Source organism: Eptesicus fuscus, chromosome 17 (assembly GCF_027574615.1).
Source record: "Eptesicus fuscus isolate TK198812 chromosome 17, DD_ASM_mEF_20220401, whole genome shotgun sequence".
In the NCBI taxonomy this organism is placed as follows: domain Eukaryota; kingdom Metazoa; phylum Chordata; class Mammalia; order Chiroptera; family Vespertilionidae; genus Eptesicus; species Eptesicus fuscus.
In genome coordinates this window covers 2,451,610-2,739,967 of record NC_072489.1, presented here as the reverse complement: position 1 = coordinate 2,739,967, position 288,358 = coordinate 2,451,610, and the positions used below count along the sequence as shown (strand labels likewise).

The 288,358-nt window shown below is 46.8% G+C and overlaps 5 protein-coding genes and 1 pseudogene across 6 annotated transcripts; 1 reads left to right on the top strand and 5 right to left on the bottom strand.

Moving 5' to 3' along the window:
• Positions 1-36,892: 36,892 nt before the first annotated feature.
• Positions 36,893-39,319, bottom strand: FAM25A (family with sequence similarity 25 member A). Its single transcript, XM_008149071.3, has 3 exons — positions 39,195-39,319; positions 37,973-38,035; positions 36,893-37,075 (listed from the first exon to the last, which is right to left on the bottom strand). Exons 1-3 carry the CDS (start codon positions 39,265-39,267, stop codon positions 36,942-36,944), a joined length of 270 nt encoding a protein of 89 aa, XP_008147293.1. The 5' UTR covers positions 39,268-39,319; the 3' UTR covers positions 36,893-36,941.
• Positions 39,320-55,738: 16,419 nt separating this feature from the next.
• Positions 55,739-58,064, bottom strand: ADIRF (adipogenesis regulatory factor). Its single transcript, XM_008149068.3, has 3 exons — positions 57,911-58,064; positions 56,261-56,323; positions 55,739-55,933 (listed from the first exon to the last, which is right to left on the bottom strand). The coding sequence occupies exons 1-3, from the start codon at positions 57,969-57,971 to the stop codon at positions 55,827-55,829; spliced, it is 231 nt and encodes a 76-aa protein (XP_008147290.1). The 5' UTR covers positions 57,972-58,064; the 3' UTR covers positions 55,739-55,826.
• Positions 58,065-60,942: 2,878 nt separating this feature from the next.
• Positions 60,943-65,316, bottom strand: SNCG (synuclein gamma). The gene is made up of 5 exons (XM_008149069.3): positions 65,097-65,316; positions 64,365-64,406; positions 63,909-64,036; positions 61,382-61,447; positions 60,943-61,217 (listed from the first exon to the last, which is right to left on the bottom strand). The coding sequence occupies exons 1-5, from the start codon at positions 65,215-65,217 to the stop codon at positions 61,197-61,199; spliced, it is 378 nt and encodes a 125-aa protein (XP_008147291.1). The 5' UTR covers positions 65,218-65,316; the 3' UTR covers positions 60,943-61,196.
• A 2,167-nt stretch (positions 65,317-67,483) lies between these two features.
• MMRN2 (multimerin 2) lies at positions 67,484-87,834 on the top strand. Its single transcript, XM_054729183.1, has 7 exons — positions 67,484-67,678; positions 81,216-81,344; positions 81,423-81,529; positions 81,628-81,708; positions 82,498-82,656; positions 82,793-84,496; positions 86,671-87,834. Exons 1-7 carry the CDS (start codon positions 67,521-67,523, stop codon positions 87,054-87,056), a joined length of 2,724 nt encoding a protein of 907 aa, XP_054585158.1. The 5' UTR covers positions 67,484-67,520; the 3' UTR covers positions 87,057-87,834.
• A 5,331-nt stretch (positions 87,835-93,165) lies between these two features.
• Positions 93,166-285,489, bottom strand: BMPR1A (bone morphogenetic protein receptor type 1A). 2 transcript variants are annotated; one of them, XM_054729085.1, is made up of 13 exons: positions 285,184-285,489; positions 176,927-177,042; positions 146,350-146,567; positions 138,862-139,024; positions 134,145-134,247; positions 128,509-128,605; positions 128,244-128,343; positions 108,986-109,130; positions 102,967-103,159; positions 101,370-101,667; positions 98,281-98,456; positions 96,772-96,902; positions 93,166-96,685 (listed from the first exon to the last, which is right to left on the bottom strand). In XM_054729085.1, the coding sequence occupies exons 3-13, from the start codon at positions 146,414-146,416 to the stop codon at positions 96,560-96,562; spliced, it is 1,599 nt and encodes a 532-aa protein (XP_054585060.1). In that variant the 5' UTR covers positions 146,417-146,567; positions 176,927-177,042; positions 285,184-285,489; the 3' UTR covers positions 93,166-96,559. The 2 variants fall into 2 exon arrangements, with proteins under 2 accessions (XP_054585060.1, XP_054585061.1); XM_054729086.1 differs by lacking the exon at positions 176,927-177,042.
• On the bottom strand, positions 212,388-212,746 carry LOC114234301 (small nuclear ribonucleoprotein E-like; annotated as a pseudogene).
• Positions 285,490-288,358: the final 2,869 nt, after the last annotated feature.

The window sequence follows — 288,358 nt, the reverse complement described above, 5'->3', positions numbered from 1 at the left end:
GCAGGAGCGAGCCGAACCCCTCCGCTGCACCCCAGCCAGGTCCCTGTGACCCGATGGCAGGAGCAAGCCGAACCCCCAGGTCGGCTCGCTACTGTGATCGGAGCAGGCACCCGGCTGGCGCCCAAGGCCCGGAAAGCCCCGGGCGGCTTTCCAGGCCTTTGGCTCCGCCGCACCCCAGCCGGGTCCCTGTGATCGGAGCAGGCACCCGGCTGGCGCCCAAGGCCCAGAAAGCCCCAGGCGGCTTTCCGGGCCTTGGGCTCCGCCGCACCCCAGCTGGGTCCCTGCAACGGTTTCCTGGTGGGCCTGGTTGGTGGGCGTGGCTTGGGCGTAGCGAAGGTGTGGTCAATTTGCATATTTGTCTATTATAAGGTAAGATAGCTTTTATTTATTTTTTTAAAATATATTTTATTGATTTTTTACAGAGAGGAAGAGATAGGGATAGAGAGTTAGAAACATCTATGAGAGAGAAACATCGATCAGCTGCCTCTTGCACACCCCCTACTGGGATGTGCCCGCAACCAAGGTACATGCCCTTGACCGGAATCGAACCTGGGACCCTTGAGTCCGCAGGCCGACGCTCTATCCACTGAGCCAAACCGGTTTCGGCATATATAGCTTTTATTATGTTGAGGTATGATCCTTCTATTCCCACCTTGTTGAGAGTTTTTATCAAGAAAGAGTGTTGGATTGTGTCAAATGCTTTTTCTGCATCAATTGATATGACTATGTGATTTTTGTCTCTCAGTTTGTTGATGTGATGTATCACAGTTATTGATTTACAGATATTGTACCATCCTTGCATCCCTGGGATAAATCCCACTTGGTCATGGTGTATGATCTTTCTGATGTACTGCTGGAGCCGATTTGCTAGAATTTTGTTGATTTTGGCATCTATGTTCATGAGGGATATTGGCCTGTAATTCTCTTTCATTGTGTTGTCTTTATCTGGTTTTGGTATTAGGGTGATGCTGGCTTCATAGAAGGAGCTTGGAAGTGTTCCTTCCTCTTGATTTTTTTGGAATATTCTGAGGAGGATAGGTTTTAGTTCTTCCTTGAATGTTTGGTAAAACTCACCTGTGAAGCCGTCTGGCCCCGGCTTTTGTTTGCCAGAAGCTTTTTGATGACTGCTTCAATCTCTTCCATAGTTACTGGGCTATTGAGCTGTTTAGATTCTTCCTGATTGAGTTTTGGAAGGTTATATTTTTCTAGGAATATGTCCATTACCTCCAGGTTGTCCAGTTTGTTGGAATAGAGTTGTTCATAGTATTTTGAAACAACCCTTTGTATTTCAGTGGGGTCTGTTGTTATTTCGCCTCTTTCATTTCTGATTTTGTTTATTTGGGTCCTCTCTCTTTGCTTCTTGGTGAGCCTGGCTAGAGGTTCATCAATCTTGTTTATCCTTTCAAAGAACCAGCTCTTGTTTTGTTGATCTTTTGTATTGTTTCTTTGGTCTCTATGTCGTTTATCTCTGCTCTGATCTTTGTTATTTCCTTCCTTCTGCTTACCTGGGGCTTTTCTTGTTGCTCTCTTTCTAACTATTTGAGTTGTAGGGTTAGGTAATTTATTACCATTGTTTCTTGTTTTTTGCAGTAGGCTTGCAGAGCTATGAACTTCCCTCTCAAGACTGCTTTCACTGTGTCGCATAGATTTTGGATTGTTGTGTTTTCATTGTCATTTGTTGACATGAAGTCTTTTATTTCTTCCTTGATGTCCCTGATAACCCAGTCATTGTTTAATAGCATGCTGTTTGGTCTCCATGTGTTTGATTTCTTTGGATTGTTTTTATTGTAGTTGATTTCCAGTTTTATGCCACAGTGGTCTGAGAAGATGCTTGATATGATCTCTATCTTCTTGAATTTGGAGAGACTTTGCCTATGTCCTAACATATGGTCTATCTTTGAAAATGATCCATGTGCACTTGAGAAGAATGTATATTCTGTGGCTTTGGGGTGAAATGTTCTGAAGATGTCAATTAATTCCATCTGGTCTAGTGAGTCATTTAGGATTGATGTTTCTTTGCTGATTTTTTGTTTAGAGGATTTGTCCAATGGTGATAGTGGGGTATTAAAGTCTTCTACTATGATTGTATTGCTGTTAATCTCTACCTTGATATCCTCCAGGAGTTTTTTTTATGTATTTGGGTGCTCCTGTATTGGGTGCATATATGTTTACCAGAGTTATTTCTTCTGTTGAATTGCTCCCTTTAGTATTATGAACTGGCCTTCCTTATCTCTTGTTATGTCCTTCACTTTGAGATCTAATTTGTCAGATATAAGTATTGCTACCCCAGCTTTTTTTTCATTTCCATTCGCCTGGAAAACCCTTTTCCATCCCTTCATGCTCAGTCTGTGTGCGTCCTTTTTTTCTGAGGTGGGTTTCTTGCAGACAGCAGATATATGGGTCTTGTTTTCTTATCCAATCTGTTACCCTATGTCTTTTGATTGGGGCATTTAATCCATTTACATTTAAAGTTATTATTGATAGGTACTTATTTGTCGCCATATTTATTCTATACTCCTGTTTTTCTTCTTCACTTTCTAGTTCTTTATTTTTATTTATTTATTTATTTATTTATTTATTTATTTTTATTTATTTATTTTACAGCAGACCCTTTAGCATTTTTTGCATTGCTGGTTTGGTGGTGATAAATTCCCTTAGCCCTTTTTTGTCTGTGAAGCTTCTGATTTCACCTTGAATTTTGATTAATAGCCTTGCTAGGTACAGTATTCTTGGATTGAGGCCCTTCCCTTGCATGACTTTGTATATTTCATTCCATTCCCTTCTGGCCTGACGAGTTTCTGTTGAGAAATCATTTGCTAGTCTGATGAGGGTTCCTTTGTATGTAACTTTCTGTCTCTCTCTGGCCGCTTTTAAGAGTCTTACTTTGTCGTTGGTGTTTGCCAATTTAATTATAATGTGCCTTTGTGTCGGTCTTTTGGGGTTCATTTTGCTTGGGACTCTGTGAGCTTCTTGGATTTGTGTGGGTTTTTTCTTCCCTATATCAGGAAAGTTTTCTGTTACTATTTCTTCAAATAGGTTGTCTATTCCTTGCTGAGTTTCCTTTCCTTCTGGAACCCCTATTATGCGGATGTTATTTTGTTTTGTGTTGTCCCACAGTTCCCTTAGGCTCTCCTCCTGATTTTTCATTTTCTTTTCTAGAAGCTGCTCTACTTGGGTATTTTTTTTCCATCTTGTCTTCTAGCTCACTGATGCAGTCCTCTGCTTCTTCTAGTCTACTCTTGATGCTTTCTATTGAGTCCTTAACAGCAGCGATGTCATTTTACATTTCTTCTTGGTTCTTCTTCATTTCCTCTTGGTTCTTACTCATATTGTCGAATTTGTCTTCCATTCTTTTCAGCCACCTTATGACCATTTCTCTGAATTCTTTCTCTGATAGGTTGCTGGCCTCTAATTCATTTACTTCCTTTTCTGGTGATGCTTGCTTTTCTTTCTTATGCAGGCTGTTTCTTTGTGTCCCCATGATCTCTCTTCTCTGGATGTCTGGTTATGTAGTTCTCTCTCTCCTGCGTTGATTTAAAGGCAGAAAATTCAACACAACCAGTTACAACACACAAGGCACTGAATAGTGATATATTCATGATATTAATAATCTCCAATAAAGGTGACCACCAGAGAAAGGTAAATTAGGGGATAGGAGAGAAAGAAGAGTAAAAAGAAAGTAAGGGAGAAAAAAAGAGGTGTTGAAAATGAAATTGGGGAAATGAGAAAAAAGAATAAGAGAGACTAGAACGAGACTAAGAGAGAAAAGAGGAACAAACTATATATATGGGGAGAAAACTCCAATAGAACAACCACTGATCACAGCAAATGCCAGCAACAAGTACCTGGTGATTAATGCAACCTATAATACCAACTAATATCAAGCGAGGTAAGGGATAATAGAAGTAAAAAACAAACAAAAACACAGCAAACAAACAAAAAAAAAGAATAAGCAAAACAATCTCACAAAAAAGCATAAAAATTCAATATAATCAACAATCAAGCAAACAACAACTATAGGACAGAGAGAAGTGCCCATCAGCAGATGAGTGGATTAAAAAACTGTGGTACATCTACACAATGGAATACTACACTGTGGTAAAAAAGAAGGAGCTGCCAAAACCGGTTTGGCTCAGTGGATAGAGCGTCGGCCTGCGGACTGAAGGGTCCCAGGTTCGATTCCGGTCAGGGGCATGTACCTTGGTTGCGGGCACCTCCCCAGTAGGGGTTGTGCAAGAGGAAGCTGATCGATGTCTCTCTATCATCGATGTTTCTAACTCTCTATCCCTCTCTCTTACTCTCTGTAAAAAATCAATAAAATATATTTAAAAAAAAAAAAGAAGGAGCTCTTACCATTTGCAACAATATGGATGGAGATGGCGAACATTATGCTTAGTGAAATAAGCCAGGCAGAGAAAGATAAATATCACATGATCTCACTCATTTGTGGCATATAATGAACAACATAAACTGATGGGGGGGGAGGGGGGGAAATAGATCCAGAAACAGAGAAACATCAATCAGAATGTCAAACCTCAGGGAAGAAATTGTGAGGTAACCAGAAACCCAAGAATGCACGAGAACGCCTTTTCAGCCATGCTGGCAATCATCAGCTGTACGGTAATTTTACCTGGGACAAGAGGGTAAGTATTTTGGACTTATGCTCCTGACCCTTCATGGGTAAGACCCTTTCGTGGGCTGATCCCCTGACTAATGTAGTTACCAATAATACCAAACACCTTGGTCATCCAGGAGGTCCATGGGTAGGGCAAGAAAGTATAAATACACAGGGGTCTCCACCCAGCTTCCCTTTTGTATGACACAAAATCAAAACAATGCCCCTTTGTGTGTAAAATTAAAGAGAGGTTTCTGGCTTGTGTGGACACCAAAGAAAGGGTGTCACTACTATCACTACTTGCCCACGGTAGAAGTGCAGAAAATGTAACTAAGACCTTGTCTATACAACAAGAAATAGACAGCCAGTTTGAAAGGGCATTGCCATGAACTAGAACAAAGAATATCCTTACATGACATTATTCTACACTGTCATTAAAATTTTTCCCAGATTTGGATCACCCCCATTACTTATAATAGTTCCTCACACCCGTGGGGATAAAAAAAAAAATCATCTGTTTGGTGCTTGGAGACAAACATAACACATCTCTAGATATTTTAGAATTACAACAGCATATTAGACAATTACCCAAACAAACTTACAAACTAATTCTTTGAATGTCTGGCAGCAATTTAAAAAGGATATGAAAGGGTTTAATCCCTTCCACTGTGTAGAGGGCCCCCTGGGAAGGCACCTGAGCATTCTAAATTGGCCCCTCTTGTCCTTTTGGCCAAGAGGGACCCGCTTCTCACAATCCAATTGTCCACAGCTGTTGCCTGAGCTTCTGTTCATGCCAAGGTTGAAACCTTGTGATGGCTGGTACCATGGATCTGTCTCTCGCCCAGTGGGGTGAGCTGGGCCTCCTTGGAGAAGAAACCTGGGTTCCACAAGATATGTGATCAGTGCTGGGACCCTGCCAGCAAGCGAGGGGATCCCAAGGCAGGTGCTGGGAGTGGAGGCCATGGGGGCATTGGCAACCAAGGAGACAGAACTAAACCTCACATCACCCTGCTTGGCCCCGGAGGATGGCTGGTTAGCCAGAGACGGGTAAGATTCCTCAGGGAAGGAACAACCTAAGACAGGCACAGTCGCATAGGGGCCATCAGGAGAGAACTTGGGGCTCAACAGAGGTGGGGCACAGACCTTCACCCCCCCCCAAGTTTGCAGGGGCCTGAACCCTCACCACTGCTGAAGGAGATCTCTTGCCCCCATGGCTGCTCAGCTCCACATGTCCAGCTCAAATCGGGACCCAGGTAACAGATACATGGCCGACAGCAGATGCCCTCTCACTGCAACAAGACTTGATGGAGATGTCTTGCACCCATGATCCGGGGAACTGGGGTCTATGATATCTAAATCCAGCCTAGCACCAGGAATGCTCAGGGCCTACTCAAGAAGGCAAATAATCCTCTCCACTAATAATTACAGGGTAAAACAAGATGGTTGATAGAGTATTAAATTTGACAGTAAAATAGTAGTCAAGTTTTCAGACTAATTTAAATTTTCCAATCAAAATAAGCAAATACTCTAGAAAAATCAATTGTACTGGACAAAAAATCTGTTCCTAAAGTGTTAACTAAAAATTTTTTAAAAATATATTTTATTGATTTTTCACAGAGAGGAAGGGAGAGGGATAGAGAGCTAGAAACATCGATGAGAGAGAGACATCGACCAGCTGCCTCCTGCACACCCCCCACTGGGGGATGTGCCCGCAACCAATGTACATGCCCTTGACCGGAATCGAACCTGGGACCTTCCAGTCTGCAGACCGACGCTCTATCCACTGAGCCAAACCGGTTTCGGCTAACTAACTAAAATTTTTATTGGTAGTTCATCTCATGGTAAAATTGTGTAACATATAATGAACCTAAAGCAGTCACATTTTAGTGCAAAAAAAGTTAAATTTAAAAGCTATCAAGATTACAGCATAAAATTTCCAAAAGTCTCCCAATATTTAAACCAAAAAAGGGGGGATAGTAGAAGAATATCATGTAAGGAAAAATATCCTGTAAATAAATTACATCTAGAAAATTTTTACTTTATAAAATTAACTTTCATTTGTAATACTAACAGCAAGACACCCAAGTAAAACATACATGGTGTCAAAACAAGCCAAAGGAAAATCGTTTGGGCAAAAAAATGAAAAAGGATCACAAGTCAAATTTATAGAAAATATTCCTTTATTAACTTTTGGTCGAGAATATGTTTGTATATTTTCAGAAAACAACTCTGAGACCATGTGGATTCCTGCAACAGAGAGGAATTGACAGGAGTGCTCCAGCCATGAAGTCAGAAGAGAAACAGTCCAGAGATGGAAGACGCTGACCATGCCTTGCCATACTAGCAGTCAGCAGATGTGCGTCACTGCAGATTGCCCAGGACCAAACCAGAGAGGGTCGAACCTGCATTACCACCATTTGTCCACCATCCAGAACTGAAATATCATTGCTGTTATGAACACATAAGGAACTGTTGGACATAGAAACCGGGACTCAAAAGAACTGTTGGCCCAGAAAGAAACTCACTATAGACTGATTCATTTGCCTCTCAGCATAACTATTATTGCTTGTCTCATTTTCGGTTCCTATAAGTATATTCCTAGTATCACATGAGCTCACTCATCTAGGGGAAAAGATGAACAACATAGACTGAATAACAAGAACAGCATTGATCAGACTGTCAGACCTCAGAGGGAAGGTAGGGGAGGGTGGGGACAAGGGAGATAGATCAACCAAAGGACTTGTGTGCTTGCATATGAGCCTAACCAGTGATCACGGACAACAGGGGGAGGGGAGCATGCGTGTGGGGGGGTTTGGGAAGAAAACGGGGGGGGGGTTGATGACAAATATGTGATACCTTAATCAATAAAGTAATTTTAAAAAATAAAAAAAAATAAAGGACAGAGAGAAAAACTTTTTTTCTTTTTTTTTTTTAGTTAAGACAATGAAGAGAGAGGTGTGTATGGACTTGGATCAGGGGATTGTAGATTAGATATATAGGTAGGGTGAAATTTTAGCTGGGGGTAAACAGAAAGAATAGGGAAAATCTAGAGCAGGAAAGGGTTAAGATAAACAGGACACCAAAAGGGGAAAGGTTAGGCAGAGAGTGATGGCATAAAGGTAGAGTTGAGGTAGAATAAAACGATGGTGAAGGAAAGGCGAAAATAGACTGTAGAACACTAATCCCAAAGTAAAATAAAGAGAAAATAAAATGACACTTTAAAAAAATAATAATAAAAAAGACCCAAAAATAAATATAATAAAAAAGGTAAAATAGTAGTAGTAATAATGTTGATTGCAAATGAAAATGTAATAATTAAAAAGGTAAAATCAAGTGAGGAAAAAAGAAAAAAATGGTTTCTTAAGTAAATGATGCAAAAAATAAAAATTAAAAATTTATTAAAATAAAAAAAAAAGTGCAGTAGTTAAGGTCATCCACTTCCTCTGTTGTTCTGTTTGGCATGCCTGTTTCCCAGTCTGGACAGTGTTGCAGTTCCCTGCATTTCACTGCTCCTCAGTGTTGTAATTCAGTCTTGATTTTTAAGCAGGGGGTGTCTTAATTTCTGGTGTTCCTTTATTTTTTACTAGAGGCCCTGTGCACAACATTTGTGCACTGATGGGGGGGGTCCCTCAGCCTAGCCTGCGCCCTCTTTCAGTCTGGAACCCCTCAGGAGATGTCTGCCTACTGGCTTAGGCCTGGTCTCGTGGCAGTGGGATATCCCTCAAGAGGTCCTTAGCACTGCAGCGAAGGCGGGAGAGGCTCCTGCCACCGCCGCTGCACTCACCAGCCATTAGCCTGGCTTCTGGCTGAGTGGTACTCCCCCTATGGAAGCACACTAACCACCAGGGGGCAGCTCCTGCATTGAGCATCTGCCCCCTGGTGATCAGTGCACATCACAGCAACCAGTCATTCCACCATTCAGTCGATTTGCATATTAGAGTTTTATTATATAGGACTAGAGGCCCGGTGCACGAAAGTCGTGCACTGGGGGGTTGGGGGGGTGTGCCCCTCAGCCCAATCTGCACCCTCTTCAATCTGGGACCCCTCAGGGGATGTCCAACTTCCAGCAGTCGGACATCCCTCTCACAATCCGGAACTGCTGGCTCCTAACCACTCACCTGCCTGCCTGCCTGATTGTCCCTAACCCCACTGCCTGCCTGCCTGCTCTCCCCTACCTTGATCTCCTGCCAGCCTGATTGCCCCTACCTTGCCCTCCCCTATCAGCCTGATCACCCCAAACTGCTTGTGCCTTGGCCCCCAGTCTGGCCTCCCTCTGGAGGCACCACCCCCATAACCCCAATGCTGCTGCCACTGCAGCTGGTTATGGCTGCCTGAGCCTTGGCCTTTGTAGCCACTGCGGCTTTGTCTGGAAAGATGTCCGGAAGACAACCACTCTAATTAGCATATTACCCTTTTATTAGTATAGATTTGGGGACCATTACAACCACGCAGAACTTGAAGAAAACACATGGCCCTGGTCAGTTTGGCTTAATGGAGAGAGCATTGGCCTGTGGACTGAAGAGTCCAGGTTTGATTCTGATCAGGGGCACACATGCCTGGGTTTCGGGCTCAATCCCCAGTAGGGGGCCTGTGGGCGGCAGCTGATCAGTGATTCTTTTTTTTTTTTTTTAATATATTTTATTGATTTTTCACAGAGAGGAAGGGAGAGGGATAGAGAGCTAGAAACATCGATGAGAGAGAAACATCGACCAGCTGCTTCCTGCACACCCCCCACTGGGATATGTGCCAGCAACCAATGTACATGCCCTTAACCGGAATCGAACCTGGGACCTTCCAGTCCGCAGACTGACGCTCTATCCACTGAGCCAAACCGGTTTCGGCTGATCAGTGATTCTTATCATTGATGTTTCTATCTCTCTCTCCCTCTCCCTTTCTGAAATTTTAAAAATATATATTTTTTAAAGAAAACACATGATCTTCACTTTGGGCTTTGTCATCTTACAATATCCTTTGTGCAGTGTTTTAACTTCCCTCAACTTTCCTTTACCCACCTTTAAAGTGCAATCTATTTTGGGGAAGATGATCAGGAAAGTGATTCCAGTGTGTAGAAGTTTTTTTTGGCGGGGATGGGTCATGAAGATATTTAAAAATTAAGCATGGTATGGTTGTACCACTCTGAATTTACTTTAAAAAACCAGTTCATTGTACACTTTAGGTGACATGTACAGTATATGGGTTATATCTCAACAAAGCTGTTCTTTTATTTCTTTTTAAATAAAGACCAGTCTTATAATCAGTTGCAGATGTTTTCAGAGGCCCCTCAAGATTTGCTTACCATATCCCAAATCACAGCTGTGATTCCCAGTTGCCTCCAGTCCTGGTGGATCTGGATGGTGTGGTTTGCAAAGGAGAAGGTGGCAAGAGGCTTATGGAATTTCGGCAACCCCATTCCCCCGGTCTCCTCATAGGGCACCAGGGCCATTCCCACTGTGCCAGCTCTGCTCCCTTTAACCTGTTGGGCAAAAGAATCCTGCGTGCTCTGGCCAGAAAGTGCATTCTTTCTTAGGTGGCCCGGATGCTTTTTTTAAGGTCGTTTTATGGATTCAAAAGAATAAACAGAGATGTGGAAAGCTTTTGTCAAAATCCTTTTACATGGTTCTTCCAGTCTCATGGGAAATGAGATGTGGCTCTGAATTCATCCCAAAGTGTGTCTTTGGGCAAAAGCACCCAGAACGGCACAACTCCTGCAGAATGCCCCACACACTTTGCTGTCAAGACTCAGGGGGGCTTGAGGGTGAGCGAGGCGGCGGTGCCAGCACAGGACCTGGGAGAAGGTAGCGCTTTCTACACTGCCCAGGCCACGTGGACTATAGCAGTACCCGCCCAGGTGGGCAGGGTGTTTCTGCTGTTTTGTTTTGGTCTGGCCTCCACCCCGTCAGCCACGGACCTGTGCCTGCACTGAGACTGAATGGTTTGATGGCCCTACTTTTTGGTGGACAGTGGATGCACTCCCAGAGACTGGCAGTTAGATTCTGGCGGCTTCTGAGTCCCTTGCGGGGAGAGCCCGGCCCTAGGTCAAGAACAGACTCAGGCGTCCTCGGCCAGGAGGCCTCCTTGGGCTAGGGGCCGCCACAGTTTGAAGGCTGGCCATGACCCCAATCCTGGCAGGGGTCTCCTCTGGGGTGCTGGCAGGCCTGGTCTAGGGCTGAGGGCGGTTTAGAGGCTGGTCACGCCCCCGATCCTGGTGGGGATCTCCTCTGGGGCGCTGGCAGGCCTGGGTTAGGGTCACTGGCAGTTGGGAGGCCGGTCACGCCCCCGATCCTGGTGGGGGTCTCCTCTGGGGTGCTGGCAGGCCTGGGCTAATGGCCGCCCTGGTTTAGAGACTGGTCAAGCCCCCGATCCTGGCGGGGGTCTCCTCTGGGGCGCTGGCAGGCCTGGGCTCTGGCGCCGCAAAGGGAGAGGTTCCTGAACCTGCTTCCCACACACCTAGGCTAGGATACATCTTGTAGGAGGCGGCTTCAATGCCGGGGGTTGGTGACCAAGTCCTCCGGAGCCTCGCTTTCTGGGCTGCAGTCCCACGTCTCCCAGTGCCCCAGGCTCGGATGCGCCCCCGCAGTTGCCCCCACCACCAGCCACCTCAGCGCAGGCCACAGCAGCTGAAGCTAGCCTCTTGGAAGCCAGGCCACCACACCCACCACCTCTAGTAGCTCTCTGCTGCTCCCTCGCTGTGCCCTGTCCTCTGGGGTGGGGGAGTGCTCCCAGCCCAGAGGCCCTCCCTCCCTCCGCAGCCTGGCTTGGGAAGCTGGCCTCATGCTGGGGCTACTATGCCAGCATGCCCACTCGGCTACTATGGGTGCGACACAGGCCCCACGGAGGCCAACCTGGAGAACGTGGACCCCAGCTCTGCATCCCGCTGCTGCAGATGGCCTCGGTGGTCAACTACCACCTGCTCCTTCCACTGGCCCCATTGATCCCTCTCAGCACCAGCCATTTAGGCCAGGGTGGCGATCGCCCGGGGACCCCCGCCCCGGGAGGCGCCTGGCTGGGCCCGGCCACGCCCCTCTAGGGTTGCCATCGCTCCCCGGACCCCCGCAACTAAGAGGATTTGGCGCCGCCATCTTGGTTTTCTCAATGGCCAGATAGGCCACCCGGAGTCCCGCCCCCAGCCTCTCGCAGGCCCAATCATGGGCATAGCGGAGGTGCGGTCAATTTGCATGTTTCTCTATTATAAGGTAGGATTAGACCAGAGTCAATTTGTGATTCAGCCTCTGGGTGGCAGTGTTTCTGGGTTGACTTCCAGGACTCTAAGGCCTCTCTAGCCTTTTTTCCTCTATGGCACTTAGTACCGGTTTGCAGAGGCTGGTGGGCAAGTTCAAGTCGACTGCCCACCCCTGAAATTCCCAGTCTATCCCTCCGCATCAGATCAAAGCCGGTTGCTCTTTAGAGATTCCCCCCTGTTAGCAGCTCTGAGGCCCCCTTCCACAATCACGGATCACACCGGCCCCAACAGCCACAGACCTCTCCCGGCTCAGACCTCCCTGGTCATCCAGCTCCCACCGTGTGTGTGCGCACACGCGGGAGGGCGTTTCTCTCTCCTTCAGGGACTAGAACCTCACCCTATCCCTGGAGAAATCTGACCTTTCTGTGGTGGAGTGAAGAGCAACTTTGACTCCAAGCATTCGCGCCTCCTGGTAACGGTGCTCTGGGGCAAACAGTGGTTGGGCGGTCGCCACAGTTGTTGATTTTCAGGCCTCGGACAAAGTCCGCCTTCCCTTTCAAGATGGCGAGATTTCACTGTCTGTGCCCGTAGCTCCGGGAGGGGACCCAGCCGCTGTGGGGGCTGCCCTGTCAGGGGAACCCCGTCCAGCAGTCCCCCACCTTCTCCTGGTGTTCAGCTGTCCCTCAGCTTGCTAACAAACACTCCCAGTGCGACCCTTAGCTGTTCTCTCTTTCTGCTCCAGGACCAGGCTCGGAACACATCTGTCTACTCTGCCGCCATTTTCTCCTCCCATCAATAATAAATTTAAATGTAAATGGATTAAATGCTCCAAATCATAAGACATAAGATAGCTGAATGGATACAAAAACATGACTCAACTATATGCTGTCTACAATAGACCCACCTCAGAACAAAAGACTCACCCAGGATGAGAGTGAAGGGATAGAAAAAAATGTTTACATGCAAATGGAAAAGAAAAAAAAAAGTTGGGGTAGCGATACTCATATCTGACAAAATAGACTTTAAATTGAAGGCCATCACAAGAGACAACAAAGGTCACTACATAATATTAAAGGGATCGACCCAACAAGAGGATATAACCCTGGTAAACATATATGTACCCAATATAGGAGCACCTAAATATATTTTAAAAACTTCTAGAGGACTTTAAGGGAGAGATCGGCAACAGTACAGTCGTAGTAGGGGACTTTAACACCTCGCTGATTTCACTGAATAGATTTTCCAGACAAAAAAATTGAAAAGGAAAGAGTGACTCTAAAGCATACACTAGATCATATGGATTTAATTGACATTTATAGAACATTTCACCCCAAAGAAGCAGAATATACATTCTTCTCAGTGCACATGGGTCATTCACAAAGACAGACCACATATTAGGACACAAAACAAGTCTCTACAAGTTCAAAAAGATTGAAATCATGTCAAGCATCTTCTCAGATCACAGTGGAATGAAATTAGAAATCAACTACAATAAAAACACCCCAAAACATTCAAACACATGGAGGCTAAACAGCATGTTATTAAACAATGAATGGGGTACTAATGAGATCTCTGGGACACAGCAAAAGCAGTCCTTAGAGGGAAGCACTTAGAGGCCTACCTCAAAAAGCAAGAAAAATTAATAATAAACTTCTTACCCCTACAACTTAAAGAATAAAAAAAAGAACAAGAAAAGCCTAGAAGAAAGAAAATAATAAAGATTAGAGCAGAAATAAATGACATAGAGACTAAAAACACAATACCTAAAATCAATGAAACCAAGAGCTGGTTCTTTGAAAAGATAAACAAGATTGATGAACCGTTAGCCAGATTCATCAAGAAACAAAGAGAGGAGATCCGAATAAATAAAATCAGAAATGAAAGTGGAGGAGTAACCACTGACACCACAGAAATACAAAGGATTGTAAGGAAATACTATGAACAATATGCCAACAAGCTGGACAATGTGGATGAATTGGACAAATTCCTAGAAAAATACAATCTCCCAAAACTGAATCAGGAAGTATCAGAAAACCTGAGTAGGCCAAGAACAACTGAGGAAATAGAAACAATTAAAAACAAAACAAAACAAAAACCTCCCAGCAAACAAAAACCCTGGTCCAGATGGGTAAAACTACTTCATGGGGTAGTTTTACCAAACATTCAAAAAAGAACTAACACTTACACTCCTCAATACCCCAAATCTATGGCTTTTTTATACACCAATAATGAATTCTCAGAAAGAGAAACTAAACAAGCAATCCCATTTACCTTTGAGAGTACTGACTAAACAAAGGGATAGACTGAGAAGTAACAAATAGGTGTTGGCCCACCTGTCTGTGCCTACTGCTTTCTGCTCCTCCTCAGTAGTCCCAGGGTCCACCCCTGATGGGATAGCAGCCTGAAGCTCCTATTGAGCTCTGACTGGCAGGGTCCCTTGCTGTGATGGTGCCTGATGACTGAGGCTGAATTATAGAACCACAGGTCGAGGTGGTTCAGTCCGAGAGCAGCAACTATTAGAAAAGCTCAGTGCCCTGCAGAAGAGAGAGAGAGATGGGTCCCTGAGAGAAAGGGCCAAGTCAGGGTGGCTGAGGGGAGAATGGAAAGAGGACAGGATCTAACCCAGATGGTAACATCAGAGGCCCTTCACCAAACCCACTCCCTACATTCAACAGGAGGAGCACAAGTTCTGCAAAATGAAGACAACAAAGTCAATACCCTGAGGTAGAAGCAGCCAAATTAATGGCCTGGCTAAAATAAGAATTTTAAGTAGGAATTGTGAAATACAACATACATCCTCAAAGAAACAGGGAGAATATTACAAACATGAACCAGAAAAAGAGTGATAAGGAGGTCGAAACTGGATGTTCTGAGTATGAAATACATAATAGTTAAAATCAAAAAATCAAAAGGGAAGCTAAAGAGCAGAGAGAATAGTGCTCTGAAGAAAACATCTTAAAAATATAGGGTGAGGTGAATGAGTCCTGTATGATGCCATTTATATAAAATGAAAGCACAGATACACAAAACAGCACTCGATATCTTTCCAGAATGTGTATATGCATACATGTCAATGAACATAGATTAGAGTGACTAATGGTGTGAAACTAGAAAGCGAAAGAAATAAAATGAAGTGAGAAGGGCCTTGCACAGGCTGCTGATGTGCTCTCTATTTTTTTTAAATATTTTTTTTTTATTAATATCAGAGAGAAAGGGAGAGGGAGAGAAACATCCATGATGAGAGAGAGTCATGGATCAGCTGCCTCCTGCATACCCCCTACTGGGGATGGAGCCCGCAACTCGGGCATGTGCCCTGACCAGGAATAGAACCATGGCCTCCTGGTTCCTAGGTCAACGCTCAACCACTGAGCCACACCAGCTGGGGTGATGTGCTCTCTATTACAGAGTATGATAAACTCAGTTCTCTGTCTCTGAGGAGCAAAATTATAATTTTTTTATGGAATGCCATTTTTAAAAACACTCTAAGGAAATACACAAAATAATAATAGTTGTGTTAATATAGAATAAACTTATGGGTGTGTTTTTCCATTAAAAAAAAAAAAGAAAGCTGATGAGGGCGGGGGAGTAGATGAGGAGTACATACTTAATAGGTATAGGGTAGCCCTAGCTGATTTGGCTCAGTGGATAGAGCATCAGCCTGTGGACTGAAGGGTCCCAGGTTCGATTCCGATCAAGGGCACATGCCTGGGTTACAGGCTTGATCCCATTTGGGGACGTGCAGGAGGCAGCCAGTCAATGATTCTCTCTCATCATTGATGTTTCTATTTCTCTTTCCCTCTCCCTTCCTCTCTGAAATCAATAAAGATATATATTTTTTAAAAATTGGTATGAGCCGAAACTGGTTTGGCTCAGTGGATAGAGCGGCGGCCTGCAGACTCAAGGGTCCCAGGTTCGATTCCGGTCAAGGGCATGTACCTTGGTTGCGGGCACATCTCCAGTAGTGGGTGTGCAAGAGGCAGCTGATCGATGTTTCTCTCTCATCGATGTTTCTAACTCTCTATCCCTCTCTCTTCCTCTCTGTAAAAAAATCAATAAAATATTTTTAAAAATTGGTATGGGGTATTTTTCTGAGGAAGTGAGAAAGTTTTGAAACTAGAGATTAGTGATGGTTGCATTAAGCTTCTTGGAAGTATAGATTGTCATCAGATTTTTTGTTTTCAGCCATTATTTCTTTAAATAATCTTTCTGCCCCCTTTTCTTTTTTCCCTCTGGTACTCCCATTATGCATAAGGTAGTGTTTTTGATAATGATCCACCAGTCCCAGTCTCTAAATCTTTCTTCTTTCTTTCTTTCTTTCTTTCTTTCTTTCTTTCTTTCTTTCTTTCTTTCTTTCTTTCTTTTTAATGTTTTGCTTTCTGTTCCTCAGGTTGAATAATCTCATTTGATTTATCTTCCAGTTCACTGATTCTTTTTTTTAAAGATATGTTTTTATTGACTTCAGACAGAGGAAGGGAGAGGGAGAGACTGTTAGAAACATCAGTGATGACAGAGAATCATTGATCAGCTGCCTCCTGTAAGCCCTCTACTGCGGATCAAGCCCACAACCCAGGTATGTGCCCTGACTGGGGTTCAAATCGTCACCTCCTGGTTCATGGGTCAACACTCAACCACTGAGCCACACTGGCCAGGAAAGTTCACTAATTCTTTCATATGCATGCTCAAATCTTATGTTGAGCCTCTCTAATGAATTTTTTATTTCATTTGTACTTTTAACTCTAAAATTTCTATTCTGTTCTTTATTATAACTTCTTTTGATTTGTATTATCTATTTGGTTTTGATATTATATTTCCTTTAATTCTTTTTATAATACACAAGAGGCCCAGTGCACAAAATCCATGCATGGGGGGAGGGGTTCCCTCAGCTCAGCCTGCACCCTCTCCAAATGGGGACCCCTTGGGGGATGTCCAACTGCCAGTTTAGGCCCGAGTGGGATCGGGCCTAAACCGGCAGTCGGACATCCCTCTCGCAATCTGGGACTGCTGGCTCCTAACTGCTCACCTGCCTGCCTGCCTAATTGCCCCTAACTACCTCTGCCTGCCAGCCTGATCACCCATAACTGCCCTCCCCTGCCAGCCTGATTGCCCCTGACTGCCCTCCCCTGCTGGCCTGATTGCCCCCAACTGCCCTCCCCTGCTGGCCTGATCTTGCCCCAGGGCCCTCCCCTGCTGACCTGATCTTGCCCCCAACTGCCCTCCCCTCCCAGCCTGGTTGCCTCCAACTGCCCTCCTCCGCCAGCCTGATCTGACCCCCAACTGCCCTCCTCTGCTGGCCAATTTGGTTCTGATTGGTCAGTTTCTATGCCAGTCAGCATCAAAAACTCTGCCTCCTAGGCAGCAATTGGCTCCCCACAGCAGCCAGATTTGGTTCTGATTGGTCTGTTTCTATGCCAGTCAGCGTCAGAAGCTCTGCCTCCTAGACAGCCATTGGTTCTTCACAGCACCCACATTTGGTTCTGATTGGTCGGTTCCTTTGCCAGTCAGCGTTTCTAGGCCTATCTCTGGGCCTGATCAGATAGGCGGGGTGTAACAGCAGCCCCCACAGAGGCCGAGAGAGAAAAAAAAGCCCAGCTGCTAGTGAAGCTCAGAAAGAAAGAGGGAGAGAAAGAGAGAGGCAAGTACTGATCAACAGCTGCTACTGAGGCTGCGGATCAGACCCTGCCTCTCTTTCTGGGTCTTAGCTCCTGGGCAGTCAGTGCTGGGTTGCCAGGCTGCAGCTGGGCAGCCAGTGCTGGGTCGTCCTGGCAACCCAGTGCTGACTGAAGGACTTCTGGGTTGGTCAGCCTTCGGTTGTGATTGGTCGTTACAACCCTGTCCTTTTATATATTAGATATTTATTGATTTCAGAGAGGAAGGGAAAGAGAGATATAGAAAAATCAATGCTGAAAGAGAATCATCAATCAGCTGCCTCCTGCATGCCCCCTACTGGGAATTGAGTCAGCAACCTGGGCATGTGCCTTTGACCAGAATCAAACCCGGGACCCTTCAGTCCACAGCAGTGGTTCTCAACCTTTTTTAATGCTGCGACCCTTTAATACAGTTCCTCATGTTATGGTGACCCTCAACCATAAAATTATTTTTGTTGCTACTTCATAACTGTAATTTTGACCTACAGGTTGAGAACTGCTAGCAGGGTCGCCTAAGACCATCAGAAAACACAGATATTTACATTATGATTCATTAACAGTAGCAAAATACAGTTATGAAGTAGCAATGAAAATAATTTTATGGTTGGGGGTCACCACAACATGAGGAACTGTATTAAAGGGTCCCGGCATTAAGAAGGTTGAGAACCACTGGTCCACAGGCTGACGCTCTATCCACTGAGCCAAACCAGCTAGGGCTCCTTTAAATCTTTATATGCACTTTCCTTTAGCTCTTGAACATGCTTAAAATACAGGGTGGGGCCCTAGCCGGTTTGGCTCAGTGGATAGAGCATAGGCCAGTGGACTGAAGGGTCCCAGGTCTGATTCGGGCCAAGGACACCTGCCCAGACTGCGGGCTCAATCCCTGGTAGGGGGCGTGCAGGAGGCAGCTGATCAATGATTCTCTCTCATTAATGTTTCTATCTCTCTCTCCCTCTCCCTTCCTCTCTGAAATCAATAAAAATACATTTAAAAAAAATACAGGGTGGAGTGCCCTGGCCAGTGTGCTAAGTGGTTGGAACATTAGCCCATGCACCAAAGGATCTCAGTTCAATTTCTGGTCAAGGATATGGACCTGGGTTGCACATTTGATCCCCAGCTCTGGTCAGGGAGGTGTGCAGGAAGCAACCAATTGATGTGTTTCTCTCATATCAATGTCTCTCTCTCTCTCACTCATTCACTCTTTCTCTCTCCCCCTCTCTCTAAAAAAAAAGAAAAAAATCACTGAAAAATATCCTTGGGTGAGAATTAGCAACAACAAAAAACTAACAGGGGTGGGGCAAAAGTAGGTTTACAGTTGTGAATATGTGAAACAAAGTTTATCCTTGTATTATTAATTCTTGTATTATTTTCCATACAAACAACTGTAAACCTACTTTTGCTTCATATTGTAGTTGATTTAAAATTTTTGTCTAGTTAGTCAAATTTCTGGGCCTTTGCAGCCACAATTCCGTCTCCCCCCATAACCCCCCCCCCCCCCCCCTTAAGTGAGTGATAATTTCTTTCCTTGCAGTTCATGTGACATTTTTTTTGCTGAAAACAGGACATCTATAATAATAAAAGCATAATATGCTAATTATACCGGACGTCCTTCTGGACATCCTTCCGGATGAAGTCACGGTGGAAGGGGCTGAGTCAGAGGCAGCAGAATTTCGTACATCGAGCCTCTAGTGTTAAATAATATAATGTGGCAACTCTGGAAATCAGATTCCATACCATCCCTCCAGATTTATTGTTGCTGCTGTTTGTTTAGTGACCTTTCTGAACTAACTCTATAGTCTGTTTTTTTGTGTGTATGGCCACAGTTTGTTTAGTCATCAGCTAATGATTGGACAGATATTTAAATACAGTCAAATCTCAGTCCTCAAACATCTCCCATCTTGAACAATTCGGTTCTCGACCAAATTGTTCACAGAAAAAAATGTCTCTGTTTTTGAATAAAACTTCAGTTCTGACCTGACAATCCTTTCATGCTGATATATCAGCATGGCAAAAAGTATCTCTCAGGCCACAAACAAAGGAATGTGAGTCATTTAAACCTCGTGTTGTTAACATTTCAGGAAATTGTGCTGTGAATATTTCCATGATGTTGTTGTTTGTTTGTCTGCTGTTGTTGCTGGTGAAATGGATGATGAGCACAATGTTAAAACCTGAAGAGACCATCAAGCGTGCTGACGTTGTTAAAGGTGGAACAGTGCTCAAAACTATGACCACAGGCAACTGAAGAGGCAGAAACTGTTGTCGATTTGGACACATGAAAAGCAGTTAGCTGGTGACAGCCTTTTGGAGGAATGAAACGTGAAAAAGCGAAGATGCTGCGTACTGACCTCCAGAGAGACACCCTGGAACCAGTGCCGGCCGTGCTCCCTTTACGGCTGGGAGGGGGCGGTTCGATAAACGTAAGAAAAGAAGTGTTTATAGGTTTAACAGCACATGAGACGTGCACTGTGTGTAAGAAAGGTTGAAACAGGGATCATATAGGGTCTGGGAAGGATTAATTCAGTTTACATTGTCTCTAATGGGGAAAAACATGATTCGGTTTTCAAACAAGTCGCTTCTCCAACAGCCTCCCAGAATGAATTAAGTTCAAGAACCAAGATTCCACTCTATCTAGACCCAATAAGACTCCCATCTGTGCCAAGGGACTCTGTGCACGTTAGGCCTCCCTTTCCACACTCAGCCAGGCAGGTACCATTTTTTCCTGTTTTCACTTCCTGCTTGCACAGAGCCTCAAGGTTATTTAGAGGTGAGTGCTTTGAGCCTTCTCAGGTCTTCACTGAACACGTGCAGTCTACACATATGCATGGTCTTCTAGATTCCCAGGAATAGGTTGGAATTTTCAAAGACTCTATGGGTATGTTATTCACCAGCTTTTCCTTTTAAGCTTTTGATTAGCCTATTTTTGTGCAAACTGTTATCCACCACCTCATGCAGTCACCAACTTAAAAATTGCCTCTAGGTGTTTCATGAAAGACAGCCCAGGGAGAAGGTTTTCTGCACTAGGTGAGCTCCCAGTCAAGACTATTTAGGCAGCCTGGCAGTGGGGCCTTCCTAGGAGCCACCAGTCAAGTTCAACAAGGCAGTTCTCGGAGAATGAGGCTTTGAAGAAACTCCGAAGTTCTCTTTCCAGTACCTGCCAGGCTATTGGTTTTCAAGGCTACAGTGGAGCTAGGGAAGGGGGTTCAGGGGCAGATGAGAACAGAATCAGCAAGTTAAAAACCTCCCAAACCTTGCTGTCCTTTACACGATTTTGTTTGTTTGTTTTTAATTTGTTTTACATAAATGCTCCATTGATTGCCATAAGACTTTGGTTAATTTCCAGAGTTCTGAAAAAAAGTTCATTCTGACTATTTTTACCAGTTTTCTCATTATTTTTATGGAGGAGAGAGTGTTGAGAGGTCCTTGCTCCACCATGTTCTCTGATATCACTTTCTATTGCTTTTTAGGGCACATCTAGCGTTTGTCTCAGTTGGATGTAGGTCCCTCATTGCACAGCCCACACAGGGAAAGGAGAGCGGGAAGCGGTTATTCCAGAACAGCACACTGCACGGGAACTGGGCAGCACAGTGCTTCCAGCTCTGTGGGGAAGGACCCCTTCTCGGTGTGTGCGTTTGTTTCTTAATCTAATTCATCATGGTATGTGGTCCTACTTCGTGGGACTAATTCATGTACAACTTGCCTTGCAAATTGAACAACCTGAGCAGGTCTATACCCTCTTCAGTTGGTTCTGTTTTTTTACTTACCTTGTAGTTGATTAGCTTAGCTTGTAGTTGCCAGTGGTAATAAAGTTTGCCACCAGCGAAGAGTAGCGCTTAAGTAGGAAACAACCTTGAACAGACTAGTAGGTCCCCTCCATGACCATGATTTATAATGTATCGGTATTGGTTTTCTCTTACATTCAAGCATCGTGGAAACATGTAATGAAGAAAATGAAGACTCATATTCTCACAGACACCCAGAAATGGGCACTGTAATTATGTTTGCTATTTATATATGCTACTTGTCTTTTTCTATTTTTATACAATTACTAGAGGCCCGGTGCACGACATTCATGCACTGGGGGAGGAGGGCGGGGGGTCCCTCAGCCGAGCCTGGGCCCTCTCGCAGTCCTGAAACCTTTGGGGGATGTCTGACTGATGGCTTAGGCCCACTCCCCGCGGGGTCCTTAGCACTGCCGCAGAGGCGGGAGCTGCTGCGATCACCAACCGTGAGCCCGGCTTCTGGCTGAGCGGCGCTCCCCTGTGGGAGCACAATGACCACCAGGGGGCAGCTCCTGTGTTGAGCATCTGCCCCCTGGTGGTCAGTGCATGTCATAAGTACTGGTCATTCAGCCGTTTGGTTGATTTGCATATTAGGGTATTATTATATAGGATGTGTTGGCTCTGCTTCGTAAAAAAAGAACTTATTCTACATATATATTTTGCATCTTATTATTTTACGTGTGCCCGTACGACATGCATATATGCATACAAGTTCTTGGTTGATTCCACACACCAACCCTCCCCCGCCTTCCCTCTGAGATTCAGCAGTCTGTTCCATGCTTCTATGTCTCTGGATCTATTTTGTTCCTCAATTTATTTTGTTACTTAGATTCCACATGTGAGTGAGATCATGTGGTACTTGCTTTTCTCTGACTGACTTATTTCACTTAGCATAATACTCTCCAGGTCCCTCCATGATGTCTCAAAGGGTAAGAGATTCTTCTTTTTTACTGCTGCATAGTTTTCCATGGTGTAAATGTACCACAGCTTTTTATCCACTCATCTACAGATGGGCACTCGGGCTGTTTCCAGATCTTTACTATTGTAAATCGTGCTGCTGTGAACAGAGGGGTGCATACATTCTTTCTGATTGGTGTTTCTGATTTCTCAGGATATAATCCTAGAAGTGGGATCACTGGGTCAAATGTCAGTTCCATATTTAATTTTTTGAGGAAACTCCATACTGTTTTCCATAATGGCTGCACCAGTCTGCATTCCCACCAGCAGTGTACTAGGGTTCCCTTTTCTCCACAGCCTTGCCAGCACTTGTCACTTGTTGATTTGCTGATGGTAGCCATTCTAACAGGTGTGAGGTGATACCTCCTTGTTGTTTTAATTTGCATCTCTCTGATGATTAGTGACTTAGAGCATTTTTCATGTTTCTTGGCCATCTGTATGTCCACTTTGGAGAAGTGTCTAGTTTCTTTGCTCATCTTTTAATTGGATTGTTTGTCTCTATTTTGTTAAGTTGTATGAGTTCCTTATATATTTTGGATATTAACCCTTTATCAGATGTATCATTGCCAAATATGTTCTCCCACCCAGTGGGTGCCCTTTTCATTTTTTTTAAGTAAGTCTTTATTGTTCATATTATTACAGTTGTTCCTCTTTTTTACCCTCATCGCTCCCCTCCACCCGGTTCCCACCCCACCCTCTGCCCTTACCCCCCCCCCCATTTTCCTCGTCCATAGGTGTTCGATTTTTGTACAGTCTCTTCCCGCACCCCCCACATCCCTTCCTCACAAGAATTTTCAGTCCACTCCCTTTCTATGCCCCTGATTCTATTATATTCACCAGTTTATTCTGTTCATCATATTTTTTATTCGCTTGATTTTTAGATTCACTAGTTGATAGATATGTATTTGTTGTCACTTTGTTGTTCATAATTTTTATCTTTACCTTTTTCTTCTTCTTCCTCTTGTTAAAGAATACCCTTGGGCATTTCATATAATACTGGTTTGGTGGTGATGAATTCTTTTAGCTTTTTCTTATCTGAGAAGCTCTTTATCTGACCTTCAATTCTAAATGAGAGCTTTGCTGTGTAGAATAATCTTGGTTGTAGATTTTTGCCATTCATCACTTTGAATATTTCTTGCCACTCCCTTCTGGCCTGCATAGTTTCTGTTGAAAAATCAGCTGACATTCGTATGGGTACTCCCTTGTAGGTAACTAACTGTTTTTCTCTTGCTGCTTTTAATATTCTCTCTTTGTCTTTTGCTCTTGGCATTTTAATTATGATGTTTTTTGGTGTGGTCCTCTTTGGATTCCTCTTGTTTGGGGTTCTCTGTGCTTCCTGGACTTATAAGTCTATTTCTTTCACCAGGTAGGGGAAGTTTTCAGTCATTATTTCTTCAAATTGGTTTTCAGTATCTTGCTCTCTCTCTTCTTCTGGCACCCCCATAATTCGGATGTTGGTACGCTTGAAGTTGTCCCAGAGGCTCCTTACACTATCTTCATATTTTTGAATTCTTTTTTCTTTTTGCTTTTCCAGTTGGGTGTTTTTTGCTTCTTCGTATTTCAAATCTTTGACTTGATTCTTTCGATTCTCTAGTCTGCTGTTGGATCTCTGTATATTATTTTTTATTTCAGTCAGTGTATGCTTAATTTCTAATTGGTCCTTTTTCATATCCTTGAGGGTCTCACTAAATTTCTCGGAGGTTTTTAGAAGATTCTTGAGTAACCTTATAACCATGGTTTTGAACTCTATATCCAGTATTTTGCTTTCCTCCATTTCTTTCATTTGTGACATGTGTCTTTGTCTCTGCATTTTGGCTGCTTCCCTGTGTTGATAGAGTGGCTTTGTGTGATAGGTGTCCTATAGGGCACAGTGGCTCAGCCTCCCCAGTCACCTGAGGTGGACGCTCTTGGTGCACCCCTTTGTGGACTGTGTGCACAGTCTTGGTGTAGTTAAGCCTTGATTGCTGTTGGTATCACTGGGCGGAATTGACCTCCAGACCAACTGGCTGTGAGGATCAGCTATGTCTACGCTGGGAGAACTTCTGTGCTGGAGACACCCTTATGAAGCAGGACTTGCTTCCATGGGGCTTTGGTGCTCACTGAGTCTGCCTCCTGAGTGTGTCTCTTATGGATCTGAAGAGTTGTAATCTGGATGGTCTCACTCTGACCACTGGGTGCCCTGGCTCTTGGATCTCTAAGGAGGTGCAAAGTCAACCACTGCCCAAGGCCACCCAGCAGGAGCTACAGAGAGATCTGCAGATTCCTCCTCTTTGTTTGGGGTTTGGAGGTGCCCAGATGAGGTGCAGCTGTGAAGCAATGCAGGCTGCTGATGAGCCTTAGGCCTTCTTTTGGAAACTCGGGTTCTTGACCCAGCTGCAGTTTGTTAGGTTAGCTTGCAAAAGGCCAGGCCATTCATATGCAAACGCCTCTGTGCACAGCTTGGGTGGGGTTGTAAATTGGGTGGGGCGTGGTCTCAGGGAATCACAGGCAGTGCAAACAGCAATGGTTGCTCGTTGGCCCTGCCCCCGATAGGTCCCTGGTTTTCTGTGTCCCATGGTCCCATGCAGGAACAATGAATGCTGCGACCACCTCTGAGAGAAAGCTGCCCTCATGTTCCTGTCCCGATGCCAGACAGTCCAGTTTCTCCCCGTGTGAGTCTGGGTCCCCAGAGTCTCGCCCGGTACTGAAATTAAGAGCAGTCGGGAGTTTGTATCTCCCTCCCGATTGATAAAGACCACAGCGTACCCAGTTGCCAGCCCGTTTCTGCACGAGCCTCCATACCTTCCCTCTTCCGCACCTCTGCACCTCCTACCAGTCTAGATGCACTTTTCTCTTTCCTTCTTGTTGTAGAACTTCCACTCAGCCAGCTTTCCCGTGGTTCTGGATGATATCCGTTTTTTCTTTTAGTTGTAGTTTTGATGTGGTTGTGCGAGACAGCAAGTTCAGGTGTTTACCTATGCCGCCATCTTGGTTCCTCCCTGCCCTTTTCATTTTAAAAAAAATATATTTTATTGATTTTTTACAGAGAGGAAGTGAGAGGGATAGAGAGTTAGAAACATCGATGAGAGAGAAACATCGATCAGCTGCCTCTTGCACACCCTCTACTGGGGATGTGCCCGCAACCAAGGTACATGCCCTTGACCGGAATCGAACCCAGGACCTTTCAGTCCGCAGGCCAACGCTCTATCCACTGAGCCAAACCGGTTTCAGCAGTGTCTGTCCTTTTCATTTTATTGATGGTTTCTTTTCCTGTGCAGAAGCCTTTTTTTTTCTTTTTTTTATGTAGTCCCATTTGCTTATGTTCTCCTTAGTTTCCTTTGCCTTTGGAGATGTACTTGTAAACATATTGCTACGAGAGATGTCTGAGATTTTGGTGCCTATGGTTTCTTCTAGGATTTTTATGGTTTCGTGACTTACATTTAAGTGTTTTATCCATTTTAAGTTTATTTTTGTGCATAGTGTAAGTTGCTGGTCTAGTTTCATTTTTTTGCATATATCTATCCAACACCATTTATTGGAAATTTTCCAACACCATTTATTGAATAGACTGTCTTGACTCTATTGTATGTTCTTGCCTCCTTTGTCAAATATTAATTGAGTGTAATGGCTTGGGTAGATTTCTGTGGTCTCTGTTCTGTTCCATTTATCTATATGTCTGTTCTTGTGACAGTATCAGGCTGTTTTGATTACAGTGGCTGTGTAGTATAACTTGATATCTGGTATTGTGACCCCTCCAACTTTGTTCTTTGTTCTCAATATTGCTGTTGCTATTCAGGGTCTTTTTTGGTTCCACATAAAATTTTCAAGTATTTGTTTTAGATCTGTGAAATATGCTGTTGGTATTTTAATAGGGATTGCATTGAATCTATAGGTTGCTTTGGGTAGTATGGACATTTTTAAAAATATATATTTTATTGATTTTTTACAGAGAGGAAGGGAGAGGGATAGAGAGTTAAAAACATCAATCAGCTGCCTCCTGCACACCTCCTATGGGGGATGTGCCCGCAACCAAGGTACTTGCCCTTGACTAGAATCGAACCTGGGAACTTTCAGTCCGCAGGCTGACACTCTAGCCACTGAGCCAAACCGGTTAGGGCAGTATGGACATTTTAATGATGTTAATTCTACCAATCCATAAACATGGTATATACTTCCACTTGTTTATATCTTCCTCTATCTCTTTTTTTTCAATGTCCTGTAGTTTTCCAAGTACAGGTCTTTTACTTCCTTAGTTAAGTTTATTCCTAAGTATCTTAATTTTTTGTTGCAATGGTAAATGGGATTGTTTGTTTAGTTTCTCTTTCTGAGAATTCATTATTGGTGTATAAAAATGCCATCAAGCCCTAGCCAGTTTTTCTCAGTGGTTGGAGCATCTGCCTGAGGACCGAAGGGTCCTGGGTATGATTCTGTATAAGGGCACATACTTCCTTGCATACTCTACCTTGGCTCAGGCCCTCGTCAAGGTGTGTACAGGAGGCAACACATCGATATTTCTCTCTGTCTTTTCCTCTCTCTAAATTTCAATGGACAAATGTCCTTGGGTGAAGAATATATATTCCATCAATTTTTGGATGTTGATTTTGTATTCTGCTACATTGCCAAATTCATTTATTAAATCTAGTAGTTTTTTGGTGAAGTCTTTAGGGTTTTTTATGTACAATATTATGTCATCTGTGAATAATGAGAGTTTTACTTCCTCCTTTCCAATTTGAATGCCTTTATTTCTTCTTCTTGTCTGATTTCTGTGGCTAGGACTTCCAGTACTATGTTGAATAAGAGTGGTGAAAGCAGACATCCCTGTCTTGTTTCTGTTCTTAGGGGAAATGGTTTTAGTTTTTGCCCATTGAGTATGATGTTTGCTGTAGGTTTGTCATATATATTGTTTTTTTGTTTGTTTTTTGTTTTTTTAAATATATTTTATTGATTTTTTACAGAGAGGAAGGGAGAGGGATAGAGAGTTAGAAACATGGATGAGAGAGAAACATCGATCAGCTGCCTCCTGCACACCCCCTACTGTGGATATGCCCGCAACCGAGGTACATGCCCTTGATGGGAATCGAACCTGGGACCTTTCAATCCGCAGGCCGGCACTCTATCCACTGAGCCACACCGGTCAGGGCTGTCATATATATTGTTGATATAAGGTCCTTCTATTCCCACTTTATTGAGAATTTTTATAAAAAATGGGTGTTGGATTTTGTCAAATGCTTTTTCTGCATCAATTGATATGATCATGTGATTTTTGTCTTTCTATTTGTTTATGTGATGTATCACGTTTATTGATTTGTGGATATTGTACCAGCCTTGCATCTCTGAAATAAATCCCACTTGGTCATGGTGTATGATTTTCTTGTTTTTAGAACAACTCAGCAAAATAAAATTCCTGCTTATTGTTGGACAACATTGTTTCACACATACATCAAAAAGGCTTAAATAAATAAATAAACAGCAACTTCATAGACCAAAACAGAAAAAAGGAAACCTTTTTATCTTCGGCCTTTTTAACCATCTCATACAAACCAACTGCTTATAATACAGCTAAGTACATACACAAAAAGTTACTTGAATGCTTGGAATAGATGTTGTTGTTGTTGTTGTTTTTGCTTTTTTTTTTTTTTACAAGGTTTTCTTTCTCCTTTGAGATTATAATGAACATGGTCACACCACAAATAAAGTCAGAAGTAGGACAGAGAATGCTCCAAAGGCTGGTTTGGTCATCCCAAGATCATTAAAAATGGCTGACTCCTAACAATATGTACAAAAATATAAAATGAAAATAAAAAATACAAACAAATTTTCCTTTTTTAAAGTACTTTTAAGAAAGAAAGCAGGGCCTTGGAAGCTTTGGTTCTTTTTCCTCCCCTGTTGCACATTCCCGATGTGGTTTTGGTTGGGTAGTGGAGAGTGCGTGCCATCTGCGGGGGCGCTGCCCAAGGTGGGTGGGCGGGCCGGTGGCCCGGAGTCTCTACTCAAAGGTGCCCATGTTTATGTTCTGAGATGGGAAGTGGAGGGTGAATAGGTCATGGAGGCCTTTTTTTTTAGTTTAACTTTTCCTGTTTTGCTGTCCAGTCATCCTCATGAGTCTTCTGTTTCTTGGTTCAGCTGCCCATTTGCCCGTAGCTGCCTCAGCTTCCTCATCTTCATCTCCATCCTCTTTCTCACCTTCCTCTTCCTACTCCTCCTCCCTCCTCCTCCTCCTCCCCTCCTTCTTTCTCTTCTTCATCTACCTCATTGTCAGACTCCTGCTCCCTATTTTCCTCATTAGCATTCCCATTCACAAGTGCATCTCTTCGGTTTTCTGCCTCCTCCACAACCTCCTTCTTCTCTTTAAGTCTTTGGTGGTGGTGATGGAGCTGGTGTCCACGGCCGGTCTGACATGGTGGGGCACGCTGATGATCCCATGCAGCGGATTTTTTCTAAAAAGCGAGAATTGGAGAACTCTGGTGAAGAAGCTGGGCAGTGGAAGAGGCGCGTGGCAGAAGTGGTTGCTGCGAGTGGAGATGCAGCCACAGGAACAGTGCAAAGCAGCCAGTCTGTGTGATCTTTTTAATATATTGTTGGATCCAGTCCTAGCCTGTTTGGCTCAGTAGATAGAGCCTCCATCTTCGGGCTGAAAGGTCCCAGGTTTGATTCCGGTCAAGGGCACATGCCCCAGTTTCAGGCTCCATCCTCAGTAGGAGGCAAGCAGGAGGTAGCCAATCAATGGTTTTCTCTCATCATTGATGTTTCTATCTCTCTCTCCCTCACCCTTCCTCTCTGAAATCAACAACAAATATATATATATATATATATATATATATATATATATATATATCTATATATATATATATATGGCTAATATGCTAAGTGTCCAACCATTCAACCAGTAGCTATGATGCACACTGATCACCAGGGGGCAGACACTCAACACAGGAACTGCCCTGACGTGCATTAGTCATTTGCAGAGAAATGGCACTGCAGATCTGACGCCCAGAAAGCAACACCCGGCTTTCCCCAAGTGGGATACAGGCCCCGCCAGCACCATGGAGTGACAGCCCACCAAATCGCATCCAACACTGCTGAGACCCCATGGCGAAAAATGCAGCCCACAGCCCAGCCCAGCCTGGAAACTGTGGGCGCCGGGTAATGACGTCACGTAGCAATGCCCGGCTTCCTCTCCCTAGCAACTAATCTCCTTGGAGTTTCTTCAGCCCAGGAATTTGACTTGCTTTACCGCCAGGTGCAAACATTTTACACTTAACCAAATATCTGTGAAGCGTTTTCCCTTGCCGCATCTCATTTGATCCTCACAGAAGTCCTGGAGTAGGTAGATAGGAGACTTGGTAGAATCCTAATTTCTTTTCATTAGCTGGAAAATGGAGATTTAGAAACTTGATCCAAGTGAAAAGAAGTAAGAAATGGTGCAACTTGAAAATGACTTCAGGTTTTCTCACTGTGCAGAACATAGTCAAACACTTCTGCAGTTAAATATTTTACCTTTTGTTCTCCATGAGTGATCTACAATAATAATTTGCTTCGTATTGATATTTACTGTTGTGTTGTTGAAAATTACCTGAAAGAGAAGTTGGGTGCTTCACTGGGCTGGAAAAAGTTTAGCTAAATCAGAAAGCAGGTCTAATTAAGCAAGTTTATTCTATATCTATAAAGCTCTCACTAGTGCCAAGTGCACATGTGTGTTTTGATCTGTGATTGTCAATTGTGAATTTGGTTGACACTTCTATAATAGAGAAAGGGCAAATAGTGATATTAAAATATTTCTTCTAATTAATTTCCCTTCAATGTGCACAAATTCGTGCACTGGGCCCCTAGTGTGTGTGTGTGTGTGTGTGTGTGTGTGTGTGTGTGTGTGTGTACTATATTTTCCAGCGTATAAGACGACTGGGCATATAAGACGAACCCCAACTTTTCAAGTTAAAATATAAAGTTTGGGATATACTCTCCGTATAAGACTACCCCTCTTCCAACGCACACCAAATAAAAATGAAGGCATGTGCTGGGGGGTAGGGGAGGCTGGGGGTAGATCAAGGGGGGGAAAAAAAGGAGACATGTACTACTATTTGTAATACTTTAAACAATAAAAGAAAAAAAAAAACGACACCTGGCGTATAAGACGACCCCCAACTTTTGAGAAGATTTTCCTGGGTTAAAAAGTTGTCTTATATGCCAGAAAATATGGTATATATATATATATATATATATATGTGTGTGTGTGTGTGTGTGTGTGTGTGTGTGTGTGTGTGTGTGTGTATTTTGCTGGATATGATTTGCTAATATTTTGTTGAGGATTTTAGCATCTATGCACATCAGGGATATTTGCCTGTAATTCTCTTTCTCTGTCGCTTCTTCATCTGATTTTAGGATAATGCTGGCCTCATTAAAAAAAAGAAAAGAAAAAATGCTTGGGCCCCGCTGTCGTGGCTCAGTAGTTGAGCATGGACCTATGAACCAGAAGGTCATGGTTTAATTCCCAGTCAGGGCACATGCCTTGGTTTAAGGCTCAGTCCCCAGTGCGGGGTGTGCAGGAGGCAGCCAACCAATGATTCTCTCTCATCATTGATGTTTTTATCTCTCTGTCTTCCTTCCTCTCTGAAAACAATAAGAAATGTATTTTTTTAAAAGAGCTTGGAAGTGTTTCTTCCTCTTGGATTTTTTGGAATATTTTGAGGAGTATAGGTGTTAGTTCTTTAAATGTTTGGTAAAACTCCCCTGAGAAGCCACCCAGACAAGGGCATTAGTTTGCTGGGAGTTTTTTTTTTTATTACTGCTTTTATTTCATTGGTTGTTATTGGCCTATTCAGTTTTTCTGATTCCTGCTGATTCACTTTTGGGAGATTGTATTTTTCTAGGAATTTGTCCATTTCATCCACATTGTCTAGGTTGTTGGCATATAGTCGTTCATAGTATTTTCTTACAATCCTTTGTATTTCTGCAGTGTCAGTTGTTACTTCACTGCTTTCATTACCGATTTTATTTATTTGGGTCTTCTCTCTTTGTTTCTTGATGAGTCTAGCTAATGGTTCATCAATCATCTTTATCTTTTCAAAGAACCAGCTTTTGGTTTCATTGATTTTATATATTGGTTGTTTATTTTTAGTCTCTATGCCATCTATTTCTGCTCTAATCTTTATTATTTCCTTCCTTCTGCTTACTCTGAGTTTTTCTTGTTGTTCTCTTTCTAATTCTTTAAGTTGTAAGGATAAATAGTTTATTATTAATTTTTCTTGGTTGTTTTTTTAGGTAGGCCTCTAGTGCTATGAACTTCCCTCTTAGGACTGCTTTAGCTGTGTCCCAGAGATTTTGGGTTGTTGTGTGTTCATGTTCATTTGTTTCCAAGAGATTTTTTTATTTCTTTCTTGTTCTCATTGGTAACCTATTCATTTATATATATAAAAGCCTAAGCGATTGTTATGACCAAATGACCGGAACAACCAGAACGACTGATCGACCAGTTGCTATGATGCACATTGACCACCAGGAGGCAGACACTCAATGCAGGAGCTGCCCCCTGGTGGTCAGTGTGATCCCACAGCCAACCTCCCACCACAGCCACTCCCCCCAGCTGGCTGGCCTGCCTCCTGCAGCCCCTCCCACTGGCTGGCCAATGTCTCATGGCCCCTCCCCCGCTGGCCAACCTCCTGAAACCCCTTCCCCCAACCAGCTGGCTCCCCCATTGGCCCCAACTGGGGGGTGGGCCGGCCAACCTCCCGTGGCCCTTCCCCCTGGCTAGCCCCCCTGCCTCCCCACCATAGGCCTTGATTGCTGGCCAAGCCAAGGGACCCCACCCATGCCCAAATTTGTGCACCGGGCCCCTAGTTGTTTAATAACATGCTATTTAGCCTTCATGTGTTTGAATGTTTTTGAGTGCTTTTACTGTAATTGATTTCTAATTTTATTCCACTGTGATCTGAGAAGATGCTTGATATGATTTCAGTCTTCTTGAACTTGCAGAGACTTGTTTTGTGTCCTAACATGTGGTCTATCTTGGTGAATGACTCATATGCACTTGAGAAGAATGTATATTCTGCAGCTTTGGAGTGAAATGTTCTATAAATGTCCATTAAATCCATCTGATCCAGTGTGTCATTTAGAGTCACTGTTTCCTTGTTAAGTTTTTGTCTGGCAGATCTATCCAATGAAGTCAGCAGGGTGTTAAAGTCCCCTACCATGACTGTATTGTTGTCGATCTCTCTCTTAACTTCCTCTAGAAGTTTTTTTTATATATATTTAGGTGCTCCTATAGTGGTTATATATGTGTTTACCAGCGTTATATCCTCCTGTTGGATTGATCTCTTTAGTATTATGTAGGGACCTTTGTTGTCTCTTGTGATGGCCTTCATTTTGAAATCTATTTTGTCAGATATGAGTATTGCTACCCATCTTTTTTTTCTTTTTCTTTTGCATGGAAAGTGTTTTTCCATCCCTTCACTCTCATCCAGTGTGACTCTTTTGTTCTGAAGTGGGTGTCTTGTACACAGCATATAGTTGGGTCATGTTTTTGTATTCATGCAGCTACCCTATGCCTTTTGATTGGAGCATTTAATCTATTTACATTTAAGATTATTATTGACTAGAGGCCCAGCACGAAATGTGTGCACTGAGGGGGATCCCCTCAGCCCGGGTGCGCCCTCTCACAGTCCAGGAGTGTTCAGGGAATGTCTGACTGATGGCTTAGGCCCACTCCCTCCATGCCTAAGTCATTAGTCAGACATCCTTAGTGCTGCGTGGAGGCAGGAGAAACTCCTGCTACTGCTGCTGCGCTCACCAGTTGTGAGCCCGGCTTCTGGCTGAGCAGTGCTCCCCCTGTGGAAGTGCACTGGCCACCAGGAGACAGCTCCTGTATTGAGTGTCTGCCCCCTGGTGGTCAGTATGCGTCATAGCGACTGGTCATTCTGTCATTCAATCAATTTGCATATTAGCCTTTTATTATATAGGATAAGTACTTATTGCCATTTTAATGCTGTATGCCTAGATTCTCTCTCTCTCTTCTCTCTCTCCCTCTTTCTCTCTTTTTCTTCTTCTCATTACATTAGTCCCTTTAAGCATTTCTTTTTTATTTTATTTTATTTATTTATTTTTTAAATTACTTTATTGATTAAGGTATCACATATTTGTCCTCGTCCCCCCATTTCCATCCCACCCCCCTCCCCACACATGCCCCCACCCCCCTGTTGTCCTTAACCGCTGGTTGGGCTCATATGTCTGCACACAAGTCCTTTGGTTGATCTCCCCCTTTACCCCCACCCTTCCCTACCCTCCCCCCGAGGCCCGACAGTCTGATCCATGCCTCCTTGTTTCTGGGTCTGTTCTTGTTCATCAGTCTATGTTGTTCATTATTTCCCCTAGATGAGTGAGATCATGTGCTATTAGAAATACACTTATAAGAACCGAAAATGAGACAAGCAATAATGGTTATGGTGACAGGCAAATGAATCGGTCTGTAGTGAGTTTCTTTCTGGGCCAACAGTTCTTTTGAGACCCAATTTCAATGTCTAACAGTTCCTTATGTGTACATGTCAGCACTGACATTTCAGTTCTGGATGGTGGACAACTGGTGGTAATGCAGGTCCGACTCTGTCTGGTTTGGTCCTGGGCAATCTGCAGTGATGCACAGCTGCTAACTGTTAGTATGGGAAGGCCACATCAGCGTCTTCTGTCTCTGGACTGCTTCTCTTCTGTCTTCATGGCTGGAGTAGTCCTGTCGATTCCTCTCTTGCTAGAATCCACATGGTCTCAGAGTTGTTTTCTGAAAATATACAAACATATTCTCGACCAAAAGTTAATAAATGAATATTTTCTATAAATTTGACTTGTGATCCTTTTTCATTTTTTTGCCCTTTAGCATTTCTTGTAGTGCTGTTTTTTGTTTTTGTTTTGTTTTTTGTTTGTCTGGGAAGCTCTTTATTTCACCACCTATTTTGAATGATAGCCTTGCTGGATATAGTAATCTCGGTTTAAGATCCTTACTTTTCATTACCTTGAGTACTTCATGCCATTCCCTATAGAGTGTCTGATGAGAAACAGCTGACAGCCTTATTCGAGCTCCTTTGTAGGTAAAAGTTTGCTTTTCTCTTGGTGCCTTTAAAGATTCTCTCTTTGTCTTTAATTTTTGGCATTTTAATTATGATGTGTCTGTACATGGGCCTGTTTGTGTTCTTCTTGCTTGGGATTCTCTGTGCCTCCTTAACCAGTGTGACTTTTCTTTCACCATATTGGAGAAGTCTTCTGCCATTATTTCTTCAAACACATTCTCTATCCTTTGCAAACTTTATTCTCCTTCTAGCACACCTATTATGTGAATCTTGTTAAGTATCATGTTGTCCCAAAGTTCCCTTAAGCTGTCCTCCTTTTTTTAAATTGTTTTTTTTTGTTTGTTTCTCTAATTGAGTGAATTTTTCTACTCTGTCTTCTAATTCACTTGGCTTGCCCTAATCTGCTGTGTATTCCTTCCACTATGTTCTTTATTAGTGCTATCTTATCCTTCATAGTTACTATATCTTTTCTCATGCTGTTGAGCATCTTTGCCATCATTATTCTGAGCCCGATGTCTGATAAAGTTCTTATCTCTATTTCATTTAGCTCTTCTTCTGAATTTTCTTGTTCTTTCATGTTTTGTTGTTGTTGTTGTTGTTGTTGTTGTTGTTGTTTTTGTCTCTCCATTTTGGCTCCCTATATTAGGTGGATCTGCCATGCTTCCAATCTCTAGTGCAGGACAGTGTCAAATGATGTTTCTGACTAATTAGATCAGGCAAAGACTCAAAGCCTCCAGAGACCCACCTCTGCTTGCAGATTGATTGGATTCAGTCATGACTAGCCTCAGGCAATAGTCCACAGGTGGAGTGAGAAGTTTTCCAATAGGGTGGGGCAATTGCTTCTTCCTGGAGGCTAATTGTTATTCTCAATCTCTTAATGGGCCTCAGAAACTCAACAGGGTGGGGCAAGAGGTTTTCTAATAGGGTGGGGCCACTGTCTTCCCCACAAGCAAAAACTGCCTGGATAGCAAAGATCTACCTAAGAAAGTTGCCCTCCGAAGCATGAGAGAATGACTCAGCACAGGAAACCAGGGTGTCTGCCTTCTGAGGTCTAACCCCAAAGCTTCCAACCCTGGCTTCTGTTCACAAAGCTCTAGTCCACTCTGCCCTCCCTCTACTGGAGCACAAGCTGAGTGGCTGCACACAGAATTGTGTGTGTTGGCCCTTTAAGAGGATGACTGCATTTTCAGCAGTCAGGCAGACAGCAACCCTGCTATTTTTCACAGCCATGTGAAAAATATGTGGGCACCTTTTTCAGTTCTGGTGGTCTCTTCTGGGAATTTCTCAGTTCTGGTGATCTCTTCTCAGCTTGAGAATTAGACCCCAGAGTTCTCAGTGGCAACCCCCACACCTGAGACATGTCTCCAGGCTGCTGTCTATGGGAGCCTGGCCAGCTCTTTCGTGCCTCTGCCCTTCCTACCAGTCTCTATGCAGTGTCCACTTTCTGTCCTTGGTTATCAGGGTTCTCTCCAGCTAGTCTTCATTTGATTGTTCAGGATGGTATTTTTTTATTTTTATTTTAGTTGTAATTACAGTTTGGTCCAGGGAGCATGTCTGTGTAGCATCCTCATTTACTTTTTTAAAATCCAATGTTAAACTAAATGCTACTTAAACATATGTTTAACCTTAATGGTAATGACCTACTTGTGGCAGGAAGGAGAAAAAGCCAAGTATTCTTGCCCACCAATTAGGCCTAACACAAGTGTCAGAAGTGAGATTCAACAGTGGCTTCAACAACCAATAAGCAGTAGCTTCATTCTTCCTTGGCCTGATTTTGTGACTGACCAGCAGACAAGCTTCTCCAAAGCCTCTTTCAGAATGTGAAGCATCTCAAACTGTCTGAACCTGTCCTGCTGGCCTGTCAATCAAGTTGGTCTGTGATCTTCCTGAATCCTGTACAAACATTTCAAGGAAAACCCAAAGAATATGTAAGCCACAGTCTCAGTGACTTCCTTTACCACTTTGTCCCCTGTCTCCTGGGCCTTCTTGAAGGCTTCGGCAATGGCTGAATTATGGTCCTCCCGTAGGACATCCCGAAGCACTGAGGTGTCTGAAAGCTACATGTAGTTTCTGGGAAAGGAATCTTCTAAGAAATGTCGCATAGCCCTAGCTGGTTTGGCTCAGTGAATAGGGCGTCGGCCTGTGGGCTGAAGGGTCCCAGGTTTGATTCTGGTCAAGGGCATGTACCTCAGTTACAGGCTCCCAGACCTGTTTGGGCGCGTGGGGGTGGCAACCAACTGATGTGTTTCTTTCACATCGGTGTTTCTCTCTGTCTCTCCCTCTCCCTTCCACTCTGAAAATCAATGGAAAAAATATCCTCAGATGAGGATTAGGAAGGAAGGAAGGAAGGAAGGAAGGAAGGAAGGAAGGAAGGAAGGAAGGAAGGAAGGAAGGAAGGAAGGAAGAAAAAGAAAGAAAGAAAGAAAGAAAGAAAGAAAGAAAGAAGGAAGGAAGGAAGGAAGGAAGGAAGGAAGGAAGGAAGGAAGGAAGAAAGAAAGAAAGAAAGAAAGAAAGAAAGAAAGAAAGAAAGAAAGAAAGAAAGAAAGAAAGAAAGAAAGAAAGAAAGAAAGAAAGAACACCTCTGAGTAACGGGACTATCTGAGCCCCGCGGGTGTCAGTGTTTTCCAGCAGGTGACGGGACACGGACAGTGCTTCCTCTGCATGGAATAAACCCAGGGCACAGTGTACACATTTCACAGCTTTTTATTGAGCTTCAGGAAGGGTCTGCGGGCGTGGTCACTGCCCCAATTTACCCAGGCCTTCCGCTGCGTGGGTGACAGCATTTGTGACTGTGTGGGTCACAGTCTCAGTGACTTCCTTTACCACTTTGTCCCCTGTCTCCTGGGCCTTCTTGAAGGCTTCGGCAATGGCTGTCAGCAAGAAAGAGGAATAATGTCTGGGTGAGCAAAGTGAACATTCGAGCCACTTGCCGGGCTGTGTCCCCTGCAGTGGCCTGCGGGATGTGGCTGTCTTCCTGGGCCATGCCCTGGAGGAGCCCCAGTGGGGTGGAGGGCAACAGAGCTCCTGAGGAATGTGTGCAAATTTTGTTTTATTTCCCCAAACAGCTTGCATTTCTGACTTCAGTTGTGAGACTGAGCGCCTGCTCACATGCCTTTTCCTATGAACTACCGCTATATCTCCTGACCATTTCTATGTTGGGTTATCATTTCCACTACAAATATTTCCCCTCAGCTTGTGGTTTTTCTTTGGCTTAGAGTATAATTTTTTTTATTATGGAAAATTTGAAGTATTATTGTCAGATTTATCTAACATTTCCTCTATGGTTGTTGGGTTTTCTGTCATAGTTAAAAAAAAGACCCCACTCTGAGATTATGTTAAAATCTCCTATGCACTCCTCTAACAATTTAATAATTTCATGTATTTATATTTAAGTCCTTGATTCACTTGGAATTTATTTTGTTGTAAGGAATGAGGTGCACTTATACTTTTTACATAGTTGTACTCACAGTACACATACACATACAAACATTTATGTAAATATGCGTTTAGATAAGTGTATAATTTTATGTCTTGAATGCTTTGTCCCAGCGAGCTGCCGCACTGCCTTTTGTGACATAGTCTCAACGTCCCACAGAGAGGCCTGTCGGGCTGGGGCCTGCCTTAGTAAGGCTGGCTCTGGGGCCTCAGATGGTGTGATAATTGCATGCCATCCGAAAGGGTGCAGCATCTGGGTCAGGGTGAGTCAGAGAGCAGGCTGCTCCCAGCCCCTCGCTTCCCTCCTCCCTCCTTCCCGGCCCCCACCATACCTTTCTCTCCAGCCTCCTTGGCATGCTCCACCACCTCCTTCACCACCCCCTCCACGGCATGAACTGAAAAGGTGAGACAAGCCCAGAGTGAGAGCCCGCGGGCAGCTCCTCCCTGCAGGGCTCAGGCAGCGCTGGGTGCCCTGAATGCAGCTCTGGGTGCTGCCCAGCCAGGACCGGCTGGCTCAAGGGAAGGACCCTCAGCTTGCTTCTTGAGGAGGATGCTGTGGGGAGGGCCTGGCTGTTGGGAGAGAGGCTGAGTTAGGCAAACAGGAGCACAGAGCCCTCCATGGCCCTCAGCCTGGTGCAGCCTGGAATGCCAACGAGCAGGCCCTCCTGCCAGCTAGGAACTGGTGCCAAGGCTGAGCCTGTTTCCCATGTTATCACACCTCGCAGGCGTGCTGCCATCCTGCCTCAAGCCAGATGGAGACTGCAGGGAATGCCAAGTCCAGAGCTTCCTCCAGCAAAACCAGTTCCCCAAAGCCGTCCCTCCAGCAGCAGGGGACTGTCTGCCCACCTCGAAGTGTGAGTGCCAGCCTGCTAGGACCTGAGGAATTGGAGTCAGGAGAACTGGCCTGATCTTAAACGCCCCTCCACTGCCTGGTTCCTCATCCGTGAATGGGAGTCCTAGACATGCAGAGGCCAGTGAAGGAGGAAAGAGGCCGCTCAACGCCGGCACAGAGGTAACCGAGGAAATACGGACATATGCCGCCATTTGGAGAGAGAAGAGCAAACTTAAATGTCCGCTGTGGGACCTGGATCCCCTCCCCAGCAGGGCTGCTGGCGTCTGCATTCACAAAGGGCTTCCCCCTCCCTTTGCCTGGACAGGATATTCCAGTTAGGCTGCGGGATGGCAAGGCTCCCAGGTTTCCAGAAGGAAGTGTCCAAGCCACCAGCTGCTCCCCTGGTGGGAGCACCGCACTCCAGTTCCAGCACACCAGGGCCCTAGATCTCCGGGCAGGGCTGGGCTCCCCTCCATCCCACCCACCCCTACCCGGGCTTCCTCTGAGATGGCCTCCCTCCTGCCCTCAGCCACGGGGACCCTCCTGGCTCTACCCCAAACAGCCCTCCTCAGCTTCTGCACCCTCTCCCCATCCCATCCTGATGGGTCTGATTGCCCAGGGCTCCCCATGGGGTCAAGGCCTGCCCCCAAACTGCGGGGATCAGCTTCGAACAGGCCCAGGCAAGTGGGTCCCCAGCCCCCAGCCTGAGCCCAGGTCCTTACCGGCTTCCTCCGTGGCCTTCTCAGTGCGGTGGGCCAAGCCCTCAGCAGCAAGCTTCCCCAGGCCTCCCAGCATGGCGCAGGACCGTGAGGACCAAGGAGGATGCCGGGCCCGGGCCAGCGCGCTTTTATAGCCGCCTCTGGGGCACCAGCCCTCCCGCAGAGGTCAGGGTGAGTCAGCGCAGGAGGACAGGCCGGGTGGGGCACCCTAATGCTCTGGCTGTGACCCTGCCCTCTGGCAGCATGACCCCGCACCCTGCCTTCTGGGACCCTGTGAGGGTCAGGGACGCAGCAGGACCAAGGCCAGACAAGGTCAGCCGGGGCGCGCTCCTCCGGCGGAGGCCGAGCGCCTGGAGGAAGAGGCAGCAGCTGCCCTCCCCGCCTCCGGCTCCCCGCAGCCCGCTGGGGCACAGACAGGCCGCGGCTCCAGCCTGCTGCTCAGGGTCTCCATGGGGCCTGCCAGGGTCGGGATTCCGTGGGCCTGGGGACCTGCGTGACCCCTCAGGCCAAGAACACAGCGGAGTGGAGGCCGCTGCCTTCCCCACTCCCCAGCCTCCATGCCACAGGGGGCTCCGGGGCTCCGGGTGCCTTCCAGCAGAGGAGGCACATCGAGGCGTTCCTGCGCCGTCAGCCGGCCCGCCCTCCTGCCCTCGGGGCCTGGTCTCTCCGGAAGGCCCTGTGAGGGCAGCAGTGCCCCCAGGAGGTCCCAGAGGAGTAAATGGGGCTCCACACCCCCTCGAGGGGCTTCAGGCCCTGGCAGGATCCCCAGGAAGCCGCCCCACCCGTCCCTGGTGAGTCAGCCACGGGCTTAGGGGCCAGGCTGCCTCCCCAGTTACTCAGGACGGGAGAGATGCCTCAAGCCCGTGCCACATGCTCCTTCTCTTAGTCAATAGCCCAACCCGAGCCTCAGTTTCCTCAACCATAAAAGGGGGACAGCATGCCTTCCTGGCCATGTCACCAATAGCTGTTGAGATGATATGTGCAAGCTCCTGGTAAATCCTGTTCCTCCCCCGGCGGCTGTGCCAGGGAGGGCTGCTTGGCAGGGAGCCTGACTCAGCAGCGGGCGGGCCAAAGGGGGGTGGGTGTGAGGCCGCCTGCCAGCCCGGCTGGGGTCTTCACCGGGGCTGGAGTCACGGAGGGAAGGTCCTTCAGTCAGGCCTGGGGCGGGATTCTGAGTCTGCATCCCCCACGGTGTTCCCTCGTCCCTCGGAGCTGCCCTGGCCCAGGCCTTCCCAGCCGGGGTCCCCAGCGCTGCCCTCCCACATTCCTGCGTGGTCCCTGGTGGCCCCCTAGGCTGTGGCCCCCCGGCAGCAGTGGGACTCTGAGCCACAGGTGCCGTCTCCCGTGGCAGGAGTGCCTGGTCTTAAACCCCCGGAGACGTCTTCTTAAGAAAAAGAATATAACACTGCTGCTCTTACAAGTTTCACAAATATACAGACTGGGGCAAAAGTCGGGTTCCAGTTATTCATATGGAAAGAATACAAGAATAAACAATAATACAAGAATAGACCCTCGTACTCACAACTGTAACCCGACTTTTGCCCACTGTGTATGATGACCCTGTGGACTCGGAGGGGCCGGTGCGCACGAGGGCCCTGGGGCACAAGCAGGTCCGATGACTCTGTTCTCTCCTCGTTACAGCCAAATACCAGAATGTTCTGCGCAGGGCATCCAGGCGATGCCGCCACGGGTGGGGACTTCTGGGTCATGACTGGTGGGAATTGGGCCGAGACCCTGGGCCCATCAGAGCCCCTTTCCTCTTCGCTCGGAGGTTGTCTGTGTCCCCCACCCCATAGGCTCTTTGTGCCCTTTCCCTCCAGGCCCCACCCTGAGATACCCTTAACTGTCCCCCTCTCCTCGGGGCTCACCTGCTCCTCCACGGCCCTTGTCAGGACTCGGCCACTCAGCAGAACTGAGCCCATGCCAGCCAGAGCCCGCCCACTACAGCCTGCAGCCGCTGCTGCCCCCACCACGTCCTCTCTCCAGGGAGCCTGCTCCTCCTTAACGCACCGTCCTGGTGTGAGCACCGCACTCCAGTCCCAACACACCATGGCCCTAGATCTCCGGGGAAGGCTGGGTCCAAAAAATCCCCAATGCCAACAGGGAGAAAGCAAGAATCCTTGAGGCAAGCTGCCTAGGGCCAGACCCGAGTCCAGGCCTCGGTGCTCTGGCCCAGGTGCAAGCCCACTTGGCCTCAGCTCCAGCTGAGACCACCGACCTGTCCTGTGAGCCCAGCCCATGGCTCCCTGAGGGTAGACTTTTTCCAGCTGGAGAGCGGGGAGCAGGCCTAGACCCTCCTGACCAGGGCTGGATTCCTGGCAACTCCCACAAGGAATAACATTACCCTCCCAGACACCTAAAATTAACACCAAGTCAAACTGAATGTAAAGTAATTGAAAAATAAAATTAAAAAGAAGCATTACCTGCCTGGATGAGGTTGAGGATGGCTCAGGAGGGAACCGCCCTACCCTGGAAGGGGCCTGGCCTGCTGGGCCCTGTGGAGAAACCCTTGAACACAGATCTGAGTCAGAAGGTCAAGTTCAGCCCTGGGGCAGGGAGAACCAGGCATTGGCAGGAGCTAACTAATTCTCTGTGTGGAATTTGCTCAACCCTTTGGCAAAGGACCAGTTGCCTACATCCAGTCAAGGAGGGCCAGTTTTTCAAATAGCAATTACCAATTCAGGAGGGATTGTTTTCAGTACTTAAATACTTAGGGCCGTCTTATGTCCAAAGCATGACGATTTCTTGTGTGATTCGAACCGGAGATGTCATGGATGTCCTGTTTCATGATTGTCCATCCTGCCTACGCTGCTCCGACTTCTGCTTCGTGGATTTGAGCTCACAGTATATTACGAGCCCACATCTCCTGCACACACTGACCCCTCCCAGTCACTGGGGAGCCAAGCCCGGCCCGGGAGACTTAGTATGTCCGTCACCAAAGGACTTCCCCAGCATGTCAATACCCACCTGTCAGTCAGGTTCCTGGTGAGAATCAGAGGGCACATCAAAGGCGCACCTGAGGAGAGGGACTGTTCACACGGGTGTGGACAGACTTAAGGGAAGGGATGTGGGAGGGCGAAGTGCCAGAGACCAGCAGCAGTGGAGTCGTTACCTCCCTGGACCTGGAGGGCAGGGGAGGGGCTGCACAGACCCTGAGGAGAGCCGTGCCTGTAGGACAGGGTCACAGCACAGACCCTGAGGGGAGCCGTGCCTGTAGGACAGGGTCACAGCACAGACCCTGAGGAGAGCCGTGCCTGTAGGACAGGGTCACAGCACAGACCCTGAGGGGAGCCGTGCCTGTAGGACAGGGTCACAGCACAGACCTGCAGCCACCGGCAGAGAGCACGGCTGCCGCCACACCCTGTCCAGCAAGGAGGGAGCGGGGCTGTGCACCCCTCTCCTCCCCGCTCCAGCCTCCTACTGCTATTTCCCCGTTCGCTGAGCCAGCGGAGGCCGAGGCTGAGGGAGCCTGGGTAATGCAGTTCAAGAGGGAAGGTTCCCGGGGCTCAACCACTGAGCCACGCTGCCGGGCCATCAGTGGGTCATATGTGCAATAATTATTTCTGTGGTGTTTGCCTAGTGGTGATTCACTATTTCCCATTTCTTCTACATTAATTAATTAATTAGAATTCTGCAGTAAAAGTTGCCCCTTCCCCACATTTAGTCCATTAGTTACTCATATCAGTTTGGATTCATGAATAGAATATTTATCTTATTCTATAGGTTAAAACCCAATACTATCATTATTTATTTTGTGGCGCAAATCACTCCAGCTTGAGCCATTAGAAACTCCTTCAGTTTGGCTCTGGTGTTCTTTCAATAACCCCTCCACCCCCTAATTTTTGCTGTATGTCTATCTATCTATATCTATCTATCTATCAATCTATCTATCTATCTATCTCTATCTATCTATCTATCTATCTATCAATCTATCTAATCTGTTTATAGCATTGCCTTACTTTCTGGCACTTACAAGGATGTTCCAGGCTAATCCTGTATTTTCTCCACTCCAGCCCCACAGTCAACTACTTCTCCTTGGAGTCTGGTTCCTTGTATTAGAGAATGGTATTAGAGACCAAGATTTGGGTGATAGGTATGCTCATTGATGTCATTGCTCCTAGGAACTTCCAGCAGATAGATCTGGGAAATTATATATATACTATATACTAACCCTTTAATATATATATATATATATATATATATATATATATATATATATATATATATATACTTGTATCTATCAGCATTTATAATTAAAAACCATGAGTATGTATTGATACCTCAGATTCCAGTCCAACACCACTGGGTTCATTTAGTGTACCCCATTCTTTATTTGTAATTTCTTTCTCCAATAATTATAATCTACATTATATCTACTTATGCATTTAATTCTAGTATATATAGGAGTACGCTACCTTATTCACAGTTTAGCTTTCTATGGTTTCAGTTACCCATGGTCAACCTTGATCCTAAATATTAAATATAAGTTTTAAATTGTATGCTGTTTGCCCTAACTGGTTTGACTCAGTGGATAGAGCGTCGGCCTGCGGACTGAAGGGTCCCAGGTTCGATTCCGGTCAAGGGCATGTACCTTGGTTGCGAGCACATCCCCAGTAGGAGATGTGCAGGAGGCAGCTGATCGATGTTTCTCTCTCATCAATGTTTCTAACTATCTCTCTCCCTTCCTCTCTGTAAAAAAATCAATAAAATATATTTTAAAAATTGTATACTGTTCTGCGTAGCATGGTGAGATGTGGCACCATGCTGCCCAGCATGTCCATGAAGAGTACTGATCCTGGCAATTAGAATGTGCCAGAGAGAAAGGTGCCTTTTAAGTGAAAGGTGTGTGTATGGGAAAGACATCGCATACATAGAGTTTAATACTCCCTGCGGTTTCAGGCATGGGGGGCGTGGGTGGGGGTCTTGGAACATACCCTCCATGGGTACGGGGTAGAATAAATATTGGTTCAGAGCTGCTAACCCATAATCCTGTGAGAAACACATTTACTGTCTACATTACAGGTTCATGTAGTTATTTCTGCCTATAGCCTTAGAGAATCCCGTCAGTAGTCATATGCCACACATGACATTTCAGTTAATGAAGGGCCAGGTATGTGATGATGGCCCCTAAGACGGTAATGGAGCTGACAGATTCCTGTTGCCTAGTGACCTCACAGTAACGTCCCAGCGCAATGCATTCCCCACGTGTGTGGGTGATGCGGGGTAAACAAGCCTCCTGCGCGGCCAGGCCCATACAGTACAGACGTGTGAAAACAGAAAGGGGAGAGGCAGCAGACCGCTGTGCTGGCTGAGGGCAAACAGACACACCGAGTCTAGAGGGGGCTCCGAGTCAAGTGGGGCTTGAGGACTATACGCAGCCTAAAGCAAAAACAAAACAAACAAACAAAAAGTACAGCGCATTCAAGCACGTGCGTGCACAGCACCTGAGCCTGGCAATAAATGGCCGACCCGGTTCGGTACTCGCGAGGCTGTCCTTTCGTCCCCAGTTCGGAAGGCGCTTTCTGCTTGTGCCCGCGGCCTCTGGCGCTTGATGGACTCTCTGAGGTTGGTGCAGCGACGCGCTGTGCAGCCTCCCCGCCGCCGGGCCGCCCTCCCCGCCGCCGGGCCGCCCTCCCCGCCGGGCCGCCCTCTCGGTGAGGCCATTGTCTTCATTTCAAGGAGAGTTGGGATCTTTCGTTCGCGCTCTCAGTCCGTTTCGGTTCCCCTCTGCTCCATCGCAGGTGCTGGTGGCGCTGGTTTTATTGGGGGGGGGGGGGGGGGGGGGAATAGAACGAAGGTTCTTCAAGTCAGAACCGCACACAGACCCAGACGCCGTGTCTCCGCTCCCGCCCTGGGCCGCGCCCCCTGCCGCCGCCCGGAGGTGACGGTCCCTGCGCCCGGGTTCGTCCTTCCCGCACCCTCTGCCCACGGAGGTGCCGCAGGCGCGTCCCCTCTTTACAGGAAAGACAGCCCCCACAGATGTGCTCTTTGCACCCCCTTTTCCTGCTAACAGTGAAAACGGGCTGTTGTAAGTAGGAAACGCTGCGCAGGAACCCCACCAAAGAGCTCCCCGCAAAGAAGGCGCGTGCAACGCGCGCCCGCGGGGCCGCGGCCAGAGCCCCTCCGTCCGCGCCGCCGGGACCCAGCGGGCGGGAAGGCGGAAGGCCCAGCCTCGGCCCGCTCGGGGGCCGCCACGGGAACTGCCGGCGGGCGGCACGGCCACGCCCCGCGGCGCCCCGGCACCGGCGGCGGCTGCGGGCAGGAAGCCCGGGCTCGGCGGCCCAGCCTCCGGGGACGAAGAGGCAGACGGTCCGGCCCAGCCAGCGCCTCCTCCGGTGGAGGCGGGAGGGGGGGGCGGCCGTGGGAGAGGAAGCGACTGCTCCCGGGAAGGAGGCGGAGGAAACGAGCCACAACCAGAACCGAGTCCTGCAGAACCCACGCGAGGCGACGCCGTGGGACTTCCTGCCGGACCGACGGCCTGGCTCTCGGGACCGACCTGCTAGCAAAGCAGCCTCTCCGGCAGCGAGCGGCCGCCTCGCCCCCGCGCCCGGCGCCTGAGTGCGCGGGCCCCGCGGGACGGGCGCGGCCGGCGGGCGGTGAAGGGGGGGATGGACCAAGGATAACCTTCGAGCCCCAGCCGGTTCGGCGCTGGGGACAGAGCCCCGGCCGCAGGCTGAAGGGTCCCGGGTTTGAGTCCGGTCAGGGCACAGGCCCGGGTTGCAGGCTCGGTCCCCAGTAGGGGGCGTGCAGGAGGCAGCCGACCAGTTTCTCTCTCAGCATTGATGTTTCCCTCTCGCCCTCTCCCTTCCTCTCTGAAATCAATTAAAATATATTTTTAAAAAGAAATAATCATTGATTACAGTCTCCCATTGGTTTTGCTGTATCCACATGAACAAGTTAAGTATAAAAAGGGGACTTGGTCCAATTTTTTTCTTCTGATTAAGGCGAGTAACCAAGCACTAATAGGAACCAGGGGGCGCTCTCCCCAAGCCCACTTTGTTGAATCCGTTCCCCCCACCCCCCCCACCCCCCCACCCCCTCACCTCCCCACCCCCCATCCACCCCCACCCCCACCCCCGCAGCCGCGGAGAGCCGGCGACCACAGGACAGCCAGCCCCACAGGCTGGAGGCTGAGCCAGGCCCTGGCAGCCTCTGGCCGGCCTCCTCCCGGTCCCTCCCAGCCCGGAAGGAGCGTGATGGGTGCCGGCTCTGAAGGGGGACGGATGCAGTCCCTGAGGTCCTCTCCTGACCGCTGCCCTCCGGTGACCAGCGCCCGCACCCCTTACATACGGGCACACTTGCTGCAGCTGACGGTGCGTCTTCAGAAGCCCCCGGGGAGATGGCCTTTCTGAGAAGAATCCGGAGGCTTCGCGGCGCAGGTGGACTCAGTTTTCAGCGAGCACGGATGTCCTCTGCCCAGGCCCGCCGGTGGTGGCTGCCTGGGGGCACGTGCCCGCACCAGGGCCCCGGGCCGCTGAGTCAAGTCTGGGTGCTCCGAAGAACAGCCCGCTGCCTGGCTTTGCGCTCCCGGTCCCCAGTGCAGACCGGGGAGACGATGGAGAGGCGATGCCCACCCCAGGCGCCTCCGCAGGGCAGGCCCAGCTCCTGAGTTGTTACCTCTGTTAAGGAGTGCTTCCTTGGTGCTGCACCGCCTCCAACATCTGACCCTGGACTCCTCACCTGCGGCTGTGCTCCGGGCGGGAGGTCATGGACCTGTGCGTAGGTTAGGCTGTTTCAGTAGACCTTGGAGCTGTTAGCAATAACCACATCTTTTCGTTGTTAGCACTAAGCAAAACTGTTTTTGCAAACTTACATTCTTATGATGAGAATAAGCAACTCTGTCCAACAAATTTTAGTTGGGCTTGGAAACTGCAAAATATTTTAGAGGGAATTGATATTGATGGCAAACGAAAATTTGCAGCTATACATTTTCTTGTTATAGTTCCTTTTCGTAGAACCTTATTTTTGGTGATCTAAAAAAAGCATTGTCAGACTTGTTTGAGATTTTATAGTTGTACTTTGTTGTGTAATATTATGGTTCCCTTTCTGTAAAATGTTATTTTTGATGTTCTAAATGAAGCAGAATCCCTCTGGTTGGAAAAAAAAGAATCACATGAAAATGATTACTTAATATGAATTGAATTCTAACATAACATTTTTTCTTTTTTATTTGCCAATCACATTCCTCAGTCACTTTATTCTGGGGGGAGGGGGCGGGCAGAGCGGGAACACAGGATTTTTTCTTGTGATGGGAATTTCAGTTCTAAAAAAGACCAGTTACTAAGCAATTAGTATCTAGTTTTTTATTTTTTTTTATTTTTAAATCTTTATTGTTGAGAATATTACAGGTGTCCTGCTCCCCCCTGCCCCCCGCCATTGACCGCTTTAGCCCACCTCTGTCCCCCGCCCCAGGCCTTCACCATACTATTGTCTGTCTCCATAGGTGATGCATATAAGATCTTTGGTTAATCTCTTCCCATACCCCCCTCACCTCTTCCCTCTGAGATTCCTCCATCTGTTCCATGTTTCCATGCCTCTGATTTTATTTTATTCATCAGTTTATTTTGCTCATTAGATTTCTTGTTCATTTATTTTGATTTTTAGATTCAATTGTTGATAGGTATATTGCCATTTTATTGTTTGTATTTTTCTTCTTCTTCTCCTTCTTCTTCTTCCATTTCCTCTTCCTCTTCTTAAAGAATACCCTTCAGCATTTCATGTAATACTGGTTAGGCAGTGATGAACACCTTTAGCTTTTTCATGTCTGTGAAGCTCTTTATCTGACCTTCAATTCTAAATGATAACTTTGCTGGGTAGAGTAATATTGGTTGTAGGTCCTTGCTTTTCATCACTTTGACTATTTCTTGCTACTCCCTTCTGGCCTGCAAAGTTTCTGTTGAGAAATCAGCTGACAGTCATATAGGTGCTCCCTTGTAGGTAACTAAGTGATTTTCTCTTGCTGCTTTTAAGATTCTCTCCTTGTCTTTAACCCTTGGCATTTTATGTTTTTTTTTTTTTTTTTTTAATATATTTTATTGATTGTTTACAGAGAGGAAGAGAGAGGAATAGAGAGTTAGAAACATCGATCAGCTGCCTCTTGCACACCCCCCACCGGGGATGTGCCCGCAACCAAGGTACATGCCCTTGACCGGAATCGAACCTGGGACCCTTGAGTCGGCAGGCCGACGCTCTATCCACTGAGCCAAACCGGTTTCGGCAACCCTTGGCATTTTAATTATGATGTGTCTTGGTGTGGTCCTCTTTGGGTTCCTCTAGTTTAGGACACTCTGCACTTCCTGGATTTGTAAGTTTATTTCTTTCACCAGGTAGGGGAAGTTTTCTGGCACTATTTCTTCAAATAGGTTTTCAATATCTTGCTGTTTCTCTTCGCCTTCTGGTACCCCCATAATGTGAATATTGGTATGCTTGAAGTTGTCCAGAGGCTCCATACACTATCTTCATATTTTTGGATTCTTTTTTCTCCTGATTGCGTGTTTTTTGCTTCCTCATATTCAAAATCATTTGATTTTCGGAATCCTCTACTCTACAGTTGAATCCCTGTAAATTATTTTATATTTCAGTTAGTGTATGCTTAATTTCTGACTGGTCCTTTTTTATGTCATTGACAATCTCACTAAGATCCTTGAAGGTCTCACTAAGTCCCTTAAAGCTCTCATTAAGTCCTTGAAGCTCTCATGAAGATCCTTGAGTAACATTATAACCATTGTTTTGAACTCTGTATCTGGTAGTTTGCTTGCTTCCATTTCTTTCATTTGTGACCTGTTTCTTTGTCTCTGCATTATGGCTGCTTCCATTTGCTTGTTTCTATGTATTAGGTAGAGCTGCTATGTCTCTTGGAATTGGTAGAGTGGCCTTGTGTAGTAGGTGCCCAGTAGGGCCCAGTGGCTCAGCATCCCCCATCACCTGAGCTGGGCATTCTAGGTGCGCCCCTGTGTGGGCTGTGTGCACAGTCTTGTAGTTGAGACTTATTGCCGTTGGCAGCACTGGGGGGAATTGACCTCTGGGCCAACTGGCTGTGAGGACCAGCTGCATCTACAATGGAAGAACTGCTATGTAGGAGACACCCCTATGGAGCAGGACTTGCTTCATTGGGGCTTTAATGCTCACTGATTCTGCCCCCTGAGTGTGTCACTTGTGGATGTGAAGAGTTGTAATCTGATATAGTCTGAAGCTGTCCACTGGGTGTACTGGCTCTGGGGCTTCCCAGGAGGTAGAGAGTCAGCCTGGTGGAGCTACAGAGAGATCTGCAGGTGGCTGCTACTTGTATTGGGCTAGGAAGTGCCCAGGTGAGGCCCGGCTGTGAATCAAGGCAGGCTGGTGCTAGTGCTAGGTCTTGGGCCTTTTATTGATAGGTTTGGGGCACACTGATGCCAGCTGCTGCCTGTTTGAGACATTTTAACAAAGTCTAAAGCCTGAGCCAGGACAGGCCATTCATATGGAAAAGCTGCTGCAAACATCTTGGGTGGGACTGAAAATTGAATGGGGCAGGGTCTCAGGGAATCACCAGGATGGAGTGAACAGTATGGGCCATGCTGATGGAAACTCAGATATGGCTGCCAGTCAGCTCTGCAATAGGGGATGTCTTAGCACAGAAACAATGACCTCACAATTACTCCAAGTTCCTGCCATGATGCCAAACAGCTCAGTTCCTCTCCATATGTCCCTGGATTCCACCAAAGCCGCCACCCAGTGCTGGAACTCAGAAGAAACAGACCATGTAAGTTTGTGTGTGGGCCCTTTAAGAGGAACACCTGGGACTCCAGCAGCTTCCGTGTCACTCAGCCACAATCCCCACTGGTTTTTGCAGCCCAAAGTTACAAGGACTTCTCTTCCCAGCTCTGGAACCTTGGGCTGGGGGTCTGGTGTGGGGCTAGGACCCCTTGCTTCTCATGGGAGGCCTTGGAGATATCCCTCCCAGGATATGTGGCCACATGTGGGTGTCGGACTAGCCTCCATGCCTCCTTGCCTCCTACCAGCCTCAATGTGCTTTCTTCTTTACTTCTCTAGTTGGTGGACTTCCATTCAGCCAGATTTCAGGTGGTTCTTAGTGATGATTGTTCTGTATTTTAGTTGTAATTTTGATGTGGTTGTGGGAGGGCAGTGTTTACCTAAGCTTCCATCTTGGTTCCTCAATTTTTTTTCTTAAAGACACTTAATAAAGCATTAGGAAGACTGTAAAACAGAAACACCAGAGTTCTGGGATATGATGGCGGACATCCGACTGGGCAGAACAGGAGTAAAATAGAAGAATAAAGGTAAAATAAGCCATTTTAGAAATGAAGGCTAAACTACAAGGAACCACAGTAAGTGCCTATGAATAGAAAAGGAAAGAAAAGAAAAGAAAAAGGAATCATATTAAAGAGATACACAGTGTTTGGTAAACGTGGCAGACATGGAAACCAGGGAGAAGAGACTTCATGCCTATAATTGGAATTCCCAAAGAAGAAAGGCGAGCAATGGAATAGAGCAAATAGTTTAAGGTACAATTAAGAAGTGCTCATGAGCTGCTACCTTGAGCTACTGCGCAGCTGTGTCAGAGCCACGCCCACCTCATCAGGCTGATCACAGATGTGAAGCTCGCCGTCTTCGCTGCATGCTGGGGATGTGGCTCTTCCTGCACCACCATGTGGCCATCAACAACCCCGAGAAGCAGGACTGAAAGACCTCAGGGTTTCAGGACATAGTCTGAGGCAAGACCGAAGATGCGAGGGGCTTTCACACTTCACTTCATTCCTTCTTCCCGTCACAACATACACCTATATTTCTAAACAACTTTTATTTCTTTAAGCCTATGGAACAAGAAGCTGCCACTGAGTAAGGCCCAGTATAGGGGCTCTCTTTTCTACTCCCCACATCCCAATATAAAAACAGATTTTTTTTTGTTACGCCCCCTTTCCCCCCCAGGAATGTTCCTGAAATAAAAGAAACGTAGAATCTATATTGAAAGGGCATATTGCATACTATGGAAAACTAAACCAGAACAATCATCACCGACACAAATAAACATTGTACTTTAAAAAATAAAGCAAGATGGCCAGCCCAAAAGATCGAAATGCTAGGGACTGCTCAACCTCTGTGCCAGAGGGCAGTGCAACAACACCTACAAGACACTCCAGGAAAATAGTGTGGATTGTAAATGTCAAACCCAGCCGAGGATAAAGTAAAAGGCTACAGACCAATGAGACCACACACTTAAGAACTCAGATTATGGTTCACACAAGCCCTTTTTTTCCTTTTAACTTTTTAGCCTTTTTAAAAATAGAAAATGCCATGTACAAAAATAGATAACAATGGACACTCATGAATAACAATTATTGATTCAACCCCAGATCTCTTCTTAGCTTGTTACAGAACTTAAGGGTTTCACTGCTTGGGTGTTTTATTCAGGAACAAGAAGTGGTTGTCCAAGGTAGTTTTTTTGTTTGTTTTTACTTGCAGCAAGTAAAGGAGACGGGGGACTTATAGCCAACGCGCCATCTCCCAGAAGGGAGGCTCCGTCAACCCGTGACTGAACGGTGGAGCGACCAGAACGACCGATTGACCAGTCGCTATGATGTGCACTGACCACCAGGAGGTGGACGCTCAACACAGGAGCTGCCCGGTGGTCAGTGCTGCTTGGCTGGCTGACCGGGATGAGCGGCTGCTCCCACTGTGAACCCGGGGCCAGTGGGCAGGAAACCGGGCTCCTCCTCCTCCTCCTCCTCCTCCTCCTCCTCCTCCTCACTCCCTGCTTCCTCCTCTGGACACCCACAGGCCACACAGCCCCACCCGTGCACGAATCCCATGCACCGGGCCTGTAGCATTACACTATTTGGTCTGCTATACATTGATTTCTTCTTTGTGGTTGGCTGCGTTTATTGGGTTGGGTTCCTGTGAAGCTCATCCTGTTTGCAGCTGGTTTCTCTTCTCGTCTATAATCCAATGGGAATCAGAGCTGAGAAGTCAAGTGGAACCAAAATGAAATGCTAGTGATTGTGTTTTGCCAATTGGGGAACTGGACTTTGAAAAATTAAGAATTATTTGGGGGAATTGGTAATGAAAGAATTCATCTTTAGAGACTTGACTGAGACCCAACAGGTATAGTGGCCACAGTGTTCTCTTTCTCAGCTGATCTGGGCTCAACCAGCTTCCTCAGCCTCATGGAGGCAGGCCTGGGCTCCTACAGGCTCTCATGGGCTCCCCTCGTGCGCCGTGCCCACTGTGTTCCGGACATGGGACAAAAGACAAGTGGAACCTGGCCCTCCTCCTCAGGACTCGGCTTTGGGGGACACAGAAAGAGGCATTTGTGTGGTGCCATGGGAGGGCCGGCTGCACAGGGTGGGGGTAGAGTGGAAGGGACTGCACTGGAGATGGCACACTGTGAACTGACAATAGGTGAGCTCCGGGTTATTCAGTAAGTGGGCCAAAGGACCACGCCTGCATTAATTTAGCAGATGTTACTGGAACACCAGTCTAGGCAGGGCGTGCTCCAGTCAGTAGAAGAGACTTGGTTGCAGCCCCGTGGACAATCGTCACAGAGATGCACACAAGAAAGTGACTGATCAGTGTAACTGGAAAGAAGCATGGGCTGAGTGTTTGTGGTCCACCCATTCTGAGTGTGCGTGTGTTGGAGGGCAGACAGGGACCTGAAGGATGAAAGAGGAGCCGCCTAGAGAAGGGTAATTTTAGAGTGAGAATGGAGAATTCCAGACAGAAAAACAAACCAGCATGTGCAGACCCTGAGGCGAGCAGGAGCGAGTGTCAAGGGAAATGAGAAAAGGTCGGTGTCTGAGGCCGAGGGAAGGGGAAGTCGGAGGAGGTTTTTGTTTGTAACAGAAAGCCTGACGCACAGGGGCTCCGAGGAGGGAGCGGCCCTCTCCCGGCACGTGGCCGCTGCGAGGCCGGGTCAGGGGCTGGATAAAGGAAGCCGGACCCAGGCTCTGCCGGTATCTCTGCTCGGTCCTAACCAGCAGGTTGGCGTCCCCTGGGCTCATTCCTCCGGTGGTTACAAGTGGCTGCCACAGCTTTCGGCATCACTTCCAGCCGCGGAAATGCAGTGGCGCCTGGCCAGGGTGACGCAGTGGACTTGCGCAGCGTCCCTGCACGGAAGGGTCCCGGTCTGATTCCCAGTCAGGGCTGCTTCTCCGGTTTTGTTTGTTTTGTGTGAGAACCTTTCCCAGAAGCCCCCTGGCCCTCTGAAAGGCCGGCTGAGGACAGACCGTTCAGCCAGTGGGGACTTCTCCAGGAGTCACCAGGAAAGATGGGGGCCCCCAGTTCACCCCCCCCCCATCTCCCAGCGGGTCTCTCCCGCCCCGGCGTCCGCCTGGGGACGCTGAAGGACCGGCTCCCTGGGCTGGAGGGACCAGCCCGGTCCGTTTTGCAGAGAGAGGAAGCTTTGGGGAGGCGGCAGCAACAGGAACCCGCACTGAGGGGGCTCGGCCCGGGGTGAGGGTGGGGGTGCCAGCCTGGGGAGCAGGGCATCACCTCAGGCTGGCGGAGGGGGAGGGTCCCCGACGGGGAGCTCCCCGCTGGGCCAGGAAGGCCCCTCCCCTCAGCCAGCGCCCCAAGGAAAGGCGCTTCCGCTCGGTCCAGAGCCGGGGAGCCGGGGAGCCGGGGAGGCCGCGGGGGTGAAGCGGCGGGGCTCGTCCGTGCTCCCCCAGAGGCGGCTCCCCCAGAGGCGGCTCCCCCCGGGGCGGCTCCCCCGCAGGGGCCGCGGGGAGGGCGTGCGGTGCGGCAGGGCGGAGGCCGGGCTCGGTGGGGGGTGGGGTGAAAGCGGCGGCCGGAGCCCAGCTGTGAGTCGCCGGGCAGGGCCGCCGGGCTGGTGTCACGCACGCGGACACGTGCGGGGTGGGGGGGGGGGGGGGCAAGGACGGAGGCGCAGGCCGGGAAGGCGCTGGGGCCGCGCCCCGCGGAAGCACCGAGTCCCGGGGGCGGGCTCCTCCCGTCCCCCCCCCCCCCGCCGACAACAAGTCCAGGGGCGGGTCCTCGCCCTGCGGGGCTGCGGGGTGACTCACCGGGAAGCCGGCACACAAACACCCCGCGGGGCGGGACGGGCGTGGGTGGGGAGGCCCAGAAGCCCGGCCCAGGGACTCAGCGTGGTCCCAGGTCTCCACGGGGCGCCGGGCCCAGGGGTGCCCCATGCCCAGGATGCCCCGTGCCCAGGATGCCCCGTGCCCAGGGGTGCCTTGTGCCCAGGGGTGCCCGTGCCCAGGGGTGCCCGTGCCCAGGATGCCCTGTGCCCAGGGGTGCCCGTGCCCAGGGGTGCCCGTGCCCAGGATGCCCTGTGTCCAGGATGCCCCGTGCCAAGGGGTGCCCGTGCCCAGGGGTGCCCCATGCCCAGGGGTGCCCGTGCCCAGGGGTGCCCGTGCCCAGGATGCCCTGTGTCCAGGATGCCCCGTGCCCAGGGGTGCCCGTGCCCAGGGGTGCCCCATGCCCAGGGGTGCCTGTGCCCAGGGGTGCCCGTGCCCAGGATGCCCCGTGCCCAGGGGTGCCCGTGCCCAGGATGCCCCGTGCCCAGGGGTGCCTTGTGTCCAGGATGCCCCGTGCCCAGGGGTGCCCATGCCCAGGATGCCCCATGCCCAGGGGTGCCCGTGCCCAGGGGTGCCCATGCCCAGGATGCCCCGTGCCCAGGGGTGCCTTGTGCCCAGGATGCCCCGTGCCCAGGGGTGCCCATGCCCAGGATGCCCCATGCCCAGGGGTGCCTGTGCCCAGGGGTGCCCGTGCCCAGGATGCCCCGTGCCCAGGGGTGCCCATGCCCAGGATACCCCGTGTCCAGGATGCCCCGTGCCCAGGGGTGCCTTGTGCCCAGGATGCCCCGTGTCCAGGATGCCCCGTGCCCAGGATGCCCCATGCCCAGGGGTGCCCATGCCCAGGGGTGCCTGTGCCCAGGGGTGCCCATGCTCAGGATGCCCCATGCCCAGGATGCCCCATGCCCAGGGGTGCCCATGCCCAGGATGCCCCGTGTCCAGGATGCCCCGTGCCCAGGATGCCCCGTGCCCAGGGGTGCCCATGCCCAGGATGCCCCGTGCCCAGGATGCCCCGTGCCCAGGGGTGCCCGTGCCCAGGATGCCCCGTGCCCAGGGGTGCCCGTGCCCAGGGGTGCCCGTGCCCAGGATGCCCCGTGCCCAGGGGTGCCCCATGCCCAGGATGCCCCGTGCCCAGGGGTGTCCGTGCCCAGGGGAGCCCATGCCCAGGATGCCCCGTGCCCAGGGGTGCCCCATGCCAGGCGCTATGGAAGGGCAGTTCCGAGGCCTGGGCCCTGGGAGCTCCGCCTGCAGCCCAGAGCTGAGCTCTTCCTCCCCCCCCCCCCGCCCCCCACGCCAGGACCTGGGGCCGAGTGTCCCCTCCTCAGGGGACGGGATTCCTGGAGGGGGCTGGGCGGCTGCTGAACTGAGCGGGGAGGGCACGTGCCTGGCCGGGTTGAACTGGGCTGTGAGGGAGCATCCGGATGCCAGGGTGAGGCAGCCCCGTGTGCGCAGGTGGCACTGGGACCTGGGTGTGGGCTCTCCCGGAGGGCGGCCTGGCGGAGGCAGGAGGCGGACACAGGCTGGGGGCACGTGCTTTAATGAGGCCTCATGCCGAGGGGCCGCCGAGGAGCAGAGCTCGGGCGGGAGGGGTGCCCAGGGCTCCCTTTGGTCACTTCATGAGACCCAACTTTTTCCCAAAACCGGAGAAGGCCTCCGAGGCTTGGTTAGCAGTCTTGTCCGCGGTCTCCTGGGTGGCTTTAGCCACCTGGTCCACGGCTGGGGAGGAAAGGAGAGGGCAGGTGAGGGCGGTGGGGAACCGCCAGGCAGGGTCTCCTTCAGGAGGCAGGGTGGGCAGCGGGACTTCAGAGGAAAGAGTGTGCTGGGTCTGCGCACCCTCCTGCCCTCTGCCCAGCCCGCCTCCAGCCCTTTCTGCCCACCCTCCTGCCCCCAGCCCCAGCCCTTTCTGCCCACCCTCCTGCCCACTGCCCAGCCCTTTCTGCCCACCCTCCTGCCCACTGCCCAGCCCTTTCTGCCCACTGCCCAGCCCTTTCTGCCCACCCTCCTGCCCACTGCCCAGCCCGCCTCCAGTCCCCAGCCCCAGACCTTTCTGCCCAGCCTCTGCTGCCTGATCCACCACTTGCTGGGCTGCTGCTCCCGTCACAGACACTGAAACAAAGAGATGTGCCTTTAGCCCCTGTTGAGGCCCCATGGACCACAGGGACCCACATTGCCACCCCCTGCATCTGCTCTCTGGAGTAGCCTGGCCTCCAGGCCCTAGGGACAGATGCCACCAAGGTAATAAAGCCCCTTGGCCAAGGCCACCCAGCCAGCGGGGCACGAGGGTTTCCATGCCTCTGGGGTGTTCTTGTTTATTTATAGCTCTGGGCTCCTCCCCTCTGGCCTGCTTCCCACCCAATGGCCAGGGTGGCTCACAGGACGGTGGGCGGGGCCAGGCAGGGCAGGGCCAGGGAGGGCAGGGCAGGGCAGGGCTGGGCAGGGCCAGGCAGGGCCAGGCAGGGCTGGGCAGGGCAGGGCAGGACTGGAGATGGCTCTGGGCTATGGCTGCTGCTGGGCCTGGTCCAGGAAGAACCCTGCCCCTTTAAGAGCCCCCCAGATGCCTGGGTTCCCACCGTTAGTGCACCCTTAGTGCATCGGGGCCTCTCCTTCCTCAGGGCCCCCTCCGCACCTCCTTTCCTGTGCCTCCACCGAGAGGCCCCAGTGACCACGCCAGTGCCGCCCGGGCCGGCAGCTTAAGGCAAAGTGCAGACGGAGGTAGGACTTCCGGGCCAGGCCCCCTTCTCTGGACCAGAGTTTGCGCCTGTGGGGCCTGCGCTCCCAGGGCCTTTGGTGGGCAGACTGCTGGCTCCGGCTCCAGGGATCTGACTCATCCTTGCTCTGAACTGGAAAGGGCTTGCCTTCCCCACACCCTGGGGTCTTGTCTGACATAGCCAGGACCCAAAGAAAGCTCTGCACCCCGCTTGCAGATAAAGTGGGGTCCAGAGGAGGGCCCCGCAGAAAGAGGCTTCCTGGTGGCAGCCGGTGCGGCTTCGCCTGGGGCGCTGGTGGGAGGGGTGGGTGGGAGGGGTGGGTGCAGTGTGTCTGTGACTGGGATGTGCAGGAGCCGGAGCCGGAGCGGTATCCCCAGGGAAGATGAGCTGACACTGGTGGCCCGGTCCCTTCACAGGCCTCCTCCCCTCCCCCTCCCTGGCTGTGTGACCTCAGCCAGAGGAGTAAATAGCTGAGGCAGAGCAACCAGGGCTGGGACCTCTGCTGGGGTGAGGTGGGAAGGCCCTCCAGCTGAATATTAAAAAGAAAGGAAACAACTGTTTTTCAGGGGGAGGAAAACTCAGAGCAAAGCCCAGTGGAGGTCTGGTGCCACCCATCCCACCCGGGCTTGTGTGCTGAGCCCGGGGGGCAGAGGCCAGGCTCAGGGTGGCAGGGTGCACTCTCACCCGCCCAAAGGAGCCCATGGGGCCTCCTGATTGGCTCTAGCAATCCCCAAAGTGCAGCCCGGCTCCGCACCGCTGTCCCCCACTCCCAACCCCACCCAGGATTGCCTCCGTCTCCCGGCTGGTCATGGTGGGCGGCTGGTCATGGTGGGCGGCTGGTCATGGTGGGCGTCCTGCCAGTCCCCGCTTCTTAGGGGAGGGCAGGCTTCGAGCCTGAGCCTCCTGCCAGCTTTCCCTCCTGGGCTGGACCCAGCTCCGAGCACCCAGCCGTGCCCCTGAATGCCCAGGTCCAGCGCCTCCTCACCTGCCTCCTGGGCAGTCCCCTCCACTTGCTGCTTCAGGTCTTGCCAGCCCTTGCCGGCCATGGTTGCGGGTCTGCGAGGTCCTCAGGGTGGTGTGAGCGACGTTTGATCTAGCTTGCAGCTGCGACTGTGGTGTTTAAAAGGAGCCGCAGGGCGGGCCGCCCGCATTGGGGAAGGGGGGGCGGCCAGGGCGGTTCCCAGCGCTCGGGCTGGAGGAGTGACCTGGCCCTGCTCCAGGCTCCACCGCCCCGGAGCGCAGCCGGGTCCCAACGGGGTGGTAAGAGGAGTTGGGAACTGCAGAGGGCCGCTGGGGGCCAGAGAGGGTCTGAGGGCCGGAAGGGGGTGCACACATCTCCACACCCAACGGCCTGCTCCCTCCCTCACCGGCCCAGAGGCTGCCTCGACCCGTGAGCGGGGCCAGCGCCGTGGGGACCGCTTTGTAACCTTTACACCCCGTGACACGGGCGTTACCAGTTTACGGGAAGAAGTGGAGGCGCTGAGAGGTGGAGAGTCCGTGCGGCCCCCCCACCCTGGGGACGGTCAGCGCGTGGGGAGGGGTCAGAGACTTACTGAGTGAGGGGCCAGGATCCCAGGGACTGCAAAACAGCTCTCGAGGCCCATCCTCCCTGCATTTAAGGGCGAAGGGCAAAGGGCAAAGGGCAGGCCCCCACCCCGCCTCAGCTCGCTCACTAGGAGCCTAGAGGCCACCGCTGCCCACCCCACCCAGAGGCTGCGGGGCATCCGACCCTCCCCAGTGCTGCTGCTGCTTCTCTCCAGGCCCCGCTCCTCCGTGGGCGTCTCCCCGTCCTGAAGCTCCGGAGGCCCCACCGAGAGCCCATGGGGCGGGACAGGAAGGGGCAGGGAGGGCCAGTCCTGGTGGGAGGTGTATGGAAGCAGGACACACACGCACTCCGCGGAAGGGGTTGATGGAGCTGAGGTCAACCCTGGGCAAGAGGAAGGGGCATGTGCTGAGCAGGTGGGGAAGGCACCTCAGGCGGGGCTGAGCCTGGCCGGGGCACAGGCTCTGCAGGAACCGCCTGGGGCAGATTGGGGGACGCCGGCACCCATCCTGCGTCAGCCGGCTCCGTTCAACCACCCCCGGGCAGGTCCTTTCCCCTCTCCTGGGGGGACAGTGTGACAGTGGAGATGAAATAGGCTGAAGGGTGCCCCGGACTCAGCTAGGGCCCTTGGAGAGGGGGCAGGTACCCCGGAGCTCTCTACCAAGAGGGGGCTCAGGGAGAGGGCAGTTGGTCCCCTGAGGAAGCCGCGGGGCTCACACGCCCTGCAGGCGCGGCAGGCTGCCCTGGACTCCCGGCAGGAACAGGCAGTTTCTGAGCGTGTGTGGGTGGAGCAGGCAGCAGGGGCCAACGCAGGGCCGCCTCCCAGCGAGGCAGCGGCACCTGGGGAAGCGCTGTCCCCCGAGGCCAGGTCTAGCGTCCCCTGCCCCAGGCACCTGCGCGGTCAGCTCCTCCCCTGCCCTACAGCCCAACACGCACCGCCCACGGCCCCCCAGGCCCTGCTGCCTCCTCCTGGGCCTGCGCAGACCTGCTGAGCACATGTGTCCGGCCGGCCTGGGAGCAGGACCCTTCGAGACCCTTCCCTCTGCCCGTGGGGACTAGCAGGCCCCTGCTCCCATCTGCCTCCTCAGCAGTGGATGTCCATGCCCAGCAGGCGGGAGGTGGCCCGGCTCAGCTCTGCTTGCTGGGTTTCCAGCCCCCCGGGCGCCCTGTCCCTGCTCCCCACCCGGAGGCAGGATTTTCCACCAGGAGGCAGGATGGCCACCCGGAGGCAGGATGGCCACCCGGAGGCAGGATGGCCACCCGGAGGCAGGATGGCCACCAGGAGGCAGGATGGCCACCCGGAGGCAGGATGGGAAGGTGGGTGGACTCATTCTCTGACTCCAGCACCCAGGGCTGGAGGCCTGGGGCAGGTCACATGCATGCTCTGAGCCCAAACTGTCTGGTGTCAAAAGGGAGGGAACCCCTAGTCTCTGCTCAGCCACCTCTGAGCAAGCCTCCAGGGTGTGATGCCCGCAGCACTTCAAGCAGGACAGCGACCAGCCTGCGCTGGGGAGTGGGGCATCTGCCATAAGCCACGCAGTCCGTGGCCTCAGCAGAGAGTGGGAGTCGGTAAAGAGAAAACCACAGACCCCAAATGGTGTCACTTGTGCTGAAAATCCATGACACCAAACCTGATCTCATCGCAGTTTCAACCGCTCCCAGAGCTAATCAACCAATCTGGAATGAATCGCCTGATAAAGCCAATTAGATCTCGGTTGAATTTTGATCTTTACAGTTAATGGAGTGGTTCTGGAGGGAGGCCACCTGGGCTCCCGCTCAGTCCGACACCTCCCAGCTGTGTGCCCCTGGGCAAGTTAGTTAACCTCTCTGTTCTTCAGTTCATTCTCCGTGAAACTGGGACCAGACCAGGGATGTGCTCCGAGGATTAAATGAGGTAAAGCTCTCAGAACTCGACGGGTTTCTCTCCAGGCGGGGCTCATGGCTGCGCCTCTCAGCTGTTGTGTCTCCTAATGATCCTGACACGCTCCTTGTTGCCAGAGGTGGGAGCTGGTGCTGTGGGGCCGTGTCCTCGGTGAGGAGGAGGATGGAAGGCTCCTGGCTAAGGGTTTAGGCTTCACCTTTTGAAAGTTACCACCTACGCCAGGCGGGGTGTTAGGTGTCCCTTTCTCAGAAGGACACTGGAGCCCAGCACATGGCAGCATGGCCCGGAGGCCCAGAGTCACCTTCTGCTGGGGAGGCCGTCCCCGGAGGCTGAGCTACAGCTCAGACCTAGAGGCCTGTCCTGGGAGCCCAAAGCAGGGCCACCTCCTCCAGGTAAAGGCGAGGATGGATGGGTTGGGGCCAGAGGAATTCCCCAAAGGCAGGACCTGCTGTCAGCAGGCTTCAGAAATGCCCAGGTGTCCCGGTAAGGCACCTGGTCCCAGGTCAACAGGTTGGCCTAGCGCCATCTCCCGGGAGGGCCTGGCTTCACGGCTGAGGCAGCACACAGGAAGCATGGGCAAGGAGGCCAGGTGTGGGGACTTGAGTTTTATTTGAAATCATTAAAAAGAAGGATTCACAGCAGCATCTGTGGGGTTAGAAGGACCAGAGGCTGGAGGACGAGGGAGAGAGAGGAAGGTGACATAGCGCGGGAAGACAGGCCTGCGGTGCCAGGAAGCGAGGGCCGCCCGAAGGTCACGCTCCAGGACTGACTAGCATGCAGCGGCCGGAGCGAGCGGGCTCCACGCAGAGGGGTTGCTCTGGGCATCTGCAGCTGACTTGTAGCCCTCTAGTCTCCCCAACTCTTGGCCTAGGAGAGAGAGTGACCTTCACACAGCCCTGAGGGCAGGAACAGGAGTCATCTCTACCCCTCTGCCCTGAGGGCGCTGGTACCCCAGAGGGGAAGCAGCGAGTCTGTGAGGGGTGGGGTCCCTGCCCAGGGTCCCAGGTGTAGCTCGGTGGCCCAGCTCCTACCTCCTCGGCTGCTTCCTCTTTGGCTGCCTCATCCTCCTGGGGTGGGGCAGGTGGCTTCAGCTCCTCCTGTGGGGAGAGAGGGGGCGTGGGACCCGGTGGAGGCACAGAGCCTGGCTGCCTGCCTCCAGGCCCCAGCCTCCCTGGCCTCAAAGGTGAGCCGAGGCCCTCAGCACCTGCTGCACACAATGGTCCAAGGTGAGGGTGTGCGAGGGCCAGACCGACTGGGAGTGATGATCACAGAAGGGCCACAGGGAAGGCTCTGTCTGATGTGCCACGGCCTTCAGGGTCCCAAACACCTTGGAGCCTCTGCTTGATGCCAAGTCCCTGTGCAGCCCCTGGCTGGGCCTCCCTGAGGAGCCTGGTGGGTGGGCAATGGCCCCTGAAGCCCCAGGCCTCACCCCACCTCAGTGTCCCTGAATCACATGATCACACACCCTTGTCCTCCGCAGTTCCCAGAAAGCACGAGGAGAAGGGACATAGCATCGGTCACTGCTCACACGGTACCGAGCCAGGGAGCCAGGCATCCAGCTTGAGGCCTGACAGCTCAAAGCAGTGGGGCTGCAGGCATCAGGTCGGGCTTGCTCCAGGCCCTCCCCGTCCCCAGGAGCAGGAGTGCCTCCTCTTGCCTTCTCCCTCCTCCTGGGCGCCGGCTGTCTGGATTCACACTGTCTTCTCCTGTCTCCGACCCCACACCCAGCTGGATACTCGCCTGAGATGGAGGCTGGCCTAGGGGTGCTGTGTGACCGCTGATGGACAGGGCCTGTACCTCTGAAGGGTGTCACCTCTGTGCCACCACCCTGCCCCTTCGTGGACGGGGCGTAAACCAGCACCAATGTCAGCCGGAGTGGGCGCAGGCTCTCCTGGTGGAGGAGGGTGGCCACCTGCTTAGTCCTGCTGCCCAGAGCAGGGGCATGGTCGGCGGCAGGAGTGGCCAGACCGGCCGTGCTGCATCCTTCGCGGCTCACTGGAGGGTGAGTCGTGACTGGCCTGGGCGGCCACCTCTCCACCAGGGCCTGGGTGGCTCCCAGGGTCATTAGCCCTCCAAGGTGTGGAAGGAGTGCCCAGGAGCTGCCCACCCAGAGCGCCTTGTGTTGGGAGCAGGGGGGAGGCCTGGTGTGTCCTGCAGCACATGGGGGTGCTGCCCAGCGGTCACCCGCCTTTGTTGGGTGCTCACCATGAGCCTGTCCTCGTGGCTTCCTGGGGCCATTCCCTGCATCGTCACACAGCCGGTGAGACATGCCCTCGCCCCTCCCGTTTCAAAGAGGAGGAAATGGCTGCCCCGGCCAGTGTGGCTCAGTTGGTTGGGCGTCATCCTGTGCACCAGAAGGTCACGGGTTCGCATCCCAGTCAGGGCACATGCCCGGGTTTCAGGTTCCATCCCCCGGTGGGGGCATGTATGGGAGGCAGCTGGTCGATGTCTTTCTCCCTACCCCTCTCTCCCTCTCAAAACAAAACAAAACAAAACAAAAAATCAGTAAAGCACAACCTCGGGTGAAGATTAAAAGAAAAGATGAGGACATGGAGGTTCAAGGAGGTTGAGGAGCTCCCACGTCGTGGAGCTAGGACGGGGCAGAGCGGGACCCCGAGAGGGAGCTGTCTCTGCAGGGCCCGAGCCCCTGCCCAGCCCTGGGCGCAGACCCGCCCGCCCCTCCCGGAGCAGGGCTGGAGCCCGCCCTGCAGCCGCCCCGTGAGGGAGCTGTGCGGGGGACGGAGCTGTGCGGGGGACGCTGTGCGGGGGACGCTGTGCGGGGGACGCTGTGCGGGGGACGCTGTGCGGGGGACGCTGTGCGGGGGACGCTGTGCGGGGGACGCTGTGCGGGGGACGGAGCTGTGCGGAGGATGGCTTCGGACCCGGCTGAGACGCGCTCTGCAGGGAGCACCTCCCGCCCCCACTGGATCCTGCTCCTTCCACCCTCCGGCTTGGAGCCGCGGCCCTGGGCCTTGCAGGCTCACCCAGAGGAGCCATGGGCGCGGGCTCCACACACCTCTCTGGGCCTCAGTGGCACACCCTGCACGCGCTTTGTGAGCCTAGTGAGCTAAGGCCTGTCAAAGGCTTCCAGCGGAACCCGCCCCGGGCGGGTGGGCTGCTTCCCCCGCCAGCCCGCCCCCGGGGAGTGCCCGTCGCTCTGTGCGCCCTGCCGGGCAGCACACAGACACTCACGTGCACACACATTCACACACTCTCCTGCGCACACTCAACAGCACACAAAGGCAGAGGAGGAGGGCGGGCCCAAACTCAGTCTCCACCACCAGGGGGTGCTGCTTCCCAGCTCTGGAGGAGGAGGGGGCGCTGGCCGGACTGGCTCACCCTCAAGGCGGGCACCACTCAGAGGGCGTGGCTGTCCCCTGGGCAGCACACTGCCGCTCACAGGGCCGGTGTGAGGACGCCCCACGAATCTGTGCAGACACCAGGCGCCCTGGGCCTCTGCTCCCTGTATGTCCATGGGTGACCATGTCTCCCCGCCGGCCTCTCTGCGGCCCAGAGGAAAGGATGGTGCCCTGAGGACCGGGGCTGGCCAGGCCTCACCTTGCGCACCACTCCCGAGGTGACCGCGATGTTCTCCGCCTCCTCCACCGTCTTGGTGGCCACGGTGTTGACGCTGCTGACCACCGCTTCACTCACTGCATTGGCCTGCTCCTTGGTCTTCTCAGCCACTGCGGGAGGACTCTGGCTGGCCTTGGCCCTGACCCCGCCCTGCCAGGGCCGGCCTGCCCCAGGCAGGCCTGAGCAGCCCCTTCCCAGGGCACTCAAGACTCTGGTTCTCTACCCAAGAGCCGAGGCTGCGCCTTCCCGGTGCCAGGGGGGCTCTGATGACGGGGAGGCCACCCCTGGGTCTGGGTTGGCCGGAGAGGTCTGGGTCTGTGCACAGCTCGGGACCCCAGTTGGGAATAAGGAGGACCCTGAGCTTGGGCCTTTAGTACTGGGGTGCAGAAGTCCCTGGAGGTCCTAGCCCCTGCATCCCCTAGTCCTGGGGCTCCTCACCTGAGGTCACGCTCTGCACAACACCCTCCTTGGTCTTGGCTCCTGGGGAGGAAATGGAGGCATCAGCCCAGACCCACTCCCCCTAGTGTTGGGGGTGCAGGTGTCAGGGCAACAGAACAGCCAGACAAGCTGTGGGGTCGGTAGTGGGTGAGGACGGTGTCTGGAGACTGGCAGTCCCTTCAAAGGCTGCTTCCTGCTGTGTCTGGGGGATGGGGCACATGGGAGTGGATGGGACAGGATGGCGGATGCGAGAGACCAGGCCTGAGGGGGTCTGGGCCCCGCCTGAGTGTGGCCTGGGCCTGGGAAGCTGCAGCAGGACCGGCTGTGACCGCAGCTGAGTCATCAGCTCTGCCTCCTCTTCCGCGGGAGGGAGGGAGCGAGGGAGCGAGGGGGTGGGGCTGGGTCTTACTCCTCAGCCCCCTTCCCCTGCGGAGGTGGAGACCTGTGGCGGCCAGGCTCTGGGCGGCTTCTCCCGAGCCCAAGGGCCGTGGTGACGCGGGAGCAGGGCTGTGTCCGTGCACGTGCGCACAAACAGGTGTGTCAGAGCTGCGCACCCCTCTTGCTGTCCTGCCCCAGAGATTCCTGGGGCCTGAGGAAGTCCAGATGGACACTGGGGTGGCAGGAGAGTGGGGGTGCTTCAGGGCCCAGAGACCTGTGCTACAGCCAGGTCCTCATCCTCTCAGTACCGGGCATCCCAGGCTCCAGCCCCCGAGCGGCTCCGCCCAAACTCACCCACATACATGACTCCCTCCTTGGTCTTCTCCGCCGCTTCCGTCACCCCCTGCTTGGTCTTCTCCACGGCACCCACCACGCCCTCCTTGGCGATGGAGAAGCCCTTCTTGAAGACGTCCATGGTGAGCCGGCACAGAGCGCTCTGCTGCAGGCTGTGCGGGAGCTGCCGGAGCGGCGCAGCCCTGTCCCCACTGCCGCCGCCTCTTATTGACGCCGATGAAATATTGATGATGCAGCCGCTGGCCTATGGAAGCCCAGCCAGCCTGGGGGTGGGACAGGGGGAGAGAGAGAGAGGAGGAGAAAGGAGGGAGGGAGGGAGGGAATAGAGGCTGGCAGCAGGGTCCAGGTCCCCTGAGCCCCGGCTGGCTTCACCTCCCTCCCGCCCTGCCTGCCCCCGAGGGGCTGCAGAGGTCTGGCTTTCATTCACTTGCTGCCCTAACACCCGCAGGGCCCCCCCGCCAGGCGCTCTCAGCCCTGGGGCTGTTGTGTCTGTGACACATGGGCCATGAGGGGAGGAGCCTTTGCTCCCAGCACCCAGGTAGGGTAGGGGTCAGGGCCACCCAGGCCTGTCAGGCAAGAGTGGCCAACCTTCCAGACCAGTCGGGGCTGCCCAGCCACTCACGACGGAGCCCCGTCCTGCTGTGGCAAGGTTACGCGGAGGAGCTGGGATGCGGCCCACGAAGGCCTCCCCATGCCCTGGCCTCTGGTGAAGCACTGTGGCCCTCAGACAACCCCTTCCCCTCTGAGCCTCTCCCCACCTGCTGGCTCCCGGGGTGACAGGCGCTGAGCAGGGGTGAATGCATGGCAGGTTCCCTTTCATAGCCCCCTCAGCCCCACGGCCTTTTATAGCCCCCTCAGCCCTGTGCTCTTCTCCTGACGCCATGGGACATGGCGAGGGGGGACACCTCCTTGTGCAGCAGGCATGGCACCAGGTGGGGTCTGATGGGACCTGGGTTTGGCAACCTCGGTACTTGAGTTCGGGCTAGGAAAGAATTCAGAGCTGAGACCCAAACTATAAGAGAACATCTATACTAATAATAGCCTAGGTGGCGTCACGCCCTCATGTCATCACAAGATGGCTTCACGCACAGTGTAGGCAGGCCCGGCGGCTGCTCCACGCAGTGAGGCCTGGGGGTCCCGTGGCTCTGCGTGGCACGGAGGAGGCAGGTTGCGGCAGGGGAGGGCAGTCGTGGGTGATCAGGCCAGTAGGGGAGGGAGTTGGGTGGCCATTAGGCTGGAAGGGGAGGGCAGTCGTGGGTGATCAGGCCAGTAGGGGAGGGAGTTGGGTGGCCATTAGGCTGGAAGGGGAGGGCAGTTGGGGGTGATCAGGCCAGCAGGGGAGTAGTTAGGCGTTAATCAGGCCGGCAAGGGAGCAGTTAGGGGGCGATCAGGCTGGCAGGCAGAAGCAGTTAGGGGCAATCAGGAAGGCAGGCAGGCGAGCAGTTAGGAGCTAGCAGTCCCGGATTGTGAGAGGGATGTCCGACTGCCCGTTTAGGCTGGATCCACAGGGGATAGTCCTAAATGGGCAGTAGGACATCCCCCAAGGGGTCCCAGATGGAGAGGATGCAGGCTGGGCTGAGGGACACCCCCCTCTGTGCACGGGGCCTCTGCTTTATTTGTAAAATCACAGAGGTGGAAGAAGTAATTTGTAGAAGAAACGAGTTATAGAGGTAAAGGAGGGGCCCCTGGAGCTGGGAGAGAGGAAGGCAGAGGTGAACAGCCTGGGAAGAGGGGGAGGAAGAAGAGGGGGAAGGCTCTCGCTGCTCCCAGGAGGGCGGGAGAGGCGCTGGGCCCTCCATCCTAAGGGCTTTAAGGGTGGAGATTTTAGGAAAGGTCCCGGAGGAAGAATATTCAGAAGCTTTCCAGGTGTGTCCTCTCAGGGTCTAGGTCTCCACTGACTGGTCATTATCCAGCTGGTCCGAGGCCGCCTTGGTGTCACTTGTCTGGTTGTGGTGCCTCTCTGGGCCCGGAGCTGAAACACAACTGAGACCTAGATGTTACCTCCAGCGAGGAAAGGTCACCCGCCTGCTAGGGGAGGACAGGCCACCCTGGGGCGAGGTCCCGCCCTACATTTGTCCTTTGCTAGGCACCCAGGGTTCCGCCCCGGTGACCTGCACCTGGCGCACCGTCCTTGCTCTGCTCGTGTCTGTGTAACTGTCTACCGCGCGTGGGCCTCCCAGACTTCCAGGGCCCCTGACACAAGTCCTCTCAGGGCCCGGGAACCAGCTGGGCTGTTGACTGCCTCTGTGGGGGGTGGGGAGTGTGTGTGTGTGTGTGTGTGTGCGTGTGGCTGGACCAGATGCACCGGTGGGCCGGCCTAGGCCACTTCCTCTCTTTGTTGTCCCAGCCTTCTCTTCCTTCTGAGCCTTCACTTGAAGCAGTTTCTGGAATCACCGGCAGCGGCTGAGCCTGCCCACTACCAAGATGATCCTGACACTGCTGCTTAGCCTCGGGGGGGCCCTGGGCTGGGGGCTGCTGGGGACCTCGGCTCAGGCCCCTGGTCCCAAGGTCTCTGACCCACACAGCCCCGGGCTGCCTGGGGTCTGGGGGTCAGAGGCTGAGGACATCGGCAGTGACCGACGGTAAGGAGGAGCCTGGGCGTGGGGGAGGCTGTGGGCCCGGCTCAGCCAGAGCGGGGCTCTCTGGACCTCAGTGACTCACCTGTGAAATGGGCTGATGTTATCTATAGGCGGGGCAGTTGTGAGGCTGAATGAGGTTCCAGGACCCGCCGTGCCTGGACTGGGCACCCCAGGAAACTCCGTCTGACCTGTGGCAGGGAATGGGCCTGAGGGTTGGGCAAGTCTGGAGCACTCCTTGCCATCCCCCAGCCAGCATGGGGTGCTGAGGGGCTGCAGGTCCGAATTTCCCAGCTGGCCTGGCAGTGGCTCCTGTTCTTCGAAGTCAGTCAGTTCGGAAAGCTGAGCTGAGGGGAGGTTGGCCGTAAGCCATGAAGGACAGACGCTCCGGGGACTGGATTTTTATCTGAGCGCCAGGGATGTCAGGGTGTGGGCCTGGCTCTGAGAGCAAGCCCTCCGAGAGTGTGCCCACCGCACCTGCAGAGCAGAAGGCACGGCCCCTGGGGGTGGGCCCCGTGGTCTCGTTTGCCAGCATTTTATTTGTCCGGGGCCGGGACCCTCCCGCTGGGTGAGGTACCAGGTCCGTGGGTCCTTCCACAGGGCGCCCCACGTCCGTACCAGGTGCTGCTGACTGGCCGGGCCCCTGCCAAGTGCTATCTCAGCTCATCCTCCCAACAGCACCAGCTACAGAGGAGGCGCCTGAGGCTCAGAGAGGCTGAGCAGCTGGCCCAAGGTCACACAGCCGAGGAGAGCCTGAACCAGGACCTGAGTCTGATTCTCAAGTTCATGCTCTGGTCCCTCGAGTGCTCACAGGCAGCCCTGGCCCTCAGATGTGCCTACTCCCCCACTGACAGCCCCCAACTTGACTGAAGGATCGACATGGATTTGGAGAGTGAGAAGGCCCAACTCACACCTCCCCGGTCTGCCAGGCGGCCGTCTGAGTCACCACTGTGCTGACTTACAGGCCGCGCAGCCGACTCTTCAAGGTCGGTGTGCTTACTGGGCACTTCCCAAACGCAAATTTGATTAGGAAGAGGCAGGAGGGGGAGAGTAAGCGAGCGCACACTGACCCTCAGGGAGGGAACGGCTGGCCCCAAGACGGACCTGGGAGGCCCCGTTCCTGTCCTGCCCCAGGTCTGCTCAGGTCTGGGAGGCCCAGGGGACTCTTGGTGCGGAACCCAAGCCCCAAAACCATCAGCTCCGGTCTCCAGGCCTCCGCTCCCTTTGATGGACGGGAGGAAGAGGAGCCGAGTGGATGGGAGGAAGTAGGAGAGCTTCTCTTCCTCCCCTGCCCTGGGCTGTGGGCGGGTCGGCACTCCCTTCGCCCCAGGGAGGGTGGGCCTCTGGGCTCGCTCAGCCATTGCCGGGGTGGCCCAGGTGTGTACAGAGAGCCTGTGGGTGAACATAAGGGCACCTTGGCGGGGAATTCCCAAGCAGGGTCCCAGCCCTAGTCCTAAGTGGCTCCTGGGGGTCCCTGCAGGCCCGCTGGGTCCCTTCCCACACCCCGAAGCTGCGGTTCCCACCGCCAAGCCCAGCTCGCCAAGGCCTCCGCAGGGGCTGGTGAGAAAGGAAGGAAACGCTGCACAGCTTCCCCGGCCCAGTGCTTCCCCTGCTCCTGGGAAGACAGGGCCGCACGCCGCCGCCCTCCTCGGCAGGAACGGAACGGGCGGGAACAGGCGGGAACAGGCAGGCGCCCAGGCCAGGGCTGCACCCACGTTTGCCACTCACACTGGGGTCCAAGCCCCGGGGCCAGGCCCTGGGCCAGACCCAGAAAATACCCTTTGCAAGAAGGTTGAACATGTCAACATGAGAAATCTCCAAACTTGCAGAGAATTATTATGAGTTTGAGCCAACCTGACAGCCAGGAAGGAAAATCCTAACAAATTGAGAAAATGCTCTGGAGAAGGCCAGTTTGCAGCCTGTTTTATACCGTAGAATGGAAGCAGGTGTCAGAGGGTTGTCTGAAGCCCACTGCTGGGAGATTTAGGGGTGGGAGAGAGCACGGGAAACCCCGGGGCTGGGTAAAGGTACAGCAGAGACAGCTTCTCTTACACTGGTGGGCGAGGACTTGAAAACTCACACCTACAGCCCCTGGAGATGGCTTTTGGGGGAACGAGATAACAATGAGGCCTTCTGTGGTCTCTGCTCTGTGTGGGTGCCCTGGGGGTCAGGAAAAGGAGGGGCCTGACATTCCGGAGGAATGTTGTCTTGGAGCAGAGACGGCAGACAGGCCTTGGGTAAAGACTGAGCTGTCAGGGGCTGGAGGCCTGGGGTGGGGGTGCCCGCCATGAAGTTTTATGTCAGACCCTCCTGTGGCCACTTTCAGTCTCTGAGTCTGTAGGCCCACCCGCCGGCCGCCCCCGAGCTCGTCGGGTTTAGTGTGTGGTCCCGTCTGTGTCCACACAGATCAGCTTGGTACCCGGTGCAGGTCCTGGGGAGGAGGAGGGATGTGCTGGGTGCTTCCCAGCTCCCTGGGGACCCCAGGGAGAGGGCCGGGTGAGCCAGCCACTGGGTGTTGGCTCCGTGAGAGAAGAGGCTCCTGCTCCCGGGCTTTGGTGGGGGGGGGAGAGCCGCGGGTTCGGGCGTGAGCGCCTCAGAGGAAGGACTGAGCCTGCAAGGGGACAGCTGAGCCCCGGAGGAGGTGCCCCACATCCGCGTGGTTGTGACAGCCCCGCAGTGGCCACTGTGCTCTCCACGTTCCATGTGGTGAGGCTTGGGGTGGAGGCGGGGGGATCCAGGGCCATCCTGCCCCTAAGAGACAGGTCAGAGCTGGGCCCACGTCTGCTGGGCTGCAAACCCCAGGCCACCTCCACCTCTCTCCCCGGAGCGGGGAGTGGAGACCTGCCACTGCCAGCCTTCGGTCCGGCCCAGCCCCGGCACAGCCTGCCCCGCGCTCACGGAACGTCTGTGATGTTTGCGGCTGAGCAGTCATGCATTTCACTGGGGGTCGCCCAGGATCAGGATGGAGCCCAGGCCTGCGACTGTACCCCCTGCACCCTCTGCACAAACAAGGCAGAGCCCCGGTGGGCAGAGTCCTGGCAGAGAAGCCTGGCTCTGGGCCGATGCCATGGGCTCGGGCTCCTCTGCCAAGGCCCCTTTCTAGCTCAGAGACAAAGCCTTGCAGACTCACCCCTGGGGGTCACCCTCCTAGTTGACCCAGGGCCTCCCAGAGCAAGGCTGCGGAGAGCACGCCTTCTTCCCAGGAAGGCTCCCGGGCGCGGGCCGCCTTCCCTGGCTGGTTAAGAGGCACTGACTCCCGGGGGCCGCAGCACATCCATAATTCAGGAGGCCAGGCCCCTTCCCGGGAGAGGCTCTCTGCCTTCCCCACAGCCCTGCCCTCTGCCCCCGAGGGGCCAGCTGTGCGAATGTTCTCCATCTTTCCAGAACCAGTGTGTGTGTGAGGGGGACGGGGCTTGTTCAAATGTCACCCTAAGAACAGGGAGGGGCGGCCCAGGCCGCCCAGCTCCCATTAGAAGCTCTAAGGGCTCAGCCACCGCTCTCCTGCCTGGGACTGGGCATCAGGGCGGGGCAGCCCCAACCAGGCGGGAGGAACCCCGCACTCCTCTCTAGGCGGGGCCTGCCTCTCCGTGGACCCTTGGAGAGGAGGGTGCAAAGAGGGCGCAGGCCCGAGACCAAGAGGCAGCGAGAACAATGGGCACCTCATCGAGCTGGGCTTGGGGTGCTCGGAGGGCCAGCGAGAAGCTGCCAAGAGCTGGAGGAAACCAAAGCAAAGGTCAGGAATGTTCCCAGGCCTCGGGGCCAGCAGCCTGCGCTGTGCGGGGTGGGGGGAGGGTGTGGGGGGGGGCGTGGGCAGAATAGCAGCAGGTCGGAGAGAAGGTCCCAGCGGAAGGGTGGCGCCACCCCTGCCAGTTCCGGAGCTCTGGGTGGAAAGTCCTGGTCACGCCCGGCGGCTGGACCGCACCGGCACCCGGGACGCAGGCCTGGACCTGCCGACAGCCCAGGGGGTGCGAGGAGGGAACGCTGTTCCCCGCCTTGGGCTGGTGCATCGGGACTGATTCTCTGTCTGTGGCGCAGGCTGGGCCTCCGCCCACCAGATGCCATTAGCACCCCCACCCTCCCAGCTGTGACAGCCACAAATGTCTCCAGAGGCTGCCAAGTGCACGGCGGGGGTGGGGGGAGGGGCCTCTCCCTTTGAAAACCACTGGTTCCGAGAAATACTTTCTCTAGGGCTGAGCCCGCGTTCCAGGAATGTCCGTGGGCCCAGGGCGGCCGCGTTTCTGGTCCTGGGAACAGCCTGTGCCAGCCGCCTGGCCAGCCCTGCCCAGGCCCCGTGTCAGGGCTGCACGGACGTTCTCTGCTTACAGTCAGGGCCAGCTTCCCGGGCCCGGGACCCAGCAGCCTGCACGGCCCGGGCACGCAGGGGAGCCCGCACCGGGCGCATCCCTGTTGTGGGCCTGCATTTTCATTCTGCACCGTGCCCTGCACCGCATGCAGCCCTCTGTGTAAATGCTAGTGTGTACCGACTGCCCCTTTGAGAAACACCTGGCTGACCCGCTGGGATAGAGTCAAACCCTCCGCACATTGGCTGGGACAGTCAGAAGCCCCAGGCCCCTCTGGTCCTCACAGACAATGGCTTCCGGCCTTTAGGCGGCTCTTTGGCATTTGCCTCTGGACCTCTAGCATGTTCACGTGGCCACTTCTTGGGACAGAGTATTATCTGTGATTTGGCTCTCGTTTCTACTCCACCCCCAGCCCCAACGTGCAAGGGCGCACACGCAGGGGCACACACTTCCTACCTGGCCCTTTCCCGTATTGTCACTTCGAGTGTTCACATTCAGGTGACTGCATATGCTACTTAGAGTGGGTGCTTGAAAAAAGCTGTGTGTCCCCCACCCCCATGTATTTTTGGTTTTCCCTAGAGCAGGGGTTGGCAAACTGCGGCTCACGAGCCGCGGTTTGCCGCTCTGTTGACTAATGAGTTTGCCAACCACTGCCTTAGGGAAAAACACTTAAAAAACATTTTATTTATTTTTATTTTTTTAATATATTTAATTGATTTTTACAGAGAGGAAGGGAGAGGGATAGAGAGTTAGAAACATCGATGAGAGAGAAACATTGATCAGCTGCCTTCTGCACGCCTCCTACTGGGGATCGAGCCTGCAACCAAGGTACATGCCCTTGACCGGAATCGAACCAAGGACCCTTCAATCTGAGGGCCAACGCTCTATCCACTGAGCCACACCAGTTAGGGCCACAATCCAGTGTTTTAAACAAATAATATTTTGAAAAATCAAGGAGTCCTAAAATTCAATTAAAAATTTTTTGAAGTTTTGCCCTGGCTCAGTGGTTCAATTGGTTCGAGCATTGTCCAGTACACCAAAAGGTTATGGGTCCAATTCTCAGTTAGGGTTCGATCCCCAGGCAGGGTGCATATGGGAGGCAATCAATCAATGTTTCTCTCTCCCTCCCTTCCTCTCTCTCAAATCAATAAACATATCTTTGAGTGAGAATAAACATTTTTTAAAATTTTATTTTTCAATTATAGTTCACATTCAATATGATTTTGTATTAGTTTCAGGTGTACAGTGTAGCAGTTAGACAATCATAAACTTTACAAAGTGTTACCCCGATATTTCAAGTGCCCGCCTGGCACCATTCACAGTTATTACAATACCATTGACTGTATTCCCTGTGCTGTACTTGACATCTGGACTGTGGTGTAACTCCCAATCTGTACTTCTCAATCCCTCACCGTTTTCACCCAGTCCCCCCACCCCTCTGGCAACCAGGAGTCTGTTCTCTGCGTCTGTGAGTCTGTTTCTGTTTTGGTTGTTATTTATTTTGTTCTTTGGATCCCACAGGTAAGTGAAGTCATAGGGCATCTGTCTTTCTCTGACTGACTTCTTTCACTCAGTAGCTACCCACGAGGTCCCATGCAGTCCGTATGGCGGCCTTAGCAGTTGGTGTCCGTGGGGCTCAGGGGCGCAGCCTCCCAGGTCCCTGGTCACAGAATTCACTAGGCGACCAGCCCCGGAGGCACAGAGAAACCCATTCATTTCCAGATGTTCCGCACTGACCGGCAGTGACTCCGGGAGGCCCTTTCTCTCCCCATCCTGGGCCCTCCCCACACGGAGGAAGCTTTCCCTGTATACCCCTTTGGTTTCTTTGTGCCCCAAATATGGATCAGACTTCCGGACCTTTCACGGGCTCTGCAAAAAGCCCCGTGTGCTGGGATGGGGGCAGTGGGGCCACATCTCAAGGCCTGGCCTGGGGCCATCACTGATAACTCCGTCTGGGGATGGTTTATGGCCTCTAAAATGGGAGTAGTATTTTGGGTAAACAGGTCTTGCAGGACCAGATAATTAAAGGGGCAGTGACTAGATTCAGAATGCTAGCCCCCCAAAAATGCCTCATTTTCCCCATCATCCTGAGCTGGGTGTTCCCAGAAAGCCCTGTGTGGGCTGTGTGAACCCTCCTGTGCAGCTGTCTTGACTGCAGCTGGCCATCCGTGGGCAGGGTGGGCCCTCAGGCTGGCTGGCTCTGAGGACCGACCCCTCACGGGTAGGAGCCGCTGTGTGGGGCTGACCTGGGAAGAGCCTCCCCTCCGGTGGGCCGGGGCCGGCGATCTGATGTGGTTGGAAGCCCACCACTGAGCGGTGTGGTTCTGGGCCTCTTGGGAGGGACTCCAGTGCCGGTCAACGGCAGAGGCTGCCTGTGACCAGTTCTGGGATACCTGTTGGAGCCACAAAATGACCCCCAGTTTGCGGGGGGCGGGACTCAGGGAGCCGCAGGGTGAGGCCAGCAGCGCTCCTCAGCTGACACCGACTGAGATCCCACCGCGTGGAGGGAGGGCTCTGCAAGGAACAGGGTGCCCGGCAGGTGCGTGCGGAAAACGGCCCTCACCCCAGAGCCACACCCCAAGTCTGCCCGGAGGGCCTCAGAGCCTCTGAGAAAGTCTGCACATGGGCCCGGGCTGGCGCTGCCGCAGACTCCTCCACAGGGCAGGCTCCCAGGGCAGGGCCACAGGGAGCCGGAGCCGGGGCAGTGCCTCCCCCAGGCCTGCCCTGGAGCGGGGATGCTGACCCAGAAAGATGGTGTCTGTGGGAGAGGGACTCAGCACAGGGTCCTGGTGGCGGTCCCTCCCGCCCCCACAGCCACACCACCCAGTCTGTCCCTGTGGGATGCCAGTCAGCTCCTCGCCACCTTTTCTCAGCCAGAGCCCAGGGTAAGTGGCCGCCAGGGAGATTTTGTGCACTGGCCCTTTAAGAGGGCACCCACTCCAGTCTCTCCCTGGTGGAGGGAGCCCCGCTGACGTTCACAGCCAGCTGTTCTCTGATCCTGGCCCTCGTGCTCTCTCCCGGCTGCAGAGCCTCACTCCTCAGGGGAACCTCTGCAGCTCAGACGTCCCTCAGGTTCCCAGCTGCCGCACGTCGGGTGGGGCGGGCCTGTTCACATCTCCGCGCTTCCCACCATCTTCTCTGTAAATGCTTGTTATCCCAGTTTTTGGTCTGCTGTTCTGTGATTGATTTGTAGTTCTGGTCTGGTCCTGGAGGGTGACCGTAGCTTCTCCCTAGTCCGCCGGCTGCTTCCATCTTCCCTTTCTCTTATTTGGTGGCATTTTCTGGCACAGAGGCCCTCAGGCTGGGGCAGGGCGTGCGAAGGGCCCAGAGAGCTTTAACAGACTGGGGCCCAGCCCCAGAGAATCTCACTTGACTGGCCTGCAGCAGGGCCTGACGCTCTAGTTTTTAAAGCGCCACCTGGTGGTCTGATGGAGACAGAACCACTGCTCCAGCAGCTCCCTGAAGAGGGGCTGGGAGGAAAGGGTTTGGAAACCTGGCGCATTGGCAGTGCCCGGCTGCACGAGTGGCTCAGTGGGTTGAGCATCGTCCTTGGCCCTGAAAGGTTGCCGGGTCAGGGCGCTTACCTGGATTGCAGATTTGATCCCCACTGTGGGAGGCAACCGATCAATGTCCCCCCCCCCCCCCCCTCTAAGCAGGTCTTCAGGTGAGGAGGAAAAAGGAAGAGTTAGGCTGGATATTGGATTCCAAATGGGAAATAGTTTTCCTTCAGTATTTTGAAGGCTTTAGTTTCCAGTATTGCTGTCGAGAGGGTAAAGGCCATTCTAATTAACGGCGCGCGTGTGTGTGTGCGCGCGCGTGTGTGTGTGTGTGTGTGTGTGTGTGTGTGTGTGTCTTGGTTTTATCTCTGGAAAGTGTTCTAAAATATCATGATGATGTGCTTTGCTTTGATGTGAGTTTATTTTCATTGTGTTTTGGGTTGGTGGGGCTCTTTACATCTGAAGATTCAAGTCCTTCACTTCTGAAATACATATATATTTCAGGTTGGATGTTGGATTTCCAAATACTGCTCCTCTTTTTTTTTTTAAATCTTTTTCTTCTACTTTTCATCTCTCTCTTTGCTCTTCTTTTAGGGAAATTTCTTTAACTTTATCCTCCCACACACACACACACACACACATATATATTTTATCCTGAGGACATGTTTTTATTGATTTTTAGAGGGAGAGGAAGGGAGAGAGAGAGAAACATTGATTGGTTGCCTCACATACATGCCCCAACCAGGGATTGAACCCTCAACCTGGGTATGTGCCCGACAGGGAATCAGGCCCACAACCTTTTCTGGTGACAGGACATGCTTGAACCAGCTGAGCCACCGGCCCCGCTAACGTTTGTATCAGTTACTTTTCTGCATTTCTACAGTTATGTGTAATTCCCAATGTTCTTTGTTGTTATTGTTGTTGTAAATCCTCACCTGAGGATATTTTTCCATTGCTTTTTAGAGAGAGTTGAAGGGAGGGAGGGAAGGAGGGTGAGAGAAACATCGATGTGAGAGAGACACATTGATTGGCTGCCTCCCACATGCCCCAACTGGGGCTGAGGATGAACCTGCAACCCAGGTACTTGCCCTTGATAGGGAATTGAACCCTCAACCCTTGGGTCCATGGACTGATGCTCTAACCACTTAGCAACATGGGCCAGGGCCCAAGGGTTGTTCTGTTGTCCCCCTTTTTAAATAGCTTCTCTTTCTTACTTCTGGATCCAACAAGCACTCATCAATCTATTAACATTAATGCAAATTGGGGGAAGTTGTCTTCTCTCCGCAGTCTTATATTTCTACAGGCTCGGTGCACAAAATTCATGAACTCTGGGGAGAGAGGGTCCCTCAGCCTGGATTGCGAGAGGGTGCAGGCCAGGCCAAGGGACCCCACCGGTGCACGATTGGGGCCGAGGAGGGACACGGGAGGTTGGCCAACTGGGAGGAACCGTAGGAGGGCTCCAGGACATGTCCAGCCTGTCTCACTCAGTCCCCCAGCAGCAAGCTAACCTACCGGTTGGAGCATCTGCCCCCTGGTGGCCAGTGCACATCATAGCGAGGGGTTGAGTGGCCTTAGCATATCATTAGCATATTAAGCTTTGATTGGTTGCGGACACTTAGCATATTAGGCTTTTATTATATAGGATAAGCTGATTTTTTTTCCTTTTGCTGGTTTTGACCTCCCTCTTTTGTAATAAAGACTTTCTCAGGGGTCAGCCTTGGGTGTCCACCGCCTGAGAGCAGCGAGGTTGAGAAGCCGATTGGAGCTGGGAGTGCGGTGGGCTTTCTGTCTGTCTTGTAGCTGCTCTGCTGGGCCAGTGCCTGGAGCCCAGGGTGGCAGGGCCTCTGGGTCTTTCCTCCTGAGCAGGGCGTTCCCTGATGGGTACTCAGCCTCCTGCTGAGGGAAAGGCGCCGGCAGGCGCCCGGGAGCCGAGGAGAAAGTGGCTGGGAGGGTCTCTGCACTCAACATGGGTAAGGTTCCTCAGTCCGCCTCGATCCCCGCCCCCCCAGCAGCCCCTGTGTGACCGTGCCGGGTGGTCCCAGGACAGAGATCAGCCCCGGAGAGGAAAGGCCTCCGTAGCCACCGCCACTGCCACACCCAGTGCATACCGCCATCACCTCTGACCTGGAATCCTGACACCACCACTTACCCTTGTCCCCTCCTGTCCCTCTGTCCCCACGAAGGAGTGAGGCAGCTCTTTCATGTCCCTCCTTACCTCTGAAGCCTCTCCTAAGTAGCGCCCCCCCCCCCGCCCCCTGCACCTCTGTGGGACCACACACCGCGGTCACAGCTCCTGGGGCCTCACCCGGCCTCTCTGTGCAAGACGCAGCCCAAATCACCTCCTCCCGCGAGTCCTTCCAGCTCCTAGCACCTGTCACACCAGCTGAGAGGGCCGCTCTTCCTTGGGGCCTGAAGTGAGGTCTGCACTGGCATGTGGGCACTGGGTGCTCTGGGTGTCCTGGGTGCCCTGTGTGCCCTGGGTGCTCTGGGTGTTCTGGGTGTCCTGGGTGCTCTGGGTGCTCTGGGTGCTCTGGGTGCCCTGGGTGTTCTGGGTGCTCTGGGTGCTCTGGGTGCCCTGTGTGCTCTGGGTGTCCTGGGTGCTCTGGGTGCCCTGGGTGCTCTGGGTGCCCTGTGTGCCCTGGGTGCTCTGGGTGCTCTGGGTGCCCTGGGTGCTCTAGGTGCCCTGGGTGTCCTGGGTGCTCTGGGTCCTCTGGGTGCCCTGGGTGTCCTGGGTGCCCTGGGTGCCCTGGGAGCCCTGGGTGCCCTGGGTGCCCTGGGTGCCCTGAGTGCTCTGGGTGCCCTGGGTGTCCTGGGTGCTCTGGGTGCTCTGGGTGCCCTGGGTGTCCTGGGTGCTCTGTGTGCTCTGGGTGCCCTGGGTGCCCTGGGAGCCCTGGGTGCCCTGGGTGCTCTGGGTGCCCTGGGTGCTCTGTGTGCCCTGGGTGTCCTGGGTGCCCTGGGTGTCCTGGGTGCTCTGTGTGCCCTGGGTGTCCTGGGTGCCCTGGGTGTCCTGGGTGCTCTGGGTGCCCTGGGTGCTCTGGGTGCCCTGGGTGCCCTGGGTGTCCTGGGTGCTCTGGGTGCTCTGGGTGCCCTGGGTGCTCTGGGAGCCCTGGGTGCCCTGGGTGTTCTGGGTGCTCTGGGTGCCCTGGGTGTCCTGGGTGCCCTGGGTGTCCTGGGTGCTCTGGGTGCCCTGGGTGCCCTGGGTGCCCTGGGTGCTCTGGGTGCTCTGGGTGCCCTGGGTGCTCTGGGAGCCCTGGGTGCCCTGGGTGCCCTGTGTGCCCTGGGTGCTCTGGGTGCTCTGGGTGCCCTGGGTGCTCTGGGTGCCCTGGGTGCCCTGGGTGCCCTGGGTGCTCTGGGTGCCCTGGGTGCTCTGTGTGCCCTGGGTGTCCTGGGTGCCCTGGGTGTCCTGGGTGCCCTGGGTGCCCTGGGAGCCCTGGGTGCCCTGGGTGCCCTGGGTGCCCTGAGTGCTCTGGGTGCCCTGGGTGTCCTGGGTGCTCTGGGTGCCCTGGGTGCCCTGGGTGTCCTGGGTGCTCTGTGTGCTCTGGGTGCCCTGGGTGCCCTGGGAGCCCTGGGTGCCCTGGGTGCTCTGGGTGCCCTGGGTGCTCTGTGTGCCCTGGGTGTCCTGGGTGCCCTGGGTGTCCTGGGTGCTCTGTGTGCCCTGGGTGTCCTGGGTGCCCTGGGTGTCCTGGGTGCTCTGGGTGCCCTGGGTGCTCTGGGTGCCCTGGGTGCCCTGGGTGTCCTGGGTGCTCTGGGTGCTCTGGGTGCCCTGGGTGCTCTGGGAGCCCTGGGTGCCCTGGGTGTTCTGGGTGCTCTGGGTGCCCTGGGTGCCCTGGGTGCCCTGGGTGTTCTGGGTGCTCTGGGAGCCCTGGGTGCCCTGGGTGCCCTGGGTCCTCTGGGTGCTCTGGGAGCCCTGGGTGCCCTGGGTGCCCTGGGTCCTCTGGGTGCTCTGGGAGCCCTGGGTGCTCTGGGTGCCCTGGGTGCTCTGGGTGCTCTGGGAGCCCTGGGTGCCCTGGGTGCTCTGTGTGCCCTGGGTGTCCTGGGTGCCCTGTGTGCCCTGGGTGCTCTGGGTGCCCTGGGTGTCCTGGGTGCCCTGGGTGCCCTGGGTGCTCTGGGTGCCCTGGGTGCTCTGGGTGCCCTGGGTGCCCTGTGTGCCCTGGGTGCTCTGGGTGCTCTGGGTGCCCTGGGTGCTCTGGGAGCCCTGGGTGCCCTGGGTGTTCTGGGTGCTCTGGGTGCCCTGGGTGTCCTGGGTGCCCTGGGTGTCCTGGGTGCTCTGGGTGCCCTGGGTGCCCTGGGTGCCCTGGGTGCTCTGGGTGCTCTGGGTGCCCTGGGTGCTCTGGGTGCCCTGGGTGCCCTGGGTGCCCTGGGTGCTCTGGGTGCTCTGGGTGCCCTGGGTGCCCTGGGTGCTCTGGGTGCCCTGGGTGCCCTGGGTGCTCTGTGTGCTCTGGGTGCCCTGGGTGCTCTGGGTGCCCTGGGTGCCCTGGGTGCTCTGGGTGTCCTGGGTGCCCTGGGTGCTCTGGGTGCTCTGGGTGCCCTGTGTGCCCTGGGTGCCCTGGGTGTTCTGGGTGCCCTGTGTGCCCTGGGTGCCCTGGGTGTTCTGGGTGCTCTGGGTGCCCTGGGTGCCCTGGGTGCTCTGGGTGTTCTGGGTGCCCTGGGTGCCCTGGGTGCCCTGTGTGCTCTGGGTGTCCTGGGTGCCCTGGGTGCCCTGGGTGCTCTGGGTGTTCTGGGTGCCCTGTGTGCTCTGGGTGTCCTGGGTGCTCTGGGTGCCCTGTGTGCTCTGGGTGCTCTGGGTGCCCTGGGTGCTCTGGGTGCCCTGGGTGCCCTGGGTGCTCTGGGAGCCCTGGGTGCTCTGGGTGCCCTGGGTGCTCTGGGTGCCCTGTGTGCTCTGGGTGTCCTGGGTGCTCTGGGTGCCCTGGGTGCCCTGGGTGCCCTGGGTGCTCTGCGCTTGAGCCTGGCCCTGGGAGCTGACTGCCGGGGAAGGGCCTGCTGAGCCCGTCACGGTTGCCACCCGGCCAGCGAGCTCCGGCTCCGTCAGCAGACGCACCGCCGCTCTAGGAACGGCAAGGCGCGCGGGAAGGCTGCCTCCTGGTATTCGGGATGCGGAGACCCCACGCCGCCCTGTAGGACCTCAGTGGGGGCCGCCTTCCCTCTGCCTATTGAGGGCCCGTTTCCATTACGGCCATAATGGGGCCCGCTGGGGGCCAGTGCCTTCCTGCGGCCGGGGCCCTGGCGAGGGGCGCTGTGAGCGGTGATGGGGAGGCTCAGTCTGCAGCGTCTGCTGAGCACGTGCCGGCACCGACCCTCGTCTGCCCTTGGAGGAGGGCTACAATCTCCATGGGGCCAGGGGAAGGCAGCTCTCCAAGTGCCCGTTCAAGGCCACACCAGGCAGTGAGTTCAAACCCAGGACCCGCAGGTCCCGCGGGCCCTCTGCGCCCAGCACAGGAGGGAGGGAGCTCCTCCTGCCTGTGGGCCATTCTGCTGCGGGATTTTTGAGGGTCCTCAGCCTCTGTGCCGCCCCCGGGGAGGCTCCCTAAGGCGGCGGGCCGGTGCGGGGGGCGGGGGGGGGGGGTTTGCGGAGCTCTCGCTCGGGGGCCGAGGGCTGAGCAGTGGGAGCACTCCCTGCTCGGCTCATGGAGCCCACCGTCATGGCCCTGGGGCGGCACTCGGCGCTGGCGCTCCTGTTGACCTCTCGGAAGGCTGGCGGGTGCCCGGGCATGGCAGCAGCCCTCTCCTCTTGCTTGGTTTTTCCAGTAACTGGTGCCCCTACCAGAAGTCCAGGCTGGTCACCTACGTAGCTGCTTGCAAAACGGAGAAATTCCTCATTCACTCACAGCAGCCATGCCCGCAGGGAGCTTCGGACTGCCGGAGAGCCAGCGTCATGTGAGTGGGCGGGCCGGGGAGCCACTGGCCCAGGCCCTCCGCGGCTCCCTGGGTGGCTGAGCTGGTGTCTCCCTCCAGGTACCGCGTAGCCCCCAGGCCGGTGTACCGGGTCAAACAGAAGGTGCTGGCCTCCGTGGCCTGGAGGTGCTGCCCGGGCTTTGCTGGCTCCGACTGCCAACACCATGGTAGGGCTCCGCGTGGTCCCCCACCTCAACCTCTGACCCCGGAGGTCACGAGCTCCTCTGACCACTGGGGGTCAATATCTGATGCCTCCTCCCTGCAGACCCCACTGCGATCCCTGAGCCTGCAGGTCCGGGTGTCGACCTCCAGGAGCACTGGGCCGGGCCGGCTGCCGTGGAACCTGGTATGCTGCTTCCCTGGGGGGCGCAGGAGGGGCAGGCAGACAGTGAGGGCCGTGTGCCAGGCTCTTCTCCCCTGATAAGGCAGTGCCATCTCAGGAGAACTCGGGCCCCAGAACCAGCAGGGCCCCCCTGAGGCTCTGCACCGCCCTACTCCCTACCGCGGAGGCCAGGTGCCTGCCTGCCGCCATGCACGTCACCCCCGTCCTTGGCACCCTTTCTAGGACGGTCAGCTTCGCCCGGCACCTCCCTTGCCCCTGCACTGCACAGGTCCCCAGGGCCTGGAAGACACCTCCCAGCACCCCTGCCCTCAGCCGGGGACAAGAAGTCACACTGTCCCTGTTCTCGAGTCTCCCAGCGTTTTCAGGGCTGCGCGGTGTCCACCTGCACTAACTATGTGCAGCCGCCTCCCATGCTCTTGGAGAATCACCCAGAGACCCCACGGTTGGGCCGTTCAAGGCTGGACCAAGGTTGGGTGGCGACTGCATTTCATCGCGTGGTGAACGCCTATCTAGTGACAAGGGCTTCGAGAATAGTGTCGAGAGCCATGCCCACGTGGCCGAGGAGGAAAATGTGCCAAGTGTGATTAGTCATGTCTGCGGTGGGAGTGGATGGCAGGGTGAAGGTTCTCTCACCAAGTGTTTGCCCTTCTGGGACGAAAGGCTTCTCAGCTGCTGCTCAGAGGCCATCAGCACACTCCTCTCTGTTCTCAACCCCGACGTCTCGGTGCCCTGTGGCCCGCCAGGCCTGGGGAGTTAGCCCCCAATACGTCTTTCTCACGTGTCCCCAACCAGCAGCTGCAGAGACCAGTCACATCAGGGTGCTGCCGGAGCGCCTGCTGAGCGGTCTCCAGAACGACATCCACCACACGGCCGACGGCCTCCCAGGCGCGGGGAAGGCCCCGGCAAGCAACCTCACAGCTGCAGTGACCGAGGCGGACGAGGAGGAGCTGGGTAAGCGGCCGCCGCAGGGGCCGAGGAAGAGGCTGGTCACACCCACGGGGATGAGTGGGAGGGAAGAGGACCTCCCTCCAGCCCCTGCCTGGGTGTCTGCGCAACAGGTTGGTGTGAACGTGCGCATTTGTTGCAGAGTTTCCCGGCAAGTCCGTCTGGAGTGGCTTTAACCAGAGCCTGCACAGCCTCTTTGAGGCCGTCAGAAACCTCTCTCTCGATGTGGAGGCCAACCGACAGGCCATCAGCATGGTCCGGGACGGCGCCGTGCCCAGGGCTGACTTCCAGGAGCTTGGGGCCAAGTTTGAGACCAAGGTCCAGGAGAACAGCCGAAGAGCCGGCCAGCTGCAGCGGGACGTGGAGGAGCGCCTGCACGCCCAGCAGCTCTCCCTGCAGCGCTCCCTGTCCGAGGTGCAGGCGGACGTGGACGCCAAGCTGAAGAGGCTCCTGAAGGCCCAGGAGCACCTGTCCAATGCCAGCCTGGCGGCGGCCGCGGCCGGAGCGGGGGCCCGGCCGGAGCCCGAGAGCCTGCAGGCCCGGCTGAGCCAGCTGCAGAGGAACGTCTCGGCGCTGCACCTGGCCGCCAGCCACAGGGAGGAGGCGCTGCAGGGCACCCTGGCGGACATGCAGGCGACCCTCGACCGGCACGTGGAAGAGATCAAGGAGCTGTATTCCGAATCGGACGAGACCTTCGATCAGATCAGCGCGGTGGAGCAGCAGGTGGAGAAGCTGCAGGGAACCCAGCAGGAGCTGCGGGAGCTGCGCGTGGCCCTGATGGAGAAGTCGCTCATCGTGGAGGAGAACAAGGTGGACACGGACCGGCAGCTCCTGGAGCTCAACCTCACCCTCCAGCACCTGCAGGGCGGCCTCGCCGACCTCACCAAGTACGTCACCGACTGCAACTGCCGGCAGCCCCCCGGGGGCGCGGACGGCACCCAGGAGGGCCCGGGGAACACCACGCGCGCCCCGGAGGGCGCCCACGGGAGCCTGGACCTGCGGCGCCCGGGGGACGGCTCCTCTCTGCGGGCCCTGGAGCACGCGGTGGCGGCCGTGTCGCGGGCGCTGGAGGAACAGCGGGCGGAGGCCCAGCAGGCGGGCGCCGACCGGGCGCGGCTCCGGACGCAGCTGCGGGCGCTGAGCGGCCAGACGGCCGCGCTGCAGGCCGCGGAGGGCGAGCTGCGCCGGGCGGCGGGCGAGCTGCGCGCCTCCTTCGCGGCGCTGCTGGCGGACGCGCTGCGGCACGAGGCCCTGCTGGCCGCGCTCTTCGGGGAGGACGCGGTGGCCGAGGAGGCGCCGGGCCCGCTGGCCCTGAGCTACGAGCAGATCCGCGTCGGCCTGCAGGACGCGGCCCTGGGGCTGCACGAGCAGGCGCGCGGCTGGGCGGCGCTGGCCGCCAGGGTGGCGGCCCTGGAGCAGGCGGCGGCGGCGGCGGCGGCGGGCGGGGGCGAGGCGGCGGGGCGGGCGCGGGAGCTGCAGCGGCTGGGCGCCGACGTGCAGCGGCTGGGCCGGTGCTGCGAGGCCGGGGCCGCGGGCGCCGCCGCCCTCAACAGCTCGCTGCAGGGCCTGCACGGGGCCGTGTCCAGCGCCCAGCTCGGCCTGCAGCGGCACCGGCAGCTCTTCCACAGCCTCTTCGCCAACTTCCAAGGGCTTGTGGCCGCCAACGTCAGCCTAGACCTGGGGAAGCTGCAGGCCATGCTGGGCCGGAAGGAGAAGAAGGAGCAGAAGGCCCTGGACGCTGCCCGGAGGAGGGACAAGAAGCAAGTGGGACCTCGGGCCGATGCCCACGTCAACGGGGTCAACGGGCCGGTGCCACGAGCCCTGGGCGCCGAGCGGCAGGAGGCAGGTGAGTCCCGGGCCGGGGTTGAGGCTCCAGGGAGACACGGGGGGGTGGGGGGGCGCGTGGCTGCCCGCGGCCCGCCTTCCGGTCAGGGGGTCAGGGGGCCGCCTTCAGCTGCCTGAGCCTAGGGAGGGCGGGGTCACCAGAGCCAGCCCCGGCGGGCGGGCGCAGGGCCCCTCCGTTTGCGGGGCGCACGCCTGGCTGCCTCTGCGCACAGAGCAGGGAGGGGTGCCCCCTTTCCGGGCGGCCACACCTCAGACCCTCCGCCCAGCGCTCCACCCGCACCCCCCGCGGGCCTCCCCCAGGGGGCGGTGGGCTGGTCGCTGGCCAGGGCCCGGAGAGCTCGTCCCGCGTGGGCAGTGCCCCCGGGCCTGTCACCTCAGTCATCCCGCAGCCCCGGTGCCCCCTCTCCCCTGAAGCTGGGGCTCTGGCCACCCGCTCGCCCAGACCTGGGGCTGGATGACAGGCCACCCTCGGGGCGCTCCGAACCATGGGGTTCCTGAGGCCGGGCTCAAGGTCCCACCCAAGCCAGCTCCCTCCACTGCGGCCCGAGGCCTGTGTCCCGGTGGCGGTGACGGGGCACAGGCTCCAGCACCATTTGTCAGTTTCTTCATCTGTAAAACGGGAGACTCTTGTCCAGGGCTCCTGTGAAGACAGACAGACACATCCCCACAGAGCACGAGGTCACCGTTTATAAAGCCAGGCCTTTCCCGGCTCCCAGCAACCAGGGCCGAGCTGTGTCCCACCCGCACTGACTTCCATCTTTGTCCGCGCGTGTGGTGCTGGCCTCAGCTGCCCGATGGCTTAGGAGTCTGAGTTTACCACCACAACATTTTGTTTAAAAAACTCCCTCACAATTAAAAAGAAAAACTCTCTTATTTGAGTTGCAGGAAGGCCATAGGGCTTGAGTTTGTTCCTACAGGGAAGCCCTCTCTCAGGCCGCCCGCTCGCCCACCGGGAGGTGCCCCTCCCTGCCTCCGACCGCGGGCCCACTGGCTGCGGGAGGCTCCCTCGGAAGCCCCGCCCCAGCTGGTGGGGCCCCGGTGCCGGGGGCCAAGCACCGGCGGAGGGCGTCCCAGGCCCGCGTCTCTGGGCGGACGGGCGCCCCACCTGCTGGGAGCTGGGAGCACTGCAGGGCCAGAGCGGGTCTGAGGTGACACAATCTTACACAAATGGAAACGCTCCTCTGAGCTTTAATTCTCAGGAATCTTCCAGAACTAGAGAAGAGCCGCGTTCTGTCATTCACAGGCTGTGGCTGGACCAAAGTCGAGAGCTGGTTCTGGTCCTAAGTAACTAGCTGCAAACTTACTCCTTTAGGCCCTGGTTTCGTGCCCTGAGAAATGGGGGCGGGCGGGGGTGGGGTGTGCACAGTGTTGAGGGACAATCCAAGGAGCAGGACCACATCAGTACCAGGGCCGGTGCCATGCGGCGCCCCCTGAGGAGCGTCGTGCCAGGCAGCCAGCTGGCCCTTCCCTGCACCTCCCCCTCCGCAGAGCGGCCCGCCCATGCCTGGCGCCCTGTGGCACTCAGCCTCCTAAGGCCGGACCAGTGCTTCTGCCAGTGCGAGGGCTCCAGAAGCCGGGAGCTGGGGGACAGCTCCCAGCCAGGCCCAGTGCTCCGGGGCGCCCCCTCGGGGCCTCCCCCCTGTGGCCAGGGCCTGCGCAGCATTTGGAGAACATCCAGGGGACCAGCTTGAATAGGCGTTCCATCCCGGCCCCTGCTCGTGCCCGCTCTCCCTAAGGTCCGGCCCCAAACGGCGTCCACAGGAAGCGTTCGCTGTTCCTAGCCAGCACACCGGTGAGTCTGTCACCCTGAGGACAGGGCCTCTTCCCCGGGGCCACTCGGCCCTGGCAGGTGGCGCTGGTGGGAGTCGGAGCCTGGGCTGCGGCCCTCGCCTGCCACTGAAGCGCTCCGGACTCAGCTTTCTCCGTCAGAGGGACTGCGACTCAGGATGCGGGCAGGGAGAGGGGATGGGAAGGAAAGTGCTTTGTACAAAGTTACGCCAGCAGGGACGACAGCCTTGTATTTCTTTCAGTGAAACCCTAGGAGTCGGCCGGTTCCCCCACTCTGAGACACACACCGACGTTAGGCCCTGTCGCGGGAGCTGAGGAAGGCAGGTCCCGGAGTTTAACTTTCCATCCGAGGGAGGGAGTCACTGAGCACTGTCCTCCTGCCCCCAGGCTCCCCCGTGGCCTTCTACGCCGGCTTCTCAGGAGGGATGGCCGCCCCGCAGACCGTGAGGTTCGACGCCGCTCACATCAACGTTGGCAGCAGCTACTTCCCTGAAGATGGCTACTTCCGAGCCCCTGAGCGCGGGGTCTACCTCTTGGCAGTGAGCATGGACTTTGGCCCAGGGCCAGGCGCTGGGCAGCTGGTACTTGGAGGTCAGCGTCGGATCCCCATCGGTGGCGCTGAGGAGCAGAGCGGCGGGGGCGCGGCCACTGCCTTCACCGTGGCCGAGCTGCGGAAGGGTGAGAGAGTGTGGGTCGAGTTAACCCAGGGGTCCGTGCGGGAGAGAAGCCCGCCGGGCACCGCGTTCGGGGGGTTCCTGCTGTTCAAGACCTGAGCCCTGGGCACAGCCCCGTGCGCCCGGACTTGCCGGCTCTCCTCGCCCTGGGCTCCGCCAGGTTGGCCTGGACCACCCAAGTTGGTCTAGCTCTTCCCTGGAAATCCGCAGACAATGGCCTCCCTCTGATGCGCGGGGTCTGATACGATGAGGGCTGGATGCTCTCCCGGGCCGGCCCGGGGCTGGACCTGGTGGGCCTGCCGTCCAAGGCAGCGTGGCTGGACTCGTCTTCTCCAGCGTCTGCTGTGCTCCTTGTGGTTGAAACTTCGGCACACTAACCCTTTCTCTGGCTTCCCCGTGTCCCTAGTCCCTGTAGAAAAGCAGTCTTTCCCAGAGGATTTGGGAACCAGAAGAGAGGTGGCATTTTGGACAAGCCGGGGAACCAGGCTCCAGTCACAGCCGGTTAGGTCTGTCAGTCAGAAATGAAAACTGGTCGAGTATTAGGCGAAGGAAACACCATTAGTATCTTCCCCGCAGTCTCAGTCCTTCCTCGAATGTACCTGTAACTTGGACTTCACCCCTTCCCCCTTGCCGCCCACCGGCAAAGGCACGTGCCAACAGAGAGCGAACGTGTGTAGCTTTCCCGCTTTCACCCCCATTCTTATTAGCATCTCCACCAGGAAGGGAGCTGAGGGAGGGGGAGGACGACTAAAAACCGCCCTCAATTTCATCATTTTTGGGATCAAGCAGCACCCTTCCAAGTTCTGCCCGGTGAACTGATGGCGGAAGGATGTGGCGAGAGGTGGAAACGTGGGCCAAATAAAACTGTTTGCGGTAAGTGTGACTCCATTACTCTAGGACACGCCTTACTTCTCGTTCCCTTAATTCCGCCTAAAACACGCAGAAGCCTCCCAGTGAGCACTGACATTATTGGGTCAGACAGTCCCGCGCAGAGTCAGTTATTCTTGCAATAACATACGGTTTAAAAAAACCGCATATTCCAGAGCAAACGGGCTTGAGAAAGCAGTCGTCTGTTGTGGGAAGCTTCATCTTGGTAGGAGGTGTTCAGTGTTTGTTGACTGTGTTCTTCTCCGTAAGGAAATCAGACCGGCTGGGACTGAGGAGCTGGTGTCAGGGTGACCGAGGCTCCGCCCGTGCTTTCTAGGGCCGTCACTCCGGACTCGCTCAGAGTGTTGACACTGAGGTGTGCGTGCCCACGTGTAAGCCATCAGTGCGGAGGGGCGCAGTGTGCAGGCCACTCTGCCCTGATGGTTTGATGTTGGGCTAAAGCACCATCTTTCTTGAACTTTCCCATCCGTAGCATGAGCTGGTCAGCCTGCTGGATCTGGCTCAGCCCTCGCCTGCCTGCTCCTCCCTCTGGCCAGGGCCTCGCACCCAGTGCAGTCTTAGTTGCCAAGACCACTCCTGACCAGGCTGGTGTGGGCCCCCCCTGACGGACAGGAGGCAGTGCCAGGCACCTCGCCGCTGGACGACCAGCCGGGCCTTCTCGCCGCTCGCTGTTGCTGCCCTCGGTCAGGCTGTGCCAACGAGTAAGTGGAAATGTATTGCATTAGTAACAGAGGGAGGGAGTTGATATCCTCCATAAAGGGCACATGTCGTCCAGAGCAAGGTTATAAATAGAAGTGCTGCCCGGCAAGCACTGCCCGCAGCTTGGATGAGTCACCGGCAAGCTGCTGGGGCACCTAGAGAAGCGAAGCTTCCCGTGCAGAGTTCCCAAGCCTCCGTCAGCCCAAGTGCAGGCTTCTGTCAGCACGTGCAGGTAGGACTCCAGCTCAGCACGGACTCTCCGGTTTACTTGATGACTGCTCATCTGCACTAGGGCATCGACGTCTCTGGGTGGAGACTCAGTGCCTTCGGGTAGACCTGCTACCCAGGCCAGCATTCAAACAGCCTCCCTCGCAGCAACAGCTCCCTGAGCTGAGTGCCCAGTGGTATCAGACCTCCCCAACCTGATGGAAAAATTCAAAAGTACCACTGAGGAGCAAGGAAGGATACTGTAAGCAGACCAGGACATTGTAGTAATTCCTAAAAAAACAGGAAGTAGAAAGGATCAAGTATGCAATGAAATAGCAATAAGCAATCATAACCCCAAGCATGTGAGACTGTTGGAGAAATGGGAGTGATTTCGGCGGAGTTACAACTCAGACTCAGCCGCCCCACACGTGGGGGTCAGGGGAGGGCAGTCGCTCCATCCCCCTGCGCTGAGCAGGGCAGCAGTGGCCTCTGCGAGGTCAGTCCTGAGCCCCAAGTAAGGGCGGCTACTGACCCTGCGAAGGCAGGAAGCCCCACCCCTGATGACCTGTAACCTTAGGGAGTCAATCAGAGACCTCTCCACGGACGCAACCACATGTCCAAATTATTTCACAAACACCACGCAGGGGACAGAATGGTCTAGAAACAATGTTTCTTAAGCTCTCCTCCCCTTCCTTACGCTCCTCTGTAGTCCATGTTTATCTTGAAAACAAAACACTCCTGAGCACCACCCCCGACCCGCTTCTATCAAGAAGCTCCCCCAAACCTGGCTTGACAAAGACAAACCTCTGGGGGAGGGGGAGTGAGGAAGGGAGCGGAAGCCTGTGGGTGCCCTGGAGTAGAGGAGAGGACAGGGTTGCTATTTGCTCCAACAAACAGTGATGATCCTGCTGCTCCCTGGAACCGAGGTGAACAGGGACCCACTAACTGTGCGCAATAGCCCCAGAGTGCCAAACACTAGTGGAAAATTAGGGTCAGGAACAAGACCCAAAACTCACCAAACTGAAGTTTTTGGAATATATACATCTTTAGAAACAAGAGAGAAAATTGTAAAGATAAGTCTTATATGCCACCCAGATCCTGGTCTCCAAATATCTCCCTCCCGAGTGCCTTTGAGAGGGCCGACTGGTGCAAGAAAAAGAGCAGCTGAGCCTGGAACATCATGTGCCAAAAGGACGTGCTTAAAAGATAATGGGCATGGCCGGCGTGGCTCAGTGGCTGAGCGTCATCCATGAACCAGGAGGTCATGGTTAAACTCCCGGTCAGGGCACATGCCCAAGTTTTGGGCTCGATCCCCAGTAATGGGCATGCAGGAGGCAGCCCATCGATGTTTCTCTCTCATCAATGTTTCTAACTCTATTCCTCTCATTTCCTCTTTGAAATCAGTAAAAACAAAAAATAATGGTCACATGTCAAAAGCTCAGGAGCCGGTGTGAGGAACTCCCAGTAGCCAAGTCTGGGTCAATTTGAACATCAAAGCCAATAATGACTAGTAAGCCTATATAACCCATGAACAGATAAAAACCCGAGTCCCATGCTGGTGGGCTGCCCTGAGAAACACAAACATCATGTCCACCCACTCACTGGCCTTTGCTCCAGAGAATGTCAGAATCACAAAAGCACGAGTCGGACAGCTGGCTCAGGCTGAAGGGGAGTAAGGAGACGTGACAACCAAATGCAGGATCCTAGCCAGATTCTGGGACCAGGAAATGTGCTCATGGCTTTTATGAAAACACCTGGCAAATGGCATTGCAGGTAAGTGTCATGCTATCGATGTGAACTTCCCTGATTTCGATAATTGGTTGCATAATAGAACACCTGAAGTACTTAGGGATGGAGGCAGGAGCTCTGCCAGGTACGGCAGGTACTTCAGAAAAAAGCGCGTGTGAACACAAACTCCGAGCGCCTTTGTACTTCCTGTGATGCACATGCAAAATGAGAGTTGTCGCAAAACGTAAGTTTATGAATCTGGGTGAAGGGTAAATGGCATTTTTTAAACTACTTTTCAAATTTTCTGGAAGTTTGAAATTATTTCAAAATACAGTTAAAATGAAATTTGATTGTTTAAGTAAAAAAAGACACACACCTCAGTAGATGGGTGAAAAGCAGGAAGTGGGATATAACACAAGAGGGACATGCTAGGAAATCTGGGAGAAACATCCAGGAGACCTGGTATTTGTCTAATGGTAGTTCTAGAACGACGAAAGTAAGAGGAGGGAGGAAATAAAGAAACAATGGAAGAAAAGTTTCCAGATCCAAGAAAAGGTGAAAAAACAGAATGGAAATATGTAGACATGCAAGTTTAAACTTCAAAAAGGAAAATTCTGCTTCGTGAACGAGAAACTAAGTTCCACCACCAAGCACCGCACCGGACCCGCCGTTCCCACTGGCCGCGGGAGCTGGGAGACGGCGGGCAGCGCCTCCGCGTTGGAGTCTAGCTCCAGCCACGGCGGACCACGTCGAAGAATGAAAACTGCTTTTTAAGGGTTTGAAGTGCCTCCCACAAGTGTGCCACCGCCTTTCAGTTCTCTCTTAACATTTTTCAACACTTACTTGGGTTTCAGTGTAGTGAACAGAGATCAGTTGCTTCAACTGATTCAAAATTTGCTTTATAAAATGGCTCCCCCTAAAAAAACAAAAGACCTAGTTTGAAAATATTTTCAATATCAGCATTTTATATTGACTTTTTAAGAAAATATATTTTTATTGATTTCAGAGAGGGAGAGGGATAGAAACATCAACGATGAGAATCACTATTTGGCTGCCTCCTGCACGCCCTCCACTGGGGATTGAGCCTGCAACCTGGGCACGTGCCCTTGACCGGGATCGAACTCAGGACCCTTCAGTCTGCAGACTAACGCTCTATTCACTGAGCCAAACCAATTAGGGCTTGACTTTGAAATATTGCTAACATGTCAGGTTCCCTGTATGCAGTAGGATCTGGGTGGTGAGGTGGCTGCCGGAAGCCCTGGGGCATCTGGTGGCCCTGAATGTCACTTCCAGGGTGCATGGGCCACTTGGTGAAGTGACTGACAAAGACCAGGAAGAGAAGGTTCAAAGGGGGGTAGGTAGGTCACACATATCCCATCTAAACCTGAGAATGACAGTTCCTACCTGAAAGGATCCACCTTTCTGCCCGGTTCTTTGCTTCCACTGAAACACTGTGTGCACGGCCCTGTGCACTTGAACTAAGTTTCCTCGCCCCGACACCCAGCCTCAGGGCAACCTGCCCGTTTCTGCTCACAACCTGAGCTCCTGGGAATGAAGTCCTCATGATCAGAACAGTGCCCGGGCCACTGGGCGGTCTCTAGGCTGTGCTCCCAGAGCCACGTGTAGAGACTCCACTCCTCTCCAAGTGCCAGGAGGCAGTCACAGGCCTGGGATCAGCCATGCTCAGCTGGAGGGAGGCAGGTGGAGAAAGGCCCTGCCCCTGCGCCAGATGGCGCTCACCAGCGCCAACAGGAGTGCCAGTGAGAAATCCTCTGGGCACAATGTTAAAAACTTTAGATTTTTCTTTCAACTTAAACCATCTTTTAAAAGTTCTTATCTACTAGGCCCACTTTTCGAAAGGTAATCTACAAAAATAAACATACAAAGATTCATGTTTAATGATGTTCAATGCTTTGGTTATATTTTCTAAAACAATGGAAAGTAACCCAAATATTGAATGGGGAATTTAAAAAAGTTCCATCTATTTGATGGAATATTACATGGTCAATTTTTTAAAAAAAGTTATGCTTTCAATGGCTACATAGTGACACACTATGATCTTAATATTGGAGAAAAGTATGCAGCAGAAAAACATTGGAAACCTTCAAATGTAAATAGTGGTAACATCTGGCAATAGAATTTTGAATGATTTTATTTGTTTTATTCTTTCCTGTTTTCCAAAATTTCTGCAATAAGTACATATTTTTATAACTAGAAAAATATTTTTAAAAGAAAAACCACCTTTATTTTAATAGGTTTATGGCCCTTCTATCTACACGAAGGACGGAGGGTATGGCTAGCTGGGCACTTACCTGCCCCTGCTCCGACCCGGCTTCCTGGTCGCTGAAGTGCACACCTCAAGGGACATGTGTATGTTCACTAACTTACTTTTTATGAAATCTGATATACAATACAAACTGAGCAGAGCACCACAAAACACATCACTGAAGTACACTAAAATAAGGTTATTTACTTAAAAATGATACACTGGATGTAATCTCTATATAGAACACAGCAATTAATAGTAACCTCAATAAGGCGCCTTTTAAAGCAGATGCTGACAAAATAAATGTAGTATGTTACATACCAAAGATGAATCTATATTTTTGGTGTTTTACAATTGCATGATAAAACTGCTTAACCCTTCTTTCAATGTCTATGTACAACTTCCCTAATTAAGCTATAATGGCATTTCATTTTATATAATATATACTGCATTTTAATTTTCAAACGGGCAGGGACAACAGTCACTACCAGGGCTTAAATAATTCTACTGAAAGCAGTTACAGAGCACAGTCTACCATCACCCCAGTCAGTCCTTTGCAAAAGCAGCGTTTACAGACTCTCCTCGGGGACAATCTCAGTGGCCGCACCAATGCTGCCAGGGTTACTGTTTCTGTGAGCGCTGGCTGTCTGCAGGTTTCACTGTGATTCTCTTAACAGCTCTGAGGCAAGAACTGGTATTTTAACATCTGACCAAAGCAAATAATAAATATCACCACTTTTAAACAGTACGAGAGCTGCAACAATACTTAAAAAAAAAATCAATGCGTATTTCTGCTGTTGAAATTGTTTTAGATACTTAGAAACATTTTAAAACAACATGTATGAAGAGAAATATGACTTGAATTTATAAAATATTCCCTGGAATAAGTTATTCAATATAGAAGTTGATTTTGTGCTAACTTAGAGATGCATAATTCTTTAAAAATTGTATTGCATTTTTGTTTTAAACTTAAGCAAAAAATCTGGGGTAAAAGGTGCTATTTTTTTTTAGCAAATAATTTGGCACGTTCTAGGAAAATAATTTTCAAAAATGATGTTACTTTCTAAGTTTAGAAATACATCTGGACATTGAAAAAGACAACATGAATTGTTGATTGAAATATTTTTTGTGAAACTATTTCCAGAAAATTAGATTCAAATTTTATACTTCAGAAACTTGTTCAACAGAAAAGCACAGGGAAAGCTTAGAATAAAGATATTGAAATCAGTCCTAATGTGCCTTTAATTCCAGAGATGTTTACACAGTTATCTCTAGATAACTGAAGATTAACTTCTGTTATATTCTGGTACCTTTGGAGTTTTGTTTTTATTTTAGTTATTTAAGGGATGACAGACAGGAGCCACATGTTTTTAAAATGCTCAATTATGAGACCAAATGATGGTTTCTAGGGTTTTTCAAATTATTAACTATGGTGCTATATCATACTTCCTTCCTCTTTAAATATTTCACTTACTGAATGAACTAAGAAATTTAAGAGTAAAAGTAAGAAGAAGTTTCATGCAACATTTTTTAACTTCTAAAATTTCAAATAAGTCATCTGCTTTTTAAAAAACCTGTTACACTAGAAAATATTTATATTGAACAAGTCTCTAACATTCATTCTTGCTATCACTTTTAATAGGTCAATTTAATTTAAAAAGTTAATTATGATGGGCTTGTACTTACTATCTGTAATGTTTTGCATCCACATACTATTTTAACATTTCTAAGAATAGTGCTTGCCTTCTCTTATGTATTTTCTTTACTATTAAGATGACAAATGATTTTGAAGATTTATAGTTTGTCAAATAAAAATAAATCAAGGTTAACCTTAAGTAGATCAGAGCTAGTAAGTGTTCTTAAATGCATGGCAATTTCGATAAAAATAACTATGAATCTCACTGCTAAGAGCTGGGAAACATTCTGAAGGAGCAAGTTATTTGGTACTCCTACCAACACGTAAACTCACTCACCCTGATGAACATTTCAAACTTAACTTATCTTAGATGAAAATTATTAAATTCAGTCAAAACTACTAAAGCAAATTTTAAATGTGTGAAATTTGATGTCAGTATTTATTAAAGTTTTACCCTTAATGGCCAGTCAAATTTTTGGTAATGAATGGAATCATGCTCTGCTGTCCCCTCTCCAAAGTGTTTTGACCATGTTGTAATATAATCACATTTATTTTATGCTCTATTCAAAGAAAACTCTTACTTTCTGCACCTAGGAGTTGTTTTATCAGACTAAGGCATTAACATTTAAAAGGCATTACAGAAGTATAAAACGTTTCAGTGAATGAGAAGTACTCCTTGCAATAACAAGGCATCCATCGCACACGCAGCGTTTTCTGGAGTAGCAGCTACACGGTACAGACATGGCCACTGACCAGACAGTGAACTCTGTGCCGGACTCTTCACTGTCTTCACACGTTACAGAACAGAAATCATAGACAGAACCGGAAATCTCAAATGATGCCCATGTCTAAAACAGCTGTTAATGATGTGTGTCATCTCTGAAACAGAAATTTCTAACGAGAGGACCCTTTCACAATGGAAAGTCGAGAGGATAGTATCTTAATTAAAGTCTGTGCCTGAAGTGAACAAACTCTTGGGTTTAATATACTAGTTAGAATGTATTAGTTCTAAAAATTCATATGTGGTTCTACTTTATAACATTTTCTTCTGATCTTTTATTTTTTCCCTTAAGGATGAGGTGTGAGGTACACGTGAGCTGGTTTCTACAACAGTATAGATGCATGTACATATAAAAAATATGGTTGTAAAAGGAGCATGTATTTTGCAAATAAAGCATATTACACACAAAATATAAATAACTTCCCTTTTAAAAGTTACTGAGAATAAAGAATACAGAACATGGTTATAGGCACTTAACATTGCTATCAAACGCAGTCATTAGGAACTCACTTCAATAAGAAGTGTTTTCTTCACAAGGTCATGGCATTGGAAGGTCCAACTTTGGACAGGATGCTTTTTATGGCAAAATAATAATTACCAAAAAAAAAAAAAAAAAAAAAAGAAAAGGAAAAAAAAAGGTGGTGGTAGGAGAAAAACAGTTGAAATTTTCAGGCACTTTAAACTTTTTTGGCCTTTATATCAACTTTTATGTTAAAAAATAAAGTTGGTGGAGAAGCTAGCTCACTTTCAAGGTAAATGGCTTTTATGTGATTGGCGAATCTTGGTCAGGTCATGCATTTTTAAAGCACAAAACCAACAGCCTCTAATATCTTCCTGGGTGTTCATTAAGTCATATTTTCTTCTAATTCGATGGCAGCAGAGAAATCCTGGCAAGCATGTGTGTGTACACACACCATTATCAAGGCTGACAAACTATTTCTCATAAACTACGCAGCATCCTAAACAGATGATAATCCATAGGCTGTTTACAAAGGTCGAGTACAAATCCATGGCGTTTTCTCAGGTAGGAGGCAAGGACACATTCCTCCGACTCTGCTGAATTCACTGATCTTCTTAGGCTTTCACAGAAAGCACCATTTTATGAGCAGGTAATTCAGCACCCAGAGTGTGACTGGAGACTCAGGAATCAGGACTGAAGTCTCGATGTAGTTCATAAAAACCCGATTTAAAAAGGCATCAGAAACCACACTTGGAGTAAAGCTGTCCGTAGGTAAAGAGTGGAGTCCTGGAGTCCCCAGCTCATACTCTGCAGAGCACGGGAAGGTGCCAGGGCAGCCTGTGAACTGCGCAAGCTCCTCATCCCACTCGACTCCCACTGCGCCCTGGCACAATCGGCCGAGCGCAGTCTGGAGTTTCTCCTCAGGACTGCTTCCCTGTCAGATCTTTACATCTTGGGATTCAACCATCTTTGCGAGCGTCTTCTTGATCCGCAGAGCCGTGAGTCTGGAGGCCGGATTGTGGGCCCAGCATTCTGACATCAGCTTCAGCACTGCTCGAAGACACTGAAAAGCCAACAGAGTGCAGGGAGCAGGTGAACATCTTCGGCCACACTCATCATCCCTCCCTCAAGGGCCTGGGCTCCACGTACCTCATCACTGTTCCATCTATTAGACACAATTGGCCGCAGACGTTTGACACACACAACCTCACGCATATCTTCATACGATGGGTCACTGGGCACCATGTTGTAATATGGCAGTTGGTACTCCTCTACTATTCCTGCAGGGAGGAAACAGTGGGCACAACAATGGTGGCCGGACAAAATACACCAATCTACTCAGCACCTCTTATTAAACTATGGAACTAAAACTGACTCCTGCATACAGAAGAAAAATATAGAGTGGGTGATTCACTTTTAATGGTAAATGTATGTTGTTCTCTTTTTTTATGTCTAACTAGAGGCCCAGTGCACAAAAATCTGTGGACTCAGGGGGGGCGGTCTTTAGGCCTGGCCTGAGATCAGGGCCTATTGGGGCTTTCCTTCCCCCGGCTGCAGGCAGCTGGCCTGGACCTCCCTTTGCGGGGTGATCACTGGCCGGCCACACACGTGCCACAGAGTCGCTGCCGCCAGTGGCCTGGGCCTCCCTCTTTCTTTGCTTGGGGGTGGGGCCAGCCCGGTGAGGGGCTGTCTGCCCACCTCATCGCCCCTAACTGCTGGCCTGCCTACCTGATCGCCCTTAACCACTTGCCTGCCTACCTGATCACCCATAACCGCTAGTCTGCCTGCCTGATCGGCCCTAACCACTTGCTTGGGGGTGCGGCCAGCCCGGTGAGGGGCTGTGGTAGTTCTAGTCTCTGGTCGTTCTGCTTATGGTGGCTGGCCTTTTATTATATAGGATTATTTCCCCTATGCCTATCAAGACCCCATCATAGCTACGGACATAACAATATTAAAAAAAAAAAAAAAAACCAGCAAGGGAAACACTCACCCTAAATGTTAATCTAATTATTTGTTTCTCGACACTGTTCCTACTAATAAATGCAGCAGAAAGACAGCCTGATATGTAGCAAAGAGAAAACCCCGTGGGCCTGAGACGGCCATCCAGGGAAAGGTCGGACTGCAAGGCTGCTGTGCTGGTGTCTGGGAACTGGCTGGCAGGCATCTCCCTAAATGCTGACAGCGGTGCATGGGGCCGGCACCATTTGTTCAGACAGCAGGGTTGGTGCTGAGCACCTGCTCGCTCTCTGCATTTGGAATTTTGGAAGATGCTAGGCAGAGGGCGCCTACATGACCAGCCGCCAATAAAACCGCTGAGAACTAAGTCTCTAACTACTTCCTGGACAGCAGCATTTCTCACTTCACACGCTGGAGGAATTCAGTGCGTCCTGTGTGGCTTCCCTGGGAGAAGCCTTTGGAGGCTACTGGCCGATTTCCTCTGAACTCTGCCCCTGGCACCTTTTCCCTTTGCTACTTTTGCTCTGTATCCTTTCACTAGAACAGATGTTAGCTGTGAAGACAACGACGTGCCCTTCCAGTGATGTTCCAGACCCGTGAGAGGTCCAGGGGATCCCTGACATCTGAACTATGTAACAGGAGTGGTTACTTTCTGAATGAGGAGGATGCAAACGTAACAGGAAACACCCCCTCCACTCCTACCCCCTGTGATGCAGCGCCGAGCCATCTCCCAGATGATCAGGCCGAAGCTGTAGATGTCTGCCATGATGTAGGGCTGGAAGTGGTTCTTGTTGAGGCTTTCGTCCAGCACTTCTGGGGCCATGTACCGCCGGGTGCCCACTCTGGCGTTCAAGGGCACGTCCACTTCATTTGTATCACTGAGAGAGGATGGTTAAGAACAAAATAGTTTTTCTTCCATTTTTGTTGTATTTTATAAAAGTCAGACTCTCCCCCCAAATAAATAATAAAAATCTATCTTTCTAAAACTCCACATTCTTTTATCAGAAACCATTGAGGCGAGATGTATTTTTAAATTTAACAGCTTTCAGATTTTATAAAAGTAATATACCCTTTAAATATATAGTACCAATTCTAGAACTTCCCCAGCAGTCTAGTCTAGAGCAGGACTCTTCACAAGCTTGCTACCACGTGTGCACTGAAAGCTAAGCATGAATACTGCTATCAAGCTGGATAAAGACAAGATACCGTGCATGAGTTCAGGGAGTTTTGTCACCAAACAAGTGTGGTGTCTCTCAAAGAAAAAGGACAACACCAAACGTAAGCTAACGTGGTAGGTGACTGTGTCCCAGAGCCAGCGGATGTGAAGGGAACCTGAGAAGAGTTATTGCCTGTCCATTCTCATGTGACACATTTCCTTCCTTACAGGTCCCACCAACGCGGGCTGGTGCAGCAGTGCCTACATAGTCACTGATGTAGTAAGTGACGCTCACTGGGTTTTAACTTGTGAGGTAAATTTTAGAGCTAGAAGACATGAATGCTTTTTGTTAGGTCCCCAGTTCTGGAAACTACTATGAAGCAGAGATTAATGTATTCTATATTTCCTTATATAGCATCGGATGAATATTTGAGCCAATTAACACTACACTGATTAAAAACAAACAAACAAATAAGATCAGAACACTGGAACAGCCAGGAAAGATGATTTAATTTTTCAATATTTGTTTTATTATGGACGAGTATTTTTGTGTTTTTTAAAAAAATTTAAAAAATATTTTTATTGATTTCAGAGAGGAAGGGAGAGGGAGAGAGGTAGTAACATTAATGAGAGAAAATCATTGATTGGCTGCTGCCTTCATGCCCCACACTGGGGATTGAGCCCTCAACCTGGGCATGTGACCTGACTGGGAATCGAACTGTGACCTCCTGGTCAACCACTGAGCCATGTCAGCTGGGCTGGACTAGACCTATCTAATAAAGAGGGAAGATACTAATTGACCCGCACGCCGTCCCAAAGATGGCGGCGCCCACAGCCAATAAGGAGGGAATATGCTAATTGACTACCGTGCCCTCAAAGATGGCGGCGCCCACAGCCACAAGATGGCGGCGCCCAGTCCCCTCAGCCCCGCCCGGGCAGCAGGTGCATGGCTGCTCTGCACGCCTGCCTCCGGAGCCCCCCAATCCTCTCAGCCCCCCAGCCTCCCAGGGCCGGCCCAAGGCACAGGCAAGCCTCAGATGGTGGCTGCCTAGCCAACGCCCGAGGCACAGGCAAGCCTTGGATGGGGGCCGCCCAAGGCTCAGGTAACCAGGGCCGGCTGAGGCTTGCTCTGCCAAAATTGGCAGCAGCAGAGGTCTGATGGGGCATTGCTTTCCCCTGATCACCAGGTCACCTCCCACCTGAGGGCTCCTGGAATGTGAGAAGGGGCAGGCCAGGCTGAGGGACCCCCCCTCCAGTGCTTGAATTTTCATGCACCGGGCCTCTAGTATTTTAATATTATGACCTGAAATTAATTCTGAAATGTGAAATGGCTGCTGTATTCTAGAGCTATAACATTAAAATGACTTCAATAGTATATAACATCCTAAAGATGTTCTAATTGTAGTTATTTAAAACTATTAACGATGTAGCAAGTGGTGATGAGAAATGGCATGTCTACTCCAGGTGGGGGAGTGTAAATTGATGCGGGCTCTCTGAAGGGATAATGTGCAATATGCCTCAATTTAATACACACATGCCCTTTGTCTAGCCCTTCTAAGGAACCCATCATGATGAAGTACTTGTATAAGTGTGCAAGGATTAATATATACCGATAAAATACAATGTTCATTAAAGTATTTTTAAATAGAGACAAACCATAGGCAACTTTAATGCCTGTGAGTCTGGTCATGAAAGAAGTTATATTTTGAAAAAATGGCATCAACACTATAAAAAAGAATGAAGTAGATCTACATAAACTAAAATAGAAGAATGTCTAAGACAGTGGTCGGCAAACTCATTAGTCAACAGAGCCAAATATCAACAGTACAACGATTGAAATTTCTTTTGAGAGTCAAATTTTTTAAACTTAAACTTCTTCTAACACCACTTCTTCAAAATAGACTCGCCCAGGCCGTGGTATTTTGTGGAAGAGCCACACTCAAGGGGCCAAAGAGCAGCATGTGGCTTGCAAGCCGCAGTTTGCCGACCACAGGTCTAAGACAATAAAAAACAGGAAATAAAAAATTATGTAGAGGAGAATGTAATTTTTGTAAACAAAACAAACAAAACCCACCAGGACAAAACCCCAATCATATACTTATTAGAGGCCCAGTGTATGAAATTCATGCAGGTGTGTGTGTGTGAGTGTGTCCCTCAACCCAGCCTGCACCCTCTCCAATCTGGGACCCCTCGGGGGATGTCCGACTGCCGGTTTAAACTGGCAGTCGGACATCCCTCTCACAATCTCACAATCCGGGACGGCTGGCTCCAAACTGCTAGCCTGCCCGCCTGCCTGATTGCCCCTACCCACTTCTGCCTGCCAGCCTGATCACCCATAACCATGCCCCTGCTGGCCTGGTCACCCCCAACTGCCCTCCCCTGCAGGCCTGGTCGCCTCCAACTGCCCTCGCCTGAAGGCCTGGTCGCCCCCAACTGCCCTCCCCTGCTGGCCATCTTGTGACCACTTGGGGGCGGCCATCTTGTGCAAGGGTGTGATGGTCAATTTGCATATTACCTCTTTATTATATAGGATGTAAGCACAAACACATTCTTGAAATTTCACTGTCCTAAATACCAACATGCAAAAACTTCTGGAGATTAATAGAATTCCAAAGAACAGGCTAAGACCACTTACCTATTGAACTTAACTGCAAGGCCCAGGTCAGCAATACAACAACTTCCATTTTTCTTAATGAGAATGTTTTTGCTCTTTAGGTCTCGATGAGCAATTGCGGGCTTTCCTTGGGTGCCGTAAATCTCCGTGTGCAGGTGGCACAGACCACAGGCAGCTGAATATGCCAGCTTGAGTAGGGCCCTGGTGTCCAGCGTCGTACACTTCAGGAAGTCATAGAGAGACCCGTGCTCATGATAATCGGTGATCAGATACAACTGGGTCCAGGAGCCGGTGCCTTTAATGTCTGCGGCTATAAAACCTGGTTGTGGGTGAGTTTCAAGGTTAGTTATCAGAGGTGGCATGGAGAGTAATGAAGGGTCCCAGGGTCATGACACATATAACTCTACACTTCTGCAATACATTTACAATAATATTAATGATCATCCTTAAAATGATAATAGTATGACTAAGAAAATCACGTATCATAATAACCTGGGGGAATGTTATCATCTACATGACTCTCTGAGCATGAAACCTATAAAGACGACACATGGAAAGGACTCTCAATTTCAAAATGAAAAGTGGACACACTTAAACAAAGTTAAAAATGATCAACGAGCCAATTCCATGCGCCCATCAATGCCTCCTCACACCTGCCAGCTCGCTGACGAGCAGGTCCATAATGCTGGCCCCTTTCCTTTCCTCTCTCCCTTCAGAAAAAGGTCAGCAAAAGTACGGAGTAGTGCCCTGCCCCCAAATTCATGTCTACCTGGTGCCTGTAAATGCGACCTTATTTGAGATGTAATCAAATCCAGATGAGGTCATACTAGGTTAGGGTGGTAATTCAATGACTAGTGTCCTTGTGAGAGGGAAATGTGGACACAGACACACAGGGAAGCAGGAGTGCTGTCTCTCAGCCGAGAACATCAGGGACCGCTGGCATCACCAGATCCAGAAAGAAGCAAGGAAGGGTCGTTTGTGCAGAGCCTTCAGGAAGCATGGCCCCTCCGACGCCTGGGTTTTAAACCTCAGGCCTCCAAAGCTCAGAGGGAATGAGTGCTTGCTGTTTGAAGCCTCCGTTAGTGGTAATTTGTTATGATAACCTTAGGAAACTACTATAAGTGCCTACTATACTCTTGGCAATGTACTATGCCCCGTCTACACTGAAGGGAAAGGAAATAGTAGCTGAAAAGAAAGGCTGGGAAAGCTAAACGAGTTGATGGACCCTACGGATCAGATCATGCCTGAATGACTCTGCTGTTGTGTAAATGGGGTGAGGGAGAAACCTACTAAGCTACATCATATGGTGGTGGTAGCTTAGCTTACAAAAGGCATATATAGTTACCCTAGAAAATTGCTTAAATTTAGCTATAAAACACTTGGTTTTTGTTAGATATGAGTAAGTCCAATAAGCTGGCATTCCTTTGAAATTCTTTGTTGTTTCCTCAGCAGGGTAGTCAATACAGTGGCTAGTGAACATTTAGAACTGTGTTGTATTGAACTGTTTATTAGCCTGCGTTTCCTTTAGCCCAACGCACATAACTGAATTCAATATGCTCTGAGCCCACACCCACTAACCTGTCAGAACATGGAATCGGCTGACAGAATGTGTACCCACCGAGGATGTTTTCATGGCGCATCAGCACTGTCTGGTAGATCTCTGTCTCGCGAAACCAGCTAGCTTCTTCAGTGGTAAAGAACACTTTGACTGCCACCTTCTCACCACGCCATTTACCCATCCACACTTCTCCATATCGACCTTTACCAACTTGCCGAACCATCTGAATCTGTTTGGCAATAGTTCGCTGAACCTTCATTAAAAAAAAAATGTTTTGAGTTCTTGATGAAAAGAACCTATTAAGACTGAGAAAGTGGTCTGTTAGTTCATCCCATCAAAAAAGATGGTATATAACCAACTCCAGTATTAAACATTAAAATCTATTTAAAAGGAGATGACACAATAAGCAATATATTCTGATATCACACACTGTTTATAAAAAAGTTCAAAAGAATTCCCTTCCCTATGCACATATGCCTCTGGGTGGTCTCCTTCAGACTCTGGGCCGGCCGCATGACTGGCCCTGGGAAACAGAACCAGAGAAACTGTGCCCTGCGGGCAGCCATGAACTTCCTGCTGTTCTGGGAGCTCTGGAGAGTGAGCAGTGCCGAGCTGACACAGCAAGCCGCACACCACACTGCCTCACTCTAGCTGAGCGCGGCCAGGAGAAAACTGCCAGCAGACCCACTGGATCGGGAGAAAGAAGACATGTTTGCTGCTTCAAGCTGTTACGCTTTGGGGTTTTTTGTTTGTTTGTTTGTTTGTTTTTACAGAGAGGAAGGGAGAGGGATACAGAGTTAGAAACATCGATGAGAGAGAAACATCGATCAGCTGCCTCCTGCACACCCCACACTGGGGATGTGCCCGCAACCAAGGTACATGCCCTTGACCGGAATCGAACCTGGGACCCTTCAGTCCGCAGGCCGATGCTCTATCCACTGAGCCAAACCGGTGAGGGCTGGGGTGGTTTTTTATGCAGTGAAATCTAAATGACAGTTAAAAGTCTTCGGCTCAGTCTCTCAAATGGACATGGTCTGTCTCACCATTCCCTGTAATCACATCATACCCCTTCCATTTCAACTATTACATTTATTTATTTATTTATTTTTCCCTTTAACTGCTACCGTTCTTTTTTTCTTACTGAATTTATGGGGGTGATATTGGTTAATAAAATTATACAGGTTTCAGGTGTACAATTCTACAATACATCATCTGTATATTGTATTTTGTGTTCACCACCCTAAGTAAAGTTTCCTTCCATAACCACTTACCCCCCTTTACCCTTTTCTACCCCTCCTTTCTCTCTGGTCATCACCATACTGTTGTCTGTGTCCATGAGTCTCGTTTTTCTTTGCGTAATACCTTCACCCTTCTCACCCACCCTCCACCCCCTTCCCCTGAGACGGCCAGTCTGTTCTCTGTGTCCCTGAGTCTGTCTCCACTGGCAGTTTATCCATTTCAACTTTTAGAATTACTCAACCTCATTCCCACCTCAGAGCCTTGTCAAGAGCAGCTTCCTTCCCTGGTAAGGGCTGCTCTTTTGTTCAACATCTGCATAGCACACATACACTTCTCAGTTGCTGCACTTATCACAATTATAGTTCTTTATTGTTATCATATATATTTGAGTTCCATACCACCCTGCTCACAGGACTTAGGTAGTTTCTGAGGACAATACCTGGAATACATTAAGTACTTTCATTAATATTTCTTGAAAGTAAGTAATACATTAATTGCTACCATTAGTGGTCATACTAAGTTAAACAGAACACTAAGGTCCAGTGCAGATTGTATTTAAAATGGGCCAAATTTTGTGAACACCTAAACTAACTTACTCTATGTATCATTTTATTACAGAATCCTTTTATAATTTTTTCAGAAGTCAGGATTACTGACATATAACTTACACACAATAAAATTCACTCTTCTTGAGAACTGCGTTTTACAAATGCATAGTCATGTAACCACCAACACCACAATTAAGAAAGAGAACATATCCATCACCCAAAAAAGTTCCATCTTTTCTCTTTAAAGTCAATCTCCCTCCTCCTCCCGCCCTCGACATTGCTGATTGGCTTCCCATCCCCACAGCCCTGCCTTCCTGAAAACTGCACAAATAGAAACCTGCGACATGTATGCCTCTGTGCCTCCATCATCCCCTCAGAACATGCTGCTCTTGAACCCATCTGTGCTGCTGCCGCCTGGGCCAGTGGCTTGTTCCTTCTCACTGATGAGGCAGTCTCCTCTGAATGTATCACCACTTATTATCCACTTACCAACTGATGAACTTTCGGGTTGTTTAAAATGTCTATCTACTATGAACAAAGCTGCTATGAACATTCCCATTCAGGTCTGGGCAGGTCTGTATAGCTCTTCGGCAAATATTGAGCAGAAGGACTGCTTCACTTGTATAGAAAGTGAGTGCTTAAGTTTTCAGTCAACTGTCAAACTTTTTCCCAAAGTGGGTGCACCATTTTTTTTTTTTTTTAGAAATAAAAGGTACACAGTTATGGTTTATTATTCCAGCGTGCTGGCCACATTGTACACAAAACAGTTCTCTTCAAACATAACCATCCTAATATATAAAAACTCTGGGTCGTAATGACCAGTAACAACCAAGGGTCAACCAACCGGAAGTCAGTCCTGCAGTCAGCGCTGCTGCTGACTGCAGGTGCGTGCCCCAGCACTGACTGCTGAGGGGCTGCGAATCAGGGCCAGAGAGAGGCCTGAAGAGAGAAGCAGGGACTGATCCGTTGCCTCTGTGGAAGCATTTGATCAGCACTTGCCTCTCTCTTTCTCTCCCTGTCTGGCCAGCAGCTGTGCCTCCATTTCTCTCCAGGCCTCCACCGGGGCTGCTGATCAGCCCCACCTTTCTGATCAGGCTCCATTGATAGGCCCAGAGTTGCTGACTGGCATAGGAACCGACCAATCAGAACCAAATGTAGGTGCTGTGATGAATCAATGGCTGCCTAGGAGGCGGAGCCACGGCAACCCAGCACTGACGACTTCCATGGCAGACAGCTCCCCACTGCTTTTTACAGCTAGATGTTATGTGGGTACCCTCAATGGTTTGGTGCTCTCTGCTGGGGAGCCTAGCTTGGGGGTTAGATCCCGGAGTTTTCAGTGGCAATTTCCCACAGCTGAGATCTCTCTACAGGACTTCAGTTGCTGACTACGAGTGCCCAGCCAGCCCTTTGCTCCTCTGCCCCTCCTACCAGTCTCTATGCGTTCTCCACCTTCGGTCCTTGGATATCAATCAGGGTTCTCTCCTGTGACTTTTCTGTTGATTATTCAGGAAGCCTTTCTGTATTTCAGTTGTAATTCCAGCTTGTTCCTGGGAGCATGTCTGTGTAGAATCCTTCTATTCTGCTACCATTTTTAATCCCTGTAGATATCTCCGTTTTGTATTTTAATCATCAATGTGAGACTGCCAGCTGACATCCACAGCCTTGGCCATATTTGTGGATGTGCAGTAACATCTTATTGTGCTAGTTTGTGTTTTCCCAATGATGCTATATTTTCATATGCTTATTTGCCATTCTCATATCTTCTCTGGGAAAGTGTCTATTCAACTCTTTTGTCCATTAAAAAAATTGAATTATCTTATTACTGAGTTGTAAAAGTACTTTATATATTCTGCAACACAAATTTGTGATTTGGTTTTTAATGTTCTTAACAGTGTCTTCTAAATAAGACAAGTCTTACATTTTGAGAAAGCCCAATTTATCATCTTAAAAACTGCTTTATGCCTTTTGATTTCCTAAGAAATCTGTGCTCAACTCAAGGGTCACAATGATTTTCTAAAACATTTTCTTGTAAAGGTTTTATACTTCAACTTTTGCATTTAGGTCTATGATCCATTTCAAGGTAATTTTGTGTATGGAGTAAGGTAAGGGTTGAGATTTACTTTTCAGCTAACAGATGCCCAATTTCTCCTGTACCATGTTGTACAGACGGTCTTTCTCCCACTGAATTTCTCTGGCTCCCAAATCAGTTGGTTACATATATGCATGTCCACTGCCAGGCTCTCCAGGCCTTTCACTGACACTCCCCTCCCCCCCTTATCTTTATGCAGCACCATGGTGGTTACATGGCTTTACATTAAGTCCAGAAATCAGGCTGTGAATCCGCTTTGTTCTTCTTTGTCAAAGTTGTTTTGGCTCTTTTGGTCCTTTATATTTCCACTAGTGGCCCGGTGCACAAAATGCGTGCATGGGGGGGTTCCCTCAGCCTAGCCTGCACCCTCTCCAATCGGGGACCCCTTGGGGGATGTTGGGCCTAAACCAGCAGTCAGACATCCTCTCACAATCTGGGGCCACTGGCTCCTAACCACTCACTTGCCTGCCTGCCTGCCTGCCTGATCACCCCTAACTGCCTCTGCCTGCCTGCCTAATCGCCCCTAATTGCCCTCTCCTGCTGGCCTGATCTCACCCCCAACTGCCTTCCCTTGCCGGCCTGGTTGCCCCCAACTGCCCTCCCCTGCTGGCCTGATCTTGCCCCCAACGGCCCTCCCCCGCCGGCCTGATCATCCCAACTGCCTCTGCATGCCTGATCGCCCCCAACTGCTCTCCCCTGCTGGCCTGATCTCACCCCCAACTGCCCTCCCCTGCCGGCCAATTTGGGTCTGATTGGTCGGTTTCTATGCCAGTCAGCATCAAAAGCTCCACCTCCTAGGCAGCCATTGGCTCCTCACAGTTCACCCAGATTTGGTTCTGATTGGTCAGTTTCTATGCTAGTCAGCATCTCTGGGCCTGATCAGAGAGGCGGGGTTGATCAGCAGCCCCCGTGGAGGCCGGGAAATAGAAGCGCAGCTGACGGTGAAGCCCGGAGAGAAAGAGAGAGGCAACAGCTGATCAACAGCTGCCACAGAGGCTGTGGATCAGACCCTGCCTCTCTCTTCGGGGCTCTCTCCGGGCCTGATCCGCAGCCCCCTCAGCAGTAAGTGCTGGGTCGCCATGCCCGAACCAGCGGCAGTCAGTGCTGGGTTGCCATGGCAACCCAGCACTGACTGCAGGACTGACTTCCAGTCAGTCGAGACTTCGGTCGTTTTGGACACTACAGACTCTGGGTTTTTCTACATTAGGATATTAAATGTCAGAGTCAGCACATCAATTTTAGGAAAACGGACATCTTAATACTGACTCACAGACAGGATATACATCTCGACTTATTTAGGGCTGTGTTGATTTGTTTTGGCAATGTTTTCTAATTTTCAGTGTACAGGTCTTATATAATTTTGGTAAGCTTCTTGCAAAATATTTAATTTTTTAATGCTACTTCTAGTGAATACAGCTCTTATAATTTTAATTCCTAATTGTTTTTTTGCCAGTGTACATGAGTTCAGTAATTTTTGTACAATGACCTTGTTTTCTGATGAACTCACTTATTGGTTGTCTTAGCTTTATGGTATCATCCTTGAGGTTTTTTACACAATTATGTTGTCTGTATGTAAAAACCATTTTACTTTACACCTTTCCAATTCAATTACAGAAAATACTTAGTTCAGTTAAATGAGAGATGAATGTATTTAAACAAGTGTAATTAAACAAATAAATATCTACCTGAATATCTGGTGTTTATCATAAGGGTCCTCTCAACCCCTAACCTTGAGTATTTCCTTACATATAACCCTCTTATAATTACTCATATATGGTATTGCATTGTGAGAAGTGTCTTCTCTGTGAAGGTCTGTGGGAGAAACTTCCTTTTGAGTTAAGAATCGGAATAGTCCAGGAGTCACACACCTGATTCACCTTCAGAATGGCTGTTAGAGCAAAGCTTGTGAGCTAACTCCAGCACTTATGTAACAATCCATGACCACACTTCCTTTCCTAACCTTACTTGCCTATTTTCCTTGTTTCATATTTCTTATTTTTGACTAATTTCATCTTGCCTTACTGCAGTCATCTTTCTAACTAAGAAGGAAAATACACTTGCGGTCATGCTCCTGAGGCTGTCCTAACCATGCACCCATAGCCTGTCCTGATCAGGCACCGATCGTAACCACGCCCATCACCCTGTCATGACCACGCCCCATCACCCTGCCGTGACTCTCTGCTTCCACAGATGCCCGTCTTACCAGCAGAGGTAGTCCGGAACCGCTGCCAGAGCTCTGCGACTGGTCAATGAGGTCTTTCAGGGACTCTCCCGCGGGGATAAACGCTTCATCCTGTTCCAAGTCACGATTGTAACGACGTCTGCTTGAGATGCTCTTGCAATAATGTCTTTTCAAAAAGCAGAAAATAATCTACATTAAAATCCTAAAACTATAAAATTTAAAGGTTGTCAACAGCATTATTCTCCCTTCAGATAGGATCATATCAAAATTAGCTTTAGCCCAGATAACATGCCTCTGCCAACAGAACCTCCAGAAGGGGCTCTGCCAGTCTAACCTGAGTGCTGCTTGGACAAGTGGGAAAGACAAATAAAAGGAACAGCATGTTGATGTGACTCTACAATGTTTTAAATTACAGATATATATATATACACACACACACATACACACACACACACACACACATATATGTCTACAAAGTTCAGAGAGGATATATAGCAAGTTGTAACTAAGTTTTTCTGGGGATGTAGGAATATAAACTTTCTACTTTACACAAGTATTTTTATTTGAATTTGTAAGTATACTAAGTGTACCGGTTAATAATGGTGGATTTTGTAATCAAAGAAAACACGGATAATTTCAAGAGAAACATCAAAAGTGCTTTTATTCAAAGTAATGTCCATCGCTAGCTATACATTTCCCCCATCTTTCAGGTAATTTGTGGATACCGTCCCAACAGAACTTTTCTTGTTTTGAGGCAAACCATTTAGAGACCCAATTTTCCACTTCTTCGTATGTTTTGAAGTGCTGCTCAGAAAGTGCGTGTGCCATCGATCAGAACAAGTTGTAATCTGAAGGAGCAAGGTCTGGTGAATACAGCGAGTGGGTTAATACTTCCCAGGCAAGATCTTTTAACATGTCTTTAACTGGTTTTGAAGTGTGTGATGGTGCGTCATCATGAAGCAAAATTACTTTTCCGTGTCTTCTGGAACATTCTGGTTGTTTTACGATCAAAGCGTGGTTCAAATTGATTATTTGTTGTCAGCAGCGATCAGTCTTAACGGTTTCACCTGGTTTTAGAAGCTCATAATACACCACACCTTCGTGATCCCACCAAACGCAGAGCATTGTCTTCTTTCCAAAGCGATTTGGCCTTGCAGTTAATGTTGATGGTTGACCTGGATCAACCCATGATTTTGTGCATTTGGGATTCTCAAAATAAATCCACTTTTCATTGCCAGTCACAATTTGATGCAAAAAGACTTTCTTTTGTACAGTTGAAGCAACATTTTACTGATGACTTTTCGGTTTTCCATTTGTCTTTCGTTCAGTTAGTTGATGTGGCACCCATTTTCCTTCCTTTAAAATGTTTCCTGGGAGGGGAGGGGTTGGGAAGGTAATGGGGGGATGAGGACACATATATAATACCTTAATCAATAAAGAAATTTAAAAAATATCTTTCCTTTTGCTTGTAAACAATTGGAAATTGTTTGCTGAGCAATGTTTAATCTTTCTGCAAGTTGTTTTTGAGTGTGACACACATCTTCACCCAATAATGCTTGTAATGGTTGGTCTTCAAACTTTTTCGGTTGACCTGGACATTCTTTGTCTTTCACATCGAAATCATCATTTTTAAAGCGTTTAAACCAGCATTCACAAGTATCTTGAGATGGAGCATGTTCACCATAAACTCCCCGAAGTACATGATAACTTTTTCTTCAAAATAAAGTAATGAATTAAAACTTCCCGCAAATGCTCCTTTTTTGGCACGAAATTCGATATTTTTAAGCGTAAAAATATCTATGATGTTAACACCTTCAGAAAATCTGACATATTAAGTTTTCAAGCTTGCTGTCAATACAACAAAGTAGCATACATATCAAATCACATATATATCAACATATATGTAACTCCACCTATTGAAAAAAAATCCGCATTATTAACTGGTACACCTAGTTCATTCAGTAACAAAATGAACAATAAATATATTTCCACTTTTTAAAAAAGGAAAAAAAAGTGTATGGAAAAGAAATCAAACAAGTCCTCTTCATTCACTCTGGTATTTTCGAAGGCTTCTCTTTTTAAAATTTCAAATTATGAAATATTTTAAACATATAGGAAGGTAGAGATTTATTTGACACTTGTGTATACCATTTAAATTTAATAAATATTAACATTATTTTAGATATATTGAAAAGAAATAAACATTAGCAATATCTGAAGCTCCAGCCATTTCCCTGGTAACTCCACTGCCCTCCTGTACTCCTAACAAGTTCTATCCTAGAAGTGATTTATCTTTCCAATAATGTAGCTATACTTTTACCATAACTGTAGGTATTCATAAACAACATTGTTTCTCTGGATACAAATTTACATAAATGGCATGTTGTAGTAATAATTTACACCTTGCTTCTGAGTGAAAAAACAAAATAACCCTCATGTTCTACATATTTATTCATGTTGATACTTATAAAAAATAACAGCTAATTTTTTTGAAGCCGTGTGTGACAGGCATTGTTCTGTGACTCACTTCATCTTCACAAAACTCCTAAGAGGTAAGCACTACGTTCCCAGTTTACAATGAGTGACCAGTGGCCCCCAGGCTGATCTGCCCAGTTGCACAGCTGGCCAAGAGGAGAAGCTGGGATCCAAACCCAGAGGCCAAATCAGAAATCCATGGTCTTAGTCATTACTATTCTGTCAGGGAAATAATTTAACAGGCACCTAGTAATCTTCTTATGAATTTGCTACAACTTACTGTGCTGCCATATTTTAGTTATTTCCAAAAAGTTTGTTAATATAAACAGGGCCGTAAAAGCCATTCCTGTGCCTGTCTCTTGTGCAGATGCATAAAATTTCTTGAAGGTACACATACTTTCAATTTTATTCACATCCACTAAACTGCTCTCCTTTATACTTCCACCAAAAATGCAATCTCCCAAAGCCCAACACCCCACATTCCACCCTAACCCGGAACTGCCACAGTGCTGACTTTCGCCAACCTGAGGGCGATGAAACAGTAACTTGTTTTTGTTTGATTATGAGGGAGGCTGGAATTTTGTTTTTCACAACTCAGTTTCGAACTGCCTATTCATTGTTTATGCACATTATTCAATTGGAGTGATTTATCCATTTTTTCTGATTAATTAGTAGTTTTTTACATAATCTGGATACTAAATCTTTGATAATTATGTGTTACAACAGTCTTCTCTCGGTTGACATTGTCATATCATTCCCTTTATGGTGTTTTATGTCAGTTTTAAATTTTAATGTTGTCAAATTAAATTCATCAAACTTTCCTCTTTTTTGATATATGCTTTAGTGTCCTATTTAAGACAACCTTCCCAACGCCTAATGTCATAAATACATTTTCAAGGTTTAAAAATTGAGATCCTCTCACTTAGCCCTTTAATCCATTTGGAACTTACAGTACAGAACAAAAATCCGAGAATAAATTATTACCATATGAACATATTTGACCATTTTTATAATTTTATATTTACAACTTAATATGGGTAACTGACTCAAATGGTTTAAAATTCAAAAGGCACAAAAGGGTGCACAGTGAGAAAGCTTCCTCCCGCCATCCCCAGGCCCCCAGCTTCATCTCCGAGAAGGACCTAGAGCTAGAACTAGTTCCAGTGTCTTAGGTGACCTTCTGGAGACATGATATTCAAACAAAAACACACACACTGGGGCTCATGTCCCTTGTTCTTTTTTCTTCCAGAAATGGTAGTATACCACCTCCTGCTTTTTCACTTAGCTTTCTTTCTGAGGGATCATTCCATAGCAATGCATAAATGGCCTCTGTTTTCTTTAATGGCTAAACAGTATTTCATCATATGCCTGTTAACCATCCCCTTACTGGTAACATTTAGATTGTTTATAGCTTATCTTGTCCCTCAGTTTGAACAGAGGGGCTGTTTGAATTAGAGGAGCTAACAATCTTGGGGTTTAATTGACAGGTGCGACTCATAAACTGTGGAAGGCCACAGAAAAGACAAAGAAAGGCCTTTTCCCATCCTAACAGTCTTACTCCATACGGCTGAAATGAAAAACATTTCCGGCATATCTGCAGCACAAGTTAGAACTGAATTTGGAATTTTGATGGAATGCTCTACTGATCTTGAAGGTTATTATCTCTCCACCACTGTATGAAAGTGCCCATTTCCCCATACTGTCATCCACACCCTTGTTATAAAACTTTCAGAACATTGTTTTTAATTTTATCCAAGTTCTTTCTGTATTTGTCTATTAAGTTATATTAGCAGGTCCTCAAATAACGTTTCGTTGTAGCATTGATGAGATGCCACAGGAACTTAACTCTTGTTTATATCAATTAGTCTTTGGTAAAATGACTTAATTATACTTTGTTTCACGTACAAGTCACAGAACCTATGGACATTACGTGAGGACTCACTGCAGTTCTCTGTGGCTGAGTAACCAAACAACAGTTCCTACCCATCTCATCTCATCTTTTCCCATCCATTTTGCACTTCTGGAAATCAAACATTTTCAACTTTTCTAAGCTGATTTGCTTCACATTTACCTCTTTATTTCTAAATAACATGCTTATGCTAACTTTTTCAGTTTTTCAGCCTTAGGCTTTAACTACTGACTTCAAACTGTGGAAGATGAGGATTTAATTCAACATTTAATACCCCCAGCCCTTCCACAAACAGAAATACTTTCATCCTTAGATCCTCCCAATAGTCATAAGCACAGTACTTGTTCAGGTCAGCATTCAATGTCTCCACACCGAGGACTAGGTAAACGCTGTCCACACATGGATCTCACTGTATTCCATGGTTATTTTTTGCTTTCCTGCTAACCCTCCCCCCACTCCACCTTTAGGACACAGGCCAAGACCCATTATTTCTGGGAAAGAGGAGAAGCAAACCCCTCTCCCTCCAGGAATGTGTAGGCCACACTTCCCTGCTCCCACCAGACAAAGAGCCACTGATGCTGAGGAAGGGTCAGGACTCTAAGAACATCTCCTCCTTAAGGTCTAGCAACACAATTCCCTCCGCCCCTTTCCACCGTGCCCCACACCATAAGGAACATGCTCAGCAGGCGACTCTGGGCGAGAGCTAAAGGATGAGAGAGCCTTGCTGTGGGCAGGCGTGCAGTGAAGGCAGAGAGGGTTAGCAGAAATAGAGAAAAACCCCTGCACCCAAACCCTGGCCCCAAGCAGAATGTAACATCAGACCCTCTGCCCCAAGGGCGTGTGAAACCTGTGATATACTGAGGGCACAGGCCCAAACATTAGACAAAGCCCAAGCCCTCGTCACCTCTTAATCAGCTGACTCACAACCCAAAACATTCATGTCAAGAGAAGAGGCATGCCCGTTTTTAGGTGTGTGTGTGTGTGTATTTTAAATCTCAGTCTATTATTCTAAACATGATGTACAACATTCAATCAAAAGTTATGAAGCAAGAAAAAGCAGACCACTGTCAGGAGTTAAGGCCATCAATAAATAGGACCAGTCTGAGATGACTCACGTTGAACAGGTTCCTTAAAATAACCACAATTAAAATGGCAAAGCACCTAGCAGAAAAAGGGGACCAGCCTTCTAAAAAGATGGAAATTTTCAGCAGAGAAATGGATCGAGTCAAATGGAATGGCTAGAAATAAAACATAATGTCAAAGATGAAGAATTCCTGTGACAGACTCATCAGAGAATGGACACAGTTGAGGAAAATAAAAACTAGCTAACTTGAAAACAGAACAGAAATTACCTGAAATAAAAAAAACCGAAGAGGAATAAGAATGAGAAAAACTCAATACAGAATAAAAGAGCTGTGGGATAATATCAAGTAATCTAAAATATGTGCAACCAGAATCTCAAAAGAAGAAAGAGCTAAAGGAACAAAGTATTTGAAGTGATAATAGACAGCAATTTTGCAAAATAATGAAAGACATCAAGCCATACATTTCAATAACCTCAGTGATCTCAAATGAGAGTAAATACCAAAAAAGAAACATGCATATCCTTAATATACTGTGGTGAAATTGTTTAAAACCAAAGAGAAGGAAAAAGCCTTAGAAGAAACCATGAAAAAAATTACACACGGTGGACCAAAGAATTCTGAAAGAAACCGTGTAAACCAGAAGACAAGGAATTCCAGTGGCCAGTAGACCTGCATGCAAGAAATGAAGAGGAAGTTCTTCAGACAGAAGGAATACACCAAATGAAAACTTGGACCTAAAACTTGGAACTAAACAAGTAAATGGAGGGTGCTGAAAATGATAAAAACAAACACGAATATAAAGGTCTTTTTTCTTCTTTTTATCACTTTGAAGCTGATTGGCAGCTTCTTTTTTAGGTACACAAAAAATGTTTATCATTTTTATTATATGTAACATTACTTGGCAATATTTTTTGCAATTACTTTAGTTTCAAAATCATGCATTTTTCATACTGAACTGAGTGGGACTGAGATATCCTTTAATAGCAGTGAGCATGTTGGGCCTATTATAAAGCTGGAAGTGGGCTTTGTATCTGATAAATTAATCTGTGATACTGCTTCTAAGCACACATTCCAGGTCAAGGGGAGGTTGATGGTAATCAACAAAACTTAAAAAAAAAATCTTTATTGTTCAGATTATTACAATTGTTCCTCTTTTCCCCCCCAATACTCCCCTCCACCGGGTTCCCACCCCACCCTCTGCCCTTACCCCCCCACCACTGTCCTCGTCCATAGGTGTATGATTTTTGTCCAGTCTCTTCCCGCACCCCCCACACCTTTCCCCCTGAGAATTGTCAGTCCACTCCCTTTCTATGCCCTGATTCTATTATATTCACCAGTTTATTCTGTTCATCAGATTTTTTTTTATTTTTTTTATCATTTTTTAAAAATTTCTTTATTGATTAAGGTGTCACATATTTGTCCTCATCCCCCCATTCCCATCCCACACCCCTCCCCACCGATGCCCCAACCCCCTGTTGAACTTAACCATTGGTTAGGCTCATATGCATGCACACAAGTCCTTTGGTTGATCTCTCCCCCCTCCCCCCACCCTCCCCTATCCTCCCTCTGAGGCCCGATAGTCCGATCGATGCCTCCTTGTTTCTGGTTCTGTTCTTGTTCATCAGTCTATGTTGTTCATCATTTCCCCTAGATGAGCGAGATCATGTGTCACTAGAAATATACTTATAAGAACTGAATGTGAGACGAGCAATAATAGTTATGCTGACAGGCAAATGAATCAGTCTGTAGTGAGTTTCTTTCTGGACCAACAGTTCTTTTGAGACCCAATTTCAATGTCCACCAGTTCCTTATGTGTACATGTCGGCACTGACCCCTCAGCTCTGAATGGTGGACAAATGGTGGTAACGGAGGTCCGACTCCCTCTGGTTTGGTCTCGGCTGGACCCAGGGGTACGGCTTCACCCGGACTCAGGGGCACGTGGCCTCACCCGGACCCAGGGGGCACGTGGCCTCATCCAGACCCGGGACCCAGCCTCACCCGGATCCAGGGGCACACGGCCTCACCCGGACCCGGGATCCAGCTTCACCCGTACCCAGGGGCGCGTGGCCTCTCCCAGACCCAGGGGCGTGTGGCCTCACCCGGACCTAGGTGCGCGAGGCCTCACCCGGACCCGGGACCCAGCCTCACCCGGATCCAGGGGCACATGGCCTCACCCGGACCCGGGATCCAGCTTCACCCAGACCCAGGGGCGCGTGGCCTCACCCGGACCCAGGGGCGCGTGGCCTCACCCGGGCCCGGGACCCAGCCTCACCCAGATCCAGGGGCACACGGCCTCACCCGGACCCGGGTTCCGGCTTCACCCGGACCCAGAGGCGCATGGCCTCACCCGGACCCAGGGGCGTGTGGCCTCACCCGGATCCAGGGGCGCACGGCCTCACCCGGACCCAGGGGCACGTGGCCTCACCCACCTGGGATCCAGCTTCACCCAGACCCAGGGGCGCGTGGCCTCACCCGGACCTACGTGCGCGCGGCCTCACCCGGATCCAGGGGCACTAGGCCTCACCTGGACCCGGGATCCAGCTTCACCCAGACCCAGGAGCGCGTGGCCTCACCCGGGCCCGGGACCCAGCCAAACCCGGATCCAGGGGCACACGGCCTCACCCGGACCCAGGGGCGCGTGGCCTCACCCGGGCCCAGGACCCAGCCTCACCCAGGTCCAGGGGCACACGGCCTCACCCAGACCTCAGATCCAGCTTCACCCGGACCCAGGGGCGCGTGGCCTCACCGGACCCAGGGGCGTGTGGCCTCTCCCAAACCCAGGGGCGCGTGGCCTCACCCGGACCCATGGGCGCGTGGCCTCACCCGGACCTAGGTGCGCGAGGCCTCACCCAGACCCGGGACCCAGCCTCACCCGGATCCAGCGGCACATGGCCTCACCCGGACCCGGAATCCGGCTTCACCTGAACCCAGAGGGGCGTGGCCTCACCCGGACCCAGGGGCGTGTGGCCTCACCCGGATCCAGGGGCACGTGGCCTCACCCGGACCCGGGATCCAGCTTCACCCAGACCCAGGGGAGCGTGGCCTCACCCGGACCCAGGGGCGCATGGCCTCACCCGGGCCCGGGCCCCAGCCTCACCCGGATCCATGGGCACATGGCCTCACCCGGACCCGGGATCCAGCTTCACCCAGACCCAGGGGAGCGTGGCCTCACCCGGACCCAGGGGCGCGTGGCCTCACCCGGGCCCGGGACCCAGCCTCACCCGGATCCAGGGGCACACGGCCTCACCCGGACCCGGGATCCAGCTTCACCCAGACCCAGGGGAGCGTGGCCTCTCCCAGACCCAGGGTCACGTGACCTCACCCGGATCCAGGGGCGCACGGCCTCACCCTGACCCGGGACCCAGCCTTACCCGGATCCAGGGGCACACGGCCTCATCCGGACCCAGGATTCAGCTTCACCCGGACCCAGGGGCACGTGGCCTCACCCAGACCCAGGGGCGTGAGGCCTCACCTAGACCCAGGGGCGTGTGACCACACCCGAGCCCAGAGGCGCGCAGCCTCGCCCGGACCCGGGTCCCAGCGGGGTTTCGTCTTCTTGATCCCAATTCCTGTTGGTCAATTCCCTCTCAGCAATTCCTTCGGCCATTTTCTCAGAGCTCCAGGGCCGCTGCCGCAGAACTCGTTGGGCGGCGGGCTCGGCGAAGCTCCGGGGTGCCCGGTGCGCGGCGGCGGGCTGGTCCGGTGTCGCTGCGTCGGCCCTTGGGTCTGCAGCAGTGGCCGGTCGCCGAGCGTGCGCACCTGGCCGCTTCTGGGGCGTTGAGATTCTTGAAGGACTCGGAGGTCAGCAAGCGCGGAGTCTCCCACCCCATGTCTCCCAAGGGCTCGTCTGTCCGTGCTTGGCAGTGAGCGGAGCCGTCCCCTCAGCCGGAGACCGCCGGGGGAACTGCTCCGAGCACGTTCCAGGCTGCCATTGTGTCGCCTGAGCCGTAGTTCTTAAAGTGTGGTCTTTGGGTCACCGGCATCAGCATCATCCCGCGTACCCCTCTCTTTTATTCTAGTTGTAAAGCATCTGCTCAGCCAGCCCTCCGGTGGTTCTGGATGGTGTCTGCTCTGCTCTCCCATCGTAGTCTCAAAATTGTTGTGGTAGGCAACAATCAGGCTTCCGCCCTATGCCTCCATCTTGGTCCTCCTTTGTATAGTTAAGTCTTGATTGTTGTTGGTGTCACTGGGAGGAATTGTCCTCCAGGCCAATTGGCCGTGAGGGCCCTCTTTGTCTATAAAGGAAGAGTTGCTGTGCAGGAGACATGTTTATGGGCCGGGTCTTGGTGCAGCAAGGCTTTGGTGCTCACTGAGTCTGCCTCTTGAATGTGTCCCTTATGCGCGTGGTTGAAATCTGGTGTCATCTCACACCGACCACTAGATGCCCTCGTTTCTGGGTCTCCAATGGAGTGTAGGTCAGCTACTGCCTGAGGCCACTCAGCAGGGATTACAGCAAAAACTGCAGTTTCCTCCTCCTGTCTGAGCGGCCCTGGAGCAGTCCGACTAGAACCGCAGTTCATCTGGTCAAGCTGCCACAGGGCAGGCCACCCACATGCAAAAGCCGCTGCTTGGAGCGCAGGTGCGCCTGCAAGACTTTCGGGGCGGGTCTGCAAAACGTGTGGGGCGGGTCCCAGGGCGGGGCGGGGTCTCAGGGCACCACCAGGCCATGGCGTGGCAAACCGCAATGGCTGCAAGTCTGCTTTTTCTGCTTTCCACGTTTCTAAGCCCCCTCGTTTCGCACTCCAGCGCAGCAAACACTGATTGCTGGGCGCACCTCCGAAAGGAAGCCACTCCCACTCTCCGACACGAAGGCCAAGAGTCCAGCCTCTCCCCGCAGGCGTCTGGGTCTCCAGAGCGTCCCCAGAAGCTGGATTTCAGGGTGATGGGGAGCTAATCTCCCCTAGGGTTGGAACAAAAGCCGCACGTCCCTTCCCCCGCCACCAGCCCGACCCACGTGCCTCCGCACCTCATCCCCTCCGAGTTCGCTCTTTCCTCTTCCCCCTTAGCTGTAAATCCACCATTCAGCCAGCTCTCCTGTGGATCTGGGTGGCAGACGCTCTGTCCTCCAGTTGTATTTTTGAAATTGCTGTGCGCGGTGCAGTTCATTTGTTTAACTTTGCCGCCTTCTTGGTTCTCCTCTGTCAAAATGGCTAAAGGACTTGAATGTAAGATGGGAAATCCTAAGAATCCTCCAAATCGGTGTCGGCGGCCTACGGGGCCCCGAGGATCTCACTGGGCAGCTCGGCCAGGTTGGTGACGCGGATGAGCCCCTCCTGCAGAAAGATGGTCTCTTCCTTCACCGAGAGCCACTGCGCCGAGTCTGCGGCCACCACCACAGCAGCTGCCGCGGCGCCCACGAGCCCATGGCCCCGGCTGCGGTGCTGACTGAGAGGAGCAGCCGCCCGGCCTGGGGAGACACGAGCAGGAGTCGCCGCGCTCACCAGTCCATCTTTTAGTTGTATTTCCGAAACTGCCATGGGAGGCAACAGATCAGCTGTTCACCTCCGCCGCCATCTTGGCTCCTCCCTCTGTTCATCAGATTTTTTATTCACTTGATTTTTAGATTCACTTGTTGATAGATATGTATTTGTTGTTCATAATTTTTATCTTTACCTTTTTCTTCTTCTTCCTCTTCTTAAAGAATACCCTTCAGCATTTCATATAATACTGGTTAGGCGGTGATGAACTCCTTTAGCTTTTTCTTATCTGTGAAGCTCTTTGTCTGACCTTCAATTCTGAATGATAGCTTTGCTGGGTAATCTTGGTTGTAGGTTCTTGCTATTCATCACTTTGAATATTTCTTGCCACTCCCGTCTGGCCTCCATAGTTTCTGTTCAGAAATCAGCTGACAGTTGTATGGGTGCTCCCTTGTAGGTAACTGTTTTTCTCTTGCTGCTTTTAATATTCTCTCTGTGTCTTTTGCTCTTGGCATTTTAATTATGATGTGTCTTGGTGTGGTCCTCTTTGGATTCCTTTTGTTTGGGGTTCTCTGCGCTTCCTGGACTTGTAAGTCTATTTCTTTCACCAGGTGGGGGAAGTTTTCTGTCATTATTTCTTCAAATAGGTTTTCAGTATCTTGCTGTCTCTTCTTTTTCTGGCACCCCCATAATTCGGATGTTGGTACGCTTGAGGTTGTCCCAGAGGCTCCTTACACTATCTTCATATTTTTGGATTCTTTTTTCTTTTTGCTTTTCTGGTTGGGTGATTTTTGCTTCTTTGTTTTTCTAATTTTTGACTTGATTCTTGCAATCCTCTAGTCTGCTGTTGGATCTCTGTATATTATTTTTTATTTCAGTCAGTGTATGCTTCATTTCTAGTTGGTCCTTGTTCATATCAAGGGTCTCACTAAATTTATCGGCCTTTTCTAGAAAATTCTTGAAAAACCTTATAACCGTGGTTTTGAACTCTATATCCAGTAGTTTGCTTTCCTCCATTTCTTCCATTTGTGACCTGTTTCTTTGTCTCAGCATTTTGGCTGCTTCGCTGAGTTGATAGAGTGGCTTTGTGTGATAGGTATCCTATAGGGCCCAGTGGCTCAGCCTCCCCAGTTACCTGAGGTGGACACTCTTGGTGCACCCTTTTGTGGGCTATGTGCACAGTCTTGTTGTAGTTAAGTCTTGATTGTTGTTGGTATCACTGGGAGAAATTGACCTCCAGGCCAATTCGCTGTGAGGATCAGCTGTGTCTACGATGGGAGAACTTCTGTGCTGGAGACAGCCTTATGAGACAAGACTTGCTTCAGTGGGGCTTTGGTGCTCACTGAGTCTGCCCCCTGAGTGTGTCCGTTATGGATCTGAGGAGTTGTAATCTGGATGGTCCCACTCTGACCCCTGGGTACAGTGGCTCTTGGATCTCCAAGGAGATGCTAATTTAGTCTCTGCCTGAGGCCACCCAGCAGGAGCTACGGAGAGATCTGCAGATTCCTCTTCTTTGTTTGGGGTTTGGAGCTGCCCAGATGAGGTGCAGCTGTGAAGCAATGCAAGCTGCTGCAGGACCTTGGGACTTCTTTTGGATGTTCTGGGTCTCACTGACTCAGCTGCAGTTTTTTAGGTAAGTTTAGAATTCAAAGGACCGGGCCATTCATATGCAAAAGCTTCTGCACTCAGATTGGAGGGGCTGGAGTCTCAGGGCGGAGCAAACAGCAATGGCTTCCTGTCAGCCCTGGCCTAAGAGGCCCCTAGGTCTCAGTGTCCCGCGGTAATTGCTACAAGCACCTCTGAGAGAAAGCCGCCCTTGTGTTCCAGCCTGATGTCAGACAGTCCAGTTTCTCCCCGTATAAGTCTGGGTCCCCAGAGTCTCGCCCGGAACTGGAGTTCAGAGCAGTCGGGAGCTTTTGTCTCCCTCCTGATTGAGAAAGCCAGCCGCGTACTCCGTTGCGAGCCCTCTCCACGAGCACGCCTCCATACCTCTGCCTTCCGCAGCTCCTCTGAGTCTCAGTGTGCTTTCTCTTTCCTTCTAGTTGTAGAATTTCCACTCAGCCAGCCTTCCTGAGGTTCTGGATGATGTCCGTTTTGTCTTTTAGTTGTAGTTTTGAAATTGTTGTGCGAGGCAGCAGTTCAGGTATTTACCTATGCCGCCATCTTGGTTTTCTCTCTCAACAAAACTTAATGAGTATCTACTGTGTGCCAAGGATGGAGGACACACCAATTCACCATGTTCATTATTATTTTTTAAATATATTTTTATTTAAATATATTTTTATTTCAGAAAGAAAGGGAGAGGCAGAGAGATAGAAACATCAATGATGAGAGAGAATCACTGACCAGCTGCTTCCTGCACACTCCACATTGGAAATAAAGCCTGCAACCTGGGCATGTGCCATGATTCGGAATTGAACCGGCAACATCTGGGTGCATGGGTCAACACTCAACCTCTTCAAGTATTTATTTGCACTTCAAATGAGCCACACAGGCCAGGGCCACTACGTTCATTCTTAATACTTAAACAGAAAAGTGGTAATTTATCAGCTAGCCATCATCAATATCAATGAACAAGTTAACCTCTGCTATCACTGAGGTTCCTGTCCAATGGGAAAGGCAGACTTTAGGCAAATGATTATAAACAAGTAAACAAATGAAAAAATGTTAGGTGAAAGTAGTAAATGCTTTAGGTGTGGATCATGGGCTCTACCCAGTTTTTTAAGGGTCAAAGAAATCACTTACAAAAAATGATAGAAATTCCATGTCAGAGGGAAGTACAAAGAGCTGCCAGATGGAGCAGAAATGGCAACTAGTTCAGAATGAAAGGAGGTGACAGCTAGAGAGGAGGTTTTGGAAAAGGCACTGATTTTGAGGACTATGTTATCATGAATGTAAGTCAGATTCAAGAAGAATAAATTTGCAAATTTTTCTGGATTAGAACAAGAGTTATCAGAAAAAAAAGAAAATGTTAATGAAATACATAAGAGAGTAATCTCAACATGTAGAAATATATACCCCTCTTTAACTTTAATCTTTTATGGCTTGCTATAGATAGAAATTTGTGTCTTGTTAAAGCTGAGCTAAATGTAAATGATTCATTAAATTACTAATCTCTACTCAATAATTGGTCTTCAAGTAAATAAAACTAGTACATAAAATTCAAAAGCTAAACACACAGAGCAGTCATGAGATTCTCTGTAATACTTAGTTTAAAACTATAAAGGGAACCTAAAGGAACAGTGTGTGTGTGTGTGTGTGTGTGTGTGTACACACACACACACACACCCTCCTGTTTGAAGTGCCACAGCTCAATAGTACCTAGTTTTTTAAGTTTTTTTTTTTTGTTGTTGTTCTTAATCCTCACCCAATAATATGTTTTTATTGATTTTTAGAGAGAGTGGAAGGGAGGGGGACAGACACAGAGAGAAACATCGATGTGAGAGAGACACATGAATTGGTTGCCTCCCGCACATACCCTGACCAGGGCCGGGGATCGAGCCTGCGACTGAGGTACGTACCTTTGATTGGAATCGATCCCGGGACCCTTCTGTCTGTGGGCCAATGTACTACCCACTGAGCCACACAGATCAAGGCTGGAGTTCTTTTTAAATGTTTGTTAATTTCTATTGCTGTCTTCATGTTCACTGCCATTAATCTCACCCAGTATACAATTCATCTCAGGTACTACAATAGAGTTCATTTCCTGAAGTTTGAGTTGGATCTTTTAAAATATCTTTTATGTCTCTAACTTTTGAATATAAAAAATGCAGTTATAATAACTGTTTTAATGCCCTTGTCTGCTAATCCTAAACTTTGGGTCAGTGGTACTGAATGCTTACTATCCTCTCATTCTAGGTTGTATCCCCCCCTTTTTGCATGCCTGGCCATGTTTAATTGAATAGCAGACACTGAGTTTTACTTGTTGGGTGCTGGCCATTTCTGTAACTGCGCACATGCTCTTGGGCTTCATTTGAGAACGTAGCTATCTGAAAAAGGCCCGATCCTTTTGGGTCTTGTTTCTGAGGTAGGACCAGAGCCATGTTTAGTGTAGGTCTCCTTACTCGCCAATACTGAGGCCAGACCCTCTCAGTACTCGAACCAGTGCCTGGGGAACTACGGGTTTTCAAGCCTCACAGCTGGTGGGACAGACCCGCTTCCCAGCCTTGCATCGCTTCCTCACCCGTACTCGCTGATCTGCTGGATACGTGACGGGACCCTTCTGCGGGTCCCCAGCCTCTGTGTGCAAGGCTCTCCTCTCCAGCTCTGTCTTGTGAGCTCCACGCTGTGCTACGCCCTCTCCGCTACCCCTCCATCCAGACTGCAGGGCTACTAGGGCTTCTCCTGTGTCCCTCAGCCAGAGCTCTCATGCCGGACTCCAGGCAGCCATCACTCACCTCGCTTGTTCCCTATTTCTCAGAGACCCAAGTCCTTCACTGCCCTTCGCAGCTCTTAGTGCGAGGCCTTACTGACCACAGGCCTCCCTGGATGGTCATCTGCCCGGGCCCCTTCATGGGATGCTCATGTCAGCATAGCTAGGTTTTCTCCTGGGCTACATGGATTTCCCTGAGAAGAATCTTCCCATCTGTTGTCTTGGGGGAACAAGCCTGGTGGCGGGGTTCTGGGAGGGTTGAGGACCCACCAATCAGTACAAAATGTTCACATGACCTCTGTGTTTTCACTGTAATACCTCACCCTCCATAGCAGGGTTCCACAGTTGAGAACCTTACTTTTGTTCTTTCCACAGAACATACTTCTAGCCTTCTGTTGGGGAGATGGTAGGGAAGTCACCAGTTACTCAGAATAGGAGCAGGGAGCTCGATGTCTGAGGCCTGTGAAGATCCTCCCGGGACGCACGCCATGCTGACTTCCCTCCACAGTGCACAGGCCTGGCCCAGGGACCAACAGGTCATGGCAGAAGTGAGGATGGACTTCTGAGTTGAGACCAGCGATTTCCAACCTTTTCCATCTCATGGTGCATAAACTAATCACTAAAATTCTGTGGCACACCAAAAAAATGTTACATTTTTTGCTGATCTGAAAAAAACATTGATATAAGTCTGATTCATTCACACCAAATGGCTATTGTTGTGTTGGCTGCTGTCAATTTCCAATTTGACAACTTAAGAGAAAAGAGGTCCGTACCCGACTAAATGGTCAGGTACTGCGTGTCTGAAACATTCTCGCGGCGCCCAGCGGAAAATCGCCGGTCTGTATCATGAACAGCACTGCCTTCCTCCTTGGTCTCAGGTCACTCCCTCTGCAGGGAGCCAGGCCTCTGCGGCAGCTGTGAGAGCTCATGCAGTTCTGTGCAGAGGCTCCCAGACAGGAACAAGATCGCCTGCCAACTTCTGAGCCTCGGAGGTGAGCTACCGTGGGAGGTGCTCTACCAGCTCCAGCCCAGCCTGCAGGCGGGATGCTGAACCAACCAGACAAGTCACTCATTCCTGACCCACAGAAACGGTGAGGGATAGTAACTGTGGTTTTGGGCCACCAAGTTTAGGAGTGATTGGTTTTGTTGTTGATCCTCACGGGAGGATATTTTTCTATTGATTCTTAGAGAGTGGAAGGGAGGGGGAGAGACAGACAGAAAAACATCAATGTGAGAGAGAAACATCCACTGGTTGCCTCCTGCACACACCCCAACCAGGGCTGGGGATTGAGTCTGCAATGGAGGTATATGTCCTTAAACAGAATCGAACCCAGGACTCTTCAGTACATGGTTCAATGCTCTATCTACTGAGCCAAATTAGCTAGGGTTAGGAGTGATTTCTTAATGCAGTATTAGATAACCAATACAGCTTCTGACTTTCTAAAATCAGACTTTTAAGTAATTTTCTTGGTTTTACTGCCACTCTCTGTTTCACTTCCAGATAACTGGGACTACCAATTCCTGAGCTTCTTGGGGAATTCTATAGTATAAACTGGCTGCTTCCTGGCTTTCAATTTCTAGCCTGGGATTCCAATATTTTAGGTCTGCAGTCACTTACGTTTCATAGGTCCCAAAGATTTTGCTTTACTTTCCGTGCTCCTTGTCCTAGTTGGACAAAGAAGTTAAAAACTATTGCTGTTGAGTCGGGGGAGCAAAAGTAAGTAAGCAGTAGGCCCAAGTTGCCTCTTATCTCAAAGACCGACTAGCAAACGTTTAAATCCTTGCCAGTATAATAGATGAAAAACAATCTCAGTATGATTTTAATTTGTATTTTTCATATTATGGGCATTCTTCAGTTATCTTTTAATTTTTAAGAGCCACATATATTTCTTTTTGAATAAATCATATGTTCATTTTTGTGGCCTATTTTCCCAGGGACTTGATAGATGCTTTTTCTTTCTGACTTATATAAGTTCTTTATTTTGAGAAATCCATTCTTGGAAATATGAGCTGCCAATGTTTTTTCACTGATAGTCGTCTTCTAATCGTTTATGGTGATTTCTGCCACATAATAAAATTTTATTTTTGGGTAATTGACATCAATATTTTCTTTTTTAATTTTAAGGGCTTAAAATTTTTTTTAAATTTACTGATATTAGACAGAGAGGAAAGGGAAGGGAGGGGGAGAGACGGAGACAGAGAAATCGATTTGTTGTTCCACTTATTTATGCATTCATTGGTTGATTTTTTTTATGTGCCCAACCTTGGTGCATGGAGACTGGACGATGCTCTAACCAACTGAGCTCCCCTGCCATGGCCTACGGATTTTATTGTTTGTTTCTACATTTTGTGTTAGACTCACAAAGGTCTTCACCCTCTGAGATTATTTTTTAAATTCCTCTATGGTTTGTCCTCTTACTTTAATCATTTCATTTGTATATATTTAGCTCCAATCTAATTAAAATTTATTCCCATGTAGGGAATTGATTCAACTTCACTTTCCCCCCAATATAGCTACCTACTCCCAAATCTACTTATTAATCCATCTTTTCCTCAACGATCTGAAATGTTGTCTTTATACTAAATTTCCTTATATAGTTGTATCTATTTATGGGTTTAATAACCTGTTCCACTAATCTCTCTGAATTTATATGTCAGTAAGATAATGTTTTATTTTTTAAATTCATGTCTTCCTCTTATTACTCTTTTCTTTTAGCAACGTCTTCTGAAATCATGACTGAATAAAACAATTCGTAAGCCCCAAATAAGTAAAGAAATGGTTTAGTTTGATCTTGTTTGATCCATCGACATCTCAGCACCACTAAGCGCCCATGCTTCCCTTCCGGTTTATCATTGTAGTAAATGTTTTACCCATGCTTTTTAGAAAAATAGCTCAGGACTTGACTTTTTTTTCTTTCCTAAATTAAGAATGCCAAAGTTTGATGGAAAACACTTAAAGCTTTTGTTTGTCTATAATTAAGTTATGGTTTAGTTCTAACACACCATCCACATATATAGGCTCTCCTTAGGAGAAACCATTTTAGCCCAGCTGGCAGGGCTCAGTGGTTGAGTGTTGACCTATGAACTAGGAGGTCACGATTTGATTCCCAGTCAGAGCACATCCCAGTATGGGGCGTGCAGGAGGCAGCCAATTAATGATTCTCTCTCATCATTGATGTTTCTATCAGAGAGACTCCCTCTTCCTTCCTCTCCGAAATCAATAAAAAACATCACTGGTTTTTTGGAACTGGGTTTAAACCAGTGATGGTGAACCTATGACACGCGTGTCAGCACTGACACGCGTAGCCATTTCTGATGACACGCAGCCGCATGCCGAGGATGAAACATTTGCTGCTCCTGAGGATGAAACATTTGTGACTAGAGTCTTGGAGTTAGTTTTTCCCTCAAAGTGACACACTACCCGAGTTATGCTCAGTTTTTTGGCGAAGTTTGACACACTGAGCTCAAAAGGTTGCCCATCACTGGTTTAAACATTCAGATATAAGAAAGTTGAATATTCCATAAATAAGAAAATCATAACTACCCATGACATAACAAGTATAAAGTTATGTCTAATTAATTGATTGGTAGTGAGATCCTCCTTTACCTTAAAAAAGTGCCCTGGCTGGTTTGGCTGAGTGGATACAGCATTGGCCCATGGACTGAGGGTCTTGGGTTTAATTCAGGTCAAGGGCACCTACCTTGGTTGTGGGCTTGATCCCTGGCCTCATTCGAAGTGTGTGCTGGAGGCAACCAATCGATGTGACTCTCTCACATTGATGTTTCTCTCTGCCTCTCCTCTCTCCCAGTCTTTCTGGAAAGCAATATCCTCTGGTAAGGATTAACAACAACAAATAAGAAAAGTATAATACAGTTAATTTAAGGAGACAAACAGAGAAGACAAGGAACGGCTTCTAAATTACAGTTAGCAATCGACAATTTCTGCCCATTGGCTTTAAGAACAACTATTTATACCTACTATTCAACAAAATATTTTGCATCAAAATCATGATCTTCTTACCTGTAACAAAAGCAGCTGGAGAAGATGATCATAGCAGTTATGCAGACAGCCATAGAAATGAGCACCACCAGCCATCGAATGCTGCCATCCAGAAACGGACCTGCCAGTGAAAGCAAACAATGAAGAAACACACTGTCTTTTTCTCACATCTTATTAAAAGAAAAAAATCACTTGTAGTGTTAAATTCTAGAAAATTTGTATATTGTTAAAAGCAGAGAAAATATTTTACTGAAAACTGAAATCCTGCTTTTCTTTGCTAACTTACCTATAACAACAGGGGGCAGTGTAGGTTGTAAATACTGGTTACATAAATTGGTCCGACAACATTCTATTGTCCGGCGAAGCTGGGCTTTTGGTGAATCCTAGAAGAAGAAGAATGATAAAATTAGAAATAATTTGATATATTAAGTTGATAATGAAAAATATTAAATATTCATTAAAATACAATTTCTAATTCAGTGGGTGAAAAGCACCTGAACATTTTATGTGCAAAAAAAGATCATTAACAATTAGAATTTGTGCTGAAATAGTTTATAGTAGTGAAGACTGTAAAATGGTTTTTATTTTTATTTTTTAAATATATTTTTATTGATTTCAGAGAGGAAGAAAGAGGGAGAGAGAGATAGAAACATCAATGATGAGAAAGAATCATTAATTGGCTGCCTCCTGCACGCCCCATACTGGGATGTGCTCTGACTGGGAATCAAACCTGGCTCATAGGTCAACACTCAACCACTGAGCCCTGCCAGCTGGGCTAAAATGGTTTCTCCTAAGGAGAGCCTATATATGTGGATGGTGTGTTAGAACTAAACCATAACTTAATTATAGACAAACAAAAGCTTTAAGTGTTTTCCATCAAACTTTGGCATTCTTAATTTAGGAAAGAAAAAAAAGTCAAGTCCTGAGCTATTTTTCTAAAAAGCATGGGTAAAACATTTACTACAATGATAAACCGGAAGGGAAGCATGGGCGCTTAGTGGTGCTGAGATGTCGATGGATCAAACAAGATCAAACTAAACCGTGGAGCGTCCCAGGCCACAGACAGCACCGTGAGGGGAGGTGGGAGAGGAGAAGACTGCAGATGCCGCCCAGAACAGCCATGCTGCAGTAATGCCCTGACGTGGAAGCACGTGGACGCCTAGGTGGTGAAGAAAGAAAGGGCAAAATACAAAACCATATTCCTGAGAGCTTCTAAGAGACCACCAACCAGATATGAGATGCCATGTATCCTTAACAGATCAGAACATAAGCCCAGAGAAAAGACTGCAGTCATGGGAACAGATATCAAAAACTGTGTGTGAAGTTTTATTTAACTAATAATATAGTATTAGACCAGTCCTTCACTTGATGCGGACATTTCGGTACTACCTGGGAGAACTAGCATTCTGGACCTAAGGAATTTTTTTGTCATTATAAAAGTAGCAAGAACAGAAGCAGGAATGGACCATGCGATTTTTAATATCAGGTGGTCAGAAGGTAAAATCTCAGTATAATCAGGTATTACTTTAAAAATGTGGATATATTAAGTCCATGACTTGAGATTCTGTCAGAGAAGATGGGTCAAGAACACTGGAAACCTCCAAAAGGACAAGTTGTACCTTTTTACTAAATTTTTTACTTTTCACAATTGATTATGAAGAGAAAGAGAAAAACGTTAGGAGTTACACCTGTGACTCTGGAATAATCCCAGATCTGAAGACAACCACCTCCCTGAAGGATGGAATGCAGAGTGTACAACTAACAGTGAGCAAAAGAAGTGCCAAGCATCCAAGAAGAGGCCCATGACGGCTGCAGTCCGGAATGAGCTTAGCCTTGAAGGAGAGAAAATGGAAAGAAACACCAGGGCTGGAAGACAGACCGGCAGTGGGGTACTGCTGACAAATTAGCAGGTAAGAAAAAAAAAAGCACAATTCTTCAACGTCAGTTTTGTTCCAGTCTTCTCTATCAAAAATGATGATAAGCACGGAGCAGGAAGAGCAAACACCAGAAGTGGGAGCTGACATCCCAGCTGTGTGAATCCCTATCTCCCACCTAGGTGTGTTACATCAGAAGATGAGCACTTGTGAGATGGCAGAAAGACAGGCATGATTTAAAGACAAGGACTGTTGGAAACTAGATAGCTAAATGTTGTATTGCCTTTCTTTAAAAGGGAAAGAAAGTACACCTTGCCAATAACAGTTTAGAGGCAGCATAGTATTATGAAAAAGGCAAGGGCTTTGGAATAAAATAGCTTATATCCTTGCTTTGCCACTTATTTAACTTTGTCACCATGAGCAATAAACTTACTTCTCGCTGGGCTTTATTTTCCTTTGCTTAAAAATGGAGGATAAAAAATGTCTGTCTTCCAGGACCAGGGGAGAAAATGAGTTACAACAGACCAAGTGTTCAATGAAAACAGTAAATATTCAAAAAATGAATTCTGCTTCTAGTAAACTTGGGATGGATCCCAGTCAAGATTCTAGAAAAAGTTAAAAATGCTTGCAACCCCCTGCAAGACTGAGTGTGGTTTCAACAAGAACAAGTCACATCAGCCCCACCTCACATCTTCCCTATACAGGTAACCGGGCAGGCAGTCAGGGGTGCCAGAGCATGAAGTTGGATGACACAACCTTTCCCATTCCCACCCTCCCCATTCCCTTTTTCCAGCCAAGTCCATTTGCATCTCCAGAATTATGTGGGCAACAAATCCTGGTGGGGAGAACTCGCTTGGCATTCATGGAATGGGATATGTAGTGAGCTTGGAGGGGAGGGGAGAAGAAGTGGGGCATGAAAAAGGAACCAAAGCCAAATGAAAAGGAATGGCAGAGCAGTTTCTGAGAAGAAATCCATCCTACAGGAAAAAACCTGGGCAAAGCGAGCGGTTCTCACTTGAAGCTGCTCTGATCCGGCCTGGCAATGTGTGACACTCTGGGATGAAAAGAGCTGTTCTCCTCAGACTAAGTGCTGGGGAAAGGGCTCGTGATATTTGGTGAGACACACAGAAAGTTAGATAAGCGAAGGGAAAATGTCTTGCTTGTACAACCCCTACAAGAGTTCTGAAAAACAATGTATCCTTCACATAGTTTTAGGCTGACACATCTCCCATAATAATTATGCCCTAGTAATATAGTATTTGGAAAGGTATGTGATGGATGAAATTAGTTCTTAAATTCATGGATAAATATTACTTATTGTTAGAATGAGAAGGTTCAGCATTAATTTTACCCATGTTTTCCTATTTCCGTTTTTGGGGGTCAGTAGTAAGATACTTTGCTCACATAAACAAAAAGATGATAATGGAGGAGTTTGTTATAACATTGTAAAATAATTCTTTTTTAAAGATATGTTTTTATTGATTTTAGAGAGAGAGAGGAAGGGACAGGGAGAGAGATAGAAACATCCGTGAGGAAAAAAACAACAACATGGATTGGCTGCCTCCTGTCCACCCCCTGCTGGGATCGAGCCCACAACCCTGCTTGGGCTCTGACATCTTGGTACACGGTCAACCCTCCACCACTGAACCACACCAGCCGAGCTGTATAATAATTCTTTAAAGACATTCTAATCATATGCTGAACTCCCAAAATGATACTATTACCAAAAATTACTTTCTGAAATATATTTTTATTTATTTCACAGAAGAAGAGAGAGGGAGAGAGAGATAGAAACATCAATGATGAGACTCATTGATAGGCTGCCTCCTGCACACCCCCTACTGGGGATCGAGCCAGCAACCCTGGCATGTACCCTGACCAGGAATTGAACTGTGACCTCCTGGTTCATAAGTTGATACTCAACCACTGAACCATGCCGGCCGGGCCCAAATCAATAATCAAAGCAATTTGTTTGAAAGCAAAAACTGAAAAGCACCTGACAGGCAAACATAATTGACATCTCACAGTGATACTGAGGTTTTTTCACACTGCAGCCCTGCTCAGTAACCTGAAGTTTTACCTTCCAGCCCTTTGATCTGCACACTGTGAAAGGGTGACTGTGAAAGAGGGAAGAAGAGAAACTGCTTGACAGGCTGTACTGAGGCAGATCAGTATTAAGCAACTGGACCTATGGAAGTTTAGGATCTGTAAACTAATTCCCTTAAAAGCATCCATGTGTCTGTGTGATCCTCGTGTAATGTAGTCTGTGTTTTTCCAGGAGTATGTGTAGCCTGGCTTAAGGACAGCTCAGTTACATCATCAATACGGGAGAGCAACATTTATTAAGCCCTTACTACATGCCAATTGTGCTAAACTCTTTACATAAATGCTATCTCATCAGACCCTTAAAGCAACTACGTGATGAATGAGAAAACAAGAGTGAAACCCCTTGCCCGAAGTTCACTACTAGTATGAGGCAGGGTATGGACTTGCACAGACTGTCAAGTTTAGCAACTAACTTATATTAGCGAATTCAGTTTGGGACATGCCTAGTTGTGGGGCCTGCAAGACACACGGGTGCTGCTGCTGAGCTCAGTGCTCGAACCACAGCTTTCTTCAGTACTTCTCAAGGGATTAAAAAATGCATCTTGTTTGTGTGGTTGATAAATATGCAAATGGCATAAAAATTGACTGAAGAAAAAACAAATCAGCATGCTCCCAAATTTTGACAAATTAGAGCAAAGGACTAATTCTATTAAGGTGAAATTTAACATAGATAAGTGTGTGACAACTGCGTAACAAAACTCCTTCCCTTTCCATCTACTTATTTGTGTCAGGCAACCAACTGCATCAGTAACGAATGGAAGAGGTGAGGTTCAGCAGTAGTGACAGATGCGGCACTTCAGCAGACAGAAAGCTCCATGTTTCAAGAACCTGGGGGGACAAACACCTACCATGAGAGTTGGCTGTATTAGAAAAAGGGAAAGGAGTTACTTTCCCTTCTCCTGGTCAGACCACACTCAATTCTATCTATTACACTGAAAACTGTAGCATGAATAACTCTAAAGCTGATCATATAAGAACAGCTGAAGTCACTGGAACTATTTTTTTCATGGGCAAAGACTAGAACATATGGAAAGGAAAGCAGGACAAAAAAACCCTTTCTTCATCTAATAAAAGCCCATCATATTAAAGAGGGATTCTATTTGTTCTCTATGGCCCAAAGAGGAAGGAAGATAGATTTGTAGTCACTGGGAGGAAAAGCTTTCTCAGGATTAAGCCATCATCTTACAGATGAAATAGGTGATCTGGGAGGTGCCGAGACCTATCCCTGGAGATGAAGAACAGAAAATGGATGGGATGTGCTGTGTGTGTGTGGGTGTGGGTGTGGGAAAGGGGGGGCGGGGGAGAAAGGAGGTTCACAAACATTAGCTGAGAAGTTGAAACATGTTAACTTTTAAGGTTTCTATCAATCCTGAGAATTTCTAAATCAAATAATTTTCTAAAATAGGCAAGGCTTAAATTTGTGTACAAACAATTCTATCTGGAGCTGCTTTTCAAAAACATTCACAGGTTCCTCTGGAGCAAAATTACTACACAGACTTCTGAAGAGATGAGGTTTTAACCCAGAGCCCACAGACTGTTCATAACCTACTACCAGCCCTCTGGCCCCCTCGCTGCTGCTGTTAAAATACTCCACTGACTTTTCCTCACTAGGACTTAGCTTTCTAAGTTGTCTCAGAGAGACACAAAGGTTAGTGCCCATCACCTTACAGTCTTTTCAATTTTTTAATCTACAAATAAATGTGACAGTGTCGTTTTTTACAGCCACAACAATTTAGAAAGAGGATGATTTAAAACTTTTTTTAAGTTCTCGGGAACTTCAATTACCACAATCACGTACGTCACTTGCAGTAAGAGCTAAGCTTCCCAAATATATCTGCTTGAAGAACGTAACGCACTGTGCAGACGGCACCTCTCTGAGGGAGCTGGTCCTTTCTATGGGCCCCTCCCTTCTTTATTTAACGGGCCCCAAATGAAGTCTTACCTTGCACTGAAAATCAGATCCTTCATATTTCATACATCCTGAAGCTAATGTGGTTTCTCCCTGGTCATCTTCTTCTATGATGGCAAAGCAATGTCCATTAGTTCTAAAAGAAAAAACAAACAAAATAAATCTCTAAGAAACGGAAAACACCTCCAAAACATAACTTAGTATCAGCAAGTACTAATGAATATGTGCTTGAATGTGACCAGATACTGACAGCCTTGAGTACCTTGTTGGGATTTATTGGCAAACCACCAGGGCTTTAAGGCAAATACAAGTTATCGCATCTGAACTAAAACCTAAAGGTCCAATAAGAGCCCTATGTCAAGTAGAAAAGGATTCCTATTACACAAGTCCTCCACATAGGAATCATTATGGAACTTCTCTTTGCTAATACAGTGATGTGAGTACAAGAGCTGATTTGTAAAATTTTATAAAGAAAACCATCTTAATTTTTAAAAATATACTTAAAAATAACCTTTTTTAACCCATAAAATTTTCCAATGTTCACATACTATAAAAAAGTACAGTATGTCACATAAAAATATGACATGAAAACAGACTCAATAACCAAGTGTATTTGAGAATAGACTATGATCCTAAGAGGCACGTTTTACTGAACATAAAAAAGGGAGTACTTTTTGCCTTGGCTGGTGTGGCTCAGGGTTGCAGGTTCAATTCCCAGTCAAGGGCACATATCTAGGTTGCGGGTTCGCGGGTTCAATTCCCGGTCAAGGGTACATACCTAGGTTGCAGGTTCGCTTCCTGCCCCAATGGGGGTCATGCAGGAGGCAACCAGTCAATGTGTCTCTCCCACATCGATGTCTCTATCTGTCTCTCTCACTTTCCCTCCCTTCCTCCTTCCCTCCCTTCCACTCTCTGAAAAGCAATGAAAAAAATATCGTCTAGTGAGGATTTTTTTTTTTAAAAGGGAGAACTTCTGAATAGCTGAGTTTTTAAGAAATTTACATAAATGTATTTGTCTTTAATAAAATTTATCATTTTAATAATATATGCTGGAGTTTCCCCCAGTATGTTCATTTACACTTTAATGGATAGAAAAAAACCTAAAAGCTTTTTGTGTGCTCCTATATTTACTGTCCCTATCAGGAAGTGTATTGCTTCTACTTAAAAGAATCTTGCAGATGCCTGGCTGGCATGGCTCAGTGGTTGAGCGTTGACCTATGAACCAGGAGGTCACGGTGATTTCCGATGAGGGCACATGCCCAGATTGCAGGCTCAATCCCCACTGGGGGGGAGGGTGTGCAGGAGGCAGCCAATCAATTATTCTCTCTCTTCATTGATGTTTCTATCGCTCTCCCTCTCCTTTCCTCTCTGAAATCAATAAAATATATTTTAAAAAATAAATAAAATAATCTTGCAGAGTCCTAGCTGGTTTGGCTCACTGGTTAGAGTGTTGGACTTCAGACTAAAGGGTCACGGGATTCATTCTCCTAACCCGGTTGCAGGCTCAATCCTTGGCCCATTGGGGTGTGTGCGGGAAGCAACCAACCTATGTGTCTCTCACATCGATGTTTCTCTCTGTCTCTCCTCTTTGCTTCCATTCTCTCTACAAATCAATGGAAAAAAATATCTCTGGTTGAGGATTAACAATCTATAATAATAAAAGGGTAATATGCTAATTAGACCAGATGTCCTTCGTCCTTCTGGATGAAGCTGGGGCGTGAGAATTCTTTGCTCTTGTGCACTGCGGTCCTGCCTGGCTCTTGCACCCGCTGCCAGTGCCGGAGCCGCCCCTTGTACCTGCTGCTGGCACCAGAGCCGCCAGGAGACAGGGGATCAGGGGCCACAGTGGGAGGGGCCTGGCAGGGGCACGGAAGATGGGCTGAGACCTGCCTCTGTGCCCACCGCAGCCTCGTGGCCCACAGTTCCTTTCAAGGTGCACGAATTCGTGCATTGGGCCCCTAGTATCCCTAATAAACATAGATGATAAAATCCTCAACAAAATATTAGCAAATCGCACCCAGCAAACTATAATAATAAAAGTATTATATGCTAATTAGACCAGACGTCCTTCTGGACAACATTCCGGACGAAGCCGGGGCTGCAAGGGAAGCCCGGGTCCCGGGTTCCAGAGGGAAGCCGGTGCCGGTAGCCAGGGGAAGGAAGGCCGACTCTTGCACAAATTTTGTGCATCGGGCCTCTAGTATATTTAAAATATTATACACCATAACCAAGTGGGATTCATTCTAAGGATGCAAAGCTGATACAATATTTGCAAATCAATGAACATGATACATCACACAAACAAATTGAAAGACAAAAATCATGTGATCTTATAATAGATGCAGGAAAAGCATTCAACAAAATCCAACATCCCGTTTTTATAAAAACTCAGCAAAGTGGATATAGACAGAGCATATCTCAACATGATAAAGGCCATATATGACAAACCTACAGCGAACATCATACTAAAACCATTTCCCCTAAGAACAGGAATAAGACAGGGATGTCCGCTTTCATCACTGTTATTCAACATAGCACCGGATGCCCTAGCTACAGTGATCAGACAAGAAGAAGAAATAAAAGGCATCCAAATTGGAAAGGAGGAAGTAAAACTCTCATTATTCCCAGATGACATGATATTGTACATAGAAAACCCGAAAGACTCCACCAAAAAACAACTAGATTTAATAAATGAATTTGGCAATGTAGCAGGATAAAATATCAACACCTAAAAATTGATGGCTTTTTTATATACCAATAATGAATGCTCAGAAAGATAAATTAAACAAACAATCCCATTTACCATTGCAACAAAAACATTAAGATACTTAGGAATAAACTTAACCAAGGAGGTAAAAGACTTGTGCTTGGAAAACTACAGGGCGTTGAAAAAAGAGATGTAAGATATAAACAAGTGCAAGAATATACCATGTTCATGGATTGGTAAAATCAGTATCATTAAAATGTCCATACTACCCAAGACATTCTACACATTCAATGCAATTCCTATTAAAATACCAACGGCATATTTCACAGATCTAGAACAAATACTCCAAAAATTTATATGGAACCAAAAAAGGTCCTGAACAGCTGTAGCAATCTTGAGAAAGAAGAACAAAGTAGGAGTAATCAGAATGCCAGATATCAAGTTATACTACAAAGCCACTATAATCAAAACAGCCTGGTATTGGCACAAGAATGGAATATAGATCAATGGGGCAGAACAGAGACCCCAGAAATTGACCCAAGCCATTATGCTCAATTAATATTTGGCAAAGGAGGCAAGAGCATACAGTGGAGTCAAGACAGTCTTCAATAAATGGTGTTGGGAAAATTGGACAGATAAATGCAAAAAAATGAAACTAGACCACCAACTTACACCATACACAAAAATAAACTCAAAGTGGATAAAAGACTTAAATGTAAGTTGGGAAACCATAAATGTCCTAGAAGAAACCATAGACAGCAAAATATCAGACATCTCTGTACCAATGTTTACAGATACATCTCCTATGGCAAAGGAATCTAAGGAGAAAACATGGGACTACATCAAAATAAAAGGCTTCTGCACAGTAAAAGAAACCATGAACAAAACGAAAAGGGAGCCCACCTTATAGGAGAACTTATTTGGCAATGATACATCTGATAAAGGGTTAATATCCAAAATATCTAAGGAACTCATACAACTTAACAAAAGGAAGACAAACAATCCAATTAAAAAGGACCTCAATAGACACTTCTCCAAAGTGGACATACAGACCCCAAAAGACATATGAAAATTGCTCAAAGTCACTGATCATCAGAGAGATGCAAATTAAAACAACAATGAGGTATCCCCTCACACCTGTCAGAATGGCTACCATCAACAAAGCAACAAATGACAAGTGCTGGCGAGGATGTGGAGAAAAAGGAACCCTCGTGCACTGCTGGTGGGAATGCAGACTGGTGCAGTCACTGTGGAGAACAGTATGGAGCTTCTTCAAAAAATTAAATATGGAACTGCCTTTGACCCAGTCATCCAACTTCTAGGAATATATCCTCCTAAGAAACCCGAAACACCCATCAGAAAGAATGTATGCACCCGTATGTTCATAGCAGCACAATTTACAAAGCTAGGATCTGGAAACAGCCCAAATGCCCCTCAGTAGATGAGTGGATAAAAAGCTGTGGTACATCTACACCATGGAATACTACGCAGCAGTAAAGAAGAAGGATCTCTTACCCTTTGAGACAGCATGGAGGGACCTGGAGAGTATTATGCTAAGTGAAATAAGCCAGTCAGAGAAAGACAAGTATCACATGGTCTCACTCATATGTAAAATCTAATGAACAAAACAAACTGATGAACAGAGAGAATCCAGAGACATGGAAGCATGGAACAGAATGTGGAATCTCAGAGGGAATGTGGGGGAGGATGGGTGGGTAGGACATAATCAACCTAAGACCTTGTATGCATATATCATAACCCATGGACATGGACAATTAGGTGGTGAAAGCCTGGGGTGGTGGCGGGCTGGAGGGTTTTAATGGGGTAAAATGGGGACACATTTAATACTTTCAACAATAAAGATTAAAAAAGAATAAAGTAAGCATCAATCAACAGAAATAAATATTCCCATATAAAGAGCAAAAAGCTTTTGGCTCTTAGGAAGACATGATATAAAGTTAAAGAAGAAAAAGCCGTAGATGAGGTAAATAATTGTTAAAATAGCATTGAAAGCCGCGCCGTCCTGTGAGGAGAAATACTCACATGCACGTATTGTTGACAGCATCGTCGGGGCAGTGGCCCGAGCAGTAGCACTTCAGAAAAGGCAGGGTGTCTTCCGGGGCTAAGGTGACTCCACTTTCTGACTTTTTCTGGTCAGAGTCTGATTTCATCCCAGTGCCATGGAGCATACTGTCTAGATTCTGCCCTGTAATCATACATGAAATTTAAACCATTTCTGAAAAGTTAATTCTTTGCTTTTAGTTTTCAATGAGGAAACGTTTCTAAGCTTTTTTTTAAAATCATAGTAATTGTAGCTAATGTGTCTTTCATTAAAATTAAATTTCATAAACACAAGTCACAGTCATTTATTACTAACCTATTTATCATGCTCAGAATTACTATTCCAGAGACTGGGATGTACAGAGATGACATGCCACAATGTGTGCACTAGCGAAGGACAAACAAGAGTGGCACAGGGAGAACATGGTCCTAAGTTTTAAGAAAGGTACATGGAAGCAACTTCAGGGAAGGCGGAGCTTGTTTCCAATCATTATAAAACAAATAAATTGTGTGTGGGTTTTTTTTCTTAAACTCTTTGGTTCAAAACCTGTGAGTGGTTAAGAAAAAATATAAGCCTTTCATTCGTGCCTTTACGTGTAAGTGGAGTTACTAAGCATCTTGCTTTGACTTTAATTGCTTAAGTAAGGGAACTGTGAGAGCACGGGGACTAATCATAGTATCTAGTGCCTTTTATCTTCAAAGTCACTGGTTCAAATTTGACTCTGCTGCCAGAAACTGCAGGTCATTCCCGCATTAGTCTAGTAGCTTCAAATGACAGATACCGTCATATTTGGTACTGAATCTTTCAGGCTGAAAGCAGAACAGAACTAAAACAATGTTTTAGTAATTCCTTCCTCCCCATGAATCAGCTGAAATCCACTCAGGTTGATCTCAAGGGAATAAAATGGAAATATTAAGATACTTGGGTATGCATTTAATTATAAATGTTAAATAAGTGGTTCAAAGCTTAATAATTAGACCTGACTTTAAATTTCACCATACTGGTGAAATGAACTATTAAAAGGAAAACACACTCACATATATTCGCACTGATTACAGGAAAAGAATGTGCTATTAAATACATTACGGTGATTCCATACCTTGAGTTTTAATAATCTTCACTTACTCCTCTAAATTACTACAAAACTTAAAGACTTCATTTTTGTTAAGAACATCAAACATAAATTTAAGCCGGGGGGCAAAGGAGAAAGAAAGGGAAGAAATCCTCAAAGCTGGAAATAAAGGAGACCCAGATTCTGGTCTACAATGGTTCTACCACCATCAGCCATGGGTGCTCCTGGAGAAGCCACGTCACTTTCCTCAGTAAGTCCTTAGGACTAGAGGACATATGAGGTCTCTTAACTAGCTTTAAAACCCTCTTACAGCAACAGAAGGAAGCATCAAGTTAACTACAGAGAACAAATGGTAAATAATATATCACGCTATTAATTTTTCAAAAATCTAATGACATAGAAAAAATAGTATAGTGTGGCCGAAATAGTGCTGAAATAGTAAAATGTCAAAGGTCCAAGTCCCAATTATGTTCATGGACAAGTTACTCTCTGAGCCTCAGTTCTTTATCTATAAAAAAATGGTAACAATACCTGCCCATTCAAATCAGGTTATATACAGATCAAATGAATATATCATAAAGTAATTAAATATAAAATAATATGAAAATGAAAATATTACTACTAATAAAGATTATACTAAAAGATCACTGATACTTGAAAATTCAATTATATGATCATTAATACACATAACTTCCTAAAAAACTACCTGAATTTAAGAGATAAATACTAATTAAAATAATTTGCATCTGGGATTTGTATCATCTCAAATATTTATTTAACAAAGCACTAATTAGAGGCATACTGTGTTTAGGCAAGGCACTGAATTCTGAAAACTGATGTGATCCTTGGAAGGAGACGGGGAGAGGCACATACACAAACACAATGTGAAAAGTGATAGAATACAAAGGTATTATATAAACAAAGAAGGGAGCAAATGACACAGACTTGTCCTAAGGTGTCAAAAGCAATGACATCTTAGTTATATCTCTTTTTTTCAAATATATTTTTATTGATTTTAGAGATAAAGGGAGTGGGAGAGAGACAGAAACATCAATGATAAGAGAGAATCACTGATTGGCTGCCTCCTGCATGCCCCCTACTGGGGATTGGACCGGAAACCTGGGCATGTGCTGAGCCATACCTTAAAATTGTAAAATTACACTAAGTAATGTTATGATGCCAAGAAAAATACCTAGCAGCAGCCTCTTCCTTAGGTAACAGCACCCATTCCCAAATCTTTTTGCTGGTGGTTCCTTGATTTATCCCTCCAGCCTTGGCTGGCTTAAGTATCTCTAAATTAACATCTCCAAAATGGAACTCTTGTCTTTTCCCTTTGAGGAGAAAAGATCCTCCTCTAAGTCTTTTGGCTGAACCTCCAAAATATACCTCTTTCTTTTTTAACTGCACTGCTATTGCCTGGGCCCAATACCACGCCACTTCCAAGATGAAAATCTCCACAGTGATCTCTGATCCTGTCACTCACCTGCTTAAAACCAATTAATGGCTTCATATGCACTCATATGCACCAGCCTACTGAGGCCCAGCAGGGTTTGGACCCTGGGTACCTCCCCAACACCAATTCACAGCATTTCCCCTCCATCACGCTCAGGCACACTGGCCTTCTGTCAGTTCCTACCCACAAATCCTGTTTACAAAGTATAAAATTAAGAGGCCTGTAGTGGGTTGGGTCTATAGATTATATTTCAAAACAAACACATGTAAAAAATATTTAATAGCTTACATGCTTAGAAACACACACACACACACACACACACACACACACACACACACACACACGTGAATAGAGACAAATAGCTAAAAGATACAAGTGACTATATATAGGAACATTTATAGCATGCTCTTTTGTCCTTCATAGAAACTCTCAGCATTATTGATTTTACTAGATTTTCATTCCTGGCTAAATAAATTTTCCTACCGTCCCAGCAATCTATTGGATTCTTTTGTATAAAGAAGAGAAACTCCCTCTCTCTTATCCTTAAGATAAAACACCTACAACAGGAATCAGAAGGCAAAAGATAGGCGAGCTGCGGAGACCAGTGGGATGTCAGTGCACTGCATAATGGAGGTAGTCAACAACAGCAGTTTTCTGTAACCTATGTGCTATGGAGCAGTGACCACTGAAGGTTTTTTCCAAGCTTTCCTCTGAGTGGAAGCTTATATAGTACTTTTCTTATTTCTTCTTCATCATTGAATAGTAGGTGTGCTAGACATCGGTAATTTCTCTTTTAGCCATACATTGCTGGGCCATGAAGAGTCACACCTGGACCTGATGGGGAAGGCTACATAGAATCCAAAAACCCTGGGGTAGTAGCTGAGTACTAAGTGAATGAAACTCTGGGTTATCAATCCCTTTGGGGAGGATCTGATTATTTCATATCAACGCTAGCACTTCTAGTATATGCATGTGAGAAAGGGGATGCATGATGTTAGATCAACAGGCTGCCCTACAACAGACACTGGTAATTGTTCTACGCCCCTTTACCTTGGTGACAAGGTATGTGTGCCCCACTCCCACCCCCTCTTTGTGTTTGAGTATCTGCCCCTCCTTCATGTGACTCAGAGAAGCACAGTCCTACTCTCATTAGAGATAACTGTTTGTCTAATCTAACAATTTTAGTTCCATTCCCCTTGCTGTTTATACAAGAACATATAATAAATTCTGCCTAATAAAATTAGAAGGAAGTTTGTTGGGTGGAGGTTGGGGAGAGGTGTCTGGGGAAAGATTTCTTAACCAAGTAAAAAAAAGACATCCACCCTCTTCTTCCACTGAATGCTGTCAACTGAAGTTTCTACATCTGCATATGATGCTGGGCCCCCAGCAGCCACTGTGGTCATGAAGTGAGTTAGCCTATGGCTAAATTGCTATGTGCAGAACAGCACAGTTTAAACAGAGACTTTGATGAGCCAAGGAATTAACTAATTGGATTACCCCTATGTTCACCCCATGTGTGATATTAACATTTTTCTTATTGTTTAAGCTATTTCACTTACTTTGGATTTTTGTTACTATTAATCTTAAATGTTTTCAGATAAAAAAGATAAAATCTGTTTCACATCCTTTTAGTTGCCCAATGGATATTTATTCCTTCACCCCTCCGTCACCAGCCTACTGAGGCCCAGCAGGGTTTGGACCCTGGGTACCTCTCCAACACCAATTCACAGCATTTCCCCTGCATCACGCTCAGGCACACTGGCCTTCTGTCAGTTCCTACCCACAAATCCTGTTTTAGTTGCCCAATGGATATTTATTCCCACACCCCTTCCCCGTCTCCCTAGTTAACAGAACTCTGATTTTGTTGGGGTAGGGGCGTGTCCAACCCTAGGTAATGGATTTAGCTATAATCTAAGCCAGTGGTCGGCAAACTCATTAGTCAACAGAGCCAAATATCAACAGTACAACGATTGAAATTTCTTTTGAGAGCCGAAAACCGACTTCTGCGCATGGGCCACGAAGTTTCAATCGCACTGTATGTGCGCACCCGCACATGGTATGTTGTGGAAGAGCCACACTCAAGGGGCCAAAGAGCTGCATGTGGCTCGCGAGCCGCAGTTTGCCGACCACTGACCTAAGCCCATTGTGGCAATCCTGTTTCCAGTAGCCCTGGCAGCTGCCTCAGTTTAGCTAATAAAACAAGATAAAGTCAGCTGGGACACTTTTGCTTTCTTGATATAAAGTCCAGCTGAGGCCAGGACTGACCCTTCCCCCATTTTTTCTTTCCTCAATGCAAATAGCAGCAGCCATTCTGTAACCCTGAGGGAAAAGCCAAGAAAATCACAGAAATGCCAACCTTGATACCACTCAACCACTAAAAGAACATCAGAAAACATTTACCATCTCTCTCCTAAAAAAAATAATCTCTCTTTGTTTAAGTCTCTGTTTATTGGTTAATTTTAACTTAAAACTAAAATATGACCAAGTAAAAACCAAGGACTATCAGATGTTAAAATGAGATTCTAACTTGAGCAGCTTTATCTCAATGTAAAAGTGCTTTAATCTGTATCATAACATTTGATGCTCAAAGTGCTCCTGTTTCTATCTAGGATAAGTGTCATTATTTCTATTTTCTAACAAGGAAACCAAGGTATAGGAAAATTCACTTTCCCCGAAGACACAATTCAAGATAAAGATGGAGTCAAAGTCAAAGTCATCTTCATTAATACCACTCTGCAATCCTTCTTAGTAATCTCTAAAAAATAACATTTTTTCCTACATTCGTTTTTCCTCCCTACACTAGTTTTAGTTCTTTCTTCTCTTTAAGAGCAAATGTTGTTATCTTAAAGCAACTATAAATTAGGGGCAAAGTGGGAAATGGGGGACATTTGTAATATTGTCAACAATAAAAAAAATCAAAAATTAAAATTAAAAAATAAAGCAACTACAAACTATACTTTTTTGAAAGGAAATATAACAAATTTTGCTCTCTATCAGAAAAATAGAATTCATACTAAGATTTTTCACTTATGCCTTATAACTAATTATCAACTTACTTCAACTAAAAATTTTTATTATAGAACAAGCTAAGTCAGGGTGGGGAATGAGAATCTTATACCATATTCCCTCTGTGTGATCTATATAGATTAAGCATTTTAAAAATACCAAATAAAGATTACCTGGAAGCAAGGTAGCAATATAAGTGTTAATTTAATTCATCTTCAAAACTATGACAGCTTTGGTGGATACTGATCAACAAGGCATATAACAACAGACGCTAAAATAAAGTTGTTTTATTAAATAACGTGGTATTTCATTTAAAAAGTAGTTTTTGCACTCTAGCTGGTTAGGCTCAGTGGATAGAGCATCGGCCTGTGAATTGAAAGGTCCCGGGTTCGATTCCAGTCAAGGGCACATGCCCGGGTTGCAAGCTCAATCCCCAGTGTGGGGTGTGCAGGAGGCAGCCAATCAATGATTCTCTCTTATCACTGATATTTTACTCTCTCCCTCTCCCTTCCTCTCTGAAATCAATAAAAATTATTAAAAAATAAATAAATAACAAAGTGGCTTTTGCAAGAGGGCTCTGTATTCCAAGCATGGTAATAATGAGGGTATTATACCTAAGACAAAGACAAAAAAAACCTACAGGATTCATTATTATGCTCATGCTTTAAAGTAAAAAATGTCAAAAGATTTATGCTGTTAATATTTTTTCTTGTTAGTAGATATTAATCCATATCACTGTGAACAAAACATGAAAGAGCAATCTGTGGTCATAAATATAAGATAATAAAGATGATGAATAAGTTCTATCTAAATTCCTTTTGCAAAATAATACTTTCTTTTGTTTAAATTATTGTTCTAATTAAACCATACAGAAAAAAGCTCCTATGAAAATACAGCCCATTTGATCCTATGAGTTATCACAGTAACTTCCTGTTTGAGATTGCCAAGCTCTGAACACACCAGAGTAAAATTACAATATTGATCATAAATAAAACAGTAGTTTATGAAGAACTATTAGTATTCAGCACACATACATGTGCCATTTATATTTCTGAAGCCTTTTTTTTTTTTAATGTATTTTGATTTTCTACAGAGAGGAAGGGAGAGGGATAGAGAGCTAGAAACATCGATGATAGAGAAACATCGACCAGCTGCCTCCTGCACACCCCCTACCGGGGATGTGCCCACAACCAATGTACATGCCCTTGACCAGAATCGAACCTGGGACCCCTCAGTCCGCAGACCGACGCTCTATCCACTGAGCCAAACCGGTTTCGGCTATATTTCTGAAGCCTTTTAACAACAATAATTTTTTTAATTATTTAATTTATTCCTTATTGTAATTTAAAGGAGACAGGGATTTTAAACTAAGTCTTCTTAAAAAAATGTTTTTATTTATTTTTTAGAGAGAGAGGAAGGGAGAGGGATACAGAGATAGAAATATCAATCGGCTGCTTCCTGCAAGCCCCGCACTGAGGATTGAGCCCAAAACTCAGACTTGTGCTCTGACCGGAAGTTTTCTGGTTCATGGGTCCAAGCACAACCACTGAGCCACACCAGCTGGGCTAAACTAAGTCTTAAGTACCTATTACCCTGTACCTCATGCACTAGGTCAGTTACTTTACTTTATACTTTATCTTGTTTAATCCTCACAAGAACTGATGCTACGTATCACAATGCCTATGTTATGAATAAGAGAACAGGTTCAGAAAGGCTGAGACTTTACACATACTGAAAATGTTCCTATCACAGTCAAGTTCAAAAGTTATTTGGGAAACGTGTTCTTTGCCTCTTTACTTAAAATTTATGCTGCTATACTGACCCTAACTGTTCAAAAAGAAATAGGAGCTGAAACAGTTGCAGGAATAAATGCTTTTTTATATACAGAAATAAATTATGTAAAAAGAGGTAAGATTGCTTAAATGAACAATGGTTTACCTTGAACAGGAGAAACGATGGACAGATAGGCTCCCAATAATGTGACATAAACATATAGCTGAGTCATTGTTCAATTTTAACGTTTCCTGTACACTGTCACCTTAATAACTGGTCTTGTTATGTCACTAATTTAAACAACTTTTATTCACTGAGATTTTCTTGTAAATAGTTTCAATGACTTTACAATGACTCCAATTTCCACTGCTTTCTTCTGACTCCTGGAAGATAAAAATATGAAAAAGGTAATAAATATGACTGAATTCTAAAAAGTTTTTAAAAACAAAGAGAGAAAAACAAATGCCCAAATGTAACTTTATTTTTTTAAATATGTTTTTATTGATTTTAGAGAGGAAAGGAGAGGGAGAAAGAGATAGAAACATCAATGATGAAGAGAGAATCATTGATCAGCTGCCTCCTGCATGCCCCACACTGGGGATTGAGCCCACAACCCTGGCATGTGCCCTGACTGGGAATGGATCAGTGACCCCCTGGTTCACAGGTCGACGCTCAACCACTGAGCCACGTGGCCAGCTCAAATATAACTTTAAATAATGAAGTATATTTTTAAAGACTGAAGTTACCATAGCTTTTTAAAAAGGGCATTGTAATGTAAAAGCTTAGATAATTTAGTAATGGATAATCACCACTCTGACCATAGATTACAATATGTAAACAGATAAACACACTAAATAATCTCAATAGTCTTTTCTGGATACTCTAAAGTAATTAAGTTATTTAGGAATAAACAGGAAAAGTTGAATTTAAAATACTACACTATTCATTAATAATCTTTCAAATCCTAGATGTGATAAAAATGTCTTGAATCTTTCTAATAAATAATGTATTCTATAGATAGAAGCGAAAGCCCACCTAGAAAATCACACATTTAAATATGCTGTGTGCTCTATCATGAAAGTAAAACCAATAGAAACATACCTTAAATAAAATTATTTTCCTAAAATACGGCAAATCTGACTTTACTAGAATAAAATTGAGTTTTTAATATGGATGATGTGAAATAAAACCTCTCCAACTAAGGTTCAGCAACTGTAAAATAGTTAAACAGGTAACAGAAAAAAAGGCTAGTTTGTATAAAGATGAACCTAATTCTGTTTTGCTCCCATCCTATTGGTTCAGGCAATTTGATTTTTATTGACTTCAGCCTGAATTATAGAATGAACTAGAGGCCTGGTGCACGAAATTTGTGCGGGGGCGGGGGCCCTCAGCCCAGCCTGCACCCTCTCCAATCTGGGACCCCTCAGGGAATGTCCAATTGCCTCTTGCAATCCGGGACCGCTGGCTCCTAACCGCTCGCCTGCCTGCCTGATCGCCCCTAACCCCTCTGCCTGTCTGATCGCCCCTAACTGCTCCCCTCCTGGCCTGATTGCCTCTAACCGCTTCTGCCTCGCCCTGCACCTGGGACCTAGGATTCCCTCCTCCGGCCGGTCGCAGACACCCGGGACCTGGGCTTCTCTCCCTCTGGCCAGCCACAGGCACCCAGGACCCAGGCCAGCTTCACCCGGGCTGGCCGCAGCTGCAGGGGACTGTGGGTGGGCGGCTTTGCCTGGGCCGCAGCCGCAGGTGCCTGGGACCGAAGCCTGGCTGGTCCCCGTTCCTCTCTCGCAAGCTCATTTGTGCCTGGCTGGTTCCCATTCTTCTCTCCCCAGTGTTGAGTGTCTGAGCCATTGTGGCATGATGGTGTGATGACCATTTGCATATTAGCTCTTTATTATATAGGATAAAACTTTATTGATGACACAATTAACCCTGGTATCATCTATAGTAATAAAAGCATAATAGGCTAATTAGACCAAACAACCTTCTGGACGAAGCCGGGGCTGCGAGGGAAGCCGGTGCTGGCAGCTGGGGGAAGGAAGGCCTACTCTTGCACAAATTTCGTGCTTCGGGCCTCTAGTTTCTACTATAAATAACCTGAGTTTCTACTTTACCCACCTGAGAATTTTTCACTTTTACTAGCTCTCCAAAGGCACTCCCAGTACTGAGGAAATAAGGTTTACAATGAGATGTCACTTATATTGCAGGTTTTATATACAGCTTAGTTCTAAAACCTCTGCAATTTCTCACTTCTCTACTAGGAAATTAATTTGCTTCCCATCTATATAGTGCTGAGAAAGTAAGATGCAAAGTCTGAAATAATTACAGAATAAGACCTACAATGTGACAACAGCATTTTTCAGGAAAATTTGACATAAAATTATGATTCTAGGGAGACTTGTTCCAGGTTCCAAATTCAAAAGAAGTTTCCAGTATGTTTCTAACCCTGCTATCTCCCTTTCTTTCAATGTGTCTATAACTATCTCTGCTAGGACTATATTCCACCTATCTAAATCAAACTCATTAACTTTCCTTCTCACTCCCCTAGACCTGCTCCTCCTCCTCCACTTGCTAGCACAGAGCAGGGTGGAGCTCTCTGTCCAGTCACCCAAACCAAAACCCTTGGATCCTTTCTGCCTCCCTCACCAGCTCGAGCTCTCACACCCTCATGACACTTTTCCTTATTTATTCATACACTCACTCACTCACCAACAGCATTTTTTGAGTATATATTACCCATAAGTATAAGGTGGTAGAAAAACAAATATAAGCATGACAGTTTCTGCTTCAAAAAGCTTAGTCTTAGAGAGGAAATGGATTGCTATGATTAATTCCACCTTTCAGTGTCAGTTTCTTCATCAATGTGTTGAAACGTAACACGTGGTCTTGTCTCATCAAAGGTACAACCAAGACATCTTGCAGGGTGCTCCACCAGACTCTAAGCACCTTTCAGAGCAAAGGGATTATGTGTGTTTCCTTCCACATAACCTTCTGTGACTCTGCTACTCTGGGCATCTCAAATCCTGGATCTGCCTTAAAGAAGTAACCTAACCTCTCTGGTTAGTTTCCTCATCTGTAAAACTGGAATTATATTATTAACTCCCAATTATTTTGAGAACTAAATGAGATAATAGCTAACACATAGTCACGTGTAATTATGCACCAGCACCATTATAAATGCTTTGAATACATTAATATTAACTTATCAATTCATTCCAACTACCTTATAAGATAGGTACATTACATATGAGGAAATCGAGGCAAGTAAAGTATAAGAAATTTATCCAAGACCACACAGCTGGTAAGTGGCAGGACTATAAATCTAATCAAGAAGATCTGATACCAGAGTCCAGGTGTTAAGTGCTACCTTATATTGACTGCCTGCTGGATATTTTATGTACATAATGTAATGTAAACTATACATTATAAAGTATTTTGGAGGGTGGTACAGAGTAGGTGCTCAATATAAGTTTCCTCCTCACATACATGTTTATAACACACTTGCCAACAGGGCACAGGCAGTAACAGGTGCTATCCAGGACAACCCCGTCTGAAAGACATTTTTATAGGCAAAACACCTGCAATAACTTATATGGAGAACAGCTATCAGCCAAGGATAGACTAAAGGTAAAATGGCTTCAAATACCTCATTTGTAACCTAACAATGGAAATCCCTACCTTTAAAATGTTTTGATTATAAGTTCTCTCCACATCAGCACCTGAGACAACTGCTGAGACATTAAGGCAATCTTATCGCCCACTGCCTGAAGTACAGTGCTATAATCAGAGGGCAAGCAAGACCTCCCTTCATACCACGTGGTCAGGCCTCTTAAAAACTTTAGAGAAGAATGACAGGAGGGCAGTTGGCGGCAAGATCAGGCCAGCAGGGGAGGGCAGTTGGGGGTGAGATCAGGCCAGCAAGGGAGAGCAGTTGGGGGCGAGATCAGGCCGGCAGGGGAGGGCAGTTAGGGGCGATCAGGCAGGCAGGCAGGCAGGCAGGCAGGCAGGCAGAGGCAGTCAGGCAGAGGGGTTAGGGGCAATCAGGCAGGAAGGCAGAGGCAGTTAGGGGCAATCAGGCAGGCAGGCAGGTGAGTGGTTAGGAGCCAGCGGTCCCAGATTGTGAGGGGGATGTCCAATTGCCGGTTTAGGACTGATCCCTGTCAGACATAACCCAAGGGGTCCCCGATTGGAGAGGGTGCAGGCTGGGCTGAGGGAACCCCCCACCCCTGTGCATGAATTTCATGCACCGGGCCACTAGTATAACAATAAAAGTATAAGACAGTCTTAACCCTTTGTACTCGCTTGCTTTTTTCTCGATTCCTTTATTCTACTCGGGATTTAATTTTTTAAATACCCCAGATTTTACAAAGCACGGCAGTAGAATAAAAAAACTGGAGTTTCTTTTCATACAAACTTACTTATTTGGATTTTTTTATATTTCAAATTATTGATACATTCAAAGAGTATAAAAAGAGCTGCTACCGATGCTAACCGTGTCGAGTCACACTCGACATCCAAGTGCAAAAGGTTAAAGAACTGGATAATATAACTGACATATTTCTTTCAAAGGAGTAACCAAAAGTATGCTTTGTTTTTAAATTATATAAATAAGGTTCATTAAGAAAAAAATTTTATATTGAATTTAATGGGATGACATAGGTTAATAAAATTATATAGGTTTCAGGTATACAATTCTATAAAACATCATCTGTATATTGTATTGTGTATTCACCGCCTTAAGTCAAGTTTCCTTTTATCACTACTTATCACCTCACTAGAGGCCTAGTGCACGAAATTTGTGCAGGGGGGTGGTGGTGGTGTATTTCTCAGCCCAGCCTGCACCCTATCCAATATGGGACCCCTCGAAGGATGTCCCACTAGGATCGGGCCTAAACGGGAAGTCGGACATCCCTCCCAAAATCCAGGACTGCTTGCTCCCAACCGCTTGCCTGCCTGCCAGCCTGATCGACGCCTAACTGCTCCCCTTTTGGCCCAATTGCCCCTAACTGTCCTCCCCTGCAGGCCTGGTCTCCACCAACTGCCCTCCTCTGCCGGCCCAGTCACCCCTAACTGCCCTCCCCTGCAGGCCTAATCACCTCCAACTGCCCTCCCTTGCAGGCCTGGTTCCTCCCAACTGCCCTCCCCTGCGGGCCTGGTTCCTCCTAACTGCCCTCCCCTGCTGGCCTGATCGCCCACAACTGCCCTCCCCTCTGGCCATCTTGTGGTGGCCATTTGTGTCCACATGGGGGCAGCCATCTTGTGTGTTGGAGTGATGGTCAATTTGCATATTACTCTTTTATTAAATAGGATACCCTCTACCTCCTCCCCTACTCCCTTTCCCTCTGGTAATCATCATACTGTTGTCTATGAGGGTTTTTTGGGCTTAATCCTGTCCCCTTTTTGGGCTTAATCCATGTCACCAGCCTATTCCCCTCTCCCTTCTAATAGCTGCCAGTCTATTCTCTGGATTTATGAGTCTATTTCTATTTGGTTTGTGAGTTTATTTTGTTCATTAGTTTCCACATATAAGTGAAGTCATATAGTATTTGTTTTTTCTCTGGCTTTATTTCATTTATAATAATATTGCCAGGTCTGCCCTGACCGGTTTGGCTCAGTGGATAGAGCATGGGCCTGTGGACTCAAGGGTCCCAGGTTCAATTTCGGTCAAGGGCATGTACCTTGGTTGCAGGCACATCCCCAATAGGAGGTATGCAGGAGGCAGCTGATTGATGTTTCTCTCTCATTGATGTTTCTGACTCTCTCTCCCTCTCCCTTCCTCTATGTAAAAAAAAAGAAAAGAAAAAAATCAATACAATATATTTTAAAAAAATAAAAATATTCGCCAGGTCCGTCCATGCCACAAAAATGTAAGATTTCCTTCTTTACTACTCTGACCAAGTAGTATTCCATTGTATAAATGTACCACAGCTTTTTTATCCACTCATCTACTGATGGGCAATTGGGCTGCTTCCAAATCTTGGCTATTGTAAATAACGCTGCAATGAATATAAAGATACATATATTCTTTCAAATTAGTGTTTTGAGTTTCTTCAGATATATTTCTAGAAGTGGAATCACTGGGCAGTTTTATTTTTAATTATTTTGAGGTAACTCCACACTGCTTTCCACAGTGGCTGAACCAAGTCTGCATTCCCACCAAGAGTGCACAAAGGTTCCTTTTTCTCCGCATCCTGGCCAGCACTATTTGTTTGTTGACAGGTGTGAGATGATATCTTATTGGGGTTTTAATTTACATATCTCTGATTAGTGACCTTGAGCATCTTTTCATGTCTCCTGACCATCTTTATGTCCTCTTTGAAGAATAGTCTCTTCAGGTCCTTTGCCCATTTTTTAGTTGAATTATCTTTTTGGTGTTGAATTTTTTAAGTTCTTTATAAATTGTGGACATTAACCCTTTATCAGATGTATCTTTGGCGAATGTTCTCCCATTCAGTGGTTTGTCTTTTCATTTTGTTGATGGTTTCCTTTGCTGTGATAAAACTTGTTTTAGTCCCAATGGTTTTTCTTTGTTTCCCCTGTCCTAGGAGATATATCAGAAAAAATATTGCTACAAGAAATGTCCGAGATTTCACTGCTTGTTTTCTTCTAGGATTTTTATGGTTTTGAGTCTAACATTTAAGTCTTTAATCCATTTTGAGTTTATTCTTGTGTATGGTGTAAACTGGTGGTCCAAGTTTCATTTTTTTGCATGTACCTGTCAAATTTTTCCAACACCATTTATTGAATAGACAGTCTTTACCCCACTGTATTTTCTTGTCTCCTTTCTCAAATATTAATTGACCATAAAGACTTGGGTTTATTTCTGGGTTGGGGAACCTCTGCATCTGAGCTATCACTCCAGAACCTCCACTGCCGCCTGTGGGAGCAGGGCCCCCCTTTCCGTAACTCCGTTCTTCCTACCATTGAAGCTTCTGGTCTTGATGCGGTTTCTTCTGTAAACCCTTGGTTATAATGCTTCTCTCCAATTAGTCTTCGGTTGGTTATTCAGGATGATTGTTCAATAATTTCATTGTAATTCCAGTCTAGTCCTGGGAGGAGGTGAGTGCGGCTTCCCTGCACTCTGCCGCCATCTTGGATCCTTAAGGCTCATTTTTTGTGTGAGAAAAACTGCCACTAGTTATACACTCTTACATTTGCCCCTTTAAACTATAGATTTCATAATGACGACATCAGTTTTGTATTTTAGATAAAGGTACTTTTCATATACTATCCTGGCAATTTAAGAGAGGTAATTCTAATGTCACTCTACTGGTTTTGTGGGGGTCAGAGTGAGTGCCCCCAAAGGTGCTAACCCGGCATGTAGGTTATTTCAAACTGAAAACAAGTGCAACAAACTCAAGAAGAGGGTTTTTTCCCTTCCCTCTTACCTACCTAGAGAGATTCTGATAGAAAAACTTGCTTCGTGAAGGGAACCTCAGCATGTCCATCTTAGCACACAGGAATCAAGTGTGGCAGACAGGGAGGATCCAAGCATAAATCTGTTTGCTCGAGTGCCCTCTGTGCCCACTGTTTCTGGGCGGTCCTGCCAGCATTTGTTTACCAAATGTTCGCTCCTTCCCATCTACTGGTGAACTGCCTATCTCCCAGTCCTTGGTCCAAATGACACACATACATCTCATTTTGCCTCACTGTCTTTGCAGTTTTCATGCTTACATGAATTTCCCCCATACACGTATTAAAATTTTATTTTTTCCTAGTAATTGTCCATATGTCTTTTGAATCATTCGACCTGCAGAACTAAATGGGTAAGGGTAAAGTTTCCCCTGCCCCTACAGTTTCATATATCAGCTCTATCTATAATAGATCTGCTATGTAATTTTGGGGAAATTTGTGATTTTATTTGTTAATATAAATGCTGATGACTTTCCTAATTATATAAATTATATTATATTAAATAGTCCAAATAGGCATCTAAATAAATTTCCTTTGCTATATACATACATAGATTGGGGCAGTTTCTTCTTCAGGAAAATAACATTAAGGCAAAGTAACTCTGTAAAATTAATTTCTTTCAAAATAAAAAAATGTAAAGCTTTGCAAACTGGAAGAAGTGTGAACCAATAGTTCGATCAGAGTATTAAAAAAAACCCCACCACAAAACAGGAAAAGGGTGAGGTCAGCTGAAAAAACAAAGTAAGGTCATTCTTTCCTCTTCCAGTTAAGCCCCCACCCTTGATTTTCACTTTCTAGTACTGAGGTTTGGGAATTTTCAACCAGCTGGCCTGCTGCCAAACCCATCAAGCACAAGGAAAAGACTGGCTTCCAGAGGCCCCTCCCTCGGCAGGTCCAGGCGCCGGGTCTGACAAGCCTTCTGAGGAGGCTCACTCACTGCAGACTTTCTGGCTCCGTGGCCATTGTTTGTATGGCTGCTTTGCTCCTTAGCCAGAGCTTGGATTAGCATAAGAATATTGTCTTTTCCCTTAACCAGCAACTCATCCATTCTCTTCCCATTTCTAACTCCCACCCCATCAATCCCTAAACTAACATATACACTTATGACTGGAGCAATTCTATTCACGGTTATTTTTATATCAGTGTAAAAAACAATTTCACCAAAATCTAAACATAAGCCCTTAAGAAAATAACATGCTTAAATAAATAGTTCTGTGAGTGTATGTGTGGTAATACACAGGAATCTCGCCAAAAAGCCTGCCTTGGATCCATGCTGTGGGAACTTGTGATGAGTGAGACATTCATAATGAGGTTTTTGAAAAGTTTGGAAAAGGACCAACCAGCTAGCTCAATTCTGACCTACAGCAGGGATGGCGAAGCTCTGCTTTATAAGGAAAGAGGCCTGTCTCAGCACCTCGAGACCATATACTTCATCATCACCCCTGAAACTATTTTTCAAGCAGACTTTACCTTTCCCCAATGCTCACTTATTTATTCAAAATAAACTTAACACACTTAATCTTTGTATTTCTGCTCAACCATCTCCTCTTCATTCAAAGCCTTTCACTTTCCTTCTGTGCTAAGACTACTGTCCTCAACACAAGTATAAATTCTGTGGATGAAAAAAAGGGGTCCTATGGCAAGTAACCTCATAGGGTGATCTGATCATAAGGTCTTAACTGGGCAGGTCTTGGTGGGTGGGTAGTCATGCTCCAGGCCTTTAACTTCTTTAATGCAAGGTTCTAAGCAAGCCCTGTCCACTGTTTCTGTGCATCTCAGGTTAACACATCTTAGAAATAAGTCTTAACTACCTTTAAGAGAGCACATAATTATCTCTCTCACATCCACGTTGCTCTCGGTGTCTCTCCCCCTCCTTTCCATTCTCTCTAATAATCAATGGAAAAGTATCTTCAGGGGAGGATTAACAAACAAACCAAAAAAGAGAACACGTAACCTTGTGAACTATCCTATAATCCAATTTCTGCCTTATTTTCTCCCACCTCCATGTAACCTTCCTTATGTTCCTTCCTTAATTTCAAATGCATAAAAGAACCTGCGAAACAGCTATTCTCTGAAGCATTTCAGATCTTGCTCCGTTATATGTGATAAAAAAAACAAAACAACAAAAAAACCCTCAGAAATTCTCGATAGGTTTGGACCTTTCTTACACTTCCAAAATCACAGAGGAAAGACAAACTAGTATGGCATTATATTTTATATGTTTTATATCCCTCACCAGGGGCCTCCATATTAGTATACAATAAATGCTTGGTTTATTAAGTATTTTTAAAAAAACAGGAAATAATCTATTTTCAAAATACCATTCAACTTTGTACTACAAATTCCCTAACCTAGTTTCTCCAAAGTTTTTTGTTAATTATGTTAAACAAAAAAACAACTCACAAATAATTAGAACTATATGATGCTACACAGCAATTTTTGACACATCTGTGCTCAGAAGAGACTCTTTAATAACAGCTGTTAATCGAGGGGCTCTGGGTGTGTCTTCTATCTCCTCTGGAATAAGCACAATGACCCAAAACAGAGTCAACCAGTGGTTGCAGAAATGGCTGGGAGGGAACAGTGTGTGGGCATCCCTCTCGATTTATTATGGGTAATGGTTTCTGCACAGGACTTTATAGAGATAAGATCAGTGTAACGTGGTACAGAAGAGCTCGGGATCTAGGTCTTCTGTGCAGAGTAAATGAAAACTGATGTATAGTATTTAATGGCAACTTTATGTTACCACAGCACCATCTTTATAACCGTCTGTATGACCATCACGGTAAGTAAAATTACTCCTCCTTTTACAGAGGAAAGACGGTTCAGGGAGCTAAGGTGACTTACTGAATTTCTCACAGCTGGTAATTTGAAGAACAGACGGAAACCCAGGCCTTCTGATGCCAAGTGGAGTGTTTTAAGTGCCGTAGGTACAGGAGTAAATACATCAAAAGGGAAACTTGTATTGAGCCACTTAAGAGTATTTCATCTTCACAACTCTGAAGGAAAAAGTGAAGCTCAGCAAAGTTAAGAAATTTGCCAAAGTTCACACAACCAATAAGCAGCAAGTGTGCATTACTACAGTCAGGAGTTGGTAGGTGATGAGAAAAAACACAAAGTGCTGTTGTGGGCATTTAGACAGACATGAGTAGAGCAAGGACCACAGGCCAAGTACAGAAGGTCACCAGGGCAGAAAGCCCTGGGTGCTTAGAAAGGATCTTGCCCCCAGGGTGACCTTTCCTCCCCTAGGTTATTGCTGGTCACATGGTTTGGACTCCCTGACCTTTCATATCACTGGTCATGTGGTTTGGACTTTTCATATTGCTGGTCATGTGGTTTGAAACCCCTGACCTTTCCTCTCTAAAGATCACATCTAGGCCTCAGCTGTATTTCAGCTCCAGGCCCAGAAAAGCAGCAAAACCAGACAAGTGACACTGGCTGCCTAAGGACCAGCTGCACTGGATAATGACGCCCTGCCCTGGCGCTGACCAATCAGTGGAGACCATGACCCTAAAAGAGCACCCCTGGAAAGCTGATGAATATTCTATTCAGACACCCCCCCCCCCCCCCAGACTACCTCCACCTGCAAGAGAGAGAGAAATACCCTAAATACCCTCAATACAAAGGATCCAGTGTGAGCTCTCCCCACGGGCACGGGAAGCACATATGTGCCGTTCCCTTCCCCCACAGGCATGCATCCCCTAACCTCTAAGGGACCCCAGGAGACTTGCAACCAGGGGAACAATGGACAGAGGCAGCTCGCCCCAGGCTCACACCCTAAACCTATCTCCAAGGCCCCCTTTTCTCTGACTTCTCAGTGAGCAAAGCAGCCCAGCCCAGGCTCTCCTGTTGCTTCTTCTAATCTAAGCCCTTCCTTGTATCACTGTCCTGAGTGTGCTTTGCTGCAGCCAATAAATTCTTGCTTGCTTTGCTGCATTGTGTCTCTTGATTGAAATCTTTCCTTCAAGAGGATAAGAACTGAGGTCTTGTTGTCTCCCAGGTACCATGCTCCTTAATATGATTACTATCACTTTTTAACAAAAAGACAAAACAAAACCAGAAACTCACACTTGGACCCACATCCCACACTTGGGATGCTGAATGGGACACTGCCCATCTGTCTTCCACTAGCTGGCTCCCGGGGAGCCTCTGCCTGCGGGAAACTAGAGAAAGCTGGAGAGGGAGAAGGAACTTCCTTCCTCCTCATCTCGTTTGCTGTTCCAGTCAGCGTCACCTGAACCCTGGCAGCAGCAGTAAGCCAGTTCCCAGGGTCCTTTCACACTCCCAGAACCAGCCTCCCGCCGCCTTCAGAGCCAGTGGTACCTACTCCTCGGGGTCCGAGTGCCAGCTCCTCAGGGCCTCCCTGAGCTCCAGGGGTGCCAGCAGTCGCTGGGCTCTGAGTCCCAGAGAGGGTCCACAGAGCACCCTTTCTCCAAGCTTCCAGGTTCTGTAGATTCAACGTCTTGGGGCGGCAGGTGCTTCCCACAGCTACACTGGTTAAACCCAGTGCTCCTTCAGTTTTTCCCAGTCTCCTCATACCTGTGCAGTCAACTCCTGAAGCCAAATTCTCTCCGTTAAAACAATCAGTGTGGCTCCAGCTTTCCTGAGGAACCCTGGCTGACACAATCCTTCCAGACACCAGGTCTCCAAGAGCACACACATATTTTATATACATTCACTTCACCAAGGAGGAGCCAACAACAGATCTAATACTTCTTATAGAGAATATTAAGGTTTTAATATATATATTAAAGAGTATTATAAGATACTAGAGGCCCAGTCCCTCAGCCCAGCCTGAACCCTCTCCAATCTGGGACCCCTCAAGGCATGTCCGACTGCCCGTTTAGGCCCGATCCGGGATCGGGCCTAAATGGGCAGTCGGACATCCGTCTCACAATCCAGGACTGCTGGCTCCCAACTGCTTGCCTGCCTGCCTGCCTGATTGCCCCTAACCGCTTCTGCCTGCCAGCCTGATCACCCCCCTAACCACTCTGCTGCCAGCCTGTTTGCCCCCAACTTCCCTCCTCTGCTGGCTTGGTTACCCCTAACTGCCCTCTCCTGCAGGGTTGATCACCTCCAACTGCCCTCCCTTGCAGGCCTGGTCCTTCTCAACTGCCCTCCCTTGCAGGCCTAGTGCCTCCCAACTGCCCTCTCCTGCTGGCCATCTTGTGGTGGCCATCTTGTGTCCACATGGGGGCAGGATCTTTGACCACATGGGGGCAGCTATATTGTGTGTTGCAGTGATGATCAATCTGCATATTACTCTTTTATTAGATAGGACAGAGGCCTGGTACAGGGGTGGGGGCCAGCTGGTTTGCCTGAAGGGTGGGGTTCCCTTGGGGTGTGGGGCGGCCTGAGCGAGGGTGGGGTTCCCTTGGGGTGTGGGGCGGCCTGAGCGAGGGGCCTATGGTGGTTTGCAGGCCTGCCATGCCCCCTGGCAACGCAAGCGGAGGCCCTGGTATCTGGAATTTATTTTCCTTCTATAATTGAAACTTTGTAGCCTGGAGCAGAGCCAAGCCTGGGGCTCCCTCCGAGGCCCGCAGCCATTTGTGTTGGGGTTATAATTGAAACTTTGTTGCCTTAAGCGGGTGGGCCCGGCCAGGGTGTGTGGAAAGCTTTGCTTCCCCTGTTGCCGGCAGCAACCCTGGCCTGCTTTCTCAAGCTCCATTCTGCTGCCATTTGTTTGAATTTGTTTACCTTCTATAATTGAAACTTTGTAGCTTGAGTGGAGGCTTAGGCCTGCAACGGCTGGCAGAAAGCTTGGCTTCCTCTGTTACCTAGGAAACCTTGCTCTCTGTGGCTGTAGCCATCTTGGTTTGGGTTAATTTGCATACTCACTCTGATTGGATGGTGGGCGTGGCTTGTGGGTGTGTCAGAGGTATGGTCAATTTGCATATTTTGTCTATTATTAGATAGGATTCTGAATTTGGGAATAAATTCTAGATGCAGTACATTTCACTTTTCTCACCACAAATAATTTTAACCTATCTAAGTTAGAAATTGGTTCAACATTGGTTGCCCTTTCCCATCCTAACCAATGTGACCCAAGTCAAATGCTTTGAAGAGTACCAAAGTTTGGAATTAGTGACTCTGAACAAACTGGAATATATTTAAAAAGATACTTGATAACACATATGCAAAAATAATAGACTGGTATGAGATTTCCTTTTAAGACAGCTGAAATAGTATAACAATTGACTTAATGTGTCCAGAAGCTATAAAATTTATTGTTTGTGGTCTTTCTCAACTCCCAAATCCTCTAGCTCCCCCGTCTCTGCCATCTCAGTTAACAGTCTATTTCCACTCTTTTAGTTTCCCAGGCCTAAAATTCTGGGATCATTCTTGACTACTCCCTTCTTCCTTCTCGTAGTCCACATTCATTCCTTCAGCAAAACCTGTTGGTTCTAGCTTCAAAATATATCCAGAACCTATGCACGTCTCACGACCTCCACATAGTATTTCTCTGATCCAAGTCACTAACAATCTGAGCCTGGATTACTGAAACAGCCTCCTACCTGTCCGTGCTCCTACCTTCGTCCACCCACAATACATTCTCAACATAGCTGCCAAAGCGATAATAAAAAGCATATTATAGCACATCACTCCTCTGTTCAAAACCCTCCAATGGCTTCCCAATCACTCAGAGTTCTACAATGGCCCACAAGCCGCCTTGCTCTTTAAACATTCCAGGGATGGCCCTGCCTGTAAAACTTTTCCCCAAGACATCTGTATGATGTGTGTGACTTTTTGACAGATTTTTTTTTAGAGGGAAGGAGAGAGAGGAGAGAGAGAGAGAGAGAGAGAGAGAGAGAGAGAGAGAGAGAGAAACATTGATGACAGAGGGAAACATCCATGGGCTGCCTCCTGCACGCCCCCTACTGGGACTTGAGCCCACAACCAGGGCATGTGGTCTGAATGGGAATCAAACTAGCAACCTTTTGGTGCACAGGACAACGCCCAAAGGAGGCACACCAGCCAGGGCAACATCTGTATGACTTGATAGCATATATCTTCCAAGTGGTTACTGTTTTCTTTCTTTTTATTTTTTTAAAGATCTAATATGCTTTAAGTAATTCATGAATCAAGCAGCATCCCATCTAGCAAATAAAAGGGTGCTTCAATGAGTTGTACAAAATGGAAGGTGTCTTTTTAAAAATCTTTAAAAAAAGTCTTTATTGTTGGAAGTATTACATATATGCCCCCCACATTGACCCCGTCTAGTCTGTCCCCACCCCCTGCTCCAGAATTTCACCACACTATTGTCGGTGTCCATGGGTTTTATATATATATATATGTGTACACACACACACACACACACACACACACACACACACACACACACACAAGTTCTTTGGTTGATTACCTCCCACCCACCCACCCTCCCCTGCCTTCCCTCCGAGATTCTGAACTCTGTTCCATGCTGCCAGGTCTCTGGATCCTCTCTGTTCATCAGTGTATTTTGTTCATTAGATTCCACGTATGAGTGAGACCATGTGGTACTTGTCTTTCTCTGACTGGCTTATTTCACCTAGCATGATACTCCCCTGGCCCCTCCATGCTGTCTCAAAGGGTAAGAGATCCTTCTATTTACTGCTGCATAGTATTCCATTGTGTAAGTGTACCACAGTTTTTTATCCACTCATCTACTGAGGGGCACTTGGGCTGTTTCCAGATCCTAGCTTTGTAAATTGTGCTGCTATGAACATACAGGTGCATACATTCTTTCTGGTTGGTGTTTCGGGTTTCTTAGGAGGATATATTCCCAGAAGTGGGATCACTGGGTCAAAGGCAGTTCCATATTTAATTTTTTGAGGAAATTCCATACTGTTTTCCACAGTGGCTGCACCAGTCTGCATTCCCACCAGCAGTGCACTAGGGTTCCCTTTTCTCCACATCCTCGCCAGCACTTGTCATTTGTTGCTTTGTTGATGGTAGCCATTCTTACAGATGTGAGGTGATACCTCATTGTTGTTTTAATTTGCATCTCTCGGATGATCAATGACTCTAAGCATTTTTCATATGTCTCTTGGCCATCTGTATGTCCACTTTGGAGAAGTGTCTATTTAGGTCCTTTGGCCATTTTCTAATTGGATTTTTTTGTCTTCCTTTTGTAAAGTTGTATGAATTCCTTATATATTTTGGATATTAACCCTTTATCAGATGTATCATTGCAAAATATGTTCTCCCATACAGGGATGCCCTTTCATTTTGTTGATTTCTTTTGCTGTGCAGAAACTTTTTATTATGATGTAATCCCATTTGTTTATTTTCTCTTTAGTTTCCATTGTCCCAGGAAATGTATCTAGAAACATACTGCTACAAGAGATGTCTGAGATTTTGCTGCCTATGGTTTCTTCTAGGATGTCTATGGTTTCACAACTAAAAGTCTTTTTTTTTTTTTTTACAACTAAAAGTCTTTTATCCATTTTGAGATTATTCTTGTGTATGGTTTAAGTTGCTGGTCTAGTTTCATTTTTTTGCATGTACCTGTCCAAATTTTCCCAACACCATTTATTAAGAGACTGTCTTGACTCCATTGTATGCTCTTGCCTCCTTTGTCAAATATTGAGTGTAATGGCTTGGGCTGATTTCTGGGGTCTCTGTTCTGTTCCATTGATCTATATGCCTGTTCTTGTGCCAGTACCAGGCTGTTTGATTATGGTGGTTTTGTAATATAGCTTGATATCTGGTGTTGTGATTCCTCAACTTTGTTCTTCTTTCTCAAGATTGCTGCAGCTATTTGGAGTCTTTTTTGGTTCCATATAAATTTTTGGTGTATCTGTTCTAGATCTCTGATATGCTCTTGGTATTTTAACAGGGATTGCAATGAATGTGTAGATTGCCTTGGGTAGTATGGACATGTTAATAATGTTAATTCTATCAATTCATGAACACGGTATATTCTTCCATTTTTTATATCTTCCTCTATCTCTTTTTTCAATGTCCTGTAATTTTCCGAGTACAAGTCTTTTACCTCCTTGGTTAAGCTTATTTGTAAGTATTTTAATTTTTTTGTTGCAATGGCAAATGGGATTGTTTGCTTAGTTTCTTTTCCTGAGCATTCATTATTGGTGTATAAAAAGCCATAGATATTTGGGTGTTGATACTGTATCCGGTTACATTGCCAAATTCATGTATTAACTATCCCTTTACTTATTTTCAGTGTTCCCACTTACCCTATTTAAAACTGTAATACCACCCCCATCCCTATCCTCCTTCCCCGATACTTTTTTCCTCTTTAGCACTTGTCATACTGTAATTTGATATATAATTTACTATTTATTTTGTTTTTGCCTACCATCTGCTCTATAAGGGCAAGGGTGTTAGTCGATCTCTTTCATTCTGTGTTTCTAGCACCTACAATGGTGCTTGGCAAATAACAGGGACAAAGTAAATATTTGCTGAGGGAATGACTGAAGATAGCCAAAGGAATTAAAATGATACTCTAATTCCTTTTGCTTTCAGATACAAATGAATCTTTTCCCAAAGGACTGCTCTGGATAAATGATTCCATTTCCTTATCTCAACACAACGGAAAAGATGTAAAAACCATACCCCTTACTTTTGCTAGCTTCCAGCACTGATGTGTGTCAAGACCCAGAAAACAAAATTTTCCACTGTTTTCACTGCACTTACTCAAGTTCAAGATATAAATTCAAAAGGGTTGTATAGGTAAGTATCACTTCCCAAGATCTAAAATATTGCTTAAGGCAGTGGTCGGCAAACTGCAGCTCACGAGCCACATGCAGCTCTTTGGCCCCTTGAGTGTGGCTCTTCCACAAAATACCACGTGTGGGTGTGCACGTACAGTGCAATTGAAACTTCGTGGCCCATGCGCAGAAGTCGGTTTTTGGCTCTCAAAAGGAATTTCAATCGTTGTACTGTTGACATTTGGCTCTGTTGTATTTCTTTTTTTTTTTAAATATATTTTATTGATTTTTTACAGAGAGGAAGAGAGAGGGATAGAGAGTTAGAAACATCGATGAGAGAGAAACATCGATCAGCTGCCTCTTGCACACGCCCGACTGGGGATGTGCCCGCAACCAAGGTACATGCCCTTGACCGGAATCGAACCTGGGACCCTTGAGTCCGCAGGCCGATGCTCTATCCACTGAGCCAAACCGGTTTCGGCTGGCTCTTTTTGCTGTTTTGAGCAGGTGATTTTTTTTTTTTGCTTCCTTATATTCCATAACACTATTTTGATTCTCAGCTTCATCTGCTCTACTGTTGATTCCCTATAAATTATTCCTCATTTCAGTGAGTATAGTCTTCATTTCTGAATGGTTATTTTTTATGGTTTCCATAAAAAATCATTTTTATGATTTTAAAATTCTAACTTCATCTACTTTTCCCCTAAGTTCATTGAGCATCCTTATAACTAGTGTTTTGAACTCTGCACCTAGTAGACTGCTTGTCTCCATTTTGTTTAGTTCACTTCTGGAGTTTTGTTCTGTTCTTTCATTTGGGCCATGTTTCCTTGCCTCCTCATTTTGGCAGCCTCCTGTGTTTGTTTCTATGTATTAGGTAGAGCTGCTATGTCTCCCAGGCTTAGTAGAGTGGTCTAACATAGTAGCTATTCTGTAGTGTCTAGTGGCACAGCCTCCCTGTTCACCCAAGCTGGGCACTCCAGGTGTACTCACCATACCCATGTGAGCTGTGTACACCCTCCTGTTGTAGTTGAGCCTTGATTGCTGTTGGCATGGCAAGGGGAGAAATTTATCCCCTGGCTGATTGGCTGGGAGGACTGGCTGAGGATCAGCTGTGCAGGGGCCCATGCCACGAAGCAGGACTTACTTCAGCAGGGCTCTGGTGTCTACTGAGTCCTCTCCTTAAGTATGTTGCTTGTGGAGGTGGTTGGGTGGTGCTCTGATGTGGTCTGAAGATATCCATCAAGTGCACTGGCTCTGGGGATTCCCAGAACATACAGGTCAAGGTCAGCCACGGCCTGTGTTCTGCCTGGGGCTACCTGGCATGAGTTACAAAGTGGCTGCTACTTGTGGAAGCCCAGGAGAAGCCAAGCTGTGAAGCAAGGCTGGCTGACGCTAGAGCCTGGCCTGGGGTCACTTAGTGAGAGGTGTGGGGCACATCTTGGCCAGATGATGCTTGTTTGAGAGATTTTAGGAAAGTATGAAGTCTGCACCCAAGACAGGCCATTTTTATGGAAAAACCACTGGAAACAGCTTGGGTGAGCCCACATATTGGTGGGATTGGAGTCTCAGGGAATCACCAGGGCAGGGCTAACAGTGTAAGCCAGGCTGATGGAGACTCAGATATGATTCCTGCCTGCTGGCTCTGTGGGGGAATAACTCAGCAAAGGAACAATGGCCTCTATCAGCACTTCTGTCTGGGAGCTCTTGCTCTGATGCCAGATAATTGTTTCTCCCTGTATGTACCTGGAACCTTGTAAACTACTGCACCTGCACTAGAGCTCAGAGTGAGTGAGTCGGAGTACGTTTGTGCATGGCCCTTTAAGAGAAACACGTGGGACTCCAGCAGCCTCACACCTAACCAGGCACCTTATATGGACTATACACTGAACCACCAATCAGCACCTGCCAAATACCCTGCCACAATCCCCACTGTTTTTCACAGCCAGAAGTTATGGGGAGTTCTCTTCCTAGAACTGGAACCCTAGGCTGAGAGGCCTGATGTGAGTCTGAGGACCCCCTGCTCCTCAGGGAGACCTCTGCAGCCGAGATGTACCTCCCAATTTTTAACCCCCACACGTGGGTGTGGGACCAGCCTGTTCCCTGTATCCACCTCTCCTACCGTCTTGATATGGCTTGTTTTTTATATCCTTAGTTGTAGGACTTCTGTTCAGCTAGATTCCAGGCAGTTCTGAAAGATGGTTGTTCTATAGCTTAGTTGTATTTTTGATTTGGATGTGAGGATGTGAGTACCGCATTTACCTATGCTGCCATCTTGATCCAAAGCCTTGGGTTGAAAACTGTTGTTTGAATTGTAAAATTTATTGGCAGTTATTCAAGGTATTGTCTTATTTTAAAAGATTCTCTTCTATATCTAAGGTTATGTCCCCTTTTACATTTCTAATACTATTTGTGCTTTCTGCATTTTTCTTGATCCATCATTCAAATGGTTTGTTTATTTTACCAGTCTTTTCAAGAAACCAAGTTTTGGCTTTGTTAATCCTGCCCACTGAATCTTTAAGAAAATTTTCCCCATTAATTTCAAACCCCAATTCTATCACTTATTAGTTAGAAGTTTGTATACGTTTCTCTCTGCATCTTAGTTTTCTCATCTGTAAAATGGGAATTACAATAGCAGTATCTACCTTACAGGGTTGTTGTAAAGATTAAATGAGGAAAACCTTGTAAAGTACATGGAACAGTGTTTAGTACATAGAAAGTGCTCTACAAGTGTTAGCTTTTATCTTTATCATCTATTTCATTTCACTTGAATTTATCCTGTTGTTCTTTTCCTAATTTAAATTAGATACTTCTTATATTTAATTTCTATTTATTTATTTTAAAAATATAGTCTAACAGAGGGGGAGGAAGAGAGGGGAGGGAAACATCAATGATGAGAGAGAATCATTGATCAGCTGCCTCCTGCAGGCCCTACACTGGGGATCGAGCCTGCAACCCAGGCATGTGCCCTGACCAGGAATCGAACCGTAACCTCCTGGATCATAGGTCAACACTCAACCATTGAGCCATGCCAACCAGTCTTAATTTCTATTTTTAAATGTGAGTACACAGGGCTTCCCTATGTCATACAAGTCTTAATATATCCTAGTTGTCTTTATCATTTACCTCTAGATATTTTCTAATTTGTATTATTTTATTTTTGACCAATGGGATTTATGGAAGATACACTTTTAAATTTTCAAATGTGGTGTTTGTATATACTGTTTGCTATTCATTTTTAACTTAAGTGCATTTACTGACAGAAAATACGGTTGATATAACTTTTTGAAATATATTAGTACAGACTAGTAAAACCAAATGATCATGTCATGCTCTCTGCTTAAAAACCTATAAATATTCTCAGTTCACAGGGTGGAATTAGCAAGACATAAAAGAGCTGTTATGATCTGGCCTTTGCTGGGCTAATACTAGTATATCCGCCCACTCCTCCACACGCTTACAATGACCCGACTGTGCAGAAATCACTGTGGCCTCTCCATCTCTACAGACATTCCCTTGGAGACTTCCTTCCTGTGCACATCCTCTGTGCTCTTCCCTTGGTTTTTCACCAGGTTAACTGTAATTCATTCTTCCAAGACTTGCTCTGTGAGTAAACTTTGTAAGCAATCCCTGATCCCTATGCATCGGTCTGAGTGAGGGTCCCACCTCTGTACTTCAAGTGTACCCAGAACACACACCAGCAATTTCACAGTTCTTGACTAACAGTATTCCAAACTATTTATTAACAGTTGGTATGTGCCACACACTGATTAGACAGACACGGTTCCTCCACTCATAAGGTTTACTAAATCTGGTGATCTTTTTTACCTATGTTACATCAATCTCTATAATCTCTATTTTCCAGCACATCACTAAGCAAAGTAATAAATGTTTAATAAATGAATGAAAGGAATAAAAAATACTATATTCATAAGGGAAACATAATTAGGGAGTTAAAGCAACTATAATATCACATAGTATACTCTGAATAGCTCTTTATAAGTATACTGACATATAAATGGCATCTCCCAAACATCAGAGGTCCCAATGATCTCTCAGTACTAGCTCAAGAACTCTACTCCCATGATCACTGCCCTCTAGTGGTTTTTAGATGCCAGAGAAAAGAAATTTAGATCCGAGTCATAAAATGGAGAACCTTACTATACTCAAAACCCCTCTTCTCAAAATATATCTGGCTTACTCCATATTTTAAATCGCCTTAGTTCTACATTTATTAGCTTTGTCTTAAAATACTGTTTTTTATATTATGAAATAAGAAATCTAATATGTTCTACATACTTGACATACATTAACTCATTTAATCCCCACACTAACTTTATGAAGCAAGTATTCTCATTGATAGATCCTCCCTTCCCCCAAATGATGGACGGAGTATGACGTAACCTGCACCTGCAGCCTGGACATTCCTGAGCACCTAACCAGGCACCTTATATGGACTGTACACTGAACCACCAATCAGCACCTGCCAAATACCCTAAGCCCTCGATTCCTAAGTCCCTAATTATGTGCCTTATATGAAACCACCAATCAGCGCGTGCCGAGTACCCTAAGCCCCATCCCTTCCCTTTCCTCCCCTCAAAAGGCGTGTTCACCTCTGCATGTGTTGGCACTCTCCCCTGTGAGACAGCCCGCAGGGTCCTTCTCCTCTAAGAAAGCCTTAGTCCTGGTTTTCGGCCCTCTGTCTCATCTTTCGCTCATTATGCATTTTATAAGAATAAATTTGAAAATCAAGAGGTATTACATAACTAATTAACTCGAGGAAAATGGAAATGGGGTGAAGGGGAAGGTGGTGAGGAGGACAGTGGGATGGGAGGGAAGTGAAGGAGAACCTAGGTATGTATTGTTCAAAATTTTATGTAAGTACTTATTCATGTCTTGCCTATGTAATCTTTTAAAAATTAAAACGTTGTTCTGAAAAGAGACAATCAGACCTCCGCCACTAACTCACAAAGGATGGGTGAAGGGAGAGAGAGGAAAGGAAGAAAGGAAGAAAAGGTGGGAAGTAGATGGTGCTCAGAGGAACTAGAATTTCTGACTGAGAGGCCTGGCTGGAAACTATCGTATAGACAGATGGAAATTTAAGATGGTAGAGCAGAAAAGAAGTGTGGACGAAAGGGGCCACATGCTGACCTGACAAGCTTAGGGAAGGCCTGCATGGCGGTCTTGCAAACTCAGAGACCTAAAGTAACCACAAAGGATGAAATTAAACTTTAATTAAAAGCAGTTATGGTGGGCAGTTACGTCCTAGGCTGGTATCTTCCCTGACAAGGTCAACCTTTACATTAACTGAGCCTATCTGTTTTTTTGCATTTGTAGTAACATATCCTTGAAATGTCTGGTTAATTTGTAACTTCCTTTTTTCTGGACCCCTTGGGGCACAACCTAATGTGCCTGAGCACCAGGACAGAGACCACAAATTCCTTCATTATCATGTTAATTGTTCCTGCACCCACCTAAGTATGTGTCTATCATTTAACTTTTTATCCAATCCCCGGGGTTTCCCCCCCTTTGCTTTCTCCCTTTCTAATCTATCACCAATGGATTTCATATAACCCACCTACATCCCCTTCTTTGATTGCAATATATAAAAATAGATGAAAAACCACCATTCTCCGGAGCTTTATCCCAATCCATTGAGATACTGCTTCCTGGCAACTGTCCACAGTTTGGCTCAAATAAACTCACAAAAATCCTTTACAGGTTTGAATGGTTTTTTACGTTAACAGAAGTATTAGGATGGAGGATGAAGCTATGAATGGAAATGTCGCTATAGAATATTAACCAAAAAGATGCTCCTATAAATCTTGTGGCATGCTCTCCCCAACACAATAAACCAAACCACCTGGATCTACCATAAAAGCATCCAAACTGGAGAATGATCAAGTAAGAAAGCCAGGAGCTTACCTACCAAATTTATATTAAGAAAAGAGCCATGTGACCTTGGCTAGGAGGAGGCAGCCTGAACTGAAGAAAAGGGGAATAAACTTTCTGTCTCCCTTCAGAGGAGCCTATTAACCAAAGAGCTGAGGGCAAGGCATGCAGGGTGTCTCTGAGACCCCAAGTTCTAGGTTTCCCTACAGAAGAGAGGAGGTGTGGGACTAAATTTATAATGGGGTCCAAGGAGAGACCAATAGGAAAGATATAGCTCAGCTTTTCCTCAAGCCTGGAGCTCTAACTGCTTTGCTACAATGCAGCGACTAACAGATTTCCTCAGACCTAGAGGCACCCTTCCCCTGCGACAATAGATGTCTCTAGTCAGAACAAAATAAGTGCTTAGGGATCCCCAAATCCCCAGGAGTGGGGGGAAAAATACACAATTCATTTAAAGGGAACTCAGCAACTGCAGCAAAAGCTAAGGTAACATCAGAGCAGGTGGCTTCAATTTAAGCAGAACTAACAGTCGACAGTGGGTGACAGCAGACACCCAGATGGTGTCAGTCATGCCAGTGAAGGAGAAGAAACTCATGGATGTCAAAATGAAGGAGCTGCCAAACTGGGTGCTGATGTGAGATCTCACCTCCAGAGGCACTGTCCGAGCATTCCAGGTTACTACCAGTCTCACCACAAGTGTGTCAATGGAAGAAATGGAGCATTTCTGGGGTTTCTGTGGTGCTGGCAGCTGACATGCTTTACTGCTTTTCTTGTATGCACAAATGGCTCCACGGAATCCCTGAAGAGGGCCCCGCAGGAAGGGTGCACTCTGCATTCCCACCATGACCTTCTCCGCCCTGCACCCTTCCTTGCGGAACTCAATCTTCCTTGTGGAACTCAACCTTGCTGAATCTTTTCGTACACTAACTGAGAATTAACACCTAATGAAAGATGACTGATGTATTTTAAAAGATTTAAACGATGTTTTAAACTTTATTGATTTGAGAGAGAGAGAGAGAGAGAGAGAGAGAGAGAGAGAGAGAGAGAGAAACATAGACTTGTTGTTCCACCCATTCACACATTCATTCCCTGATTCTCACATGTGCCCTGACCGGGATCAAACCCCCAACCTTGGCATACCAGGATGATGTTCCAACCAACTGAGCTACCTGCCCAGGGCCAAAACACTTAAAACTTTTTTGTTGTTGTTAATCCTCACCTGAGGATATTTTCCATTGATTTTCAGAGAGTGGAAGGGATAGGAAGAGACAGAAACATCATGTGAGGGAGACACATCAATTGCTTGCCTCCTGTATGCACCCCAACCAGGGCTGGGGAACCTGCAATCAAGGTACGTGCCCTTGACCAGAATCAAACCCAGGACCCTTCAATCTGCGGGCTGATGCTCTATCCACTGAGCCAAACCGGCTAGGGCTAAAACGTTTTTAAAGGATGAGACTGGCTGAATCAGAAGGCTGCGGTGTTGATTAGAAGGGAGAGCAGAGGCCCCCAGCATGCAGAGCTCCAGTACAAGCTGCCCTGCTGCTCTGACTCCCCGACTCCAAGGGACTGGAGGTACCTGGGGCAAACAGAGATGCTGTGTAGATTCTCTGACAAGTCCCAAAGAGGTTATTGCAACACAGACTTCTAGATTTCTGATGGAAGGATATGCCTTCTATAACACTGTATGAAAAGTATAGCTCCTTGCATGATATTGGGCCTTAGTAAGGGACCCAACCATGGAACATCAAAGGTTTTGTGTCACTCTCCTGTCTTCACTCTGCTCACACCAATGGCTCTATGGGAGGTCCTTGGTACCAATGACAAAACAAAAACCTGGGGCCTGGTTATCAGATTCAAGTCACAGGTGAGTGTACTGCTCTCCAGCCCTACATGATGGCTCTAAGACAACAGCGAGGAGAAAATTCTCTCAGTGGGATATGCTAACTGATTAGGGAGACAGAAGGAGCAACTATAAAGAGACAAGAAAGCTGGAAAACAGCCATTTAGATGCACAAAGTGCCAATCTTTATGTCTTATGCTAATGCCCACCAACCACAGAGGCAGCATTTCACGCATCCCAGCTACAGATGGGATAACTGATGGTGGACCTTAGCCATCTCAAAGCTTGACCAACAGGGCCATGAGTGGAGCCGTGCCAGAGGAAGGCTCTCCACAGGCCAACAGCACAGGCTCCTTCTGATGAAGGTGACCGGATGACTGCCTGTGTACAATGCCAACTGACACATGTGGGTGCAGAGCGGACACTTACTGCAAATGTGGGCTTGTCTCCTCCCTACCACCCCCTGTTACAGCACAACCTATTGCCAGCTCCATTATCACCAGGTTTATAGAGTGTCTCACGGAGAACAACTATGGTCCAGGCCTAGAAGCAGTAATGGGTACTACCGCTTGTCCCACTAACCTCCTGTCTTAGAAATTTCTTCTAGCAATTATAACCAGCACCACTTTGAAGGGTCACTGACAGAGCAGACTTAATGGGACATGCGGTGATCTAAGTGGTAAAGGTGTGGACCAAGCAGTCATGCGGGGCACTCTGAACACACCTCCTCAGCACAGCTGCCGTCTCATTACAGCCACGCTGCACTTCTGTGTACTGCCCGGCAGCACCTGGGGAGCATTGTGAGCCCAAGGGTTTTTGTAACACAACCATATGAGTGCCCACGTTAAAGCTCAAGGAGCAACCCTCAGCTCCCTGTCCTTTGGTGGGACAATACTGAGGTGCATTTCGAGGATCCCCAGGGTGATGGAATCCCAGTTGCCCAATGATAACTAGTTCATTAACACACTTGATGTAAATTCACGCTTTCTGTCTCATTTTTCCTATTCTCTCATTTCTGCTTCGTTGGATGACCTCCCAAATAAACTACTCAGCCATAATCCTTATCTCAGGCTCTACTTTCAAAAGAATCCCCAACTGAGAAGTGATGCAGTCAGGGTTCAAACGTAAGCAGCGTGGCTCCAGTGTCCACGCTTTTGACAAGAGTGTGTTGCGTCTTAAAGCAGCAGAATGTGGTGCTTGCACATATGGAATACAAACATAAGTCCGAAGCAATGAACAATGTACACAAAGCCACACGGAGAGATCTTACCCTTCCAGTACTGAAGAAAACCAGAAAAAAGTGCAGAATATTTGTAGCAAAAACCTAATTAAATCAACTACACACATATATACACCCCAACAACACTATATGTCCTACAAGGATATATTCATTCAAAGGCACATTGCATACAAATTAGAGAGGTTTGCTCTGGCAGGAAGAGAGGAAAATGGGAGCAGAGATCAAGAATAAAAGAGATAAGATAAATAAATGAGGGACCTTATAAAGAACAAAGACAGTAATTTTACTGCCATAAACTGAAAGTCTGATTAACTCTAGTTTCTAAACCACAGTTCAAAACAGAGAAAAAACAAAGGGAACATATTGTCACTACCTTAAATAAAAAATGTTACTATCAATGGAAGTTATAAAAATAAATATGTAGCTATGAACTTTTAAAAAAAATTCATCTGTGGCCCTGGCCAGTTTTGCTCAGTGGATAGAGCGTCAGCCTGCAGACTGAAGGGTCCTAGGTTCGATTCTGGTCAAGGGCAAATGTCCAGGTTGTGGGCTCGATCCCCAGTGTGGGGCATGCAGGAGGCAGCCGATCAATGATTCTCTCTGATCATTGATGTTTCTATCTCTCTCTCTCCCTCTCCTTTCCTCTCTAAAACCAATTAAAAAAAAAAAACAAAAAAACAACACAACACACACCCAAAAAACAAAAACCTTTAAATACATATATATGTCGATAATATAACACAAATATTAATTTGAGATTGTAACAGGATTTAAAAAATATCCTCAAATATCCATTGATTTTTAGAGAGTGTGGAAGGGAGGGGAGAGACAGAAAGAGACACATGTATTGGTTGCTTCTCACACGCTCCCAGACTAGGCCGGGATCAAAACTGCAACCGAGGTATGTGCCCTTGGCCGGATGGAACCCCAAACCCTTCAGCCTGTGGGCTGATGCTCTAACCACTGAGAAACCGGTTAGGGCTTAATTTGATTTTAAAAATATATGCTTATATTGCTTTTAGAGAGAGGAAGGGAGAGGGAGAGAGAGAAACATCAATGTGAGAAACATTGATTGGCTGCCTCCTGCACGCCCCCTACTGGGCGTCAAGCCTGCAACCGGGCATGTGCCCTGAGCAGGAATCGAACTGGAACCTCCTGGTTCATAGGTTGATGCTCAACCACTGAGCCACTCCATCCAGGCAGAGAATTTAACTGAATTTATTTAGAGAGGAAATAACTTTGATAATAGTTCAAAGCCCAATGTTTTCTTAACGTGAATGCTTTCTTCCCTCCACAATGTAAAGTGTTCTGGTTTTACACAATACACATTAGGGAACAAACAGTGACTAGTTTCAATATACAGTGTTAGATTTTTTCTAAATATTGCAAAGTCCTAAATCATGAATTCAGTTGAAAAAAACAAAAGCATCAAAACTAGCTAGTTTTATCTGAGGTAACTTATTACCTCACTATAAGGTATTTCTCTAAGGACAATACCATACTACGCTTACTTGTTAATGTGGAACTATCACATTTTGTTTAATAAATTTCTCCACAGGCCATATTCATTTACCAGTAACTCTATTAAAACAAGATAATACCATCCTTCATTAAGGGTCAGAATTATACCTGTAGAAATACTTTAAACATTCTTAATTTCACTGACTCTTACATAGCATTTAAAACTATAGCAAAAGAGATAAATATGAACAGAAGAGTATTTTTCTATAACATGCTCTTCTTCTATAAGAGACAATACTTGTATTTTTCATACTACTCCCTTTCAATACGCTAAGGCTTGAAAAATAATGTATAAAAACATGTTATATGTAAGAATTACTTATGTTTGCTATTAACCCTTTGCACTCGCTTGCTTTTTTCTCGATTCCTGCTACCGATGCTAACCGTGTCGAGTCATACTCGACATCCGAGTGCAAAAGGTTAATGATGCTCAGCACTATCCCTACTATCAAGATAAAAATATGAACATCATCACCTCTTCCCAACATTGAGTCACAATCAGTGTTTCTTCAGCCTTCACAATATCTACTCCATTTAGTCTTTCTTTTTTATTTCCACTACTAGAGGCACAGTGCATGAATTCATGGATGGGTGGGGTCTGGCTGGCCCACACCGATGGGGGCCCATCGGGCTGGGCCAGCCAGGAGGAGGGGCCGTGGGTGGTTGGTGGCTGATCAGGGGCTGGTGGGGGGGTAGGGGGACGATCAGGCTGGTTGGCTGCCGCAGTGCGTGCCATAGCCACTGGTTTTTCTGGTCGTTCTGCCATTGCAGTCACTGGGCTTTTATATATATAGATTACCACTCTGGTTAAATTCGGATTACCTCATGCCTGTCTACTGCTACAACTATCTGAGCTCCCTGACTCCTCACTCCACATCCCTAATGATGTATGTTCATACCTCACTGCTACAGTACGTTGCCCAAAATGTAATTTTCTCTAAGTCACACTTACTATACTTACTAAGACCTCCACCACATGACTACAGAAGTATTCGTTTTCTATTAATCAGCTTTTCCAGAAACATCTTTTAATTCTTTCTTTACCTATCCAAATTCTACTGATTTTTCAAAGCCCAGCTCAACCAACCCCTCCGATTTCTACTTGTACTTCTCAGAGCTATAGAACCCTGACTAGAAAGTAATGATTTACTCATTTGGCATTCATCACTTTTATCTGGCATTACTGATTATCATTACTCATATTACACACACACACACACACACACACACACACACACACACACACATTATTGATATGATGACTATAAACAGAGGATGGGACCATGTTCCTTTTTTTTCTGATTTTGTCTTTCTGACTTTCTGTTACAGTTTAACAGGGACAAAAAAGAAAAAGTAATATCTTGTAGAATAAAAATAAGTGCCTTAAATTATGAGAAACATATTCTTAGAGTCAAAGGAATTGAGATCAGAAGGAATGTTAGGGATGAACTGGCACTGAGATGGATTTTTAAAAGTTGATAGATAGGTCTTCCACAGGAGAGAAAAAGAGGAAAAGCATGCCAGGAAAAAAAAAAAAAAATAACATGAATAGGAAGGAGAGAAAATATAGGACAATTTCAACTCATTGGCCAAAGCGCATCGTACATGTAAGGGTAGACAAGAAGAAAATTAAACATCTGTTCAATAACCAATGCTAAAGATTTTCATAATTTTGGGTATGTTGATCCCTATCTTAATCAAGAGCCTCATTATTTTTTGCTTAAAACAATTAAGAGTACCATAATCATCTCTCTGCTTTCGTCATCTTCCCCTTTCCAAACTATCATTCATATCACTGCCAGATTAATTGTGACGAAATATGATTATAATCCAAAATACCTGTTAAAAATTTTCAAAGATGGCCAACTACTCAAAAAACAAAATCTAAACTCCTAACCATGGCATTCAAAGTTCTTCACAATCAACATCTTTCCAGCCTTGTTCCTCAAATCATCTCTTATATAATGAATTCAACAAAATGTTTTCTTCGGTCTTTTATATATTCCACACATCTCAAACTTCCCCTGCTTATGTTGGGCTCTGTGCATGAAATTCCCTTGCCTCCCAGCAATCCTCTACTCAGTGGTCAAGATTCTACTCAAACGACACTTCCTCCTTGCAGCCTCCCTGCCGCCCCCCCCGCCCCCCCAGTTTCTCCTCTAACATTGGTAGAGCCTTTCTAGGTGATGCCACTACATTTTCTAATTTCATACAGCACTTCCCAAACTGCACTAGAATGAACTGTTTGCATATTCATCTCTAAACATATTCTTTGAGGCCCTGGCTAGGTAGCTCAGTTGGAACAACAAATCGGTGCGCGCTCTCTCTCTCTCTCTCTCTCTCTCTCTCTCTCTCTCTCTCTCTCTCTCAGAATCAATAAAAGCATATCCTTAGCCCTGGCCAGTTTGCTCAGTGATTAGAGTGTCGGGCTGAAGGGTCACAGGTTCGATTCTCAGTCAAGGGCACATACCTTGGTAGCAGGCTTTTTCACATTGATGTTTCCTCTCTCTCACCCTCTCTATTTCTCTCTCCCCCTCCTCGCTACCCCTCTTCTTTCTACGCTCTCTAAAAATCAATGGAAAATTATCCTCAGGTGAGGATTTTTTAAAAAGTGTATGTCTTATCTATCTATTTTTTTTAAATGTAGATCCCTGAAGAATTCAAACCTTTACCTGATAATTTGAGGCTCAAAATGAATTTGAAAATAATGAATATGATTTCTCTGTACATACCGTTTTAGAATGATTTCTTTCCCCTATCCCTGGTCTTATTACAGTTCCTACTTCTTTAAATGAAATAAATTCTGTCTCCAAAGATCTATTATTCTAAGATAATTTTATCCTAAAATTTAAATGTGTGAATGTTTCAGAAAACATTAATTTTCACATAATCTTCTATTCTGAACTCTGCTTAGTCATCTTTAGCAGGAATATATATAATTATATACATAATTTAATGCTTATTTTCTACAGTTAAAGTGTTTTTAGTAATAAATATTTTTTATTCCTGAAGAGGTTCAACATTATTAGGAGAGGAGAATATATTACAACTACTTATGATTCATAAGGAAGGTGATTAAAGAAACTAAATAAGTTAAAGGTATAGCAGTGATTTAGAACTATTTTCAATTGTTAAAAAATGATGTTTCACATTATTCTAATTATTTTCTTAAAAGTCTTTCCTTACCTCAGAGATGTACTAGAGATAAAACTGTGCTTCCAAATTTCTCCAAGCAGCTTTGACCTATGCTTCCATCTCATGAATTCCAAGACAGTATTAAACTGATGCATATTTTCATAAATCTGTTTAGGAAAAAAGAACTTATTTCAGACTGAAAAAATTTTTATTTGTCAAAAGGACACACATAGAAACAATACTAAAAATTCATCATGTATAAAACTATATACTTTCAATGTAAATTCAATGAAAAGTTCTACCGTGTTTTAGAAACTTATCACTTTACCATTTCCCAACCTCTACCCAAAGAAGTGTCCCATTTTGAGTATTTTTATATTTAAATAGGCCCTGGCCGGGTGGTTGGAGCGTTGTTCGGTATACCAAAAGGTCTAGGGTTCGATCCCTGGTCGGGCGAGAACAGGAGGCAACTGATAAATGCTTCTCTCACATCAATGTTTCTCATTCTCTCTCCCCCCCTCTAAAATCAATAAAAATATATCCTTGAGTGAGGATTTTTAAAAACCATGTGTATTTAAAACAAAAAAGGTAATAGTTCTATGGAAAAAATTACTCACATGTAAAATTTCTGAAGTGGCTCAGGCCTTTGGAAAAAAAATAATCTCAAATAGAAAAAACTGAAACAGCTAGAAGCAGCACCAACATTTATAATTCTACAACATTCAGATTCCTCCCTAGGCAAAATATATTTGAACACCCAGCTAGTACCCCTATTTTTTCACTTTTTTTTTTAATCCTCACCCGAGGATATTTTTCCCATTGATTTCTAGAGAGGGTGGAAAGAAGGGAGGAGGGCAAGAAAGAGAGAGACACATCAATTGGTTGCCTCTTGAACACACCCCTACCGGGGCTGGGGAATCTGCAACCAAGGCACATGCCCTTCGATCCCATGGGCCTACGCTCTAACCACTGAGCAACCAGCCAGGGCCCTATTTACACTCTTTATCACAAAGTTTTAATAAGCACTGTTTTTTCATTTTGGTCAAACTTCCACCTAGAATATTAGGAATTGTGAGGGTCAAGAATTAATTGCACAGCTTGGTCTAAATCATGGGATAGGTTTCAACTACGTGACTACCCTCCTGCATTAGTGCACTCCTGCATGAAGAGACAATACTCATAAATGTAAACACTGGAAACAAAAATGTTAAAGACAGGTATGCTATTTCCTTTAGAGGTCTTAAAAATAGGTTCCTTCAAATGTGTCTTTTAACTAAAACTTCAAACAGCAAGTATTCTATTTCATATTTAAAAAGTGAAAAGTTTAAGCTGTATGAACATTACCTATGCCCCATTGCAAGGTCAAAGTGCCCTTGTCTTCCAGTCCATTTAGAAGTATCATGTGTGTCACACTGACTTTTGGTAAGTAGTCTTGACAATAATGACTAAATTCATGTACTAGTAAATGGGCAATCTGAACCGGTCTCCATATCAGATAGCAGCCTTTCTTACAGTCAAGCGTTGCCCCTCAGCAGGCAGGCTGCCGCAGAGCTGTGCAAATCTTTCCCATGGGCAGACTCCCTGGGAAAACAATCAGGAATGCTTTGCCTGCATTCAGGAGCCTTACAGTCTTCTCAATACACTAGTTAGCTACGACTTAACCAGGTCCGTAACATTTTTCTGGGTAAGACTCCAACCATCACTCAGAAAAATGATGCAGGGCAGGAATGGAGACTTGGTGTTAAGGTTTTTTTAAATTATTATTTTTTTCTGAGACAGTCAGTCTTAAAATTTTCCCTTATCCTATCTAATAAAAGGGCAATATGCAAATTAACTGTCACCCCATCACTAAGATAGCGGCGCCGATAGCGGCCAGGGCGCTGGACGCTGTTGGCGTCACCCCGGCAACAGGCCCCAGCGTCCCGCGTGCCCTGGCCTGCAGAGAGAGGGAGGTTGGGAGGGCAGGTGGGCCTCTGGCCAGAGGCTGGCTGGTACTCGGGACACTGGTGTTGTTGCAGGCCAGGCTGAGGGATCCCCCCACCCTGTGCATGAATTTCATGCACTGGGCCTCTAGTACTAAAAATAAATAAATACATTGTGTTTCCAGTTTAGAAATGGCATAAAGATTTTCCTCCAAACTCATTCTTTGCTAACAACTCCATTCTTCCCTAAGGGTGTGTGTGGAAAAAGAAAGTGGAACAAATTAACCTTTTCTCATAAAGGTTAAAACAGTATACTGACTGATTCTAATTCCTACAGATATTTCCAATGGATCAAATAATAAGTAAAATAAACATGCAAACCACTTAGCAATCACTGTTTATTATAGCACTACTAGAGGCCCGGTACACGAAATTCGTGCACAGGTGTGTGTGTGTGTGTGTGTGTGTGTGTGTGTGTGTGTGTGTCCCTCAGCCCAGCCTGCACCTTCTCCAATCTGGGAACCCTCTCACAATCCAGGACTGCTGGCTCCCAACTGCTCACCTACCTGCCTTCCTGATTGCCCCTAACCGCTTCTGCCTGCCAGCCTGATCACACCCTAACCACTCCCCTGCCAGCCTGATTGATGCCTAACTGCTCTCCTGCCAGCCTGTTTGCCCCTAACTGTCCTCCCCTGCAGGCCTGGTCACCCCAACTGCCCTCCCCTGCAAGCCTGGTCCCCGCCAACTGCTCTCCCCTGCAGGCTTGGGTCCCCTACAACTGCCCTTCCTTGCAGGCTCAGTTGCCCCCAACTTCTCTCCTCTGCCAGCCTGGTCACCCCTAACTGCCCTCCCCTGCAGGCTTGATCGCCCCCAACTGCCCTCCCTTGCAGGCCTGGTCCCTCCCAACTGCCCTCCCCTGCTGGCCATCTTGTGGCGGCAATCTTGTGTCCACATGGGGGCATTCATCTTTGACCACATGGGGGCAGCCATCTTGTGTGTTGGAGTGACAGTCAATTTGCATATCACTCTTTTATTAGATAGCATAGAGGCCTGGTGCACGGGTGGGGGCCAGTTGGTTTGCCCTAAAGGGTGTCCTGGATCAGGGTGGGGGTTCCCATAGGGCATGGGGCGGACTGGGTGAGGGGCCTGTGGTGGTTTGCAGGCCGGTCATGCCCCCCGGCAACCCAAGCGGAGGCCCTGGTATCTGGGATTTATGTATCTTCTATAATTGAAACTTTGTAGCAGAGGCCAAGGCAGGCCAGGGCTGCGGGAGCTTGGCTTCCACCATTGCCGGGGGCAACCCAAGCCTCCTGCTCTCTCCAGCTCCGTGGCTGCCACCATTTTTGTTGGGATTTATTTATCTTCTATAATTGAAACTTTGTAGCCTTGAGTGGAGGCCTGGGCCCGCCAGGGTGTGCAGAAAGCTTGGCTTCCTCCATTGCTGGGGAAACCCAAGCCTCCTGTTCGCTCTGTGGCCGCAGCCATCTTGGTTGGGTTAATTTGCATACTCACTCCTGATTGGCTGGTAGGTGTGGCTTGTGGTGTAGCAGAGTGGTTAATTTGCATATTACTCTTTTATTAGATAGGATTTATTACAACACAGTTTCCTTGGTGTGAAAAAAAAGTTTCAAGCTTTAGGCTAAAAAGTCTATAATAAAGGAAAATATACTGTCTTCAAAGTCCAAGATCCTGAATCATCTATCCTCCCTCCATTCTCTTACATGCACAAATATATGACAAAACATAAACTTCAGAAAACCTTCCCTAAGGGCTGTTTCAGACCAGCTAAATCACATTGGACTTCTTTACTAAGAGGTAAATAAAGGCAATCAAAAGGACAGAGTGTGCTTCACAGAAGGTACAGATCTGCAAATCCCTTTTTGCAAATCAGAAATACTGTGAATGAAGAAAAGCTTTCCCTACTTTGCAGTACAGTGCTACAGTCCTATAACCCAAGGTGTAAACACGCACATGTGCAGAAATGGGATTTACACGGGAAAAATGTCCCCCAAAACTTTTATCACTTAACGTTCAAGATAATTTACCACAAGCTTTCAGCATGATGAACTTATCTTCAACAACCCTAAGAGATCCAGTCAAGACGGAACACTAAGCAAGTATAAGTAATACAATTTTTATCGAAGATTTAATGTCTAAAATTTCAAGCCTCTAAGTTCTAGGAAACACATTAAGGAAAAGGTAATTCTTTTAAAAACACATCAGCGCTTCTTAATGATTCAAAATTCATGAAAATCAAACTTTCTAGATATATAGTCTAATATTTTGTTATACAAAGCTAACATTATAATTTTACTCAGTAAGCATCTCCAAACAAATGGGGAAAGTTCATTTTAACCCGCATTGCCTTTACAAAATATCTTCTTTTGCCATCAAAATGGACACATCCTTTTTGGTTCTCAAAATTATTAAAGTTGTTAAATCTTAAACCACTGAGGTGACTTTAAAATCACTAACCAGGGTGTTTTAAAGAGCCCATCCGTGACAAACATCAATTGTAGAGAGTATAGCTATCTTTGGCTCTGAACTGTTACAACATCACCCATTAACTTCTCTATTAACAAGATTTACTTTATAGAAAAGAATAGCATAAATATGCTTTTGATAAACAGACCAAGTCTAAGACAAACTTTAAGATGATTTTTGATTTTGTACTAGATGTCAAAAAATAGAGTTCTTAGTATTCACAAAATCAGCAATATTAACTATACATTTTTCCTTCCACCTCTCCAAATCCCTTCTGCCTCATCTTCATTTTCCTTCTCTTAGCACCCATAAAAAGCACCCCACACTTACTGTACAAATACTGCTGTAAACACTACAGCCGCATTCATAGAACCATTAAAAAAAAAAAAAAGAACTGACCTGAGCCAGCTAGCTCCCTTGGTTAGAGCATTGTCCTGATACGCCAAGGTTGTGGGTTCAATCCAAATCAGGACAAATACAAGAATCAATCAAGAGGGAGGAAAACCAAGATGGTGGCATAGGTAATGACCTATACTTGCTGCCTCTCACAACCCCATCAAAACCACAACTAAACGGCAGAACAACTACCACCCAGAACCGTGGGAAAGCTGGCTGAGTTGAAGTTCCACAACTAGAGGTGAAGAAAGAGCAGTGAGACTGGTAAAAAGGTGCGGAGGCATGGAAAGTGCTGGCAACTGGATGTGCTGCTCTTTTAACCGGGAAGGAGACACAAGCTCCCGCTTGCTCTGAACTCCAGTTCCGGGCAAGACTCTGGGGGACCCAGGCACATACGGGAGAAACTGGACTGTCCGGCATCGGGACAGGAATGCGAGGGCAGCTTACTCTTAGAGGTGCACACAGCAATCATTGTTACTGCATGGGTGCACAGGACACGGAGACCCGGGGACTTCTCCGGTTCAGGGCTGACTGGCAGCCATTGCTGTTTGCTCCACCCTGATGATTCCCCAGAGACCCACCCCCCACCCAATTTACAACCCCACCCAAGCTGTGCTCATTGCCTTTACATATGAATGGCTTGTCCTTTCGTCTAAAACCTGTCAAATTGCAGCTGGGTCAGAGAGCCCCAGAGCTTCCAAAAGAAGGCCCAAGGCCTGGCAGCAGCAGCGGCCTTGCTTCACAGCTGGGCCTCGTCTGGGCATCTCCAAACCCCATACAAAGAGGAGGAATCGGCAGATGTCTCTGTAGCTCCTGTTGGGTGGCCTCAGACAGTGGCTGACCTTGCACCTCCTTGGAGATTCCAGAGCCAGTGTCCCAGTGGTCAGAGTGAGACCACTCAAGGGGCAGACTCAGTGAACACCAAAGCCCCACTGAAGCAAGTCCTGCCCCATAAGGGTGCCTCCTGCGCAACAGATCTTCCAGTGTAGACACAGCCTGGAGGTCAATTCCTCCCAGTGATAGCAACAGCAATCAAGGGTTACCTACAACAAGACTGTGCAAACAGCCCACAAAGGGGTGCACCAAGAGCGTCCACCTCAGGTGTCTGGGGAGGCTGAGCCACTGAGCCCTATAGGACACCAACCACACAAGGCCACTCTTATCAACTCAAGGAGACTTAGCAACTACCCAGTACAAAGAAACAAACACAGGGATGCAGCCAAAATGCGGAGATAAAGAAACAAGTCACAAATGAAAGAAATGGATGAAAGCAAAATACTGGATATAGAGTTCAAAACCATGGTTATAAGGTTACTCAAGAATCTTCTAGAAACCTCTGAGAAATTTAGTGAGACACTCAAGGATATGAAAAAGGACCAATCAGAAATTAAGCAAACACTGACTGAAATAAAGAATAATATACAGAGATCCAACAGCAGACTAGAGAATCCCAAGAATCAAGTCAAAGATTTGAAATACGATGAAGCAAAAAACACCCAACTGGAAAAGCAAAAGGAAAAAAGAATCTAAAAATATGAAGATAGTGTAAGGAGCCTCTGGGACAACTTCAAGCGTACCAACATCCGGATTATAGGGGTGCCAGAAGAAGAGAGAGAGCAAGATATTGAAAACCTATTTGAAGATATAATGACAGAAAACTTCCCCTACCTAGATTGCTTCGGTTTCACCAATTCTTCTCAAATGTGTATTGTTGCACTTTTTCAAAAGAAATATAAAGGTTATTTAGAATTAACAGTATGAACACCAACCACAGAGTTATGCTACAACCAATACAGTGAAATCGTCAGGGACCATCACAACCAAGTGCTGTTTGCTCTAGTTCTAAATGGCCCCAGAAGCGTGCTGTGTTTACTGATTTATGCATGTTTGCTAATAAAACACAGCCCTCTTCACACTTTTTATGTGTACCATCCCTGAGAACCAGAAAACTAGCAGCACTGTGGTTCAGGGCCTATATTAAAAAAAGAAAAGGCTGTATAGATAGCCTGAGACTGAGGGTATAGAAACTGAACACATCACCCTGGCCAGAGTGCCTCAGTGGTTGGAGTGTGGTCCCGGGCACTGAAAGGTTGGGAGGTCGATTCCTGGTGAGGGTAGATACAGGATGTCTCTCTCTCTCTCTCTCTCTCTCTCTCTCTCTCTCTCTCTCTCTTTCTCTCTCTCTCTCTCTCTTTCTCCTCTTCCTCCCTTTCCCTCTCCCTTACTCTTCCCCCCTCTCTCTCAAAGCAATAAAAACATTCACACACAAAAAAAATTATAAAAACTGAACACATCTTCCATTATGACCCAGTAATTTTTATGGTGTGATGAGATAGTAAGTTTTTAAAAAAATTGTTTAATCCCCAAGGGTATGTGTTTTTGGTGTGTTTTTTTTTTTGTTTTGTTTTGTTTTAATAATGTTAGAGAGAGAGGAAGGGAAAGGGAAAGAGAGAGAAGCATCCCCTATTAAGCTCTGACCAGAAATCGAACCGGCAACCTTTCAGTGCACAGGACAATGTTCCAACCAACTGACCCACTCAGCCAGGGCAATAGTAATTCTTAAAAGACTACTCAAGAAGGGAAAAATGAGACACCTGAATGAGTCAACCCGGGGGCGGGGGGGGGGGGTAATGTGTGGAGGTAAAAACTATATAAACACATCTCAAATGTCTATTCAACATTTCTAATGAGATGCTAAAACTCAACATACCTGAAAAAACCCTCATTGTATTGTTTTCCTTCCTCTCACAAACCTGATCCTCTTGAAGTTTTTGTTATTTGTTTTGTTTTTTATTTAAATACTTTACTTTTTAAAGTATTACATAAGTCTCCTTCCCCCCCCCCTTGACCTCTCCCCAGCCGCCCCCACCCCCCAGTTCCCCGTCTGTGTCCACTGGTTATGCTCATATGCATGCATACAAGTTCTGTGGTTGATCTCTTACCCCTGCCCCTCGCCTTCCCTCATATGTTGGACAGTCTGCTCGATGTGTCTATGACTCTGGTTCTATTTTTGTTCATCCATTTATGTTGTTCATTATATTCCACAAATGAATGAGATCATGTGATATTTCTTTTTCTCTGACTGGCTTATTTCGCTTAGCATAATGCTCTCCAGTTCCATCCATGCTGTTGCAAATGGTAAGAATTCCTTCTTTTTTATGGCAGCATAGTATTCCATTGTGTAGATGTGCCATAGTTTTCTAATCCACTCATCTGCTGATGGGCACTTATGCTGTTTCCAAATCTTAGCTATGGTAAATTGTGCTGCTATGAACATAGGGGTGTGTATATACTTTCTGATTGGTGTTTCTAATTTCTTGGGATATATTCCTAGAAGTGGGATCACTGGGTCAAATGGGAGCTCCATTTTTAGTTTTTTGAGAAAACTCCATCCTGTTCTCCACAGTGGCTGCACCAGTCTGCATTCCCACAAGCAGTGAAGAAGGGTTCCTTTTTCTCCGCATCCTCTCCAACACTTGTCACTTGTTGATTTGTTGATGATAGCTATTCTGACAGGTGTGAGATGGTACCTCGTTGTTTTGATTTGCATCTCTCAGATGATTAGTGACTCTGAGCATGTTTTCATATGTCTCTTGGCCTTCTGTATGTCTTCTTTCAAAAAGTGTCTATTTAGGTCCTTTGCCCATTTTTGATTGGATTATCTTCCTTTTGTGAAATTGTACGAGTTCCCTGTAAATGTTGGAGATCAAACCTTTATCAGAGATAACATTGGCAAATATGTTCTCCCATGCATTGGAGTGGGCTTTCTTGTTCTTTTGTTGATGGTTTCTTTCTCTGTGCAAAAGCTTTTTATTTTGATGTGGTCCCATTTGCTTATTTTCTCCTTAGTTTCCATTGTCCTAGGAGCTGTTATCTGTAAAGGTATTGCTATGACAAATGTCTGCTATTTTGCTGCCTATGGCTTCTTCTAGGATTTTTATGGTTTCCTGTCTTATGTTTAAGTTCTTTATCCATTTTGAGTTTATTTTTGTGTATGGTGTAAGTTGGTGGTCTAGGTTCATTTTTTTGCATTATCTGTCCAATTTTCCCAACACCATTTAATGAAGAGACTGTCTTAACTCATTGTATGTTCATGTCTCCTTTGTCAAATATTAGTTAAGCATAATGGCTTGGGTCGATTTTGGGGTTCTCTGTTCTGTTCCATTGGTCTATATGACTGTTCTTGTGCCAGTACCAGGCAGTTTTGAGAACAGTGGCTTAATATCTGGTATGGTGACCCCTCCAACTTTGTTCTTCTTTCTCAAGATTGCTGAAGCTATTCGGGGTCTTTTATTATTCCAGATGAATTTTTGGAGTTTGTTCTAGGTCTTTGAAGTATGCCATTGGTATTTAATGGGGTTTGCATTGAATCTATAGATTGCTTTGGGTAGTATGGACATTTTAATGATATTGATTCTACCAATTCATGAACACAGTATATTCTTCCATTTGTTTATGTCTCCCTCTATCTCTTTTTTCAACGTCCTGTAATTTTCTGAGTACAGGTCCTTTACCTCCTTGGTTAAATTTATTCCTAGGTATCTTAATTTTTTGGTGCAATGGTAAATGGGATTGTTTATTTAGTTACTCTTTCTGTGAGTTCAATATTGGTGTATAAAAAAGCCATAGATTTCTGGGTGTTCATTTTGTATCCTGCTACATTGCCGAATTCATTTATTAGTTCTAGTAGTTTGTTGATGGAGTGTTTAGGGTTTTCTATGTACAGTATCATATCATCTGTGAATAATGACAATTTTACTTCTTCTTTTCCAATTTGGATGCCTTTTATTTCTTCTTGTCTGATCACTATGGCTAGCACTTCCAGTACTATGTCAAACAGGAGTGGTGAAAGTGGGCATCCCTGTCTTGTTCCTGTTCTTAGGGGAAATGGTTTTTGTTTTTGCCATTGAGTATGACCTCTTAGAGTTTTTATTTGACTTAATATACAACTTGTTTGCAAGAAAAATTTTTCCATTACCTGGTAAAGTTGACAGTGGATATATCCAAAGAGCCAAAAATTCTAGCTATAGGTATATAAACGAGGGAACTTTTTGCAGACATCTACCAAAAAGCATAATCAAGAATATTTACATCATCATTTTCTTAATAGCAAAAACTAAAGGAAACTCAATTGTCCACCCAACAACAGTAAATTGTAGTATATTCATATAATGAAATTAGAACAGAGAAGTGAAAATAAATGTACCTCAGATAAGTATGTCAACATAAATGAAATCTCAGAATCATAGTGTTGGACAAAAATAAATAAATATCAAGCCCAAAAAGAAGCCTGTGTGAAGTATGGTTTTATTCATATAAACCTCAAAAACAGGAATCAGTAAAATTATATATTAAAAAGGAAAATATAAAAGTGGAAAAACTGTCCTGAGGTCTGGAGGGTGCAAAGATGCCACTACATTCCTGAGATAGAAGGAGGAAACAGACATATCCATTTATTATTTCTCTGTAAAATGTATATCTACATTATATCCTTGTATGTAGGGTAGATTTTAGAATAAACTTTTATTGTAATCATATAATATGGTTAAATGCTAGTATTTTCTAAATCTGGGCATCAGACACAGAGATGTCTATTACACCACTTCCTATATTTTTTAAATCTATCGTGAAGTTACTTTTTAAAAAATTAACAGTAAAGCACTACAAATTATATTTTGAAATTTAAAGATACAATATCATAAATCTTTAGTAGCACCAAGTCAAAACAAATACTAAGCTATTATAAAATGAAAAAATTTACTTTACCTCCTAATATAATGTAATGGGAAATACACAATGCAATCTATATAATATTCATTCAAAAAAATTTTAACTTCAATATAGTCATGAAATTAAAAAATTCAAAAAGCAAATTATGGAATATCCTATTTAAAAAACCCAACTAGAGATTGCATAAAAGACCACAGTGAGGGTGAGGGAATAGGTGTGGGGGGTGCAAATAGTGGCTTATTCTAAAATAAAACAAACTAAAAAAATATGACAACCAAATGCAATACATATTCCTTGATAGGTTTCTGGGTCAAAAATCAAAATAGCTGTAAAGTACTCTTTTGGAGGAAAAATAAAGGAAATTTAAGTAAGGGCAGTATATTACATAACAATATTCTATTAATATTGTATTTCTTGGGTATGATAATGTAGTTCTTAAGGAAAACAACCCTGTTCTTAGGATACACTTGCTAAAATATTTAGGGGTAAGGCGTCAAGATGTCTATAACTTACCTTCAAATGGCTCAGAAAAAGTGTGTGTGTTTTTTTTGTTTTTGTTTTTTAATATGGTGGCCAAAAGAGTCCTTTTCTTTCTTTTTTAAAAAATATTTTTATTGATTTTAGAGAAGAAGGGAGAGGGAGAGAGAGGTTGTAACATCAATGATGAGAGAGAATCATTGATCGGCTTCCTCCTGCATGCCCCCTACTGGAGATCGAGCCCGCAACCCAGGTATGTGCCCTTGACTGGAATCAAACCCGGGACCCTTCAGTCCACAGGCTGACAATCTATCCACTGAGCCAAACCATCTAGGGCAAAGTGTGTGTTTTTATAAACACACAGAGAGAAAAAGCAGATGAGATAAAACGTTAGCAAGCGAACATAGTTGAAATGGGTATTTACTATCACAATTTAAATGTTTTTTAAGTAAAAATGTTTTGGGGAAATATGTACTTTACCAATTCTGAGTTATAATTTTACATACAGGTTTTAGTAAAGAATGTTAGTGTGGCAGCAATTATTAAAATCAAATACCGACAGATCTACAAGGAAGTCCCAAAGATTATTCCCCCATCAACAAATTTTGAAATATTTTTCCTAGAAATTGTGAATTATAAATTGTTTAACAGGATGAAAAATTACATCTTGCCTAAGAGGTCAAAGATTATAGCTACGCCTCAGAAACAGTATCATCATCAATCTGAAAGCATATGGGCTTTAAAATTTCTTACAAGATTTTATTTGCTACTGCTGAAGTAGATATAACCATACTAGTACATTGGAACATATTTTTAAATATCCTAGGTAGCAAATAGGACGTTTTAAAATTTCTTTCTCAAAACAGACCTATTTCCTAATGATGCATCCCTGTATTTTTCAGGATTGCTAAGGCAAGGTAGTCAAGAAGGAATAAATTCCTTTAAAACATGGGTAGTTCCTAAAAAAATAATTCTACTTCATCAAAATTATAGCCACCTACCACTTCAAGGATGCAAGGGATGTACTGGTTATGTCAGAATTTAGTTCATTTAACCTGCTGCATAATATTTTGCTTAATTATTATTTACTAAAAACTTAAAACTACCTTCACTACAAACCCAATTGTCATTCCAAATATCTGCATCAATGAGACTAAACAAATGCCATTCTATAAATTACAGAAAATAAAATTATTTTCAATTAGCAGCACCCACATTACATCCATCACTTGAACAGGAACATGTTAAACAAATCACTTCCAACGGGAGGGGAAATGGACTACAGACATTTCCTCCAAAGGCAGGGAGGTAAGCAAGAGGGAGGAACGTTTCAGCTGGGAAGCCCACATTTAAGTCCACATCTCTACCGTATGTGATGAGGCTGGTAGTTAAGTACGGAGTAGCACTGTCTTTTACATCAGTGAGTCACATGCTTAAGGGAGGGGCTTGTATGCAAGATGAACAACAATCAGGGCAATCAAGCAAGATTTCAAAAAGAAGCAACAATAGATTTGAAGTTTGAGACATACAATTAGAAGCAACTGTCCCAATAGTATGCACATAATCCAACAGCCTGACTATGGATTTATTCACCTTCTTGCAAACGTATCACATACTTTTGGGACTAATTAGTGAGGCTAGATTTGTTTCAATTTCAGAGAACAGCTCTATTATCAACAGGCAAGGACACTGAAAGATAAAGAAAAAAGATCATTTGATAATACTTCTGAGGGCACTACAGTAAATTTTAAATAATTTAAGAAACAGTTCTGTGCAGGCAAGAACATTTAATAAGCTCGAGGACTCAAGCCATAAATACGTTGAAGTTTAAATAGTACCAGATGACAATACAAATATGTTCATACCATCACACACCATGATTAACTGAGAAGTACAGACGACTGCCTCACAAGCAGAGAGGGCACTGTGGGCTGAATTTAAAGAGGCCCTCCAAAAAAGAGCTGGATTTGACAGTATGCAAAGAGGGAGTGGGCAAGCCATGGGGGGCAGGGGGTCTAGAGACGTGCACTGGGCGGCCACTGTCCCCCTTGGGGCCGGGACTCTAGAGTAGTGGAGAAAGAAGTACAGTTAACGCATGGTCTGACCCAGATGATGAACACACAGCAACCCTGAAGCCTACCTCCAGAGCAGACATCGACACTTATTTTAGTTCTCCTTCCAATAAAGAATCCCCACTTTCATCATATCACCATAAAAGCAAGTACAGAGGAAGCTGGGAAACCATTCTTCTCCACAGTTAGCACGCATGTTAAGGTACACCACGCAAACACAACAGAATCCACGGTATGTCTTAAAACTGTTACTCTATTAGCACTCTCTAGGTCAGTGATGGCGAACCTATGACACGCGTGTCAGCACTGACACGCGTAGCCATTTCTGATGACACATGGCCGCTGAGGCGGCCACATGCCGAGGATGAAACATTTGCTGCTCCTGAGGATGAAACATTTGCGAAATAATGTTTTTTCCTCAAAGTGACACACTACCCGAGTTACGCTCAGTTTTTTGGCGAAGTTTGACACACCAAGCTCAGAAGGTTGCCCATCACTGCTCTAGGATAACAACCACTGTAATAATCTATGAAGTGGATGTTATAAAGTAACATCACTTTCATTTTATTTTAATACATTTTTATTAATTTCAGAGAGGAAGGGAGAGACAGAAACATCAACGACGAGAAAGAATCACGGATTTGCTGCCTCCCGCACGTCCCACACTGGGGATCCAGCCTGCAAGCTGGGCATGTGCCCTGACTGGGAATCGAACCGTGACCTCCTGGCTCATAGGTGACGCTCAACCACTAAGCCACACAGGCCAAGCATGACATCACTTTTACATAACATGCATAGTCAAAGGAAGCACCAGAGTTTAAGCATAAGTTTCTAATTTGACAATAAGATGATAGTTTTCTAGGAAAAATCAAGTTGCAATGATCTGAAACTATGTATAATTGAAAAGTTTTCCCAAGACAGATAAATTGTTATAAAGTGTGGTATTTTTCAGACAGACCTTTCTAAACCACCTTTAAAAAATATGTATTGATCAAGCTCTTCACTTTATGCATAATGGAGTGAAAGAAACAAACAAGGCAATCAACAGGTAAAGTCAAGTACATACTCAGTAACATGTGGCTAGCTATCTATACTAATAAAACCCTAGGTGGCCCTCATTTCCTCACGTCATCACAAGATGGCTGCCCCCACGTCGTCACAAGATGGCCGCCACAAGATGGCTGGCAGGGGAGGGCAGGTGTGGGCAATCAGGCTGGCAGGGGAGGGCAGTTAAGGGCGAACAGGCCAGCAGGGGAGGGCAGTTGGGGGCCATTGGGCCAGCAGAGGAGGGCAGCGGGGGATGATCGGGCTGGCAGGGGAGCAGTTAGGCAGTGATCAGGCAGGCAGGCAGGCGAGTAGTTAGGAGCCAGCAGTCCCGGATTGTGAGAGGGTGTAGGCTGGGCTGAGGGACACCACCCCAGTGCATGAATTTTGTGTACTGGGCCTCTAGTACACATATATAAGCGCAGCACTTTACATATATTATTGCAATTAGTCCTCAAATCTAAGAGGTAGGGACTCTCCATTTTCATTCAACATATATTTGTTGAGTGCCAACTATGTGTTCCATGAACTATTCTAGGCCTGGGTATATAGCAATGAACAAAAAGAATCCTCCCCACCCCCCCCCCAAAAAAAAAAATCCCTGCCTTCTTGGAAATTATATTCTACTAGAGGCCCAGTGCACAAAATTCGTGCACTGGAGGGGGGGGGGTGTCCCTCAGCCGGGCCTGTGCCCTCTTGCAGTCCGGGACCCCTGGGGATCGGGCCTAAGCTAGCAGTCGACATCCCATTTGCAGTCCGGGATTTCTCACTCCTTACTTCCCGTCTGCTCGCTGCTCCTTAGTGCTGCCATGGAGGCGGGAGAGGCTCCCACCACCGCCACTGCACTTGCCAGCTGTGAGCCCGGCTTCTGGCTGAGCAGTGCTCCCCCTGTGGGAGCGCACTGACCACCAGGGGGCAGCTCCTGCATTAAGCATCTGCCCCCTGGTGGTCAGTGCGCATCATAGCAACCGGTCGTTCTGGTTGTTCCGTCATAACGGTCACTTAGACTTTTATTATATAGACTAGAGGCCCGGTGCACGAAATTCGTGCACGAAGGGGGGTTGTCCCTCAGCCCAGCCTGTACCCTCTCCAATCTGGGAACCCTCTCACAATCCAGGACTGCTGGCTCCCAACTGCTTGCCTGCCTGCCTGCCTTCCTGATTGCCCCTAACCGCTTCTGCCTGCCAGCCTGATCACCCCCTAACCACTCTGCTGCCAGCCTGTTTGCCCCCAACTGCCCTCTCCTGCAGGGTTGATCACCTCCAACTCCCCTCCCTTGCAGGCCTGGTCCTTCTCAACTGCCCTTCCTTGCAGGCCGGGTGCCTCCCAACTGCCCTCTCCTGCTGGCCATCTTGTGGTGGCCATCTTGTGTCCACATGGGGACAGGATCTTTGACCACATGGGGGCAGCTATATTGTGTGTTGCAGTGATGATCAATCTGCATAGTACTCTTTTATTAGATAGGACAGAGGCCTGGTACAGGGGTGGGGGCCAGCTGGTTTGCCCTGAAGAGTGTCCCTGATCAGGGTGGGGTTCCCTTGGGGCGTGGGGCGGCCTGAGCGAGGGGCCTGTGGTGGTTTGCAGGCAGGCCACGCCCCCTGGCAATGCAAGTGGAGGCCCTGGTATCTGGAATTTATTTTTCTTCTACAATTGAAACTTTGTAGCCTGGAGCAGACCCAAGCCTGGGGCTCCCTCTGAGGCCCGAAGCCATTTGTGTTGGGGTTATAATTGAAACTTTGTTGCCTTAAGCAGGTGGGCCTGGCCAGGGTGTGTGGAAAGCTTTGCTTCCCCTGTTGCCGGCGGCAACCCTGGCCTGCTCTCTCAAGCTCCATTCTGCCGCCATTTGTTTGAATTTGTTTACCTTCTATAATTGAAACTTTGTAGCTTGAGTGGAGGCTTAGGCCTGCAATGGCTGGCAGAAAGCTTGGCTTCCTCTGTTACCTAGGAAACCTTGCTCTCTGTGGCTGTAGCCATCTTGGTTTGGGTTAATTTGCATACTCACTCTGATTGGATGGTGGGCGTGGCTTGTGGGTGTGTCGGAGGTGTGGTCAATTTGCATATTTGTCTATTATTAGATAGGACTAGAGCCCGGTGCATGAAAATTCATGCACTGGAGGGGGGGGGGGTCCCACAGCCCGGCCTGCCCCCTCACAGTCCAGGAGCCCTCAGGGACAAGAGGCGACCCGGCGATCAGGGGAAGGCGACGCCCCCATCACACCTCTGCTGCTGTCACTGCCGGCAGCGCAAGCCTCGGCCAACCCTGGTTACCTGAGCCTTGGGTGGCCCTGGGTGGCTGGGCAGCCGCAATTCAAGGCTTGCCTGCATCTCGGGCCGGCCCTGGGTGGCTGAGGGAACTGGGGGTCTCCAGAGGCAGGCGCGCGGGGCAGGCCCAGCCGTGCCGCGTGCCTGCTGCCCCAGCGGGGCTGAGGGGACTGGGCGCTGCCATCTTGTGGCTGTGGGCGCTGCCATCTTTAAGGGTGTGGCAGTCAATTAGCATATTCCCTTTTTATTAGATAGGATTTTACTGTCTATGTCTTAATGGGGTTAATTAATTTCTCTTTGGAGCCACATCTAGAATGTGGCAAAGAAGGGGTACAAATTCAGATGTTAGATCACAAGAATACGCTCTTCCACTCCCCCCACTGTGATCCCAGCATATACAAACCACTGCTCAACAGAGGGGAAATAACTTCCACATTTACCTATATTTTTATTTTATTTTTATTTTTTAAATATATTTTATTGATTTCTTTACAGAGAGGAAGGGAGAGGGATAGAGAGTTAGAAAGAGGGATAGAGAGTTAGAAACATCGATGAGAGAGAAACATTGATCAGCTGCCTCCTGCACACCTCCTTCTGGGGATGTGCCTGCAACCAAGGTACATGACCGGAATCGAACCTGGGACCTTTTCAGTCCGCAGGCCGATGCTCTATCCACTGAGCCAAACTGGTTAGGGCTACCTATATTTTTAAATAATCACACTTACTTTGAGAATTTTAAATATTGTACCATTTTGTTCATACTGTTGCCCTCACTACAGGCACACTTTTCTTTCCATCAAATTTGTAAATTTTAAATAAAAAGAATAACCAAGGCCAGGTAGCTCAGTTGGTTAAAGCAGCATCCCCACACGCCAAGGTTGTGGGTTCAATCCCTCAGGGCACATACAAGAAAGAATCAACCAATGAATACAGCAATAAATGGAACAACAAATTGATGTTTCCCCCCTCCTTTTCTCTCCCTCTCTAAACATTAATTTTAAAAAGTTAAAGAATAACCCAACTAAAAGAAATCAGAACTTCTTGCTTGCTCCCTTAAATCGTATAGCCAAAGAACTGTTCGTGCTTCAGCACACTCTTTACCATACTGGAGGCAAAGGGTGGAGGGCTGGGCTTGCAGAGGCACCTCATCACAAAGACTATGTGCTGGATATTTCCTTTTACTTTTATTCTCTACCTGAATTATCTTAATATACAAACAGCTCACTGCTGCTGTTATTATTCTCTTTCCTTTAAGGAGTTTCTTTCCTGTTAGAAATTCCCAAAAAATATCGGGCGATATTTGGATACTGTTTATGTAAGAGTGAAGCACGGGAGCCTGCCTGGACGATGCTGTGGGAATTAGAAGGCCTTACAAATTAGTGAGTAGGCAGTCACCTGCCTGTGCAAATATGGAGACCCTAGTCAACACGCGAGTGTCTGAGAAGAGTCTTGCAAGATGGAGGCAAGACATCTCAGACCACCAGTGCTCTGGGAAACAAGTGGGAAAAGGGACATGGGACAGAAATTAAGGGCACATCTCCTGATCCAGCAAGTAGACTTCTGCTTAATCGCCATTTACAATGTAATCTTCTGTATTCTCTCCAAATTTGGAGTTTCACTAGCTTAGTATCTCTAGACAATTGGACAACCAACTTCTGCACGAACTACTGAATTAGTCCAGGTAGAGTTCTGCACTGTCCAAGATAAATATAATGCCACAAATATGACACATGTGATAAATATAAATTTCCTAGTACCCTCATGAACAAAAATGAAAGAGCTGAATTAATATAGTTTATTTAGTCCAATATATCCAAGACGTTATTTCAATGTCATAAGTATAAAAACTTAATAAGATATTGTCCATTCTCTTTCTCATACTTAGACTTCCAAACCTGGTGTGTACTTTACAATGACACCACATCTCAATTGGGACCAGCCACACATTAAGTGCTCAATAGCCACACATGGCTAGTGGCTATCCTATTAGCTAGCACAGTCTAAATTATGCTGTGGTAACAAATAACTCCAAAACTTCAAAAGTTCAAAACAGCTAAAGTTTACTTCTGTCTCATGTAGGCTGTCCAACATGGGTGACCTAGGCTGACCACCTTATTCCTGTTCTCAAATGGAACACAAGGCTAGGTACTTCCCAGGTAAAGAGACAGACCAGAGAATCTTCAGAGGCTCTTTCCTTTACCAGCCCAGAAAGAACACACACTTTCCTTCAGTCACTCCAAGGAAACGAAGGAGTCAATGTTCCCAGAGGCCTGGTGAAGGGCTGGATGTGAAGGAGCACTGTAAGTCCTTACCACAGGCAGGCGCTGCGGACAAGTGTGGGATGAGCTCTCAGTCCTAGATTTCATGGTCAACTGGTTCTCAATATGGGACTTCTAACTCTTACCCCTATAATAGGTCAAATGGATTCCTGTCACTATGGGGCCTTCGAAGAACAAAAAAACTGGTTAGTTTGTAAGCATGTATCTCTACAAGCCAAATAGGAAATATGTATTCACTGGAAAGAACAGTAGGCAAATTTGAAAATACAAGTAAAACTGGGGAGGGTAGGAGAACTGATTAATTCAATTACACATGGTGGCCAGGGGCTTACAAGCAATAGGTTTCAAGTTAATACACGGGGTCAAGCCTCTCAGAGCTCATAAAGACCAACCAGGCCTCCCTCCCAGAACAGAGCCTTGAGTGGAAGGAGAAACTGCTTGGAGTGAAAACAAAACTGAACAAGGGACAACAGGGACATGAAGAAAAGGCCCACGCTGAAGTAAGGGACAATGCTAGAACTAGGAGATCTTGGAAGGAAGTCAGCCATCTTAACATAGTGGAAAATGCCATCCTGAATCACTGTATTTTCTTCTAAAAATTCAGGAAAACTAATTTTAAGATGATCTATGAGAAAAGTTTTCAGATCCAAACCTCGTTACTATAAAAAAAAAAGAAGAGAGCAAAACGTCATTCCTACACAGAACTGAAGTATGCCAGAAGAGCAGAACAGAAAACTGACAGAAAGCTAAAAACGTTAGGGCAATTATATAAAAGAATGAAAAAACAACATCAGAACTGGAGAAACTCAAAATGTGAGGACATAACTAAAATAACAATTAGAACTTAAAAATTTTTTAATTTCAGAAATAAATACTAAAAACAAAGAAAACACAAAAGTGAATAAACACAACAGGTAATGAAGCCTTAAGAGAAACAGAAAGTGAAAAGGAGTCTAATCCTCAAAATAAAAATAAATAAATAAATAAAAGGATTCTAGGGAAAGTGACAAAAATTGTTTTAATTTTTTATACAACAGTAGTCACTGAAGAAAGCCTAAGCAGAGGAACTAAATAATAAAAGCTATACTAAAATTCTAAAAACTAATTCAAGAAAACTTTCCTTAAAAAAATTTTAAACTACATGCTTAAGACACACAATACATACTTGAGAACACTGACACAAAATAACCAGCACCGAGACATACATAGTGAAATTATATGCACTGGGAATCATGTGATGCTTTATTGTGATATTCTATTTATTGTGGTGGTCTGGAACCAAACCCGAAATATCTACAAGGTATGCCTGTATTTGAAAGTAGACTTAGATTAGTTATAAATGTATACTGTACACTCTTGGGCAACCACTGGAAATAGTTCCTTTAATGTGTAACAGATATGGTAAAAAGACACACCAATTTTTAATGTGCATGCTTCTAGCACCAAAGCATCAAAGTACATGAGACAAAAGCTGATACAACTGCAAGGAAAAACAGATGAATCCACTAGTATAGTTGAAGACTTCAACACCCCTCTCTAAGGTACACCATTTCTTTCTCTCTAAGAAATGGGGAGATCCAACAGGCAGAAAATCATTGAGGACACAGCTGAACTCAATAGCACCATCAATAAACTGGTTATAACTTATATCTACCATCTACTTCATCCAACCAACGGCAAAAGATACACATTATTCTCAAGCTCACTTGGAACATTCACCAAGACAGACCACACTCTGGGCCATAAAATATACCTTTAAAAAGGTAAAAGAATAGAAATCATACAGCGTCTCCTCTTAGACAACAATGGTATTAAACTAGAATAAAAAACAGAAAAATATCTAAAAAAATAATATATACTTGGAGATTAAACAATACACTCCCCTAAATAAGCAATGTACCAAAGAAGAACTCTCAAGAGAAGTTTAAAAGTAATATGAACTAAATGAAAATAAAACTTTTCAAAATTTGAGGGATGCAGTGAAAGCACTGCTAAGAGGAAGTTGATAGCATTAAATGCATATAAACTTTGTAACCTAAGCTGCCATCTAAAAGAACTACAAAACGAAAAGCAAATTAAATTCAAGCTAAGCAGATGAAAATGAATAAAATAAATGAACTGAAAGTAAAAAATAAATAGAACCAAAATCTGGTTCTTTGAAAAGATCAATAAAATTGATCAAAAAGAGAAATTACCCAAATTACTATATCAGAAACAAAATAGGGAATATCACTACAGGTCCCATGATCATTAAAAAATATATATCAAGGAATATCATGAAAAACTCCATGCCCATAAATTAGATAACTTAGATGAAACAAACTAATTCCTTAAAAGGCACAATCTGTTAAAACTCACACATGAAGAAACAATTTGAATAGGCCTATATTTATTAGATAAAGTGAATCCTAATAATAATCTTCCAAAATAGAAAGCAGCAGGCTCAGATAGGTTCTCCAGTGAATTCTAGCAAACATTTAAGGAGATATTATACCAAGTCTCTAAATTCTTACTTAGAAGATAGAAGCCAAGAGAATACTTCCTAATTCGTTCTGAGGCCAGCATTACCCTAATACCAAAATCAGACGAAAACATTACAAAAAAAGGTAACTACAGTCCAGTATCTCCCACGAATATATATATATGTATATATATGTACACACACACACACACACACACACACACACACACACTAGTGGCCTGGTGCACGAAATTTGTGCACATTAAAAGGGGATTAATTAGAGGAAATATTTTAACCCTACCGGACCGCTGTACCGATTTTTCAGTAATTTCCGAATCTGCCGCTATACCGCTGTACCTAATTTTCGGTACTTTGCCTAGTACGTGAAAAAAATGTGTCACAAACTAAAAATAACCAACCAATCGTGGTCAAACCTCATGGTTAGCCATTGCAAATGTCTGCCCCCATGTGTTTGAATTGACTTTATGTGGTTTAACGTGAAAAAATTCTGAAAATTCACAATGAAACGAGCGGCTGATGAAGCAAGCACTTCAACAGGAAAGCGAAGTAGGTCTAGGCTTATCACAGTCCAACAGGTGATCGATACTTTGGTTGATTCAGACTCTGAGGAGTCAGAATTTCATCAAGAATACGTTTCCAGTTCAAGTGACACAGACAGTGAGAGCGCGAGTGATGAGGAGAATCTTGAACCTTATAGATCTAGAGCTAGATCGATAGTAAGAGAAGGGGGGCGTGTCCCTCAAACAGCTGATGGGGAGATCTAGGTGGTGATGAAGGTTGGACAAGGAATTTTGTATCACCAAATACAGATCTGAATTTCAATGAGGATGGAAAAGGCCCAGTGAACATTCCTGGATCTATCACAGAGGAGAGTGAACCGATTGACTTTTTATCCTTGTTTTTGGATGATACTTTCTGGCAAAATTTGACAGAGAAAACCAACCTCCGGGGCCACCAATTGCATATAACAAAGCCCAACTCCTACAATGCAGAAATTTCAAGGATGCCACAGTGGAAGAAATGAAGGCTTTTCTTGGACTGAGGATCCATATGGAATACTTATGTGTAAAGCCCAGCTATCGGGATTATTGGACAAATGAGGGCTCTGACTTTGCTGGGTTTACTCCCGGATTTTGAAATGTTATGACTCGAGACAGATTCTTGGCCCTTTGGAGTTTTTTACACGTAATTGATGAGGAAGACACAGATATCGATAAGACAGATAGAATATATAAAGTTAGGCCTTTCTTGGAAAGTCTGCTCCCCAAGTTTCTCCACTTCTATCTGCCAAAGCAGCATTTGAGCCTAGATGAGGGGATGATCCCGACAAAAAACGCTTGGCCATCAGGCAATATATCAAGGATAAGCCACAAAGTGGGGCATCAATCTTTCCTTCTCTGTGAAGGTGAGACTGGCTACAGTTTGAATGCAGAAATCTACACTGGTGCTGCACCAATGCCTAGAAAAGACTTGGGCGCAGTAGGAAATACAGTCGTTTGTCTCCTGACCTCATGTGCAATGGAAAATAAATCTCATGTGCTTGTCATGGACCGGTTCTACAACTCTGTAACCCTTGCTAAATATGCACTGTCAGAATTACACACAGGAATTGTGGGAACCCTGCAGCAAAACAGGAAGCAGTTTCCTAAGTCGCTGAAAAGTGTAAAAAAACTTGCTAGGGGTGACAGTCACTGTCTATGTCAAGAAAGTGTAACATGTTTGGTTTGGCAGGATAGAAAGCCCATCACATTTATTTCGAACTACCACGATCCAGCCCAAAATGTAGTAATAAACAGAAGAAATAAAGATGGCAGTGTGCAAGAAATACAGATGCCACAGCTGGTGAAGGACTATAATAAATATATGGGTGGCTGTGACAAAATAACCAGATGATCCGCCTTCACCGGTCTCCTCGTCATTACGCTGGCCCCGGGGGCTTTTCATAAAATTTTTTATGTGGGCCAGTTATAATTCTTATATCTTGTATGCTTCAAAGCAGCAAGCTGCTTCAAAAAAGCCAGTTTATTTCACCAGATATATTCAGAAACTGTGCCTGCAACTTATTGGTGGATACAGGACATCAGCCCACCGCCACCCACAAAAGGAACCCTGCCCTCAACGGATGACCCAGGCAATCATTTTCCAGAGATTCCCCCGGGACATCGTCTAATCATATCTGTGCTGTGTGCATGGAAAAGCACTCCAGGTACAACAAGCAAAGTCCTGGAGTGTCTTACAAAGACAATCCACGCAAGAAGGTGAAGAGCAACGTCTGGTGCTCACTTTGCAAGAAGTACCTCTGTGTGAAACAAGGCTCATCCTGCTGGCACACAGAGGTGGAATACTGACACTAGATGAAAGGCAGACCTATTTTCTACAATGTCTCCAAGCTCCATCTTATTCTAACCATTTGTTTGCATGTAACTAACATTTTTCTATATCATGTTGGTTTTTACTCTTTAATGCTCAGGAGCCCAGGTATAGGGGACAGTTAGGTTCAGGGCCTCGGGTCTGGTAGGGTTAATATTGCTATTTGCCCTTTCTCTATAATAGAAGTGTCAGAGATGAAAGAAAATTAGTAAAATGTATATGAAAATCTTCCTCCTGTCAGAGTCTGGAGCACACCGCGGGACCCAGAGTCAATTCCCCACCCACCTGCGGCGCCTCAAAATCACGCGAGACGCAGACCCGGCCAACCCCAACCCCGTCAAGCCCCGTCAGGTCGGGGGCACAGCCTCAGGGCCCCCGTCAAGCCCCACTGGGCGGGGTGCGCAGGATCAGGTCCCCTGCCCCGACCTGGTGCCTGGCAGCCTCAGGTCCCTGCTGATTGCTCCTTAAGGCTCGTTACAGGAACTCGGCCTCCACTGTGGGTGCTGCCATCTTTGTGATGGTCAATTTGCATATTCCCTCTTTATTAGCTAGGATACAAAATTCCTGAACATAATATTAGAATCCAACAACATATAAGAATTATGTATCTCGACCAAGTGAGATTTATCCCAGGTTTGCAAAGGTGATTCAACATTTCAAAAGATCAATTAATACAATAATACATCACATCAACATACTAAAAGAGAAAAATCACAGGATTATATCAGTAGATGCAGAAAAAGCACTTGATAATATTCAACATCAATTCATGATAAAAATTCTCAGCAAACTAGGAAAAGAGGGGAACGTCCTCAATTTCATAAAGAACATCTATCAAAAATCTACAGCTAACATCACACTTAATGAGACATTCAAAGTTTTCCCACTAAGATGGGGAACAAGGCAACAATATATCTATTCCCTCTCACCACTCTTTTCCACATCATATTGGAAGTCTTAGCTAATGCAATAAGACAGGAAAAAAACGGTATACCAGTAGAGTGGAAATGAAAAGAAAAAAACTATCTTTGTTTACAGATGACATAACAGTCTATGTAGAAAATCCAAAACAATCAACAATAAAAAATTCCTAGAACTAATAAGCAATTATAGCGAGGTTTCAAGATACAAAGTTAATATACAAAAGTCAACTGGTCTCCTATGTGCCAACAATGAAAAAATAGAATCTGAAATTTAAAGCCTATCATTTACATTAGCACCCCCCAAAATGAAATACTTAGGTACAAATCTAACAAAATATGTAGAAGATCTATATGAAGAAAACTATAAAACTGATTTTAAAAATAAAAATAAATGAAAAGATAGTCTATGTTCATGCATAGAAAGAATCAACACTGTGAAGACATCAATTCTTCCTAATTTGATCTACAGAGTCAACACAACCTCAGAAAAAGGCCCAGCAAGGTTTTTTGTAAATCATGATAAAGTGATTTTAAAGTTTATATGGAGAGGTAAAAGATCTGAATAGTCAACACAATACTGAAAGGAGAACAAAAAGTTGGAGGGCTGATACTACTCAACTTTAAGAATTAAAACAGTATGCATGCATATAAGCATAACCAACGGATGCAAAACTCTGGGGGGTGAGGGCATATATGGGAGTGGGGTGGGGGGTGGCAATGGTAAGATATGTACACATATAATACCTTAATTAAAAAAATTGGGAAAAAAAATAAAAATAAAAACGCAAAAAAAAAAAAGAATTAAAACAAAGCTACAATAATTAAGATAGGGTGGCACTGGCAAAAGGATAGACAAATAGACCAATGGAAAAGAACAGAGAGGCCTTAAATAGACTCACATAAATGTAGTCAACTGACCCTTAACAAAGGAGCAAAGGCCATACAATGGAGCAAGGACAGTCTTTTCAGCATATGGTAATGCAACAATTGGACATCCACATTAAAAAAAAATTCTAAATACAGTCCTTCCATTCTTCACAAAAGACTCATAATGGATCACAGACCTAACTGTAAAATGCAAGACTTGTAGAAAATAACATAGGATAAAATTTAGGTGACCTTGAGTTTGGCAAGGATTTTGTAGATAAAACACCAAAGGCACAAGCCATGAAAAAAAATACCCGATAGGCTGGAATTCATTTAAATTTCAAACTTTCCTCTGCAAAAGATAATATAAAAAGAATGAGAGGAAAAAAAAGAGAAAAAAATTAAAACAAAACGAACAAACAAAAAAGTAAATAAAGAGCATGAGAAGTCAATCCAAGTCTAGGAGATATTATTTGCAAAAAATACCTGAGGACAGCTATCTAAAATATAGAAATAACTCTTCAAACCCAACAATAAGAAAACCATTCAATTAAAAAATGAGCAAAAAGGAAAATAATTAAAAAAACAACAGGGAGGACAGCTTAAGGGAGCTGTGGGACAACATGAAACATAACAATATTCGCATAATAGGTGTGCCAGAAGGAGAAAAAAGTGAGCAAGGGATAGAGAACTTGTTTGAAGAAATAATGACAGAAAATTTCCCTAACCTGGTGAAGGAAAAAGTTGCACAAGGTCAGGAGGCACAGAGAGTCCCAAACAAGAAGAACCCACACAGGCCCACACCCAGACACATCATAATTAAAATGCCCAAAATTAAAGACATAGAAAATTAAAGTCAGCAAGAGAAAAGGAATTTGTTACCTACAAAGATCCCATAAGGCTGTCAGCTGATTTCTCATCAGAAACTCTACATGCCAGAAGGGAATGGCATGATTCAAGCCATTGCTACTCAACTTCAAGAATTATGACAAAGCTATAATAATTAAGATAGGGTGGCACTGGCAAAAGGATAGACAAATTGGGAAGCCCTCCCCTCCAGCCCAATAAACCCCAATTGCCCTCCCCTGCTGTCCTGATCTCACCCCCCAACTGCCCGCAGGGATAGGGCCTAAACTGGCAGTCGGTCATCCCCCAAGGGGTCCCAGATTGGAGAGGGTGCAGGCCAGGCTGAGGGACACCCCCCCATGCACGAATTTCGTGCACTAGGCCTCTAGTCAATAATAATAACCTTAAATGTAAATGAGTTAAACACTCCAATAAAAAGGCATAGGGTAGCTAAATGGATACAAAAACATGACACAACTATATGCTGTCTACAAGAGACTCACCTCAGAACAAAAGACACACAGGATGAGAGCGAAAGGATAGAAAAATTTTTTCCATGTAAATGGAAAACAACAAAAAACTGGTGTAGCAATACTCATATCTGACAAAATAAGACTTCATAATGAAGGCCATCACAAGAGACAACAAAGGTCACTGCATAATACTAAAGACATCGATCCAACAAAAGGATATAACCCTGGTAAACACATATGCACCCAATATAGGAGCACTGAAATATATATATGACAAACCTACAGCCAACATCATACTCAATGGGCAAAAACTAAAACCATTTCCCCTAAGAACAGGAACAAGACAGGGATGTCTGCTTTCACCACTCTTATTCAACATAGTACTGGAAGTCCTAACCACAGCGTTCAGACAAGAAGAAATAAAAGGCATCCAAATTGGAAAGGAGGAAGTAAAACTCTCATTATTCGCAGATGACATGTACATAGAAAACTCTGAAGATTTCACCAAAAAACTACTAGATTTAATAAAGAAATTTGAAAAAATAAAGATTAGAGCAGAAATAAGTGACATAGAGACTAAAGAGACAATAAAAAAAACAAAACACTAAATGTGTGTCTTAATGGTGTATTTTTGTTACATCTTAATATAATAATCAATTTTAGGACACATCTTTTCACACTTAACAACTGTGAAATCAGGATCTTAAATCAATATCTTAAAAACATTATCATATCATTCTTTATCAGGCATTATTTTTTCTTTTTTAATGATACATAGAATAACAATACATCAATACCCGTGGATTGCCGAAACCGGTTTGGCTCAGTGGATAGAGCATCGGCCTGCGGACTCAAGGGTCCCAGGTTCTATTCCGGTCAAGGGCATGTACCTTGGTTGCGGGCACATCCCCAGTAGGGGGTGTGCAAGAGGCAGCTGATCGATGGTTCTCTCTCATCGATGTTTCTGACTCTCTATCCCTCTCTCTTCCTCTCTGTAAAAAATCAATAAAATATATTTTAAAAAAAAATACCCGTGGATTACACACGACACACACACACACACACACACACACACACACACACACACACATATATATATATATATATATGTCTTAGGGTTGATAAAATACATTCCAGAATATACAGTTTAAGTTGAGAAAGAGATGAGATTGCTGGTACTAACAAACAATTGTTTTCATATACAAACCTTATCTAATCTAATAATAGACAAATATGCAAATTGACCGCACCTTCGCTACACCTAAGCCACGCCCACCAGCCAAGCCACGCCCACCAACCAATCAGGATGAGTATGCAAATTGCCCCAACAAAGATGGCGGCTAATTTGCATATCAAGACAGTGTCCAAAGAAGTCAAGAGCTGCAGAAGGGAGTAAAGCTTCGAAGAAGCAAGCAAGCCTGGGGGGGGGGGGAGGATAAGGGCGGGGCGGAGGCGGGGCCGGGGGTGAAGGGAAACGCGGGTGGGCTGGAGGAGAAGGCGGGGCGGGTGACAAGGGCGGGGCGGAGGCGGGGCCGGGGGCGAAGGGAAACGCGGGCGGGCTGGAGGAGAAGGCGGGGTGGGGGACAAGGGCGGAGCGGAGGCGGGCCGGGGCCGAAGGGAAATGCGGGCGGGCTGGAGGAGAAGGTGAGGCAGGCGAACAAGGGAGGAACGGAGGCGGGGTAGAGTGCAGCAGGAAATCCTATTGCAGGATTTTTCCTGCAACGGGAAAGCTAGTCAGATATAATAAATATGACTAGCAGATTGACTTCCAATTAAGTCATCAGTCGATTAAGATCCTCCTCAACTTTAGCACTATTACTTTATATTGTGTATCCCTCACTATGCTGGACATTTTTCTTCCTAAACACAAAATTCTTCACACAGATGCTGTCACTAAGAGACAAGAATCATCATCTGCATAACCATGGGGTGCCTTAAGAGCTGCCCTTATTTCTTGTGTTTTGTACACTCACCCATTCTAAAACCTTTCATCATATTTGTAAAGCTATTAAAATTATTATTTAACTAATAGTTCATTTTGGAATCCTATAAGATAAATGCTTTTTATTCATCACTGTTCCTTCTACCATAATTATTCATTCTCTTATTTTTCCCTTTGGTCATTTCTCCAGTCCTCCAAAATTCTACTGATCTGGCTTTACAGAATCAGCTGTAAAATTAATTTCAAAAATGGCACAGATTCTCTACTATATACATATCCTTTTCAAATCAAATTTTCATTGAAAATCAGTAAACTGTCCATTCATTTTTATTCCACCAGTTAAAAAAGGAAGTTGTTGGAAGTTATAAATTTCTGTGGGCAGAGCCACCAACTGATAGGTTTCTAAGAAACACTTGTTCTAACTCCAGAAACCACAATGTACTTTGCCCACTCATAAGAAAATACACTGTTTTCTTTACCATCACAATTTGCAATTAGAAAAATGTAGTGATACAATCCGTAAAGAAATGTGAACATTTTCCTACCCCAATTCTAAAAAAATAAAATGCAAATAACTGTGGGAAATAATTGTGACTGCATTAAGCCACAGTATATAAAAGACCTTTTTTGTTTGCTTCACTGTTGTGATACCAGTAAGCTTACTTTTGTTTATGTATGTTGAACTAAAGTGCAAATGAATTTGTGAATGAGTGCATTCAAGAATCAAGTATCTAAAAGTTAACCTACTCTAATAAAAGAGTAAGATGCAAATTGACCGTCCCTTTGCGACGCCCACCAGCCAATCAGGAGTGTGTATGCAAGTTAACCCAACAAAGATGGCTGGTTAATTTGCATCCGGGCCTCTGGGCAGCGTGGGAAGGTGGAAAGGCAGCTCCAGCTGGAGCGAAGGCGGTGCCGGCAGCCAGGGGAAGGAAGGCCCATTTTTGCACGAATCTTCGTGCATCGGGCCTCTAGTAAATCAATATTACCCACAATGAGAAAGTCGTTAAATTTATATGTCAATATTTAGATAAGGGTATGAGTACAGAGTACATATTTTTCAAAATGAATTGAAATACACCTAAGACTTGTGCATTTCACTGTATATATACACATATATATCTTTAAACTTAAACAACAAATTAGAATATTAAATAGGAAAAAGCAAAAAAAAAAAAAAAAATCCAGTGTGTTTGGATTAGAATTGGAGGCACTAAAATTATTTTTTAAAATAATGTATTTCCTAAATATGTTCCATGAAAGAGACTTGAAGCAATGTCACCCTGTATCAATGAGAGCACCTAACACTCAGATCTTGGTTTCTACATATCATCTCCCCACCAAAGAGACTGGGCTCCTTAGAGACATGACTGATTTTGCCCCACAGATAAAGCAAAGAAGGTCCAACATGAGCCTGGACCATTACTGTGTCAAGAAGTAAAGAAGGGCTCACACATAAAAGAAGGGGTCACATCCAAAGGACGCCAGAGCCAGGATGAAGGGACTCCCACTGTCAAAATCTGGGATAATATGAACATCAAAAAAACATAGGGTTGTAATGGATTATAATCCATTGAAATAGAAGTCCATTAGTCCATACTGATGATAGCTAAACAGATTAAATAAGTGTATAAGAAAGTGAGAAGGGTTCTTACAGTACAATGCAGAATAAATGTGGAGCAACTGATGAAAGTGGAAAATCACTGTTACAACTATAAATAGTAAGTACCAATTAACTCCAAAGGGGAGTGGGAAATTTTATGAGAAACAAGACAATTGCATGATCTTCAAGTATCTCCCCACAGATTGCTTATTAGTCATAAAGAAGAAAACAGTAACTATACAGTGGAGAAACTAACACCTTGACCTGGTGATCAAAATTAACATTACCAATGACAAATAGGACAAGCATATTATGTCTCCGAATGTGATACCCTGAGAAAGGACACCACCATTTATGCAGAATTCTGGCCAGAGATGCATCAACTACCAGTAAATCTAACAATGAAAATATGTCAGACAACTCCAAAACAAGGAATCTTACCTAATAATAGAGAAACATGTAAATTGACCGTACCTCCACTACGCCCACAGTCAATCAGAGTGTGTATGCAAATTAACCCAACAAAGCTGGCAGTTAATTTGCATACATACCTGGGTTCTGGGAACCTCCTCAGCACCCAGGTCACTCCCAGCCAGCCATCAAGTGGAGGCTTTAGGCTTGGGAAGGGGCCGAGCCTGCGATCGGAGATGTGAGGGTGGGTGGGGGGAACCCCTTCCCAAACCTAAAGCCTGGGGCGGAGGCTTTAGGCTTGGGAAGGGGCCGAGTCTGTGATCGGAGAGGCAGGGGAGTCCCCTTCCCAAGCCCCAAGCCTAAAGCCTGGGGTGGAGGCTTTAGGCTTGGGAAGGGGCCGAGCCTGCGATTGGAGGTGCCAGGGGGCGGAGGGGGGAACCCCTTCCCAAACCTAAAGCCTGGGGTGGAGGCTTTAGGTTTGGGAAGGGGCCAAGCCTGCAAATGGAGGTGCCGGGGGGAAGGGGCCAAGCCTGTGATCGGAGGTGCCGGGGGGGAACCCCTTCCCAAGCCTAAAGCCTGGGGAGGAGGCTTTAGGCTTGGGCAGGGGCCGAGCCTGGGATCAGAGGGAAGGGAAAAAAATCAATGGAAACATATCCTCAGGTGAGGATAAAAAGATAAATAAAGAAATGTCATATCCTAAGAAAGACACATCTTGAAAATGCCTAAAGAAAGTTGTCATTTTTTCATCGTGAAGGGACTGGGGTCTGTGTTGATGAAAATACCTGGGCGGCTGCGGTGACTGGCAGTGGTTGCAGCAGCGGGGTGATGGGGCTGGCACCTTCCCCTGATCAGCCTGGTCGCCTCAAGCAAAGGGAGGCCAGACTGTGGCTTAGGTCCGCTCCCAACAGGGAGCGGGCCTAAGCCATCAGTAGGACATCCCCTAATGGCTTCCAGTATGTGAGAGGGGGCAGGCTGGGCTGAGGGACCCCTCCCCAGTGCACCAATTTCGTGCACCGGGCCCCTAGTCCTATGTAATAAAAGGCTAATATGCAAATCAACCAAACGGCACAATGACCAGTCACTATGACACACACTGACCACTAGGGGGCAGACACTCAATGCAGGAGCTGCCTCCTGGTGGTCAGTGTGCTCCCACAGGGAGCATGCCACTCAGCCAGAAGCCAGGCTCCCGCCTCTGCGGCAGTGCTAAGGATGTCCAACTGACAGCTTAGGTCCGCTCCTCACAGGGTGCGGGCCTAAGCCATTAGTCTGAATCTCCTGAGGGCTCCTGGACTGAGGGCGCAGGCCGGGCTGCGGGACCCTCCCCCAAGTGCACCAACTTCATGCATCAGGCCTCTAGTACTGTATAAAATAACTGGCCTACATTCCTCACAAATGTTAATGTCATGAAAAACAAAATCAGCTAAGAAACTGTTCCAGATTAAAGAGGCATGACAAGTGAATCCTCTCCTAAAGTGAAAAAAATCTGAAAAGGACTTAGCTAAAACAACTGACAATAGCATATTCTAGACTGCAGATTAAGTTATGGAATCAATGTTAAATTTTCTAAATTTGATGTCCAAGTATGATTATATATGATATCATCTTTGTTCTTGGAAAATAAAAACTAAATGAGTTCATCAAAAATAAATTGTGTGGCCCTAGCCAGTCTGGCTCAGTGGACCGAGTGTCAGCCTGCAGACTGAAGGGTCCCAGGTCCAGTCAAGGGCACATGCCCAGGTTGCAGGCTCAATCCTCAGTAGGGGACATGCAGGAGGCAGCCGATCAATGATTCTCTCTTGTCACTGATGTTTCTATCTCTCTCTCCCTCTCCCTTCCTTTCTGAAATCAATAAAAATATATTTTAAAAAATAAAATAAGAAATAAAGTGTGTGTATGTGTGTAGATAGGTAAAGGGAACAGGGAAATTCAGAAAACGATACAAATGTGAAAAACTGATAAATCTAGATAGACTATATGGGAGTTCAAAATGCTATCCTGCATCTCTTCTAAGTATGAAGTCATTTCAAATTAAAAAAAAAAGAAACACATAAATGAATTAAATTCAACATATGTATCTCAGCATCTGACCTTACTTGGGGAGAGGGTCATTACAGAGGTCAATTAAGTTAAAATGAGGTCACTAGCATGGGCTCTAATCCCATATAATCGGTGTCCTTATGAAAAGGGGAACTCTGGACACAGGCGTGTGAAGAAAGAAGGAAGATGGCACCCACAGCCCGAGGAAGGCCTGAGGCCATCAAAAGTCAGGAAAGAAGCGTGGGATACATAGACCCTTCCCAGTGCCTTCCGAGGGTAGAGGGTTTTGTTTTCTTCTTAAAATAGTAGAAAATATGTTCTAGTTCTGGAGGGTAGACATCCCGAATCAAGTTGTCAGTGAACCCTCTACTACGGCCCGCGGGCCACATGCGGCCCACCGAGGACATTTATCCGGCCCGCCGGATGTTTTTGCCGCCGCTGCCGGTCCTGCTTAGCAGCCCACTTAGCAGTGTGCATAGGAATTTGTTCATAGTTTTTTTTTAAACTATAGTCCGGCCCTCCAACGGTCTGAGGGACAGTGAACTGGCCCCCTGTTTAAAAAGTTTGAGGACCCCTGGTCTCAGGAATGATTCCCAGTCAAGGGCATGTACCTGGGTTGCAGGTTCATTCCCTGGCCCCAGTCGGGGCCATGTGGAAGGCACCAGTCGATGTGTCTCTCTCACATTGATGTTTCTTTCTTTCTCTCTCTCCCTCCCCCGTCCCCTTCCCTCCCTTCTACTCTCTCTAAAAATCAATAGATAAAACATCCTCGGGTAGCCGAAACCGGTTTGGCTCAGTGGATAGAGCATGGGCCTGTAGACTGAAAGGTCCCAGGTTCAATTCCAATCAAGGGCATGTACATTGGTTGCAGGCACATCCCTGGTAGGGGGTGTGCAGGAGGCAGCTGGTCGACGTTTCTCTCTCATTGATGTTTCTAGCTCTCTATCCCTCTCCCTTCCTCTCTGTAAAAAATCAATAAAAATATGTATTTTTTTTAAAAAGTAATTCTTTAAAAATATATATATCCTCGGGTAAAGATTAATATAAAAAAAACAATCTCTGAATTATTGGTGTTCAAAACATATTAATTTCTTTGTTCCCTAAACATTCTAAAGTAACTCAACATATGCAAGAGATTTTATGCCCAGGAAATTTCTTACTATATATACATGAGTGTTTTTCTCACAACAGCATCATTAATTTTACTATCATTTTAAAATAATCCCTGTTGATTTTTGAATTCCTGTTAAAGCTTTTCATTACATGTCTTTTCCACATACCATATTAATCATATTCTTACCATAAATTTTTTCTTAAAACCTGAACTGTGGCCTTTTGACAGATATGTGCAGAAATGTTCTTTATTTTCACTAAGAATTACATGCTCTCCTATTTTTCCTAAAACACAAACGACTCTATTTTTAGGTTACCCTCTTTGGACAGAGCCATTAGCTCTCACTTTAGGATTAGGGAGACAGCAGGAGGGCCGGAGATTAGAACAAACTCCACTCAGCTCCCCTGAGTTCCACACTTGGGAACAAAATAATGTTCTATTCTGCCTAACTTCCACTTTTTCAAGACAAACCAGAAATTTGGATTTTCTTTTTGTGAAATCTCCCAATTTTTAATTATTTGCAACTAATTTTTAAAAATGCAGTGTAAGTCAAACATAATATGCCTGCAGGCCAAATCCAGCTCATAGGTGGGGCCACCAGTTTACAACCTCCAGGTTAAAGAATCATAGTAGGTCTGCTGACTTCTCTCTCTCTCCTTGTTTTTTTAGGTAGTTCTTCCCTCCAAGCAGGGGATATCACAAGTCTTTCTATGATATATCCAACTCACAGATTCAGAGTGAGGTTAATGACCTACCACCGTCCGTCACCAAATGCCACTAAACAGCTCTCTTTTTAAAGTATTCTACCATGTTGACATATTGATTACTAGTTTGAGATTAAAAATAAATTCATCTTTAAATTTAGAATTGCTCTTGAGAAGTTTTCTTATATCTACAAAAGTATGATATTAATATTTATAGAGCACACATGGTGTGTCAGGCACATTAAGCATTTCCACACTTTGGTATTTCATTAAAGCTCATTTACCCTAAAGTATCCTATATAATAAAGAGGGAATATGCAAATTGAACATCACTCCACCACAAAGAGGGCAGCACCCACAGCGGAGGCCGAATTCCCGTAAGAAGTCTTAACGAGCAATCAGCAGGGACCTGAGGCTGCGCCCCCACCCCCGCCCCCCTGGGACTTGACAGGGGACCTCAGGCCACGCCCCCTGCCCAGCAGGGCTTGACAGGGGACCTCAGGCCGCACCCCCCGCCTCGGCACCAAGCCAGGGGACATGAGGCCGCACCGCCAGCCCAGGGCGAGGGGAGCAGCCTGAGGTCCCCCGGCCCAGCACTGGGGCAGGGGGGCACACCTTGAGGTCCACCGTCAAGGGGACCCCGCACAGGGGGCGGGGGGGCACGGCCTGAGGTCCCCTGTCGAGCAGACGCTCAACATAGGAGCTGCCCCCTGGTGGTCAGTGTGCTCCCACAGCCAACTGACCCCAGTGCCTCCCCGCAGCCAGCCAGCCCCCATCAGTCCTGATTGCCGGCCAGGCCGAGGGACCACACCCATGCACAAATTCATGCACTGAGCCTCTAGTGTTCAACAAACTCCTTTCACAGACAACCTGCGATAGAGTTAATAAAGTTCTCGGTGTTTGTTTCTCAGCATTTGGAATCAAACAGAAATGGTTAGCCTCTTCTTCTTCTTCTTCTTTTTTTTTAACAAAAAGAATTCAACATCATTTATTGTCATCTGGTAGTAACTTAAGGGTACCGTAATAAGCCAATATGAATAAATGGGTAGGACATATTCTCCCAACAAAGGACACAATAAAACACTAACTGTATTGCTTCTCAGTAATTCCTCACTTAACATTTAAGTCATTTCTAGGTGGAGACACTTGGGAGCAGAGTAATATTATCTCCTTTCAGCATGATCCGACCTAGTTGTTTTCTTGACTTTGTTTTAGAATGAATCTCTTCTGCATCATCTAATACGAGGTTCACATACTCACCAAAACCAAGGATACAGCCTTCTATCCGCATATTCACGTGCTCATACAGCCACACCTGAGTCCGAGATCTATTTTGCAAGGATCTGAAGATGAGGTGGGTGGGCTGCACCATCACCTTCTGCACCTCCGGCCCTGGCCACGGTACGCCATGGTGGAAGCTAACAAAGACGACACTAGCCTCTTCTTTTAACAGGTACCATCAATCAAGAATAAGTACAACCGGTAATCCTCACCCCGCAGATCCACAGGGAAGAGCCCTGATCTGAAGTTTGCAGATCTGGATCCAAACACTGCTCCACCATGAATTTAGCAACTGAGCAAGTACCCTCAGTTCTCTAAACTCCTGTACCCACATCTGTAAAATAATGATGACAGACCTTTAAAAAAAAAAAAAAGAATAATTATAACCATCTTAAGTCACAGTAACAAAAATGCAAAGTAAAGGTGTTGAAAAAATAGCTACAACCTTAATTTCAACTCTTAAATTCGTTAGTTTCATAGATCTTCCAAACATTGGAATAGTCATAGTTGTTTGTAAGACAACTAATATTGAAGTCAGCTCTGCTTTTGGGTTAATATGTTTTTTCCTCTAAAAAGTTTTACAAAAACCAAACCTTTTTTATAAAGCGGACTAAAAAAAAAATAGATCACGGCTGCTGCCACACACGTTACTTAGCACGCAAGGCGCTGGGGTAAGCCAACAACACAATGAGCCCACTTAGATTCCCTCCTCACAAAGGGCTGACAGTTTCTAAGAATGGAAGCAGATCTTAGAGAAATGTTCATATAAATTGTAATTTAATTACAATCATGATAAGTATTACAAAGGAAATTTAAATGAGGTATAGATAATACCTCCATGGAGGTGTGTAAGTTTAAGTAAAAAGACATTATTGTGCAAAATCTCAATATACTCTAAGACAGAAAGACAAAACTGTGTTCCAGTGAAGAGGCTCCCTAAAAATATTCAGTCTGAAGGCTTACAGTAACCCTTATAAATACCTAATCCTACTTATATTTTATATATCCTAGCATAAGTTTCTGTTTAAGTCAATTTTGATGTGTTGGTTTTTCCCCCTCACATGAGAGTATTTTTTCCACTGCTTTTCAGGGAGGGAAGCAGGGGGGGGGGGGACATGGAAGTGAGAGAGACACATCAAGTGGTTGACTCCCACAAGCACCCTTGACTGGAAATCAAACCTGGCTCTTCGGTGCAAGGGACGACGCTATCACCACTTAGCAACACTGGCCAGGGCAATTTTGATATTTTAAAAATTATTCATTTCCCTATAAGACACACACATCCTATATCAGTGATGGCGAACCTATGACATGTGTGTCAGCACTGACATGCGTAGCCATTTCTGATGACACATGCCGAGGATGAAACATTTGCTGCTCCTGAGGATGAAACATTTGCGAAATAATGTTTTTACCTCAAAGTGACACACTACCAGAGTTATGCTCAGTTTTTTGGCGAAGTTTGACACACCAAGCTCAAAAGGTTGCCCATCACTGTCCTATATAATAAAAGCCTAAAATGCAAATCGACCTAATAGCAGGACGACTGGTCGCTATAACGCATGCTGACAACCAGGGGCAGACACTCAACACAGGAGCTGTATACCCTGGTGGTCAATGCACTCCCACAGGTGGAGCACTGCTCAGCCAAAAGCTGGGCTCACGGCTGGCAAGCACAGCGGAGGTGGCAGGAGCCTCTCCCACCTCCACGGCAGCGCTAAAGAGCAGCGAGCCAAGCAATAAGGAGCAGCGAGCAGTAAGGAGCGAGGGGTCTCGGACTGTGAGAGGGATTTGGACATCCCCTGAGAGCTCCTGGACTGCACAAAGGCACAAGCCGGGCTGAGGGACCCCCTCCCCAGTGCACGAATGTCGTGCACCAGGCCTCTAATCTATATCTATATCTATATATCTATATACCTATCTATATCTATATCTACACACACACACACACACACACACACAGATATATATAAAGAGGTAATATGCAAATTGTCCGGGATGCCGTAACATCACAACCTCTCAGGAGGAGGCTGTACATGCCAAGTGGGTGGGAGGGGACGCAAGCCACGGATGGTGCAGGCCCGGAGAGAAGAGGGCCTGGCAGCCACCGCAGCTGCAGGAAGGCCTGGAGAGAAGAGGGCCTGCCAGCCACCGAGGCTGTGGGTAGGCCCAGAGAGAAGAGGGCCTGCCAGCCACCGCAGCTGCAGGGAGGCCCGGAGAGAACAGGGCCTGCCAGCCGCCGCAGCTGCAGGAAGGCCTGGAGAGAAGAGGGCCTGGCAGCCGCCGCAGCTGCAGGAAGGCCTGGAGAGAAGAGGGCCTGCCAGCGGCACACCAGCAGTCCCGCCTCTGCACGTGAGCTGCAGAGGAAACACCTTCTCTAACCGTTCGTCGGCTAAGTTCTCAGCACGCCACTCACAGTGTTCTTGGTAACTTGGGTAACAGGAATCCAAGAAGGAGATCTAGGGATTTTCCACCTGGAGGAAAAAACGAAGGTCCGCTGCTGGAGGGGCTAAGAAATGTCATATCCTGCTCTAGCCGGTTTGGCTCAGTGGATAGAGCTTCGGCCTGCCGACCGCAGGGTCCGGGTTCGATTCTGATCAAGGGCATGTACCTAGGTTACAGGCTCCTGCCTGGCCGGGGCTCAGGTCAGGGCTCATGCAAGAGGCAACCAATCAAAGTGTCCCTCTCACATTTATGTTTCTCTCTGTCTTTCCTCTCTCTTCCACACTCTCTCAAAATGAATGGAAAAATATCCTCAGGTGAGGATAAAAAAAGAAAGAAAGAAATGTCATATCCTTTGAAAGAGACATCTTGAAAATGCCTAAAGAAAGTTTGTCATTTTTTCGTGGTGAAGGGACTGGACTCTGTGTTGATGAAAACACCTTGGCGGCTGTGGCGGCCAGCAGTGACAGCAGCAACAGGGTGATGGGGGCGGCACCTTCCCCTGATCAGCCCGGTTGCCTCCCACAGAGGCAAATTGTCTGGGACACCATCACAGTAACAGTAACGACCGAACAGCAGGCTGCATGGGGTGACAAGGCCAGGAGGAGGGTTAGTGAGGGACGACCAAAGGACTGAACAGCAGGCTGCATGGGACGACCAGGTCGGCAGGGGGGTTAGTGAAGGACGACCAAACGACTGAACAGCAGGCTGCGTGGGGCGACCAGGCCAGCAGGGGGGGCATTGGGGGCGACCAGGCTGACAGGGGGGCAATTCGGGGCTACCAGGCCAGCGGGGGGAGGGGGGGAGCAGTTGGGGACGACCAGGCCAACGGCAGGGGCGGGGGGAACAGTTAGGGGCAATCAGACAGGCAGGCGAGCAGTTAGGAGCCAGCAGTACCAGACTGTGAGAGGGATGTCCAACTGCCGGTTTAGGCCTGATTGCCAGGATCGGGCCTAAACCGGCAGTCAGACATCCCCCAAGGGGTCCTGGAGAGGAGAGGGTGCAGGCTGGGCTGAGGGGACGCCCCCCTCCCGTGTACAAATTTCATGCACTAGGACTCTAGTAAATAATAAAAAGTATTTTAAAAAGTAAAACCCTTAACAGGACTTAAGTCTAAGGCTCAATGAACATTTAAAATAATTAAAGCACATTATGTATATTTATTTTAAAAAGCAGACAAGGCCAATAACATCAAATAATGTAGAAAATGGTTAAAATGATACTTTTATTGATAACATGCAAAAGATATATTGATTTTTCAAGTATGGAAACTCTGATAAATGTGTCAATTACTTGGTTTTTGCAAAGACATAAAAATAACATAGGTTAGGAAACTACAAAAGCAAAGCAGTAAAACAGGTCATAGTTTTCTAGTAAAAAGTTGGCACCATAAGGAACAGACACCAAAATTGTCAAAATATGCTTAAGAAAATGTGTCAAAAATGTATCTCAAATCTCACTAAGCAATTAATGATTTTCATGTGAAAATAATAAATAGCAAACATAGTGTTCAAATCAATAAAAGATTCAGTAAAAAACATATCTTGAGACCTCTCTCCATTTTCCCATTTCTTTGAGGTTTATCTATATGTAATTTCTGAATATATAAGTCTATTCACTTAATGATTTAAATAACAGCGTCCTACTAGGGAGAATAACGTGCTCTCTTCCCCCCGTCACTTTCAAACAACTTTCCCTGCTTCATGCAGTCACAGATTTTTTAACAATACAGAGAACCACACCTCAATTTTTTTGGAACAAGGTCCATATTTAGACACATGGAAGTTTAAAAGAACTAAAGCCTATGATGGTACCTGACAAAGACATGTTATTTTAAAAAATGAAAAATTCACAAATCCCAGGCTCCGCTTCTCTTGCCCCTTCCCAAAACCACCTTTAAGAGAAAGAATAAACCAAACAAGGTATGAGTCATCTAATCACCCCATATTTATTCAGAATCTAATTATGTTTGAGGCACGCAGCATGTGTGATAGCAGCCTAAGAGAAAAGGATGTGACTGGCACTCCAGCACAGTATAACTGACCTCCACTCTCCCCAGTTATAGGCTAAAACCTATCTGCCAGGTTATTTTAAAGATACACGATATTGGCACAGTACTTAGCATATCAGAGATAAACAAACGGTAGCTAATGTAAATATTTTAAATCAAACCAGAAATAGAGAATACTTAGGAAGAAAAATAATAGTACAGAGTGGCATTATAAGCCCTACAGAAGCACAGAAAAGGAAGAAATAACCAAGAGCCCAGATGAAAGTAAAGAGGCTTCCTGGAGAAAGTAAGCCTTAGATTGTACCTACCAAGAAGATCTAGACAAGAAGGGGGGAGGCAGGGATTAACAGAAGCACAGACAAGACTAGAGAATTAGGACCACAACACTATCATATTATTGAGCCAAAATCCACTATTCTATTATTGAGCAAAAATATGTAAATTACTTAAAACTCATGAGCTAAAGAGAATAAAACCTGTATGAACAGGACAAAACAGAACATCAAGTCCCAATGTCCAACCACAAATTTTTATAAGCTGTAGCTTTTCTTTTTGGAAAAAGTATGTTGGAACAAATAGTCTGTTTAGAAAATATGACACCTTCTCCCAAAATACTAAAAAGATTGATACAAATGTGACCCTATTTCTATGATATAATCTGATTACTAATTATAGTGGCTTTCTCCAGAAAATATTATACAAATTGATGAACAGTAATACAAATGAGGAAATCATTAATACTTTTTAATGGACTGATAATGTTTAACAGAGGTATAAATTTACAAATAATGCTTAAGCTTCTTAAACCCTCATTCAAATTTTAATAACCAAAATTTTTAAAGGCTTATATTCTAACTACATCTGAACTGGGAAAAAATAACAAAAAATGATCAAATTAACACTAAGAATGTGGCACTGCGATTTTTATGAGTGTTTATGTGAAAAACCTTTTTAAGATCCTCTTTTATCTAAGAACAGCAAGGAAACAGAACAAAAGAAATATTCTTACTGCTATGGAGACTTTTCATCATCAAGTTTCTGAAACATACAAACAGTCCAACTCATGTCATTTTATGCCAAGAAAGTTATTTTTTCTCAAAATAAAATTTAAAAAGCTTTCTAAATTTGATTCACGGTATTAATTTGAGTTAAATTTATGTTTAAGTGCAATATTAAAATGTAACTTTTTATAAATACTTAAGTTAAAATAGTTCTCTTTGGGGCCCTCTCGGGGAAAATGCCTGTTTCTTGCTCCGTCAGCAGGGCAGCATGAAGACACAGGAGAATGCAGACTCCGGCCTCTCCAGCTAGGCTCCAAGCCTGAGGTGCAGGGGAGGCTCTGCAGCAAAGAATGTGTAACCTGATCACTTTCCTTCTCTCTCCTCCATGCCAACAGTAAGAAAGCAATTTAACCTCTCTAAATGGCATTTCCGTACTGCCTAAAGTCACTATGCTAATCCACAACAGGCCCAACTCCAAGTCTTGCCACTTGACCACTACAATAGTCCATACATTTACCAAAAATTATCAAAACAAAATGAACAGTTTAATGTTTATGTAACAGACTGAAGCCAACCGTGGTTAGCAGAATAATGCTCACCTCAAAGGCACCCATGCCCTAACCCCTGGAACAGGGGACTATGTTACCTTGCATGGCAAAAGGTGTGGAGAGCGGCTACAGCATTTGGACAGGATCAAGCCTCGGATCGATGAGAGCACACGGTCCTCTTGTGGCAAAGCCACATACAAGTTCCAGCTTCGGGGGCAAAGCCCTCCTAGCATAATTATAGCCAAAGGCTATGGTTGTATGTAAGCTTGACCTTATAGTCCGACCTTGTAGTCCTATAGGTAGCTGAGGGATGTGGGCTGCGGGAGGTACAGCAAGTGCTGCCAAAACAAAGCTTGCTACAGTTCAGAGAATTGCAACAACAGGAAAGAAGTAGATTTGAAACTCGAAAGAACATTGTAAACATCTTGACCATTCCCTTGTTTGGCTTTGTGTGTGTGTCACTGTGTCCTCATCCAGGCACAGTGATCCACCTGGCCCCAACTATTTTCTACTGTCTGTTTTCTTTAATCTTTCACCACCCTTCCTCAGGTTCAACACTGGCCCTGCTGGACGCAGTTCAAAAAGAGACTTTGCAGATGTAATTAAGGTTACAAGTCTTTCAATGGGAAGAATATCCTGTTGGGCTGAATCTAATCACATGACATATTAAAAGCAGAGAACCGCTCCTAGCTGTGGTTAGAAAGAGAAAAAAATGACAAAGGGTCAGAAAGATGAGACCTTGTTGGCTCTGAAGATAAGGAGGAAAGAGGCTATGAGCCAAGGATTGTGGTTGGCCTCTAGAATCCAGAAAAAGCAAACAATCAAATTCTCCTCTAGAGCCTCCAGAATAGGAATGCAGTTCCGTTGATACCTGATGATACCTGTGTTGGACTTCTGACCTACTGACGTGTAAGGTAATAAAGTTTGTGCTGTTCAAACCACAAACTTAGTAGTTTGAATAGCACAAATTTATCTTACAGCATCAACAGGAAACTACTACACCAACCATACATATAATTGACTACTCTAGACTGAATGTTTGTGTCTCTCCAAAAGTCCTGTTAAATCCTGACACCCAAGATGATGATTTGGAGGTGGAGCTTCTGGGAGGAGCCCGTATGAATGGGACTGGAGCCTTTATTAAAGAGGCAGGAGAACGCCCTTGCTCCTTCTGCCCTGTGAGAACTCAGTGAACAGACACCATCTGTGAACCAGGAAGCAGGCACTCACCACACACCTATCTGTCAGCATCCTGATCGTGGGCTTTTCAGATTCCAGGCTGTGAGAAGTAAACTTCTGTTATTTATAAGCCACCTAGTTTATGGTATTTCGTAACAGAAGCCTGAATGAACTAAAAGAATTGACTATTCTATATTCTAAATTAATTGAAAACTGTCTTACAAAACAAACAACAACCTGTCAGTGAGCAAATGTATAATCAGAAATCCTTGCTCTAGCTGGTGTGGCACAGTGGCTAGAGCATAAGCCCACAGACCAAAGGGTCTGGGGTTCAATTCTGGTCGAGGGCAAGTACCTCAGTTGCAGGCTTAACTCCCAGCCCTGGTCGGGGTGCATGCAAGAGGCAAACAATCAATGTGTCTCTCTCACATCAATGTTTCTCTTTCTGTGTCTCTCCTCCTTCCTTCCACTCTCTCTAAAAATCAACAGAAAAAATATCCTCTGCTGACCCAGTCACCCCTAACTGCCCTCCCTGCTTGCCTGATCGCCCACAACTGTCCTCCCCTGCAGGCCTGGACCCCACAACTGCCCTCCCCTGCAGGTCTGGGTCCCCCACAACTGCCCTCCCTTGCTGGCCTGGTATCCCCCAACTGCCCTCCTCTGCCAGCCTGGTCACCCCCAACTGCTCTCCTCTGCTGGCCTGGTCACCCCTAAATGCCCTCCCCTGAAGGCCATCTTGTGGCAGCCATCTTGTGTCCACATGGGGGCAGCCATCTTGTGTGTTGGAGTGATGGTCAATTTGAATATTACTCTTTTATTAGATAGGATTTTAGATAGGATTCGATAGAATACATATTTCTTTATATAGCTAGTGTTCTTTATGTATTCTGGTTATCATATTATTGAGCAAAGGACTCTCCCTTTGCTTACCAGGCATATGATTTGCAAATGTTTTCACTCATTTTGTGGCTTATCATTTCACTATCTGATAGTGTTTTTTGATGTACATAAGTTTTTAATCATGAAGTCAAGCTTATCTATTTTTTCCTTTGATTACTTGTATTTCTGATGTCATATCTAAGAAATCCAAGAACTTACATCTGTTTTCTTCTAAGAGTTTCATAGTTTTAGCTCCTACATTTAGCTCTTTGATATGTTTTGAGTTAACCTTTATTCAGTATACTAGAGGCCCGGTGCATGAAATTCATGCATGGGGGGGTGGTGTCCATAAGCCCAGCCTGCACCCTCTCCAATCTGGGACCCCTAGAGGGATGTCCGACTGCCTGTTTAGGCAGTCGGACATCCCTCTGACAATCCAGGACTGCTGGCTCCCAACTGCTCACCTGCCTGCCTTCCTGATTGCCCCTAACCGCTTCTGCCTGCCAGCCTGATCACCCCCTAACCACTCTGCTGCCAGCCTGATTGATGTCTAACTGCTCCCCTGCCAGCCTGTTTACCCCCAACTTCCCTCCTCTGCTGGCCTGGTCACCCCTAATTGCCCTCCCCTTCAGGCTTGATCGCCCCCAACTGCCCTCCTTTGCAGGTCTGGTCCCTCCCAACTGCCCTCCCCTGCTGGCCATCTTGTGGTGGCCATCTTGTGTCCACATGAGGGCAGGATCTTTGATCACATGGGGGCAGCCATCTTGTGTGTTGGAGTGATCTGCATATTACTCTTTTATTAGATAGGATAGAGGCCTGGTGCATGGGTGGGGACCAGCTGGTTTGCCCTGAAGGGTGTCCGGGAACAGGGTGGGGGTTCCCTTGGGGCGTGGGGCGGCCTGGGCAAGGGGCCTGTGGTGGTTTGCAGGCCAGCCATGCCCCCCAGTGACCCAAGCGGAGGCCCTGGTATCTGGGATAGATTTATCCTCTACAATTTAAACTTTGTAGCCTAGAGCGGAGCCAAACCTTCTGCTTGCTCTGTGGCGGCAGCCATTTCTATTGGGGTTTATTCACCTTCTATAATTGAAACTTTGAAGCCCAGAGTGGAGACCTAGCCTGGCCAGGGCAGGTGGAAAGCTTGGCTTCCTCCGTCGGGGGGCAACCCAAGCCTGCTCTCTCCAGCTCCATGGCTGCCACCATTTTTGTTAGGATTTATCTTCTATAACTGAAACTTTGTAGCCTTAAGTGGAGGCCTGGGCCGGCCAAGGTGTGCGGAAAACTTGGCTTCCTCTATCACCAGGGAAACCCAAGCCTCCCTCCTGCTCTCTCCATGGCCGCAACCATCTTGGTTGGATTAATTTGCATAATCGCCCCTGATTGGCTGTGGGCGTGGTTTGTGGGTGTAGCGGAGTGGTGGTTAATTTGCATATTACTCTTTTATTAGATAGGATGATATGAGGTAGGGTCCTACTTCATTCTTTTGCAATTGATATCTAATTGTCCCAGCATCACTGTCTTGGTGTCTTGGAATTGTCTTACTATCCTTTTTTATCCTTTTTTCACAGGGCAAATACATCATGGAAAGAACAGGGACGGGGGAAGAATTATACCATCCATTCTTTTGTAAAATGGAAAAGGACAATAGTGGAAAGGAATGTGGGAAAGAAGAACTACTTGAAAGACTGGTTCACAGGAAAATCAATTTTAGGAAAGAGCACATATGGAAGTTTAAGGTCTAGAAATTGATTCATTTAAAACTATCCATGTACCTGTGTACCTCCAGTAGTCTGTCTCTCCACTCTAGGCCCAAGACTAATAATGTTTGAATACTGCTCTAGACCAGCGGTCACCAACCTTTCAGACCTCACGGACCACCGATTGGTGACCACTGCTCTAGACTACTGCCACCTAAACTCTGGGGGGAGGGAGTATCACTTGTAAACAACTTTTTTATATTTCAACTAATGGCCCGATGCATGAATGAAGATTCGTGCAAGAATGGGCCTTCGTCCCCCTGGCTGCTGGCACCGCCTTTGCTCTGGCCGGAGCAGCCTTTCCCAGAGGCCCCAAGCAGCCAGGGATGGTACAGAATGCCTGCGTCGTCGCCATGGCGACAACGCAAGCGTCCCGCCCCACCCCTGGCCGCTCGGCGCCTGTGTATGCAAATTAACCCACCATCTTTGTTGGGTTAATTTGCATACTCACTCCTGATTGGCTGGTGGGCATCACGAAGGTACAGTCAATTAGCATGTTACTCTTTTATTAGGTAGATTGTCTGAATAATAAAATGAGATGGGCTTAGGATGAAGCTCGTGATAAGAGGAAGCCTACAGGTTTTTCACCCCACACCACTCAACCAAATAGAAAAGTTCATTTCCATTCCCCATTTTATATGAAACACATTTGACTCAATGTATGCATTAATGGAATGAAAAATTTGAAAAATTTTATTTCATTAATGCAAAAGTAATAACCAAAAAAAGCACTAGGAAATTTTGCTGTGATTCCACTAGTTTACTCATGCCTAGGATCCTTGAAACAAACCCTAGGTAGACTAGGGATATAGTATACCATCACTAAACAGAAAACAAGATCAAACCCTCAGGCCCATGGTATACCACTTACCTTTCCCCTAAAATGCATCTGTAGTCAAATCCTTTTCCCCTGAGATAGATCCAATTTACGATACTGTGCTATTTACTTTGTCACATAACTCTGCCAGTTTAAGAGATGTGTAGTGTAACCTTGGGGTTATATCACTTCCCCATGCCTTTAATTGGGATTAAACATAGACAGTATTTTTACTTGCAATGATTAAATATTTCTACCCATGTAAACTAACTGTTCATTGCCTTTTACTTCTAATCTAAGTACTTACAAACAAATTTGTATATTTTATTTTGGATTAAAAGCTTCCATCCAGTAATATATTTCATACACCACTGTTGCCTTCCAATTTAATTTATTTTATTGATGCCCTGCCAGTGTGGCTCAGTTGGTTGAAGCATTGTCCTGTACACTGAAAGGTTGCAGGTTTGAGTCCAGTCGGGGCACATGTCCAGGTTTCGGGTTGAATCTCTGGTCAGGGCGCAAAAGGGCGGAACCCAATCTATGTTTCTCTTTCTTTCTCTCCCTCCCTCTCTCTCTCTCTTCTCCCTTTCCCCTCCTTCTTTCCCTCCTCCCTCCCTCCCTCCTCTCCTCTCACTTTCCCTCTCTCTAGATTCAAAGGAAAACATACCCTCCTCAGGTAAGGATGGAAAAAAAATGTTAAGAAAATTAGTTTTATTAGTTTTGACAGTGTAAAAGTTATTCTTTTTAAACTAAAATCCAAGTAGCCAAGCATTAATTAGTGACCCCTTCTTCCACTGGTGTGTTGTTCCTGGTCTATTATACAAATTGAAAATATGACTCTATTTCTGTGCTCTTATTCAATTTGTCTAATTATTCCTTTATTTTACTGTATTTATTTTTAAAATAGTTTTTATTGATTTCAGAGAGAAAGGGAGAGGGAGAGAGAGATATAAACATCAATGATGAGAGAGAATCATTGATCGGCTGCCTCCTGGACACCCCACACTGGGGATCGAGCCTGCAACCCTAGCACATGCCCTTCACAGGAATCAAACCATGATCTCCTGGTTAATAGGTCAACACTCAACCATCGAGCCATACCAGCTGGGCTTATATATATATTTTAATCCTCATTTGAGGGTACGTTATTGATTTTTAGAGAGAGAAAGAATCATTGGTCACTTACCTCCGTACACACCTGGATCAGGGATTAAACCCTCATCCTAGGTATGTGCCCTGATCAGGAATTGAAACCACAATATTTCCGTGTATGGAATGCTGCTCCAACCAACTGAGCCACACCAGCCAGGGCTAATTATTCCTTTTTCTTTTTTTTTTTTTTAACCCAGTGTCAGTTATTCTACTTCACATGGTTGTGCTCTGAACTGAGATTATATCTATTTTTTAAAATATATTTTATTGACTTTTTACAGAGAGGAAGGGAGGGGAGAGTTAGAAACATCGATGAGAGAGAAACATCAATCAGCTGCCTCCTTCACACCCCCTACTGGGGATGTGCCCGCAACCAAGGTACATGCCCTTGACCAGAATCAAACCTGGACTTCAGTCCACAAGCCGACGCTCTATCCACTGAGCCAAACTGGTTAGGGCTACATCTATTTTTAAAGTGTGAAATTTGTAATGCAATCAGTAGATGGTGTTTTTACTTATAAATTTTAACCCTTATATCATTCACAGGATGGTGAAGATTATATTTCAACCAAATAAAAACTGATTATTCAATTAAGACTTTGAAACACTGGCTAGCCATCTGGCTCTTAAAAAAAATTGAACCCTACCTCACTCCTTAGACCAAAAATAATTTGTAGATTGATAAGATATTTAAAGTAAAAGAAAATAATTTTGCTTTTGTCTTTGTGGTATTTTCAGATAAGAGAATACTACATTCTAAGCATGACACATTAAGTTAGTGAGGATAGAATGGTAAGTTCCTTTTAAGAAAAATTACAAGCATATCAGCTGCCTATTAGACATCCAAGTGGAGTGTAAATATGGATTTCTAAGAAAGGGTTCAGGGTAGAGATTAAAAGTTGGGCATTACACATGGTTTCAAAGTGTTAAGGTCAGATAAGATCAACAAGGGAATAAGTATGACTAAAAAAGAGGGATAAGGATGAGCCCTGGAGGCACACCAGGATCAAGACTGAGATGCAAACTAAGAAGAGCAGGCAGTCCTGTAGTGAAGATAGTGTCTCCAGGAGGACAGAGTAAGTACCAACTGGGTCAAATACTGTTCACAGGTCAAATAATTCAAGGATGAAAAAGGGCAAGTCCTAGGTAGCCTTCATAAGAGCAGTTTAGGCAGAGTGTTGCGAGGGAGAGCCTAGAATGAGAGGATTCATGACACAGTGGGAAGAGAAAGGCTAGAAACAAACGATAGACACTTCTTTGGGGGGGGGGGGAGGAGAGAGAGAGAGAGAGAGAGAGAGAGAGAGAGGGAGAGGAGAGAGAGGAGAGGGAGGGGGAGGGAGGGAATGGAGCAACAGTTACAAGGGAAACTGGAGTCAGCAGAGGTTTTGCTATTGAAGAAGAGAAGAAAGTGTGTGCTGGGGTACTGAGGATAACCACCCTGCATCAGGTGAGAAAAGGGGTGGCCCTGTCAGCGCATGGTCAGCTCATTGCATGATAACAGAAATCAGAATATGGAGCACAGATGAAGACAGATGGATGTAGTGGCAGGAGCTTAATGGATGGCATCTACTGTCTCAGTGGGATGAAAGCAAAGTTGTATACTGAGAGTAAAGAATGTGGAAGGTGATGTCAGAGGTTTCAGAAGGTTTAAATCAGGGTGGGGAACCTTTTTTTCTGCACAGGGCCATTTGGATATTTATATAATTCACTAGAGGCCTGGTGCACGAAATTCGTGCACAGAGGGGGGTTGTCCCTCAGCCCAGCCTGTACCCTCTCCAATCTGGGACCCCTCGAGGGATGTCCGACTGCCCGTTTAGGCCCGATCCCAGGGATCGGGCCTAAACGGGCAGTCGGACATCCCTCTCACAATCCAGGACTACTGGCTCCCAACTGCTTGCCTGCCTGCCTTCCTGATTGCCCCTAATCGCTTCTGCCTGCCAGCCTGATCACCCCCTAACCACTCTGCTGCCAGCCTGTTTGCCCCCAACTTCCCTCCTCTGCCGGCCTGATTGCCCCTAACTGCCCTCTCCTGCAGGGTTGATCACCTCCAACTGCCCTCCCTTGCAGGCCTGATCCTTCTCAACTGCCCTCCCTTGCAGGCCAGGTGCCTCCCAACTGCCCTCTCCTGCTGGCCATCTGTGGTGGCCATCTTGTGTCCACATGGGGGCAGGATCTTTGACCACATGGGGGCAGCTATATTGTGTGTTGAAGTGATGATCAATCTGCATAGTACTCTTTTATTAAATAGGATAGAGGCCTGGTACAGGGGTGAGGGCCAGCTGGTTTGCCCTGAAGGGTGTCCCTGATCAGGGTGGGGTTCCCTTGGGGCATGGGGCGGCCTAAGTGAGGGGCCTGTGGTGGTTTGCAGGCGGGCCATGCCCCCTGGCAACCCAAGTGGAGGCCCTGGTATCTGGAATTTATTTTCCTTCTACAATTGAAACTTTGTAGCCTGGAGCAGAGCGAAGCCTGGGGCTCCCTCCGAGGCCACAGCCATTCTGTTGGGGTTATAATTGAAACTTTGTTGCCTTAAGCGGGTGGGCCCGGCCAGGTTGTGTGGAAAGCTTTGCTTCCCCTGTTGCCGACGGCAACCCTGGACTGCTCTCTCAAGCTCCATTCTGCTACCATTTGTTTACCTTCTATAATTGAAACTTTGTAGCTTGAGTGGAGGCTTAGGCCTGAAACGGCTGGCAGAAAGCTTGGCTTCCTCTGTTACCTAGGAAACCTTGCTCTCTGTGGCTGTAGCCATCTTGGTTTGGATTAATTTGCATACTCCCTCTGATTGGATGGTGGGTGTGGCTTGTGGGTGTGTCGGATGTATGGTCAATTTGCATATTTGTCTATTATTAGATAGGATGGGCCATACAAAATTATCAACTTAAAAATTAGCCTGCCATATTTGGTCAAACATTTTATCAACTCACCCTAATGCTTTGGCAGGGCCAGACCAAATGATTTCTCGGGCCTTATATGGCCCGTAGGCTGGACGTTCCGCACCCCTTGGTTTAAATGATCACCACCTAGGTCAGACTGGGAAACTAAATGGACTAGGAACTATTGCTAAGCAACACTAAGAAGCTCATCTGACCTTAGTGGTCACTAACTAGAAGACAGACCAATGAACAAAATTAATTTCCAGCTACTGTCACCAGCCAAAGTGCAAGTGTATGATCAAAGAACCCAAACAAGAAGCAAACATAGAAGTGAAAGGAGAAATAGACAGTAAGACAATAATCAGAGGAGATTTCAATATCCCACTTTCAATAATGGATAAACAACCATACAGGAAACTGATAAGACAACAGAGGATATGAGCAACATATGGACCAAGTGGACCTAACAGACATATACAGGAAACTCCACCCACTAGCAGCAGAATACACATTCTCTCAAGCATACAGGGAACATTCTCTAGGACAGGTCATGTGTTAGACCACACAAAACAAGTTTTGACAAAGCTAAGAATACAGAAATCATTCCAAGTATCTTTTCTAATCACAATAGAATGACTCCAGAAGTCAATATTAGAAAAACTGAAAAATTCACAAATATGTGGAAATTAAATAACACACTCTGGAACAACTTAAAGTTCAAGGGAAAAAAATCACCAGGGAAATTAGAAAATATCTTGAGACAAATGAAGGCAAAAACACAATATACCAAAATGTATGGGGTATGGCAAAAGCAGTTTTAAGAGCGATGAGAGAGAGAGAGACCTCAAATCAACAATCTACTTTTACAATTCAAAGAACTAGAAAGCCCAGTGGCTCAGTGGTTGAGCAGCAACATATGAATCAGGAGGTCACAGTTCGATTCTCAGTCAGGGCACATGCCCGTGTTGCAGGCTCAATCCTCAGCATGGGGTATGCAGGATGTTTATATCTCTCTCTCCCTCCCTTCCTCTCTGCAATAAATAAAAGTAAATTTTAAACTAAATTCAAAGTAATAAGAAAGAAACTAATAGAGATGACAGCAAAAAAAAAAAAGAATCCTACCTAATAAAAGAGTAAAATGCAAATTGCCGCACCTTCGCTACGCCCAAGCCACGCCCACCAGCCAATCAGGGTGACTATGCAAATTAACCCAACAAAGATGGTGGTTAATTTGCATACATACCTGGGTCCGGGGAACCTCCTCTGGCACCCAGGTCACTCCCAGCCGGCCATCAGGCAGAGGCTTTAGGCTTGGGAAGGAGCCGAGCCTGCCATCAGAGGGGTGGGGGTCCCCTTCCCAAGCCTAAAGCCTGGGGCGGAGGCTTTAGGCTTGTTAAGGGGCTGAGCCTGCGATCAGAGGTTCTGGGCGGGGGGTGGGGGGGACGACCCCTTCCCATGCCTAAACCTGGGGTGGAGGCTTTAGGCTTGGGAAGGGGCTGAGCCTGCGATTGGAGGTTCCGGCCGAGGGGAACTCCTTCCCAAGCCTAAACCTGGGGTGGAGGCTTTAGGCTTGGGGAGGTGCTTGGGGGAACCTCTTCCCAAGCCTAAAGCCTGGGGTGGAGGCTTTAGGCTTGGGAAGGGGCCGAGCCTGTGATCGGAGGTTCCGGGCGGGGGGTAGGGCGGATGACCCCTTCCCAAGCCTCGACCTGGGGTGAAGGCTTTAGGCTTAGGGCCAAGCCTATTATTGGAGGTGCGGGGGGTGGGGGGTGGGGACCCCTTCCCAAGCATAAACCCTGGGGCGGAGGCTTTAGGCTTGGGAAGGGGCCAAGCCTGTGATCAGAGGTTCCGGGTGGGGGGTGGGGGGAAGACCCCTTCCCAAGCCTAAACCTGGGGAGGAGGCTTTAGGCTTGGGAAGGGGATGAGCCTGCAATCGGAGGTTCCGGGTGGGGGTGGGGGACAATGACTTCCCAAGCCTAAACCTGGGGAGGAGGCTTAGGCTAAGGAAGGGGCCAAGCCTATGATCAGAGGTGCCGGAGGAGTGGGGGGACCCCTTCCCAAGCCTAAAGCCTGGGGTGGAGGCTTTAGGCTTGGGGAGGTGCTGGGAGGGAACCCCTTCCCAAGCCTAAAGCCTGGGGTGGAGGCTTTAGGCTTGGGGAGGTGCTGGGAGGGAACCCCTTCCCAAGCCTAAAGGCTGGGGTGGAGGCTTTAGGCTTAGGAAGGGGCCAAGCCTATTATCGGAGGTGCAGGGGTGGGGAGGGACCCCTTCCCAAGCATAAACCCTGGGGCGGAGGCTTTAGGCTTGGGGAGGTGCTAGGGGGAAACCCCTTCCCAAGCCTAAAGCCTGGGGTGGAGGCTTTAGGTTTAAGAAGGGGCAGAGCCTGAGATCAGAGGTGGTGGTGGTGGCTGGGGGGGGACCCCTTCCCAAGCCTAAACCTGGGGAGGAGGCTTTTGGCTTGGGAAGGGGCTGAGCTTGGAATCAGAGGGAAGGGGAAAAAAATCAATGGAAACATATCCTCAGGTGAGGATAAAAAGAAAAATAAAGAAATGTCATATCCTATGAAAGACACATCTTGAAAATGCCTAAAGAAAGTTGTCATTTTTTCATCGTGAAGGGACTGGGGTCTGTGTTGATGAAAATACCTGGGCGGCTGCGGTGACTGGCAGTGGCTGCAGCAGAGGGGTGATGGGGCTGGCACCTTCCCCTGATCAGCCCAGTCGCCTCAAGCAAAGGGAAGCCAGACTGCGGTTTAGGTCCGCTCCCAATGGGGAGTGGGCTTAAGCCATCCATAGGACATCCCCTGATGGCTCCCAGTATGTGACAGGGGGCAGGCTAGGCTGAGGGACCCCTCCCCAGTGCACGAATTTCATACACCGGGCCCCTAGTCTATATATATAAAAGACTAAGAGACCATCTGACCGACCGACTGTTTGGTAGGTATGACACGCAATGACCACCAGGGGGCAGACACTCAATGCAGGAGATGCCGAGCTGTGGTGAAATGGCAGTGGCAGTTCTTGGGTGACGCACCCCAGAACCAGAGAGGAAGGTGCCCGATTCCTCACCGGGCCGTGCGATTCCACCTTCGGCTGTGGGGTTCCACACCCTGTACAACAGCAACTTTGCAGAGTTACCTCTCGCACTCCGGGACCCTTCGGGAGATGTCGGACTGCTGGTTTTGGCCTGATCCCCACATGCCAGGCCAAGAAAACCCACCTGCCTGCTGGAGGGACCCCGCTCCCTGGGAAGATGCCCTTCCAGCTGCAGCGCCACCCTAGGGGCAGCTGGACAGGGAGGGACTGCGGGAGGTTGGCTCCAGGGCGTGTCCAGCCCATCTCGCCGAGTCCTGCCCCGCCAGCCAACTTCTAATTAATTTCCTGTCTATGTGCACAAATCCGTGCACTGGGCCACTAGTAGAATAGGAAAAAAGTGAATAAAACTAAGATTTGTTATTTGAAAAGACCAACAAAACTGACAAACCATTAGCTAGACTAAGAGAACACTCAAAGAACTAAAATCTGAAATGAAAGAGGAGATACTACAACTGATGTCACAGAAATGAAAATGACTTAAGATAATATGTGTGTGTGTGTGTGTGTGTGTGTGTGTGTGTGAACCATTTGGAAACATAAACCTACCAAGATTAAATAATAAAGCAAAAAAAAAAAAGAAAGAAAGAAAAAAAGAAAAGAAAGAAAAAAAAACCTGAAAAACTTGTAACTAGTTAGGAGACTTAACCAAAAATCTCCCAACAATAAAAAGCCCAGAACCAGATGGTTTAAGTGGAGAATTTTACTAAACATTTAAAGAAGAATTAATGCTAATCCTTCTGAAAGTCTTCAAAAAAAAAAAAAAAAACTGAAGAGGAGAGAGTTCTTCTCAACTCATTTTCTGAATTCAGCATTACTCTGATAACAAAGCCAGACAAAGATATCATTGGAAAAGAAAATTATAGACCAATATCCCTGATAAATATAGATGCAAAAATACTCAAAATACTATCAAACTGAATTAAACAGCACATTTAAGGTATTACACACCATGACCCAACTAGGTTTATCCCTGGGATGCAAGTGTAGTTCAACAAAGAAAATCAGTAAATATAATACACCACATTAACACAATGAAGAACAAAAACATATGGTCATCTCAATTGGTGCAGAAAAAGCTTCTGACAAATTTCAACAACCTTTCATGTAAAAACACTCAACAAACTACTAGCAGAAGGAAATGTACTTCAGCATAATAAAGGTCATATATGAAAACATAACATCATACTCAATGGTGAAAACTCTAAGATCAGGAACAAGACAAAGATGACTGCTCTCACCACTTTTATTCAACACAGCACTGGAAGCCCTAGACAGAACAATTAGGCCAGAAAAAGAAAAGTCATTCAAATCAGTAAAATTATCTCTGTTCATAATGACATGATATTATATGTGGGAAATCCTAAACAATCCATAAAAAACACCTGTTAGGACTTATAAACAAATTCAGCAAAGTCACAAGATAGAAAATCTACATGTAAAAATTTGTTGTGTTTCTATATAATAACAATGAACAATCTATATATATATATAAAGAGGTAATATGCTAATTGGTCCTAATGGTGTCCCAGTCACAACCGGTCAACAGGCAGGAGCTGGTGGGCGGAGACTGGGGCGGGGACTTCCACCCCCAGCGCAGGCACCCACAGGCCTGGCCAGCGCTAACGTCACGCTGACTCGAGGTGGAGGCCGCTCCCGCTCCCGACGGAGGCACGCACAAGCAGGAGCTGCTGGGTGGGGACAGGGTCGGGGACTTGCGCCACCAGGACATGAGGCTGCTGCCAGGCCCAGAGTGGGGTGTTAGGTCGGGGGCAGGGCCTTGGCGGAGAGCTCTCGGCACTCTTGCGCCAGGCTCTGAAGGCGTGGAGAGGAAAGAAGAGCACATAGTCCATTAGGGAGTTTAGGCCAGGAGGGGAGAGCAGTTAGGGCCATCAGGCCGACAGGGGAGCAGTTAGGGCCATCAGGCAGGCAGGCAGGCAGGCAGGTGAGTACTTAGGAGCCAGTGGTTCTGGATTGAGAGAGGGATCTCAGATTGGAGAGGGTGTAGGCCAGGCTGAGGGACCCACCACCCCGTGCATGCATTTCATGCACCGGGCCACTAGTCTGAAAAGGATATGAAAAATAAGCCCATTTACGATAGTATCAAAAAGAATACAACACTGGGACGAAACCGGTTTGGCTCAGTGGATAGAGCATCGGCCTGCGGACTGAAAGGTCCCAGGTTCAATTCCAGTCAAGGGCATGTACCTTGGTTGCGGGCACATCCCCAGTAGGGGGTGTGCAAGAGGCAGCTGATCGATGTTTCTCTCTCATAGATGTTTCTAACTCTCTATCCCTCTCCCTTCCTCTCTGTAAAAAATCAATAAAATATATTAAAAAAAAAAAGAATACAACACTGAACTTCTGGTCAAGATGGCGGAATAGGTGAACATCGTGCTTTGCTCTTCCCACAACTTTATTACAACTAACTTATACAACAACCACCCTTCAGAATCACCTGAAGACTAGCTGAACAAAACTCCTATGAATAAGAATACAAAGAAGAAGCCATGTCAAGACTGGTAGGAGGAGCAGAGAGGCACCCTGAAAAGCAGGGGTCCCAGTCCCACACCAGGCTCCTTAACCCAGAGCACCAGTGCTGGGAAGAAGAGTCCCCATGTCATCTGGCTGTGAATATCAGCAGGGACCCCATGAGGGAGGCCTGCTATAGACTTAGGCATCCTCTTACAAGGCCTGCCCACAGACTTACTGACAAACTCACTAGCTCTGAGCTCCAGCACTGGGGCAGCAGCTTCAGGGTGTGGGCTGGAGAGGTAGCTTTGGCCACAGCAGAAAACTAGGCAGGTGCCATTATTCCTTTGTTGAGTCCCACCCCCACCATCCCAGCTGACAGACATAGATAGGTGCCATATCTGAGTCAAAATCAACTTGGCTAACACTGCTCAGCCTACCCTGGTGATGCCTTGGGACCCCAAACCACACATCCCCACACCAGCCCAAACATCATTCAGTAGTTGTTTCTTACAAGTTGACAGCCTTGGCCCATACTGTGGACTTTCCTAAAATCTCTCCAAGGTCCACACACCCAAATAAGCAGCAGCTGGCCCCAGTGTACCCTGTACCTCTTGCTAAGCACCCCTGGCACAAGAGGCAGCTGCCCTCTTTGGCAGCAATAGCTTCTCCCAGGCGTCTCCAAATCCAGTGCAGACAGCTACCAACAGCAGATCACTTTTAGCTCTTATGAGGTGGCTGGGGTGGCACAGGCAGCATTGACATGGGCCTGCATTGGAGACCATTCCAAGAGGCCCCAGAACCATGACAGCAAGCTTCAAACCATAACAGAGCATCACCCAATTAGCTCCAAAAACCACACCTCCAAAGGGTAGACCCACCAGGCACCAAAGCCCCACTGAAGTGAATCCCACTCCATGGGATCTTCCTCAACACAGTTGGTGGTCCACTCCAGTCACCGTCAATTCGCAGTCAGCCAGCCTAAGGGCCAGTTCCACCTACTGATGTGCCAACAATAATCAAAGCTTAACTACACCAGAAGGGCCCACAGAGCTCACACAAGGGACACCCCTGAAGCATCTGGCTCAGGTAACCAAGGAGTCTGCACCACTAGGCCCCACTGGACACCTACTGCATTATGCCACTCTACCAGGACTGTAGCACCTCTACCTAATACACAGAAACAAACACAGAGAGGCAGCCAAAAATAGGAAACAAAGAAACATACCCCAAATGAAAGAACAAAGCAAAACTCCAGAAAAGATCTAAATAAAATGAAGGCATGCAATTTACCAGATGTTTATAAGGATGCTTAATGAACTTGGGAGAAGAACAGGTGTGAGAACTTATACAAAGAGATAGAAACCATAAAAGAACCATTCAGAAATGAATAATACAATAACAAAATGAAGAATACATTAGAAGTAATCAATACCACATTAGACGAAGCCGAGAACTGAGTCAGCAATTTGGAAGACAGGTAGCAGAAAACACCCAATTGGAACAACGAAAAGAAAAGAAAAATCCAAAAAATTACAATAGTTAAGGGGCCTCTGAGACAATATCAAGCATAGCAACATTTGCACTATTGGGGTACCAGAAGGAGAAGCCAGAGACTAAGGAACTGGAAACATATGTGACGAAATAATAATAGAAAACTTCCCTAACCTGGTAAAGGAAACAGACATACATACAGTCCTAAAAGCACAGAGAGCTCCAAACAAGGTGAACCTAAAAACACCAAGACCCATCATAATTAAAAGGCGAAAGGTTAAAGACAAAGACAAAATCTTAAAAGCAGGAGGAGAAAAGCAGTTAGTTGCCTAACAAGGGAGCTCTCGTAAGACTTTCAGTTGTTTCTCAACAGAAACTTTTCAGGCCAGAAGGGACTGGCAAGAAATATTCAAAGTGATGAAAAGTAAGGACCTACAGCCAAGATTGCTCTACCCAGCAAAGCTATTATTTAGAACCAAAGGACAGATAAAGTGCCTGCCAGACAAAAAAAAAAAAAAGCCAAAGGAGTTCATCACCACCAAACTAGTATTTATAAGAAACTAGAGGCCCGGTGTACGAAATTCGTTCACGGAGGGGGTTGTCCCTCAGCCCAGCCTGTACCCTCTCCAATCTGGGACCCCTCGAGGGATGTCCGACTGCCCATTTAGGCCCGATCCCGGTGGGATCGGGCCTAAACGGGAAATTGGACATCCCTCTCACAATCCAGGACTGCTGGCTCCCAACTGCTTGCCTGCCTGCCTTCCTGATTGCCCTTAACCACTTCTGCCTGCCAGCCTGATCACCCCCTAACCACTCTGCTGCCAGGCTGTTTGCCCCCAACTTCCCTCCTCTGCCGGCCTGGTCACCCCTAACTGCCCTCTCCTACAGGGTTGATCACCTCCAACTGCCCTCCCTTGCAGGCTTGGTCCCTCTCAACTACCCTCCCTTGCAGGCCGGGTGCCTCCCAACTGCCCTCTCCTGCTGGCCATCTTGTGGTGGCCATCTTGTGTCCACATGGGGGCAGGATCTTTGACCACATGGGGCAGCTATATTGTGTGTTGCAGTGATGATCAATCTGCATATTACTTTTATTAGATAGGATAGAGGCCTGGTGCATGGGTGGGGGCCAGCTGGTTTTCCCTGAAGGGTGTCCTGGATCAGGGTGGGGTTCCCTTGGGGCGTGGGGCAGCCTGAGCGAGGGGCCTGTGGTGGTTTGCTGGCTGGCAACGCCCCCTGGCAACCCAAGCGGAGGCCCTGGTATCTGGAATTTATTTTCCTTCTACAATTGAAACTTTGTAGCCTGGAGTGGAGCCGAGCCTGGGGCTCCCTCTGAGGCCGGCAGCCATTTCTGTTGGGGTTATAATTGAAACTTTGTTGCCTTAAGCGGGTGGGCCCGGCCAGGGTGTGAAGAAAGCTTTGCTTCCCCTGTTGCCGGCAGCAGCCCTGGCCTGCTCTCTCAAGCTCCATTCTGCTGCCATTTGTTTGAATTTGTTTACCTTCTATAATTGAAACTTTGTAGCTTGAATGGAGGCTTAGGCCTGGCAAGGGCAGGCAGAAAGCTTGGCTTCCTCTGTTACCTAGGAAACCTTGCTCTCTGTGGCTGTAGCCATCTTGGTTTGGGTTAATTTGCATGCTCGCTCTGATTGGATGGTGGGCGTGGCTTGTGGGTGTGTCGGAGGTATGGTCAATTTGCATATTTGTCTATTATTAGATTACTAGATAGGATGTTAAAGGGATTTCTTGAAGATGACAAAAAAATTAAAATAAAAAATATAAAGAACAAAGTGGCAATAACCACATACCTATCAACAATTAAATGTAAATGTATTATAAACACTCAAAAAGACATAGGGTGACTGAATGGAGACTCACTTCAGATCAAAAGACATACACAGACTGAAAGTAAAGGGATGGAAAAAGATTTTTATGCAAATGGAAGTGGAAAAAAGAAGCTGGGATAGCAACACTTATTCAGACAAAATAGACTTTAAAACAAAGACTATAATAAGAGACAAAGAAGGACGTTTCATATATAATGCCCAAAATATGAAAGCAACTTAAGTGTCCTTCAATAAATGGTTGGATAATAATAATACTTGGCCATAAAAAATAAAGAAATCTTATCCTTTCACCTTGAGGATATTATCCTAAGTGAAATAAGTTAAGACAAAGACAAATATTGTATGATTTCACTTATATATAAGTGGAGTCTAGAAAATAAAATCAAAACTGAAACAAACTTATAGATACAGAGAACAAATTGATAGTTGCCAGATGGGAGGGAGTTAGGAGGTTGGTTGAAAAAGGTGAAGGGATTAAGAAGTACAAATTGGTAGTTACAAAATAGTTAAGGGCATCTAAAGTAGAGCATCCTATCTAATAATGAGGGAATATGCTAATTGACCATCACTCCGTCACAAAGATGGCTGCACCCACAGCTGAGGCCAAGTTCCCATAAGGAGCCTTAACAAGCAATAAGCAGGGACCTGAGGCTACGCCCTTCCCCGCCCCTGTGGGGCTTGATAGGGGACCTCAGGCCATGCCCCCCACCTGGCAGGGCTTGACAGGGTACCTCAGGCCGCGCCCCCCACCCAGCGGGGCTTGACGGGGGACCTCAAAGTGCGCTTCCCGTCCTGGTGCTGGGACCTCAGGCTGCTCCCCCCGCCCCGGAGCCAGACCGGGGGAACTCAGACTGCATTCCCCCGCCTGGCAGGGCTTTATAGGGTACCTCAGGCTGCGCCCCCGCCTGGCAGGACTTGACAGGAACTTCAAGGTGTGCTTCATGTCCTGGTGCTGGGCTAGGGGACCTCAGGCTGCTCCCCCTGCCCCAGCGTCAGGCAGGGGGACCTCAGGCTGCACTCCCCACAAGGTGGGGCTTGACAGGGGACTTCAGGCCACACTCCCCACCCCGGCACCAGGCCGGGGGACCTCAGGCTGCACCCCCCCCCCCGCCCCAGCACCAGGCCAGGGAACCTGAGGCTGCGCCCTCCTGCCTGGCGGGGCTTGACAGGGGACCTCAGGCCATGCTCCCCACCCAGGTGGGCTTGACGGGGGACCTCAAGGTACACACCCAATGCTGGGTCAGGGGAACTAAGGCCGCTCCCGCTGCCCAGCAGGGCTTGACGGGGGACCTGAGGCTGCACCCCCCTGCCAGTGGGGCTTGACAGGGGACCTGAGGCTGAACCCCTGTCCCGGTGCTGGGCCAGGGGACCGGAGGCTGCGACCCCCCCCCCCCGCCTGGTGGGGCTTGATGCGGGACCTCAGGCCATGACCCCACCCAGCGGGGCTTGGCAGGGGAATCTCAGGTCATGTCCCCACCTCGCGGGGCTTGACAGGGGACCTCAAAGCACATCCCCCCCGACCCCAGTCTGGGCTGGGGGACCTCAGGCCACGCCACCCATCCTGGCACTGGGCCAGGGGACCTGAGGCTATGTCCTCTGCCCGGCAGGGCTTGACAAGGCTGGGACTGGCCAGGTCTGGATCTAGCCCAATTGGGGGGAAGGGGGGAGGGCCGGGTCTGGGTCTCACACGATTTTGAGGCGCATGTGGGTGGGCAGGGACTTGACTCTGGGTCCGTGGTGTGCCCCAGACTCTGACAGGAGGAAGGTTTTTATATACATTTTACTAATTTTCTTTCATCTCTGACACTTCTATTATAGAGAAAGGGCAAATAGCAATATTAAATTACTAGAAGCCTGTTGCACGAAGTTTCGTGCAATAGACTTTCCTTCACCTGGCTGCCAGCACCAGTTTTCCACCAGCACCAGTTTTCGTCTGGCCACCCGCTGATCGAAGCGCCTCCTGAAGGCTGAGGGCGGGACTCGGGAGGAGCTCCGATGGGGGGCGGTGGCCAGAGGAAAACTGGTGCTGGCGGAAAACTGGTGCCGGCAGCCACGCAATCGGCCACTGGCGTCTTCCACCGCCACCAGCATCTTCCACGGGCCCCATGGGTCCTCCCGAAGCGCCAGCCGTTTAGGCCTGCGGGAGGAGCGGGGAATGGGGACTCGCGAGTCCCCGCCCCCCACTCCTACTGCCAGCCAATCGGCCACCCTGAGTCCCGCCCCCCGTGCCTCCAGCCAGCCCAATCGTGGGCGTAGTGGAGTGATGCAATTTGCATATTGCCTTTTTATTATGTAAGATTTTCTCTAATTAATCCCCTTTTAATGTGCACGAATTTCGTGCACTGGGACACTAGTAGGAAATATAATCCTACCTAATAATAGACAAATATGCAAATTGACCATACCTCCGACACACCCACAAGCCACGCCCACCATCCAATCAGAGCGAGCATGCAAATTAACCCAAACCAAGATGGCTACAGCCACAGAGAGCAAGGTTTCCTAGGTAACAGAGGAAGCCAAGCTTTCTGCCTGCCCTTGCCAGGCCTAAGCCTCCATTCAAGCTACAAAGTTTCAATTATAGAAGGTAAACAAATTCAAACAAATGGCAGCAGAATGGAGCTTGAGAGAGCAGGCCAGGGTTGCTGCCGGCAACAGGGGAAGCAAAGCTTTCTTCACACCCTGGCCGGGCCCACCCGCTTAAGGCAACAAAGTTTCAATTATAACCCCAACAGAAATGGCTGCCGGCCTCAGAGGGAGCCCCAGGCTCGGCTCCACTCCAGGCTACAAAGTTTCAATTGTAGAAGGAAAATAAATTCCAGATACCAGGGCCTCCGCTTGGGTTGCCAGGGGGCGTTGCCAGCCAGCAAACCACCACAGGCCCCTCGCTCAGGCTGCCCCACGCCCCAAGGGAACCCCACCCTGATCCAGGACACCCTTCAGGGAAAACCAGCTGGCCCCCACCCATGCACCAGGCCTCTATCCTATCTAATAAAAGTAATATGCAGATTGATCATCACTGCAACACACAATATAGCTGCCCCATGTGGTCAAAGATCCTGCCCCCATGTGGACAAAGGATGGCCACCACAAGATGGCCAGCAGGAGAGGGCAGTTGGGAGGCACCCGGCCTGCAAGGGAGGGCAGTTGAGAAGGACCAGGCCTGCAAGGGAGGGCAGTTAAGAGGGACCAGGCTTGCAAGGGAGGTGATCAACCCTGCAGGAGAGGGCAGTTAGGGGTGACCAGGCCGGCAGAGGAGGGAAGTTGGGGGCAAACAGCCTGGCAGCAGAGTGGTTAGGGGGTGATCAGGCTGGCAGGCAGAAGTGGTTAGGGGCAATCAGGAAGGCAGGCAAGCAAGCAGTTGGGAGCCAGCAGTCCTGGATTGTGAGAGGGATGTCCAACTCCCCTTGAGGGGTTCCACACTGGAGAGGGTACAAGCTGGGCCAAGGGACAACCCCCCTCCGTGCACGAATTTCGTGCACCAGGCCTCTAGTCAATAAAATAATAACTATGTATGGTGTCAGGTTAGTACTACACTTATTGGGGAGTCACTTCACAAGCTACATAAATGCCTAATAATTACGCTGTACACCTGAAAATATATAATACTAGAGGCCTGGTGCATGGATTTGTGCACATTGAAAGTAAACTAATTAGAGGGTGGCAGGCGGGGAAGGACTGGGCGGGACGGGCCAGACACACCCTGGAGCCAACATCCTGCGGTCCCTCCCTGGCCAGCTGCACTTGGGGTAGAGCCAGGACTCAAAGGCCGTCTGCAGAGTGAGCGGGGTCCCTCCAGCAGGTGGGGTCTCTCAGCCTGGCCTGTGGGGATTGGGGCCAAACCAGCAGTCCTGACATCCCCTGAGGGGTCCTGGAGTGAAAGAGGGCACTCTGCATAGTTGCTGTCTCTCAGCAGTTCCTGTGCTGAGCATCTGCCCCCTGGTGGTAAGTGTGAGTCATACCTACCAACCAGTCGGCAGACCATTTATTTAGCCTTTTATAGATAAACTAGGGGCCCGGTGCACGAAATTCGTGCACTGGGGGTGGGGGGTCCCTCAGCCCAACCTGCCCCCTCTCACATACTAGGAGCCCTCAGGGGATGTCCCACTGATGGCTTAGGCCCGATCCCCACGGGAAGCGGGCCTAAGCCGCAGTCTGGCCTCCCTTTGTGGGAGGCAACCCGGCTGGTCAGGGGAAGCCACCAGCCCCATCACCCTGCTGCTGCAGCCACTGCTAGTCACCACAGCCACCAAGGTGTTTTCATCAACACGACTCCAGTCCCTTCACCAAGAAAAAATGACAACTTTTTTTAGGCATTTTCAAGATGTGTCTTTCATAGGATATGCATTTCTTTCTTTTTTTTTTTTTTTTATCCTCACCTAAGGATATGTTTCCATTGACTTTTAGAGAATATGGAAGAGAAAGGGAAAGACAGAGAGAAACATCAAAGTGAGAGGAACACTTTGATTGGTTACCTCCTGCATGAGCCCTGATCTGGGCCCCAGCCAGGGAGGAGCCTGCAACCTAGGTACATGCCCTTGATCAGAATCAACCCAGACCCTGCTGTGGGCAGGCCGAGGCTCTATCCACTGAGTCAAACCGGCTAGGGCAGGATATGAGATTTCTTAGCCCTCCAGCAGCGGACCTTCATTTTTGTCTCCAGAAGTGTGGTGGAAAAACCCTAGATCGCCCTTTTGGATTCTTATTACCCAAGTTACTAAGAATATTACCAGTGGCATACAGGAAGCTTAGCCAATGTGCAGTCAGAAAAGGTGTTTCCTCTATAGTTCACACCAATCATCGGCTGTGCCCTGCCCAGGCCTAAAGCCTCTGGCCAAAGCTTAAGGCCTGAGAAGGGGACCTCCAGCTCCCTGTGATTGCAGACACCGCCCATTGGGCAGGGGACCCCAGCGCCCTGCAATCCATTACAGGAGCAGACGCCCTCGCAGGAGCCGACCTCCAGTTGCCTGAGATCCGTCGCAGACTCCCCGCTGGTGCCCAAGGCCGGACCCCAGCCTGCCTGCCACGGATCGCAGGAGCTGACCCCCGGTTGCCTGCGATCCATGGTTTCCTGGTGGGCGTGGCTGGTGGGCATGGCTTGTGGGTGTGGCGAAGGTACGGTCAATTTGCATATTGTTCTATTATTAGGTAGTACTAGAGGCCTGGTGCATGAAATACGTGCACGGGGGGGGGGGGGGTCCCTCAGCCCAACCTGCACTCTCTCCAATCTGGGACCCCTCCTCTGGGATCGGGCCTAAACTGGCAGTTGGACACCCCTCTCACAATCGAGGACTGCTGGCTCCCAACCGCTTGCCTGCCTGCCAGCCAGATCACCCCTTAACCCCTCCTCTGCCAGCCTGATCGATGCCTAACTGCTTCGCTGCTGGCCTAGTCGCCCCCAACTGCCCTCCCCTGCAGGCCTGGTCGCCCCCAACTACCCTCCCCAGAAGGCCTGGTCGCCCCCAACTGCCCTCCCTTGCAGGCCTGGTACCCTCCAACTGCCCTCCCTTCCCGGCCATCTTGTGGTGGCCATCTTTGATCACATGGGGTAGCCATCTTGTGAGACAGTGTGAGGGTCAATTTGCATATTGCTGCTTTATTACATAGGACTAGCGTTCCCGTTGCAGGAAAAATCCTGCAATAGGATTTCCTGCTGCACTCTAACCCGCCTCTGCTCTGCCCTTGTCGCCCGCCCCGCCTTCTCCTCCAGCCCGCCTGCTTTTCCCTTCACCCCCGGCCCCGCCTCCGCTCCGCCCTTGTCGCCCGCCCCGCCTTCTCCTCCAGCCCACCTGCTTTTCCCTTCGCCCCTGGCCCTGACTTCGCTCCTCCCTTCTCCTCCCCCCCGGCCCCCGCCCCTGGCTTGCTTGCTTCTTCGAAGCTTTACTCCCTTCTGCAGCTCTTGGCTTCTTTCGACGCTGTCTTGATATGCAAATTAGCCGCCATATTTGTTGGGGTAATTTGCATACTCGTCCTGATTGGTTGGTGGGCGTGGCTTAGGTGTAGCGAAGGTGCGGTCAATTTGCATATTTGTCTATTATTAGATTAGACTAGAGGCCCAATGCACGAAATTTGTGCAAGGGGCTCAGTCCCCACTGCCGCGGCTGCCTCTGCCTCAGCCCCCACCCACCACGGTGACCACCTCGGCCCTCGCAGCCCCAGCTTCATTCAGAAGGTCGTCCAGTAGGATGTCCAGTCTAATTAGCATATTACACTTTTATTATTATAGATTACATGTTAACTGTAATTGAAACATAAAAAAGTTTTATAATAAAATAATGAGTACACTCCTTAGGAATGAAGTTAACCAAGGACGTGAAAGACATGTACACTGGAAACTATAAACATTGCCCCCCCAAAAAAAAACCTAAAGAAGCCACAAATAAATGGAAAAACATCCTGTGTTCATGGATTGAAAGGTTTAATATTGTTAAAATGTCCATATTGCCCCAAGTGTTCTACAGATTGAATGCAAGCCTTATGAAAATCCTAATGGCATTTTTGCACAAATGGAAAAAAAATCTTAAAATTCATGTGTTACCTCAAAGGACCCTGAATAGCCAAAACAATTTTGAGAAAGAACAAAGCTGAGGCCTTCTATTTTCTGATATTTAAAACTTATTACAAAGCTACATTAATCCAGCATAAAGACAGACAAATAGACCAATGAACAGAATAAAGACCAGAAATAAATCCTTCCCTATATGGTCAAATGATCTTCAATAAGAGAGCCAGTACCACAAAACAGGGAAAGGATAGTCTCTTCAGCAAATGGTGCTGGAAAAATAGAATAAAGGAGCAACTTCATCATACACCTTATACAAAATTAACTCAAAATGAATGAAAGTCTTAAACAAAAGACCTGAAACTATAAAGCTAGAAGAAAATATGGGAGGAAAACTTTATGACACTAGAATAATTTCTTGGTAGGACACCAAAAGCACAGGCCAAAAAAAAAAAAAAAAAACACACCTAAAAATAGCCAAATGGGACTATATCAAAACTTACAAACATTTGTACAATAAAGGAAAGAATCAACAGAGTGAAAAGGCAACCTACGTAATGAAAGAAAATATTTGCAAACCATATATTGGATAATCTATAATAATAAAAGTGTAATATGCTAATTAGACTGGACGACCTTCCAGACTAAGCTGCAACACCGCAGAGACCGAGGCACAGGCTGCTGCCAGGGCGGCAAGGGTCAAGCCCCTTGCCTGAATTTCGTGCATCAGGCCTCTAGTGCAGTGGTGGGCAACCACGGCTCGTGAGCCACGTGTGGCTCTTTGGCCCCTTGAGTGTTCTAACGCCACTTCTTCAAAATAGACTTGCCCAGGCCGAAAACCGACTTCTGCGCATGGGCCACGAAGTTTCAATCGCACTGTACGTGCGTGCCCGCACGTGATATTTTGTGGAAGAGCCACACTCAAGGGGCGAAGAGCCACATGTGGCTCGCGAGTCGCGGTTTGCCAACCACTGCTCTAGTGTATTACTAACCAGAATGTACAAATAATTCCTACAACTCAATGACAACACAATCTGGATAAAAAATGGGCAAAGGCCTGAATAAACATTTCTCCAAAGATATAGGCAAACTTGGAGACATTGCAGGTTCGGTTCAGAGCATTGCAATAAAGTGAGCCACACAAATATTTTTGTTTCCCAGTGCATAAAAATCTATGTCTACACTATACTGTAGCCTGTTATGTGTGCAATAGCATTGTCTAAAATTATATACATACCTTAATTTAAAAATTACTTATTGCTATAAAATGCTAACTCATCATATGAGTGTGTTGGAAAAATGGTGTTGACAAGACTTGCTTAATGCAAGGTTGCCACAAACCTTTATAATTTGTAAAAAAAACACAGTATTTGCCCAGCTGATTTGGCTCAGTGTTTGAGCACTGACTTATGAACCAGGAGGTCACAGTTCCATTCCCGGTCGGGACACATGCCTGGTTTCAGGCTCGATCCCCAGTAAGGGGCATGCAGGAAGGAGCCAATCAATGATTCTCTCTCACTTATGTTTCTATCTTTCTCCCCCTCTCTCTTCCTCACTCTGAAAAATCAAAAACATTTTTGAAAACCCACACAGTATCTACAAAACAAAGTGAAGTGAAGCACAATAAGATGAGGTATGCCTGCATAGAAATAGCCAACCAGCATATGAAAGACTAGTGGCCCAGTACATGAATTCATGCACATTGAAGAAATATTTTAATATCGCTATTCGCCCTTTCTCTATAACAGAAGTGTCAACCAAATTCACGATTGACAATGACAGATTGAAACACATGCGTGTGATTGGCGCCAGTGAGAACTTTGTATATATTGTGCATACACGAGTCAACTTAGCCTTTTATAGATATAGAATAAAGTTGCTTAATTAGACCTGCTTTCTGATTTAGCTAAACTTTTTCCAGCCCAGTGAAGCACCCCAACTTCTCTTTCAGGTCATTGTCAGCAACACAGCAGTAAATATCAACACAAAGCAAATTATTATTGTAGATCACGCAGGGAGGACAAAGGGTAAAATATTTAACTGCAGCAGTGTTTGACTATATTCTGCACAGTGAGAAAACCTGAAGTCATTTTCAAGATCCACCATTTCTTACTTCTTTTCAGTCAGGTCAAGTTTCTAAGCTTTCTAAATCTCTGTTTTCCAGCTAATGAAAAGAAAATAGGATTCCACCGAGTCTCCTATCTACCTACTGCACTGCAGGACTTCTGTGAGGATCAAGTGAGATGAGACATGGGAAAACGCTCCACAGACATTTAGTTAAAGTGTAAAATGTTTCCACCTGTGTTGAGCATCTGCCCCCTGGTGGTCAGTGCACATCATAGCGTCTGGTCGGACGGTTGGACACTTAGTATATTAGCCTTTTATATATATAGAAGATGTTCAACATTGCTAACATCAGTGAGATTCAAATCAAATCCACTACAAGATACCATTTAATATGTTAAACTGACCACTATCAGAAAAATAAAAAATAATGTTTGAAGGACATGAAATTAGAAAACTATACATTGTTGGTGGAATTATAAAATGGTGTAGTTTCTATGTAAAACAATATGCAAGTTCCTCAAAAAATTAATAATAAAACCACCATATAATCCATCAATCTCACTTCTGGGTATATATTCAAAAGAAGTGAAAACAGATCTCAAACAGATATTTGCACAGCCATGTTCACTGCACCATTATTCAAAATAGCTAAAAAATAGAAGCAACCTACAACTCCACCAATAAATGAATACAGGGTCTTCTGGTCAAGATGGTGGTGCTGGCCCTGGCTGCTGTTGCTCAGTGGTTAGAGTGTCAGCACCACAAACTGAAGGGTCATGGGTTCGATTCCCGGTCAAGGGCACATACCTGGGTTGCAGGTTCAATCTCTGGCCCCAGTTGGGGCAGATGAGGGAAGCAAACAATCAATGTATCTCTCTCACACTGATGTTTCTCTCTCCCTCTTTCTTCTCTCTCTCTCTCTCTCTCTCTCTCTCTCTCTCTCTCTCTCTCTCCCCCCTCCACCCCGGCCCCCTTTCCACTCTCTCTAAAAATCAAGGGGGAAAATATCCTCGGGTGAGGATTAACAACAACAAAAATTTTTTAAAGATGGTAGCACCGGTAAGCTGTACTTGTATTTCACCCACGACCACGTCTAACTTACGACTCAATTACAGAGCATCCATCATTCGGAACCACCTTAAGTCTAGTCCTATAACTAAGGCTATACAGACGTTACATTGAGACTGACAGGAGGGGTGGAGATATGGAATGAGCTGGTCACACACCCATGTTTGGCAGTTAAAACTCAGGATGGAAATCTCAGCTGTGGAGGTCCCTCCTGAGGAATCCCACCGCAAACCGGACTCCCCAGCCCAGGGTTCCAGAGCTGGGAAGAGAAGTCCCTGTAACGCCTGGCTGTAAAAATCATCGGGGATTGTGGCTGAGTGAAATTGAGGGTTGCTGGAGTCACAGGCCATTCTCTTCAAGGGTCCATGCACTGATTTACGTGCACTGATTTATGTGCACTGATTAAGCGCACTGAGTTCCAGAGCTAGGGAAGCAGCTAGAAAGGCACCAAGGACTTATGGGGAGGTAGTGAATTGTCTGGTTCAGGGAAAGGGCTCGAGGGGCAGCTTTCTGCCACAAAGAAGTGTTGGCAGAGGCCATTGTCCCTTTGCTCAGTCCTCCCCCAAGAGAGCTGGCAGGCGGGCACAATAGCTGAGTGTCTATCAGCCATTTGCCCCCCACCTGGTGATTCCCTGAGACCCTTCCCCACCCAACTTGTGGGCCCACCCAAGCTGCTTCCAATGGCTTTTTCCATACTAACAGTCTTCTTGGCTCATGCTGCAGAGTTGCCTAAAATTTCTCAAAGGTTCAGAAACCCAAAAACACAAGCAATGGGCCCATGCCTCTTGCTAAGCAGCCCCAACCCAGCACTAGCAGCAGAGCCTGCCCCAGGCACCTCCAAGCCCAGCACATCTGCCGACAACTTTGTAGCTCATACCAAGTGGCCCCAGGCAGGGCACAGGCAGCAGCTGACCTTAGCCTGCACCTACTAAGAGGCCCTAGATCAACGCACCTGGTGGCCAGCTTCAGACCACAGCAGAGCGTCACCTAACTCCCTCCACCAACAGCACATTCCGAGGGCAGACTTGACAGGCACTAGATTCCGCTAAAGCAAATCCTGCTCTGTAGGGTCAACTCCTGCACAACAGCTCCTTCCTATAGTCATGTCCAGGCCTCACAACCAATCAGCCTGAGAGTCAATCCCTGCCCTTGACATGCCAACAGCGATCAAGTCTTTACAACAGGAGGACACACACAACTAATAAAAGGGATACCCCTGCAGCACCTGGCTCAGGTAACCAAGGAATCTGCACCACTGGGCTCCACAGGATACTTACTACATAAAGCCATCTACCAAGACTGTAAGCCATAGTAGCTCTACCTAAACATAGTAATCCAGGGAAGCAGTCAAATGAGAGACAAAGAAGCATGTCCCAAATGAAAGAACAGAACAAAACTCCAGAAAAAGAACTAAACAAAATGGAGACAAGCAATCTACCAGATGCAGAGTTCAAAACAGTACTTGTAAGGATGCTCAATGATCTAAGTGACACCTTCAAAAAAGAGACAGAAAACATACAAATGGAAATAGAAACATGAAAAAGAACCATTCAGAAATAAAGAATACAGTAACTGAAATGAAGAATACACTAGAAGGGCCAGGCCAGTGTGGCTCAGTGGATGAACCAGGAGGTCACGGTTTGATTCCTGGTCAGGGCACATGCCAGGATTTCAGACTCGATCCCCAGTAGGGGACGTGCAGGAGGCAGCCAATCAATGATTCTTTCTCATCATTGATGTTTCTGTATCTTTCCCCCTCTCATTTCCTCTCTGAAATCAATAATGTGTGCGCGCGCGCACGCATTAGAAGGAATTAACAGATTAGATGAAGCCAAGGTACAAATCAGAAATTTTGAAGAAAACACACAATCAGAACAGGAAAAAGAAATAAGAATTTTTTAAAAATGACAACAGTTTAAGGGGTCTCTGAGACAATATCAAGTATACCAAGATTCCCATCATAAAGAAACCAGAAGGAGAAGAGGAACTATGTGAAAAAATAATGACAGAAAACTTCCCTAACCTGGTGAAGAAAGTAGATACATGAGTCCAGGAAGAACAGAGAGTCCCAAACAAATGAACCCAAGCACATTAGAGGGAATCAACAGCAGATTAGATGAAGCCAAGATACATCATAATTAAAATGCGAAAGGCTAAAGATAAAGAGAGAATCTTAAAAGCAGCAAGAGAAAAGCAGTTAGTTACCTACAAAGGAGCTCCCGTAAGACTGTCAGCTGATTTCTCAACAGAAACTTTGCAGGCAAAAGGGATTGGCAAAAAATATTCAAAGTGATGAAAAACAAGGACCTAAAATCAAGATTACTCTACCCAGCAAACCTGTTAGAATCAAAGGACAAAGTTCATCACCACCAAACCAGTATTATAAGCCAAAGAACATCTATGCATAACCCATAGACACACCCAACAGTGTGGTGATGGCCAGAGGGAAAGGGCCAGGATGAGGGCTGGGTGGAGGTGGGCAAAAGAAGAGAAAATGGGGACATCTGTAATAATGTCAACAATAAAAATAGAGTAAAAAAAGAAGAAAATAAAAGATGAAAAATGTGAATTATAAAATGAAAATAAGTACATAACTGTCAATAATTACTTTAAATGTAAATGGATTAAGTGCTTCAATCAAAAAGGAGGGTGGAAAACACTGGAGAAGGTCAAGAAACCAAGAGGCCATGAAAGCAGTGGAAGTAGTACCCAACTGGATGATGAGGCTAATTATCAAGACTTAGCATAAAGTAGTAGTGCAGAGAGCAACCTAAGAGAAAATCTCATGGAATAAGGGAAGCAGGAGGAGAGAAGAAGCCAAGGTTCCCTGGGAAACTGCAAGGAGGAGCAGTAGCAGGTGCTCATCTGATCAGGAGATTCAAAGTCATGTTTTTGTTTGGTACTAAATGAGGTGGGAAGGAGAGTGCTGTAGAAGTAGCAAAGAGGGACGAGGAGGTACCCCATCTCCAGGCTCAAAGCAGAGGTGGTCTGGAGAGAAAAGCCCACCACCTGAGGAGCACAGAAGAACCGGTGTCCTTTAGAGCAAATCAAGTGTCAGTTGCAGCAGAGCTCATTAAATTCAGGCCCAGAAACTTGGGGGGAAAATTATTTCTTTGGTTTCACTAGCCTCTAACTAAAATTTCAATTTACTTAATTATGAGAGTAGGCAAAACCCACAGTAGTATTAGTACTACCTGTAACTTTGTAATCAAAGAAATTGGATATTACCATTATAAATTACATTGTTGTAGAAAACTCAAAGTATTATGTATGCTTATCATTATTTTTAAGAAAGAGCAGTTAGCCCTAGCTGGTTTTGCTGTGTCAGCCGGGGGCAGAAGGTAGTGGGTTCGATTTCACGCATGTACCTCGGTTGCAAGGTTCTCCAGCCCCTGTAAGGGTGCGTGCTGGAGGCAAACCAATCAATGTGTCTCTCTCATGTTGATGTTTCTTTCTCCCCCTCCTCTCTCCCTTCCACTCTCTCTAGAAATCAATGGAAAAAATATCCTCGGGTGAGGATTTTTAAAAAAGGGCAGTTAAAACTCATCACTGAGTTACTTAATGAGTTAATAAAAGAACATACATATTACTATACCAAAAAATTGTAATGACTTTAATAGCTGGATTTCAATAGAGTGGTTTCCTTTGTAATCCAATGTACTTTATTTTATTTTATATATTTAAAAACAGTAGTCTGAGAAGGGGGGCACAGATTACCCAAAAAAACTTAAGAACACTTGAGGGCAAGACGGTCAGAAAAAGAGGCCCAATGAAAAGGCTTCTGGGGTTGAAGAGCAGTGGGAGAAAGGGTCTGCAGAGAGATTATACAGAGCCTTATGGGGAGCAAAACTCAGTGTGAGGTTAAAAAGAGGGAGATACAGAAAATTTTATGTGGAAAAGACAAGCTGCCACACCAAATGCAAGATACCATTAATATAAAACACAGAGAATGGAAGCATAGTTTTAAGGGTACATAACGTAGCAACAGTGGTTAGCAATGAGAAGTAAACTGAGAAGAGAGCAACAAGAGTAACATTTGTTTTTCTGTACTGCCTGAATTGTTTACTGCAAGCATGTATTACATTTTTCAAAGTTATTTTTAGGAGAACCCCCTTCTAATTTCCTTATTTGAATCTTTGCAGGACACTAAGGGCTAGGCCTCCAGGCTCCCAGAGAACTCATGGACACCTTCTTTCAAGGAATGCTGTCCAAACCACATTTTTTATAGCAGGGTGAGCTGGGCACCGGAGGGAATCCTTTTAGCTATTTGGGCTGTCATGAAGCAATCAGCCTTGTGTTAGCCTTCAAACACTTGACTTCTGTTGAGCGAGCAGGAAATCAGAGCTCTCTCAGGCATGTCTGGGACAGGAAACTGCCAACAGGCCAGGATCTAATGTAGCCAACACTGATAGTACTTCTCAAATTGAATGGCTATCACTGGTGTATAGGGAACCTACCAGTATCTTCCTTCACCATGTATATAACCTTCTTTTATTGAACTTTTACTTTTCGTTTTTGAAGTTTGTCAACTGATTCACTTGTGTTTTTCAAGGTAGATTATATGCTCTACGAAGAGCATATGCAAAGAGTACAAATTTGACTTTCCCTTTCAGATATTTATACTTTATTTTCTTCAGCATCCCTTATTGCATTGGCTGGGGCCTCCAGTTAAATGTTGAACAGTAGCATTAAAAATGATTTTTGTTCTTTTTTGCATGGAAAATATTTAACAATTCGGTTTATAATATGCCTCGAGTAATTTTACCCTTATCAGTTTAAGGAAGTTTTATTCTTTTCCTAAACTTGGTCTGTCAGAAATGGTAACTGAATTTTTTCTAGTATCTTTTTTTTGTTTTTTGTTTTTTGTCATCAATTGAGATGATCATATGTTTTTCTTCTTTATTAAAACAGTGTAATAGACGCTAATAGATTTCCTAAGGTTGAATCATCCTTGACTCCTTGGTCTAGCTTTACCCTATAATTACTGCTGGGTTTCGTTTGCTGTTATTTTATTTTGGTTTTTAGAATTAGGTGATAAATGAGAATTGCCTATTATTTTCTTCTCCCTTGCATTTTCCTTCTTTCTGCTAGAAAGTGTAACACAGGAATCATCAAAATCTTATAAAAACATCTGACCTTTTTAAAAGGTACATGTACCTTGTTTGGCTCAGTAGATAGAGCGTCGGCCTGTGGACTCAAGGGTCCCAGGTTCGATTCCGGTCAAGAGCATGTACCAGTAGGGAGTGTGCAGGAGGCAGCTAATTGATGTTTTTCTCTCATCGATGTTTCTAACTCTATCCCTCTCCACTCTGTAAAAAAAAAAACCAATAAAATATATTTTTAAAAATAAATAAATAAAAGGTAAATATATTTTTGACAATATTTCTATTTCTTCATCAGCTACTGGACTGTCAAGCTTTTCTATTCCTTCTGACAATTTCACTAATTTCTATTTTCCTAGGAAATAATCCATTCATCTAATTCCTAGGATGTGTGGTATACAATTATACATTATATTCTAAGGCTCTCATCTTGGTATTTATAGACATGTCCCTAGCTCCCTTTTAAAGTTTACTTCGAGCTTGTTTTCTTCTTGATCAGGTTCTCCTGAATCTGCTGGTTTTTGAGCTTACTGATGAAGAGCTGTTCTGTTATTCACTAATGTATGACTTTATATTACTTATTCTTTCTTTCTACTTTTGTTTAGGTTTATTTTGTTGGTTCAGTTTCACTCTTTCTTACTTACTAATATGTAATTGCTCTGAATCTCCCGTGAGTTTTGAACTGGCTACACTGACATGTGGTGTTGTCACCATACTTACTTCTTAATTGTGTGGCTTCTGTTAGGATTCTCTCTCTAAGCTATTTAAAAGGTAGGGCTCTTCCCCTCCCCGCTAAGAAGGTCCATATAATTGTTTTGGATATTTGTTTTTGTTTGTTCTGTATGTTTTTGCTTGGGGTGGGGTGAAGCATCCTATTGCTCTTAATTGGTCAGAAAATATAAATATAACCTATTTAATTTTTGCTTTCTAAAAATCTACTGATTTTCTTTCTGGCACAAAATATGCTTACTTTTTGTGAATTTTGCACATGTTGGGAAAATATATATATTCTCAAGAAATCGATGGATGTATAAGATGCAGTCAGTCTTCATTAAGAATCTAGACACAGATAGTGGGGGGCGGGGGGGGGGCAGTGAGGGTATGTGCTGGGAGGGGTGGTGACCGGGGAGAGGTCAATGGGGGAAAAAGGAGACTCATGTAATACTTTAAACAATAAAAAAATTTTAAAAAGAATCTATACTTGAAAAATGGAAAACCACTGAACACTTATCAATAGGTGTGTTTTTTTTCCTCAAAGCTACACAATACCTTATTTCTGTAATGCCTCTGATTCATTCTTCTCTCTACAGATCAACTTCTGACTGCTCAGAAACTGGAATCCCACCACCCCTGACAGCGAGCAACACCTCTGTGTCTAACGGACCTAGCACTCCGATGCTAACTCCAGTCTCTAGTGAGTGACCCAAAAACAAACTCCTAGGCCAAACAATCCAACTGATCAGGGGTTCAACCTCACTCTATTCCACTTATGGCCAGGGAAAGCAAGGCCATTGTTGTAAACACTTTTTAAAAATATATATATATATTTTCTTGATTTTTTACAGAAAGGAAGGGAGAGGGATAGAGAGTTAGAAATATCGATGAGAGAGAAACATCGATCAGCTGCCTCCTGCACACCCCCTATGGGGGATGTGCCCGCAACCAAGGTACATGCCCTTGACCGGAATCGAACCTGGGACCCTTGAGTCCGCAGGCCGACGCTCTATCCACTGAGCCAAACCGGTTTTGGCTATAAACACTTTTTAAAGCTCGCCATGGCCAGCTCTCCTCTACCTCTATGAACAGGGAAGAACTACACTCCTCTGGCTCTTTGCAGCTAAATGACTAGTTCTGACTGATGAAGTCAAGCAAATGCTGGTTAGAAGTCTCTCCAATGTTCTCTTCCCTTCCCCAGCAGCCAAGAAAGCCATGTGTGCAAGAGGCAGAGCTGAAAGACCTTTATTTTCCCCCCCAAATACATTTTTATTGATTTCAGAGAGGAAGGGAAAGGGAGAGAGATAGAAACATGAATGATGAGAGAGAATCACTGATTGGCTGCCTCCTGCACGCCCCCTATTGGGAACCGAGCCTGCAACCCGAGCATGTGCCCTTGACCGAAATCGAATCCGAGACCCTTCAGTCTGCTGGCTGATGCTGTATCCACTGAGCCAAACTGGCTAGGGCAACAGTAGACCTTTTGACAGGCTTAATCTCAACTGCCTACTTGACCTAAACTGAATACAGAATAAGAAACTTCTCACTCAGTCAAATCACTGAAATTTGAGAATTTTGTTCATTAATGAGGCATACTTTCGCCTAACCTGATTAATAATGTCCTGTTAACCAACACTTCCCAGAGCTGTGGGGAGGTTAAATTCTCTGATATATTCTCTACATATAATAAGATTGACATCTCTAGTACAAATGAGATTTGGGGGGTAGTATTTTTCTTTTCTGTAGTCTCCAAATTTTTCTAAAAATAATATATGTTGTTTTTACAACCAGAGAAAAATACTCTTTCAAGTGCTAATAAAAGTTTCAATGGCATCCACACTTTGGAACTAGAAACTTACCATGATCTTGTCTAGCCCCGACTTTCATTCTGGAGATCTGAGAACGGAGACCTAAAGAATGACCTGAACAAGACTGCCAACTAGTTAGTCCTGGACTACGGATAATTATGCAGACCACTGGATTACTTAAGTCAGTCAAGATAACACATTTTAAGACTTATTCCCTCATCTTTTAAAAATATACTTTCTATGATTCTCCACGGGTCTATTTCCCCACTTTATTCTAATCAGTTATCTGCATATCTCACCACATTCTCAGCCTAAATTAAATAAGCTTAGGTCCCCTTGATTCACTCTCTTCGTCCTTCAAAGTTTTCTTTCTGAGGACCAATATCACATTTTATTCATTATTATATAACCAAGTCTGGGTAGACTCTGGTCTAGAGCAGGTGGTCATTACAAACTTACCAAGTTGAATTATACTTTCCAAGCCTTAAAGACTTAGAAATTATTACCGAGACTAAACCTGATCATCTCAGAGTTCGTCTGCTTCCTCAGAAAACCTGTTTCTTTCTATTTAGAACAGTTAAAGTTCATAAAGGGTACTAAAATAAAGCCTCCTAGAAACCAAGTAAACTAGGAATCAAGCTTGGGGGGTTGGGGAAGTTCAAACACATTAATAGGGAAGCAAAGTAAACTGATTTCTATCAATCATACCTTTCCTCCTGTTCTGTTAAAAAAAGAATTTGATGTAAAAACATAAAACTTAAAATTTCCCCACACTCCCACCAATCAAACTAGAGAAAGAGAAAATCTCAATCATTTTAATTTCTTACAACGGACATTTAAACTGTTGGTTTTGGGCTTTCTACTTTTCCAATACATATACAGTAGGTCCTCGGGTTGCGTCGGAAATCCATTCCTACGGCGCAACGTAATGCTGTTTTTGACTTAAGTCGGAACCCAGCTACATAAGCACCTACGTCACTCAAATGGAGCACATACACAGCAGTAATGAAGTGAAACAATAAAAAAATTTTAAAAGAAAGATAATTTCTGACCTTTACTTGTGGTAAATAAATAATAAAAAACATAAAGCACATATGTACGTACATCGAAATGACAGAATTTTTTTAAATAAATAAACTAGAGGCCCAGTGCACAAAATTTGTGCATGGGTAGGGTCCCTAGTGGCTGCCAGCTGCCGGCTGGGGCCTCCCTTCCCCGGCTGCCAGCTGCTGGCAGGGGCCTTCCTTCGTTCCAGGCCTCCCCCTGGTGGTCAGCGTACGTCATAGCAAGTGATCGAACTTCCAATCCTGAGGGAACACTTTGCATATCAGGCTTTTATATACATAAATGGGAGATGGCGACGTAACCACGAAATGAAGTAACCCAAGGACTGCCTGTACTTAAAGTTGTAACATTTCCTCTAGGTATAGAATTAACTGTATCTCAAATTTTAACATGACATATTTCCATTATTATTGAATCAAAATAATTTCTAATTGCTTTGTAACTTATTTGATCCATGGATTATTTAGGAGTGCACTGTTAATTTAAAAGATTTTCTCACCTTTTGTTATTGATTTCTAACTTAATTCCATTATGGTCAGAGAACACTGTGAATGACTTCAATCCTTTGGTATTTGTTGAGGCTTACTTTATGACCCAGCAAATGGATCCTATTCTGTCCTTACTGGGTATGTTATTCTATACTAGAGGCCCAGTGCACGATTGTGGGGTCCCTCTGGGTGGCCTGCAGGGATCAGGCCAAACCCGCAGTCCAATGCTGCCTGCAGCTCCTACCTGCGGCTCTCTCTCATCCTGGCCCCACTGTGTCTGCCACGGGCTTGTGCCCAATCAGTCCCGATCGATCGAGGGAGACTCACGCTGCCGCAGCAGCCCTCACCAACCACGAGCCCTATGTCTGGCACCCTCCCAAGGGGAGTGGCCTGCAGGATCGGGCTGAAACTGGCTCTCTGACATCCCCCAAAGGGTCCGGCGCAGGCCAGGATGAGGGACCCCACTGGTGCACAATCAGGCCGGGGAGAGACTGCGGGAGGGCTCCAGGGCATGTCTGGCCCATCTCACTCAGTCCCGATTGGCCCAACCCCAGCAGCAAGCTAACCTACGGTTGGAGCATCTGCACCCTGGTGGTCAGTGCACAACATAGCAACTGGTCGACTGTCTGCCCCCTGGTGATCAGTGCATGTCAGCAACTGGTAAACCAGTTGATTGTCTGCACCCTGGTGGTCAGTGCATGTCATAGCAAGTGATTGAGCAGCCTTAGCATATCATTAGCATATTACGCTTTGATTGGTTCAGTTGTTCTGCCATTCGGTCTATTTGCATATTACCCTTTTATTATATAGGATAATTTTTTTTGTTGGGGTTTTTTAGGTTAAGTTTTTCATTGTTGGTTTCATTTTCTATATCCTTACTCATTTTTTGTCTGCAGTGTAATTATAGTCCCTGATTAAAAATTTTAACTAACTTACACAGTGCTTACTATGCAACAGATATGATTATAAACAGAAATGAGATTTAAACCCAAGCAGAGTCCATGCTCTTACCCACTATATATATATATATATATATATACATATATGTGTGTGTGTGTATATATATATATATATATATATATATGTATATATATATAGAGATAGATAGAGATAGAGATATAGAGATAGAGCTATATAGATATACTAGAGGCCCGGTGCACGAAATTCGTGCATGGGGTGGGGGTGGGGGGGGTCCCTCAGCCCAGCCTGCACCCTCTCCAATCTGGGATCCCTCTCACAATCCAGGACTGCTGGATTGCCTGCCTTCCTGATTGCCTTGCCTGCCTTCCTGATTGCCCCTAACCACTTCTGCCTGCCGGCCTGATCACCCCCTAACCACTCCCCTGCCAGCCTGATTGATGCCTAACTGCTCCCCTGCCAGCCTGTTTACCCCCAACTTCCCTCCTCTGCTGGCCTGGTCACCCCTAACTTCCCTCCCCTGCTGGGTTGATCGCCTCCAACTGCCGTCCCTTGCAGGCCTGGTCCCTCTCAGGTGCCCTCCCTTGGAGGCCTAGTGCCTCCCAACTGCCCTCCCCTGCTGGCCATCTTGTGGTGGCCACCTTGTGTCCACATGGGGGCAGGATCTTTGACCACTTGGGGGCAGCCATATTGTGTGTTGCAGTGATGGTCAATCTGCATATTACTCTTTTATTAGATAGGATAGAGGCCTGGTGCATGGGTGGGGGCCAGCTGGTTTGCCCTGAAGGGTGTCCCGGATCAGGGTGGGGGTTCCCTTGGGGCATGGGGCGGCCTAAGCGAGGGGCCTGTGGTGGTTTGCAGGCCAGCCATGCCCCCTGGTGACCCAAGAGGAGGCCCTGGTATCTGGAATTATTTACCTTCTACAATTGAAACTTTGTAGCCTGGAGCGGAGCCAAGCCTCCTGCTCGCTCCGTGGCCAGCAGCCATTTCTTTTGGGGTTAATTCACCTTCTATAATTGAAACTTTGTAGCCTTAAGCAGAGGCCTGGGCCGGCCAGGGTGTGCGGAAAGCTTTGCTTCTTCCATTGCCCAGGGAACCCCTTGCCTCCTGCTCTTTCCAGTTCCGTAGCTGCCGCCATTTCTGTTTGGATTTGTTTACCTTCTATAATTGAAACTTTGTAGCCTTGAGTGGAGGCTTAGGCCTGCAAGCTTGGCTTCCTCTGTTGCCTGGGAAACCCAAGCCTCCCGCTCTCTGTGGCTGTAGCCATCTTGGTTGGATTTGCATATTTGCTCCTGATTGGCTTGTGGGCGTGGCTTGTGGGTGTAGTGGAGTTAGGGTCAATTTGAATATTACTCTTTTATTAGGTAGGATAGATATATATACATATAGATAAATACATATAGATACTAGAATAAAATATTTTACCTCAAGTAGATAAACATTTTATTAAAACAGTGCCCCCCCCCCCTTAAAAAAGCTTAAGAGCAATTTTTTATCAGAAATGCTTAAGATGTGAATTTTCAAAGAACACAAATATTGCATCCTTAGGGCAAACTGTGCAAAAAAATATAAATAAAAAAGAAGACTAAAAGAGAAAAAATCACAAATAAAAGAAAAAAGAAGATGAGAAAGAATCATACCAACATTAACACTGGTTATTATGAGATTTGGAGATGTCTTTCCTGCTGTTCTACTTTCCCACGTTTTCTAAATGACGACTAGATAGCACCTTTTTCGTAAGGAAAAACAAAAGAGTGTTCTATAATCACTGACTGAATGAACAGTGCTCTGTCTTAATTTTCAACTTAAGAGATAAAAAATGCTAGCAAGACAATGAGAATCACAGGGGAAAATGGACATAAAAGTGCTTTGTAAAGCAGAGTTGTACAGTACAAATGTTAGTAATTACAAAGCATTCTAGGACTAAATAAAATAAAAACGCTTTTAAGCTCTTTCCCTTTTTAAATTTCAAATGCTTTAAAATGCCTGGTCATTTTAAAACTTAAATATTTTGTTTAAACAAATTCAGAAGACTTGATATTTGAAGGGCAAAGATTAAAGTGCCACATACCCCTGAATACTGACAAAAAGAAAAGCAACAACAAATGGTAACATCACACTCTTTCAGTATCACTGAAAATCCTGAATCTGTAATTTAATAAAATGTTGATTCAATGATAAAAATAGAAAATCTAAATTTAACCTCCAAAAGTGATGTTCTTTTCAGTAAACAATTTTATAACTCCTAAGAAAAGGAATAACTTATTTAAAGATGAATTGCACATACTGTATTACTGAAAATGAATTACATCGTAGTGGTAAGAATTTATGCTCAGTCTACTTAGGGTTTCTCTTCCTTTCAGTTTCCTCTGCCATTTCTGTGACAGACCCTGTGAAGACAGATGCACAGCTGCCTAGCAGATGGATAGTTTCAGTGTTTAGATTCCATTCTTTCTAGCTTCATTCTGCTAGAGCAGTGGTCGGCAAACTCATTAGTCAACAGAGCCAAATATCAACAGGACAACGATTGAAATTTCTTTTGAGAGCCAAATTTTTTAAACTTAAACTTCTTCTAACGCCACTTCTTCAAAATAGACTCGCCCCAGGCCGTGGTATTTTGTGGAAGAGCCACACTCAAGGGGCCAAAGAGCCGCATGTGGCTCGCGAGCCGCAGTTTGCCGACCACGGTGCTAGAGGATTTGGCTTTTCTGTTTCCATTCGGTTTCTGACCTCCCTCAGTTTAGGTTCTCCCTCCCCACATCTTATTCTATTTTTGTCCATTATTACAGAAAAATACATCAAATTTGAAACATCTTAGCTTTATTTAAAGCCTAAAAAATGCAAAGATGAAAATGGGAGGGAGGCTATACAGGAAAAAAAGATGACCACATAATTAGAACAAGACAGCCAAATTCCAACAACTTTCAATTTCTATTCACCTATTTTTATTTTTTCATTTATAACAAGAATTACTAACAAACTCCACTCATTTGGCCACAGACCCTTGTGGTGTTGGCAAAAAACTTGCTCCTCATGTAGCACATTGCCTACACGGTGAGTTCCATTTAAGTAACTCCCCTCCTGCCTCCTTAATTCCAAGTTTCTGGTATTTTAGGTTCACACATTCGTGTTTAATGTACAAACAGAATGTCAGCTTTACTCGCCTAATTTCCTCAAATTCTTAAGTTATGGTAGAAACATTAAGTACTAAGATATTTTTAACTTACATTGTGTATACCAAAATGTTTATATATGTTATCTTTGAGTACTACAAATATGAGGGATTTTTCAATTTTTCTTGGGGCTTTTCTGTTTTAAATTTGTTCAGTGAGCATAACTTTTATAATCAGGAGGCAAAAAAGGCTTTTGTTTTTAAGAGAAATCTAAACCTATAAGGAGATTATTTTTAATATCTACATGACATAATGAATTATGTTTGAATGACTTTATGGGACAACATAAGCAATTTAATAATATTCTAAAAGACAATCTCAGCATCACTGACAAGTAAAATTGGTTTATTTCTTAACATGTTTGGCTCCAAAAACTGTCCCATAGATGGGTTTATTTCCTTTCATTTTCAATTGATACAGCAATCTACACTAATAAAAGAGAAATATGTAAATTGACCATCACTTCACAACGCCCACCAGCCAATCAGGAGTATGCAAATTAGCGGGACAAAGATGGTGGCAGCAACAGAGCCAGCCAGAGCAAGAGGGAGGCTTGGGTCGCCCCTGGCAACAGAGGAAGCCAAGCTTCCTGCCCACCTGGGCTGGCCACCAAAGGAGGGGCCTGTAGGCAGCAGCCACGGAGCCGGCCTGGGCACGTGGGAGGCTTGGGTCGTCGGCATCCAGGCCAGCTGCCAAGGAAGGGCCTGCAAATGGCGCTCAGCCCCTCACCCAGGCTGGCCACACCACCATCGGGGTGAGGGTCCCTGCTGGGGGGAGTGGCCAGCCTGAAAACGGCCCTCAGCCCCTCACCCAGGCTGCCCATGCCCCCACCAGCGGGGACCCTCACCTCATGGGGGCGTGGCTGGCCTGCAAACTACCCCAGCCCCTCGCCCAGGCCAGCACCGTCCCCAGTGGGGACCCCCACACCAATAGGGGCATGGCCAGCCTGCAAACCACCACAGGCCCCTCGCCCAGGCTGCCCCGGCCCCCAAGAGAACCCCCACCCTGATCCGGAACACCCTTCAGGGCAAGCCAGCCAGCCCCTACCCATGCACCAGGCCTCCATCTATACTAATGAAATGTAATATGCTCATTAGACTGGGAGACCTTCCAGGAGACCTTCCGGACGTTCTTCTGGACAAAGCCATGGTGGTGGGGCCAAGGTAGAAGCGGTTAGGGGCCAAGAGGGGAGGGCAGTTGTGGGTGATCAGGCCAGCAGGGGGGGCCAGTTGGGGGCGAGCAGGCCATTAGCGGGGGTCAGTTGGGGGTGATCAGGCCAGCGGGGGGAGGGAAGCCAGTTGGGGGCGAGCAGGCTGGCGGGGGGGGGGGGCCGTTGGGGGAGAGCAGGCCGGCAGGGGGGGCAGTTAGGGGCGAGCAGGCTGGTGGGGGGGGATAGTTGGGGGTGATCAGGCGGACGGGAGGGGGGCAGTTGGGGAAGAGCAGGACGGCAGGCGGAGTGGTTAGGGGCAATCAGGCAGGCAGGCAGGTGAGCGGTTAGGAGCCAGCAGTCCCGGAATGCAAGAGAGATGTCCCAGATTAGAGAGGGTGCAGGGCAGGCTGAGGGACACCGCCTCCGCCCATGCACGAATTTCGTGCACAGGGCCACTAGCATTTTTATAATCTTTTTTCTTCCTATTCTTTCACAGGGTAATTTTATTTATTTATTTTTAAATATATTTTATTGATTTTTTTACAGAAAGGAAGGGAGAGGGATAGAGAGTTAGAAACATTGATGATAGAGAAACATCTATCAGCTGCCTCCTGCACACCACCTACTGGGGATGTGCCTGCAACCAAGGCACATGCCCTTGACCAGAATCGAACCTGGGACCCTTGAGTCTGCAGGCCAACGCTCTATCCACTGAGCCAAACCGGTTAGGGCTCACAGGGTAATTTTATTTTATTTTATTTTTTTATTTTATTTTTTTAATATATATTTTATTGATTTTATTACAGAGAGGAAGAGAGAGGGATAGAGAGTTAGAAACATCGATGATAGAGAAACATCGACCAGCTGCCTCCTGCACACCCCCCACTGGGGATGTGCCCGCAACCAAGGCACATGCCCTTGACCAGAATCGAACCCGGGACCCTTGAGTCTGCAGGCCAACGCTCTATCCACCGAGCCAAACCGGTTAGGGCTCACAGGGTAATTTTAAATGTATTCTAATAGTCTTGGCTGGGTGGCTCAGTTGGTTTCCTCCCATACAACAAAAAGGTTTCAAGTTTGATTCCCAGTCAGGGCACATATCTAGGTTTCAAGTTCAATCCTGGCTGGGGCACATACAGGAAGTAACTGATCAATGTTTCCCTCTATCCCTCCCTCTCTCCCTAAAAATCAGTAAGGAAATATATCCTCAGATGATGATTTTTTTTTTAAAAAAGTACTCTAAGAAACAATACAAATAATGTAACTAGGTTATGCAAATATCTACCCAAGTTCAACAACTTTAAGAGTAATAGCCATTGCCCTAGCCAGTTTGGCTCAGTGGATAGAGCGTCAGCCTGTGGACTGAAGGGTCCCGGGTTTGATTCTGGTCAAGGGCACATGCCCAGGTTGCGGGCTCCATCCCCAGTAGGGTCATGCAGGAGGCAGCCAATCAATGATTCTTTCTCATCATTGATGTTTCTACCTCTCTCTCCCTTCTCCCTTCCTCTCTGAAATCAATTTTAAAAAAAGAAAGAGTAATAGCCATGGTAAAGCTATAAAATAAGGCTTGTGTGTGTGATCACCATCAACAATTATACACATACTAGAGGCCTGGTGCACGAAATTTGTGCACTGGGAAGGCGGAGAGGAGTCCCTCAGCCTGACCTGCACCCTCTCCAATCCGGGAGCCCTCGGAGGATGTCCAACTAACAGTTGGACATCCCTCTCGCAATCCAGGACCTCTGGGTCCTAACTGCTCACCTGCCTGCCTGCCCTAACCACTCTGCCTGCCAGCCTGATCCACCTGTCCTCCCCTGCCAGCCTGATGCCCCTAAGTGCCCTCCCCTGCTGGCCTGGTGACCCCTAAATGCCCTCCCCTGCCATCCTGGTCACCCCTAAATGCCCTCCCCTACCGGCCTGGTCGCCCCTATTAACTTTTTTTTAAATCTTATCCCCTTCACATACAATTATATTTGACTTCCTTATTGGCTTCTCCCTCTCACACAGTTTTTCTCTACTTTATGTAACACTTTTTCCTTCTGAATCATCATTTATAAACTTTTCTTTCCTCCTTATTTCCTACTTCTGTTTCATCATCCTTCTTCCCATCTTTCTCCTACCTTCCCTCCCTTGCCACATTCCTTCTTTCTTTATTTTTATTCCTACTCTCCCTCTCCTTTTCCTTCCTTCCCACCTTAATTTCTTTCTTCACTTCCTCTCTTGGACCTGATTTGCTCCCTCCCCCATTTCTTCCTTTTCCCATTCTCCTTTTAAGCTCCACCGGCTCCCCTTTAAAACTTTTCTTCCCTCCCTCTGTCTCTCTCATCCTACCTTTCCCATACATTCTTCTCTACTTACTTCCACTGTTTTAATATCTATCTACCTGCCTAATTATTCACCACTAGAGGCCCGGTGCATGAAATTCATGCACGCGGGTGGGGGGGTGTCCCTCAGCCCAGCCGGAACCCTCTCATCTGGGAACCCTAGAGGGATGTCCAACTGCACGTTTAGGCCCAATGCCAGTAGGATCGGACCTAAACGGGCAGTCAGACATCCCTCTCACAATCCAGGACTGCTGGCTCCCAACTGCTTGCCTGCCTGCCTTCCTGATTGCCCCTAACCGCTTCTGCCTGCCAGCCTAATCACCCCCTAACTACTCCCCTGCCAGCCTGATTGCCCCCAACTGCCCTCCCCTGCAGGCCTGGTCCCCCCCCCCAACTGCCCTCCCCTGCAGGCCTGGTCACCCCTAACTACCCTCTCCTTCAGTCCTGGTCCCCCCCAACTGCCCTTCCCTGCAGGCCTGGGCACCCCCAACTTCCCTCCTCTGCCGGCCTGGTCACCCCTAACTGCCCTCCCCTGCAGGCTTGATCGCCCCCAACTGCCCTTCCTTGCAGGCCTGGTCCCTCCCAACTGCCCTCCCCTGCTGGCCATCTTGTGGCGGCCATCTTGTGTCCACATGGGGGCAGTCATCTTTGACCACATGAGGCAGCCATCTTGTGTTGGAGTGACAGTCAATTTGCATATTACTCTTTTATTAGATAGGATCCTTTATCTTTTCTGACTCCTACTTTTAAAATCTGTCCCCAGTACACAACTATACTTGATTTTCATTATAGCTCCTACAGTTCACTCATACATCCTCTTTCCTTCTTTAACTCTGCTCTCTACTGACTCCTTTATAAAGTTCTTCCCTCCCTCCTTCCCTTCTTCCCCACCCTCCCTGATCCTCCCTCAGTCATTTACTCTTTTTTACAGGCTAAAAATTCTATGCTTTTCGTCCTTAGTACTGACTTCTTTCCTCTCTGGGACCTGTAGCTGCCTCTGTTTGGGCACTGGGGCCCCTCTCTCACCGGCTTTGAGGGGCCGAGCGACAACACAGCTGTGTCTTGCCTACCGTGGCCTGCGCCTCCACCCTCCAAGTCAGGGGAGGGTCCCACCAGGGCCGGCATCCATTGCGGGGACCGCTGCATTACGTGCACAGGCGTGTGCATTCGAACACGCGCAAGGCTTTTCTCCCATCGAGTGCCAAAGGGGAGGGACTCGGAGGCCTTTCCCGCCCCCTGGCATGCCCTCGAGCAGCTGTCTGCTCCCATCCGGAATTCGCAGGCGACGGGTGTGCTTGCGCAGGCACAATTGGGGCCCAGCTTGTTCTCGGGGGGCATTCCGCCCAGGATGCGAGCCCCCGTCCGAGTCGGACCAGGCAGATGAATGGCTGGACGGCTGGAGAAAGCCAGGCGGCTTCCCTGTGGTGTGAGGGTCGCCTGGTCTTCACGGTGGTGGGGCCGGGTCCACATTGCGGGAGGAGGCTTCAGGATTGTGCACTTGGATCAACCAGAGTCCCGGGCATCCTGGGGCCGCCCTGTGTGTCTGTGGTGGTGGGATCCCCGCGTTGTTTACCCGGTGGCCCGTCCAGGTCCAGTGCCTTACCTCGACGTCCACTCTCTGTCGTCACGCCCGGGTCCTTCCTTCGTGTTGGGTCCACACCCTGTCCATTTGCGTGCGCGACCCCTCCCAGGGGTCACCGCCAACGCGTGCACCCCCCTGGTTGGCATCTGCCAACCGTGCCCCAAGAACTGGCTTTCTGCCGTGCAGGTGTCGCCCCCTCGGCCCCCTCACCTTGCGGGGGGGGGGGGGGGTTGGTTGTGTCCCCAGGCAGAGTACTCTCGGATGGGGTGTTGTATTGCGGGGGTGTTTGTCAGGCACGTGCACCCGGAAGAAAAAGAGGACTCCAGCGCCGGGAGCAGGGAAGCGAGTCCCCCTGCTGCGCGCACACCCGCTGGTCTGTCAATATGCAAATTGATCGTTACTGTGACACCATTAGGACCAATTTGCATATTACCTCTTTATTATATAGATAGATAAATCAAAAATAAGATATGTATTCAAACACTAATTTAAAAAATATTTATAGAAAGAGTTCAGGATAAATAGTTAAAAAGCCACTGTATGCCACTGACCTTTTAATATTCTTTTCTCTACAATGCAAAGGAAACATTAGGCAAGTCATAAAGTATCAATCAAAAAGTTCCCCATGAAAAGTTTCTTAACAAATTTTAAATATTAAATGAAAAAGAGAAGTAATTGTTAAAAGTCAATCAAATGTAACCCATCAAATATATATACTTAGACCTTGTATGGAGATAACTTTTTCCAGGTGCCTTAGGTAACACTATAACACAGGCAAACTCATCTACTCTATGTGGAGAACATGGAATAAACGTAGAAAAAAATAAAAAACGTGTGTGTGTAATACACAACCTCGTCTTAAAATCACCCTATTCCATTTGAGAATGAATATAATTCTGTGGTTAAAAACATGGACCCTAGAATCAAGATGGCAGTGTAGGTAAATGCTGGTACTTGCTGCCTCCCACAACCACGTCAAAATTACAACCAAAATACAGAACATCCATCATTCAGAATCACCTGAAATCTGGCTGAATGCAAGTCCTACAACTAGAGAAGTAAAGAACTCACATTGAGACTGGTAGGAGGGGAGGAGGCATAGAATGGGCTGGTCTGACACCCATGTGTGGCATGTTTTTAATCTGGAGGCTTCCCATGAGTAGCAAGGGGTCCCAGCCCCACACCAGACCCCAAGCCCAGAGTTTCAGAGCTGGGAAGAGAAGACCCTGCAACTTAGGGCTGTAAAAACCAGCGGGGATTATGGCTGAGTGACACAAAGGCAGTTGGAGACCCAGGCAGTTTCTCTTAAAGGGCCTGCAGACTTACTTGGACTCACACCCTCTGAGCTCCAGCTCTGGGGTAGCAGCTTGAAAGGATAGAGAGATATACAGGGAGGAACTAAATTGTCTGACATCAGGGCAAGAACTCAGGGCCAGCTTTCTCCAAGACAAAAGTGCTTGCAGAGGTCACTGTTCCTATGCTGAGACCTCCCCAACCACAGAGTTGACTGGCAAGCACTATATCCGCATCTCCATCAATCAGACTCATACTGTTTGCCCTACCCTGGTGATTCCCTGAGCTAGCACCCCACCAAATTTGCAGCCCTACCTACGCTGTTTGTAGCAGCTTTCCCATATGGCCTGTCTGGCTCAGGCTTCAGACTTTCCTAAAATCTCTCAAACAAATAGCAGCTGGACTCAGCATGCCACATACCTCTGGATAAGTGGCCCCAGGCCCAGCACTAGCAACAACCTGCCATGGTTCCCAGTATGGCCTCTTCTGTGAACCTCCAAGGCCAACACAAGTAGCAGCCACCTGCAGATCACTCTGTAGCTTATGCCGGGTGGCCTCAGGCAGAGCATAGGCAGTGGCTGACTTTGCACCTCCCAGGAGGCCCCATAGCCAGCTCACCTTGTGGACAGCTTCAGGCCACACCAGATTATAACTCTACACATCCATGAGCGACACATTCAAGGAGCAGACTCGGTGAGAACCAAAGCCCCACTGAAGCAAGTCCTATTTCATAGGGGTCTCTCTTGCACAGCAGCTCTTCCACTGAAGTCGCAGCTGGTCCTCACAGACAATTGGCCTGAAGATCAATTCCCACCCAGTGATGCCAATAGCAATCAAGTTCAACTACAAGAGAGTGCACACAGGGTGCACCTAGAATATGTCCAGCTCACTGGACCATACAGGACACATACTACACAAAGCCACTCTACCAATCCCAAAAAACATAGCAGTTCTACTTAATATATAGAAAAAACACAGGGAAGCAGCCAAAATGCAGAGACAAGGAAACATGTCAAAAATGAAAGAACAGAAGAAATCTCCAGAAAAAGAACTAAGTAAAATGGAAGCAAGCAAACCACTAGATACAGAGTTCAAAACAATGGTTATAAGAATGCTCAATGTTTTTAATGAGAGTTTCAAAGGACTTAATGAGAATTGCAAAGATCTTAGTGGGAACACTAGAGGCCCAGCACGCGAAATCATGTGAGACCAGACCAGCTGTGCCGGCGCAACCCCAGACCCGCACTGCGCGAGCCATGTGCCTCACCTCCACCACGCCAGTCCCGCGCGAGCCCCGCCAGTCCCACGCGAGCCGCGAGTGGCGCTCCATGCACCTCCTGGTGACCGGTTGTTTGGTTGTTCCACTGTTACGGCGTCACAACCACAGGCCTTTTATGATATAGACTAAAGACATGAAAAAGGACCAGTCAGAAATGAAGGATAAACTAACTGAAATGAAGAATAATTTACAGGGAAACAATAGTAGAGCAAAGGACACTGAGAATCAAATCAACAATTTGGAATATGAGAAAGCAAAAAATATCCAATCAGAAGAGCAAAAAGGAAAAAGAATCCAAAAATATGAGATAATGTAAGAAGCCTCTGGGACAATTTCAAGAGTACCAACATTTATGTCATGGGAATGCCAGAAGGAGAAGGGAAGAGAGCAAAATATTGAAAACCTATTTGAAGAAATAGTAACAGAAAACCTCCCCTACCTGGTGAAAGAAATCCTATATAATAAAGAGCTAATCCTATCTAATGAAAAAGTAATATGCAAATTGACTGTCACTCCAACACACAAGATGGCTGCCCCCATGTGGTCAAAGATGGCTGCCCCCATGTGGACACAAGATGGCTGCCACAAGATGGCCAGCAGGGGAGGGCAGTTGGAGGGGACTCAGGCCTGCAGGGGAGAGCAGTTGGGGGGGGGACCAGGCCTGCAGGGGAGGGCAGTTGGGGGGGACCAGGCCTGCAGGGGAGGGCAGTAGGGGAGACCAGGCCTGCAGGGGAGGGTAGTCGGGGGGGACCAGGCCTGCAGGAGAGGGAAGTTGGGGGCGACCGGGCCTGCAGGGTAGGGCAGTATGGTGGGACCCAGGCCTGCAATGGAGGGCAGTTGGGGGCGATCAAGCCTGCAGGGGAGGGCAGTTGGGGGGGGGGGGAGACCCAGGCCTGCAGGGGACAGCAGTTGGGGGGGACCAGGCCTGCAGGGGAGGGCTATTGGGGGGGACCAGGCCTGCAGGGGTGGGCAGTTAGGGGTGACAAGGCCTGCAGCGGAAGGCAGTTGGGGCGACCAGGCCTGCAGGGGAAGGCAGCTTGGGGGGACCCAGGCCTGTTGGGGAGGGCAGTTGCTGGGGAGACCAGACCAGCAGGGGAGGGCAAGTAGGGGAGACCAGGCTGACAGGGGAGGGCAGTTAGGGGTGACCAGGCCTGCAGGGGAGGGCAGTTAGGGGCAATCAGGCTGGCAAGGGAGCAATCAGGCTGACAGGGGAGTGGTTAGGGGGTGATTAGGCTGGCAGGCAGAAGCAGTTAGGGGCAATCAGGAAGGCAGGCAGGCAAGCAGTTGGGAGCCAGCAGTCCTGGATTGTGAGAGGGATGTCCGACTGCCCGTTTAGGTCCGATCCTACCGGGATTGGGCCTAAACGTGCAGTCGGACATCCCTCAAGGGGTCCCAGATGAAAGGGTGCAGGCTGGGCTGAGGGACACCCCACCCCCGTGCACGAATTTCATGCACTGGGCCTCTATTATGGTAATAAGACCAGATAGCAGAATGACCTTCCGGGACGACCAGTGGGCGGGGCCGCGAGGCAGCCTGGGCCGTGAGGGCCAAGGCAGCCGTAGCTTCGAGGACTGAGTCCCTTGCACAAATTTTGAGCATCGGGCCTCTAGTAGACTTGTAAGTCCAGGAAGCTCAGAGATTCCCAAACAAGAGGAACCCAAGGAGGCCCGCACCAAGACCCATCACAATTAAAATGCCTAATGTTAAAGACAAAGAAAAAAATCTTAAAAGCAGCAAGAGCCCTGACCAGTTTGATTCACTGGATAGAGCATCAGTCCACAGACTGAAGGGTCTCAGGTTCAATTCCACTCAAGGGCATATACCCTGGTTCCAGGCTTGGATCCCTGGCCTTCAATCGGGGCACGTGTGGAAGGCAACCCATCAATGTGTCTCTCTCACATCAATATTTCTCTCTGTGCGTCTCTCTCCCTCCCTTCAACTCTCTCTAAAAAACAAAAACAAAAAAAAAATAAATGGAAAAAATATTCTTCAATGAGGATTAACAACAATAAAAAAGGCAAGAGAAAAGCAGTTAGTTACCTACAAGGGAACGCCCATATGACTGTTAGCCAATTTCTCAACAGAAACTTTGCAGGCCAAACAGGAGCAGCAAGAAATATTCAAAGTGATGAATAGCAAGGACCTACAACCAAGATTACTCTACCTAGCAACGCTATCATTTAGAATTGAAGGTCAGATAATGAGCATCAGAGACAAGAAAATGCTAAAGGAGTTCACCACCACTAAACCAGTATTGTATGAAACTAGAAGTCCAGTGCACGAAATTCATGCGGGGGGTGGGGGTGCCCCTCAGCCCAGCCTGCGCCCTCCCCAATCCGGGACTCCTTGAGGGATGGCCGACTGCCAGTTTAGGCACGATCCTGGCAGTAGGACATACCTCTCACAATCCAGGACTGCTGACTCCTAACTGCTCACCTGCCTGACTGCCTGATCACCCCTAACCGCCTCTGCCTGTCAGCCTGATCACCCCTAACTGCGCCCCCTGCCGACCTGGTCGCTTCCAACTGCCCCCCCATTAGCCTGGTCACCCCACGCAGCCTGCTGTTCAGTCGTTTGGTCGTCCCTCACTAACCCTCCTACCAGCCTGGTCGCCCCATGCAGCCTGCTGGTCGTTACTGTTACTGTGATGATGTCCTGGACAATTTGCATATTCCTCCATTATTAGATGTTGAAGAGTATTCTTTAAGAAGAAGGAGGAAGAAGAAGGATAAAAAATATGAACAATAAATACATATCAACAATTGAATCTAAAAATAAAAATAAACGAACAAGGAATCTAATAAGCAAAATAAACTGTTGAATAAAATAGAACCAGCAGCATGGAAACATGGAACAGACTGACAAATCTCAGAAGGAAGTGGGGAGAGGGAGTGGGAAGAGATTAATCAAAGCATTTATATGCCTATATGCATTACCTATGGACACAGACAATAGGGTGGTGAAGGCCTGGGGCAGGGCAGAAACTGGGTGGAGGGGGAAACAGGGGGGAACATCTGTAATACTCTCAACAATAAAGATTTTTAAAAAAAACCATGGACTCTAAAGTCAGACTCCCTGTGTTGACCAGTGATTCAACCTCTGCAACCTCCATTTCCTCGTTTGTAAAAGGGAACTGATAATAATACCTATTGAATACCTCACAGAATATTTATAAGGAGTAAATCTACACTAATAAAAGAGTTAGGTTCAAATTGACCGTACCTTCACGATGCCCACCAGCCAATCAGGAGTCTGCCAATTAACCCAACAAAGATGGCGGGTTAATTTGCATACACAGGGGCCAAGCTGCCCAGAGGCGTTCCGCACCGCCCCAGCCGCTCCAGGCCTCTAGGCAGCATGGGAAGGCGGAAAGACGGATCCGGGCGGGAGCGAAAAGGCGGCTCCAGCCGGAGCGAAGACGGTGCCAGCAGCCAGAGGAAGGAAGGTCCATTCTTGCACGAATCTTCATGCATCAGGCCTCTAGTGGTTTAATATGTGTAAAGTGCTTAAAATAGAGCCAGGCACATACTAAGGAAAATATGTCAGGCAAAATCTAATCACTCCACCTGTCTTGTATTTTATTGCTCTAGATTACTTAAAATAAAACCAACTTACCTCCCCCACCCCTCTGAGGTCATTCTGTTCAATGCATCTATATCTCCGGACCTATTTTGCTCACCCATTTTGTTCTTTATGTGAATAATGGCTGAATATTAAAACTTCATAAATTCAAAATCTTCTATATTAATAAAATATTAAACTAGTACCTTTTATTGAGTGCTTTTTATTTTAAAGTTTCCAAGATTTGATAAACCCCAACAACTCCATAAAAACTAAGGAATAAGATATTTTTCATAATGTCCAATTAAAAGGTTATCATAGTTTATAAACTTGAAGTTAGAATTATATAAAATATATGCTTAATGCTAAAATTATATTGAGCAGAATCATAACACATTTGGAAATAGAACTATTAAGATCAAATGACCATGTACAGTAGCAGGTCCTCAAATAAAGTCATTTCATCCACGGTCCTGTCACTGTAACGTTGATGAGATGCCATAGGAACTAAACTGTTTGTATCATTAAGCCTCTGGCAAAATTGTTATACATCGTTTGGTTTAAAGCTGCAAAAATTATCGGTGGCATGCAGTAAAAACTTGACACTATGCTAATAGCCTTATACAGAGACGTCTGGGTCAGAGAGGCTTTAGCAGGAATTTATGCGATACGTAACTTTAATAGAAAGTCTAAAATTGGCCCTAACCGGTTTAGCTCAGTGGATAGAGCATCAGCCTGCGGACTGAAGGGTCCCAGGTTCAATTCCGGTCCAGGGCATGTACCTTGGTTGCGGGCACATCCTCAGTAGGGGGTGTGCAGGAGGCAACTGATCGATGTTTCCCTCTCATCGATGTTTCTAACTCTCTATCCCTCTCCCTTCCTCTCTGTAAAAAAATCAATAAAATATATATTTTTTAAAAAGTCTAAAATTGACACAAATGTAAGAAAGGTTATTTTTCTCTAATTTCTACTCCCCACTACAGTTGGTCCAATTTCCCTTTCCTACCCCTGAATGACATCTAGAACAATTCCTACAGCTGTCTAGTAGTTTTCAGTTATCAAAAATTACAGTCCAATTTTCTACTGTATAAAAATTTAACCTTTAATCTCACAATCATTTCCTTCCTCTGCAAACTCTAGCTGGCCTGGTCTAAGAAAGGGGTGTGGTCTGATCTGGGGAGGGGAGGGAGCGTGAGGGAGAACAGAATAAACTATCTCAACATCTAAGCACTGTGTAATCTTCTGACACCACTTCCCTTAATACTGACTGGCTTTACTGTCTGTATCACAGGCAGCCAGATGATGGCTTTTTTTCCTGGAAACAAGCTGGAACTCTTTGGTGACTGAAGGGCTCTAACCTATTGCACATTTCCCTACTTAAAGATCTGCTTCAGCTCAATGGCTTCTACTTCTGTTCCCTTCTCCAGCAGAGCCAGCCCTGTCAAGATGGCTGAAATCTTCTGTATTACCCATCTGAACTAACAGATTTTCAAAACAAATACAGGCTGTTCCACTGCCACCCCCTCTGTTCACATTGAGATTTCCCTCCAATTTTCTTCATCCCTTGCTCAAATATGCACAGATAAACCAATCAATTCCATAATGACTATCATTCTAGGTAATGAAATGTTCCACTTCCTTTTTTGCTAGTAGTCCTAACCTTTAGGATTGGTTTTCTTAGACCTCCCCACACTAAGCTTCTAAGGGAAAGCTACCCCAAACGAGGAAGAAGGGGGCAAAAATCACAGTGTTCCCCAAAAGCAAGCCAGCGGTTGCTGTTACACTGTACCCCATTTCCCTCCCCTCCACCTTCCGGTGGGTTTGTCCCATGTTAATAAGCCCTGGAGAGGACTCAAGTGCTTGGGCTTTCTTTCTTTTTTTAATTTATTTTTAATTGATTTCAGAGAAGGGAGAGGTAGAGAAAGATAAAAGCATCAATGATGAGAGAGAATCATTAATCAGCTGCCTCCTGCACGCCCACACTGGGGATTGAGCCTGCAACCCAGGCATGTGCCCTGACTGGGAATCGAACCCTGACCTCCTGGTTCATAGATTGATACTTAACCACTGAGCTACACTAGCCAGGCGCTTGGGCTTTCTTTAGAATATGGGGTCTTGACTTCCCTTTATACTTAACTCTAAGGTCCTAGTCCCCATTCTCAGATAACTAGAAGAGTCTGACTCTACTTCCTTTCTGCTCTTGTTTGACCTTGGTGGAACAATTCACCTTCATTAGCCTTGGATTCTTAAGATACAAAAGAAGGTGCAAAACCTCCTCTATCAAGTTGCCAGCACTACTGGGATATAGAAGTATTTTGCAAATTCAAATGTCAATATAAACAAAAATAACACATACTTTCAAAAGGGATTAGAAAATCAGGATTAGATGTAAATTTGAAGGACCCTATATATGCAGCCACAGCCATTCAAATATGCTTTTGAAGATACCACTGACCTCAACTTCTCTTACACAAAGATTCACCTTTATGAACATCCATATATATAAAAAGCCAGGGGCCCTAACAACCAAAACAACCAGATGGACGACTGCACAGCAGGTGCGTGGGGCAGCCAGGCCGGCAGGGGGGTTAGTGAGGGATGACCAAACGACCAAACAGCAGGCTGCGTTGGGTGACCTGGCCGACAGGGGGGGCAGTGAGGGACGACCAAATGACCGAACAGCAGGCTGCGTGGGGCGACCAGGCTAGCAGGGGGGTGGTGAGGGGCGACCAAACGACCGAACGGCAGCCTGCATGGGGTGACCAGGTCAGCAGGGGGGAACAGTGAGGGGAGAACAGGCCAGAAGAGGGGGGCAGTGAGGCCGGTGGGGGAAGCTGTTGGGGGCAACCAGGCCAGCAGGGGGTGCAATTAAGGGCAACCAGGCCAGCAGGGGGGCAGTGAGGGGTGACCAGGTCGGCAGGGGGGGCAGTTGGGGGTGACCAGACTGGTGGGGGGGGAGATAGTTGGGGGCGACCAGGCCAGCAGGCAGAGGTGGTTAGGGGTGATCAGGCTGGCAGGAGTGCAGTTAGGGGCAATAAGGCAGGCAGGCGAGCAGTGAGGAGCCAGCGGTCCCAGACTGTGAGAGGGATGTCCGACTGCCGGTTTAGGCCCGATCCCCAGGCCTGAACCAGCAGTCGGACATCCCCCGAGGGGTCCTGGATTGGAGAGGGTGCAGGCTGGGCTGATGGACCTGCCCACCAGTGCACGAATTTCATGCACCGGGCCTCTAGTTTACTAATAAGCATTACTATGTGGCAAGAGCAGTGTTCAGTGCTTAACCGCACCCATTCATTCAGTTTCCACAGTAACCCTGGAGAGAGCACTACTACTATTCTCATTTAGCGAATGAGGAAAAAGGTTTAGAAAGACTAATTACTTTGGTGAAAGATCACCAACCTAGTAAACAGGAACCAGCAAAGTTCAAAATACAACAAACATATAAATGGATAACTAAAAATATAAATAATTCAACATTTAATGGACCTTTTCAGTTATTTGGAATCCAGATAAGGAAAAGCCACTGTAATCATATCAAGATTCTTTTATTCTTTTAAGAAATTAGCACCTTCTTTGTATAAAGATTTCACTTACTTAACCTTCTGTGACATGACCATTGGAACCTGTCACAGATCATCTTCTATGCAAATTGCTAAGATAGTAAGAAAAAACAGGGAAACAATGAAGAACTTGAGAAAGAATAAAGCTTAGTCAATACAATTAGAGTAATTATGCCACTTAACAACTAGCAATTATTATTGTAGGAATATATTCAGGAAGGGGAGTGATGCCTCGCTAAGAGTATATTCTACTTCATCTAACAAATTTTTAATTTTGAGGAACACGTTTTGAAAAAATGTAGCTTAAAGAAATTTGATTTATGCCCTTTATATTTAAAACTAGAGGTCCAGTGCAGATTCATGCACTGGTGGGGTCCCTCAGCCTGGTCTGCAGGGATCGGGCCGAAACCAGCTCTCAGACATCCCCCAAGGGGTCCCAGATTGTAAGAGGGTGGTTCTCAGGTGACGCACCCCGGAATCGGGCTCCCTCCTCTCTGGTTCCAGGTGCGTCACCCAAGAACTGCAGCTGCCAAGTCACTGCAGCTCAGCAGCTCCTGAATTGAGCATCTGCCCCCTGGTGGTCAGTGAGGGTCATAGCTACCAGTCGGAGTGTCTCCCCCTGGTCGTCATTACGCATCATAACTACTGGTCGAATGGTCACTTAGGCTTTTATATATATAGATACTTAACTTTGTTTTAGACAGAGAAACTCCACTTGCTTATTTATCCCTTGCCCTAACAGCCAGAAACAATCAATCTGGCCATTGTCAAAAAGGAAAAACTTCTCTACCCTCTTAGGTTCTGATCTGGGGGCCTGCAAATTAAACTATCAAAAAACAGATTAGCAAGAGAAAAAACTGATTTTTATTCATTTATCAGAGTTAACTGAAAAATGTGACTCAAGAAGGCAGTTAGAACTTGGGACTTATACTTTTAGGAAAGATAAATGGACCCCTAGATGAACAGATGGGAAATATGGTCCCTTTATGACAATGTCAGTGTAGGTGTGCGACCCACTTCTCATCTTTTCTCCTCTCTATTTATGAGGGTTGATATTTCCTGGTCTCAAAACTCCAGGGAACAAATTTATAACAAATGATTTCTTCTGAGAGGCTCTGCTTTAAGGCAGATACGGGAGTTCAGAAAAGATAAGAGAAGAAAGGGAAAAAGAAAAGGAAAGCAAAAGTCTATTCTCAAATGCCTGCAGTTGAAAATAATTTTTATGCCACAGTGGCATCTTCTATACCCGTTCACTACCAAAACATATAGCTACTTACTCTTACAGCACTTAATTAGCTGATGAAACAAAATATTTTAGGGCAAATTCAGCCACCAAAGAGCTTATAAAATAAGTTGAGAGTATAAGATAACTTAGCTTTTTATTTTTTGTTTTTCAATATTCTTACAGCAGCAAGGAAATTTTTATATACCATGAAAAAAAATAAAAAACAAATGACTAATTTAAGAAACACAACATGCCAAAGAAAAGAGTTAATATCCATACCTCAAAACAAAGTTCCTACAAATAAGAAAAATCTAAATTAGAAAAATGAACGAAGGACAGAGGAATGCAAAGAGCCAACAAACATATAAAACCCTGCTCAACTCATAATCAAAGAAACACAGATTAAAACTGTAGCACTGTTTTTTCAGCTGGCAGACTGGCAAAGAGTTACTGTGTTAGTGAGTTGGGGGGAGAATTCATGCAAGTACTGCTGCTTGGAATGTGAACGGCTGCAGACTCTCCAGAGCAGTCTGGCACTGCTTCAGATCTGCATGGCTCCTCTTACAGGAAATGCATGTCTAAGAATTCACCCTATAAAATAAAAATGCTCTCACAAGATACGTGCATGCAACACAGTAATCCCCACCCCCCCAAAAAAAAGAAACAATCAGTATTAATCAATGGGGGACTGGTAAATAAAACGGAATATTACTTGACTAAAAAAAATGAGGAAAGGACCCAGTAATCCCACTTCTAGGACTATATTCCAAGAAACCAAAAACACCAATCAGAAAGGATATATGCACCTCTATGTTCACAGCAGCACAATTCACCATAGCTAAGATTTGGAAACAGCCTAAGTGCCCATCAGCAGATGAGTGGCTTAAAAAACTGTGGTACATCTACACAATGGAATACTACGCCGCTATAAAAAAAGAAGGAACAATTACCATTTGCAAAAGCATGGATGGAACTGGAGAGCATTATGCTAAGCAAAATAAGCCAGTCAGAGAAAGATAAATATCATATGATCTCATATGTGGGATATAATGATCAACATAAACTGATGAACAAAAATAAATCCAGAGACAAATGGGGGGGGGGGGGGGGAGCGGTTAGAGAACAACCAAAGGATTTGTATGCATGCATATTAGCATAACCAATGGACACAGACACTGGGGCAGTGGGGGCTTGCCCTTGGGGGTGGAAGTGGGGGGGGGGGGGTCAGTCAGTAAAAAAAGGAGACCTATGTAAAACTCTAAACTAAACAAATAAATAAATAAATACCCCCCAAAAAATGAGGAAAGCAACACTTACTGACATCAAGAGTTCGCCTATATATTCAGTGAAAACAAACCTAAAGAGAAAGATGCGTAGCCCTGGCGGGGTGGCTGGGTTGGTGGAGCATTGTCCCTTACACCAAAAGGTTGGGGCTTCGATTCCTGGTCAGGGCACATACCTAAGTTTCAGGTTCAATCCCGGTCAGAGCACAAGGGAGGCAACCGATAGGTTTCTCTCACATCAATGTTTTTCTCTCTTTCTCTCAAACCAATAAAAATATTTCCTTGGCCCTGGTCAGTGTGGCTCAGTTGGGTGGGTGTCATCCTATGTACTGAAGGTTGCTGGTTCGACTCCTGGTCATCACAGGCCTGGGTTAAGGGCATGCTTGTTTTGGTTTTATTTTATTTTATTTTATTTTATTTTATTTATTTTATTTTATATATACTTTAATAATCTTGTTTAAGAAAAGGATGCATAGTACGGCCCCATTTTTGGAAAGGAGAAGAGGTTAAGAGAAAGAAATAACTTAAGATAATAGAAAAGAAAGGTTCTACTTATCTCTGTACTTTTAACAGTTGTAATCTATGGGGTGGGGTAGGATTGCAGAAGCCTTTCACTTTCTACTCCATGTCGTATTGTTTGACGTTACAACCACAAATATGTGTAACTTATGTAAACAGAAGAAACAGAGTCGGGTTCTATAGTAATATACAGTTAGGGAAACTATCTGGAGTTTCACTAAGTTAATCCTGAGAAGGCCTGTACTAAAGAAATCCAAAATATTATATAGTACAAGAAACACCAAAATATTGCCTAAAGTAAAGATGCAAAAGAGCTAACTTTTAGGCTGGGACCATTATGGGAGGCTTTCCAGAAAAGATAGGATTTACACTAGATTTTGAAGCAGTTTGATAAGCAAAGAATAGGGGGGAGTAAGTCCAGAGGCAGCACTATCCAATAACAATATAACGCTTAATTTAAAAAATTTTAGCAGCTACATTAAAAAAACAATCAGGCGAAATTAATTTTAATAATATATTTAACCTAACATTCAAAACAGTGTCATTTCAATATGTAATCAATATTTTTAAAGCACAGAGATATTTTACATTTTTTTTTCTGTACGTCAAAATCTGATGGGTAATGCCAACTAGCCACACTTCAAAAGTTCAACAGCCACATGTGGTATTGGTTACTATAGGAGACAGTAACAGGTTTAAAGATTCTGAACCCAAACCCAGAATAGGATATGTAGGTGATGTAGGCTAATAAAAGAATAGTAACTCGAGAATGACCAAGTCTCATCCATTCTGGGTGGTACTTATCTGCCACCAGCCTAGTGCAGGCCAGTCTTCCTTTCTTCAAGTTGATTCTCCACTATGTAACTAATCTCCATAAACTGCAAATCTGATTATTTTATCCCTACATTTGACATACCACTAGCCTACTGCTTAAGTCAATCGAAATTATATACAGCTAGAGCAATAGCTCCAATGTTTGATGTTTAGTGGTATAAACAAAATTATAAAAGAGTAACAACATCCACCATATCAGAGTAGCTCAGATTCACTGGTTCTTAAAAAAAAAAATATTCAAGAATCATTTCCTTATCCAACGTCTTTATTAGTTCTCAATATGAACTTGGTTTAGGGGTCCACTGGGCCCACCATGAGTCCTATTCCACTCACTGATCATCTGATCTCCCTAAACACTACTTAATGTTTTCTTCAAAAAGCACCACTGGGGATCTCCAAGCACATCATTTTGTTTCTATTTTTAAAGACTTGATAGCCTTTAAAATATTGGCTACAAAAATTGATACACATAACTATGAGTTAGTAAAATATCCAAACATTTACCATTATGTTTGTATTTACTTTTTTTAAAAGTATATGATGGTTAATGATGATAAATACTGAATATTGTCTTTAAAATAACTCATAAAATTGGCTATCACCACTCTCCCACAATTCCCCCTTTACATAATGTGTGCCGTTTTGTGAAAACTATTAGCTCTTTAAGAATCTGTGAGTTCAAAAAATTAAGGAGAAAAATACTGAAAGCTGTTGTGGGAGCTCCCCATCCAAAAATAAATAAAATATTTCTCTATACTGCTTGTAACATTTTACTTGTTGAAGAGGTTTAATAAACATCCTCTTTTTTTTTTTTTTGGCGTTTTTTTTTTTAATATTTTTATTGAGGTATTATATGTGTACATATCTTACTATTACCCCCCCACCCCACACCCACACATGCCCTCCCCCCCAGAGTTTTGCGTCCATTGTTTATGCTTATATGCATGCATACAAGTCCTTCGTTTGATTTCATAACTCCCCCACCTTTCCCAAACTTTCCCCCTGTAATTTGAAAGTCTGTTTGATGCTTTACTGTCTCTGTATCTATCTTTTTGTTCACCACTTTATAATGTTCTTTACTATCCCTAAATGAGTGAGATCATGTGGTATTGTTCTTTCATTGACTGGCTTATTTCACTTAGCATAATGTTCTCCAATTCCATCCAGGTTGCTGCAAATGATGTGAATTCCTTCTTTTTTATGGCAGCATAGTATTCCATTGTGTAGATGTACCACAGTTTTCCGATCCAGTCATCTGCTGATGGGCACCTAGGCTGTTTCCAAATCTTAGCTATTGTAAATTGTGCTGCTATGAACATAGTGGTGCATATATCCTTTCTGATTGGTGTTTCTAGTTTCTTCGGATATATTCCCAGGAGTGGGATTACTGGGTCAAATGGGAGTTCCATTTTCAGTTTTTTGAGGAAACTCCATACTGTTCTCCACAGTGGCTGCACCAGTCTGCATTCCCACCAGCAGTGCACGAGGGTTCCTTTTTCTCCGCATCCTCGCCAACACTTGTTGTTTGTTGATTTGTTGATGATAGCCATTCTGACAGGTGTGAGATGGTACCTCATTGTTGTTTTGATTTGCATCTCTCGGATAATAAGTGACTTTGAACATGTTTTCATGTGTCTCTTGGCCTTTCTTCTGTCTTCTTTTGAAAATATTCTGTTTAGGTCTGTTGCCCATTTTTTTATTGGATCATTTATCTTCCTCTTATTAAGTTGCATAAGCTGCCTGTAGATGTTGGAGATTAAACCTTTATCAGTGATAGCATTTGCAAATATGTTTTCCCATGCAGTGGGCTTTCTTGTTGTTTTGTTGATGGTTTCTTTTGCTGTAAAAAAGCTTTTTATTTTGATGTAGTCCCATTTGTTAATTTTCTCTTTAGCTTAAACATCCTCTTTTAAAAAATAACTTCTCATTATAATTGTAAAGCTATGTCACTCCCACACATGTGTGATTTAAATTCTCCTTCCCAACATCTACCCTAAAGGAATGATCCTATATAATAAAAGGCTAATATGCAAATCGAGCAAACGATGGAACCACCAGTCGCTACAATGCGCACTGACCACCAGGGGACAGACGCTCAATGCAGGAGCTGCCCCCTGGTGGTCAGAGCACACCCACAGGGGGAGCGCTGCTCAGCCAGAAGCCCTGAGCCGGGCTCACAATTGGCTAGCAAGCGTAGTGGCGGTGGCGGGAGCCTCTCCCAGCCCTAAGGATGTCCGACTGCTGGCTTAGGCCCGCTCCCCACGAAGAGCCAGCCTAAGCCGTCAGCCAGACATCCCCCAAGGGCTCCTGAACTGCGAGAGGGTGCAGGCCGGGCTGAGAGACATCCTCCCCCCGGAGTGCACGAATTTCATACACCGGGCCTCTAGTAGTTTTAATAAGCGAGAACCTCTTTTCATCAATCCTAAGGTGCATGAATTTGTTATATTTTAGCATCTCTGAAGTTAGGGTGTATCTACAATCAATGACTTCTTCAAGTTAACTGGAAGCATATTTTCTTTATAAGTGGTCTATAAAATTATGGTGCATCTTAAATTGATGTAACTTAATACAAGTCAACAGTTAATATTTTAAGTATAAAAGAGTTGAACTGACTTGTTCACTATGAATCTTGAGGTATTAAGAAGGCATTCTAAAAGCATAAACACTAATAAAAGGTGGAAGAAGGAAGAAGAAAAGGAAAGATTTTCTAGTCCAAATTAAGCCTGAGAGGAAACCCATTTTCCTCTCTCTCTGATTCCCTGCTCCCAAGATGCAGAAGTCAGGTCAGTACTACTGTAACTAATGTCCACAGGGGTCTTTCTCCATTTATTCGTTTTAATATGCAACAAAGTCAGTTACAGACCCTATCTGTGGTCTAGTAGCAGAACTAGTATTTGTATAAAATTGTTATAAAAGACTAAATGACTCACAGAGCTGTACACTTAACATGTGTGCATATTATTGTATATAAATTATACTTCAATAAAGTTGATTTTTTTTTAAAAGACCAATGAGTAAGTGCAGTAAAAAAATATTAGATAAAAAATTTCATCCCCTAAAAATCTCTCTTCCTTCCAAAGGGATTCCATTCAGAAGAAACTGGGGACCATGTCAGAGAGAGATGGACTTTATTCACTTGTTTACTTATAAATATTTATTTTTCTCACTCTAATTTTATCTTACATAGTCTTTGAGTTGCAGATTTTTTTTACCTTATTACATTTTTGAAGTATAACATATCCTATTAGTTTCAGGTGTATATCATAGTGATACAGAATTTATATACATTATAAAATAACCCTCACAATAAATCTAATTCCATTTGTCAGTATACAGTTATTACAATATTATGAATTGCAGATTTTTTTTCAGAGTAATATACGCACAGGGTTAAATATCAGCATTCTGAAGGCCTATAAGAAAATTGACCAACTCATGCCCTGACCATCTCCACTGTAGTGTCACTAACTAGTGATAGCAATTTTAAACAATATTATTTTAATGCCTCTAGTGATTATCTACAAATAAGTTTACTAAACTTCTATTTCAAGAATCACATAATTTAGATATCAACTATTGACTTCTTGGATTTTTATTTGTTGATCCTCATGGGAAGATTTTTTTTTCCCCATTGATTTTTAGAGAGTGAAAGGGAGAGGGAGAGAGAGAGAGACATATCGATGTGAGAAAGACAAAACAATTTGTTGCCTCCCACACTTGCCCAGACAGGGATTAAGCCTGCCCTTGACTGGAATGGAACCTGAGACCCTTCAGTCCAAAGTTCTAACCGATCCAAACTGGCTAGGGCTGATTTCTTGGTTTGATAGATAAGGATTTAACACATTTTTATCATAGAAAGACAGAATTTGAAATGGAACTTGGACATATGGGTAGGACTTGAAACATATGCAATCCAAGGAGAGGGAACAGTATAGCAAGGGGGGGAGGGGACATGTACAGGAAGCAAATATAGTGGAATAAGAATAAGGTAAATAGGAGGCAAATCCCATAGAAAGTCTTCAGTTAATAGAAGACCCTGGAAACTTCTGAGTAAAGAAGTGATAAGAACTGAGCTTCAAGATTAATTTAGGCAGAAATGTGTAAGATAACCTGCATAAAGGTGGAAATGAAGGCAAGAAGAACACATCTGTCCAGGTAGGATGAGAACCTGATTCAGCTAGAAATAAACAGATACATGTAAATAGAGAAGGGAAAAGTATCAAATATACAAATATATACACAATATATAATATGGTATGCAAATATACATCAAATTTAAAGAAAAAAAGAACTGTGAAAACCAAATAACACCAGATTTAAAAACTTAATAAACTTGTGGAAAATAAATTTGTGGATTAAATACTAAAATTCACACAAGAAATAGAAAACCTACACGGAACAACTACGAACAGCCGAAGCCGGTTTGGCTCAGTGGGTAGAGCGTCGGCCTGCGGACTCAAGGGTCCCGGGTTCGATTCCGGTCAAGGGCATGTATCTTGGTTGCGGGCACATCCCCAGTAGGGAGTGTGCAAGAGGCAGCTGATCGATGTTTCTCTCTCATCGATGTTTCTAACTCTCTATCCCTCTCTCTTCCTCTCTGTAAAAAATCAATAAAATATATTTTTAAAAAAAACAACTACAAACAAATTAAAATGAGACTCAAAGTCCTCTTCAGGAAAAATAAAATAAATAAAAAACACACACAAAAACTGAAACCTGAATGTCTTATAGGTGAGGTCCACCAAACTCTCAAGTAAAAGATAACCACAGTCTAAACTCTCCTGAAGAGAATCCAACTCGTTTTACAAGTCTATTGTAACCTTGAGACCAACATGTATTAAGAACTGTACCAGAGTTAGGACACGAGAAGAACCCACAGAAGTTGGCTACAGACAAGATGTGATGGAATGGGTTTGGTATGACATCAACAGAAATAAGAAACACCTGGGAAACGAGTTTGGTAAGGAAGAAGAGTTCAGTTTAAACCAGAATAACCAGACAGAGATATGCACAGGCAGTTGGTTACCCAGGGATTCAAATGCAGAAGAGAAAGCACAGAGATTTGAGAATTATTCAGACAGAAGGGTCTAAACAATAATATCAAAGGACTAGAGATCTAGGAAAGTGATCTGAAAGGTGAAACTTGGAGAACCCATATTAATCAGGTGGAGGGAAAAACAGAAAGCAGAAAAAGGGCAATGAGAAACAAAGTTAGTAGGAAGTCAAAGAAGCCCTCCTCTCATCTAGTTAATTCTTACTCATCCCTTCAGAACTGTCCAGGGTCCCAAGGTCGCATTTTCAAGGCCTTCTCAGATTCTGCCAGCACCATCAGCACCAGATCAGCTTCCCATTTTAAGCTCTTATAATACTCTAATACTTTATCATATTTAATTACAGAAGTCATTCTGCAATGTATGTCTCCCCCACTAGACTTTAAGCTCCATTAGGCCAGGCAAGGGCCATACCTGTTGTTGCAGCCTATTACTTTGCATGGTGTGCTAGAAGATAGTATTTGGTGAATAAATTAATAGATGAATGAAAGCCAAGAAAAGGCCTTTCAAAATGCTACAGAAAGCTGGCGGTGAAATCCAGATAACAAGGGGTTAAGAAGTGAATTAGATGGCCAGGAAGTAACAGTAGAAAAAGTGGACTATTCTTGGCAATATCTGAAGATGGGATTATGAAGGACTGAATTTTAATTTTATTTCAGTTTTGCTCTATGTTACAATTACTCTCTAATGAACATGTATTACTTTTATAAAGACAAATTTTTTAATTTTTATATGATTTGAAAAGGAAAAGCAATAACAAGTAGTAGATTCAAGGGAAGGTGTTTGTAAATTGAGGGAATAATTTTTTTCAAGTTTTCAATTACAACTGACATTCAATATTATATTAGTTCCAGGTGTACATCACAGTAGTTATAGACATTTATATAACTTACAAAGTGATTCTTCTGATAATTCTAGTACCCAACCAGTTATTACGTTACTGACTATATTTCCTATGCTGTACTTTACATCCCTGTGACTATTTTGTAATTGCCAATTTGTACTTCTTACTTGTGAATTATTGGAATCTTAAGCACATTCGTACTTTTAAGAACCCTAAGACAAAAGAGGGGACAACTCATACTCCATGAAATAGGAAAGAAGAGAAAAATGAAAAAGGTGTTAATAGAAAGAACTTTAAAAAAATTTTTTCCAACTGAGCTAGAAGGAAAGAAGCCGATGAGAGAAGGGCTCTCGTGACTTCTGGGAGGAGCTGCTCACTGGATGCCTCCAACTTTTCCTCCCCGAGTCGGAGAAGTGAAGAAAGAAGAAACGTTAGAAACGAGCTCCCGGAGAGTGCGGGGGAGGGGCGCGCCGATCGGGAGCGGATCTGTTCTGTGAAAGGAGTTTTCTCATTTTCAGCCAGCCTTTCAGACACAACTATTTCTAGCTCAGAACCGCCGTACTTTAGCCTTACGTTCTTCTCTTACAAGTGAACACAATAAAAGAGTTGTTTTCAACTCAAGCAATAAAACAGCGACCATTTCAAGTATCAGTAACTGAAAAGTGCTCCTAAAAATGTGTTGCAGAAGGAGGGTTGCTGGTGCCGCGCCCCGCGCCCCGCTTTTTCAGCTCCTCGACAGCAGGCCTGGGTCCGGGTCCCAGCGCCCCTGGGCGAGCTCTCCTACTTCTTTTCGTCTCGGTTTCCTCGTCCAAAACATGAGGAGTGCAATCGCCAGGTATCCCAAGGCTTCACTGACACAGCACAGGTGCATGTGCCGAGCTCGCACTGTGTGCTCAGAACAGTCTGCTAACCGTTTAAAGGTGAGAACCTTCCATCCGTGACCACATTAAAACGTCCAAGAGCAGAAGAGAGTGCACGTCCCAGAACGCCAGACCCTAACACACAGCACGTTCCTTTTCTTCCCTGACGCAAGCTACTCTTTCCCTGCCCAGCCTTCCACCAGCGTCTGGAACAAGAGAAAACGGGTCTCGCTCGATCCAGCAGGAAGTTTTCAGACACGGAGAGCAGCGTCGCTCAGACATGGCAGCGAGGCCGCGAGGACAACAGGTGAACCCGAGGAGCCGGCACCTCCCGCGGGCGAGTCGGGCGGCTCTCCTCCGGGCGCTCCCCCCCCCCCCCCACGGAGCGGACGCGCCTTCTCCCTTTTTGGCAGAAGCGCAGAGACAGATCGCGAGGATCAGCCTCGCGGCTCCGGGGCGAGGGAGGGAGGTGAGCGCTTCCCATTTAAGGATTCATGGAGCGTCCGCGGAGGCGGCTTTCGTCCACCGCCTCCCCGAACTCGGCCCGGAGCCCGGGTGTGGGAACAAAAGGGGGCCAGGAGGGGCGGGCGGCCCCCCGGCCTGCGGGCCCGGGTGGGGGTGCGGGACGGCGGGCCCAGCGGGCCGCGGCCTGAGACGCCGGGCGGCGGGGACTCCACGGGGCGCCCGGCTCCCTCCGAAACTTCTCCGAGTCCGCGGCGGCCTCCCGGCCGGTCGCACCGGCGCGCAGCACCCTCCCAAGAGGCCAACTCACCCGGACCCCGCGGAACTCATCCTCCAGCCCGGGCGCGAAGCGGGGTGCGCGCGGCGAGCCGTCGGGACGCGGCGGGGCCCGGCTCGGCCTCCCCCTCGGCGTGCGGCGGCCCCGGCCCGGTGGCCCTCGCGCGGCGTGCGCTCCTCGTCTCGCGCGGACGGACGCCCCGGAGCCGGGCCTGCCTTCTTGCCCCCTCGTCGTCGTCGTCGTCGTCCTCCTCCTCCTCCTCCTCCTCTGGGTCCTCCTCCGGCGCCCGCGCCGAGCGCCAGCAGGCGGATTCCAATCTCGGCCGCGGCCGCCACAGACACAGGGCGGGGGAGGGGCGGGGGGAGGGGCGGGGGCGCCTCCGCGGGACCCGGCTGCGCGCGCGCACTGGGCGCACCCCGCCCGCCACGCCACGCCCCGGACGCGAAAGGAGCCGAGCGCGCGGCGGAAGTGCCCGAAGGACCCGCGGGGCCTGGCGCCCCGTTGCCGGGGAGGAGAGCCCTTGGCCGGCAAGGGGGCGCCGGTCTGCCGTCTGGAGTGTTGGGAGGGGGGCCTCTCCTCCCCAGCGGCCCCACCGCGGCCGTGGGGACGGCTGGTCTCCGGAAGCCTTTCCCACGGGCCCTTCGCGCGGACCCTCCGACACACGCAGACTGCACGCGAGCGCTGTTCGGTCGGCGGGTGCCGTGAGCCCGACCGCCCGAATCCACACCCCACGGCGTGGCCACCAAGAAAGGAGAAATGTGGGCGCTCTGTTCATTGTTCCCTCACCGCGTCCCCGCGCCCGTCCCGGGGCCGACGGCTGCGGCGCTGGTAGCGGCGGGGGTGGAGGGCACCCGCCTGAGGGCGCGGGGCGGGAGCTGGCGGCCGCCGCCCGCACCTGCGAACCGCGGGCTGCGGGGGCGCCCTGGCTCCGGGCCGCGGCGGAGCCGCTCCCGCCACCTCGGCGCTCTCGCGTCCCAGAGCCGCCGCCGGGCACCCGTTTGCAAAGGGAAGTGGTTCTTTCACGCCGCAGCCCCGGACCTTTGGGGAAGGTGCTCCGCGCCCTCCGTGAGGGTGAGGACCGAGAGGCCCTTTGTACTGCCCGGTGAGACCTTACTCCGGAAAACACTGCACAGACCGGGTCCTGTTAAGTCTCCGCACAAAAGATACTTTTTAAAACGTTCCCTTTATAAAATCACTTTTTAAACTGTGAGTAAAAGAAAGGGGGTAGGAAAAGATTGTGCCAGGCACTAATATTTATTTTTATCCACATTCTTTCTAAAAAGATGTTTAGATTCCAGAATAGTCCCTTATATTCTTGCTTAAAGACTTTTTGTCCATCTTTTATCTGCCCTTCTTTTCTCCTTTTACTAGTACCTATCTTTGTCCTTAATACCTTAGATGCTCTCTGTAATTCCAATTTCTTTTTCAATTCTATTTACTACTAATGTTCTGTGTGTGTTTTTCTGAACTCCAGCTGTCTTGGGCTCTAGAGTCCAGGGTTACAGTGTCTTGCCTGCAGGAGGAATGTATAATACGCGAGTTTCCTTCCGTCAACTAGAATGTGTCACTTTTCCAGGTTTTCCACATCCACATCACTTTAATTTTAGGGAAAAGCTGAACCTTTTGCTCAAGGAGACTTAGCCTGATTGACCAAAGAACTCACTGATTATGATGAGTGATGGCTGTGACAGGTGAAACCATGACAGGTGTGTTCCATGCCCTCTAAAGCCTAACTCCAAGAATCAGTCTATAAAATAGACAAGAGTCTCAGGTTGGAACTTGAGTACATCAAGTTTCTGAAATGTACGAGTCAGCATTGCCTGGGCGGTTATTGCCACTGAAAATGAGAGCAAAACGGAGGCGTCAAATTTTAAGTGATGTCTTTCTTCTCTACAAAAGGATCTTCTTTTAAAGCCTTTGGGAATTTTACTTGACACCCTTTTGCTCTCCTTAGATAAGGCCTACCTAGTGCCCAAACGTAAATCCTTCACGTCATTATTTCACTGGGCATCCGACCTACTGAGGACTGAGCAGGGCTTGGGGTTCTCTCTGGTTCCTGGCATGTGTTAGCATGCCAGCCTGTCCTTCCGGTTTGCCTGCCCGCTAAATGAAGAGAGCAGCCAGGAAGACCAAGGAGACAAGTGATCTGGCCCCCAAACTCAAAGACAACAAACATCTCAAGGTCCAAATTTAGCGTCCTCTAATGTGAAGGGGTTGGCCGTTTTGTGTGTGTTTTTAAGTAGATTAACAGAGTGGGCTGAAATGGACCTTTCTTCTGTGCTCACTTAGTTTGAGGTACAGTTGCCAAGAGTGGTAGTTGCATGCCCAAATCATAGAGCATTAATTTGGAATTGAAAATTACCCTTCTCATACAGTTCTGAGATCTTCAAGGACACCTTCCCTGATCACCTGTCTTTTTCTTTCAATTCTCACTCGATACTTTTCCATTGACTTTTAGAGAGAGTAGAAGGGAAGGAGGTGGTGGAAGAGAGAGAGAGAGAGAGAGATTGGTTGTCCCCTGCATCGGCCCGACGAGCCAGGGAGTGAACCTGCAACCCAGGTGTGCGCTCTTGACGAGACCCTTTGGCTCCAGGGCTGGCGCTCTACCACTGAGCAACCCTGGCCAGGGCTCACCTGTCTTAAATTAGCACCCCAACACAGCCAATTTCATTTTCTTTCTTTTTTTTCCAGAGAGAGAATGGAAAGGAGAGGAAAGGAAGAGAGAGAGAGAGAGAAACGTCCATGTGAGAGAAACACATTGATTGGTTGCCTCCCACACACGCCTGATGAGCCAGGAATCAAGCCTCCATCCAATATACATGCCCTTGACTGGGAATTAAAACCACTGAGCCAAACTGGCTAGGGCTTGTTTTCTTTATACCACTTTTTATTCTGTGAAATCACCTTGCTCATTTAGTTATTTATTTATGGTCTGATCTGAGCTTCTCTGCCCCACTAGAATGTAAACTCCATGAGAGTAGAGACCTTGCCAAACTTGTTCTCACCTGGTTCCTTAAAGCCTAGTTCCTGGCAGGTAACAAATACTCACACTTGTACAATTCTAGAGATGAGAAGAGAGTTTCCTCTAAGCATTTCTGAACCTTGTCATCGAGACCCAGTTTTAGAGGGTGGCATGATCTATGTTGAAAAGGATGAGGATGTCCCAGCTGGCATAGCTCAGTAGTTGAGTGTGAGTCTATGAACCAGG

Coding starts and splice junctions, on each gene's coding strand:
- MMRN2 (XM_054729183.1), top strand. CDS start 67,521: ATGATCCTGACACTGCTGCTTAGCCTCGGGGGGGCCCTGGGCTGGGGG. Junction 81,345..81,422: donor TGCCGGAGAGCCAGCGTCAT/GTGAGTGGGCGG, acceptor GTCTCCCTCCAG/GTACCGCGTAGCCCCCAGGC. Junction 84,497..86,670: donor CGCCGAGCGGCAGGAGGCAG/GTGAGTCCCGGG, acceptor TCCTGCCCCCAG/GCTCCCCCGTGGCCTTCTAC.
- ADIRF (XM_008149068.3), bottom strand. CDS start 57,971: ATGGCCGGCAAGGGCTGGCAAGACCTGAAGCAGCAAGTGGAGGGGACT. Junction 56,324..57,910: donor GGGGACTGCCCAGGAGGCAG/GTGAGGAGGCGC, acceptor TCTTTGTTTCAG/TGTCTGTGACGGGAGCAGCA. Junction 55,934..56,260: donor AGCAGAGGCTGGGCAGAAAG/GTCTGGGGCTGG, acceptor TTTCCTCCCCAG/CCGTGGACCAGGTGGCTAAA.
- BMPR1A (XM_054729085.1), bottom strand. CDS start 146,416: ATGACTCAGCTATATGTTTATGTCACATTATTGGGAGCCTATCTGTCC. Junction 139,025..146,349: donor CATCGTTTCTCCTGTTCAAG/GTAAACCATTGT, acceptor GTATGATTACAG/GGCAGAATCTAGACAGTATG. Junction 128,606..134,144: donor GATCTGATTTTCAGTGCAAG/GTAAGACTTCAT, acceptor TTCTTCTTCTAG/GATTCACCAAAAGCCCAGCT.
- SNCG (XM_008149069.3), bottom strand. CDS start 65,217: ATGGACGTCTTCAAGAAGGGCTTCTCCATCGCCAAGGAGGGCGTGGTG. Junction 64,407..65,096: donor GGAGGGAGTCATGTATGTGG/GTGAGTTTGGGC, acceptor TTTCCTCCCCAG/GAGCCAAGACCAAGGAGGGT. Junction 64,037..64,364: donor TGTGCAGAGCGTGACCTCAG/GTGAGGAGCCCC, acceptor GTCCTCCCGCAG/TGGCTGAGAAGACCAAGGAG.
- FAM25A (XM_008149071.3), bottom strand. CDS start 39,267: ATGCTGGGAGGCCTGGGGAAGCTTGCTGCTGAGGGCTTGGCCCACCGC. Junction 38,036..39,194: donor GAAGGCCACGGAGGAAGCCG/GTAAGGACCTGG, acceptor TCACCTTTTCAG/TTCATGCCGTGGAGGGGGTG. Junction 37,076..37,972: donor CAAGGAGGCTGGAGAGAAAG/GTATGGTGGGGG, acceptor TCTTGCTGACAG/CCATTGCCGAAGCCTTCAAG.